This window comes from Elephas maximus, chromosome 6 (assembly GCF_024166365.1).
Source record: "Elephas maximus indicus isolate mEleMax1 chromosome 6, mEleMax1 primary haplotype, whole genome shotgun sequence".
NCBI classification, from domain to species: Eukaryota; Metazoa; Chordata; class Mammalia; order Proboscidea; family Elephantidae; genus Elephas; species Elephas maximus.
The window spans coordinates 100,882,454-101,169,123 of record NC_064824.1 but is presented as its reverse complement, the minus strand read 5'-3'; the positions used below and the strand labels follow the sequence as shown (position 1 = coordinate 101,169,123).

Here is a 286,670-nt window from a genome sequence, read left to right as displayed (position 1 = left end):
AGAAAAACTGGAGGAAAAGAAGGGATAACAGACATCAAGATAGTCAGGAGAACACATTACATTAGCCCTCAAGGCTTTGAAAATAATCCTCTGTTCTCTGAGACAATTTACACAACGGCCCTGCCCTCCAGACTCTAGGTATTGGCCATACTCTCCAGATTGTGAGTGGAGGCCTCTTGGGCCTGGGCTTCAGCTCCGCCTTCCAGGCCCACTGGACTGGCAACTCTGCTCCCTCGGCTTTAGGTGCACCATTCTCCTAGTCCATCTCAGTGGCAGCTCCACCCTTAGAAACACCAGAAGCCACTGCTCCACCCTTGGTAAACCCCTGAGGTCTTGGCCATACCTTTTGAGACTGAGAGAGCTGAGCTTCTTGTGTTCCTTGTGTCTTCAGCTTGTGCTTCCTGGTTTCTTGCCCTCTGGTCTCCTCAGGCTTCATGCTCACATCTGCTGTGCTGGAGCAAGGGTTTCAAAGCTCTGTAGCTCCACCAGTAAGTGCCTGGACGTACCCAACTCCATCAGGAAGCCTCCTGCGCACAGGCTCTCAACTCTCTTGCTCTGTGGGTCAGCTCCAGTGCTGTCTGGTGCTGGTCTTCTGGACCTGTTGCTGCCACTTCTCTGCCACTGCAGGTTCTTACGCTGCTGCTGGTCCTCAGTCGCTGCTGCTGGTCCTCAGTCGCTGCTGGTCCTCAGTCGCTGCTGCTCCTCTATCCATTCACAGTTTTAAAACTGCTTCCACATTTTAGGTATCTGTTCGTGCAGCACCCCACTTTCTCAGTACCAAATTCTGTCTTAGTCATCTAGTGCTGCTATAACAGAAATACCACAAGTGGATGGCTTTAACAAAAAAAAATTTATTTTCTCACAGTCTAGTAGGCTGGAAGTCCAAATTTAGGGTGTCAGCTCCAGGGGAATTCTTTCTCTCTCTGTTTGTTCTGGAGGAAGGTCCTTCTCATTAATCTTCCCCTGGACTAGGAGCTTCTCCTTGCAGGAATCCTAGTGTGATGATTAAGATTGTGTGTAAACTTGGCTGGGCCATGATTCTCAGTGTTTATATGTACTCACTCCCATGATTGAATCTGCCGTGAGTAACCATTCAGTTGAAGGGGAGTTTCCTTGGGTGTGTGGCCTGCATCCAAGCGTAAGCAGACATTCTGGCTTTTTTGCTCACTCTGGATCCTGTACTGCCCCCTGTTCGTCTGACCTCCGGCTCTTGGAACTTGAGCTATCAGCTTATCTGCAAACCTTGGAACTCATTGATCTTCACAGCCTGAGAGTGGAAGCCTACTCTCCAACCCGCCAATCTTGGGTTCGCCAGCCCCTTCAGCTACATGAATTGAGAGAAGCCTCTATCCTGATACATGGATTTGGGACTTTTCAGCCTCTACAATCACTTGAGTTGTTTCCTTGATATAAATCTCTCTTTATGTATATATTCATATGCTTTACTGGTTTTGCTTCTCTAGAAGAGCCAGCCTAACACACCTAGGTCCAAAGGATGCGCTCTGCTCCCAGCACTGCTTTCTTGGTGATATGAGGTCTCCCCTCTCTGCTTGCTTCCCTTTCCTTTTTATCTCTTGAGAGATAAGAGGTGGTGCAGGCCATACCCCAGGGAAACTCCCCTTACATTGGATCAGGGATGTGACCTGGGTAAGAGTATTACAATCCCACCCTAATCCTCTTTAACATAAAATTTCAATCACAAAATGCAAGACAACCACACAGTACTGGGAATCATGGCCTAACTAACTTTACACATATTTTTGGGCAGACACAATTCAATTCATGACAGTGTTCAATGCATCAAATCTTTTCTTGAGATGGTCTCTAAATTCAGGTGGGATATACTCAAAGTCATAATTTGGCTCTCGTGGACTTGTTTTTAGTTTTCTTCAGCTTCGACTTGTATTTGCATATAACCAGTTGATAATCTGTTTCGCAGTCCGCCCCTGGCTTTGTTCTGATGGTATTGAGCTTTTCCATCATCTCTTTCCACACATATAGTTGATTTGATTCCTGTGTATTCCATCTGGCGAGGTCCACGTGTTCAGTCGCCGTTTATGCTGTTGAAAAAAAAACCTGCTGGTATTTGAAATACTGCTAGCATAGCTTCCAGCATCACAGCAACACACAAGCCACCACAGTATGACAAACTGACAGACTAGTGGAGGGACAGAGGAATTACAAAATTAAGGAAAGCTGTCTGCCTCCTGGATATCTACAAGCAGGAAATGAGCCTATGGAGAGAGATGATTCCAAACATCTCTTGACCTCCCAGATAAGAAAAGGACCATCACTGGAACAATTCGGAGATTAGCAGAACTATTGAAAGGAGAAGCACAGGAAGCAGGGTTGCATCAAATTCAAAGGGTGGAATCACTACCTTCTAGGTTTCAAAGAGTCAGATCTCCACCTACTCAGTTCTGAAGTTTGGGGCTGACTTTCAGGTGTGCCAAGAGGATGAGATGACTGCCCAAAGCTGAGCAGGTGGTGCTGTCATGCCCAAGATGCAAGTGAATGGAGCCTACTGGGTCGAGGGGGTGAGATCACCACTCAGAGGGACTAGGAGAATGGGGCTACCCAAAGCCAAGGGAGCTAAGTTGCTGTCTCAGCGGGCTTAGAAGGCCGGGCTTAAGCCCAGGGCCACAGGGCCTCCACCCACAATCAGAAGAGTGTGGCCAGCACTCAGGGTCTGGAGGGCAGGGCCTTTGCCCAGTTGGTCCTGAAGAACAGAGGATTATTTTTGAGTCTTGACAGCTTGCTGAGTTTAAGGCTTGCTTGGTGCCTATTGTCCATTCGTCCCTCTAATTCTCCCATTTGTAATAGAAATGTCTACTTTGTGCCTGTTCTATCATTGTACTTTGGAGGCAAATAACTTGTATTCTAGAATTCACAGGTTCACAGATGAAGAGGAATTTTATCCCAGGATGGAAATGCCTAAAATCTCACTCTTATTTGATTTAGATAATTCAGAAGATGAGATTTTGGGCTTGGAGTTAATTTAAGACTTTTGGAATGATGTGATGGGTGAATGTGTTTTGCATGTGGGAAGGACATAAATTTTGGGGAATCAGAGGGTCAAATGTTAGATGGAATTGTGTCCCCCAGAAATATGTGCTGTAAATCTTAACCCCTATACCTGTGGTTATAATCCCATTTGGGAATGGGTTTTCTTTGTTATGTTAAATAGACAGCATTAATATAAAAAAAAACAAACAAACTCATTACCATCCAGTAGATTCCAACTCACAGCAACCCTAAAGGACAGAGTAGAGCTGACCCATCGGGTTTCCAAAGAGCAGCTGGTGGATTAGAACTGTACCAATTGGTGGACTGGTAAATTGGATAGTGCTGAGATCTTTACCACTGCACCGCCGATATTAGTGTACCAACCAGACCCACTGCCATTGAGTCGATTCCTACTATAGCGACCCCATAGGGTTTCCTAGGCTGTAAATCTCTACAGAAGCAGACTGCCACATCTTTCTCCCAGGGAGCCACTACGCCTTTCTGCCAGGGAGCCACTGGTGGTTTCAAACTGCTAACCTTTCCATTAGCAGTCGATTGCTTTAATCACTGCATCACCAGGGCTCCTAGTATAAGGTGGTCTTAAATAAATCTCTTTTGAGGCATTAAAACAGCAGATTAAGAAATCACAATGGAGGGGAAGATACCTACCATATGATCTCCAAAGAACCTAGGAACAGAAGATAAATAGAGACAAGGACCTTCCCCCAGAGCCAACAGAAAGCCTTTCCCTAGAGCCAGTGCCTGAATTTGTACTTCTTGCCTTCTAAATGTGAGAAAATAAAATTGTTTGTTAAAGTCACCTACTTGTGGTAGTTTCTTTGTCTCTCTCTTTTTTTTTTTTTAACATTTTATTGTGTTTTTGATGAAAATTTACACAGGAAATTACATTCTCATTTAACAATTTCTATACATATTATTCAGTGACATCGGTTACCTTTTTCCAATAGATCAGCATTCTCATTATTTCCATTCTGTTTACATTAATCTAGCTTTCCTGTCCCTCCTTACCTTCTCATCTTTGGTTTAGGGTAAATGTTTACCATTTGGTTTCATTTAGATGATTATTTTGAGCAGCACAGTACTCGTGGGTGATATTATTTATTTTAAGGGTCAATCTGTCATTTGGCTGAAAGGTGACCTGTGGGAGTGGTTTGAATTCCAAGCTTTAAGAGTACCTCAGGGCAATAGTCTCAGGGGTTCTTCTAGCCTCTACCGGCCCAGTAAGTCTGGCCTTTTTTTTTTCCCCCTAGGTGGAGGAATTTGAGTTTTGTTCTACATTTATCTCCCATTCTATCCGGGACCATCTATTGAGTCCTTGGTCAGAACGGTCAGTAGTGGTAGCCAGACACCATTTAGTTCTTCCAGTCTCAAGTTCTCCAGTCTCTTCCAGTTGTTGTTCATGTAGATTATTGGTTCTGTATACTAGTTTCTTCTTTGAGTCTTTGGTTTCTGTCTTTCTCTTTTGCTCTGGATGAATACAGACCAATAGTTGTATCTTAGATGGCCACTTGCAAGCTTTTAAGACACTGTGGTATTTCTGTTATAGCAGCACTAAATAACTAACACAAATGGAAAATGCTATGATAAAATAAAAGGAAGTGAACTATGATCAAGTGATACACAGTTTAATCCAAATGATTTATCATAATAATTGAAAAAAATAATGTTCAACTGAGCTACGGCTGTTAACCAAAAGTTTAGCAGTTCGAATCCACCAGGCGTTCCTTGGAAACCCTATGGGGCAGTTCTACTTTCCTATAGGGTCACTATGAGTTGGAATCGACTGGAGGGCAACAGGTGTTGGTTTTTGGGTGAAGGTTCCCTACTTATTTACTCAAAAGTTTCTTGAGAAAAAGAAACTAGGATTCTTTGTTCCCTATGCTAAGCTTCCTTTTGTCAAAATAACACTTAACTCACCTGAGAAATTTTCATCATAAAGCAGAGGTGAGAGAAATCAGCCCTCAGGTGTTTGGGCTGCTCACTACCGCTGTCTGATCAACTTACTTTAGTGACTCAAGCCAAGTAACAAACAAAGGGCGAACCTCAGTGTCTGTGCAGGACCCAACTTGATAGAGAATGAAGGAAATTTAAAAACAATCATCCAACATTATACGGTTTGGGCCTTTGTTTTTCGGAATGCTAGAATCTTTGCCTTGAACTTTCTGTTATTGAATATATCCCTTCCTGCCTATTCTTTTGAAAGTTTCTCATCATGTCACCCGAGGGTCAGATTTGTTCCAGACTTCCAATGAAAAGAATGCTATACCTAGCCAAGATGCCTGCATTCTAGTTTGGCTCTGCTAATTAGGATAATGGTCCTTGGGCTAGTGATCAAAACTCTTCCTGAGCCTTAGTGTCTTTATCCTCACTATTTCACACACACCCCAAAACAGCCAAACCTGCTGCCATCCAGTGGATTTTGACTCACAGCAACCCTATAATACAGAGTAGAACTGCCCTGAAGATTTCCCAAGGAGCACCTGGTGGATTCGAACTGCTGACCTTTTGGTTAGCAGTCATAGCACTTAACCACTACACCACCAGAGTTTCCCACTAACTCACAGTGAGGGTCAAATAAATTAATGAATGCAAAAATGTTATGAACATTCTAAGATGCTATAAAACAGCAAAATACTATTATTACTCTTCTATTTTGAAGTCAGCAATATTAAATCAATCTTGATAACTTAAACCAAAAAACCCATTGCTGTGGAGTCAGTTCCAACGCATAGCAACCCTCTAGGACAGAGTAGAACTGTCCCTTTGGGTTTCCAAGGCAGAAGTCTTTATGGAAGCACTGACGCATACTGCCATGTTTCCTCCCACAGAGCGACTGGTGGGTTCAACCCACTATCCTTTCTATTAGCAGCCAAGTGCTTAACTGCTGCGCCACCAGAGCTCCTTCTTGACAGCTTACAAAAACAAAACAAAACAAAACTATTGCCATCACGGTGACCCTATAGGACAAAGAACTGCCCAGCATTTCCAAAGCTGTAATCTTTATGGGAGGAGCCCTGGCTGCGCAGTGATTAAAGCACCCTGGGGCGAACCAGAAGGTTGGTGGTTCCAGCCTACAAGATGCTCCATGGGAGAAAGATGTGGCACTCTGCTTCCGTAGACTTACAGCCTTGGAAATTCTATGGGACAGTTCTACACTGTCCTATAGAGCGCTATAAGTTGGAATCCATTCCATGCCGATGGGAGTTTTTGGAATCCTTACAGGAGCAGACTGCCATATCTTTCTCCCACAGAGCAGCTGGTGGGTGGATTCCAACTACTCAACTTTCCATTGGCAGCTGAGTGCTTTAACCACTGTGCCACCAGGGCTCCTCTCTTGATAGCTTAAAAAACCTAAAACCCATTGCCCATAGTGTCTGACTCATAGCATCCCTATAGCACAGAGCAGAATTGCCCCCATAGGGTTTCCAAGGAGCAGGTGGTGGATTCCACCTGCGGACCTTTTGGTTAGCAGCCAAGCTCTTAACCACTGTGCCACCAAGGCTCCTGTAATTACTGTTTAGATCAGTATCAATGTCAGTTCTGCTAACACCGTGTATTAAACAAGTATCAGACATTTCTGAGCGTTAAGCCAGTTAAACTGTGATACACAGAGTTGTCTTTTGACACATCCATCTCTACCCTTCTTTCCTCTTTTCACAGGAACCCAGAATTCTTATGATACCCTGAAACCTTCAGTTAATCAGTAACATGAGCCAATAGACTAATCTATACTAAGATGTTAGTGTTATACCTAATGTGTTATACTTACTGAGGTATTTTTATTTCAAAGGAAGTATCTTATAATTAAATAAAGTTCATAATTAAATAAAGTTCATGCTATTCCCTCCACCCGGACAAATCTTATAAAATTCCACTCACCCTTCAAATCCTAGATATCCTGCAACCTTTCCAGTGAAATCTTCCTGAACTTCCTAAAAGATGTGCCATTCCCTATTGTGAATTCCCATCACCCTCTGTACATATCTGTTATACTTGTCACTTTAATAGTTATCATATATCTTATGATAGGAAAATGTTATATATAAAATAGATGCACCCATAGTCCTGGGGGTGAAGGGAGTAGAGTGGTTAGGAGGAAAGACCCTGAGGGTCCTGAGTGCAGGCCGTACTGTTATACACAAAACAAGGAAAGGAGTTTGTAGTAAAGTTTGCCACCAAGAAATGAGGCAGGTGAAAGAAATAACTTTTAGGCAAAAAAGCATACCTGGTGCTCTTCAAGGAGCCCTCAGGGTGCAGTGGTTGAAGCAATTGACTGCTAACTGAAAGGTGGGTAGTTTGAAACCACCATCGGCTGCATGGGAGAAAGATGTGGCAGTCTGCTTCCATAGGCATTTACGGCCTTGGAAACCCTATGGGGCCACTATGAGTTGGGATCGACTGGACAGTGGTGGGTGCTATTGAAATCACACTGCTGAGGACTGTCCTTACATAATGCCACTCCTGCTTGGGATTAGGGCATACAGGACCAAAAGCTTTAGATAAGTATCTAAACATTCAATATTTTAATTAAAGAGACACTATACCCGCATTAAAATATTCACTTTTTGTATCCTCTTAAGTATATTTTTAATTGAAAAGTAATACATGCTCATTTTAAAAGAAATCCAAAATCTATAGAAATAGATAACTTGGAAAAAGAAAGCTCCCCATAATCCCAGCCCCCAGAAATAATAATAGCAATAGCCACAATTTTTTGAGTATCTATAGTATATGCCCTGTGGTTTACATATATTATTTCCTCACACAAAACCTGCAAATATATATATATATTTATATATATATAATATATATATATATTACTCCAAGTAAATTAGTTGGAGTCCTTGGTTACAAGTATTAAAAGCTCATTCAAGCTAGCTTAAGCAGAATGGAGTTATTATTGTTGTTAACTATTAAGAATGAAGAGGACTCTCATGAAATCGAAGGGCACTTGCAGCTGGGTTTCAGTGATAAACTCTAGCTAGGAACTTGAATCGTTCCCAAGGAAGTGACTTGGCCTGAGACAAATCAGTTGTGGGAAGTGAATGCATGAGGCTAGTTATACTATCCAAACATGAGTGTTCCCACTTTTACCAGGTGAACAGGGGGCTCTGGGCAGACAACCCAGTGGGTATCCACAAGATTTATAGTGAGGAAAATGAGGCCCAGTGAGTTAACCACTGAAGTGACTAAAGCAGATATCAAACTCAGACCCCTCTTTGTTACTTCTACTACTTTACAACTGTCCATTCCATCATGACAGGAGGGACAGGAACCAGGAATTGGAAAGGTGTCAGGAATCAAGATAGCTACTTAGACCATCATACTCTCTATCTCTCTGGAGCCACGTGGTCTCTCATCTGTTTAATTTCTCTGCATTTCTGCAATTTCCTCTACCTTCATGCTCCTAATGGGGAAGGACCACCAGATATATCTTTTAGGTTACCTGAGATTCTAGTTCCATCACTTAACAGAAACTAACTAGATCTTAGTCCAAATTTCCAGGAGAAGAAATCTGATTGGTTCATCCTGGGTTAGGTGTTCATTTCTGATCCAATTAGCCTTGGCTAAGGCAGAAAAAATAAAAAAATAAATAATTTTTTTTTTTAAGGCAGAAGAGTCACATAGGATAAATTTAGCAGGAGGGTCCACTCCTATTTGTTCAGGAAGGGGACAGTTCTCAAGGGAGAAGCGTATCTCTGTTAGGGAAATATCCCAAGAGGTATATTCCATTGTGTAGTATATAGGTAAATAACTCCAGCTGTAGTAATAAATAAACCCTGAATTCACAGTGGTTTCGCATAATAAAAGTCTCTTTTTCTTGTTCATGGTCCAGTGTAGGTCAGCAGAGGAGCAGAAGAGGAAGGATGAGAGAAGGGAAGAAATGGAGGGAAAAGAGTGAAAGGAAGAGGAGAGACAAGGAAGGGGAAGGACTCTGGTCCATATAATCATTCAGGGACCCAGGCTTTTTCCATCTGCTCTACCCTTTTCTTTGTCCTTTTCCATTCAGTAGGTAGAGGAACAGCAAAAGAATGAGGATTGTGCCTGGGAAATTTTTATGGGCCAGGCCTAGAAGTGGTGCCTGTTACTTCTGCTCACATTCCATTGGCCAGAACACAATCATATGGCCACACTTAAGGGCACTAAAAACAAAACAAACCTGTTGCCATAGAGTCAATTCCAACTCATAGCAACCCTACAGGACAGTGTAGAACTGCCCCATAGCGTTTCCAAGGAGTGATTGGTAGATTCAAACTGCCAACCTTTTGATTAGTGGCCGAGCTCTTACCACTGTGCCACGGGGGCTCCTAGACACTGGGAAATGGATTTCGGCTGTGGGCCAGGAAAAAGAGAATGCCATTATTGGTGATCACAAACAGACTGTCACATATAAGGAAACATGTGATATTATCATTTGCTAAACCAGAAATTATTTTTCTTTCCTTGGAATTCCTTCAGCATTTATATATACACTATATCATAATATGTCACGTTTAATTCTATATTACCTTAGAATTACGTCTCTTGCCTTCATTTTCGTATTATATGCAAGGATTATTCCTCAACTGCATTGTTATTTGCAATGTATCATATATAATAGGCAATATAAATAAATTTAAAAATCATGTTGAATTATTTCAGTAAAGATCTAGGAAGCTGAAATTTGCACACCCTTAAAGTCTGAAAATAATTAAGTCCACTAGAGCCAAATTATGACCTCAAATATATCCCACCTGAATTTAGAGACCATCTCAAGAATAGATTTGATGCATTGAGCACTGGTAACCAAAGACCAGACGAGCTGTGGAATGACATCAAGGACATCATCCATGAAGAAAGCAAGAGGTCACTGAAAAGACAGGACAGAAAGAAAAGACCAAGATGGATGTCAGAGGAGACTCTGAAACTTGCTCTTGAGAGTCGAGCAGCTAAAGCAAAAGGAAGAATTGATGAAGTGAAACAACTGAACAGAAGATTTCAAAGGGCCTCTCGAGAAGACAAAGCAAAGAGCTGGAGATGGAAAACCAAAAGGGAAGAACACACTCGCCGTTTCTCAAGCTGAAAGAACTGAAGAAAAAATTCAAGCCTCGAGTTGCAATAGTGAAGGATTCCACGGGGAAAATATTAAATGATGCAGGAAGCATCAAAAGAAGATGGGAAGAATACACAGAGTCATTATACCAAAAAGAATTAGTCGATATTCAACCATTTCAAGAGGTGGCATATGATCAGGAACCAATGGTACTGAAGGAAGAAGTCCAAGCTGCTCTGAAGGCATTGGCAAAAAACAAGGCTCCAGGAATTGATGGACTATCAATTGAGATGTTTCAACAAACAGATGCAAACGCTGGAGGTGCTCACTCATCTATGCCAAGAAATATGGAAGACAGCTTCCTGGCCAACTGACTGGAAGAGATCCACATTTATACCTATTCCCAAGAAAGGTGATCCAACCAAATGTGGAAATTATAGAACAATATCATGAATATCACATGCAAGTCAAATTTTGCTGAAGATCATTCAAAAGCAGCTGCAGCAGTATATTGACAGGGAACTGCCAGAAATTCAGGCTAGTTTCAGAAGAGGACGTGGAACCAGGGATATCACTGCTGATGTCAGATGGATCCTGGCTGAAAGCAGAGAATACCAGAAGGATGTTTACCTGTGTTTTATTGACTATGCAAAGGCATTCGACTGTGTGGATTATAACAAACTATGGATAACACTGTGAAGAATGGGAATTCCGGAAGACTTGATCGTGCTCATGAGGAACCTTTACATAGATCAAGAGGCAGTTGTTCGGACAGAACAAGGGGATACTGCACGGTTTAAAGTCAGGAAAGGTGTGCGTCAGGGTTGTATTCTTTCACCATACCTATTTAATCTGTATGTTGAACAAATAATACGAGAAGCTGGACTATATGAAGAAGAACAGGGCATCAGGATTGGAGGAAGACTCATTAACAACCTGCATTATGCAGATGACACAACCTTGCTTGCTGAAAGTAAAGAGGACTTGAAGCACTTCCTAATGAAGATCAAAGACCACAGCCTTCAGCATGGATTACACCTCAACATAAAGCAAACAAAAATCCTCACAACTGGACCAATGAGCAACATCATGATAAATGGAGAAAAGATTGAAGTTTTCAAGGATTTCATTTTACCTGGATCCACAATCAACAGCCATGGAAGCAGCAGTCAAGAAATCAAAAGACACATTGCGTTGGGTAAATCTGCTGCAAAGGACCTCTTCAAAGTGTGGAAGAGCAAAGATGTCACCCTGAAGACTAAGGTGCGCCTGACCCAAGCCATGGTATTTTCAATCACATCATATGCATGGGAAAGCTGGACAATGAAAAGGGAAGACCGAAGAAGAGTCGACCGCTTTGAATTGTGGTGTTGGCGAAGTCCCATGGTGAATATACCATGGACTGCCAAAAGAACGAAAAATCTGTCTTAGAAGAAATACAACCAGAATTCTTCTTAGAAGCAAGGACGGTGAGACTGCGTCTTACATACTTTGGCCATGTTGTCAGGAGGGATCAGTCCCTGGAGAAGGACATCATGCTTGGCAGAGTACAGGGTCAGCGGAAAAGAGGAAGACCCTCAACGAGGTGGATTGACACAGTGGCTGCAACAATGAGCTCAAACATAACAATGATTGTAAGGATGGCGCAGGACCGGGCAGTGTTTCGTTCTGTTGTGCATAGGGTCGCTATGAGTAGGAACTGACTCGACGGCACCTAACAACAACAACAAGTTTAGTTGCTATAGTACAAATCAATGATTTAAATATATACAAGGATGCTCATAATAGCAAAAAGGTAGAAAGCAACTCAAATATCCACTAAGTGTGTATATTGACGTGGGAAAGATGTTAACAACATACTGTAGTCTATCTGGGGGCACTGATGGTTGGTTCATTTGTTGAATTCTTGTATTCCATGTGGGAGATCTGGGTTGAATTCCTGGCCAATGCATTTCATGCTTAACCAACGCCCATTTGTCAGTGGGGATTTGTGTGTTCCTATGATGCTGAACAACTTCCAGACTAAGATGAACTAGGAAGAAAGGCTGCGATCTACTTCCAAAGATTAGTGAATAAAAACTCTATGGATCACAATGAGCTGATCATGGGGATGGCACAGGACTGGGCAGCATTTTGTTCCATGAGTTGGAGACCTGCTAAACAGCAGCGAACGACATCTATCTGTCTGTCCTTCCGTCCGTCCATCTGTCCGTCCATCCATCCATCCGTACACACACACCCTGTAAAGAAGAGAAATACACCAACATATTAATAAAAGTTATCACTGAATAGTGAGATTATGGTTAACTTATTCTGTTTCTTATCTGAATTTTCTAATTTTTCTATGATGAAATTTTTTTTTCATTTTACTGCGAATTAAAAAAAAAATCAAAGTAGTAAACCATGACTCGGTATAACAGCAGCACAATCAGATTAGGAAAACTGTTAGCTTTTAAAACCATGTCTCTTCTAGATTATCAGGGGGTTGCTGAGTCCATATATTTAATGTTAAGAATAAAGTTCTTCAGCAGCGATTATCTTTTATTTGTGTTTTAAAATTTTTATAAGGATGGGAGACTGCCAATAGGACACAAAAACCAACCTGTAAGAGCTCCAAAAAGCCAAAGCTGGAACAATTTGAATAACAAAATAAATAATGTATTATTGGATTATAACCCAAAGTATAAGTAAATGTATATGAGTCCGTACTGATATAAATGTACAAATGAATGAATGGGGAAGAAGAAACAACTTTTTCTTGCAGGAGAATTTCATTAAGTATATGTAGATACTGCCCCTTCCAGAAGGTGGAGCTTAAGGCCCCATCCCTTTCTTGAGGGTAGGCTAGACTTTGTGTCTTGCTTCCAAAGAATAGATTACGGAAAGGAGAGATAGTAACTTTACAATGGAGAAACCTTGCAAACACTACTTTAACCAAGCAATGAAGGTCAACATCACCAGTGATGTCATGTGGATATCATGTACTCCACACATAATATGATGTGATAAGAAGGGCACCTCACCTCTAAGGTATTCTTTCCAAAATCCATAACCCCAGCCTAACCATGAGAAAAACATTAGGCAATCTACAGAATTCGACAGTTCTACAGAATTCTTGACCAGTACTCCTCAAAACTATCAAGTCTAGCAAAAACAAGGAAAGCCTGAGAAACTGTCACAGCCCAGAGATGCCTAAAGAGACATAATGAGTAAGTGTAATGTTTCCTGGATGGGATTCCGGGACAGCAAAAAGGACATTAGAAAACTAGTGAAATCTAAATATAGTGTGAAGTTGAGTTAATAGTAAGATACCAATGTTGGTTTCTTAGCTGTGACAAATGTAGTATTTTTTTTTTTTAAACTGGGTGAGGGGCATCCAGTAACTCTGTCCTATCTTTGTAATTTTTCTGTAAGTCTAAAATTATTCCAAAATGAAAAAAATTATTTTAAAAAAATCTCATAAAAATAGGAGAAAGCCGCAAGATTGTAAAATGCGCTTTTAGATAAATTATCCCTCCTTGAAAGTGGTCCTAATAAGAGATAAAAAGGCCACGAGGGTGAGATGCCCTTGGAAAGGATTCCTTAATTTTATAAACTGTTTCTTAGGGCAGAGCATATCAGCATTTGGTCTAAGAACACCAGGCTAAGCATTTACAAGGAAATTTTTAGAATGTTCACATAAGCAACATAAGGACCTGTCTGTCCTTGCCTGTGGCTTTATTCAGCTGTCCCTGTTGTCTGATAGAAGCTGCAGATTTGACATCTAAAGGAACACTTTCCCACTGATTTCTTGTGCTAGCCTGGGGCCTCTAAGAATCAGGCAGTGTGGGAAGGGTGAGCCTTCCAGTGGAACTCTGAATTTGGGGAGAGCCAGCAGGCAAGGATTATGCAGACAGAGTTTCCAAAATTTTCCTTTCCTCGGCATGGCAGCACAAGTACAAATCAATGGAAATCAAACAGATTTCTTGACTATGGTTAGATCGTAACTACAGTTTTTCTTTTTCTTTCAGGCATGTTTATGAATCTAAGCCAGAATTTTCACTCTCCTGGGCTGTTTTCCAGCTTCTATACTGCAGGAGTGCAGCAAAGATTGAAATGCAGGTTTAACCATTTCCAAGGATGGGTAGTAGCAAATGCCTTAATCCTTGGCAGCTCTTTTCCCAGCTTCTGAGGGAAATAGGGAAACAATAGAAACTGTATTTTCTTCTTACGCAACATCATTGCTTTGCACTTCATAGACACCAAATCAACTTACTTCACTCATCATTGAAGGAATCACCTCACTGCAGTTCAGGGAATAACACGCACTTTTACACCCCAACTTCCTCATCACCACTCCACTTCCTTCACTAATCTACTCTGGCTACAATCTCCTTCCTCATTTGTTCATTTAGTCATTCAAAAATGATTTGTTAAGCACGTCCTCCTATACCGAATTAGACACAGGAGACAGGGTGATCCCCGACACAAAATCAGTCCTGCTCAGGTGGGATTTACATTATGGTGGAGGTAGACATGGACGAGGAAATACATAATGGAGATACTGGGTAGAAGGATGGCAGCAATATTAGAAAGGTGGTTTGGGAAGGCTCCTGTGAGGAGGTAACGTATGAACTGCCACCTGCATAATAAGGAATCAGCACTGTGAATTGGAAGGGTATTTCAGACAGGGAAACACAAGTCCTAAGGCCCTAAGGAAGGAATGACCTCGTAGCGTCCCAGGATCAGAAACAAGACCTGTGTGGTTGGAAGACTGTGATCAAAGAACAGAATGAAAGGAGATGAGACCAGAGAGATAAGCTGGGTCCACAGCTCAGGGACTTTCTTGTTAGGTGTTGTCAAGTTGATTCCAACTCATAGAGACCCTATAGGACAGAGTAAAACTGCCCCCGTAGGGTTTTCTAGGGTGTAATTTTTTTTATCAGTCGATATATTTTATTTATTTAAAACGTTTTCTTGTGCTGTAGGTGAACGTTTATACAGCAAATTAGTTTTCCAGTCCATGATTCTTACACAAATTGTGATATTGTTTGCAATCCCCACAATGTGTCAGCACTCTCCCCATTTCTTCCCTGGGCTCCCCATTTCCATTAGTCCAGTTACCCTGTCCCTCCCTGTCTTCTCATCTTTGGTTTTGGGCAAATGTTGCCCTTTTAGCTAGTATAGTCTATTGTTCTAAGGAGTACATTCTTCACGGATGTTACTGTTTACTTTATAGCCCTATTATTTAGCTGAAAGGTGGCCTCTGGGAGTGTCTATAGTTTCAAGATAGAAGGTTGACTTGGGGCAATAGTCCGGGGGGTTCCTCCAGTCTCTTTCAGACCAGTAAGTCTGGCCTTTTTTTTTTTTTTTTTATTTGAATTTTGTTCTACATATTTTACCCATTCTACCTGGGACCTTCTATTGGGATCTTGGTCAGAGTGATCTATAGAGGTAGCCAAGCACCAGCTAGTTCTTCTGCTCACAGGTTAGGGAAGGCTGTGGTTCATGTGGGCTATTAGTAGGCTGTAATCTTTATAGGAGCAGATTGGCAGGTCTTTTCTCTGTGGAATGACTGGGGGGGTTTGAACCCCCGATCTTTCAGTTAGCAGCCAAGGGCTTAACCATTGTGCCACCAGGGCTCCTTCTAAGGCCCAATAAAACCAACCAAACCCATTGTCATTGAGTTGATTCCAACTCATGGTGACACCATGTTTTACAGAGTAGAACTGTCCCACAGGGTTTTCTTGGCTGTAATCCTTACAGAAGCAGATCACCAGGCCTTTCTTCTCTGGCACCACTGAGTGAGTTCAAACCTCCAACCCTTAGGTTAGCAGTCAAGCACGGACCATTTGCACCACCTAGGGCCTTCGGTCCTAATAAGGAGCTTGCATTTTAGAGAATAATAAGCAGGGAATTAACATGATCAGATAACATTTCTTTGGGGGGGGGTCTTTTACATATTCCTTTACTCAAATTACCGTTTGTTTACATTTTACCTTCATTTGTCTTATCGTTCTGTCACTCACGCACTCATTTTATATACATATACATATTTTTTCTGAGTGATTTGAGAGTAAGTTGCAGACATCATACTCCTTCACTCCTAAATCATGTACTTCCTAAGAACAAGAACATCCCCTTAGATAACTACACTTTAATCGTCAAAGGCAGGAAATTTAAACAATTCTATTATTTTTAGATTAGATAGTGGTATTGGTTACATGTTAAATTTCCTGCCCTTGACAATTAAAGTGTAGCTATCTAAGCGAATGTTGTTCTTAGGAAATACATGATTTAGGAGTGAAGGAGCGTGATGTCTGCAGCTCACTCTCCAATCATTCAGAAAAAAACATGTATATGAAATAAGTATATGTATGAGAGAGAAAATGATAAATTATTATCTAATCTCCACCACTCGTCTGTCAATTTGTCATGCTGGGGGAGCTTGCCTGTTGCTGTGATGCTGGAAACTATGCCATTGGTATTTCAAATACCAGAAGGATCACCCATGGTATACAGGTTTTAGCTGAGCTTCCTTTTTTTTTCCAGACTGAGACAGACTAGGAAGAAGTACCTGGTGACCTAATTCTTAAAAAATTGGCCAGTAAAAACCTTATGAATAGCAGCAGAACATTGTCTGATGTAGTGCTGGAAGATGGGACCCTTAGGTTGGAAGCCACTAAAAATACAACTGGGAAATAGCTGCCTCCTCAAAGAAAAGTCAATCAACTATAATGCTGTGGATGGAGTCAAGCTTTTGGGATCTTCATTTGCTGATGTGGCATGACTCAAAATGAGAAGAAGTAGCTGCAAACATTCACTGATAATCAGAAAGTGGAATGTACACAGTATGAATCTAGGAAAATTGGAAATCATCAAAAATGAAATGGAACTCTTGAAGATTGATATCCTAGGCATTAATGAGCTGAAATGAACTGGTATTGGCCATTATGAATCAGAAAATCGTCTGGTTTATTATGCCAGGGGAGCCGCTATGCCAGGAATGACAAACTGAAGAGGAATGGCATCGCAATCATCCTCAAAAAGAATATTTCAAGATCTATCCTGAAGTACGTGCTGTTAGTGATAGAATATATCCATACGCCTACAAGGAAGGCCAGTTAATATGATCATTATTCACATTTATGCACCAACCACTACTGCCAAAGATAGAGAAATTAAAGATTTTTACCAACTTATGTGATCTGAAATTGATCACACATGCAATCAAGACGCATTGATAATTACTTGTGATTGGAATACGAAAGTTGGAAACAAAGAAGAAGGAAAATATGGTCTTGGTGGTAGAAACAATGCTGGAGATCACATGATGGAATTTTGCAAGACAAACAACTTAGTCATTGCAAATACATTTTTTCAACAACATAAACAACAGCTATTTTTTTTATACAGGTGGACTTCACTGGATGGAATACACAGGAATTCATATTGACTACATCTGTGGAAAGAGACGATGGGCAAATCTCAGTATCATTACTCAGAACAAGGGCAGGGGCCGACTGTGGAACAGGCCACCAATTGCTCATACGCACGTTCAAGTGGAAGCTGAAGAAAATTAAAACAAGTCCCCAAGAGCCAATGTATGGTCTTGAGTATATCACATCTGAATTTAGAGACCATCACAATAACAGATTTGATGCAGTGAACACTAATGACCAAAGACCAGAAGGTTGTGGAATGGCATCAAAGACATCATACATACATGAAGAAAACAAAAGGTCATTAAAAAGATGGAAAGAAAGAAAAGACCAAAATGGATGTCAGAAGACTCTGAAACTTGTTCTTGAACACAGAGTAGCTAAAGTGAAAGGAACAAATGATGAAGTAAAAGAGCTGAAAAGATTTTAAAGGGTGGCTCAAGAAGACAAAGTAAAGTATTATAATGAAATACACAAAGACCCGGAGTTAGAAAACCAAAAGGGAAGAACATGCTAGGCATTTATCAAGCTGAAAGAACTGAAGACAAAATTCAAGCTTTGAGTTGCAATATTGAAGGATTGTACAGAGAAAATATTGTATGACTCAGGAAGCATCAAAAGAAGATGAAAGGAATGCAGTCACTATACCAAAAAGAATTGGTCAATGTTCAACCATTTCAGGAGCTAGAATATAATTAGGAACTGATGGTATTGAAGGAAAAAGTCCAAGCTGCACTGAAGGAGGCAGTGGCAAAAAACAAGGCTCCAGGAATTGATGGAATACCAACTGAGAAGTTTCAACAAACAGATGCAGCCCCGGAGGCACTCAGTTGTCTATGCCAGGAAATTTGGATGACAGAGCTACCTGGCCAATCGACTGAAAGAGATCATTAATTGTGCCCATTCCAAAGAAAGGTAATTCAACCGAATGCAGAAACTATCAAACAATTTTATTAGTATTACATGCCAGTAAAATTTTGCTGAAGGTTATTCAAAAGCAGTTATACATCAACTGGAAACTGTCAGAAATTCAAGCCAGATTCAGAAGAGGACATGGAACAAGAGATACCATTAATGATGTCAGATGGATCTCGGCTGAAAGCAGAGAATACCAGAAAGATGTTTACCTGTGTTTTATTGACTACATAAAGGTATTCAGCTGTGTGGACCATAACAAATTATGGATAGAATTATGAAGAATGGGAATTCCAGAACATTTAATAGTGCTCATGAGGAGTCTGCACATAAAACAAGAGACAGTCATTCAAACAGAACAAGAGGATACTGTGTGGTTTAAAATAGGGAAAGGTGTGCACCAGGGTTGTCTGCTTTCACCATACTTATTCAGTCTGTATGGTGAGTAAATATACGAGAAGCTGGACTATAGGAAGAAGAATATGGCATCAGGATTGGAGAAAGAACTCATTAACGACCTGAGATATGCAGATGACACAACCATGCTTGCTGAAAGTAAAGAGGCTTGAAGCACTACTAATGAAGATCAAAGACTACAGCCTTCAGTATGAGTTGCATTTCACATAAAGAAAACAAAATTCCTCATAACTGGACCAATAAGCAACATCATAATAAATGGAAAAAATATTTACGTTGTCAAGAATTTCATTTCACTTGGATCCACAAACAATGCCCATGGAAGCAGCAGCCAAGAAATCTTGGAAGAAGTATAACCATTACGCTCCTTAGAAGTGAGAATGGTGAGACTTTTTTCATATACTTTGGACATGTTATCAGGAGAGACAAGTTCCTCAAGAAGGACATCATGCTTGGTTAAAGCAGAGGGTCAGAAAAAAGAGGAAGATGGATTGACATAGTGGCTGCAACAATGGACTCAAACATAGTAAGCAGTGTTTCATTCCACTGTACATAGGGTTGTTACGAGTCAGAACCAACTTGACAGCACCTAACAATAACAACAACATGAGGCGTTCAAGTGGCATCACTGAGTATATAAATTTTAGACATATGTATGTTCTCAGAAAAAACTCCCTGAAGGATACACACCAAGTTTTTAACAGTGATTATTTCTGAGAAGTATGATTATGGGTGATTTTAATTGTCTTGTAACACACGCACTCACTCATGCATACGCACATAGGATATAGATAGATATGATATATATGACGAACATGTATTATTTAATTATTTGTGTATTAAAGTTTTTTAGTAGGAGGCAAGGGAGATGGTTCAATACACTCCTGTGTTGTTCATGGCATCTATCCTGAATTGCTTGCCCTCAGTTACTTCCCAGTTGGTTTCCTGCACATTCAAGACTTTCCTGATCCTGATCTCAGGGCTGATTTTCCTACTTAGGGACTCTCTTAGCCCTCAGACCAGACTCCAAGAGCAATTTCCTTGGCCTTGCCATTTGTCTGTCTGTTCTACCACAATTTGGTGCTGCTGGTCACTTCGAATAATAAAAAGCAAATGTGATGCTGGGATACACAGAAATGTGTTTTTCCCTCTGATGTACTATTTCATTTTGTGGAATTTTGTAGGACTTTGAGAACTTGAAGAGAAAGGTCATAAATACGAATTAAAGAGTTGGAAAAATATGACAGACTTACAAAGTATATGAAGGAAAAAAGCTTAAGATTGAATTGTAAAACCCAGCATGATTCCTATCACCTATTTTCCCTACCCCAAAACAGCAGAGTTTGACACACACTTGCAAAGATTGAATTGTTGATTATTTGATGGTGACTTTCTCAAAAGGCTGTTAAAATGAACTAGATAACAAATAATTCTCCATCTCTAATGAGGAGAGACTAAAAGAAAACAAGCTGGAGTTGCAAACAAAGAGATTCTGTTTCGAGCAGTGACTTTTAAACTTTTTGTCTATGGAGTTCTCAGGAGCCCTGGTGGCTCAGTGGTTAAATATTTGGGCTCAGCTGCTAACCAAGAGGTCGGCTGTTTGAACCCACCAGCTGCTCCATGAAAGAAAGATGTGACAGTCTGCTTCTATAATGATTACAGCCTTGGAAACGCTATGGGGCAGCTCTACTCTGGCTTATAAAGTCATTATGAGTCAGAATCATCAACTCGACGGGATGAAGTCCTTTATTTAAATAAAACAAAACCTGGAAGCCCGAAGTATAACACAGATAAAAGAGGAATGACTGCAATAAAAGACTGGGTGGGGGTTCCCTAGCCTAGCCTGCTCCCTTTCCCCTCAGTGGAATTGGGGAGCCTCTAGGGTTTGGCAAAACATAGTTCGAAAACCAATGGTTTAGATCAGGGCTCAAGGAACTACTGCCTAGTGCCCGTTTTTGTATGGCCCACAACAAACTAAGAATTGTTTTTACATTTTTAACTGTTAGAAAAAAAATCAAAAGAATAGTATTTCACGACATCTGACAATTATATGAAAATTCAAATTTCAGTGTCCACAAATAAAGTTTTATTGGAACACAGCTATGCTCATTTGTATAGGTATTGTCTACTGCTGCTTTTGTGCTACAATGGCAGGTTGAGTAGTGGTGATAAAGACTATTTGGTCTGCAAAGCCTAAAATATTTACTGGCCCTTTGCTTTTTTTTCTTTGCAGAAAAAGTTTGCTGACCTCTGGTGTAGACAAAAGGAAAGATTTCATGATACTGTTTTTAACACTGGGATGTGAGATAAACAGAGTTTATATGATTTCTCCTTTTGGAAGGCATTAAAATTAGGCCAGGCTGTGGTTTAAATGAGGTCCTGTCCATCAAGAGGAGGAATGCCAGGCCTCAACATCCCAGGAGCCCCAAGGGTCTATTCCTTCCAGCACTGGGAGGCTGTGGTTTTACCCTTGGGCTCCAGCCAGTCGCCTGCAGATGGCTAAAGGAAAAAGAAGGCGGCAATTACCTGGCACTGTGCCAGAATTTTTTTTTTTTCTCCTCAGGTTGGAGCCTGAAATTCCTGGCAGTTAAAGAAAAGATTTCCTCCAGAGGAAGACAATTACAGTAATGTTCAGGCCAGCCAGCCCCTAGATTTCTCAGGGTGGGAAAACATCTGTGATTTGGGAAGAGGAAAGGGAACTCAGTTCCAAGAGTGGATGAGAAATGGAGGGAAGATCTAAGGAAGATGGTGAGAAAGAGAAAAGCACCTCTAGAACAAGCGACAATGAAAAGTAAAATCTTAGTATCTATTTGTTTTCTTTCAGATCATGACAGGCGATTTAAGATCAAATAAGATCATTTACATGAACTCATGCTTAATGTAAACCATTGGCCCTCAATCTAGCATTTCACAAACATTATGTTTCTCTAGTACATTAAATAGGTGGAAGCTGAAGGTATAATTCTGACACCAGAACTTTTCTGTGGTTCGAGTTCCTCTGCTATAAAAGGAGAGTGAGATCTTAATACCTTCAAAATCATGGGGTGATTTCTCAAGCTGAAGTACAAAGAATAGTGCTTTGGGGGTAAGAGAGGGTCATCAGTCTCAAATAATCTCTTCACTCATATGTTACATTTCCCACTATGTTCGTTATTGGAAAAGTCTTGGTGATTATACTGGTAAATCCACAAAACTAACAAAAATATGTATACCCCTCACAATCTCTGCAGGGATACAAACAAAAACAACATAGCTTTAGATAAAACATATTTTATAGTTTTTGTTTGTAGTTTCATTTAGTTTATGATTTTTTTTTGAGTAAAAATAATACATGTGGAAAATGAGAGAAGTCCATGGTTTTTTTTTTTTAAATGAGACAATACAGAAAGGAATGAAAGGCAAAAATCTTCCTTCCCACTCTCTGATCCCCAAACTGTTATATATGGGTCGACGGAGAATAAAACAAAAAAATACTTACGCTTTCAAACATTTTACACAAATGGTTTCACATTATTTTGCATTTTATTTCTTCCACTAAATGGTATATCTTTGGAGATATTTCTATATTTCCATCTATAACTCCAGCATGTTGATTTTTAATGGTGGTATTTTTGTACATACTAATTGACATATTATTATTTCCTAGCCCCTATTTGTGGATATTGTGTTTGTTTCTGGATTTTGGCTGTTGTTTTCACAACTATGAACAATTTTATAATGAACATCCTTATGTCTATACATATCTTAGTGATTTGTTACTGTATTTACACATTACCACCACTTGGTTAGCATTTTTATTTTTAATAGCTATTATCAAAATACCCTCCCTCCTAAAATTTTCTGCCAGGCCGTACTTCCATCTGCAATATATGTCTGTTTTCCTATACTCTGGCCAACAATGAGTACTATTATTATTATTAATTCTGGCAATTTGATAGGATACAGCTTTTCTTATGTTTATTGATTTGTGTACCTTTCTCCAGAGCCGCCTATGTTTGCACATTTATCATCTTTTTCTTATTAATTGGTTTAATCTATAAATCAAAGAAAATATCTCCTTATATTTTGACTATTATGCAGTATTTTTGTCATACAAGAGTTCTAATTTTATGTGATCAAATTTATCAATCTGTTTTCCGAATTTCATTTTATATTTTAGAAAGGGCTTCCTCATCCCAAAACTATAAATAAGTTTCACTCTCTTTCTCTTAAAAATCACACAGTTTAATTATTTGTTTATTAAAGGAATTTTGTTATTTTGGTTTTGATGAGTTTGGTTTGATTTTAGGTTTTTTCTTTGCCATGTTGATTCTAAAGGTCAAAAGACAAAAGACAAAAAAAAATGTTTTCTACTACATGATGAAAAAATGTTTTTGATTTTTGAATATCAGCAGTATGTGGACTAACATTTTGTGGAGCAAATAAAATATTTTTGCCCCCAAATCTGGACCAATAGCAGGCAGTTTACAAAATTTCCCTACTCATCTTTGAAAATGTGAGTGCTAAAAAGAGTTCCCCTAAAATGGTGGATTAAGATTACACTAGCTGCTGAAACAAACCAAAATGTTTATTTAGACTGAACCACAGGAAATTGTCATTTTTGTAGGTCAAAGACAGTCGAATATTGGCAATTTCACATGGCTTGACTTAATATAAAGGCCAAACGTGATAAAAGTTAAGTCCCTCCTCTATAAAGCCCAAATAAATGTTTCTACCATTGGGTAGCCGCCCTTCATGCCATTGGTGATTCAGGGCCCCAGGTTTATTCTCTTGCAGCTTCTCTGTCTTCAACGCTTGGTACCGTGTTTGTGTTTGTCTACCTGGAGCCAGCACAGGGGATACGGCACTAAGGAGTGCTGTGGGAGATTTTTATGGACCAGGCTTCAAGTGGTTTGCATCACCTCCACTACCACTTCTTTGGCTAGGACTCAGTTGCATGGCCACAACTAACTGCAAGGAAAACTAAGAATTATAGTCTAGCTGTGTGTCCAGAAATAGGAGAAAATGGGTCTGGTAGCCACCACAGATTTCTCTATTCCCTCCCACTGACTTCTCCCCTAGAATACGCAACACTTGGGTCTTGTTTTTAAGTAGGGCAAATTTAAAGTAATGATAATAATAATTTGTTTGTACAGTTCACAAAGGACTTTTGCATGAATTATTTCATCCGAGTTTCCAAGGTAAAATGTTACTATTTCCATTTTATAGATGAAAAAACTGAGGCTCAGATAGGGCACAGATTGACTTGGCCAAGGACACCAACTAGTAAGTGGTGAAACCAGCTCATAATTACAACAGCAAGGATACTTCGTAACAGTACTTTTGGTTTATGCAGCACTTCCATATATATTATTTTTTCTGATCACTAGTGCAGGGATCTCCCCGCTCTGGCAGTCTGATTGTGGCCTCTCCATCATGCCCAACCGGTTATTAGCATGTTGCTGTTCCAGCAGATTATGGGATATGAATAGACCCATTTGTTGTCTGATCATCCCTTTTTCCTGGAATCAGGCACATTTACTCCTACTAGGAACCAAGCCCTTCCCTTCTTCTTGGCTCAGGTTAGGAAGCCAGTTTTAGGAAGCCTTGAGAATGCACATGGCAGCTTACCTGCAGTAATGTGGCACACCACAGCTCTCCAAAAAAAAATCCCAAAAATCAGCTCTCCAGGTGAGTACTAAATTGCCAAAGCTCAAAGGATGTTGGAGGGCAGTTCTGAGGTGGGGAGGTGGGATACAAGGGACTGGGGGTGTACTGCCATTCTCTATGACCTGCCAAGGGGTGGGTCTCCGCTGCTGTTAATTTTTTTTTCTGCTTTCTTCAGTCTGTAGGATCTTGTGGCTAGTAGAGGAACCAGCCACAAGTTCCTCTTATAGAAATCTTGTAGAAAATTTCTCTTCTATAAACTCAGTTTCTGCTTTGAAGCTTTGCCTTTATAATTTCCGTAAATCTCATCTTCTACTGAGATCTCTACCTGCTGTCTCCCTGCATTCCTCCTTCCTCAAGAAAGGACTTAAATGAGAATATGGCCTTCTTCATCAGGAGGGGCAGAGGTTGAGGCTTCGCTTTGTGAACTCTCTGAGGGCAGCAGCCACTGCATATTCTGCTTCCTTGAGTCCCCCTCTAGCAGAGTGCTTGTTGGTAAGAATGTTTAAATAAAAAAGAAAATTTAAAAAAGGAAAAAAAAAATGTTGTGAAGATCTTGGAAGTTTCCAGAGATAAAGAACTCAGAATTAAAGAAAAACAAATGGCATGTTCTTGCTTTAAAAAAACAAACCTTTTTATTATGATCATTTTTAAGATACAGAAAAAAAAAAACAGAAAATAGTGTAATGAACATCTATATGCCCCAAAAAACCAGTGTTCCTTGGAAACTCTATATGCCCACCACCATGTATTTCAATAATTGCTAAGTTTGCCGTATTTGCTTCATCTATTTATATTCATGTTTTTGCTGAACTATTTCAAAATAAATTACTGAAGTGCCAGGAGGCATGTGGACTTCCAAGCCTATAGCTGATACCCATGACGAGCTGATCAGAAGCTGATCAAATGAAGAGAAAGATATTTGACAGCGTGAGCTGGTGTGGATTGCTGCCACTTGATGGCTTGCTCTGGACTGGACTCTGCTTATGGATGCAGATGCTCGAAGTTCTAATCGGAGCAGAAGATTCTTCAGATCAAGGAACATGCTTGTCTTCTTGGAGTACTGGTTTGATAAAAAAACGTAAAAATTTTTTTTTTTTTTTTTTACAAATAGGGATGGGCAATTTAGAAATGGGCTATCTAAAATGAAGGGAGATAAAGGCATGAAGTGGCTGGCGTACACACTTTCATGGGTGTGCTTACACTCAAAATGAGGGGGACAAGGGAGGATTCTCACTGAATAGATTCCTCTTTTCCTCATAGGTCTGAGGAAGAGAGAGTGGGAGAAGATGCTGATAGGATTATATGATTCCATTGTGATTAATGACTGTTTACAGGGTTAATTGATTGTAAAAGCTGTGGAATTGTGGACTAAGGGGGAGGTAAGGCTGCACTGGAGTACAGTAGCCTAACCTAAAGTCCCTTAAAGGTTTTGCTATACTGATACCTCGTGAGGCTCAGAACAAGGGAATAATCTTCTCTCAGTTAAATGGCGAACTTGAGACAACTTTTGGAGAACCTGACCAGATCAGATGGATATCTGCAGCAGACCTAAATTGCTGGCACCTAAGTAACCTCACCCCGAGCACTCTTTGCCCCACTGAAGGACTGTTAATGACTATTTTGGATTGATGAAATGATTGGGAGGGGGAAGTTATTCTTCAAGTATGAAACAACTACGGCTAGAAAAACCAGGGCATGGCCTGCGGTGCAATGGATTGCTTTTACATGGCCTTTCTCACCACGGTCTTGTAACTCCCACTGAATGACTGGGCTGGACTATACAAATGAAATGCTTGTGGCCCACCAAGGGGATTGGATAACTTGTTAATAATGTAAATAAGGTGCATGGCACCCTTGTGGGGGTGGAACCATGCAAATATGGTGTATGGAAACCTAACAAAGGGATTGGTCAGTTTTGCCATCCCGCTAGGCTTTAAAGAGAGCCAATTCCAGATCAGAGGGGGGACCTGACTACCACCAAGAGATGAGAGCGAAGCATGTACTTTGGACCTGGGATCCCTGCGTTAAGACTCTTCTAGACCCAGGGGACAGAGAGCTGTAACGTTGAAGATGGCAAGACGGCAAGAAGCAATAGCAGAGAAACAGTAGCAACATGCAGCAGAACTAGGAGACTGTCAGGAGACGCGAAGTGGGCTTCCTGATTCACGAGGGAGAAAGCTGAGTGCCTTCCGGCAGGAGGCTTGCTGGCAGTGTAGGGTGCCTCTGGGCACTTGGTGGAGCTAGGTTTGCCAACCCAGAGCTAGAGCTTAGCACCTTCAGGCCGAGGTTTACTGGTGGAATGGGGTGCTTCCAGGCACTTACCAGCAGAACTACAAGAACATCGTAACACTTGACCGAGCAGGGTAGAGGTGCCCAGGAGGGCCAAGGGCCAGAGAGAGGCCTACCTGCAGCATGGCTATGAGGCTGACCTGATCGAAGAACTGTATCCTGAGTATTTCTGAACTCGAATTGTAACCTGTAACTTCCCTAATAAACCCCATAACTGCGAGAGTATGGTCTGTGAGTTCTGTGTGGCCATTCCAACAGAAATGTAGAGAGTACCATGGGAGGGACGGTTGGAGGGTGGAGGCATGTCTGACCTCTGCCTCATAGGAATCCGGCTTGAGCCATAGGTGCTGACAATAATTCTCTCCCCCTCGTGAAATTAGAGGAGTCAGGTGCCACTCCTATGTCATTTTTAAAATTATAGACATCAGGATATTTCTCCCCATCAGCAGGCATCTTCAAAAATTAAGGATATTCTCTTACATAACACTACCACCATTATCGCACCTAAAAAAAAATATGACGGCTCTGGGGGAAGATTCCTTGTCATCAGTCTTACCCTGATAGAGGAGCTTCTCAGGTGCAGGGACCCCAGCTCCGAAGGATGTGCTCTGCTCCCAGTGCTGCTTTCTTGGTGGTATGAGGTACCCCTCCTGTTTGCTTCTCTTTCCTTTTTATTTCTTGGTGCAGGCCACTCCCCAGGCAAACTCCCTTTACATTGGATCAGGGATATGACCTGGTCAGGGTGTTAAAATCCCACCCTAATCCTCTTTAACATAAAATTACAACCACAAAATGGAGGACAACCACAGAACTCTGGGAATCATGGCCCAGCCAAATTGATACACGCGTTTTGGGGGGGACATAATTCAATCCATGACACCCAGTTCCTATTAAAATTTCCCGAACTGTCCCCAAAATATCTTTTACAGCTTTTGATTTCTGGAACCAGAATCAATCAAGGTTCACATGTTGCATTTGATCGTCATTTGTTTCTTTTAATCTAGAACAGGAGTCAGCAAATTTTTTCAGTAAAGGGCCAGACAGTATTTTAGGTTTTGTGGGCCATATGGTCTTTGCTGCAATGACTTAATTCTGTAGTTGGAGTACATAAACATAGACAATACAGCCAGACAGTTTTTTAATGAACGGGCATGGCTGTGTTGCACATTCTGAATCTGATTGCTTCCTATGATGCTGTTTCTGCAAACTGGAAGGTAAATGCATCTAAAGGCTTCATTAAGGAGCCCTGGTAGCACAATGGCTACATGCTCAGCTGCTAACTGAAAGGTTTGCAGCTTGAACCCACCAGACTGCTCTCTGGGAGAAAAATCCTGGTAATCTGCTTTCATAAAGATTATAACCTAGAAAACCCTATGGGACAGTTCTACTCTGTCACATAGTGTTGTTATGAGTTGGAATTGACTTGAGAGCATACCACAAGGGTTTCATTAAATGTATACTAACTTTTTATAAAAGAAATTGCTTTTTCCCTGATGCTAAGAGAAATAGGCCTCATGTCTTTGGAATATGCCTGCACACTAGGCACATGTGTGGTGGAGAGCTGAGCCTCAGTGTCCTTATTTGCAGAGTGAGAGTTATACCAGGGGATGTAGATTCCTCCTACCTCTGAGATCACCCATTTCCCCTCCCCTAGTACTGATCAACTCAATGGCAATGGGTTTGGTTTTGGTGTTGGTTTAGCACTGACAAGCAGACCAAAGTTTTGAAGGATGTGATTTCATTACTCTTTGTTGCCTCATTTACAGCCATTAGTTCTCAAGCATTGCGCCCTAAGTAAACAGGGACTATAGTTTTTATGAGGGTTTCTTTGCCTTTGGTTACTTTTATAAGGGATGTACTCACAGCTATACAAATAATAGTTTACTTTCCAACTCTGAAGGCTGACATGACATAGGATGACTTGGTATTTAAATGAGTGTCATAACCAACTGAGCACTAAGCGTCCTTTGTCATGTATTAGCATGGTAGTAGGTTCGGAGAATTCTAGGGAGTCACTTCCAAAGCTTTTGCCTGGTTGGCCTACAGGCTTTCAGGGATTGACTTAACACAAGGGAGCAGCAAACACCAACCTTTGGGTCCCCAGGTTCTGTGGGAAATCTCCAATGAGCTGCCACTCCAGACTATACTGCCAACCACTTTCTGGGGGTAGCAGCAAGCCCGGCTTATAGCTGGACTCAAATCATCTATTTTAATTTTCAGATAACAAGATCCCAATTACCTTCAGGCTACGAAGACAATGTTCCAACAAGGAGTACCTTGTACTTTTCAGAACCATTGAGCACAAGCTTTAGTCGCAGTTTGCCAGCATTAGAACCACACGGTAGCCATTTGTAATGATTTGAATGGCATGGAGCAAGTTACTTAACGTCTCTGTACATTAATTTCCTCATAGTAAAGACAGCACAACAGTATCTATTAGAAAGGGTTATTAGATTAAAATAGTTAATACAAGTGGTCTGAACAGTGCCTGACACATAGTAAGTGCTCAATAAATGTTAAGTATCATTTTAGGATTACTGTGTTATATTTTCCAGTAAATGACACTGGACCATAATTATGAACCACAGAAGCTTTTAAAGGTGCTGCAGGACTGTGCTTATAATTGTGCAAGTTGGTCACTGCACAAATCCAGCATGGGGTGAGGGGGGGGATGGCAGTCACTTCCTAGTCATCATAGGTTTCGAGTTAATGACAATTTCTGGAAGCTAGTGGAAAGGCAGTGGAAACCCTAGCGGCAAAGTGGTTAAGTACTACGGCTGCTAACCAAAGGGTCAGAAGTTTGAATCCGCCATGTCCTCCATGGAAACTCTAAGGGACAGTTCTACTCTGTCCTATAGGTCCCTGAGTCTGAATCGACTCAACAGCACTGGGTTTGGTTTTTAGTAGTAAAGTGTGGTGAGGAAGGGGCACTTTTTCCTTTAATTGTACTTTAGATGAACATTTACAGAGCAAATTAGTTTCTCATTACGTAATTAATACACATATTGTATTGTGACATTGGTTAAACATTTAAGATTTCAACACTCAGGAAGGCTGATCGTTGTGATTTTACCAAGTTTTCCCCAGGCCTGTAGAAGACTACAAAATCACTAGGCATTTTCAATGTTTATTTTGTTTGAGCTGTAAAGATTTTGGCTATACAGTCCTTGGTAGGATCATTAGCCACTATCATGGAATGTGTTAAAAAAAACAAACATTTGTATCCCAAATCAAGAATGTGTTTGGAGATTATTATATTTACTATTTGATGATGCAAAATGACAATGTTCTGGGGAGCAAAATAACCAGCTTTATTACATATATTTTAGTTTTTTTTTATTTTATCAAAATATCTAAATTTAATAAAACACATAGGGAGCACAGTTACAGATACTTCTAGATATAACCAAACACATTCTGGGATTGGATTACTGGATTTGAAAGCTTGGGACCATAGTCTTACAGTACAACTCGGTCAACTGGCATTAAGACAGTTCATAAAGAATGCTCTACATCCTAGTTTGTTGAGTAATGTATGGAGTCTTAAAAGCTTGCGAGCAGCCATCTAGGATACAACTATTGGTCTCTACTCGTTTAGAACAAAAGAAAATGAAGAAACTAAAGACTCAAGAAACTAGTCTCTTGGGACTAATAACCAATACAAACCACAGACTCATCTCACCTGAGACCAGAAGAACTAGATGGTAACCAGCTACCACTACCAACCATTCTGACCAGGGAAGGTCCAGGGCAGAAAGGGAGAAAAATGTACAACAAAACTCAAATTCCTAAAAAAGGCCAGACTTACTGGACCGCTAAAAGACTAGAGGAACCCCTGAGACTACTGCCTAAAGATACTCTCTGAACTTGGAACTGAATCCACTCCCTAGTGGTCACCTTTCATCAAAACAACAGATTAAAATCATACCCATTGCTGTTGATTCCAACTCCTAGCGACCCTACAGGACAACAGATTGGCATATAAAATAAACACTGTCACCCGTGAATACTGTGCTCCCTTGAAAAATCTACTGTATGAGACCAAATGGTCAACTTTTACCCTAAAACAAAGATAAGTAGCTAAGGAGGGGCAAGGAAGCTAGATTAACAGAAACAGGACAAAAAGAATGGAAATAAGAATGTGAAAAATGTTACATCGAAAAATTCAAGAAGTTGTATAAAAATTGTTAAATGGGAACCTAATTTGCTATGTAAGCTTTCACCTAAAACACAGTATTTTTTTTTTAAGTTCTAAATTTGAAGCTTATTTACAATCTTTGAAAATTTATGATCACCTAATTTCTACAAACCAGTATTGGGATATGCAAAGTTCAGAGGGACTACTGAAACTCAAAGTTATAATCATTCTAGCTTCCTCCATCAGCCAACTGCATTTATTGAAACTTACAGGGATTCGTCTTTGTCAGTTCATGCTGACTCTTTATTTTCCCTCATTTTGTTTTGTCCATTTTACTTTAAAATAAATGTTTATTATCTTTAAAAAAAATTACTTTCGATTACTTTGCAAACAAATCAGGATCTGCATAATTTGCTGCACCTATCCAAATTGCCAATGAGTAAAGAGTTACGAACTATGTTTTCCTTTTGAAAAACAAACAGTCCAAAAAGGCTAGAAAAACACATGAAAATGAAACATTTAAGCTGGTCCATCTAATCACTGCCTTCCAAAAGGCTAAGTTTAAAATTAACCAATTAATTATCAAAACAATTGTCAGATATCGAATAAAATATAGAAAGGGAAAAAGATTCTCTACCTGAAATACAAAGAGGTCACAGAGTTGCCTTAAAATACAAAAGAAAATATTTTTATTTTTAGTATTATCAAAGATGCTAAGAAGGGGATGGTATAATGAGGTTAACAAAGTTCACATCTAGACACAAAACGCTAAAGGACTGAAAATGCTACAGATGATTTATCGCTTTCACTCAGCCTCCCCTCAATATTTTAGTGGGCATCTCTGGTATGTTCCTGACTGAATCTTGAGAGTGATGTGTCCAGGCGATCCAACTACCGTTCCTTACCATTAGTCCTCATCCTCTCTCTTTTTTTTCTTTTTCTTCTTTTTCTCTGGACTCTGAAAATAACCAATAAGAATGCTTTTGAAAGAGTTGTGACTGTAAGGGTGAGTGATAACAATTTTTTTCTTATAAAAAGCAAACTGGATCTACTTTACTTCCTTTCAAAACAAATTAGGGGGTAAAGATTTATAAGAAATGCTTCTTAAGACTTATTAAAATCTGAATCTATAAAAGCCATCCCATGGAACTAATCTGGACCAAATCATATTCTTCCCATCTCCCAAAGGAAACTCATTTTGTGATAACATTCCAGGTCTGGGAAATGGCCATTTATAAATATAAGTGCAATGAGGCAATTATTTTATTTTCACCTCTCCATCAATGAAAACCACGTTTAGCAAATGCCTACTCATTTTTTGGCACTGTATATTATACAGAGTGGATTAAATATGGAGACTCTGCCCATGCTAATAAAGTACTGGCAATTAAAAACAAGCATACAGAAACAGCTACACTGGTGCATGGTTCTTCCTCAGAAACTGGTTCTTCTTTAATACGTTTCTTTTTATCCTTTTTCTTTTTCTTCTTCACAGAGCTCTCCTCTTCTTCTACCACTAGTACTTCTTCTTCTTCTTCCTCTTCTTCAACTGAATAGAGTAAGTATAAAGACACTGCAATTAACACTGTCTGGTAATGCATTCCAGGACTCTCACTAATCCCAGCTGAACTATAAAATACAGCGAAGTTTGGTACACTTAGTCTAATGCTTAATTCCACATACTGGAAGAAATGCTTCTCACATTCCTATGAAGTCTAATAGATTTAATATTATCTTAAATATTCCCAGAGAACATGATGGCTTATTAAAACACCATTAGCTTTCAATATGGGTTGTTTCATAATAAAGGCCAATGGTGTGTACTCATCCAAGACTTATGTAATTCTTAAATAAGAGTATAAATGCCATGAAAAATTAAAAAACCAACCTTTGATTTTAATCTTGGCTTTTTTAGCTTTCTTTTCTGTAATTTCTTCGTCTTTGTCTACCTGTTCTATCTTGCGTTTTTTAGAACAGGTTGGCAGTGTGGAGTCACCAGAAGGATCATACGTTTTCACTTCACTGGAAAACCCAGAGTTAGAAAATCTCTACAAATATCTGTGTAATGGGAATAATTCTCGAAAGAAAATGTCATTAGATTATACTTTCATAAGCACACAATGCTGTTTCATTTTAGTGGCTTTGGGGCAGTTTATGAAGGCTAACAGTTTCTAAAATGTAAAGGTATTAGTTTTTTCAAGTTGGCCAATCACACTCAAGAGATGTTGTTAGGTGCTGTCCAGTCAATTTTTGACTCACAGCAACCCCATGTAACAGAGTAGAACTGTCCTGTAATGTTTTCTAGGATGCAATCTTTACAGGAGCAGATCACCAGGTCTTTCTCCCATGTGCCACTGGGTAAGTCTGAACTGTCAATCTGTCCATTAGCAGTGAGCGTTTAACCACTGTGCCACCAGGGATCCTTAAGAGAGGTGGTAAATTAAACAATTTCTGATTTAGTAATCTATGCAGTTATGGTATGTAAAAATACTCCATTAGCACAGGAGACAACTAACTACACCAGAAAGTAAAATGAACAAATTCAAGTTTCAAAACATTGGATAATTTCAAGGAAAAAAAACAAAAAAAAAACAAAAAAATCTAAACCAAGTTTTTTTTTAATACAGAAGTCTTCATCATAAAATCTCAAAAGGCAGAGGAACAAGACAGGATACACATGGATAAGAGATTTCCTAAGCCTAAGGTTTATTTTTGTTCTAACATTGCATAAAGAAAAAAAATGGAAATATTGAGTACTTAAATGCGAATTGGAGCCCTGGTAGCGCAGTGGTTAAAAGCTCGGCTGCTAAACAAAAGGCTGGCAGTTCGAATCCACTAGCCGCTCCTTGGAAACCCTATGGGGCAGTTCTGCTCTGTTCTACAGGGTTGCTATGAGTCCAAACTAACTCTACAGCAATGGGTTTGGTAAATGTGAACTAATTCTCATAATTGGTGCTTTAAGTGCACCAAGTAGTAAGCATAATGGCACAGGAACATAAATTGTTCAAAACATGCTAAGTAATATTCTACTTCTTAAGCTTACAGACATGCATGCATGGCTATTTAACTTATACAGGTTAAAAACACTTAAAAAAGATACACGTCTGTCATCTAAACATAACAATTACATGGATTTAAAATTACAGAAGAAATTTATGGTTGTTGTAGAAGAGTTAGAAAGTTCACAAAATACAAAAGAAATTGTTAATGCCCATAACTATATAATCTATTTTCCTTCCATAATATAAAAAACAATTTTCTGAAAATATATATTTTAAAATGTCTATACAATGTGCTTAATAGTTGTTATTGTACACTGCTCCCCTTGTACACTGATAGCATAAAATTATACTAAAATTTTTAAAGTATTAATATAGACCACACAATGGACAATCTTTGTACATAAATCTTTCCCTAAGTTTCTAATTATACCTATAGAAGACTCCTGAAAGTAGAATTTATTAGGTCAGTGAATAAACATTTTTAAGGCTCTTAATGTATAATGTTAAACTGACCCAGGAGAGTTGTATCACATTTTACTTCCCATTGTACCACAACCTAACCAGTATTGAACATTACCTCAAATAGTAACCAGAACACCTCTCCCCATGCAAAAAATTTTTTGTCAATTTTGTGAAGTGTGAACACTTTATGATGTTCACTACTAATCATTTTTGGACTTGTCTTTTGACTCTTTTTTAAAATGGCATAATATATACTCTGAATGACAAACATTTACTAGTAATATCTGGAAATGAGTAAGTTAAATATTAAGAGGGAAAAAAGAGGCAAACAGCATACTATGTGCCTTAGTACAACAATATAAATGTATGAGTATATGATGATTAAAAACTAGAAGTGAACATGGAAAACTGTAAATGACAAAAAAAAATTAAGAGGGAATAGTGCGGCACTTAAGTTTATAATAAAAATTGCTATCAATGGGTAAATAAATTGTGGTATATTCACACAATGGAATACTACGCATCGATAAAGAACAGTGACGAATCTCTGAAACATTTCATAACATGGAGGAACCTGGAAGGCATTATGCTGAGCGAAATGAGTCAGAGGCAAAAGGACAAATATTGTATAAGACCACTATTATAAGATCTTGAGAAATAGTAAACCTGAGAAGAACAAAAAAAAAAAATTGCTATCAATAATTAACATTCAAATAAGCAGAAACAGTTCAGCTACCTTTCCCCAAATATTACTCACCTTTTATGTTCATATTTTTCTGCTTTTGCTAATGCCTTTCCTGTTCCACTTATTTTTCTTATCTGAGAAGAAAAAGAAAAATTACTAGTAAAATTCTAAGCCATAATCGCTTCAAAATATAGTCCTGCTAATCACTGGGCCAGCAAGAAGCACTGCCTGATAATTTTCGTTTTGTTTACTTTGAACAGCATATCCTAATGGCAAACATGTTCAATATATCAATTCTTGGTAAATACATAAGAAATTATTATTAGCATGCACAGAAAAAATATATTAAACATATTAAAATGTATAATATATACTTGTTTATATTAGCAGCTAAAGGGAGTAATAAGTATATAAAGCAACTCACAGTTTATTAACCTGTGATAGATAACACTTCTAAAATAATTTTTAAAAACTAGAAATAGGCAGATGTGGTTCTTACCCCTCTATCTTCCAAGCTCCTCAACCTGGCCTCTAATTTGGCTCTGTTCTCCACTCCCATCGCAGAACTGGAATCCTCACCAAAAGCATCGTAACGGATAGCCAAGACAGTTTTGGCTGCCAGCATTCGAGAAATCTAATAGAGAACATGAAGTTAGAGGCATTCAAACTACACCTACTCCTCACTTATCAACTATCTCAACACCGGACAATTCACATTTACAACAATGGTAAAAAATCTTACTAGCCATCTATCTTGTGTATTAACGAGGCAGCGGCATGGCAGCAACAGCTGCAGGGTGTTCCTTCCCTCCTCAAGGGTCTCTGGCCTGTCTCCTCTGTGGCCGGTCTCTGGATGGACACAGAGGAGCACCCAGCCAGCGGGCACCTGTTCTGGGTTCCCAGCTCCTATGTAGTCTGAGGCCCTGAAGCTTGAAACTGCTGTGGGGTGGGAAGGGTAGAAAGAAAGTGGCATCAGAGAGGGTGTTTGGAAGAAATACTTGGAAAATGTGTGCAAGTGTAATGACATACCAAAGTGAGCTGAACTAGGCCTGAAGCCTCTGGCTCAGGGGGGCCAATGCTCAGCCAGGCTCCTGGTGCCCTTGTAGGAAGTCAGGCAGGGGAGGGGGGAGGTGGAGAGGCTCTGGATCATGAGCACAGGGCTTGTACGGGTGGGAACAGAGCCCTGCAGGCAGCTCTACTAGGCAAGGCCTGGCCCAGCCAAGGAGGAAGGTGAAGTGGTTAAGCTGTGGGCCCTCCAGTTAATGCAGCCTGGCTTTATCCAGCTTTGTTTCCTCCAGGCCTTCTTCTCCACAGAGGAATAATCCATAACTGGACTTGTCACATTGATGAGCACATCAGTAAGTCTTAGCTGTATAATTTCTATGATCATATTTTCTAAATTAAAAAAAAAAAAAAAAAAAAAAACTGGACAAAAGGATTCTCTGGGGGAAAAAAAAAAAATCCTCCATTTTCACGTACTGCTGATTTTTGCATGACGACCTGATCTTTGGAACCTAACCCTGTCAGTAAGTAAAGAGCGGGCATATTCCAATTTGAGATGTAAAAACCCTCTCCATTGCTCATTAGAAAATTACAGTAAATCTTCACACCACCATTCATTCTAAGAATTAAAAAAAAAAAAAAAAAAAATCAGGACAGTAAAAGTATTATGATTCATATTTCAGTCACTCATATTTGAACCTTTGCCACAATACAATTGCCAACTGGTTCTATATCGCCTCCAACATTCTAGTGAAAGACTTTGTAGCAATTCACATCTGGAACTAGCACCAACTATTCTTTCAATGTCTTCTATTAGTTTATAATCAGTGATGCTGGTTCTACCCCTTGAGGTTATCCAGAACTAGTGCAGACTTCTTACAAGTCTTTCAAATACCTGTGGGTCCTTTTTTAAGCTAATTAACATTTCATGTTACTGACCCCGAATTTCCCCCATCTCTGCTTTGAAAGTTGTAAAATTTCAGTTTAATTTCATTAACCATGTGTCCTCTAAAAAGACTCAAAGTACTTAATTCCTCGAAGCACCAGTTTCCTCGTCTGTAAAACAGACGCCTAGGTCTCACAGGGCTATTGAAAGGGTTCAGGCGAATGATTCACACCAAGTATTTAGAACAGTGCTTGTGCTATTACTCTTCATAATTTATTAAATGTCGATGTTAAATTGGTTTTTCTGTCCAACAATGCTTTTGGTGTGCCCCCCACCAACTCTCTCTAACTGTGGGGTGAGAAGGGAGGAAATGCAAGCAAATACTAATTCTGGCCTGGTTTGGGAGTTCTAAAAAAAATTTGAAGATAAATTACAGATGATTTTCAGATTATGCAGCTTTTAACATGACATAATTACTCTCCTTCTACTAGCCTGTATATCAGAACTTACAGGAACTTTAAAGCAGCAAAAGAAAATGGCTTTTTAATAGGGCCAGTAATAATGTCATCCAACCCTTTCAGTGTCCAAAAGTACTTTTTATTTAAAGAAGTCATCAAACCAAAAAATGGCCTATATAAATGGAAAAACATACCATGCTCAAAGAGAGGAAGACTTAGCATTGTGAAAATGTCACTATTACCCAAAGCAAGCTATAGATATAATGCAATCCTGATCCAAATTCCAAAAGCATTCTCTAACAAGAGGAGAAAACTAATCATAAACTTTACATGGAAAGGAAAGAAGCCATGGATAAGTAGAGCATCACTGAAGAACAAAGGAGGCCTCATACTTCCTGGTCTCAGAATCTTCTACACAGCCATGGTAGTATAAACAGCCCGGTACGAGTATATGGACAGACACATAGACCAATGGAAAAGAACTGAGAACTCAGAAGGAAATCCATCCACCCGTGGACAGCTGATCTTCAACAAAGGGTCAAAGTCCATTAAACGGGGAGATGTCTTTAACAAACGGTGCTGGCAAAACTGTGCACCTACCTGTAGAAAAATGAAACAGGACCCATATCTGACACAAAAACTAACTCAAAATGAATCAAAGACCTAAATACTAACATCATGGAAGAAGAAATAGGGACAACCCTAGTGGCCCTAATACATGGCATAAGTAGTATACTAACCATAACTAAAAATATAAACAGCAGAAGATAAACTAGATAAATGGGACCTCCTAAAAATTAAACACTTATGCTCATCAAAAGACTTCTCCAAAAGAGTAAAACGAGAACCTACAGACTGGAAAAATTTTCAGTTATAACTTATCTGACAAGGGGTTAATCTCTAAAATATACAGAAAACTTCAACAACCTCAACAATAAAAAGACAAATAATCCAACTGAAAAGTGGGCAAAGGACATGAACAGACAAATCTCCAAAGAATATACTCAGGCAGCTAACAAACACATGAAAGAATAAATACTTGTGATCATTAGCCATTAAAGAAAAAAAAATTTTTTTTTTTTTATAGAGAGACGCAAATTAGAACTACTGTGAGGTACCATCTCACTCCAACATCAACGGCACTAATTAAAACAAAAACAGAAAACAACAAACGCTGGTCAGGTTATGGGGAGACTGGATCTCTTATACATTGCTGGTGGAAATGTAAAATGGTACAACCACTATGGAAATTGGTATGGCACTTACTTAAAAAGCTAGAAATAGAAATACCATATGACCCAGCAATCCCACTCCTAGTACATAACGTAGAGAAATAAGAGCAGTGACACAAATAGATAAATGCATACCCATGTTCACTGCAGCATTATGCACAACAGCAAAAAGATGGAAACAACCTAAGTGCCACCAATGGATGAATGGATAAACTATGGCACATACACACAATAAAATACTGTGCAATGATAAAGAACGATGAACCCATCCATGAAACATCTCACAACATGGATAAATTTAGAGGACATTATGCTAAGTGAAAGCAGCCAATCACAAAAGGACAAATATTGTATGAGACTACTGTAAGAAAATAAGTAAAGGTTTACATACAGAAAACAACATTTGTTGATGGTTACCAGGGAAGGGAGAGAAAATAAATTACCAAATAGAAAGAAGACACATGGTAATATTAGTGAAGGGAAAGGCAATACTCTATATGGTGGAAGTCAGCACAACATGACAAAGGCAAAGGAAGACACTGATAGGAACACAAGAACAAAGGGCAACTACAGCAATTACTATAATATAGACAATCCTACAACAGCATTAACAATAATTTATGAACGGATACATAGGTAGATAGGTATGGTACAGAGGCACAGAAGGGTGTAAGGGAGCACACCCAACTGTAGATATATGTAACATTGTGGATTACTCTAATTGCGTATTTGTAGATGTTGCATGCAAACTAATATGCACAACAGAACACACAAGGGGCACAATTATGGAAGCTTCTTATGCACAACCAAACACCTCCTGGGACAAAGACACCAACCTTGAGGCTAAGGATCATAGACTCGGGGGACATCTACGTCAACTGGCATAACGCCAAACAATGTTCTACATCCTACTTTTGTGAGTAGTGTCTGGGGTCTTAAAAGCTTGCGAGTGGCCATCTAAGACACAACTAGGTATCTCTTCTCACCCAGAGTAAAAGAATGAAAAAACCAAGACTCATGGGAGCAGTTAGTCCCATGGACTAAAGGACCACATGCACCACAGCCTGCATGACGCCATGACCAGAAGAACCAGATGGTGCCTGGCTACCACTACCGACCTCTCTGACCGGGATCACAACAGAGGGTCCCAGACAGAGTGGGAAGAAAATGTAGCACAAAAAATTAAATTCATAAAAAAAGACCAGACTCACTGGCCTGATAGAGACTGAGGAATACCCAAGACTACGGCCCTAAGACACCCCTCTGATTTGGAACTGCAACCATTCCCAGAAACGATCGAGCAACAGAGAGACCTACAAAATACACAATGACACCTGAAAAGAATTGCTCCATAAGGCGAGATGAGAAGACAAAGAGGGACAGGAGCTGGCTGAATGGACATGGGGAATACAGGGTGGAGAGGAGGAATGTGCTGTCTCATTAGGGGGACAGCAGCTAGAAGTACATAGCAAGGTGTACGTAAGTTTCTGTATGAGAGACTGACTTGATTTGTAAACTTGCACTTAAAGCACAATTAAAAAAAAAAAAAAGAACGTGCTCCATAGAACAAACAATTATAAGAGACCAAAAGGGCAACATTTGCCCAAAAATAAGGATGAGAAGGCAGACAGAGATAGGAAAACCAGCCAAAAGGGAATGGGAACCCAGGGCAGAAATAGGGAGAGTATTGACACAGTGTGCAGACTGCAACCAATATCATGGAACACTTTGTGTATAATTTGTTGAACGGGAAACTAATTTGCTGTGTAAACTTTCACCTAAAAAAAAAAAAAATCCTCATTCTCTGTTTAATGTAAAAGGGACAATAGAAAGATTTATTGTACACTATAGGAGGAAGAAAACGGGTTGCTTAGGAAAAAACTGTAACTCACCTTCCCTTTGTGTTTAGGACTCGTCTGGCCTACAAGTGAAGCATGATAAATGAGACCATACTTAGGGGTATCCCGCCTAGACTTGAGAGCCCTGAAGAGTGCTTTTTCTGCTCCAAGAATCTGAACTGTAGAAGCTGCATGCTTGGCCAAATTCAAAAGAGAACCTACAGAAGAAAAAAAGTAGTTTAAGGAGTATTTGAAAGTCCTATGTATTAAACAAAAGTATCACAGTCACCACAGTAAATAAAAATCTGAAGTAATACAGGATTCTGTAGTGCAGAATTCACTAAAAATCCTGGTGCTCCAACATTTGTGCTTCCTTCTTTACCACAAGCAGATGGTTGAGATGAACTTCTGGGACAAACTGGAAGGTTAAGTTTATTAGCTCATTTTACTTACTCACCTGAGACACGTTATTACTATTCTAATTCCATTAGCATATCACAGAAATGGTTTAAGTATATAAACATGTTTTCACATAGTAATCTAGTCCCATTTCTGAGATTTATTTTGAATGCCAGCTATTCTGCTGCTTAGGTAAAAAGAAATATACCAACAAATAAAAACTTATTAGGGCACCTCAGTATTAGAAGAGCTGTGTGATAAATTATCCATATTTTATTTGCCCTGTTGTTTCAAAATCTGAATGAGGAAGAAGATTCACCTAGAAGTACACGATACGTAAGATCTTCTGTGATGAATACCAATAATGTCTCTAGTAATATATAAAAAAAAACTAGTATTTCATTGTATTTACAGATATTCAATTATATAGTATGTTATTGTAGCAATGCGTATTTACAATATCACCATACACATGCATTAAATTTGATTATAAATCAGTTATTCAAAAATATTTTTTAAGTCTAATAAATGAAAATAGCATATTCAATAGCGAAACTTTCCCATTCAAGGGTATACATCACCTGTTGTGGTTTCTTAAAGCTGTGTTCAAATCTTAATCTGATGAAATGCTAATAAATTTCATCCTCTTGCATTCAACTCAGTATCCTAATTAACCATAACAAACTTCTGACAATGGACCATAAGTGTCTCAGAAGAGGTAGTGACTAAAGATGCCCTCATTATCCAAAAGGAAGTCAGGCAAACAAATAAAAATCATCATTCAACACTTGGTCCTTAGTCCTCATCCATATACCATCTCCTTCTTTCTATTACCCAATATATCTTTAATAAATGATGTTCAAAGATTTTTAAAAAATCCTAGCCAGAAAATGCCAATCTCTAAAGATCAATATTTACAAATCACATTACAACCATCACCTGCATGAGCAATAAGTCGGGCTCCAACTAATTCCCCAACCATGACTGTAACATTGGGTGCGATAGCCATCATCCGATTTTGTAGATATTCATAGAGCTGAGTTCTATATTCTGAGATTTCGATCACCTAGTATGAGGAACAAAACGAGCAAGTCATAAACATCTTATCAGGTAAAAAAATTTTATAAAATTAACATCTCTCCTAAATTATCACAGAGCAGCTGTGTGACAAGCCTTGATAAATTAACCAGTCCTAACCTCAGTTTCCTATAAAGTGAAGGTAAGCACATACCCTCAGAGGGCTCTCGTGAGAATTAGACAATGTACGAAAGAAACCACCGACAATAGGTAAGATATGTAAACCGCTCAGTACACTGCCTAAAAATGTTGGTCAATATTTCTGTATTTTTTTAAAACTCCAAGAGCTAGACATTTGTGTCATCCTGTGACTGTGGTATGTTTGTCTCCAAACCAGAGAAAAAACTCATTACAGGCTAAAAATATGATAAAACTCAGAATTAAATAACCCAAGCCACATCTCTCTGCCTTAATGCAATTTTGGTAACTCATTATTCAGACAATGCTAACAATACAAATAATTACTTAGATAACACTCTTCTAACTGAGTTTTAATATATATTTACCCCCTCCCAATATAAAAATCAAGATGGCATCAGATGAGGTAGTGACTGTACACCCTCATATTTGTATTTCAGGTGAACAATTAAAATAAATCATCACTGCCATCAGAAAATTAGTATTACATAGCACAACTATTTTCTCTGTGTTACCGATTTACCTGAGTGCAGAGATGCAGAATGTTGCAAATATCCTCTTCTGAAACCTCTGTTCCCATGGAGATCTCTGCAGCTGCTTTCACTTCTGCTTCAACTTCTTCTGGCAGTAACTCAGAAAGCGTGGCAGAGGCAAAGTTCTTCCTATCACCTATGGAATGTTTGCAGAGGATGAGGGAGAATCACTCTTCAATAAATTATATAAAATCCATCAAATAGTCAAAAGAAAAAGTAGAAATAAGCCAATGAAAAGGCTGCCTAAACAAAACAAAAAGTGAACAAGTTTGACCTAGCAGGTTTCCTTATGGAGAGGCTTGGTTTTAGAGATAAACACTTCCCACTTCCCTCCAAAAAACAGATTCTAGTTAGAGTAAAAACAAAACTCCATGAAAACTTATCTCAGAAAAGCGGGCAAAAAGTACATAGGGCTAATATTACAAAAGTAATTTGGAGCTAAGGCTATACTGAGGTACACAAGATAGGACCAGGCATTCTTGGGGTAGTTAATATGGTAACAATATCATATTAAGTAATCTGTATTTATTAGCAACCCTCAGGTTCCTCTACTAATAGTATTTGCGTACTCTCAGTATACAACAATATAGGTAGCAAAACTACTCTTCTATTAGATATTACTAGTATTGTAAGATTTCTCCTCAAATCTGCAGTTGCCCCTATTAACAGCAAATTCACTGAGAGGTATTCACTATAACAAGCTATTTTTAGAAAAACCAAATTAGAGAACGTTTCATTCTCTATTGCACCACAGGCCACCAAAGTTAAAACTTTGTTTAAAATCCAACAGACATTAACAGCAACACTTCCCAAACTTACATATAGATCATAAAAACCCTGGGAGCTTGTTAAAAATAGACTCCTGATTCCTCCTCCACCAAGTCGAGTAGAAACCACAAGTCAAGTAGAAACCACCAACTTATGGTATTTAGGAACACATTATAAGGTGTGGGGGGGGGAGAATACTATAACCCATGTTTTAGGATGCAAATAAGTTTAGTTGTCAATGCCTTAAAGGACAAACAAGTTACTCACCAACTTTCTGTAAACATTTGCAGTATGTCAAATTATCTGAAATAATTTTTCCTAATTCAGGGAAATGCCAGCCATACCATTCTCTACACCGCATAATATAATTGTTTAGTTCTTTATCCAAGTCATCTAACAAGGCTGCAGTAAATTAAAATGAAAAGGAAACAGAAGTTAAGGGGATATCTTAAACTGGAAATTACTAGACTCTGACACTTCCAAATAAGTTTAACAACATGGGAGAATAACCTATTATAACACCAAGTGAAAAAAAAGTAGAATACAAAACTATAGCGATTCCACTTACGGCTTTACCGTGCTTCAAAAAAAAGGACAAAGGAATCTGTTTACCTAATGTTAATAAGCGCGACTCACTGACACTGTCTCCAAATAGTCAAATTACGGAACTTCCCTTTAACGGCATTTTCCCATTTATCTACTTTATTTACTAAAAGTTCTAGCTGATCTCCTTTCTCTTTTTTAACAGACAGAAGTTTCAATAGTAGGAAGAAAACCCATGAGGAACAGAAAAATAGATACTTACAAATTGCCTGAACAATCATTGTATCCACTTTATCAGCACTGAATTTCAATCTATATCTAGAAAGGCTGGGGAGAAGGGAAGAAATAAATCAGTAAAATAACACCTAAGAAAAGCATTTAAATTATTACATCTTTAAAAAAACTTTTTTTTTTATTCAAATTCCTCTCAGAAATACATTGTATTACTTTTACTGCTTTCTAAGTAGGAAAATCAGTTGAACAAGAACACATTATGCAGCCCAGAGGCAAGGACAAGAAGACAGGAGGGGACAGGAAAGCTGGTAATATGGAACCCAAGGTCAAGAAGAGAAGGGTGTTGACATGTTGGGGAGTTGTTAACCTATGTCACAAAACAATATTTGTACTGATTTTTTAACGAGAAGCTAGTTTGTTCTGTAAACCTTCATTTAAAGTACAATAATAAAAAAGAAAAAATAAATAAAAATAATACATTCCCTGGTAAAGAAAAAAACACAGCACATTAATGCCTTATACAATTAGGTAAGAAAGAGCACAGCACTCTAACACCTAAAAACAAATAGCCATAGAGGAACAATATTGTATGTTAAGTTTCTTAACCTCAGCACTATTGACTTTTTGGGCCAGATAATTCTTTGTTGTCCTGTGCATTATAGGATGTTCAGCAGCATCCTCGTCCCTACCCACTAGTTGTTAGTATTGTGCCCCTCTAACTGGGACAACCAAAAATGTCTCCAGACATTGCCAAATACCTAAACAACAACAACAACAAAAAACCCAGTGCTGTCGAGTCGATTCAACAAAAATCATCCTTAACAGAAAACCACTAGTGTACACAAATGTCCATTAACCCCAGGTTCCAACCTTGACTAAATTAAGCTATTTTTTGTCTAAAAATGCTTATTACAAAGTTCTTGATTGTTGTGCATTTTGCTCATCTCTGTAACTCAGCAGCTTCAACCCTTTCATTAGTCTATGCTTACCTTTTTTTGTTTGTTTAAAGGCACAGACCTCTGCTTTCTATAGTTATTTCTTTAAAATAAACAACATGTTTCTAACATTTTGCTAAGACTTGCTACCCTTAATCCTGTTTTTTCCTCATAACCCATTTTTAGCACACAATTTCACAGACTGCCAAGCTTTTCGGAAACACATGCCACAGTACATACAGCAGAAATGCCAGTTTTAAGAGACGTCTGATTAAACATGGTAGGTTAGTGCACTTCTCTTTGTTTCATTCTAAAAACTCATTAAAAATCACAGTACATACATACACAAAGAGACCATAACAAATGAGAAAATTCTGGGAGATAAGAAGTGAATAGAGAACTGAATAGAGAAAAGAGAAACAAAAAAGAGAGTTAAGACAAAGACCAGTGTTGAGGCTCAACACCAGACGGACAAAAAACTCCTATGACAAAGTTTAGATCCCAAGCAATGGAGTCAGAATGTCTGGATTCAAATTTTGGCTTCACCACCCACCACTTTATTGACTTTGGGCATCAGTTCCTCATCTATAAAATGAGGATAATACTGCCACTTCTTCATAAGGTTGTTAAAAGAATTAAATCAGCATTTTTAATATGTTCAAAACCGTGTTGTGTTTATTAAATCAGCTGGTTTTATTTTTTAGCAAATCTCACCTGTGGGCCAGTCCAAGACACATAGCTGCCATTTCACGGGGCTCTACCCCAGGGATTAATCCATCCATCTGTGAACGGATTCCTCTCATAAGTTCATTAACAACGGGACTATGGATACAACTGAGATTCAGCTTCTCCTACAGGAACAAGAACATCTGTATTAAATAAAAGGCTCTCTTGAAACCATTTCTTAAATGTTAAAAATTGCATTGATTTAAATATACGCATCTTTTCACTTTGATTAAAAGCATAGTTTTTACACTAGCAAGCAGCCATCTAAGATGCATCAATTGGTCTCAACCCACCTGGACTACAGGAGAATGAAGAACACCAAAGACACAAGGTAATTATGAGCCCAAGAGAGAGAAAGGGCCACATAAACCAGACTATATCAGCCTGAGACCAGAAGAACTAGACTGTGCCCGGCTATAACCATGACTGCCCTGACATGGAACACGACAGAGAACCCCTGAGGGAGCAGGAGAGCAGTGGGTTGCAGACCCCAAATTCTCCTAAAACCAGACTTAATGGTCTGACTGAGACTAGAAGGACCCCAGAGGTCATGGCCCCCAGACCTTCTGTTAGCCCAAGACTGGAACCATTCCAAAAGCTAACTCTTCAGACAGGGTTTGGACTGGACTATAGGATAGAAAATGATACTGGTGAGGACAGAACTTCTTGGATCAAGTAGACACATGAGACTATGTGGGTAGCTCCTGACTGGAGGGGAGATTAGAAGGCAGAGTGGGTCAGAAGCTGGCTGACTGGACACAAAAAGAAGGTGGAGGAGAGGAGTGTGCTGTCTCATTAGGGGAGAGCAACTAGGGGTATATAGCAAGACGTATATAAAATTTTGTATGAGGCTGACTTGATTTGTAAACTTTCCCTTAAAGCACAATTAAAAAAAAAAAAAAGCAAGCATAGTTTTTAGTTGTTCACAGAAGAATGCTTGAATATACTATTGCAAGTCAATATTGGTGCAAGCTTCTGGAAGGCAGCCTGGCTACATGAATCAAAAGTCACAAAAAGACAAATACAACCTGACTTAGTAGTCTTACGCTTTCTTGTTAGTTTGAGGGACTCTTTTACTACCTCATGTTAATGTCTTTTTAAAATTATAAAAGTTATAAACACGTAAGATTCTAATCAATAGCACTATAAAGGGTACTTAATGAAAAGTCAAAGTTCCAAGCCTTAGGTCCTTTTCGTACAGATAAATAACTATTAATACCCTATAAATACTTCCAACTATATATATGCGTTAGTGTATATGTGTACACACACACACCATAAAAGTTTAACGGTCACGAAAGGAGTGACTGGAACGAGGGACCCAGCTGACTCACTAGGGGGAGAGTAAGTGGGAGTACTTAGTAAGGGGTATATAAGTTTATATGTGAGAGACTGACTTGATTTGTAAACTTTCACTTAAAGCACAATAAAAATTATTTTAAAAAGTTTAAAATTTTTATACACCCCCCCACAAATGGGATAATAAATTTTGTCCTGTGTTTTTACCTTCATTTTACTTTACAGTGTATTTGCTAACTTCATACAGATCTCCATTCATAGTTCTAGTTCCCCTCATACACAACATGTAAAATTGTGCATATTGCATCATGTTTAAGAACAAAATGTTATACAAGTGATAACTGTAAAAAAAAAAAAAGTTTTTAAATAGAGAAACTGTAAAGAAAAAACTTTGAGCATCTGTGACCCCACCATTCAGCAATACATCCTTCTGTGACTGTTTATACCATGTGTGTACACACCCACTAAAGCAGTACTGTTTATTACACATTCTCACAGGTTTTCATTCTCTTGAGCATAATGCATACTCAAGGCTCAGTCTGGAACACCAGGTGGAATGACGCTTCAGTTCCTGGGATGCTGAAAATGTTTGCTCAATTCATAACATGGTTAAAATTTAAGATTCTTAACAGAAAAATATGAACTAAGACTTGTGAAATGCAGAGACTGATAACTAGCAGACTATCGGGCAGTATTAGAAATAATAACCTATTCCAATGAACTTCTTAAATTAACCATTCTACCGTTAAAAAAAAAAAAAAAGTTCTCAAATCCAACACTTTTTTTTTTTTTTTTAAACCTTAAAAGACCTACAGCATAATATAATCCTTACTTCATGGATCAGGAGTGTGTTCATGAACACAGTAATTAACCATCACTGCAACACCACTGAAACTACTAAAGGTCAAACCTACCAGAACTAGCTCTCACAGCTCTGCCTTTTGAGCACGGGAGCCTACTTTTCCATCTTTTCACTCTCACTGCACATTTTACCTCTATCAACTCCATCTTCTGCTAATATTTTCTAATAAACACATGTTCAACAACAACAAAGTTATGACCTCATTTTTACTGAAGGAAGAAAAAACGTTGCTAGACCAAAAACTGGCATTACATACACAATGTTAACAGAGTCTCTCTAGGTGGCAGGGCTAAAGCTAATTTTATCATCTTTTTTATTTATCTGCATTTTCTAAAATAAACAAGCATCTCTTATGTGTGCCTGGTCTGCTAATCCTAGTGGCAATCAATTACTATTTAAGCCTAGAGAAAAAAGATCAAGTACGAGAATTTAAGAAAAATTTAAAATTTTACTCAGTGAGAGACAACATTACTTTACTTTGAAATTTCTAATACAGAAAAATAAACCATAAACAACTTATTGCAAAGGCTAGGCTGGTGAGATCTGACTAGGAGGCATCAAAGAAAATCATGATCTTACCTTAATGACCCCTCCCAGTTTAGCATCAGCTACAGCCAAGGGTTCATGGGCTTCTTTTACTATTTTCTTTAGAACTTTTTTCAGCTGCTTATTGATTTTGCCCTCCATCAGAGCTGTGAATGCTTTTTCGGAAAAAGAAAAATAAAGCAATTGTGAGAGCTTAAAATCTCACTTAAATTCTTTTAAAAACAAAACAAATGCTTCCTTTCAAAAGGACTGATTTAGCATTTCTTTACTTCCGAAATGACATAATAAAAACTGTTTTACAAGTTACGGCTTTCGCAATTTCATCGGATCTTCTCAACAATCACCCTTATTTCTGCCCCAGAGCCAGGAGTTGAACCAGGTCCAGGGTTCCTCTCCCTATGTCACATGGTTCTTCTCACGAACTCAGAGCTAGAATCACGAAATCCTGAAAACAATCTATTTTGGTAAACAAACAGATTTATTCTGCCATGTAATTTCACAGAGACTGGTCTGACATTCTGGATTGTGAAATATCCTAAAACCATGTCAAGACTCTGGTTAAAAAACAAAGTATAATCAATTTGAAGGATCTACCACAGGGTAATAAACATGGCTGAGTAGAGGCCTTTAATGTCCCATCTTTGCTAATCCCTGATCCAGACACGGTATTAGGCTCCTGCTTACCAAATACTTTCAAGTTAGCCTACTCTCTTGTGGAACCACTTTCATTTTGGGAAGTCTGAAATTTTCTACTTTGTAATTCTCACCCTGCCTCAGTCATAACACTTTCATCTTCTGGACCTACATGGACTAACACGTCTTCTGATATTTGTCTAGCTTTTGGCTAAGGCTAAAGTATGCCTGGCAAGAAGGACAGTCTGACACAATTTGTAAGGCCAAGCAGTTTGTACTAAAGTGGCCAGGTACTTGCTCCGCCCTCCTGACCTACCTCTGTTCGAATTGTAAATCCATTCCACCTGTTCCTTGCGAAAATAAAAGGTGAGGACAAAAAGACCCTGGCTACCACACAACTCTTACAAGGATCTCTATACTCTAAGAAGCTAGGATTCAAGCTACTTTTGTTGGATTCTAATCTTTTTCATTTTTATATACAACATTGATTCCTTATAATCTACCTTTCTACTGAGTGTCTTCCGTTTATTCTTAAGAGTTTTTAATCCTCTTTTATAATTTATAAAAGCATTTTAATTCAGCTTCTTTCTTCTTCTCAATCTTCCATATCACCTACTTTTACATTTTAACCTGGTTTTCTCCCTTAAATGAATTTCTTAAAAGTAAAAAATTGTATGTAGGTTTATCTTAATATTTACAAAAACTTATCTCCCCTTTATTGAAAAGCTTAAACTCTTCATAAAGGCTAGTATATCGGGATGGTAGCAGGGATAATGGGACACTCAGTTTTTCTTCTACTTGTCTCTGCAGCAACTTTTCAACATCCCCTAGTAGTCCTCCCACTCCATCCAAATGTAGGTTGGTCCCAAGTTTTACTGAGGCTGTTTAGAAGACTCACAAGTTGCCAATGTGATCAAGAGTGAAAATAAACCTCTCCACACAAATGATGTATTTGAACTTCTAGGGCAACACAGATTCTCGATATCATAGCCCATCAGACTCTTTATAAGGCTGTGATGTTTAAAAAATGCTCTGCTTCTGACGAAGAAGAGGGGCTTCGCTAAGCGGGCCCATCTCCAGGAAATTCCAGCCACATCCATGAGACACTCAGCTTTAAAATGAAGGCAGAGACAACCAGTGCCAGTGTTCATAATGCTGCCAGCCTGGAGGGATTCTAGGTGGCTTAGGGCATGTGGTAGATGAAGAGAAGGCTCATGGGGACCAGACAGTCCACACCCCCTGGCTGCCTGCACTGGAGGAGTCCACCTTCAAGGGTGGGAGAGGGAGAAGATGAATAAATTGTATTGTATTCACACAATAGTATACTGTACAGCCATGAAAAAAAAAAAAAAGTATCTGATTATCTACAGTCACTGTTTTGGTTACATGTCAAAACTGTTATGATAGACATTAGGAAAATTTCCAGGAAAGGACTCTGTTCCCTTAAGAATAAGGTGATATTCAACTTTATGGTAAAAGCAGATAGGAAAAGGTACTGTAGAGGTTCCTATGACTGGATTCCTGATAGAGCTCACTACTTTCATTCATTTACCCAAAACGATACCTTCTATGACTAGGCACTGTGCTAGAGCCTAGAGATATGACAGTGAAGAACTGTTTCCACCCTCGTGAAGCTTAGACTAATAGGGAAAGGCAGACTTTAAATTCTCACCTAGTTAACATTCTCACCATTTATCTTACATTATTTCAAAGAAGAAGAAGAAGAAGAAAAAAAACAGTGAAGCTAGGTAGGGAAATTCAGATACACCCCTAAGCCTCACTTTTATCATCTGCAAAATAAGGACAACAGTTATCTCACAGGACTGTCTCAAGGGTTAAATAAGACAATTATGAAAGTATCTGACAATCACTACATGACCCATATATTAACTATTAATAGCAAAAAACCTGTTTCACGCCTGGATAAAAGTTGGACTTGCTCATTTAGTAATAGTTTAATAAGGACCAGCCAGAAATATCTCAAACAGATTACACGGGGGTATATACAAAAAGGAAATTCAAAAGAGGACCCTTGGGATCACGGATGTGGCACCCTGCAACTCCAGGAGCTGCGCATGTCACAGTTTGTGATGTCCCCCAACATTGTGCAGTACAGAACTAAAACACTCTTGCTTGTGATTTTACCAAAATTCTACTCCTATTTAACTTTAAGGCTGTGATAAACAGATCTCTATCTAAACCTTCAGATTAAAATTACTATAGTCATACGCTTTATGGCTATATGATCCTTAATTATTGATGAAGCAGCTCCATAAATACATATTTTTTAAATGGCCCCATTCTTGGGTCCTCCCTTAACCTACAACTCTGTCCAGGTTGGGGTGTCCATTAGTATTCCAGCTTATTTACTTAGGCTCCTCAATTTTCCCAAGAGAACCAACCATACCCTTTCTCAATAGTGGCCAATGAATAAAATATTTGCATCTGCCAAATCCATAGCCATATTCTTCCTTGTGGTCCTTCATGTTCTAATTATACCATCAAGAAGTTAAGTGACATAACGCAGAATTTAAGCAACTGAAAAATCAATGGTTTGGGTTTTATATCTGGTCTTGTTCTCTCTAACATTAGAAAAACTATTAAGACCAGGTGATCCTTGGAAACCCTATGGGGTAGTTCTACTCTGTCCTATAAGGTTGCTGTGAGTCCGAATAGACTTGATGGCAACGGGTCTATAAGACCAAGTGCCTACTGAAGCCAATCCTAGTTAATAAATCCTATCATTGTAACTGTTGCCCCACCCTGAGGACTAGCCCCCTTCAGACAAGCAAAACTCTTATGCCTCTCTGTAGTTTTTGCATTAAAAAACAAAACTATATGTTTTCTAAAACTTTTTATAATACTGAATATGCTTTTTCAAACTAAAAAAATGTATGCTCCTGACCTTTATTACTTCCCTAACTCCCTTTCTGGTCAATTGTGAATTCAGGATATTTTCAACTTCACCCTTGCATTAAAATTATCAGAAAGCGGCAAACTTGACCACATTACCTTGGTCCCTTGTAGAACAGCTTTTACTGAATTGTACTTCAGCATTATGCTGTTGGTTTCCACAGGGAGATCACCTTAACCACTTCTCACCTCTCATCACACTGGGGGGGAACCAACCCTATGATGAAAAAAGCTAACTCAATGTTGTCTCAGTGGTAGTGACGAATTTGAGTTAGATCACTTAAATTCAGTTCCAACAAGAATGCATCATTGACAACATTGAATAAGGTTAACTCAGACAACTGAAGCAAACAACCCTTGAATAAGGAAAACAAATTGCCAAGATCCCTTTTTAAAGCCTCTAATTTTTATTTTATTTATTTTTACATTACCTGCTAATGCTTCTGCTGTATCCTGAAATTTTTCAAAATGTTTTAGCTTTACTCTGGAATGAAACAAACAAACATGTCATGGGTACATGCTGATTTTGCAAAAGCCACATATCTGGGGAAAAGCACACATCAATAAAAGAAACTTGCCTGTTATTGGATGTCAGGGTGCAAGAGTTAGCTATTCTTCACAAAATGACTAGTTTTTCTGAATGTTGAGGTAGTAATGTTTGGACTATTATAGAGAAGGTTGTAGGCTTTGAAGGAAACTAAGGTCAACCGCAAATAGGTTTGTTACCACATGTAAACCACAAGCAAAGATGACCAAACACAGATACTTTTACTACACTGCACAGACCTGGCCCAGGAAAAAGTACGGGTCCCTCCTAGGTCAGGAATTTCATGATACTCATTTGTCTATCTAGTATATATGTCATTCTCAGATCTGATTGTTGCTACTCTTATTTTACTCTTTCTCCCCTATAGAAGGAGCCCTGGTAGTGCAGTAGTTAAGTGCTCAGCTGCTAACAGAGAGGTCAGCAGTCTGAACCCACCAGCTGCTCTGTGGGGAAAAAGGTATGGCATCCTGCTCCCATAAAGATTTACAGCCTTGGAAACCCTATGGGGCAATTCTACTCTGTCCTATAAAGTCATTTATTATGGAAACCCTGGTGGCGTAGTGGTTTAGTGCTACCACTGCTAACCAAAAGACTGGCAGTTCAAATCCACCAGCCACTCCTTAGAAACCCTATGGGGCAGTTCCACTCTGTCCTACAGGGTTGCTACAAGTCAGAATCACCTCAACAGCAATGGGTTTGGTTTTTTCTCTCCCCTATATATTTATGTGCAGGGTTTTAGAGAATCATTTTGTATTAAGACAATCATACAGTGAATTCATTGTCATCTCAGTGGTAGTGACGAATATTTAAGTTAGATCATTTAGACTCAGTTCCAACAAGAATACATCATTGACAACAATGAATCAGGTTAACTCGGCCACCTGAATGAACCAAATAACCTTTAAAAAGTTGCCTTTAACAGTGTATCTTAAGCAGGGTTTTCTTCCATGGTCAGGGAAGTGCTGGGGAGTATTGGGGACCCTTAAGATACATACTTACCAATACAAAGATTCAAGGAAAAGCAGTAAGTTCATCTTATCTCACCCTACCCTATAGCCATTTCCACTCTCCCAAAGTGACATTAGTTCGTACCTTTCTATACTTATATAACTGCATATGCATATATACAAGGACACTGCAAAAATGGAATCACATTCCATAAATTATTCTGAAACTTGGCTTTCTCAGTATATCATGGCCCTTGCTCCAGGTCAACAAGACATCTAGAAATCTGTACATTAATTTATTCATCATTCTACTACTGATGGACGTTTAGGTTGTTCAAAATTTTGAGATTTTGCTACCAGAAACACTGGATCAATCATCTGTGTATTTTATTTATCTAATTGTTTAGTATGCTGATTCTTTAAGTTTGACACTCTTAGTAATTCACAATTAATTTGTGTTTTCAAAAATCTTACAAAACAATTATGGGGTGATTCCCAATCTAGTCAGCAACTAACAGAAATTAGCTGATGGCCCGTTCCAAATGAAACACCTTTCATAATTAGTTTCACACCAATGTTAGTTTTTAAGCAGATTTCAAAACAAAAAATTACAAGTTTAATAATATACAAATCAGGAAAAACAATGCTTAAGAAAAGCTCTAAGTACTAACTACTAAACTCTTAGTTTCAAGATCACTTACATTTTATTTGCTTTCTCTGGCGTTTCAAATTCTTTCCATAAACTATCAACCTCTTGGAGTTTCTTCTCATTTAGAACCTGCAACAAATATTTCAATAATTTTATTTAAACTGTATTTTTTAGGCATATACACACACACATACTCTATGTACAGTTTAGTGCAGTAAATACAACTGCATTTGCAAAATGAAGGTAATGGAAACTATTTCTCGCTCTATTTCTGAAGTAACAAACCAGTTTCTTTTTTACTCAGCATACACTTTTGGTCAAATTAGTGGTTCAAGTTGCCCACTAACCACCCAATGGAACTCAGACCTAGTTAGGGATTTTTTGAGAATCCTGTTTTTGAGGAGCCTCTGACCCCTTCACAAGGAGTCCCTGGGTGGCACAAATAATTTAAGAAGCTTGCTGCTAACCAAAAGGTTGGAGGTTTGAGTCCACTCACAGGCTGTTCGGAAAAAAGGCCTGGCGATGTACTTTTGAAAAAAAATCAGCCACCGAAAACCCTATGGGGAACACGATTCTGCTCTGACAAGCACGAGACGGCGTTGAGTTCAGAAGTGACTCCCTGATAATTAGTTTTGTCCTTTTTTTTAACCCCCTCACAATCACCATCAATGCATAACATGCACAGAACATCATCAAAAGACTATTTACCCACTTAAATGTTTGCACCATCCAGGAACATCCTGTTATTTACTGCTATGATCATCCTCACATGAAATCGTGGATTTCACTAAGATACGATCAATTATAAGACATACCCTGATATAAGAAATTTTAAAATGTGGAAGAAAAAAAGGGGCATTTTTAATCTATGAAATACAGCCATTAACATTTAGATACATTTTCTTTAAGACTCTGTCCATGTAACATGTTACTTATGTTTATTTTTAGGACTCACACTATACACTTAGCATATCATGGTCATAATTCTAGGTTTCTTTTAACCAGCTGCTTGGTATTGTTTGGATGTACCATCATTTATGCCCTTCCTGATAGATGCTTGTTCTTGCTAGGTGCCATTGAGTCATTTTGACTCATTCGATCCCATGTGACAGAACAGAACTGCCCCATAGTTTTCTTGGCTGTAATCTTTATAGAAGCAGACAGCCAGGTTCCCCCCACCCCCACCCCGCCAGTAGCAGCTGGGTGGTTTCAAACCTCCAATCTTTCAGTTAGCAGCGGAGCACTTAACCCTTTGCACTACTAGGGCTCCTGCACAACTGTATAAATTTCACTAAAAGGCATCAAACTGTGCATTTATAATGGGTGAATTATAAAGCATATAAATTATACCTCAATAAAGCTTGAAAAAATATATTGCTCAGTAAGTTACATATGAACGTTTTGTACATCAAAAGTATCTTTTCCCAAAACTTCGAGGAAACAACGGACACATGATGGATGACAGGCTACACAGCTCCACTGTTCAATGTAGCTATTTAGATTTAAATAAAATAAATTTCCTCAGTCACTTTAGCCACATTTCAAGTGTTCAACAGCCACACGTGCCTAGTGGCTACCATAATGGACATCACAGCCACAAAAGGTCTGAGATGAAGTAAGACTAAAGGATGTCTTGAGTCTTATGTTGTGTTCACATTATGACAACTGACCCAAATCGAGTCTTTGCAAGTCTAGAAATAACTACAATAGTTCCTTTACATATTCAAGCCCTGGTGGTGCAGCAGTTAAGCGTTTGGTTGCTAACCAAACGATTAGCAGTTCAAATCCACCAGCTGCTTCTTGGAAGCCCAAGGGGGCAGTTCTACTCTGCCCTATAGGGCTGCTATGAGTCGGAATCAAATGGATAGCAATGGGTTTTTTGGTTTTACATATTAATGTGACTTTACTTTCATATATAACCTAGCTACAGAGTAATCAATTGTCGAAGGTATTTAATTATTTTGAATCACACTGTATATTATACGGATATGTATGTGTACACTGGGGCCATGATATAAAAGATATTCTTTACTGTGAATCAAGATAAAAAAAAATCTGGAAAACACCTTAGAGCATTTCCATAAAAGCATAAATTTTATGCAACCAGTATAATTTTAGTTGTACAACTATCACCACAATCTAATTCCAGAATATTCTGTATGTCTCTTTTTACTCAGAATCAAGTGGTAAATACTATAATTCCAAACTATAAATGAAATAAAAATTTCAATATACTCAAGCCTGACAATTTATTTCTCTAATTATGAGACTATATAAACAACTTAATTTTGAACTGTAACTGAAAACAGCAACAGAACATTCAAGACTTACTTTGTGGAGCAGGATACTCTTCATTAACAGAAATTATTAAATCATCAAGAGACAAAGTTGAATGCTTTATGACCCCTGTCTAGAAACCAGTCAATTTACTGCTAGGCCAATTCCTTCCTACATTTGGAGACAAGTTGACTAATGAGGAGTTCCTCTAAGCATCCAATTCAGAATTGTATACATAATTGTTTGCAATGAAAGTTCATCAACATGCCCTGATTCAGAATTTGACAGACCCTACTGGCTAAGAGAATTTGGCTAAGAGAATTTGGGGTATGTTCAGAACTGTACTTAAGAGTTTAGGAAATATTTTAAAAAGGTGGGAAAAACAAAATAGAGATGTTCTAGGACTTTAAAGTGGAATAAGGGTCTCTTAAAAGTCCATTAAACTGCGAATACTGCAATTACAGATAATCCCAGTGACAGGAAAAACATGCAGTCACCTTTTGGTTTTTTATTATTATTTTATTAAAAAATAACAAGTATTTGATGTAACAAATGCAAACTGAAGTGTATTTTCAAATTCCGGGAATAGAGAACTAGAAAGCGAAAAGTTCTCCGTTCCCACGTATTTTGGTATATACTTTTCAAACTTTCTGCGTCCATACAATATACATAGAAGCGTTTCTTGATTCACAACTGGAATCGCACTTATGTATGTCTTATCTAGGACTTTCTGCTTTATATCAGTATATATCAACGTAGCATATATGTGCAAACTTTGCTGTGGTTAAGAGCTACGGCTGCTAACCAAAAGGACGGCAGTTCGAATACACCAACCGCTCCTTGGAAACCCCATGGGGCAGTTCTACTCTTTCCTGTACGGTCGCTATGAGTCGGAACCGACTCAACCGCAATATTCAGAGCAAAGTGCCTGGCACTTGGAAGGCCCTCAGTCTAACCTCGTTCTTCTTATTCTTAGCATCTCCATAGTTTTCCACTGTACGAACGTCCCATTCCTGTGCTGATGAACACGTCTCAAATTGGTATCACCAATCCAGATTTCTCCCCTAAACGTCGAATTTGAAATATCGAATTGCTGGATCTACGTAACAACTGCACTTCCACTTCTAACAGATCGCCAAAGCCAGAACCCTTTAGTGCCCCTGAACCGCCCAAAACCCACAACTTTGTTTCCCTTCCAATCTTTCCCACTTCGGTAAACGGCACCACGGTGCACTCACTTACTTAAAACAAAAATCCACTCACTCCATCAGCAGTTCTATCTTCTAAACTTCTCTCGTTGTTTCCCTCCATACCAACCTTAATTCAAGCCATTTTATCTTGTTTAGATTAATGCAAAAACTTCCTTGCTTCCTTTACTGCTCCCTGTAATCTAGTATCCACACAGCAAACATACTGAAAGATAAATTAGATCAGGTCTTTCCTTTGCTTAAAACCTTCCAACGATTTCTGAAAGCACTCAAAATAAAATCAGAACTCCTTATCATAAGATGAAAAGCTTGGATAATACCGCTCCTGCCCACCTTTCCAACGCGTCCAACCCGCCCAAACGGCGGGGCCACGTGTTCACTGGAACATGGTCCACCCAAGCCTGAAGTCTTTCCCTTCCTTTCAGAGCCTGGGCACATAAAGGCACCCACGCAATCCTGAACAGTCTCGTCCTCTCTTCAGGTCTTTCGCTCCCTCGCCTGCCCAACATTGGCCTTCTCTCTCGTTTCTCCAACGACCCAATCTCACCTACCTTAAAGATGGCGTACCCTACAGACGTTTCAAACAGCACCAACATGGTGAGGGCTGGTCAAGGAGCCGCGCGGCCCACCACGAACTCCGATATCGGTGGAAAGAGGCCAATCTGCAGCCCCAAAGACCCGCAAGGCCGCTGCTGGAAATGCAAAGGCGCGCACACCACCACCCAAATTCTCAGACCACGTTGTCTCAACGTTCCACACTGTACTGCAGATAGAACACAAGAACGCGCTTCCCCCTAGCAAAGGTTTCTAGGCTAGCGACGTCACTGCCGATTGGTCCGTGTCGTCACTTCCGGAATGTTCCCGCCGAAGGGGGGGTGGGGGGTGGGGTCATGAAATTATCGCGAGATTTCATAGGAGGCGAACGGAGTTTTTTTACGGCTAGGTCGTGTGGTAAAATGAAGAAAAAAGCTTCGTTTAATTTTTTTACCTCCATAGGTGCTGTATTTTACCTATAGAGGAGTGCGAGGCTACGTCGGCCCTACCTGCCTGGGGCGTCTGGAATTTAGGAAATGCTAGCTAGTGCCGCTAGACTTTACTGTTTTTCCCTGCCTTGAATTGAAGGTCTCATCACTCTTAACTGTATTTGCGAGCACTCCCGGCCGTTCTCTTCTCTCTGGCTAAACTAATTTTCAGCGTAGATTTCTTTCAGATATAAAGTGGATCTCTCCCCATTTTTGTTGCATTTGCAAAAATTACGTAGGGTATGAATTTAGACCTAGCCTCCTTGTCTTAATGTAATTTAGTAACTGGACTTAAATATCCCAATTCTGTTTTCCAATAGGAGTAAAATTTCTTTCCTCACTTCCCAGGCCCCATATGCAGATTGTAAACATTCGATTGTAGCCTGCTCAAGGTTATACAGCACTAAGTGATGTAATTTTCCCCTATAACTGCAACCTGGAAGCAAGAGGAAAGAAAACCTGGGTTGAAAACAGAAAAGAGGGATGAGGCAGGATGAAGGGAGAAGGGGATCTAGGGTGCACACAAGAGCATTGCTGATGATGGCCTCTTCAGAAAGGCAAGAAAAATTAAAATGGTTTGACTAGGGGAGTGGGGGTAGGGTGGATGAGGTGGAAGCGCTGGGTCTTTTTGAAGTGTTATATAACTTCAGAGTATGTTTCTGTCTAGTCTCCCTAGCGGAAGTGCCATATGCGAGACAGTATAGTCTGTATCTTAAACACACTTGTATCTATACAGGGTCTTACACTTGTAAAATAGAATCTCGTTAAGTAATTCCACAAAACCCACTGCCGTCGAGTCGATTCCGACTCATAGCGACCCTATAGGACGGAATAGAACTGCCCCATAGTTTCCAAGGAGCGCCTGGCAGATTCGAACTGCCGACCTTTTGGTTAGCAGCTGTAGCACTTAACTACTACGGCACCAGGGTTTCCCATTAAGTAATTATTAAACATTTATTGATTAAATGTCTACAGAAAGTAAAATTGTTTTCCTTGTATCTAAAGCCTTGCAGCCTTTACTCAAAGGCAAATGAAACTAACCCTTATTCAATGACAAATCACTTTACTGTGGCATCTCCTTGAAGTTGTTCTTTCACTTTGCCATTTACATAATCAGCTCAATATGATGTATTAGTCAGGAATTCAGAGCTGCTTCTGATACTGGATTTGGATCTTGGCCAATAATTGTCCGGGAATTCCTTTCTGCAAGGGAAAAGTCAGAGCCTCAATATTAAAGAAAGTACTAGGTCAAGGGGAGAAAACACAAAGCAGTGTGAGGAATAGGACATAGGGTATAAACAACCAGAGGGCTTGTATTTTTAGTAGTGGCTGAACATTGTGTAATGACAGGGACAAGAAACATGGCTCTCTTGTCCTCTCCCCACCCCTAAAGCCCCCACTCTTTTTCCAAACTAGAATACAAACTTCATGAAAGTTCACTGCTGGAACCCCAGCACTAGGCTAGTGTCTGGCACATAGTAAGGGCTCCATATATGAAGGAATGAATGAATGGAATGAGGCAATGATGGAGTTAAAGTATTTCAAGGTGCTAATAAAACAGGGCTAATTTTGTTTTTTTTAAAGCCATTTTCTTAAAATTTTTGTCTCCTCTGGACAGTCCCTCACCCAGCCCATTTCCTGAAATTGTTTTTCTCCTCAGAACTTCCTTGAAAAGAAACAGCAACCAGCTAGCTGGAATCGGCTGAAACAGGTCCTGCCCTCCAAACTGGCACTCTAGGTAACCTTTAGGTCGTTAATTGTCTCAGTCCCCAGGTCACGGGAGAGCTGACATGCTAATGAACAGAAATGGCTAACTTCTCTTGCACAGGGAATCCAACCTAGGCCCTAGAAAATGCTTACACATTCTGGAATGCTCACCACCACCGCACATGCCATCTTGTATTTTGTAAATGATCTTGCCTATATAAACCAGCCTCAACAAGCTGCCTGCTGGAAGTCCTGGAAGGCACTTAGTCCCAACGGTCTGGCACGTTTTCAGAACAGCAACACCAGTCAGTATTTGAGTGATTGTAATGAGCCTCATTTTAAATTAATAAATTAACATTCTCATCTATGTAACAACGGGTATGTTTGTTTGTTTTCAGTGCCACGATCACACAGCCTCCCTCGTTGTTCCCCAGAGGTTGGGCATGGGGTTTTTCGTTCTCACACAATCATTGGACTGCTGCCCACAACTCTGTCTTCCCTTGCTCTGGCATAAGCTAGTGTTGCAGTCCCTCTGATCTGCTGATTGTTGCCGCTTTATTGAACACATGTATTGTCCACGTCACTGCCCACCTTTTCTAGACCACCAAGAAAAGCAATTTGAGGAACACTAATTTAAATGATTTTGTGATATTGTTTTAAAAACAATCTTAAAAGAGAAGTAAAGTGAACATTAATTTTGTAAAGTAAAGCTATGAACTACTTTCAGTAATGGGACTAGACCTACTGCTGTGGGCAACTGTAAAAGCTGGATAAAATATTTCTTAAAAATTGCATGAGGTCCTCTAAAAGTTAACAACATAATGAAGAAGCCCAAGATTTTGGAGAGCAGGGGACTCCAAGGAGATGAGCTCAAAATTTGGTGCCACTTTTCCCCTTGTGGCATTTGTCAACTACAGAAGAGGTGGCTAAGAGGCTGAAAAGTGCTGTAGGGGGCACGAGTTGAACACTGGATCCATCAAGCATGGAAGGCCTAGCAAACCCCTCAAAATTTGGAATGGAACACCTAAGAGTTGCACCCTAAGACTAAGGGTGTACCAGAAGGAAACCAGCAATACAGAGGATCGGGAAGGCCAAAAGTTGGTTCTTTGATATTACTAATAAAGTTAATAAACTCTTGGTGAGACTGTTCAAAAGAAAATAGAGAAGGTACAAATAAGCAATATTAGGAATAAAAAAGGGAACATCCTATTGATTCTACAGACATTAAAAAGATAATAAAATGTTTATATGCTTTATTACTTGCTGAAGTCCCTGGGTGGTGCAAACAGTAAAGGCACTCGGCTGCTCACCAATAAGTTGGAGATTCAAGTCCATGCAGAGGTTCCTTGGAAGAAAGCCCTGGCAATCTACTTCTGAAAAATCAACCATCAAAAACCTTATGGAGCACAGTGCCATTCTGACAAACATGAGATCACCCTGAGTCAAAACTAACTTGAAGGCAACTGATGCTGGTTTATACTTGTTATGGATTGAATCATGTCGCCCCAAAATATCTGTCAACTTGGCTAGGCCATGATTCCTAGTATTGTGCAATTGTCCACCATTTTGTCATCTGATGTGATTTTCCTATGTGTTGTAAATCTTACTTCTATGATGTTAAAGAGGCAGGATTAGAGGTAGTTATATTAATGAGGCAGGACTCAATCTACAAGATTAGATTGTGTCTTAAATCAATGTATTTTGAGATATAAAAGAAAGAAATAAGTAGGAAGACATGGGGACCTCATATCATCAAAATAGTAGTGCCCGGAGAAGAACTTGTTCTTTGGACTGTGCTGAAAAGCTCCTGGTTCAGGAGAAGATTGATGATAAGAACCTTCTTCCAGAGTTGACAGAGAAAGTCTTCCCTTGGAGCTGGAGCCCTGAATTTGGACTTCTACCCTTCTAGATGTGAGAAAATAAACTTCTGTTTGTTGAAGCCATCCATATGTGGTATTTCTGTTATAGCACCACTAGATAGCTAAGACAGTACCAGTGTATAAGAGTTTCAGGGTAACAGTACCAATGTTATTATTGTTATTAATAATGTTGAGAATTTAGCTTAATTAGTAAAGAATGTCTGCCTTGAACATGGTGCTCTTTTAAGGTCTGTGTGGGATCAACTTGACAACAGCAACTCAAAATATTAGATAGGAAATTTAAGGAGCAGTGAGTTCATTTTAACAGAGGAAGAACAACTTGGAAAATGAGAGTGAGAACGGTTGTACAACTCAAAGAAAGTAATAGATGTCATTGGATTGTACATGTAGAAATTGTTGAATTGGTGTATGTTCTGCTGTGTACATTCTCAACAAGAACAAAAAATAAAATAATTAAAAAAAAAGTTGGAACAGTTGAAAAGCTGAATTCTTTTTGTCTCCAGATTATATCTCGTTAGGGATGTACACTCAAATTACTATATTTGGATCATTTCTCATTAATGATTAGACTACTAATTTCATCCATAATTAGGATCAAACTTTTTATTTCAGAGGGAAAAGAGGGGATATATGACTGTCATTATGTTCCAAATTTGTAGGACAAGTTATATAAGATACACTGACTTAAATATTGTGTTTATCGATATTTCTATTTAATGTTTCCCCTTGGAAAGTTCATGTATTCTTTTAATTCAAATTGGCCATTTTCTCTTTGGTTTCCAGAAAAATTTACTCTGACTTTAGTCAGTTTTTAAACAATGATTATTTATGGATTAGTTGATATGAACACAACATAATATTGAATTCAGAAACAGAAACTAAATCAGTTTCATAAATCACTCCAATGTGTATCTAAGTTGTATTCTGCTCTAAAAATCAAGTAGGAAAGCACCAGGATTAGAAGTCAAACATTTCATTCTACATCTTTTGCCTTTTGACCCTCACCCCACCCCTTTTTTTAATTGTAGTGAAAATATACACAACAAAACATTCACCGATTCAATAAATTCTACATGTATAATTCAGTGACATTAATTACATTCTTCATGTTGTGAAACTATTATAGTTATTTTCTCCAAATTATTCTAGCTCGATTAACATAAACTCAATGCCTCCCAAGCAAAAACTCCCCCTTTTTCTCTCCCTCCCATCCCTGGTAACCACTAATAATCTTTGTTGTATGTGTATTTGCTTATTTCATGTAAATGAGATCATGCTTTTTTTTTTTTTTTTTTTAAACTTCTCCGTCTTCTGGCTTGTTTTCTTTCCCAAGTGAGAAAGTATGAGTGTGGGGATTGCAGGCTGCTTGGGTTCCCAATTTTATGCACAGTTTCATAGAAGACAAAATGCTAACTGTACTTGCAGTTTTATTGAAAAGGCCTCTTCTTCAGAGCTACAAATATTATTATTAGATTGCAGAGGAATTATTAGAAAATCAGGGATAGTTGAAGTTCTTATAAATCTATTGGATGATCTGCCAAGGAATGGGAAATGTTTCCCCTTTTTGTTACTTTGTTACTGAATGACATCTAATACAATAGGTGCTGGTGCCACCTCTTCCTAATATAATAAACTCTCTCTGCTACTTTTACATCCTTCTTGCTTTTTCTGTCTGCCTTTTCCATTTCTTAAAAAGGTACTTAGACTTTTAATGGCTCCCACAGACAATGTTATGTTCAGATGGCAAAGATGTTGTTTACTCCTGAACTCAGGAATTTATTCTTGGCTGATTTGTTCATCAGTTAACACAACTATGGGATTCTGCTTCACCCATGATGCCATGCTAGTATGGGGAAAAACCTGTTGTGATATTTTTTGTAGAGAGAAGAGAGATAAAGGGCTAGTGATATTAAGGCATAGCCCAGGGCGTGGGTGGATAACAGATGTTCAGGAATGTTTAATTTTAATTTCTCTAGGAATCTTGTTTGAGAAATATTAGAAGATGGGTCCAAGTTCTTGTTTCACAGTCTTTTCAATGCTACTTCCAGATTGTCATTCCTCCATTTAGTTTAAAAATTCCTCTTTTAAGGGTGAATGTTATTTCTCTACGCTTCCTCTTTGCTACCATCCAGGAAATTCATTCACTGATTCACTGGCTTCCCTATGATCCCAGGCCCTGCTGTCATCTTGAGTGATTTCACATTCCATGTAATAACCCATCTGTCATGGATTGAAATGTGTCCTCCTAAAACATGTGTCAACTTGCTTAGGCCATGATTCCCAGTATTGTGTGGTTGTCCTCCATTTTGAGATTGTAATTTTATGTTAAAGAGGATTAGGGTGGGATTGTAACACCCTTACTAAGGTCATATCCCTGATCCAATGTAAAGGGAGTTTCCCTGGGGTGTGGCCTGCACCACCTTTTATCTTAGGAGATGAAAGGAAAGCAAGCAGAAAGGGGGGACCTCACACTACCAAGAGAGCAGTGCCAGGAGCAGAGCGTGTCCTTTGGACCAGGGGTTCCTGTGCGGTGAAGCTCCTAGACCAGGGAAAGATTGGTGACAAGGACCTTCTTCCAGAGCTCACAGATAGAGAAAGCCTTCCCCTGGAGCTGGCACCCTGAATTTGGACTTGTAGCCTACTAGACTGTGAGAGAATAAATTTCTCTTTGTTAAAGCCATCCACTTGTGATACTTCTGTTAAAGCAGCACTAGATAACTAAGACATCATCCAATGCTTCATCTCATATTCCTCCATCTCTTCATTTCCCAGGACACTTTAGGCACTCACATTCATGGAAACCCCTATCCTTGTTATCTCCAAGAATCTCTCCACCCCTGAAATCTTAAATTCAAACCACCTGCTTATTACCATAACAACCTGAGGAATGTAGTACTACACTCCAGCCATAACTGGTTTGCTATGGCAGTGATTTTCAAGGTGGGGAGTGAGGCAGAAAGGAATAAACTCTCAAGAACATTTCATTTGGATGATTTGCTTAATCCAAAAACCTTCTTGGGTGATTTTTTTTGTTTGTTTCATTTTTGTTGCTGTAGAGAATATACACAGCAGAACATATACTAATTCAATTTCTACAGGTACAGTTCAGTGACATTGATTATGTTGTTCAAGTTGTGCAACCATTCTCACACTTATTTTCTGAGTTGTTCCCCCCATTGTCATAAACTCACTGCCCCCTATGTTTCCTATCTAATCTTCCTAGTTGTCCTTGTCAATTTGATCCTATATAGATAAATCTTAAAAGAGTACAATACTCAAGGTAGACATTCTTTACTAGTTACGCTAAACTATTGTTTGGTTTTAAGAAGACTTCAGGGGGTATTTTGGTTTAGGGTTTAAAGATTATCTTAGGGCAAAAGTTTCAGAGCTTCATCCAGCCTCAATGTCTCTAGAAAGTCTAGAGTCTGTGAGATTTTGAAATTCTGTTCTGCATTTTCCCCCTTTTGATCATGATTCTTCTATGGAATCTTTGATTAAAGTGTTCAGTAGTTGTAGGTGGACACCATCCAGTTCTTCTGGTCTCATGGCAAAGGAGGCATATGTTTATGGAGGTAATTAGCCACACATTCCATTTCTTCCTCCTATTCCTGAGTCTGCTTCCTCTGTTGCTCCAGATGGATAGAGGCCAATTATTGTAACTTTGATGTCCACTTGCAAGCTTTTAAGACCCCCTGCACGACATGACAAACTAGGAGGTAAAACAGAAGCACTGAACACACTATTAGGTCTATTAGCTGGGATTTCCCATGAAACCATTACCCGAAACCTCCAAAGAGACCAATTCCATGACGTGTTTGGTTACACATAAGCTTCAGCAGCTACTTTTTGTTGTTGTAAATATATCTATCACACATCTTCTGCAAATTCAATGTTTTACAACTTATTGACAGCAATTAATCAGCTGTGTAAGCTTACCCTTAATAAATGTGATTTTTCCATTACTGTAAACTGAAACTCAGTACTCCATAAGCACTAAACCCAGTGCCATTGAGTTGATTCCGACTCATAGTGACCGTATAGACAGAGTAGAACTGCCCCATAGAGCTTCCAAGGAGCACCTGGCGGATTCGAACTGTAGACCCTTTGGCTAGCAGCCGTAGCACTTAACCACTATACCACCAGGGTTTCCCCGGAAGCAATAGCTCTCCCTTTTCCCCTCCCTCCTGCCCCCACTCCCCGTAACCACGAATAAATTTTGGTTTCTGTACATTTGCTTGTTCTTGCCTTTTTTTTTTTTTCAAGAATTATATATCAAAATCTTCATCTCTGGGTGATTAGATTATGGATATTTTTCATTTTCTTCTGTGTATATATATATTTTTAACTTTTTTATTGTACTTTAAATTAAGGTTTATAGGACAAACTAGTTTCTCATTAAACAGTTAGTACACATATTGTTTTATAACATTGGTTAACAACCCCACGATATATCAACACTCTCCCTTCTCAACCTTGGGTTCCCTATTACCAGCTTTCCGGTTTCCTCCTGCTTTCTAGGCCTTGCCCCTGGACTGGTGTGCCCCTTTAGTCTATTTTGTTTTATGGGCCTGTCCACTCCTTGGCTGAAGCGTGAACCTCAGAAGTGACTTCATTACTGAGCGGAAAGGGTGCCTGGGGACCATACTCTCAGGGTTTCTCCAGCCTATGTCAGGCCAACAAGTCTGGTCTTTCTTTTTGAGTTAGAATTTTGTTCTACATTTTTCTCCAGCTCTGTCCAGAACTCTCTATTGTGATCCCTGTCAGAGCACTCAGTAGTGGTAGCCGGGTACCATCTACTTGTGCTGTTTTGTCTTTATATGTAGGTGAGGTAATACAATATCTGTCCTTCTGTGATTGACTTATTTCATTCAGCATAATGCCTTCAAGCTACAGCCATATTGTATGGCATGTATCAAGACTTCATTTCTCCTACTGGCTGAGTAGTATTCCATAGTATGTGTGTACCACATTTTGTTTATCTTTTCACCTGTTGATGGACATTTAAGTTGCTTCTACCTTTTGGCTATTGTAAACAAAGTACTGCAATGAACACTGGTGTCCAAATATCTGTGAGTCTCTGGTTTCAAGTTTTTTGGGTATATACCTAGGAGTGGAATGGTAGTTCTAGTTTTACTTTTTGTTCACAGGTGATTTTAATTGGCCTCCTCTAGGGAGCATTTTTCCTGTCATAAATCAAGATGGAAATAGAGTTAAGATTTCCTGGGTTCAAATTCCTACTCCCTGATGGCTAAAGAAGTTGAGCATCTTTTCATGGGCTTTTTGGCCATTTTTTATACCTAAAAATTTTTTTTTTCATGTGCTTTTTGGCCATTTTTTGTACCTACTTTAGAGATATGTCTATTCAGAATCTTTGTCCATTTTTAAATTGAGGTATCTGTCTTTTTATCAGAGTTGTCATTGTTCTTCATATGTTCTGGACATTATGCCCTTATCAGATTATCTTTCATTTTGATGAAATTCAATTTATCTATTTTTTTGGTAGCTTGCATTTTTGATGTCACATTTACGAAACTACTGGCTAATCAAGGTAAAGGATATTTACACCTGTGTTTTGTCTTCTAAGCGTTTTACAGTTTTAGCTCGTAAATTTAGGTCTTTGAGTAAATATTTTATATGATGTGAGGTAGAGAAAACTTCATTCTTTAGCATGTGGATATCCAATCGTTCCAGCACCATTTGCTGAAAGACTATTCTTTCACCACTATCTGGGCATTTTTGTAAAAAATAGATTGTAAATATGAGGGTTGATCGATTTACTTCTGGACTCTCGATTCTATTTGTCTAGCCTTATGCCTGTAGTGTCATTGTATTTTTAAAAATTTTTATTGTACTTTAAGTGAAGGTTTACAAATCAAGTCAGTCTCTCACACAAAAACTTATATACACCTTGCTACATAGTGTCATTGTATTTTAGAGATTGTAAAAGGACAACTCTTTAACGCGAAACAAAGTATTCAAGGGTCGGAATTAACCTCCTCTCCTTAGGGACTGAGAACTTTCAGTAGCGTCTTGTTCATTAGTAGCCAAGGTTGTGTCCAATAGGATCTTTTTTTTTTTTTTTTAATCAAGGTTATGTGTTTGGCTGGAGCTAAAAGGGTTAGCTCCTGGGTAAGAAGTACCAGTATTTAATGCAACACACTTAAGAAACATTTACGACGAAGAAGACCGGAGGGGACAAAAGGAAGTTATCAGCTTTTGGCTCAGCCTTTAGAAACGCGCAAGGTGTAAGGTAGGAGTCTGAATTGTCAATGTCGTTCCCATACTGCGGCCGGGGACTTTTCCCCTGTGTATGGGCTCGGGACTGAGGCGCAGGGTCTGGTCCTTGGATGAACTGGCGAGATTTCGGTTAAATCACTCGCGCTTCCATCGGTATGGCCGCTCCCGGGCCCTGCCATCTCCGGGCCGCTCCCCCATCCGTTTTCCCGCCTCGCCATTCCTTCTCCCCCCATTTCCCCTCCCAGCGCGTAGCGGAAGTGACGGAAGGCGTAGCGGAAGTCCCTCCAGCCGCGGTGTTGTGCTGTGGGGAAGAGAGACGGATTTGTAAACCCCGGAGCGAGATTCTGTCTGCCCGAGGTCACTGCTGTGCGGAGACCCCTGGGGTGAAGCCACCGTAACCATGTCTGACCAGGTACCGGGCCGGGAGCCGTCCGACAGCGGCGGCGGGGCCGTAGCCGGCAAGTCCGCCAGGCGCCTGGCTGCGGCCGGGGATGGAGGCGCGGGGGAGGGGAACGGGGAATGGGGGAGGGGGCGGCCGGCCTGGACCCGGACAGCGAGGGAGGGGAGCTGGCGAGGGCCGGCACCGTCGGGGCTTGCCGCCGGCCTCCAGAAGCCGCCCCGCCCCTCTCTGAGCTCGCCCACCGCCCCCAAAGCCTCGGCGCCTCTGGTCACCGCCTCTCTCCCTTCGTCCCTCCTTTTCCTTGGGGTCTGCCAGGTGCAGAGCTCAGCTTCCACCTCCCAGAGAGGGTCCCTGGGGAACCCAGCCGCCTCACTCTCCTGAGGACTGATTGCAGAAGCAGGGCCTTAGGCCTCGGTTATGTAACGGGAGAGAATTCCCTGACTGGGAGGCTCCGTGGCCTTGAAAAGCAGATGGGTTTCACTTTTTGGACGCCGGTCTTTGGAAGGTCCCAGAGTGGGTAGGAGGGTGGAACTCGGGCTGGAAGATGTTGTTTGGTGCTGCTGGGAACTTAGGAAGATGTCTTCTGTTCGGAGGGTTACAGCTAGAGCCGGGCCGCCGCGTCTCTTTGAATCCTTTTTCCGTTTGGGGGTGCAGAGCTGTTGCCTCTTTACTTGTACTTTCCCATTTCTTACTTGGGATTGGTTCAGCAACTCTCCAGTTGTAACAGAGCACTCAGAATAACCAAGAAACAAAGCAGAACAAGAGTACTAGAACAACAGAAACCCCCTGCATCTGGACATTAACCTGGAGATGACTGATACCTCTGAGGAAAGAATAGGAAAACTAAGTGTATGTAGAGCAGTTGCAGAAAGCTGCCCCTATGACGAGGTGCTCCATCTCAATAGTCTTGTTAGATGCTGTCGAGTCGCTTCCGACTCATAACGACCCAGTGTTACTGTCAGGAATTTTCTTGGGATTTGAACCCAATCGGGAGTGATCGATTTTCCCAGCTAAGTTTTTTCCCCCATTCGTTCATCTCGTTAACCACGGTTATGGCTAGTTTTTAATTCACAAGGTTTTTGTCTGGTCTTTGTTTTAGTTGCTCAGAGGACTATGACTTTTTAAAGTATTTTTGGACCGTTTATTTGTTCAGTGACAGTTATAAAAAAATGTTTTTTGTTCAACTCTACAGTTTACTTGAACTTTTAAATTTAACACACGTTCCCTTGGCCTTTAACCAAGTTTTGTATATCTTGGTGAGAGCAAGTTAGGCCTTCGTGGATTTGTACTATTGCATAAAACTTACATTTATGTTTTTAAAAATTAACCATAATCTAAATTAGTTTCGAATGGGTCTAGATTAATTCCCAAGTTGGCTATGGGAATGGCATTATAAGTATTTCCCTAGACAGTTGTTTACTTGGTTGACAGAGAGGAAAGAACAGGTGTAAATGCTTAGTTTCATCAGCCTTTTACTGTGATGCTCAGAAGTGACTAGGATGCATGTTGAAATTTGCTACATAGCCTGAGGAAAGAGTAACACACAGAAAGAATTATAAAATAAATTGTAGAATTTTTTGCCCTGGTTTGAAGTTAGGTCATTTAAGAAAGACATGAAGGAAGAAACAAAGGGCCTACAATACTAACAAAGTGGCCTTGAGATTCTTTTCAGGGGATCTGGAAAGCCCAAACTATTTTCATGATGATGATGGGACTTTTTTTTTTTGCCCTTTTCATTCTCATTCTTTCCGTGGAGTTTCTAGAGGCTACGTGGCCTGTAATATCATAACAGATTGAATATAGAAGCAGATGTGAGAATCCTGCTGCATTCTGTTAAACCCAGAAAGTAAAGAGATTTGCAAAAAAACAGTGCCAAGCTTCCCATGAATTTTGTTTTGAAAAACCAGGGCTTGAGCCCACTTTTCAGACAAGATTAGACAGGCTTATAAAACAAAGAATAACACACGTGACGAATGTACTTCTTAGTTCAGTCGAATGTATGAGACCAAATGGGCAACTCCTGTCCAAAAGCAAGAGAAGAAGGCAGGAAAGGACAGGAACTGAATGAATGGACACAGGGAACCCGGGGTGGAAAGGGGGAGTGTGCTGTCACATTGTGGAGATTGCAACCAGTGTCACAAAACAATGTGTGTATAAATTTTTGAATAAGAGATTAGCTTCAGCTGTAAGCTTTCACCTAAGGCACAATAAAATTAAAAAGAACCCCCGCCCCCCCACCCAGGGCTTCTGAGCTGGATTATTTCGGTTCAAACCCCTTGCCAAGAATGTGCATTTCTACCCAGATATTCTGATTCAGAATCTACATTTTAACGAGATTCCTGGGTTATTCTTATGTATACTAACTTTTGAAAGCCACTGCCCTGCTAGTGGTTCTCAGGATTTGTTTCTAACCAGCAGTATTAGCATCTCCTGGGAATTTATTAACCAAAAAAAAAAAAAAAAAGCTGTTGCGATACACTTGATTCCGAATCACAGTGACCTTATAGGGCAGACTAGAACCGCCCTATAGGGCTTCCAAGGAGTGGCTGGTGGATTTGAACTGCTCACCTTTTTCAGCCAAGCTCTTAACAAGTGTGCCACCAGGGCTCCGGGAACTTATTATAAAGGAAATTCTCAACAGGGGTTCAGACTGGTTTATTTCAGTTTGAACCCCTGTGGAAAACATGTTTGAATAAAAATGTTATTTACTAACTTTCAATGGGTTTATTGTTATTTTAAAACGAAAGTTTTCTCAGTTTCTAATACTATAAATCTCATGCTGTGAAGCTAACAAAAGGTTTATGAGGCTTTTGATAATTTCTTAGAGTGTGAAAGAGTCCTGAGATCAAAAAATTTGAGAACTGTTACTCTAGGCTGATTGACCAGTATTATAATTAATAAGCGGACCTAGGACAAATGCAACGTTGAGTGCTAAGGATTAAAGAGGTATGAAGCTGAACTCTTACCCTTAAGGGACATAATCAAGAGCAAGGGTCCGAAGTTATTACTGTGCAGTATTAGCAGCATGAGATTGAACTGCTGTTCCCAAAACACAACCCTAATTTAAGCCAAATTCTTCTAGAAAGATGTATTTTCTGAAGACCTCTCAAAAGGTTTTTGTCTGGCGCTGAGATACTGAAATTGTTTAATAAATTTAGGTTAATTTCATACAAGACTTACATTGCTGTATTCTCCATTGATTAATGCAGAATAATTGTTTTTGGAATTTGAGTGAAACATTCTTAAAATTTTAACAATTTCAATGTTATGGTGGATTTGTGGACCGTTATTAAATAATCTTATAAAACAGGTTTTAAACTTGAGGTCCTTGGACCCTAGGGACTTAAGGGCTGAGAATCCACTGAAATTGTATGGAGTGTTTTATGGTATTTGTGCATGTGTATTTTTTAGGGATAAAGGGCCTGTGCTTTTTATCAGGGGTGCATGATCCCTCAAAAGAGGTTAGGACCCCTTTTTAAAGCCAGTGACAGAAATCTGATTGGATGTTCTGTAGCCTAATCTTGCCTGGCTGCAAAGCAAACACTCATAAAGAGCCGGAAGCTTAATACCAAAGGGGTTAAGGGTAATTAGTACAAATATTTTCCCTCCGTCCTTCCTTGTATTCAGGTTTATAGTGCTCTTTTCTATACCAAAATCATCAAATAAAAAGCAACCTGGACCTCAGCTCTTCAGTTCAGGTCTGTTAATCTGTAACAATTGGACGGCTGATTTGCTTCCTGTGCAAACTGTCATAACAGCTCCCTGCCCCCACATAAATTGATTGATTTAATTTCCTTTTATCTGTAGTCAAGGATTTCAAAATACTTGTAATTGTTTTCATTATCCGTTGCTGCATAGCAAACTACCCCCAAATGTAGTGGCTTAAAGCAATAATAGTTTTTTGTTTTGCTTATAAATCTGCAAATTTTCCAGGGCTTTGTGGATAGGATTCTTCTCTGTTTCTTGGTGTCTGGGGCATCAGCTGGAAAAACTCAAAATGGCTGGGGGCTAGAAGAGCTGGGGGTGGGGTGGGGCTCTTCCTGTGATCTCAAGGTCTCTCCAGGTGGCCTTACCAAGTGTTCTCTTCAGCTTGGACACCCCAGGGTATTCAGATTTATGGCGTCTTAGAGCAGAGAGAAAGAGGTAGGGAGAGAGAGAGATCCAATTGAATCTCAGTGGAAACTGCGAAACTTCATAATGACCTAGCCTTTGCATCCTGTTGGACATGCAAATCACTGATGCCCCCACAGAATAAAGGAAAAGGCGTGTAGATTCCATTTCTGATAGGAGGAGTAGCAAAGAATTTGTGGTTATCCTTATTCTACCACATTAATTGTATTTCTTCTATCAGGATAGTGTTATTCCCTGCAGTTTTCTTTACTCTGTTGTTTACTCATTTTAATAACTATTAGCAGGAGAACATGATGAACTGGTTGTCTATTTAAGTTCATAGTTACAGTATGTTTATTGGTTACAGAGTAAGTATGTTAAAGTGTAGCTATAAATTGAGCATATATTTAGTGATACATATGTGAAGCATTCCATGCCTTAGGAGAGAAATGATATTCTCTCTTCTGATAGACATATGAAGTATTGCTAGTGGGTGTCGCACATAGATTATAATAAAACATTTCAAAGACAGTTCTATCTAAATGACATTTAGTGTTTTGAAAACTGAATATGATTGTCATGGTTAGAGCACTCATGAAGGTTGGTTGAGTAGCTCAGATTTCAAAACTAAAGCAGTTGTCACATATGTCATGACACCATTTAGGTCCCATACCCGTTGTCATCGTGTTGATTCCAACTCATAGCTTCCCTATAGGGCAGAGTTGAACTGCCCCATAGGGATTCCAAGGAGTGGCTAGTGGATTTGAACTGCCAGCCTTTTGGTTAGCGGCTGTAGCACCTAACCACTATGCTGCCAAGGCTCCCTTAGCTCCCATAGTACTTTGGGGTATCTTTATTACACCTTTTATATATAAAACCAAAAAAATCCATCGCTTTCGAGTCAATTCTGACTCATAGTGCCCGTATAGGACAGAGTAGAACTGCCCCATAGAGTTTCCAAGGAGCACCTGGTGGATCTGAACTGGTTAGCAGTGGTAGCACTTAACCATTATGCCTCCAGGGGGTCCAAGTGTTACAATTATTTACATAAGTATCTTTCTCCCTTAGGCTGCTTTTTGAGAGTTCAGATCAGGCTTTACTCATTTTTTTTTTTTCTGTAGCACCCAGCATAGTGACTGTCATACTTATTAAAAGCTTTTCGAATGAATAAGTGCTCAGATTCATTCTCAACAAATATTTATTGACTGTTGATATGTTTCAGGCTCCATTCTTGGTCTTTGAATTGGAAGTTTGCTTCAAAAATAAGAGACAGCAGGTGTATTCCACCTCCTTTTCCAGTTACTATATTATTTCCTTATTGATAGTTTTCCTTTTATGTTTTTGCCTACCTTTTTAACCTTTACTTCTTTTGTTTTTTCTCTACTTAAAGCACATCCCTCATGTGTGCTTGTGCGCTACAGAAAGAAAAGATGAGTAAAGCCTTATTGTTGGCCTTGTAGACCTGTCTAATCTTTGGCTGAAGGGTGAACCTCAGGAGTGACTTCAGTACTGAGTTAAAAAGGTTTCTGGGGATCATACTCTTAGGGTTTCCCCAGTCTCTGTCAGACCAGCAAGCCTGGTCTTTTTTTTTTTTTTTATAAAGTTGAGTTTTGTTCTACATTTTTTTTCCCACTCTGTCCATGACCCTCTATTGTGATCCCTGCTGGAGCAGTCAGTGGTGGTAGCTGGGCATCACCTAGTTCTGGGCTCAGTTTGGTGGAGGTTGTGGTAGTTGTGGCCCATTAGTCCTTTGGACTAATCTTTCCCTTGTGTCTTTGGTTTTCTTCATTCTCTTTTGCTCTAGCTGGGATGGAACCAGTAGATGTATCTCAGAGGGCTGCTCGCAGGCTTTTAAGACCTCAGACACCACTCACCACAGTTGGATATAGAACGTTTTCTTTATAGACTATGCCAATTGAACTAAATGTCCCCTGAAACCATGCTCCCCAGCCCTCAGTCCAGTAGCTCTGTCTCTCAGGGTGTTTGGGTGTGTCTGTGAAGCTTCTATGACTTTGCCCTGGTCAAATTGTGCTGGTGTCCTTAATATTGTGTACTGCCTTACCCTTCACCAAAGTTACCACTTGACTACTATCTAATTAGTTTAGTGTTTTTCCTTCCTCATCTCTTCCTAGTAACCATCAAGGTTTGTTTCTGTCTGTCTGGGAACGTTTTCATGAGTTTCACAGAGTGTTTGTCTTTTTATGATTGAGTTATTTCACTCAGCACAATGCCCTACAGATTCATCCATGATGTGAGATGTTTTGGGGATTTATCATGGTTCTTTATCATTGTGTAGTATTCCATTGTGTGTATCTACCCTAGTTTGTTTATCCACTTTTTGTTGATGGGCACTTAGATTGTTTCCATCTTTTTGCCATTGTGAATAATGCTATAGTGAACACGGGTGTGCATGTCTATTCCTGTGAAGGCTCTTACTTCTCTAGGATATATTCCTAGGAGTGGGATTGCTGGATCATATATTTCTGGAACCCTGGTGGTATAGTGGTAAAGAGCTCAGCTGCTTACCAAACGGTCGGCCGTTTGAAACCACCAGCTGCTCCTTGGAAACTCTATGGGGACAGTTTCTACTCTGTCCTTTAAAGTTGAGAAAGGGTCATACTGTTTTCCAAAATGATTGTATCATTTTGCATTCCCACCAGCAGTGCATAAGAGTTTCAGTCTCCCTGCAATCTCTCCAACATTTGTTATTTTCTGTTTTTTTTTTTTTTTTTTTTTAATTCGTGCCGGCAATGTTGTGGTGAGATGGTATGTTGCTGTAGTTTTGATTTGTATTTCTCTAATAGCTGACGATTGTAAGCCTTCTTTGGTGAAGTGTGTGTTCATATTTTTTGCCCATTTTTAAATTGGATTATTTGTCTTTTTATTGTAGAGGTGTTGGGCTTTCCTATAGATTTTAGAAATTAGACCTTTGTCAGACATGTCATAGCCAGAAATTTTTTCCCAGCTAGTAGGTTCTCTTTTTACTATTTTGGTGAAGTCTTTTTATGAGCATAAGTGTTTAATTTTTAGAAAATCCCATTTATCTAGCTTATATTCTGATGATCGTGTATTGTTAATTATGGTTTGTATGCTGTTTATGCTGTATATTAGGGCCCCTAAGGTTGACCCTGTTTTTTTTCCCATGATCTTTATAGTTTTATATTTAGATCTTTGATCCATTTTGAATTAGTTTCCATGTATGGTGTGAGGTATGAGTCCTGTTTCATTTTTTTACAGATGGGCTTCCAGTTTTGCCAGTACCATTCGTTAAAAAGACGGGCTTTTCTTCAGGTGGCCGTACGTAGGTAGATACACATTTGGGTTCTTGATTCTGTTCCATTGGTCAATGTGTCTGTCGTCCCAAGTACCAGGCTGTTTTGACTATTGTAGCTGTAGTAGGTTCTGAGGTCACATAGTTCGAGGCCTTCTACTTTGTTCTTTTTCTTCAATAATGCTTTAGTTATCTGAGGCCTTTTTTCTTCCCATATAAAGTTAATGATTCATTTTTCTATCTTGTTACCTATGCTTTTTTTGGCAACAGACCTGAAAGGGTAACTTCTTTATTTATCTCCAAGACTGAATCATTTGCTGCTTCTGGGGCATTGGGATTGTTATAATTTTCCCTAAGACATCTTTAGCATTCCATTTTGTAATTTCCTGAAATAGTGATTTTTTCTATTTTTATAATTTTTACTGTGCTTTAAGTGAAAGTTTACAAATCAAGTCAGTCTCTCACACAAAAACCCATATACACCTTGCTACACTCCCAATTACTCTCTCCCTAATGAGACAGCCCGCTGTCTCCCTCCACTCTTTTCGTGTCCATTTCGTCAGCTTCTAACCCCCTCCACCCTCTCGTCTCCCTTCCAGGCAGGAGATGCCAGCCTAGTCTCAAGTGTCCACCTGATCCAAGAAGCTCACTCCTCACCAGCATCCCTCTCCGACCCATTGTCCAGTCCAGTCCATGTCTGAAGAGTTGGCTTCGGGAATGGTTCCTGCCCTGGGCCAACAGCAGGTCTGGGGGCCATGACCACTGGGGTCCTTCTAGTCTCAGTCAGACCATTAAGTCTGGTCTTACGAGAATTTGGGGTCTGCCTCCCACTACTCTCCTGCTCCCTCAGGGGTTCTCTGTTGTGTTCCCTTTCAGGGCAGTCATTGGTTGTAGCCAGGCACCATCTATTTGTTCTGGTCTGATGTAGTTTCTGGTTCACGTGGCCCTTTCTGTCTCTTGGGCACATAATCACCTTGTGTCCTTGGTGTTCTTCATTCTCCTTTGATCCAGGTGGGTTGAGACCAATTGATGCATCTTAGATGGCCACTTGCTAGTGTTTAAGACCCCAGATGCCACTCTTCAAAGTGGGATGTAGAATGTTTTCTTAATAGATTTTATTATGCCAGTTGACTTAGATGTCCCCTGAAACCATGATCCCCAGACCCCTGCCCCTGCTACGTTGGCCTTCGAAGTGTTCAGTTTATTCAGGAAACTTCTTTGCTTTTGGTTTAGTCCAGTTGTGCTGACCTCCCCTGTATTGTGTGCTGCCTTTCCCTTCACCTAAAGTGGTTCCTATCTACTATCTAATTAGTGAATGCCCCTCTCCCACCCTTCCTCCCTCCCGCCCCCTCTCGTAACCACAGAAGAATGTTTTCTTCTCAGTTTAAACTATGAAATAGTAATTTTTTTTATTGATAATTTTCTGATACTATTCCACTTAAAAAAAAAGTCATGCAATTCACTTTGATTCTGTATATGAGGATGTTTTACAGTTTAAATTTTGGATATTCGTGTAGTGTGGCAAGTCTATTTGCACATGTTTTATTTGTGACACTTCCATAGTTTGACCATTCTTTTTGCATATGATAGCCTTTTACTGAACTAATGAGGATATGAAAGAAAAGACCTGAAGAAAAGGATGGAATTCTGTTTTCTGGACTTCCTATTTCTATTCCTAGGGCGAGTCCCCCCGCCCCTTTTTCTTCTTTTAAAAGATTCTGTTGGAAGTTAATGCACTTACAAAAAATACACGTATAATAAGTGTATAGTTTGTTGAATTTTCACGAATTGAACGATCCGTGCAACCAGTACCCAGATCAAGAAACGGAACATATGACCAGCTACCCAGAAGCATCCTTCTTGCTCACTTCCAGAACTTACCCCTGTCCTGACTTCTAACACATAGATTAGTTTTGCTTGTTTTTATGCATTAAAACATAGGAGTGGAATTACACGGTATGATCTGTGTCTGGCTTCTTTCTTTCAGCATTGTATGTAGAGTCATCCATATTGTATATTGACGTGTATAAAACCAAACCAAACCCACTGCTGTTGAGTTGATTCTATTCTGACTCACAGCAACTCTGTAGGACAGAGTAGACTGTCTCATAGGGTTTCTAAGGCCGTAAATCTTTACGGAAGCAGACTGCCACATCTTTCTCCCTTGGAGCAGCTGGTGGGTTTGATCTGCTGACCTTTTGGTGAGCAGCTGAATGAGTGCTTGACCACTACACCACCACGGCTCTTTATAGATGTGTATAGTGTTAAATTTAATTGCTGTATTGCATTCCAGTGTGTGACTCTACCACAATTTACTTATCATTCTGCTTTTGACGCACATTGAGGTAATTTTCCAGAACCTGTTTTTAGCATGTCCCTGGAACGCCAAGGAGCCATTGTGCAGTGGTTAAGGGTTTGGTTGCTAACCAAAAGGTTGACAGTTTGAGTTCATCAGCTGCTCCTTGGAAACCCTTTGGGGCGGTTCTTCTCTGTCCTGTAGGGTCACTATGAGTTGGAATTGACTCAACGGCGGTGGGTTTTGGTGTTTTTTTTTTTTTTTTAAAGGTGGTGCAAAGGGTTTGCACTTGACTACTAACCTAAAGGTTTGCAGTTTGAACTCACCCAGCAGTGCTGTGGAAGAAAGGCCTGGCAATCTGTAAAGATTACAGCCAAGAAAACCCTATGGGGAACACAACAGAGAATCCCTGCTGGAGCGAGAGAGCAGTGAGGATGCAGACCTCAAATCCTCCTAAAAAGACCAGACTTAATGGTCTGACTGAGACTAGAAGGACCCTGGAAGTCATGGTCCCCAGACCTTCTGTTAGTGCAGGACTGGAACCATTCCAAAGCCAACTCTTCAGACTGGGCTTGGACTGGACTATAAGATAGAAAATGATACTGCTGAGGATTGAGCCTCTTGACTCAAGTAGACACATGAGACTATGTGGGTAGCTCCTGCCTGGAGGGGAAAGGAGAAGGCAGAGGGGGACAGAAGATGGCTGAATGGACATGGGAATACAGGGTGGAGAGAAGCAGTGTCCTGTCTCATTAGGGGGAGAGCAACTAGGAGTACCTAACAAGGTGTGTGTAAGATTTTGTGTAAGAGACTGACTTGATTTGTAAACTTTCACTTAAAGCACAATAAAAATAAAAAAAAGAAAACCCTATGGGGCAGTTCTACTCTGTAACACATGGGGTCACTATGAGTCTGAATGGACAGCAAGGGGTTTGTTTTTTGGTTTTTCAGCATGAGCCAAATGATAACATGGTCACAGCATCTTTTTAGGTGCTTAGGATTGCTTTTCTACTGAATAACTGACATATAGTAGGTTAAATTAATATGCAGTTTATTTTTCTCAGTAAACAAGAAGTCTAGAGGTAAGTTACTCAGGGCTGGTAAAGAAGCTCCATAATGCTTTAAGAGTTCTAGGTGTATCTTCATCCTTAACAGATGTCTTTCACTCTCATGCCTGCTTTCTTGTGTCCCGAGAAGGTTACTTTGTGTCAGTGTTCCAGGCAGGAGAAAGGGGAGGGGGAGCAAAGTAAAGTGTGTCAGAAAATATATATCAGCAAACAGTGTGTGGTTTTATATCTCATCAGCCAGTGCTATGTCACATGGCCACAAGGGAAGCTGGGGCAAGTGTTTTTTTAGCTGGACAAATTTAGGCTTTTTTTTGGGAAGGAAGAAGGGGAAAATGGGTATGATGGGCAGCTAACTGTGTCTGCTACACCTCCAGGTCTGTCTGGGTATTGTCCAGTTTGTTCCAGGCTTTGCATAGATCCATAGTCTAGGCTCAGAGTAGAGTTTACATAATCAGTAAAATTTTCAGTGATAATTTTTGGTACCTGAGAGGCTGCCTGTGCATATTTAATGTTTTACTACAATTCTAGGGTTAAATGTAAATACACAGAAGGCCCAGTGTCTTGTCAGCATGTGTGATTTAAGCCTTAAAGTTACAGAGATAAATCTGGTCAGTTCTATTCCACATCTCTGGTATACTGTCTCAATAAGTTTGAACATACGCAGCTTGAAGATGAAAACGTACATGCATTTTTTGTGTTTTTAGAACTGTGGTAAATTCATATGAGGAAGTGACTTTGTTATAATTCTGGATTTATACCTTTTAATAATGAGTATAAGTATTAGAATTATCTAATTTAACCATTGCTGAGCTTTCTTATTAGCAAATAAAATTAAAGAAAGTGATGTGTTATAGTAAGACCTATGGTTAAAAAACTTTTAAATGCATGTATATAATGAACTCCCATGTACACATTTCTAGGCCTATTTTATCTACACCCTCACTCCTCCCCGTCATACTATGTTGACGCCAATCCCAGAGATTGTATCATTTCATCTGTAAATGTTTCAGTATGTATCTCTAAAAGATAACTTTTTAAAAATTGTGCTTTAGGTGAAAGTTTACAAATCAAGTCATTCTGTCATACAAAAACTTATACACACCTTGCTATGTACTCCTAGCTGCACTCCCCCTAATGAGACAGCACATTCCTCCTCTCCACCCTGTATTCTCTGTGTCCATTCAGTCAGCTCCTGTGCCCTTCTGTCTTCTCATTTTGCCTCCAGTCAGCAGTTGCCCACATAGTCTTATGTGAGCCAAGAAGCTCACTCCTCACCAATGTCATTTTCTGTCTTTAGTCCAGCCCAATCCCTGTCTGAAGAGTTGGCTTCGAGAATGGTTCCAGTCTTGGGCTAACAAAGAGTCTGGGGAACATGATCTCCGAGGTCTCTCTAGTCTCAGTCAGACCATTGAGTTTGGTCTTTTTATGAGAATTCGAGGTCTGCATCCCACTGTAAAAGATGATAACTTTTTAACAGAACCATGATACTGTTAGCACACCTTAACAAATCAACAGATTTGTTAATATTATCAAATAAAAGTAAATGCATTCTTTATCTGTCTGATTTTGGATTTCCTCAGAATCCCCCCTTCTCCAGTAAGAATGAACAATGCAACTGGAAGGGCCAGTGACATATTGGGGGTAAAGTGTGATGCTCTGTCCGTGTGACTAAATTATCAACATACTGATTGCCAGAATGCTGTTTAGCAAAGGTCTTCTTTTGGCTTTGAAATGGGACAATAAAACCCTTCTCATTAATTTTGTACGTTTGTAAATGAGAACTGTTGTGTTTTCATGTCTTCTCCAGCTTAGTTGTCTTTCTAAATCCAGCTATCTTCTATTTTTAAGCTATTCCATCTATAGCTTAGAAAGTAGAGTTGATAGTGCCCGATGGGTGGTAAATCCCTTTACCACTCCACTTACCCCAGTTCAGTCTCTGTATGATACAGACTTGAAAATTTATGTTTTTTTTTCTTTCATCTTATACACATTTTAATTTTTTTTTCTGTCACCAGTTTCTTCTGCTCTGGGGCTGTGTTGTCTTTCCAGCCAAATTAACTAGCCCTCTCTAGAATCGTCTCTTCTCTAATGACCTACTGTCCCAGACTTAGTGTTGAATGCTTTCACTGTTTTATAACCAGTGTACCATACTATTCTGTATTGGTTGCTTTTTCACAAGGGTGAGGAGGAAAGAGGGCATACAAAAGGCACAGAGATCACTGGAGACAGACTGGCTTTTTTGTCCAAGATCTTCTCATTTTCCGTGATAGTTTATCAAAGAAAAGAAAAGAGCACATGAAACACTAGATGTCTGATTAGGCAAACATGAGATTATCGAACAGGTGATACAAATGATTGGCATTCTAGTGGTTCAGAGTTGGGGAGAGATCACCAAATGAGTGACATGGGGAAGTGGCAGCTTATTTATGGAAATTTCAAATCTGAGTGTTCACATGCTCATATGAAACTGAAGTGACTTATCTTACTCCCAACAGTTAATATAAAAAACTGAAAGGATCTTTGTTTGAACTGGCTGTTGTATACAGTAGAGGTATGAAGCGTGGCTAAGATTTTTTGTTATGATATAGAGAATACTGCTGTTAATTCAACAAACTTTTAGTAAATTGCCTAGTATTTGTGTGGTACTGCGGAGATTTATAAAGATGAAAAACTTGGAAACTTGTAAAATTGTTGAGAAGATAAGACACAAAACTGTCACAGAAAACATTAATTTATTTAACAAGCACTTTGAATGTCTTCAAAGTAACAGACACTGTGTTTGAACCAGAAATAGAAAGAAGAGTAAGGCATGCCAGTAAGGAACTCCATCTACTGAGAGATACAGATATGCAAACAAGTGGTTATAATAGATAAGCAGTATGAGACCATGTAAGAGAGTGATCAGTAAAAGCTTTTTAGAGGATGTCTGAGTGGAGTTTTGAAAGGGGAGATACAAGCATAGGGAATTAGCATGTACAGAAATAATGGAGATTAGAGAGAGCCCTTTTCAGGGAATTGTGTAGTTCAATATGGCTGAAGCATAGATTATTAGTGAAGAGAGTTGGGAGAATGAGGCTGGATTGTAGGTGGGGACCAGCACATGAAAAGCTGTTGTATGTCAGCTAAGGATCAGATTGGATTTTAGAGAGCTGGGTCTGGTGGCATTTTGGAGAATTAATTAAAAGGAGCAAGACTTATGCTGTTGCAGTAATCTAAGTGAGCAGTAGTGAGTGTTTGAACTAAGGCAGTAGGATGGAGAGAATGAGATGGATTTGAGAGCCACTGAACCCTGGTGGCATAGTGATTAAGTGCTACAGCTGCTAACCAAAAAGTCAGCAGTTCGAATCTACCAGGCGCTCCATGGAAACTCTCCGGGGCAGTTCTACTCTGTCCTATAGGGTCGCTATGAGTCGGAATCAACTCGACGGCAACAGGTTTGGTTTTTGGTAATAGAATCATGAGAATGATGGATGATTAACTGTGGGGTTTATGAGAGAAAAAGTACTCAAAGGTGACCCCAAGTTTCTGTCATGGGCAGCTGAGTATATGGTAATGGTTTATTTTAACGGGGAATTCCAGGAAGAGTTGTAGTTTGTTTTGATTTTTGTTTTCTGGACGAGATGTTATAGCTAACAGAGGAATTATTGAGACAATGCATTCAGTTTTGGGCTCCTTTACATTGAGGTACTTGTGGAATATCTAAGTAGAGATATTCAGGCACTTGGATAAATGAGTATGAAACTCAGAAAAGTTGTCAGATTGGAGAGAATGGTTGTGAATTATCAGTATCTGAGAGGCAGCTGGAATCATGGATCACCCAGAGAGACAAGGAAGAAAAGAGAGAATTGAATCCAGAGGAACAACAGCATTTAAGGAAAAGGAACTACGAAAGGGCCGAGATAAGAGAATGGAACTTTGGAAGCCAAACATGAAGAGGTTTCAAGGGAGAAGACATCAGTGTTTGTTGTTTTAGAGAGTTAAAGGTGAGGTTTCAAAGTGTCATTGGATTTAGCAATAGGAAATCCAATTGGTAACCTTGGTGAGAGCAGTGTAAAGTTGGAATTATTGCTATTGTGTTAGGTTCTGTTGAGTCCGTTCCCACTCATAGCGACCTTGCGTACAACAGAACAAAACACTTCCAGGTCCTGCGCCATCCTCAAAATTGTTGCTGCATTTGAGCCCATTTTTGCAGCCACTGTGTCAGTTCATTGTGTTAAGGGTGTTCCTGTTTTTCACTTTTCCAAGCACAATGTCCTTCTCTAGGGACTGGTCCCTCCTGATAACATGCCCAGAGTACGTGAGACGAAGTCTCACCATCCTCACTTCTAGTGAACACTCTGGCTGTACTTCTTCCGTGACAGATTTGTTTGTTCTTCTGGCAGTCCGTGGTATATTCAATTTTCTTCGCCAACACCATGATTCAAAGGCATCTATTCTTCTTTGATCTTCCTTATTGCATATGAGGTGATTGAAAACACCCAGGCTTGGGTTAGGTGCACCTTAGTCTTCAAGGTAACGTCTTTGCTTTTTAACATTTTAAAGAGGTCTTTTGCAGCAGATTTGCCCAGTGCGATGCGTTGTTTGATTTCTTGACTGCTGCTTCCATGGGTGTTGATTGTGGATCCAAGCAAAATGAAATCCGTAACAACTTCAGACTTTTCTCCATTTATCATGATGTTGCTCATTGATCCAGTTGTGGGGATTTTTGTTTTCTTTATGTTAAGGTGTAATCCATACTTCAGGCCACAGTTGTTGATCTTCATTAATAAGCGCTTCAAGTCGTCTTCGCTTTCAGCAAGTAAGATTGTGTCATCTGCATATGGCAGGTTCAAGTGGAATGGTGGGACATAAACCAGATTACAGTAGGTTGACAGTGAAAGTAGGAAAACAGATGCTGAGTATGCTTGTAAAAAGTTTGTGTAGAAAAGGTGGGGACAATAACTAGAGAAGAAGAAGTCAAGGGGAAGTGTTTTTAAAGTGAGAAAATAAATGCCATAAGAGATGAATAAAGTACAGATAGAAATATTGAAGGAAGATACTCCCAGTTGGAAGGTTGAAGGGAGAATTTTTGCTTCCGAGAAGAGTTTTTTAAATCCTGATTTCAGATGATGTGTGGGATGGATTTCCCTGAGATAATTTTAGGAGAGGCTAAGATGAGATATATATACTCCAGGTAAAAGAAACAGGAGCCACAAAGGGCTGAAGATGGAAGAATGTGGATGGACATATTTGGAGAACAGCAAATAGTCCAATTTAAGCCAGTCTTTCAGTTTGTAAAACGAGTGGTGAGATAAAGATAAGAATTGAGCTTGGTGATGGAGGAACTGAATGCCATGCTGTGGAGTTGTTTTTTAAGGTACTGGAACATTTTTGAGCAGGGCAGTTACATGAGGAGCTGTACTTCAGGAAGAGAATTCTGACAAAGGGCTAGAGGCTGGATTGGAAGAGGGGGAAGAGCTCTTTTGTTCTGAGTAGCTCCTACAGCTACCCAATCTAGTAAACACCAGAGCAAAATCACCCCTATTGTGCTGGTATCTCTGATGAAGGATCAGGCTTTGGGGAGGTTTTTCTTCTTAGTGTGAATTCAAATAAAGCTTCTTAACAACTCCTCCCTGAAGTTAAAGAGGACTTGGGGCTTGGTGGCGGTTTTTTGCCCTTCACTGCATGGAATTAAAGCGGTCCTGGCCCTCTCAGTAATTAAAGGAAGAAGTTACTGTTTACTATGAATATAAATTTATAGAAATGTGGTTGTGAGTTCTATTTGAAGACAGCCCTCTAGTTTGCAGGTAAAATACTGTCTTCACAAAGGGTTAATTTTGTTTGCTGCCACAATATGTAGTAGTCAGCAGCTGTTGAAAATGAAAAACAAGCAAGGATTCATAAAAACAAAGTCACTTATGTTATTTAAGCATTTTCTGACTCTGTCCTGTTTCATAAAGTTAAAAGCTACTTCTTGTTTAATATGCCCTGTTGGAAACCCTGGTGGCGTAGTAGTTAAGTGCTACGGCTGCTAATAAGAGGTCGGCAGTTCAAATCCGCCAGGCACTCCTTGGAAACTCTATGGGGCAGTTTTATTCTGTCCTATTTTTATAGGGTCACTATGAGTTGGAATCGACTCGACGGCAGTGGGTTTTTTTTTCTGCCCTGTTAATTTTTGAGTGTTGAAGAGTTTATTAGTTTTAAGTTACTGACGAGAGATACATGGATAATGGCTCTTATTTATTATTTATTGTGCTTTAGATGAAGGCTTACAGAGCAAATTAGTTTCTCATTAAACAGTACATATATTGTTTTGTGACATTGGTTGCCAACCCCACGACATGTCCACACTCTCCCCTTCTTGATTTTGGGTTCCCTGTTTGCATTTGTCCAGCTTTCCAGTCCCCTCCTGCCTTCTTGTCCTTGCCCCTGGGTGGTGTGCCTGTTTAGTCTCATGTACCTGGTTGAACTACATGTCTTAATGTTTGATTTATGGGCCTGTCTAACCTTTGGCTAAAGGGTGACCCTCAGGAGTGACCTTTGTACTGAGTTAAAAGGGTGTGTGGGGGGGGCACACTCTGGAGGTTTCTCCAGTAATGGCTGTTATTTTACTTGCAAAATACAGTATGGTTAGTGGCACAGTGGTTAAGTGCTTGGCTGCTAACCAGAAGGTTGGCAGTTTGAACCCACTAGCTGCTTCTCAGGAGAAATATTTAACAGTCTGCTTCTGTGAGGCAGTTCTCCTCTGTCCAGTAGGGTTGCTATGAGTTGGAATTGACTTGATGGCGACAGGTTTTACATTCTTGTGAAGTGTGTATTGATTCTTTGATATTACTGTAAATAGTAAAAAAAAAGGGGTATATATTTAAATAAGGAGCGCTGGTGGTACAGTGGTTAAGTGCTTGGCTGCCAACCAAAAAGGTCTGCAGTTCAAACTGACTAGCTGCTCCTCGGGATAAAGATGTTGTAGCCTGCTTCTGTAAGGATTAAACCAAAAACCCGTTGCCCTTGAGAAAGATTGGCGCATCTTTCTCCTGTGGAGCAACTTGTGGGTTCGAACCACTAACTTTTTAGTTAGCAGCCAAGCACTTAACCACCGCACCAACGTGGCTCTTTTTCGGAAAGATTACAACCTTGGAAACCCTATGGGGCAGTTCTACTCTGTCCTGTAGAGCTGCTGTGAGTTGGAATCTGCCGACTCACTGGCAGTGGGTTTGGTTTATATATTTAAATGAGTAGAAAATTTGGTGGCCAGACTAGGGTATAGCACATGGGGAAGGAAAAAAAGCTACTGTTACAACACTCTTGAGTGAAATTTTCCAAGGTACCCTTTCCCAAAAATGACTTACTTATTCTTGAGACACTTCATGATGAAGTGGTTTCTAAGTTGAATTAAAGTTATTCTTTTCAATATCTTTTTATTTGAAATATTTTATAGCCTTTTCTTCTGTTCCATATTTTTTGTCTCTCCTTTTCCTTCTTACCCTGTTTGTACTTTTTCTTAGCTCAGTCCAATTCTCCTAATTTTTTTTTTTCAGCCATGCCTGCAATTGGGTATAATGCTTCATATAGTCTAGAATAACAGATGACATAAAGTTGATTTATTCTGACTTTAGAATAGACCAAGTATTGGTATTTGATTTTCTGTCCTTATTAGGCTTTGCTTATGCTCATATGATTAGTTTACATTTCTTAGTACATTTGGTTAACTGGAATAATTAACTCCTTAGGATAGGCCGTGACAAGATAAGTCTTGGATTGAGAATGTTTAGTTAAGAATTTGTGGAAGATAAGCTATATATGGCTAATAGAAATTGACTGTGGAAACCCTGATGGTTTAGTGGTTACGTGCTGTGGCTGCTAATCAAAAGGTCGGCAGCTTGAATCCACCAGGAGCTCCTTGGAAACTCTGTGGGGTTGTCCCATAGGGTCCCTATGAGTCGGAATCAACTAGACTACAGCTGGTTTGGGTTTTGGTAGGGCAGTGGTTTCTAAGATGTTCCCCTGTCCAACAGCATTGCCTTGTAACTAACTTGTTAGAAATGTAAATTCTCAGCCCCACCCCAGACCCACTGAATCAAAAACTGGGAATATGGGCCTCAACAGTGTGTTTTAACCAACTCTTCATGTGATTGTGATGTATTGTAAAGTTTGAGAATCATTTCTGTAGGATATTCTGAAAAGAAACCTGTTTGCAGATTTCTCAGTGAAACTGGTGTTTGGGACAGTAGTTTGATGTAGGCTTTTTTTTTTTCCTTATTGGGCTGACAGAGAAAATAACTACTCCTTGTGTTCCCAGTTGCAGATTTTGTGTCTTGCAGGAAAGTAATGGATACTCATAAATGATTAGTTAAAATAGGATATAGGAATTTTTATCTTTAAATTTACTTTTCTTTCAGGAGGCAAAACCTTCAACTGAGGACTTGGGAGATAAGAAAGAAGGAGAATACATCAAACTCAAAGTCATTGGACAGGTGAGTTTTATTATTTTTATCCTTTATTTGATCCATTGAGTTGATTTTTATATATGGTGTGAGGTGGGAATGCAGCTTCATTTTTTTGCTTGTGGTATCCAGTTGTCTCAGCACTTTGTTGAAAAGACTTCTTTCACCATTGAATTACGTTGACATTCTTGTTGAAAAGCAATTGACTGTAAATGTGAGGGTTTATTGATTTATTTCTGGGTTCTTGAATATATTTCCTTTGTCTATATTTCAAACCTTATGCACATGGATTATTTTTTCTTTTTAAGAATTACTGATTTGCATGGATCCTTTATATTTTATATATGTTGTAAATACTTTCTCCAATCTGTTGCTCAATTTTAGTTTATATTGTCATTTACTGTATAGGTGTTTTTACATTTTTATTTACTAAGATTTATCAGCCCTTTTTAATGATTTCTAGATATAAAATCGTTACAATGCCAGAAGGAGCTCTGGTGGTGCAGTGGTTAAGCACCTTGCTGCTAATCTAAAGGTTGGTGGTTTAAACTGACCACCTGCTCCGCAGGAGAAGGATGTGGCAGTGTGCTTCTGTAAAGATCTCCAAAAACCCATTGCTGTCGAGTCGATTCTGACTCATAGTGACCCTATAGGACAGAGTGGAACTGCCCCATAGGGTTTCCCAGGAGCAGCTGGTGGATTTGAACTGCCGACCTTTTGGTTAGCAGTTGAGCTCTTAATCACTGTGTCACCCGGGCTCCCTGTAAAGATTACAGTTTTGGAAACCCTATGGGGCAGTTCTACTCTGTCCTATAGTGTTACTATGAGTTGAAGTCAAAGGGGCCCTGGTGGCATATTAGTTAAGTACTGGGCTGCTAAACAAAAGGTCAGCAGTTTGAATCCATCAGCCACTGTGCAGGAGAAAGATGTGGCAGTCTGCTCTGTAAAGATTTACAGCCTGGGAAGCCTTGCGGAGCATTCTGCTCTGAGTTGACCCGTTGCCATTGAGTTGATCCCAATGCCAAGATTAGAGGAAAAAAACTCAAAAAGAATAGAAAATATTAAATTTTTAAAACGTTAGCTCTTTAATTCATCTGGGAGTTTTTTTTAGTGTATGGCGTTATGTATGCTATAAGAAATTTTATCTATTGATGAAATTATCCATGGACAGAGAATTTGTGTTTCTTCATAGTTAATAGTCACAAACAAAAATATTGTAAATATGAAACCTATGCTAATGTACATATGTGAAAGTGATATATAATTGTAAGGACTGACTTTGAGATTTTGTAGTATGCAAGTGCCAGTATTTTGCCTGATAGTTTGCTCAATAGTCTGGATAGAGTAAAAGAATTTGTGGTCCCACAAATCAATTTGACTGACTCAAGATTCTTGTTCATTTTATTCAAGGGAGAGAAGCTAGACTCAGTTGGATGATTTCTTACGCAGTAAAAAGTTTCTCAGTGTGCTATTCTGTGGTATCTGCCTCTTTCATAGGTTTGACCATCTTCAGTGACACTTCATGGGGGGGGAGGTGCATTTCCTTTATGTTTTCAATTGCTTTTACAGGTTTGTGATAATTCATTACCCGTCCTCTTGTTATTTTGGAAATAGAATGGGTATTAAAATTGTGAACGAATGCATCTTTGAATTCAAAGGGGCATGCATACTCTTATGCTGCTGATTTTAACACCTAGGACAGACTACCATTATGTATGTTTTATATATATATATATGTATGTTATATATATACATATATATGTTATATAGCACTATAAATAACAGAAAAGATATTGAAAGAAATTTCTTTTGTAATTGGTATAAAGCACTTTAAAATTTTTTTATTATGCTTTAAGTGAAAGATTACAAATCAAGTCAGTCTCTCATACAAAAATTTATATGCACCTTGCTATGTGCTCCTAGTTGCTCTCCCCCTAATGATACAGCACACTCCTTCTCTCCACCCTGTATTCCCCGTGTCCATTCAGCCAGCTTCTGTCCCCCTGTGCCTTCTCATCTCCCCTCCAGACAGAAGCTGTCCACATAGTTCGATGTGTGTACTGGAGCCAAGAAGCCCACTCCTCAGCAGTATATCATTTTCTATCTTATAGTCCAGTCCAATCCCTGTCTGAAGAGTTAGCTTTGGGAACGGTTCCAGTCTTGGGCTAACTGAAGGTCTGGGGACCATGACCTCCAGGGTCCTTCTAGTCTCAGTCAGACCATTAAGTCTGGTCTTTTTATGAGGATTTGAGGTCTGAATCCCACCGTTCTCCTGTTCCATCAGGGGTTCTTTGTTGTGTTCCCTGTCAGGGCAGTCATCGGTTGTAGCCGGGCATCATCTAGTTCTTCTGGTCTCAGGCTGATGTGGTCTCTGATTTATGTGGCCCTTTCTGTCTCTCGGGCTCATAATTACCTGTCTTTGGTGTTCTTCAGTCTCTTTTGCTCCAGGTGGGTTGAGACCAATTGATGCGTCTTAGATGGCCACTTGCTAGTGTTTAAGACCCCAGATGCCATTCACCAAAGTGGGATGCAGAATATTTTCTTAATAGATTTTATTATGCCAGTTGACATAGATGTCCCCTGAAACCATGGTCCACAGACCCCTGCCCCTGCTACTGTGGCCTTTGAAGCACTCTGTTTATTCAGGAAACTTCTTTTGAGAATGATTTAATTTGGAGTATTTGAGTAAAACCTAGGCATGCTAAAAAGTACATTTTTGTGTGAAAATGTAAGTGACAAGGTTTATATTTTTATTTGAACTATATATGTGCTTAAATAATTTGGTTCATGCAAGTGGTTTATACAAAGAGGGATAATATTTTTTCTTTTACCTCCTTAGGATAGCAGTGAAATTCACTTCAAGGTGAAAATGACGACACATCTCAAGAAACTCAAAGAATCATACTGTCAAAGACAGGTTTGTATCTGGTAGTATTAAATATGATACTTTGCAATTAGTTTTAAGGAAACCTGTCAAAAGAAAAATTCCCTTTATTATTTTCACCATCAGCAACTCAAGGAGAATACTCTTATTTTTATCATTCCTTCTACCCAATTTAATTGCCCTCTTTCTTCTGAAGTCCATTTCAAAGTTTGAATTCATAAAATATGTGTAACAGTTTCAAAAGTAATTCAGGATTGTAAGGATAGCTATATATGAATGTTTCTATCTTGATGCCTCACCAGTGTATGTAACAATAAAGGCAAGTAATTTTTAGTGACCACTATGAAGTTTCCTTGTGCTTCTAATCATGGATGTTTAGCAATTTGTTAAATTTGGTGATCATTCAGTTTATTATTTTTATGCATAGTACCTGCAGGTTACTCTTGATTCCATATTTCCAGTGTCAAGGAATTTGCTTTTTTTAATTCATGTAGAAATCTAGTAAATTTATTAATACCAAATCCTCTCAGATCTTAGTCTTCATGAGCTAGATTGTTAGATCAATAGCCAGTTCTTTTAAACTGCCAGTTCAAATTTGGTCTCCATCACTGGCTGTGGGACCTTTAATTGCTATAGGCCTTGTTTCCCTGTCGATAAAATGGGAATATTATAGTGTGTACCTCATGAAGATTGAATGAGATAACCTATGTAAAGCACGTAACTTGGTGTCTAAAAACCAAAAAAAAAAACAAAAACCAAACCCAGTGCCGTCAATTCAATTCCGACTCATAGCAACCCTACAGGACAGCGTAATACTGCCGCATAGAGCTTCCGAGGAGCACCTGGCGGATTTGAACTGCCGACCCTTTGGTTAGCAGCCGTAGCACTTAACCACTATGCCACCAGGGTTTCTGGTGTCTAAAAAGTGTTCAGTAAATGTTACACATATTTTCATTACTAATAAAATGGATTTTTTTAAGAAATGTAATTGGAATTAGTGTATATGAGACAACTAGGATTTTTAAAAAATAAAATTAATTTAAATAAATAGGCAAAAAAATGTTTAGCTAATCCCTATTAAAATATAATCATTCTCACCAGTTGCTGTTGTGTTGATTCTGACTCATAGTGACCCTGTGTATGTCAGAGTAGAACTGTGCTTTGTAGGGTTTTCAGTGGCTGATTTTTTGTTAAAAGTCTCTACAGGCCTGGTCTTAATCATATTAATCATATTACATAATGCTAAATCATGAATTGTAGGCTATATTTTTAGAAGGCTTGTTTTCTATAGTTGTACTTTGTAACTCATACACTTTTGCCAGATTTTTGTTTTTTAGATTGGTTTCCATAAAAACGTTTTGACCCCAGCACAAGATGATGTTTTAGGTGCCGTGGAGTCGGTTCCGACTCACAGCAACCCTATAGGGCAGAATAGAACTGCCCCATAGGGTATCCAAGGATGGCTGGTGGATTTGAATGGCCCACCTTTTGGTTAGCATTTGAGCTCTTAACCACTACAGCACCAGGGCTCTAACAACACAAGATAATGATTCTTTAAAAAAAAAAAAATCTTATAATTGAAATGAAGAAATATTTTACCTTTGTTCATTTGTGCTCAGTTATTTAAAATAACCCTAGAAAGAAGTTAAATGAGTCAGTTATCTTGGTCTTACATGCTGTGTAAAAATACATATTGAAAGATAGTTTTCATTTGGATGTTGTTGGATGTCCAAAACAATGAAAATCTCAATTACATTAACTTTTGAGCAAAATAAATGATCCTGGATTTGTACTTGCCGGTGAAGTTTTTTCCCTTTTAGTGAGTGCCTTAGGCTGCATTCTCTAGAGGAGGAAAACCAGTGAAACGTATATACATAATATATAACATATATAAAACCTGTTGCCGTGGAGTTGATTCCAACTCATAGCGACCCTACAGGATGGTAGAATTATGCCATAGGGCTTCTAAGCAGCAGCTGGTGGATATGAACTACTGGCCTTTTGCTTAGTAGCCAAGCTCTGAGCCATTATGCCACCAAGGCTCTGTAAATATTTATACCAAAAACCAAACCCGTTGCTGTCGAGTCAATTCTGACTTGTAGTGACCCTGTAGAACTGCCCCATAGGGTTTCAAGGAGCAGCTGGTGGATTCGAACTGCCGACATTTTGGTTAGCAGCCATAGCACCCTGTAGCTCTTAACCACTGCACCACCAGGGCTCCACATAAATATATAGAGAGAGATTTAATTGGAGGAAATGGCTCACACAGTTTTGGAGGCTGGCATGTGCTAAAATCCTTGGGTCAGGCGTCAGTCTGTAGGTGTCTCCCGACTCACATGGTTGCAGGGGCTGACGAACCCAAAATCAGCAGATAGATGATAGGCTGCTGGCTCACAGGACTATGGGAGCAGCGAATCCAAAAATTGTCAGGTCAGGCAGCAGGCTACTGGCTCGTGTCCTGAGAACAAGAGGTCAGATGATGATGAATCAGAAGCAGGATCCAGAGTTAGCATGAGACTTGCTGGGACATCCATTTATATATACTGGAGGCAGGCTACACGTCCAAGGAAATTCCCTTTTCCACTGATTGGCTGCTCATAGCAGATCTCTTTACAGAGGTGATTATATCAGATCTCATCATGGAGGTGATTACTTTATATTACATTGTGGAAGAGCAATCAGTCCAGCGTCTGCCAAACCACTGAGTCATAGCCTAGCTTAGTTGATATATAACATGAACCATCACAGTGAGTCATCTGTCCCCATTTATTTTGTAAATTTTATTGTGTTTTATTGAACTTTAGGTGAAAGTTCAGAGCACAAATTAGTTTCTCATTCAAATATTTATACACAAATTGTTCTGTGACGTTGGTTGCAATCCCCATAACGTGTCAGCACTCTCCTCTTTTCCCTTTCCACCCTGGGTTCTCCGGGTCCATTTGTCCAGTTTTCTTGTCCCTTCCTGCCTTTTCATACTTGCTTTTGGGCAGGTGTTGCCCATTTAGTCTTATGTACTTGATTGCCTGTTACTGTTTATTTTATGGGCCTGTCTCATCTTTGGCTGAAAGGTGGACTTCGGGAGTGGCTTCAATTCAGAGTTAGCAGGGTGTCCCGGGGCTACAGTCTTGGTGGTTCTTCCAGTCTCTGTCAGACCAGTAAGTCTGGTCTTTTTTTGTGAATTTGAATTTTGTTCTACATTTTTCTCCCACTGTGTCTGGACCCTCTATTATGATCCCTTTCAGAGTTTCTGGTGGTGGTAGCTGGGTACCATGTGGTTACTCTGGGCTCAGGCTGCTGGAGGCTGGTTCATGTAGTCTGTTAGTCCTTTGGACTAATATTTTCTTCGTGTTTTGGTTTTCTTCATTTTCCTTTGCTCTTGACATGATGGGACCAAAAGATGTATTTTAGATGGCTGCTCACAAGCTTTTAAGACCCCAGATGCTACTCACCAAAGTTGGATATAGAACATTTTCTTTATGAGCTATGTTACGCCGGTTGGTTTAGATGTTCCCCAGTCTGTCCCTTTTTTAGCTATCATTGTTGACTGATTAGAAAATTGTATTTTGGTATCTTTTTTGATATTTGAAATGCTCTCTATGCCATCATGGAGTCTTGGTGGTGCAGTGGTTAAGAGCTCAGCTGCTAACCAAAAGGTCAGCAGTTCAGATTCACCAGCTGTTCCTTGGAAACCCTATGGGACAGTTCTGCTCTTTCCTGTAGGGTTGTTATGAGTCGGAATCTACCCAACGGCAACTGGTTAGGTTATGCAGTCATGTTCACAAAGCTTATCTGGCTAACTATTGTGCTTTACCAAATTTCTACAACTTAATCTGTTTACAACCTGTTTTGCTTGTATATTTGGAAGCTAGCAAGGGTACTCATCTAATTTCTGATTTTAGCATTTTCTGTTAGCTTAGTGATAAGGGGAAACTATAGAATAGTGGTCAAGAGCACATGCTTAGGAATCTGACAGGTTTGAGTTTAAATTCTTGGCTAGCTGTCTGTCTCAGATTCCCTGTCTGTAAAATGAAGATAAGGTGATAATATCTACCTTCCAGGGTTGTCGTCATGAACATTTGTGGTTACATATGTAAAGTACTGATTGGGGGCGAGGGGCTAGCAAATAGTTAATACTCAATAAGTGGAAATTATGATAGCAAATTTGCTGTCTGGTGTTATGTTCTGTGCAGCTGGTTGAAACTTTCATTATTTGCTTTTTGTGCATCAAAACCAAAACCAAACCCAAACCTACTGCTGTCAGGTTGATTCTGACTTATAGCGACCCTATAGGACATAGTAGAACTGACCCATAGGATCTTCAAAGCTGTAAAACTATTTTTTTTTTTTGGCTTTAACAAAGAGAAGTTTATTGGTATCAGCTCTAGGGGAAGGCTTTCTCTCTCTCTCTGCCTTCTCATCAGTCTTCCCCTGGACTAGGAGCTTCTTTGTGCAGGAACCCCGGGTCCAAAGGACACGTTCTGCTTCCAGCACTGTTTCTTCGTGGTATGAGGTCCCCAAGTCTCTACTTGCTTCCATTTTTTAAAAAAATTTTTATTGTGCTTTAAGTGAAAGCTTACAAATCGAGTCAGTCTCTCATACAAAAACTTATATATACCTTGCTATATACTCCTAGTTGCTCTCCCCCTCATGAGGCAGCACACTCCTTCCCTCCACTCTTTTCGTATCTATTCGGCCAGCTTCTGACCCCCTCTGCCCTCTCATCTCATCTCCAGGTAGGAGATGCTCACATAGTGTCATGTGTCCACTTGATCCAAGAAGCTCACTCTTCACTGGTATCATTTTGTATCCCATAGTCCAGTCCAATCCCTGTCTGAAGAGTTGGCTTTTGGAATGGTTCCTGTCTTGGGCTAACAAAAGGTCTGGGGACCATAGCCTCTGGGGTCCTTCTAGTCTCAGTCAGACCATTAAGTGTGATCTTTTTACAAGAATTTGGGGTCTGCATCCCACTGCTCTCCTGCTCCCTCAGGGCAGTCATCAGTTGTAGCCAGGCACCGTCTAGTTCTTCTGGTGTCAGGCTAATATAGTCTCTGGTTTTTGTGGCCCCTTCTGTCTCTTGGTTTCATAATTGCCTTGTGTCTTTGGTGTTGTTCATTCTTCTTTGCTCCAGGTGGGTTGAGACCAATTGATGCATCTTAGATGACCGCTTGCTAGTGTTTAAGACCCCAGACGCCACTCTCCAAAGTAGGATGCAGAATGTTTTCGTAATAGATTTTTTTTATGCCAGTTGACTGAGGTGTCCCCTGAAACCATGGTTCCGAAACCCTCACCCCTGCTGCCCTGGCCTTTGAAGCGTTCAGTTTATTCAGGAAACTTCTTGGCTTCTGGTTTAGTCTAGTTGTGCTAATGTCTCGCGTATTGTGTCTTGTCTTTCCCGTCACCTAAAATAGTTCTTCTCTACTATCTAATAACTGAAACCCTCTCCCTCCCTCCCTCCCCATTCTTGTAACCGTCAAAGAATATTTTCTTCTCTGTTTAAACTATTTCTCGAGTGCTTATAATAGTGGTCTCATACAATATTTTGTCCTTTTGCACCTGACTGATTTCACTCAGCATAATGCTTTCCAGATTCCTGCACATTATGAAACATTTCACGGATTCATCATTGTTCTTTATTAATGCGTTGTATTCCATTGTGTGAATATACCATAATTTATCCATTTTTCTGTTGATGGGCACCTTGGTTGCTTCCATCTTTTTGCTATTGTAAACAGTGCTGCAGTGAACATGGGTGTGCATATATCTGTTCGTGTAAAGGCTCTTATTTCTCTAGGATGTATTCCAAGGGGTGGGATTGCTGGATCGTATGGTAGTTCTATTTCTAGGTTTTTAAGGAAATTCCAAATGGATTTCCAAAGTGGTTGTACCATTTTACATTCCCACCAGCAGTGTATAAATATTCCAGTCTCTCTACAGCCTCTCCAACATTTATTATTTTGTGTTTTTTGGATTAATGCCAGCCTTGTTGGAGTAAGAGGGAATCTCATTGTAGTTTTGATTTGCATTTCTCTAATGGCTAATGATCATGAACATTTCCTCATGTATCTGTTAGCTACCTGAATGGCTTCTTCAGTGAAGTGCCAGTTATACCCTTTGCACATTTTTTAATTGAGTTATTTGTCTTTTTGTAGTTGAGTTTTTGCAGTATCGTGTAGATTTAGAGATCAGATGCTGATCGGAAATGTCATAGCTGAAATCTTTTTTCCAGTCTGTAGGTAATCTTTTTACTGTTTTGGTGAAGTCTTTAGGTGAGCATAGGTGTTTGATTTTTAGGAACTCCTGGTTATCTGGTTTCTTTTCTGTATTGTTAGTAATGTTTTGTATACTGTTTATGCCATGTATTAGGGCTCCTAGCATTGTCCCTATTTTTTCTTCCCTGATCTTTATCATTTTAGATTTTATATTTAGGTCTTTGATCCATTGTGAGTTAGTTTTTGTGCATGGTATGAGGTATGGGTCTTGTTTCATTTTTTTTGCAGATGGATATCCAGTTATGCCAGCACCATTTGTTAAACAGACTGTCTTTTCCCCGTTGAACTGACTTTGGGCCTTTGTCAAATATCAGGTGCTCATATGTGGATGGATTTATGTCTGGATTTTCAATTCTGTTCCATTGTTCTATGTATCTGTTGTTCTAGCAGTACCAGGCTGTTCTGACTAGTGTGGTGGTATAATAGGTTCTAAAATCAGATAAGAGTGAAGGCCTCCTACTTTGTTCTTTTTCAGTAATGCTTTACTTATCTGGGGCCTCTTTCCCTTCTGTATGAAGTTGGTGATTTGTTTCTCCATCTCATCGAAAAATGTCATTGGAATTTGGATCAGAATTGCATTGTATCTATAGATTGGTTTTGGTAGAATAGACATTTTTACTATGTTAAGTCTTCCTATCCATGAGCAAGGTAATGTTTTTCCACTTATGTAGGTCTCTTTTGGTTTTTTGCAGTAGTGTCTTGTAGTTCTCTTTGTATAAGTCTTTGACATCTCTGGTAAGATTTATTCCTAAGTATTTTATCTTCTTGGGGCTACTGTAAATGGTATTGATTTGGTGATTTCCTCTTCGATGTTCTTTTTGTTGGTGTAGAGGAATCCAACTGATTTATGTATGTTTATCTTGTATCCTGATGCTCTGCTGAACTCTTAGTTTCAGTAGTTTTCTTGAGGATTCTTCAGGGTTTTCTGTGTATAAGATCATGTCATCTGCAAATAGAGATACTTTTACTTCTTCCTTTGTAAATCTTTTTTATTGTGCTTTAGATGAAGGTTTGCATAGCAAATCAGTTTCTCATTAAACAATACACCCACTGTTTTGTGACATTGGTTGCCACCCCCATGACGTGTCAACACTCTCCCCTTCTTGACTCTGGGGTCCCGATTTCCATTTGTCTAGCTTTCCTGTCCTCTCCTGCCTTCTTGTCCTTGCTCCTGTGGCTGGTGTGGCCATTTAGTCTCGTGTACACGATTGAGCTGCGTGTCTTATTTTTTGTTTTATGGGCCTGTCTAATCTTTGGTTGCAGGGTGAATCTCAGGAGTGACTTCAGTACTGAGTTAAAAGGGTGTCTGGGGGCCATACTCTTGGGGTTTTTCCTGTCTCTGTCAGACCAGTAAATCTGGTGTCTTTTTGTGAGTTTGAGTTTTCTACATTTTTCTCCGGGTCTGCCTGGGACCCTTTATTGTGATCCCTGTTAGAGCAGTGGGTGGTGGTTGCTGGGCACTGTGTAGTTGTGCTAGACTCAGTCTGGTGCTGGCCGTGGTAGTTGTGGTCCATTAATTCTTTGGACTAATCTTTCCCTTGTGTCTTTGGTTTTCTTCATTCTCCCTTGCTCCAGATGGGGTAGGACCTGTGGAGTATCTTAGATGGCTACTCACAAGCTTTTAAGACCACAGGTGCTACTCATCAAAGTAGGATGTATAACATTTTCTATATAAAGTATGTTATGCCAATTGAGCTAGGTGTCCCCTGAGACCAAGGCTATGACTGTTGACGGAAGCAGACTGCCACATCTTTTTCCTGTGGAGTGGCTGGTGGGTTTGAACCGCCAACCTTTTGGCTAGCAGCTGAGCACTTTAACCACTGCACCACCAGGGCTCAAAGTTCATGTTATTTCTTCTAAAGAAATAATATATATAATAACATGTATATAAATAATAATATATATATTTTTTGCTTTTTTAGGGAGTTCCAATGAATTCACTCAGGTTTCTCTTTGAAGGTCAGAGAATTGCTGATAATCACACTCCAAAAGAAGTGAGTACAATTTCTTCTCTGAATCAACATAAATATAAAACTCTGCATTGAATGATTTAGTTCACTAGTATTAAAACGGCCTTTTTCTTGAATATTTTCTGATTTAAGCAGTATAACATTTGACACAAATAAAAATCATCTTTTGAGTTGAACTTTCCATATGGTGCCTTCCAAAATGCCAATAATAAAAAGGTGAAAAGTGGGATGTTAAGTACTGGAATTATGCCATAAGGCACGCACTATATCTTTTATGATAATGGACAAGTGCTTCTCAAATTTGGCAGTTCCCTGGTACACTTTCATGGTGATAGTGATCTTTATACTTGGACTTTGATTTTTGATCCATTTTGAGAATCTTTAAAGAGGATACCAAAAAAAACCCAACCCGTTGCTGTTGAGTCAATTCCGACTCATAGCGATCCTATAGGACAGAGTAGAACTGCCCCACAGGGTTTCCAAGGAGCGTCTGATGAATTAGAACTGCCGACATTTTGTTTAGCAGCCGTAGCTCTTAACAACTATGTCATTAGGGTAGCTTAGTGTATATTAATATACTTGCTTTTGTCATCTTGGTTTTTTTTTTTTTGTTTTTGAAGTTTGTGTCCATATTTCATTGTTTTATCAAATGGACTGCTGTTTTCTTTGTTTATGTATTTCCCCCCAGGGAGGCATCTCGGAATACTTCTGTAAAGTGTGTGTGTGTACACTTACACAGATTTTACCCTTCCATGTACAAAATAACATTTCTGATATTTCTGATAGTGGGAATGATGTATGATTATTACTCATTTTTATTTTGAGAGTTGTGAGAATAGTACAATATTCTCCCGAATGCCCTTTCCCTAAAAAAAAAAAAAAAATTATTTTTCCCTATATTCACCAATAATTAACACTGTGCAATATTTGCTTTATCTCTTTTTTATATATATATTTACATATACATATTGTTGAACCATTTGAGGGTAAGTTGCAGATATCTTGTGACCCTTTATCCCCAAATATTTTTAGTATTCCTTAAGAACCATTGTTCAGTTTTCAAATTTAGGAGATTTAACACTGATATAGTTTTTTTTTTTTTTTTTAATAATTTTTATTGTGCTTTAAGTGAAAGTTTACAAATAAAGTCAGCCTCTCACACAAAAACCCATATACACCTTGCTACACACTTCCAATTACTCTCCCCGTAATGAGACAGCCTGCTCTCTCCCTCCACTCTCTCTTTTCGTGTCCTTTTCGCCAGCTTCTAACCCCCTCCACCCTCTCATCTCCCTTCCAGGCAGGAGATGCCAACATAGTCTCAAGTGTCCACCTGATCCAAGAAGCTCACTCTTCACCAGCATACTGATATAGTTCTGTGGTGCGTAGTGTCACAATGAGTTGGAACCGACTCGATGGCAGTTAACAACAACAACAATAGTACTGTTATCTAATATGCAATCCATTGGCAGATTTTGCCATTTGTCCTAGTAGGATCCTTTATAGCTATTTTTTTACCCAACTTGGGAATCTAATCCAGAATTATGCACTGTAAGAGTATAGGCCAGTTGTTTTTTTAGAATGTCCTTCAGTTTGGGTTTGCCTGTTGTTTCTTCATTGATTAGATTCAGGTTTGCATTTTTGATAGAAGTATAACAATTACTCCTAGGACTCAGGAGTGTCTCATCTCAAAAACCAAACCCGTTGTCATCGAGTTGATTCTAACTCTCAGCAACCTTGTAGGACAGAGTAGAACTCGCCCATAAGGTTTCCAAGGAGCGGCTGATGGATTCAAACTGCCTACCTTTTGGTTAGCAGCCCAGCTCTTAACTACTACGCCACCGCAGCTCCATCTCAGGAGGTACATAATGTCAGTTTGTCCTATTATGGGTAATGTTAACTTCAATCATTTAGTTAATGTGGTAACTTCCAGATTTCTCTACTGTAAAGCTACTGTTTTCCTCTTGCAGTTAGTAAGTAGTCTGTAGGGAGATGCTTTGAAACTAGGTGAATATCCTTCATTAGGTACTAGCTAGTGGGGGCACTTTCAGTTTGGCATCTATTCTTTTTGAGATATCTCCATCTTTTTTTAACTTTTTATTTTGAAATAATTTTGAACTTACAGAAAAGTTGCAAGAATAGTACAAAAAATTCCCATATACTCTTAACCTAGATTCACTTATTTTTAACATTTTGTTACCTTTGCTTAATTATCAGTTCTGTTTTTTTTTTTTTCTGAGCCATTAGAGTAGATTGCATAAATCATACCCACTTAGTCCTTAATATTTTAGTGTTTATTTCTTAATAAGTATATTCTTCTACCTAACCAGAACACTGTTACCAATTCAGGAAATTTCACATTAATGATCGTCCCAATTATGTCCTTTATGAGAAATTTTCTCCCCCATTCAGGATTCAGTTCAGGATCACTTATTTTATTTAGTTATCTTTTTAATTATCTTTAATTGGAAGCAGTTTCTCACCCTTTCTTTGTCATTCATGACATTGACATTTTTGAAGAATACAAACCAGTTATTTACTAAAAAGACCCTTAATTTGGGCTTGTCTGTTTCCTTATGACTAGATTTAGGTTATATATTTTTGGTTGAAATACTACATAAATGGTGATGTGACTTTCTCAGGGTATAACATCTAGAGCACATGAAGTCTCTTTGCCCCTTAATTTTGATCACTTGATTTAAGTGCTGGTTTTTTTCTCTACTATGTATTACTGTTTTTTTCTGTTGTAATGAAGTAATTCATGGGAACATACTTTGAAACTTTATGAATGTCCTCTTTCTCATCAAACTTTCCTGCCTAGGTTTAGCAGCCACCCTTTTTTTTTTTTTTTTTTCCTTTCTTGAGTACTTCCTTACTTTCTGGCACAATAAGATTTTCCAAACTCATCTTGTACTTTCCCTGCTCTAGCTTTACATTTGGCCATTTCTCCAAGGAGCTTTGGTTGCTTTCAGTAGGGTAAATGACTTTTGCCATTTAATGTTCTAACGGTATTGGCAAGATTGGGGGTGATGTACATATATTTTTATTGTTTTTGCGTTTGAATTTTGTAGAACTAGATACTTATAAACATTTAAACAGCTTTCTAAATAGATTCTTGAGATTTCGTTAACAACAGGTAATGAGCAAGAGTATGTATTTGGTTGTAACCTAAGTCTCTGTTGGTATTTACAGACAGGAAAAATACTGAAGCAAGAAGTGAATTAGTACCCTGAATGTGATTTTATTTGAGGCAAACGTTTCGTCATTTAGTGGAGTTTCTGTGGGTTAAGTTTTGCCCACCTTGTGGATTAGATATAATGAATGAAATGACAAACCAAATATTCCTTTATAGCACTGTCAAAAGTCCCAGGATGTATCCTCATGGCAACAAAAAACAGTTTTTAGAAAAATATGGTGAAAAGGTCTATCTGTACAAAACTATGCTTACAGTGTTATTTGCAGTTGCAGTTGAAAACATAGCAAAACATCACCCTTTCTTCAATTGAAATACATACATATATGCGCTTTATTGTGAAGGTTTACAGAGCAAATTAGTTTCTTGTTAAACAAAGCTCATACTGTTTTGTGACATTGGTTGCCAACCCCATGATGTGTCAACACCCTCCCCTTCTGAACCTTGGGTTCCCTGTTCCCATTCATCCAGCTTTCCTTTCCTCTCCTGCCTTCTCATCCTTGTCGCCAGGCTGGTGTGCCTATTTAGTCTCATGTACATGGTTGAGCTACATGTCTTAATGTTTGTTTTATGGGCCTGTTTAATCTTTGGCTGAAAGGGTGAACCTCAGGAGTGACTCCAGCACTGAGTTAAAAAAGGGTCTCAGGGGCTATACTCTTGGGGTTTCTCCAGTCTTTGTCAGACCAGTAAGTCTGGTCTTTTTTTGTGAGCTAGGATTTTGTTCTACATTTTTCTCCAGCTGTGTCCAGGACCCTCTATTGTGGTCCTTGTCAGAGCAGTCGGTGGCAGTTGAAATATTATTGAAGTACAGTTTATAAAGCAGGTGAAAGCAGAAGTTCTCTAACTGAAGTGGAGTTGATTGCTCAGTTCTTCTCAGTGGTTGGGGTCGCTTCCAATGTTAGGGTCTCTGAGAAGCACAACTTGAAAGGCACTCATTAGATAACGCATGCTCAGTACTTACATTTCTGCCCATACTGATTAAATAAGAAATCAATGATCCTGATTCCCAGCCTATGAGTATAGGATATTACCAGATTACTGATTAAAAAAAACACCCAAACCCATTGCCATCATGTTGATTCTAACTCATAGTGACCCTATAGACAGAGTATACCTGCCCCGTAGGGTTTCCAAAGAGTGGCTGGTGGATTGTAACTGCCTAAAGTTTGGCTGGCAGCTGCTCTTAACCACTGCACCACCAGAGCTCTAGATTACTGATAATTACCAGGTGTTATCAGTCACTTGGTGTCTTTGCATTTAAATGGATGCTAATCTGGGGGTACAGTTGGGGGTTAGGCTATGTCCTGATACAAGCCCTTCTCTAGAAGTAGCTTTTGTGCTTTTTAAATTTTTAGGGCCTGTGTTCTCTGTTCTTTGATTTGATTTTTTGTTTCAGGTATTTTGAACTTGTATGACTTGACCTGCTTTTCTTTTTTGAAGTTGATAGTAAGTGACATCCTTGGTCTGGGACATAACTCTTTACCTCTCTTCCTACAAAACTGTCTTTACCCATGTCTTATCTCTGATACTTTAGAAGAGTTGACATCTGAGTAGACATCAGATGTTCAGTGCATTCAGGACTCAAGTGTCCAGAACCAGGCACCTATAGAATACCATAAACTATACTAGTCGGCACGGGCAGTTACAAAGAAGTGCTTAGAGCTCTTGCTCTTAGGTTGCACATGGAAGAAATTGAAGGCATTTGGGGTGTTTGTTATATATTTGAGGCAGGACAAATAAGAGCTGCACCTCACCTGCCAAAGAGAGGGCTTACTTTATTTCACTGGGAATTATTTAGGCTAGCAGTGGTGAATGTGTCACACTAGGGTCATGAACTTTAAGATGGGGGAGACAGCAAAGCAAAACAACAAATATGGGGAGACCATGAGTGAGGGAATCATAAGGCCTGGGTTTGAATCCTGACTTGGCCACTTAAAGTGGGACTGACTGGGTGCAAGTTAATTTATTTAAGCCCAAATTTCTACATCTATAAAATGGAGAGACTATTGTGCCTGGCACATAGTAGGCACTCATTTAATATTTATTGAATAAATAAAATGAACATGTAAAGTGCTTGGCAGAATCTTTGGCACACAGTAGAGGTTATCTTTTCAGAAGAATGATGGGGCAGTGGGAGGGAGGGAATAGGTATTTAGGGAGTAAACTTCTTGTGCTGTTCTTCACTTATCTCTGTGAATATACTTCTTGAAGCTTGCAGCTTCATATTCTCCACAGGTAGAGGACGTGTACCTTCCTGATTTGAAGGTTCCTTACAATGTTTAGAATTTTATTTCTTGCAGTATTTATCAGGCTCTGTGTGCAATTAAAATTGTTTTAATAGTATGTTTAATTGATAATTACTTTAATATTCATATATGTACCAGTCAAGATATCTAAAACACTAGAGATAACCTGATCACTTTAAAAATCCTAATTCTGCATGAGTCTGTGTTTTATTTTTAGATTTCTTAACGTGTTTTAATTTTCATGTTTCACCATTCAGCACAAAAATGTCACCTACAAAATATAAAACTGTTTTCTTATTAGAAAAGATTACTAGTCTTAGACTTTAAAAATTTAGTTTTTATTTGTTGCTATGATCGCTATGAGTCGAAATCGACTCGACGGCACTGGGTATGATCTATCATGATTTTCAGTAGGACCAGTGCTAGTTTTTGTTTTCACTCTGCCTATTTCAGTACTTCTCAGCCCTGGCCACATGCTAGAATCAACGGATTCACAGTCCTTTACCCTCACTGAGGGTAATGCCTGTGCTTCCATGTGACACCAAACATCCTTATATATTGTCTTTTTTTTTTTTTTTAATGAAGAATGCTCATAGTTAAAAAAATCAAAGGGTATAAAATGGAAAATAAATATACTGTAAATACAGCTGCATTGCCATTTCTCAGAGGCAACCATTAATAGTTTCTTTAAGAAAAAAGAAATCCAAAATATTTCAGTGAATGTATTAAAAAAAAAAAAGATAATTGCACATACTCAATGTTCTGTAAAGGGCATTTTAAAGGACCTCTTTTTTTCTTGCAAGAATGGAAAAAGGATTGGCTGAGCATTGTGCTTTTTCAAGGCTCTGTATGGGATCAAATTGACAACAGCAGCTTGAAAGATTAGATAGGAAACTTGGGGGTCAGTGAGTAGAGGGGGAACAATTTGGAAAAGGAAGGTGAGAATGGTTGTACAACTTGAAGAATGTAATTGGTGTCACTGAATTATACATGTAGAAATCATTAAATTGGTGTATGTTCTGTGTATTTTCAACAACAAAAAATAAAGGATTAGATTAAAAAGTTTGCCTTATAAAACTAGAGGTATTGAATAAGATTAGATAAATGGATAACGTTCCTCCATTTAGAGTGGTCATTTGTTATCAAGGAAAATCATAGTTATATGCTAGAAGGAATTGTAGACGACAAAACAAACCACTTGGAAATGAATCCATATAGGCATTATTTTTGAACTAAAACCATATATGTTTCAAAGTGAAATCATGTTTTTTTGAAAGGAGATGAAAGAGATTGTATCAAATAATTACATTTAGGAGTAAAATGCTTTTTAGAAAATAAGCTTTCAAACTATTATTTAAAATACATGTTTCATTAGATTTAAAACTTCTTTAAGGTTCTTGTCAAAAAAAACTTGTTTTATGTAATGAATAAAGTGGGAAGGGAAATTAAGATGAATTGTTTCACATACATAAAATTGGAAGGATATATCTCTATTCCTTAGATTAGAGGAAACAGGATTCTTAATCTTAAGAGTAACTGAATCACTTCTGTATCTTTTTTACACTTTAAAACAGTGCTACATACTTGCAGCCAATTAAAAAATAGCACTTTTATCTTCTACTAACATATTTTTCTTTCCTCTTACAGCTGGGTATGGAGGAAGAAGATGTGATTGAAGTTTATCAGGAACAAACGGGGGGTCATTCAGCAGTTTAGATATTCTTTTAATTTTTTTTCTTTTCCCTTAATCCTTTTTTATTTTTAAAAATAGTTCTTTTGTAATGTGGTGTTCAAAACAGAATTGAAAACTGGCACCTCTCAAAAACATCTGGTATTTTGAATTCTAGTGCTCATCATCCATTATCGTTTGTTTTCATTGTGCTGATTTTTGGTGATCAAACCTCAGCCCTCTTCATATTGCCCTCTTCTTAAAAATTACATATGTGCACAGAGAGGTCACCTTTTCCAGGACTGTGCATTTTCAGGCTTGTGGGATAACTTAAGATCGACCAATGCAAGTGTTCATAATGACTTTCCAATTGGCCCTGAAGTTCTGTCATGTGATTGCTTCACTCCTGGACTATGACTTTCAGTGGGAGATGGAAGTTTTTCAGAGAACTGAACTGTGGAAAAATGACCTTTCCATAACTTGAAGCTACTTTTAAAATCTGAGGGTCTGGACCAAAAGAAGAGGAATGATTATCAGGTTGGAGTCATGATGACATATGGTGAGAGTAATGACTAACTCCAAAGATGGCGTCACTGAAGAGACAAAGCATTTTAAGATTCAAATAAAATTCTTGTCAGAAGATCCCAGAAAAATTCTAATTTTCATTAGCAGTATAGAGTTATTCATGCAGAAGTGTATACAACAGAACACTGCTCTTTTTGATTTTATTTGTACTTTTTGGCCTGGGATATGGGTTTTAAATGGACATTGTCTGTACCAGCTTCATTAAAATAAACAAAATATTTGTAAAAACCGTACTAATGTTCATTTTATTTTTAATTGTATAGAAAAAAAATAAAATGCCTAAAACATAAGGTTTTCGTGCATAATACTAGACATTATTTGTACATGGTAGAAATAAATTTTTTTTTTTCAGTACTGTATGGTGATAACATTAATCACTTTGAAGCACATAGCTACTGAAGTGCCTTCTGGATCAGGATTTAAGGCCACAATATCTTAAATACTTCGTGTTCTGTTTTTTTTTAAACTTGATAATACTATATGGTGCATATATGTGATACAGTTACCCAAATGTTGATGAGTGGGCATGCCGAAAATTCTTAATTGGTTTATATTAATAATTCCAGTTTTCCCTTTAACAATTTATAAAATGTTTTTGCTGAGTCAAGGTTTGGTATATTAAATATTGTTTATATTTTCCTTTTATTATATCTTAAGTATTTAAACTTTGTGTAAAATTAAAATACCAAATTAGTTTATTCCTATTAGAGGGCTTAACTTTTCCTTTTAACTCTTTAATGAGTCACTATTCAGTTTATCTCTGCATAAACATGTACCAATTTCATGTTATTCTAAATAGAATGTCACCTGACTAGTTGGGAAAAGCAAATAAAACATCTCTCTAATACATTTTACAAACTCTTACAGCTTACACACCCAAGTCAGCTGTTGAAAAATAGAGTTGGCTTGACCTTTTAGACCCTGTATCAGACCCTAAATGAAAAATTATTTATATTTTACGTGTAGCAAAAAACAAACCAAACCCATTGCTGTCGAGTTGATTCCTACTCATAGCGACCCTGTAGGACAGAGTAGAACTGCCCCCAAAGGCTTTCCAAGGAGCGGCTGCTGAATCTGAACTGCTGACCTTTTGGTTAGCAGCCGCAGTGCTTAACCACTGCACTACCAGGGCTCCTTTACATGTACAGTTGGGATAAGTTTGAGCTTTTAAAGTTAGACTGTCACCTGGCATTTATCATTACATTAAGTAATGGCTAGGAATTAGGCCTGTTTCTAGACAGCCTTAATGAGTTGCGCATTTCTTTCAAGGCTAACCTGATTGGCTCTTTGTGCTATCCAGAAGCATGAAATATGTAGTTTGGCATCTTGATTTTGTTTGCTTCTCTAAATGTCTGAATACTCAGCATTTTGGCACTGGGGCTTAGCTACTGGGGAAATAATTTTCTTGTTTTTAGTTTATTGGACTCTTCTAAGTGAGTTGGACTCTGCTGTGGTTAACTTTAAAATGTGCTTATCTGGTGTAGTAATACTGATAAAACAGGCATTTCACAGCAACAATTTAATAGACTATCATGTTTGGAAGGGACCTTGAATAACATTTAGTGTAGGCACTCTATCTGGTGTTTGAATGCAACATCCTAAATTTGTAAAATCAGGGAGAAAATAAAGTCAGTAATGGAAATTTCTTCCTCAGGGATGTTTTTCCTTGAGTATTATTTCTCCTGTCCTTCAATTATTTGAGATGCCCCTTTCTCTTCTGATTAAGTGTTAATGAATTGATTGAATATGCAAGCAGGGTTGATAAGCTTTCAAAAAAGTTTAAGTGCTATATAAATTCACTGTTGCTGATATTATCCAGTGTTTTGACCATTTTACATAAAACAAGGAGTTAAAAATAAGTACCAAATCTAAGAAAGTCCAGTAACAGCAATACAGAACCCAAATTAAGCTTAATTTCTGGGTCGTAGAGGTACAATTCCTGTAGAAAACAAATACCATAAAAGCATTAATGGAAATTTGGAGGGAGTTATCTGCAAATTAAAAAATTTTCAACTGGACTGTAGGGTAGGGCCAAAGGAAACTCATGGGAAAATTGAGGTTCAGATACTGTTGTAACTTCCTTTTGTTGTTATTACTTGCTGTCAAATCAGTTCTGACTCATGGCGACCCCATGTGTGCAAAGTAGAACTGCTCCATAGGGTTTTCAAGGCTGTGACCTTTCAGAAGCAGATTGCCAGGCCTGTCTTCCAAGGTGCCTGTGGGTAGTTTCGAACTGTTAACCCAGCCAGTAGTTGAGTGCTTAACCGATTGCACCACCCAGGGACTCACAACATCTTTTTAGCAAATACCGTATTTGCTAAAGCTCTTTCATCTTTAATTTCCTTTATTGTACGACAGATCCCTTTGTTAAAAGGGATGCTTTATTATATGTTAAAGGAAAATTAATTGACAGAATCTTCCTGATAGTGTGATTTTTAAAAAAAAGGAGGGCAGGTTTGTGAATGGCTGGTTCTTCAAGGTACAGCTAGTAGCAAAAACTTAAGATTTATTAATATTCAAGGCTCTAGAACAGTGCTGTGCAATAGAATTTTCTGTGATGATAGAAATGTTCTGTATCTGTGCTGTCCAATACGATAAATACGTGTGGCTATTGAGTGCTTGAAATGTGGCTAGTGTGACTAAAGACTCTTAAATGGCCATATGTGTCTTGGGTGCCATTGAGTCGATTTCTACTCATAGCAACCCTATAGGACGGAGTAGAACTGTCCCATAGGGTTTCATAGGCTGTAGTCTTTATGGGAACAGATTGCTAGGTCTTTTCTGTCTCCAAACCACCAACCTTTTCAGTTAGCACCCAAGTGCTTAACCATTGCACCACCAGGGCTCCTTTACATGTGCTAGTGGCTATCATACTGGACAGTGTAGCTCTAGAATTTATACTTTGGGGATGTGAGAATAGCCTTACAAAACAGCTCATTTTGCACAAATGAATATCAAGTGATTTCAAACACCTTGTTTTAAACACTAAATTTTAGAGTCTCAGGGTGAAAAGAAGGTGGTTTTGCCTTATAAAAGATTTACGATAAAATTACAATAAAACAGCAAGCTCCTTTTAGCTACTCAATTATTTTTATTACAGAGTTTCCATGTATCTGCAGTTCTTCAGACTTTAACATACTGAAATGAAATACTTTGATTATTCTACGATAGTGTTTCAAACTGAAATGAGCAGTTTTAGACACCCAAGTTTCTGCATTTATGTGGTTCTAGAGAACACAGAGGATTTAGGTGAGCAAAGAGTTCTGGTTGGGTTGACCAAAGGGTGTGTGTGGTTGGAAAGGGTCTTGGAACAGAGGTCCCAGGGGTAGAGAAAACCTTAGGTTGAGGTGAACCAGGTAAAATGGAACTAACTGGGCTCAGGGTGAAACTTGAGAGGAGGCTACTCTATCGCCACCTCCCAACTTACTCTTTAGTTCTCTTTTACCTTAAGGCCTGGGTGTTTGCAGAAACTGAAAATAGGAGTAGACCCATGGTCTGGAAATTTTGTGTGTCCACTGTAGGCCGCTGGCTTCCTTTTGAAGCTCTTGATGGAAATGAAGCTGTTTCTCCAAAGCAGCTTTTTGCCTAAGGAGACAACCCCACCCACAATCCCAATACTAATTAAGCACCCTAGGAGAAAAAGTTTGTATTTGAGCTATCATTAGTTACACTTTGGGCTGTTGATCATACGTGATGGTGGAAGATCATGACTGTTCGTTTAGGAATTTATCATGGGCCTCCAATTCGCAAAGAAAAAAAGGCATAGTTCACAGTTCTTAAACTTTTATGGCTGGAAGGGACTCCCTAGTTTCGGGAGAGGAGGAAGTGGCTCTAATACATGGGCCAAGGTCACACAAATGAGGGTGAAGCCAAGGTCAGTTTTCACTTGGTTTTCTGTTTTCAGCTACTTGGACTAACCTTATAAAATTGCTCAATTTCCCTTTGTGTGACTGTAAGTTTTCTTTTTTAGAAAGTTGGAACTCTTAGTAGCTTGCTTTTGGTCTTAATTCTTAAAAACCCAGCCCTATTACTGCGATACATGGAATATATAATTCTGAAATTGAATCAAGTCTTTCTTAATGGTCAGTTTTGAAATTCACATGGCAGCTGAGGCAAGTCCAGGGGAGGAACAACTCAAGGTTAGGTTAAGTAGAGTTGTTCTGGTTGCTTTTTCTTTCAGGTCCCCTAAAGAGTATCATTATCTGAGAATCGGCTTACATTGTGGAAAATATATTTTAAGGGGAGAAGGGTTTTCAGTAAAGGCTGGACTCATACTATGTTCTGTGTTTCGATTATTTACCTTTCGATTTTGATAGATGACTGTCTCTTTCATGAATTTAGGAGGGGAAATTAATGACATAGAATCTATAGATGGCCAAGCTTTTAAAAAGAGTCAAATTGAGATCACATTACTAAGGACATTCTATTATTGGCAGTTGTAAAGGTCATTACTAATGTAGGAGAATAAAGGGAGGAAGTGCCTTTGGCTCCTAATGTCTTTGATTCTATTATTTTTCCTAACAAGGCCTTCACGAGATCTGGTCTTGGCCTATCTCTTTGATCTCATCTGGAAGTATTCTTTGCTCCTGTGCACTGAGTTCCAGCCACGCTGACTTTCTTTTATTCCTCCAACGTGCCAGCCTCATTCCTCTCTTTGGGGCTACCCTTACAGTTTACTTGCTGGGATGTTTTTCTCCCCATCTTCATGTGGTTGACTTTTTGTCAGTCAGGTCTCACCTTAAATGTTTTACTTCTGAGAGGTCTTGATTTGACCAACCAGTCTAAAATAAGCCACTTACGACCCTACTAAATCTCCTTTTTATTTTCTATATAGCATGTATTGCCAGCTTAAAAAATTTTGTTTAGAGACCATCCCCTCATTCCCACCCCTACAATGTAAATTCTGTGTGAGAAGAAACTTCGTCTTGCCTACTCCTGAATTCCCTGTGCCTAGAACAGTGTTTGGCACAAAATAAGCACCCAATAAATACCGAGAAAGGCAAGTGGGTTTAGAATCAGGGGCCTTAGATCTGGTCCTGGCACTGCCCCTAACTCACTATTCAGCCCTGATCAAGAGTCTTTCCCTCTTTGGGACTCAGTTTTCTCATCTATAAAAAAGATTAAGATAGGTGATCTCTAAACTCCCTACCAGCTTTGATACACATACTATGAATCCATGAATACAAGTCCTACTATAAGCCATGAAGGAATCCAGTAATATTTGCAGCAAAATAATCTCTCTTTGTTATTTAGCTCTTCCAAGTCATGCTTTGCAAAGTGGGAAAACTTCATTTGTTTAAAAGCAGTGGGAGGCTGGTACTAGTACCAGGCCATCGAGCCCTTGAAAACCCCCCTATGGCACCTGTTGCCCAAATACCCGGTACCTGGCTAGTTCCTGGGCTTGCTTCATGGCTTCGTTCAGAGCCAGTCTTGCTGCTTCCTCTTCCATTTGTCTTCTCTCCTCTGCCTCCAGCCGAGTTTTCTCTTCTGCTTCCCGTTTTCGCCGCTGGTACTCTATCCGCTCTTCTTCAGCCATTTCCATTAGGTGTTTTTGTTCTTCTGCTAGCTGTATTTCCAACTCCTTCTGCCTTTGCTTCTCTGCCTCTGCAAAGTAGAAAAGGGGATTGGTTCAGCAGGGATGTCGTTATTGGGGAAAACAATTTTGTGATCTAACACTCAAGTCTGCAATTCCCAGGGATTCCACATAAGTTCTGCAGCTTACCTGCCAGCATGCTGCCAGATCCTCTGGGGATTACTTTGGGGGTTAATTTACTAATTTAAGAGTCCTTTATCAGGCACCAGAGAACATGGGTGATGCAAGTTGTTAACGTGCTCGACTGACTGCTATCTGAAAGGTTGGAGGTTTGAATCTACCCAGCAGCACCTCAGAAGAAAGGCTTGGTAATCTACTTCTGAAGAATCAGCCATTGAAAACTCTGACACACATTGGGACTCTGTGAATTGGAGTCAATGCGATGGCAGCTGGTGATTGGTTATCCAGCACCTACTGTGTACAGTGCACTGTGCCATTAATAGAAAACCTTTGAGAATTTTCCAGTGCCTGATGTGCTCATGGGTGGTATGCAGCTGAGTTGGGAAGGAGTGTCAGACCTGGGTCTGGAGAAACTGACCTGTCTAAAGAACCAGAACCAGGAAGTGAGCCACAGAGTCATCTGAAGTTCCCATTTCTTTCTCAAAAGTGCACCTGGAGAGATCCCATGCATGAACACCTGAAAATCTGCCCTGAAGCTATCCAATGTTTGTGACTCAATCTGCTAGGGCAGGAAGCAAGAAGGAAGGCTGAGTCTCCAATTTAGGGAGCTCCTGTTGTTAGTTGCTGTCAAGTTGATTCTTACTCACAGCGACCCTGTGTATGCAGAGTACAGCTGCCCCATAGGGTTTTCAAGACTGTGACCTTTTGGAAGCAAATTGCCATGTCTGTCTTCCAAGGTGCTTCTGGATGGGTTCTTATCACCAGCCTTTCATCTAGTAGGCTGATAGTCAAGTGCTTACCTGTTTGCTCCAGCCAGGGACTCTAGGGCAATGCTGAAAGGGCAAGGGAAGAGACAGAATCCTAGTTCAGGAGTTAACTGAATTTCCAAAAGCCAGTCTTTCTGATTCTGATTTTCTATCAGCTCACTATTGTTAGCTGCCGTGGAGTTGGCCCCCCCCGACTCAACTCACTGTGGTCACACATAATACAGGTAGTCCCCAACTTATGACAAACTGCACTTATGACCATTCTTTTTTTTTTTTTTTGGAACATCTTATCATTAGTTATATATTCTACATATAATGTTGCAGTGCGTAATTTGCTGATGTTATTATTTTCAGGTGTTCATTCACAGATGTTCAATTTTATGATTTACTGTTCAAAATATGGCTGCATAGGAGGCTATGGCCTGGTCTGCAATGAAATCGGTGTCTGTGTTGGGAGTTGTAATGGATAGAAAGTCGGGCAATATTTGACTGTAATGACATATGACAATTGAGTTGGGCATGCGCCCGACAGCCGTTGTGACTCTGACTTCATTGTTACAACACTGACACCTACTTCATCATAGACCAGGCCTATAGTGTGATCTTATTCAGCATTTTGTGCTGTAAGAAACATCGATTGTTAATTTGAAGCTGAGTTGTTCAAGTTTCTCTAACTTTAACACCTGCACTGCTTATACCTCCAACAATATGTCTAGCAAAAGAAGTCATGCCACTACAGATTCTAATCCAAAAAAGAAGGTGAAGAAGGCTCTAGACATGGATATAAAGATGAAGATCATTAAGGCCTATGATAATGGAAAGAAAGTTGGTCAAAATAGCACATGAGGAAGGACTCTTTGATTTGACCGTTTTATTTATTTATTTATTTTTTAAGGATAAGATTTTGGAGGCAGTAAAAGGAGCAATTGGCATAAAATCAACAATTTTAACAAAGAGGCAAGGGCCAGTCCACAAGATGGAGAAGCTGTTGATGATTTGGATAGAAGACCAAATCCAGAAGAGGATTCCTATGAGTTTACTGACAGTTCAAACCAAAGCATGCAACTTTTTTGAAAACCTGAAGGAATAGTGGAAACCCTGCTGGTATGGTGGTTAAGAGTTACTGCTGCTAACCAAAAGGTCAGCAGTTCAGATCCACTAGGCGCTCCTTGGAAACTCTGTGGGGCAGTTCTGCTCTGTCCTATAGGGTCGCTATGAGTCGGAATCGACTCGATGGCAGTAGGTTTGGTTTGGTTTGGAAGGAACAGCAAGAAGACTACCATGAGCACTTTAATGCCAGCAAGTGCTTGTTTCATCCCTTCAAGTGCAGATTTGGCTTACATAACACTTGTAACTGGAGAAGCAGGAGGTGCCAATGTTGAAGCTGCCAAAAAATTCTACAGTGAGCTGAACAAGATAATACAAGATGAAGGATATCTACCGGAACAGATTTCCAGTGTGGACAAAACAGGCTTGTTTTGGAAAAGGATGCCAGAACAGACTTATAATTCACAGACCGGCGAAGGTGATGCCTCGTTTCAAAGCATTTAAAGATAGAATCACCCTGCTGCTTGGAGGAAGTGCTGCTGGATTTAAATTAAAAACTTTTTTTGCTTACCATTCTAAAAACCTTCAAATGTTCAAAAACATTGACAAAAATAAGCTGCTGGTCTGCTATAGGAGTAACTCCAATGCCTGGACGAGGATTGTGTTATTTGAAGACTGGTTTTTAAATTGTTTCATCCCAGAAGTGCATGCCTATTGCCTTGGAAATAGCTTTCCTTTCAAGATCCTGCTACTGCTTGATAATGCCCCAGGATATCCTCCTCAGCGATCTAAATCAAGAAGTGAGAGTGGTGTATTTACCTCCCAATACAACGGCTGTGACTCAGCCTATGGATCAAGGTGTAGTCACCATGTTAAAGCCATACTATCTACAGACTATGTTTGCTCAGGCAATAGGTGAAGGTATGTTAACATTATGTGATTTCCGGAAAAATTATAATATTTTTCAGTGTGTCTGGAACATTGCATCTTCCTGTGAGGAAGTTATGGGAAAATGCATGCAGGGGATGTGGAAAGAATTGCTGAGTTAAGCGAACACGCTCCAAGCATTTGATCAGGATAATATGATGGAAGAGATCAGTGGAAAAATCATCCATGTGGCGAGAATGCTGAATTTATAAGTTGATATATCACTGACGTGGAGCCCTGGTGGCACAGTGGTTAAGAGCTACCGCTGCTAACCAAAAGGTTGGCAGTTTGAATCCACCAGCTGCTCCTTGCAAACCTGATAGAGCAGTTCTGCTCTGTCCTATAGGGTGGCTATGAGTTGGAATTGATTTGACGGCAGTAAGTTTTGCTTGTTTTTTTTTTTTGGTTTATTACCGATGTGGAACCAGGGCTTCAAACCGGCTCTATATGGTTCAGTTGTGGCTGACAGAAACAAGGGCAGCATATGCATTACGCAGCAACCAAATCTCTTTTGTTTCGGCTTTGACTCAAGTATGAAACAGGCTGTGGTGCCCTGCTCAAAGATGGTGGCCAACCTTGCTGCTTTGAATGTGTGTCGCTCTCCACAGTCCTGCCAATACCCAATTTCCCAAATCAGGAAACTTTCAGGAGGCAATAATCTAATCTCCTGCATCAGGAAACTTTCAGGAGCTGGTATGTAAGAGATTTGGTTGCTATGCAACAGATACGTTGCCCTTGTTTCTGTCAGCCATGACTGAACCACTTTGAACTAGTTCAAAGCCCTGCCTTGTTTCTGTCAGACATGACTGAATCATTTAGAACCTGTTTGAAGCCCTGTGTGGAACAGGTCATAGACCATGAAGAAAGGGAACTGACAGATCAGGACTTAATGAATTTTGAAGAGGAAAGAAATGCTGAAGAAAAAAATAATGAGGAAGGAGAAGGAGAAAAGTTGTTTAAAAATTTTATAGTGAAAGAATTAGCTGTTTTTCCAAACTAAATCAGGGGCTTCGGTTGCTTGAAAACATGGACCCAAACGCTGATGGCTTTGCTAAATAAAGTCCATAGGCAAATTCTGGAGGCAGTGAGATGTTACCGCGAAATATATGAAGAAAAAAAGAAAAGGACCATACAGACAACTCTCACTAATTTTCTGACTAGAAACACCATTCTCACTCTCAGGGATAATCCAGGTGATCCAGAACTTTCTGCAAGTGGAGTTATTACTGCAGCTGACAAAATGTCAACATCATCCAACTCTTCACTGTCGGAGTAAATTTTTCATTTATTGTTTTATGTAGTATGTATTAAAATATATCTGTAAGTTAATTTCCAACCCCCAAAGACAAAGATTGGATTTATAAAGATACTGATACTAAAAGGCAATAATAATGAAAACTAAAAAAGAAAAAAAAAATGAAGTATTCGACTTACATCAGAACTGACTTACAATGGAGTCCTTGGGAATGGAACCCTGTCATAAGTCAGGGACTACCTATAATCACAGTGAAAAAATAGCTTATACATTTACAGTGCTTCACACACTAAGGTGTAGGGTAAGTAGATGGTAGATGCAGAGAGGTCCAGAATGCCCCTCACCAGCCCTCTCGGCTTCCTCCTGCTGTTTTTTCCTCTGCAGCTCTTGCAGTTTCCTGCGGAACTCCTCCTGCTGCTGCTGGGCTCTCTCCTGGGCCACTTGCAACTGCAGTCGCCGCCTTCTCTCCTCTTCCTCCAGCTGCTGCCGTTCTTCTTCCAGCCTCTGTTTCCTCAAGCTAAGAAAACGCACAAGAAAGATGGTCAGGGAAATGGCACAAATAAACACTGAGGCATCCTTGTAAGACAAGCCAAAGGTAATGCCTTGAGCAGAGGCTCTGCAGCCTACAGGCCAGAGTGAGGCTACAGGCCAAATGCAGCACCCCATTCAGAAGTGACTCATTTTACTAAGGAAAGCCAGAATTGCACAGCAGAGGCAAAAACTCAAGAGCCTTGGAATTAGAAGCCTGAGCTTTGAATATACAGCTCTGCGCTCTGGGGTAAACTGAAAAAAACCAAATGCATTGCTGTCCACTCGATTCCAACTCACAGTGACCCTATAGGACAGAGTAAAACTGCCCCATAGGGTTTCCAAGGCTGAAGTCTTTACAGAAGCAGACTGCCACATCTTTCTCCTGCAGAGCAGCTGGTGGGTTCCAACCCCTGGCCTTTCTGTTAGGTGCTGAGCGCTTAACCAACTGTGCCACCAGTGTAGGGATCGTAAATTCTCAGAGCTTCATTTTCTATTCTTACAAAATGGATTTTGAAACCCCTGCCTAACAAGGTTGTTGTGAAGATTAAATAAGACCCGTGAATGGGTCTAGCACAATCCAGGCAACATGGCAGGGGCTCAACAAATGTTTGTCAGATATCAATTTCAAAGCCCTCCCAGGAAGATTCCCTGGTCATATGTCTTGAGTAACCCACTGCATGTTATCTTTGGTCCAGGTTGTTCCTAGGTTAACTGTGGATAGAGGAAAATGCGACATCCTCATGCCGTTTTACATCAGGGCACGAGCCTCAGAAGTAAATTTTGCCCTAGTGTCTTAAACTCTAGCGAGTGGCCATCTAAGATGCATCAGTTGTTCTCAACCCACCTGGAGCAAGGAAGAATGAAGAACACCAAAGACATAAGGTAATTATGAGCCTAAGAGACAGAAAGGACCACATAAACCAGGGACCACGTCAGCCTGAGACCAGAAGAGCTAGATGATGCCTGGCCACAACTGATGACTGCTCTGACAGGGAATTCAACAGAGAAACCCTGAGGTAGCAGGAGAGCAGTGGGATGCAGACCCCAAATTCTTATAAAAAGACCAGACTTAATGGTCAGACTGGGACTGGAGGGATCCCGGAGGCCATGGTCCCCAGACCTTCTGTTAGCCCAAGACAGGAACCATTCCCAAAGCTAACTCTTCAGACAGGGATTGGACTGGGATAGGGGATGGAAAATGATACTGGTGAAGAAGGAGCTTCTTGGATCAAGTGGACACCTGAGACTATGTTGGCTCCTCCAGTCTGAAGGGGAGATGAGAGGGCAGAGGGGGCCAGAAGCTACCGGAATGGACATGAGGAGAGAGAGTGGAGGGAAGAACTGTGCTATTTCATTAGAGGGAGAGCAATTAGGAGTGTATGGCAAGGTGTATGTAAATTTTTGTATGAGAGACTGTCCTGATTTGTAAACTTTCCCTTAAAGCACAATAAAAATTAATTAAAAAAAATTTTTTTTGCCCTAGTAGAGATCATCATCTTGGCCTCTCTGGCTGCCTGACCCACCGGATCTCCTCTGCTCGTTTCTGCTGCTCCAGCTCCAGCTCCTCCTTCATCTTCTCTGCCCTCTCCAGCTGCTCCTGCTGGAGCCTCCTCTGCTCCTCCTGTTCCCTCCTCTTCCTCTCCACCTCCAACCTTCTCATCTCGGCCTTCTCTGCTCGAAGCCTGTCCCGGGAAGCTTTCTCCTGCTCCCTTTTGGTGAGGAAGGCCTAAGAAACAGGAGTATAAGAATACTAAGAAGTGCAAGGGACAGGCTCTACCCTCCTCTACCCCAGACAGTGTTGTCTCTAATCAGAAATGGAATCATAAAGCAGAGTCCACAGTCTGACCACAGCTGCATAAACTCTGGCGGGAGCATCTTGGGATGTGGGGTCCCATTGATGGGGATTCAAGTCTCACTAGCTTTGGGACTTGGGGATCACAATTTCTCTGATATTGTCTTCTTCATGCAGCTATTACTAGGACTAATTGAAATAGTGAAAGTACCAACGTAATGATTAGCAAATTGTATATTCTAGAGTTTTCAACCCTAGCTGGACTTTAGAAATGCCACAAAACCAAACCCCATTGCTGTGGGGTTGATTGGAACCCATAATGACCCTATAGGACAGAGTTGAACTGCTCCACGGTTTCCAAGGCTGTAATGTTGTGTGTTGCTGTGATGGTGGAACCTATGCCACCGGTATTCAGATATCAGGAGGGTCACCCGTGGTGGACAGGTGTATTGCTGTGTTGGTGGAACCTATGCCACCGGTATTCAGATATCAGCAGGGTCACCCATGGTGGACAGGTGTGTTACTGTGTTGGTGGAACCTATGCCACCGGTATTCAGATATCAGCAGGGTCACCCGTGGTGGACAGGTTTCAGCTGAGCTTCCAGACTAAGACTAGTAAGAAGGACCTGACAGTCTACTTCTGAAAAAGATTAGCCAGTGAAAACCTTATGAATAGCAGTGGACGATTGTTTGATACAGTGCCAGAAGATGAGCCCCCCAGATTGAAAGGCACTCAAAAGACAGCTGGGGAAGAGCTGCTTCCTCAAAGTAGAGTTGACCTTAATAACATGGATGGAGTCAAGCTTTTGGGACCTTTATTTGCTGATGTGGCATGACTTAAAATGAGAAGAAACAGCTGCAAACATCCATTAATAATTGGAATGTGGAATGTATGAAGTATGAATCTAGGAAAATTGGAAACCTTCAAAAATGAAATGGAACGCATAAACATCAATATCCTAGGCATTAGTGAGCTGAAATGGACTGGTATTGGTCATTTTGAATTGGACAATCACATGGTCTACTGTGCCAGAAATGACAACTTGAAGAGGAATGGAATTTGCATTCATCATCAAAACGAACATTTCAAGATCTATCCTGAAGTGCAATGCTGTCAATGATAGGATAATATCCATACCCTTACAAGGAAAACCAGTTAATACAACTATTATTCAAATTTGCACACCAACCACTAAGGCCAAAGATGAAGAAATTGAAGGTTTTTACCAGCTTCTGCAGTCTGAAATTGATCGGACATGCAATCAGGATGCACTGATAATTACTGGTGATTGGGATGCGAAAGTTGTAAACAAAGAAGGATCAGTAGTTGGAAAATATGGCCTTGATGGTAGAAATGATGCTGGGGATCGCATGATAGAATTTTGCAAGATCAAGACTTCACTGCAAATACCTTTTTTTCACCAACATAAACGGCAACTATACACATGGACCTTGCCATGTGGAATACACAGGAATCAAATCGACTACATCTGTGGAAAGAGACGATGGAGAAACTCAATATCATCAGTCAGAGCAAAGCCAGGGGCCGACTGTGGAGCAGACCATCAACTGCTCGTATGCAAGTTCACATTGAAACTGAAGAAAATTAGAACAAGTCCATGAGAGCCAAAGTACGACCTTGAGTATATCCCACTTGAATTTAGAGACCATCTCAAGAACGGATTTGATGCATTGAACACTAATGGTAGATGACCAGATGAGTTGTGGGATGACATCAAGAACATCCTACATGAAGAACGCAAGAGGCCATTAAAAAGACAGGAAAGAAAGAAAAGACCAAAATGGATGTCAGAAGAGACTCTGAAACTTGATCTTGAACGTCGAGCAGCTAATGCAAAAGGAAGAAATGATGAAGTAAAAGAACAGATTTCAAAGGGTGGCTCGAGAAGACAAAGTAAAGGTTTATAATGACATGTGTGAACAGCTGGAGATAGAAAACCAAAAGGGAGGAGCATACTTGGCATTTCTCAAGCTGAAAGAACTGAAGAAAAAATTCAAGCCTTGAGTTGCAATAGTGAAGGATTCTATGGGGAAAATATTAAACAATCAGGAAGCATCAAAAGAAGATGGACGGAACACACAGAGTAGCTATACCAAAAAGAATTGGTCGATGTTGAACCATTTTAAAGGTTGAAGGAAGAAGTCCAAGCTGCACTGAAGGCACTGGCAAAAAACAAGGCTCCAGGAATTGACGGACTATCAATTGAGATGTTTCAACAAACAGATGCAGTGCTGGAAGTGCTCACTTGTCTATGCCAAGAAATTTAGAAGACAGCTACCTGGCCAACCTACCGGAAGAGATCCATATTTATGCCTATTCCCAGGAAAGGTGATCCAACCAAATGTGGAAATTTTCAAACAATATTATTAATATCACACACAAGTAAAATTTTGCTGAAGATCTTATAACAGTGGCTGCAGCAGTATATCGACAGGGAACTGCCAGAAATTCAGGCTGGATTCAGAAGAGGACATGGAACCAGGGATATCATTGCTGATGTCAGATAAATCCTGGCTGAAAGCAGAGACTACCAGAAGGATGTTTACCTGTGTTTTATTTGCTGTGCAAAGGCATTCGACTGTGCGGATCTTAACAAAATATTGTGAAGAATGGGAATTCCATAATACTAAATTGTGCTCATGAGGAACCTGTACATAGATCAAGAGGTAGTTGTCCAGACAGAAAAAGGGGATACTGCGTGGTTTAAATTCCGGAAAGTTATGTATCAGGGTTGTATCCTTTCACCATACCTATCCAGTGTGTGTGTTGAGCAGATAATCTGAAAAGCTGGACTGTATGAAGAAGAATGGGGCATCAGGATTGGAGGAAGACTCATTAACAGCCTGCCTCAAGTGGATGACACAACCTTGCTTGAAGATGATTTGAAGTACTTACTGATATAGATCAGAGACCACAGCCTTCAGTAGGATTACATCTCAACATAAAAAAATCCTCACAACTGGACCAGTAAGCAATATCATGATAAACAGAGAAAAGATTGAAGTTGTCAAGGATTTCATTTTACTTGGATCCACAATCAACACCCATGGAAGCAGCAGTCAAGAAATCAAAAGACACATTTCACTGGCAAATCTGCTGCAAAGGACCTCTTTAAAGTGTTGAAAAGCAAAGATGTCACCTTGAAGACTAAGGTGCGCCTGACCCAAGCCATGGTATTTTCAATCGCAGCATATGCATGTGAAAGCTGGACAGTGAATAAGGAAGACCGAAGAAGAATTGACATCTTTGAATTGTGGTGTTGGCGAAGAATATTGAATATACCATGGACTGCCAAAAGAACTAACAAACCTGTCTTGGAAGAAGTACAATCAGAACGCTTCTTAGAAGCTAGGATGGCGAGACTGCATCTTACATACTTTGGACATGTTATCAGGAGGGATTAGTCCCTGGAAAAGGACATCATGCCTGGGAAAGGACAGAGTCAGTGGAAAAGAGGAAGACCCTCAATGACATGGATTGACACAGTGGCTGCAACAGTGGGGCTCAAGCATAACAACGATTGTGAGGGTGGCGCAGGACTGGGCAGTGTTTCGTTCTGTGCTACATAGGGTTGCTATGAGTTGGAACCAGCTCGATGGCACATAACAACAACAACAACAACAATCTTTATGAAGCAGACTGATACATCTTTTTCATGGTGAGTGGCTGGCCAATCTTTGGGTTAACAGCCAACTGCTTAACCACTGGGCTCAGTTTAGAGCCACCCAAGGAGTGTTTTTAAAAACTACCTGAGGCCAGGACCCCACCCTCCAGTCCAATTAAATGAGAGTCTCTACAGGGTGAGGTCGCCACGGGTTTAAAAGCTCCTCAGGTGATTCTAACGTGAAGCCAGGCCTGAAAACTGGGTCTAGATAAAGGCTATTTTGCCATATTTCAATTGTAGGTAGGAAACCCTACTGGCATAGTGGTTAAGTGCTATGGCTGCTAACCATAAGGGTCGGCAGTTTGAATCCACCAGGTGCTCCTGGGAAACTCTATGGGGCAGTTCTACTCTGTCCTATAGGGCTGCTATGAGTCGGACTCGACAGTACTGGGTTTGTTTTTTTTTGGTTTAGTCTTAGGTATGAGGCGGAATTGACTCGATGGCAGTGGGTTTGGTTTTTTGGTTTAGCCTTAGGTTCAGATACGTCCATTTCAAGTTTAATCCTGTACAAACTCACTTTTTCAATAAAAAGTTGTCCTCTCAGTGTGTGTGAAAGATATATTAGCTTTCTTTGTTCTGCCTAGTGCCTTCTCCTCAGTCAGAAATATGCTCATGTGAGGAATCTTGAGAGGTAGCTCTTCCATAGGAACTTTGTGTATCAACGTGGGGTGAAACTTTCTTGCTTTTTAGCCTTTACAGAGGTAGCATGGTACTGGAGACTGATGATAAATCTACAAAATTCTGATCGTTTAGCAGGCACAAAAATGTTGGGCCCACAGATTAAAATGTTCATCTGCAGAACAGAATTCCATAACCTAGGCAGCTGGGAGGGATTGAGATAGAGGAAAAACCTTCCTGAAATGTTTTTTTGGAAGACCATGGGGTATAAAATAAATAAATAGATAATAATTTAAAATAGACGAGAGCCCTGAACTTAGCATTAAAAGACCTGAGTTTAAGTCTTGGTTCTACTACTCGATGGTTTTGCAATTGCTGGCAACTGACATCTGCTGCTTTTGAGCCTCAGTTTCCAGGTCTGTAACATGGGGCTAATCATATCTGGTTCACAAGTGTAATTGTAAAGATTAAATGAGATTCAGCAGGGTTACACCATATACGCATGTAATTTGTATACCGTAAACTGGTTTAGCTATGGGTACATTTTTGGTGTTTAAAGATAAACTTTTTTTTTTTTTGGTACAACCAGATCCCTAAGTGCAGTTCAACACCTTCGCCTCAGTTGAAGAAACAGCAATCTCTTTCAACAGTAGAGGAAAACATTGGCTGTATTTGTCTTACTGAGAGATGATGTATCTGTATGGTATAGTTTTTGGCTAATTGCAGGGATTTTCAAGGGTAATTTTCCTTAAATGCCATTGTTAGAATCTAGGCCCCCTGGAATGATGTGACTCTTACAGGCCAGAGCACCTTGTAAAAGCAGGTGCCTGTGTATAAGCTGTATGTGGTCCAACTGTGTGCCACATAAAAGCAGATTGGGAAAGGGGACTTTCCATTGCCTTTGAGAGGAAAGCAATGGTGAGAAGCCATTGAGCTCCAAGCCAACTTGAAGATATGTCACATGTGTTTAGCTCTGATGGCCAGGACCCACCTTCCACTGTAACTGTGAGCCCTGCACCTCTCACAGATGGATGCTGTGCCACCTTCCTGCTCTTTAAGCAGTGGGTACATGCCTTGGTAGTTTGGGAGCTTCACAGAATGCGTCGCGTTAGAGGGCTTGGCCACACTGTCTTTGATCAGGTCTGCCTTCTTAAAAGAGTTAGAAGTTACCAAAGTAGAAGAAAACAAAACCATTATTATTAGACATGTTTCATGGACTGTAATAAAAACAGGAAGAGTTCCTGGGTGGTGCAAACAGTTAAGAGCGCTACTACCGTATTTTAATGCAAATAACGAATGTGTTATGTTTTCTTTACCAAATACACTGTCCCTCACTGCAAGATATTTTTGTAAGCATGCTATGCTTATTGTTTTCTACATATTGCTGTAAAAAAATTAGTGTAGTGTGTTTATGAAAATACCTTATGGGGGAAGGGGGCAGTTGGCAAAAAATATATAACACGCATGTTATTTGTGTAAAAATTCAGTACTAGCCCAAAAGTTGGTGGTTTGAACTCACCCAGAGGAGCCTGGGAAGACAGGTCTGGTGATCTACTTCTGAAAGGTCACAGCCTTGAACACCCTATGGAGCTGTTCTACTCTGCACACGTGGGGTCGCCATGACTCAGAATCGACTCCACAGCAGCTAGCGACAATATAAATAGGGGTAGTTTTTCCCGCCTCTGAAGTTACACCAACCCTACCTTGGGAGGGTCATCATGGCTTCTCTCTTCTCCAGATTCCGTGTTTCCAGTGACAGTTATAGTCTGGGTGGGTGATGATCTTCCATCTGTAGAAACTTGGCTCTCCTGAGCAGCATATTTGGGAGAAAGCCAAGAGTCCTCCACAATGGAGCTTGAAGGAAAGAAACCTCTATCTGAGGTGTCTTCTGCTTCTTCAGAGTTAATGTCATCAGGCCCACTCAGCTCTGCTATCTCCAGATTCCTTTCCTTCCACTTCTTTTTCCTTTTGGCTCCTGGTTTTTTTTCTTTAGAGATTAGCTCTGACTTCTTTTCAGCTTTTCGTTCCTTTGACTTTCCTGGGGAAGAAAATTGGGGTCAGAGGTATAGCTGAGGTAAGTAAAGGTGATCACCATGCATCCTCTTCAGTGATTTTTAAGCCTCAGTATGTAACGGTATCAACTGGGGTGCAGATTCCTGAGCCCCATCCCCAGAGTAGGAACCTGCATTTTAACAGCCACTCCAAGTGTTTTGAGAAACGTAGTCCACAGGGATCAAACTGACAACAGCAACTCAAAAGATAGGAGCCTTAGAGGGCAGATTGTTTATGTTAATGGAGGAGTAATAATCAGAAAAGGAGGGTGAAAATGGCTACACAACTTGAAGAATGTAACCAGTGCCACTGAATCGTACATGTAGAAACTGTTGAATTGGTGTATGTTTTGCTGTGTATATTCTCAACAAAACAACAAAATAAAAATTTTTTTAAAGTAAAAAAAAATAAAGGTAGTCCACAAACCACCCTTTGAGAAACTGCCTTATCCTATTTAGGTTGACTACGACTCAGCAGTCCTGCTACAAAAAAAATTGTATTTCACCCTGACTTATGGTAGGGGCAAGACTCCTGGAGGGGAGACCTGTTGAACACAGCTGGAAAGTCAGGCTTGAGTCTGACTTGAGGCTGCAGTTTCATAACGTGGCAGAGTTCAAGCTTTCCATCCTCTAAGACTCTCCCCCACTCATGGAGATGTTGTGAGGATTTCATTAGATCATACATGCAGAGCTCTTAATACAGTAGGCATTCAGTAAATGGAGTCCCTGGGTGGTGCAAATGGTTAAAACACTCAGCTGTTAACTAGAATGTTGGAGGTTTGAGTCCATCTAGAGATGCCTTGGAAGAAAAGCCTGGTGATCTACCTCTAAAAAATCAGCCATTGAAAACCTGATGGAGCATAGTTCTACTCTAACATGCATGAGGTCACCATGAGTCAAAGTCAACTCGACAGCAACTAGTTTACTGGTTATGCAGTAAATTGTTGCTGCTGTCATCATCATCATCATCATTTTCTCTCTTGGTGATCACAGGCCTCTAGGCTCCCTGGTTTCCTCTGTCCGTCTACTAAGATATGAACATGAAGGAAAGTAGCAACAATCTCTTAGTTGTGGTAGTCAAGGAGACCCAGAACCAGGGGTTCAAATCCCTTTGTTCTGGTTCAACCTGCTGAGAATTTGCATTTCTAACAAGTTCCCAGGTGATGCTAATGCTGCTGGTTAGGGACCAAGTCTGAGAATCACTAGTAGAGCAGGGGTTCTCAAGATTTATTATACATAAAAATCACCTGGGAATTTCGTTAAACTATAGATTCTGGTTCAGTATATCTGGGGTGGAAATGCAACCAGTTTGAAGCCCTGCTCAAAACAGAGCTTGCCTGTAGGGTCCATACTGATTCTCCTAGCCACCTCCCACCCCCACACTTTAGGGATTTTCCATGTGTCATTCCTTGAAAGCACACTCCCTTACCAACAGCAGCCTCTGCTCTGCCGTGGATCTTTCCTTCTCTCTCCCCTTCGGGTGCCTTGGACTTTTCTGTCTTGGTTCTTTTCTTTCTCTTGGTTTTGCCAGTCAATTCCCTCTCCTAAAGGTGAGAAATTAAGGGGGAGGGGAGACCATGATACGTGTAGGAAACTAAGAAAACCCGTCAAAGGAGGATTATGTTGGACAAGGTAACAGAATGGAATTCGTGTTGAGTTCCAGATGAAGCAGAGGAGAGAGGTCTTAGAGAGTATGTAGCCTTTCAGGGGAGCCTAAGGTGTAGCCTTTGATTTAACACTGCTAGGTATATTTTCACAGGAGAAAAGAGGAATAGAATACACTTCATGGTCCGCCTCCTTTTTTTGATGCTAAACCATGGTCTCCAGAGCTGGATCAAAGTGAAGCTATTTCCACCTTTGATTGATTGGTATTGCTGTGTTTAATGGTTAGCTGTTTTAAATCAAAGCCAGCTTTATTTACTGCTGCATCATTTTGCTAACTTTCTGGAAATCTCAGACAGATGATCCCAGCAATTTCAGTCTTCACCTATCCCTATGGGCCAAGACAACATGGAGGTTCCTCCTGAGACAGGATGACAGAGTGGGGCCATAGCTACCCATTCAGTACCTTTGTAGGAATTAGAAATGGGACCCCCGTCCTTCAGGTGGATGCAGACCCATCTTGGGGTGCGGGGCATGGTGATTGAACCACAGGCTGGATTTTAGCCCTCGCTTGCCTCCTTATATAGTAAGTGATCTACCCAAATGTACATGGTGGCCTTGTTGATGAGCCTGATCCAGATTGGACTTTCAGACCAAGCTTCTGGGTATTTACACTCACGATACTGATGTTGGCTAGCGACTGCTGGTTGAACAGTCTTGCTTGAGCCTTCCCTTCTCTTTCGCCTGGAAGAAGAATTGTCTCCACAGCATTCAACTTCTCTTGTGAACCAGGTCCCTGTCCTGGAAGTCCTCTGTGCAGATGGTGTACATCATTATCTCCTTTCAAAGTGCCCCTTGAAAAGAGCAAACCAACAGGACCAAACTCAAGAGAAAACTCTCTGGTGGACAAGGAGGAGGGAAAACGAACCGGCACTGGTGGAGTGCCTATTCTGCACCAGGCCCTGTGCTGGACAATTTACATACTTGTTCAACACTTTTTCTCAACATGTGTCTGAATAAGGGAGATTAGAAAGGTCGATTTTCACTTTTGGGGTTCTTTTGGGGGTAAATCCTAAAACTTAGGGAGTGGAGTAAGTACCAGTTTTTCTCTTTGAGGTTACGTATTTGTACCTTTCATTGAATAACAGAATTATTTAACTGAAATTTCTTTCATCAAAGGCTTAGCTGTAAAAAAAAAAAAAAAAAAAGACGTTTAGGACAGATTGTCTTAGGAACATGTAATCACCCGTTCCTTTATAGCCTCTGAATTCTATTCTTGATAAAAGTCAGCCATCAAGCCATCAAGTTTGTAAAGACAATGTTCTGCATCCTACTTTGATGAGTAGCGTCTGGGGTCTTAAAAGCTTGTGAGTGGTCACCTAAGATACAACTATTGGTCTCTTCCCACCCAAAGCAAAGGAGTGTGAAGAAAGGCAAAGACTCAAGGGAGCAGTTAGTCCAAAGGACTAACAGGCCACATGAACCCAGCCTATGAGATCCTGAGACCAGGAGAACTAGATGGTTCCCAGCTACCAATACCGACTGCTCTGACTGGGATCACAACAAAGGGACTGGACAGAGCAGGAGAAAAATGTAGAAAAAAAAATCAAATTCACAAAAAAGACTAGACTTATTGGTCTGACAGAGACTGGAGGAACACCCAAGACTATGGCCCTCAGATACCCTTCTGACCTGGAACTGAAGCCATTCCCAGAGACCACTTTTAGGCAAGCAATAGACAAGCCCATAAAATAAACAACACCTGAGAAGAACATGTTCCTTAGAACAATCAATTATATGAAATCAAAAGGACAACATTTGCCCAAAAGAAATATGAGAAGGCAGGAGGAGCAGAAAACCCAGAAGAAAGGAGATAGGGAACCCAGGGCAGAAATGGGGAGAAGGCTGACGCATTGAGGGGAAGGCAACCAATGTCATGGAACATATTACGTACAAACTATTGAATGAAAGACTAATTGGCTCTGTAAACTGTTATTTAAAGCACAATAAAAAATTAAAAAAAAAAACAAAAACCCAATTTGGTAAAGCTTAGAAAAAAAGGTCATGTGCTGTGTTAGTTTTATCCCTTGTAGAATTGCTATCACTGACTGTGCCCTGAGGATAACTGACTTATGCCCTGCAGGTGAAAAGACCACTAAGAAACAGTCACCAGCATTTCAGTAACAGCCGCAGCAGCTACCAGGTACTGAGTGCCTGCTATGTGCCAGGCCTGATTCTGGGCATTTTATTTTTCACTAAATCACTGTTACATTTACTGTGCTGTGCTAGCATATGGCCTTACTGTAGAAGCTTGAGAAATATTTGTTGAATGAGGTAAATGGAATTTCCTGTAAATATATGAGTCTTTAAATCATTCAATGTCACTCTATAAAAACTCACAGAAGAAGTATCCTTCAGAATTTAGTGCTAGAAAAAAAACTTTATTTTCCCTGAGGAATAGGTATGCTGCAAAGGAGAGCCAAAACTGATCGTGTTACTCTCTTGCTCCCTTTTTTGTTGTTGTTGTTGTGGTGCTTTCATTACTCAGGAATCTGTGTCAAGTCTGAAATTCAGTTACAATAACTGTAATGACTCTTGCGGAATGTTTGTGTTCTCTCTTTTTGTTCTTGATTTTTTAAAAAATTCTTTTTGATTATTTCATCTCTTTCTTGGTTGTTGTTGTAAGCAGTTTAAATTTGTTGTGGAAAAAGATGAGGTATAAATATTATATAATGGAATTCCTCAGGTAGTTACCTCAGCCACCTAAGCATACTTCTCCCTTTGTTCCTGGGGGAATGCATGGCCTTTCTGACCCATAAGGGGATCCTTAGGCCCCAGGGAAGGTGAGGGCAGGTTCTTTCACCAAGGCTCATGTTGTTGTGGAGTCGATTCCTACTCATAGTGACTCTATATGACGGAGTAGATCTGCCCCATAGGGTTTCCTAGGCTGTAATCTTTACAGGAGCAGATTGCCAGGTCTTTTCTCCTGTAAGCTGCTTATGGGTCCAAGCCACCAACCTTTCAGTTAGCAGCGGAGTGCTTAACCATTGCACCACCAGGGCCCCTGAAGGCTCATGGGCGATCACAATTGGCAATGGTTCAATGTGGAAGGCAGAGATAATAGTAGTAGATGCTACTGCCAAAGAGGAGTTGCATCAAATGCCTGGGCCTAACTGGCTGAGCTGAGGAAGTCAGTGACCTCATATATATATTAAAAGGGCTTGGCACATAGTAAGCACTCAGCAGAATTTAGCAATTATTATGCCCAGAGCTAAGTATATGCTGAGAGGAGAAACCAACGCTTGAGTTGACAGACCTCAGTTTTCTAGGCATCTCTGTAGATCTCAGATATTTGGACAAGTGGAAAAAGCCACTTCCATATCGTTACAATTAGACTTAACTTTTTACCCATTCAGCCAAAAACTTACATCACAATATAATCCTCCCCAAGAACCTTTGGTTCTTTAACAACAGTTTAATGCTGGCTGTCAGAGCATACTCTCAAGAGTATGTGCCTCCCAGAAAGAAACAGAAATTAAATTAATTAAAAGCAAGATAAAAGCAGAAAAGCTCATGTTATTGCAACTTTAGACACTTACATCTTTTGAGCAGAATGTGGCTCAGGGGCCTGGATATGCTCAGGTGGGGAAGTGCTGAGAGCGCCAAGGGTCATACTCCTTGGCTCTGGGTCTGCGAAAACAAAGAGGATCCTCACTCAGCAAAAGAACACAGCAATAATCACAGGAGGAGATGCAATAATGGGAAAACGTCTACCTGGTGAACAGTTAAATGCAGGCAAATGAGAACAATGAGGTACATTAGATCTAGAAATTAGCCAACATTGCAGAAATCAGTGCTGGCATATAGCAAGTGACATTGAAATTAGTAAGACCCTTTGGGAAAGCGATATGACAGTATATATCAAGAACCAGAAAAATGCCACTAGCCTTTGATCAAGAACCTTACTTCTGGGTATTTATTAGAAGGAAACAACTCAAAAGAAGAAATAAGCTTTTTGTACCAACTTACTTACTGCAACATTATCATTAATAATGAAAAATTGGAACCAACCTAGCAATGGAAGGCTGGGGAAGTAATTTACGGCATAGAAAAATTATTTTAGGAAGATAAATAAGCAACATGGAAAATAAAATATGATAAGTAAATGTGAACTATAGAATAGTGTGTTCAAAAAGCCAAACCTAGGGCTGTCGAGTCGATTCCGACTCATAGCAACCCTATAGGACAGAGTAGAACTGCCCCATAGAGTTTCCAAGGAGCGCCTGGTGGATTCGAACTACCGACCCTTTGGTTAGCAGCTGTAGCACTTAACCACTACGCTACCAGGGTTTCCAGAATAGTGTGTTAGAACTCAGTAAAATATGTATGTAGATGGATAAAAACTAGACAAAGAAACAACAAAAGGAAATAATATGTTAGATTGGGAAGTTTATGTGTGTTTGAATTTTTCTTATGGCTAAAACAAATTGATTAAAAAAAAAAAGTTACCCTGTGAGGGAGGCTTATGCAGGCCACACAGTTCTTTTTGATGGTTGCTCTGAAGATCATATTGGGTAACTCCTTAAGAATGAGAAGAGCAGTAGATTTTTGCATGGATTTAATTTATTTCTTCTTAGTTTTGTTTATTTTAAGCCATTATAACTTTAAAAGAGGACTGGAAAAGTTCACCTAGCATCCCATTAGCATTATTCCTTTAATACTACGGGTAAATCATTTTCCAGTGTTCAATATTTTTTTTTTTTCCAGAGCCTCTTTTCAACTTGAGTTCCCTTCTTCCATTCCCAAACTTCAAGGGTAGCATCCACTGTCTCACATTTCAACCTCCAGATTTTAGAGTGGGGACCAAATTTTTAACGCACAAGATGCATTGGGAAGGTTGATTGGGGTCGTACTTGGAATTTATTCTGCCTTGGGTAACTTTATTTATTTATTTATTTATTTATTTATGGGTAATATGTGTAGAGCCCTGGTGGGGCAGTGGTTAAGAGCTTAAGCTGTTAATCAAAACGTCGCCAGTTTGCACCTACCAGTTGTTCCTTGGAAACCCTATGGGGCAGTTCTGCTCTGTCCTATGGGGTCGCTCTGAGTTGGAGTCGACACAACAGCAACGGGCTTGGTGTTTGGTTTGGATAATATGTAATGTTAACAGAAAGTGACAGCTGATTAAAGGACCTTTGAAACAAGAGGGATTCTGTGAAGTTTTCTTTCCTTAACATTGATGGTTCAGGAAAAGCTACCTCCTTGAAGACTTAACGCAGCTCTTCCCAACAATTTTGAACTTTGGAAAAGGGCACGACGCTACCAGCAGAGGGCGCATGTGTATTGACCAAAAGCTGAGTTTCCACGTTTGTGTCATTTCACCATTTTGATTAAAATTAAAATCCTGTTAGTTCTGGGATGTGGACTCTGGAAGGATAATTTTTTTTCTCCTAGTAAAATAACCTGATATTTAGGAAGTATTGGAACAAACTAAGTCAGTTTTTTGTATAATAACTTACAACTTTCAGCTGCTTAACGAATCTGTAAAATATTTGAAGCAGAAAATAGAAAAAATACTATATAATGATCATCTGTGTACTTACACCTAGCTTTGTAAAATCTTAATATTTTGTCATATTAGATGCACGTTTTTTCCTAAAGAAATAAAACATTTCAGCCTCCACTTTGTTGCTGTGCAGTCCTATTACCCTCGCTCTCTTCCCAGGAGTAACTACCATTTTAAATTCTGTATTTATCAGTCCTCATGCATATTTTTATACCTTTGCAACATATAAATGCACCCATAAACAACACTTGGTGTTATTTTACATATTTAAATTTAAATAAATGGTATCATTTATGAAACTTTGCAACTTGCTTTATTTTGCTTGACATTGTTTTTGAGGTTAATCCACGTTAAATACGTGTAGCTTTCATTCATTTATTTCAAGCTGCTGTCCAATATTTCATTGTGTGAACATACCACAATTTATTTATACTTTTTACTGTTGACTGTTCCCAATTTTTCACAATTACAAACCATGCTGCAATGAATCTTCTTGGCTGAGTCCCTGATCATATGTGCAAGAGTTTCTCGAAGGTACACCCGGGAGTGGAATTGTTGGATCGCAGGATATATGCATCTTAAACTTTACTGGCTATTGCCAAGTTGCTCTGAATTTCTGATGCTTCATGTCCTCATCAATAATGGGTGTTTACAGACTTTTAAACTTTTGCTAATCTGATATATACAAAATGATACCTCTTTGCTGTTTTAACTTGAATTTTCCTGTACAGTAGCAAGGTTAAACTTTTTTATGTATGGCTATTTATTTGAGTTTCTGTTAATTGCCTGTTTATATCTTCTACCTGGAAGAAGTACAGCCAGAATGCTCCTTAGAAGCAAGGACGGCAAGAGGATGTCTCACATACTTTGGGCATGTTATCAGGAGGGATCAGTCCCTGGAGAAGGCCATCATGCTTGGTAAAGTAGAGGGTCAGCGAAAAAGAGGAAGACCCTCAACGAGATGGACTGGCACAGTGACTGCAACGATGGGCTCGAGCATAACAATTCTGAGGATGGTGCGGGACCAGGCAGTGTTTCCTTCTGTTGTATGTGGGGTGGCTATGGGTCAGAACTGACTCAGTGGCACGTAACAACAACAACAACGTCTTTCACTTATTTTTCTTTTGGGTTGGTTGTCTTTTTCCTTACCTATTTGTAGAAGTTCTCACTGTATTTTGGATGCATACCAATCCTTCGTTGGTTATATGCATTGCAGATATTCTCTTCTAATCTGTGGTTTGTCTTTTACCTTTGTTTATGCTGTCTTATCAAAAGCTTTAAATTTTAATACAGCCAGATTTATCAGTGATTTTCTGTAAGGTTCGTGTTTTTGAATCACAGGTAAGAAAATTTCCCCTTTCCCAAATTCATAAAAATAGTCTCCTATATTTTCTTCTAAAGGTTTTGAAGTTTTGCTTTTCACATTTAGATCCTGAATATACCTGACATTTATTTTGTATGTTTTGTGAGGTAAGAATGTAAAAACTGGATAACCGGTTATCTCAAGATGACATTTTCCTACTATTTTATAATGTCATTTTTGTCATATATCCAGTTTCCATATACTGGTACATTTATTTTTGGATTCTCTATTTTCTTCTGCCTATTCCTGAGCCAGTATCATACCCAAAACAAAAACCAAAAACCAGTATCATACAGCCTTATTGATTACAGCCTTAAAGTAATTTTTTATATCTAGCCAAGCAAACTCTCCCACTTTGCTTTTTTTCAAATTTGTATTGACTATTTTTGGTCCTTCTATATGAATTTTAGGATCAATTTATCATGTTCTACCAAGACCCCTGTTAGGGGATTTTTTTAATTGGAATTGCACTGCATTTATAGGTCAATTTAGGGAAAATTACCGTCTTTAGAACACTGAGTTTTTCTGTCTAAGAATATTAAATACAGCCTTAGAACATGTTTATTCAGGTTTACTTTTATTTTAATAAAATTGTGTAATTTCTTCATAAGAGTCTCTCACACATCTTTTTGTTAGATTACTGTTGTTTGGGTACCGTCAAGATGATTCCCACTCATAGCGACCCCATGTGACAGAGTACAACTGTCCCACAGGGCTTTCTTGGCTGTAGTTTTTACGGGAGCAGGTCACCAGGTCTTTCTCCTGGGGAGCTACTGGGTGGATTTGAGCCACCAATCTTTTGGTTAGCAGCTGAGCACTTAACTTGTGCCACCAAGTCTCCTTAGATTTATTAGTAGATTATATATATTCCTATTGTAAATGTTATATGTCAAAATTAAACTTTCATATGTTTAAATCCATGAGTTCATTACAATAATTAAGAAAATAACTAGGTCACTGTTGGAGGGTCCTGGGGAACCAACTCATTATGAAAACTGGTAAATAAAGGAAAAGAATTAAGCCATTTATCCTGCCTTCCTATGTAAACTGTACCACTGAATGAATAAATAGTAGATGAGGAAAAGCTTCTCTTTATAGTTTTCCAACTAATATGTGAAGAAAGAATGGTAGAACTTCAATATCACTATTTTGCAACCTTGAATGAATTATTGGTTCTCTAGTTGCTGGCATCACGAAGAGAGAGACAAGCAAAACATTATGTTTCTTAAGGGAAGAATATAATACCCTCTTTGAAGTGCTCTCGCCAAAAGGAAAAACCAAACCTGAATCTTATCAAGCCTCTAGATCTAAGTAGTAATTTCTAGGAAATATAGAAGACAGAGAAACATGCTAAATTATACCATGAGGATGCAAGCAGCAAAATTTAGGTTGTGGTAACCTCTGCAGGGCAAGTGACTCGATTTCCTAAAAATAAATTAAAAGGTGGAGGGGGGGAATGGAGGTGATCCTATAAATTAATTGAGACTAAAGGGCCATGTCAAACAATTGCAAACAAACTCTAAAACAGTTCTAATAAACAGGGGACAATTAGAACTTTGAGCACTGACTATTCAATTACATTAAAGAATTCTAATTTTTATGTGTAATAATGGTATTATTTATTTATTTATTTTTTCCAAAAGAGTCTTATCTTTTAGAGATACACACTGAAGTATGTACGGGTAAAATCATATGCATCTGGGATTTTTTTTCAAAATGATATGGAAGGGGTAAAGGAGTTCGGGATATAGGAGGACAACATTGGCTACGAGATGAGTACACAGGATTTATTGTGCTGTTCTGTCGACCTTTGTGTATGGTTGGGGTTTTCCATAATAACAATTGTTTGTAAATTACATTTTAAATTGTGTTTTATGTTTTGAAACACAGTTTATTTTTTTCCACATTTGATTTTTATGTATTGACCTATATTTAGTAATTTTGCTGAATTCTTTTAATGATTTGTCCTTTAATGGCTTGTCTGTAGAGTCTCTTGGATTTTCCATGTTAAGCGGTAATATTGTCTGGGGATAATGACAATGTCATTATTTTTTCCTTTGCATCCTTTTACCTTTTATTTCTTTTATTTTTCTTACTGTGCTGGCTGGGACCGCAAGTACAGTGTTGAGACAGAAGCTGTGATAGAGGGCATTCTTGTCTTACTCCTGTTTCCGAAGAGAACGCTTCTAAAGGTCTCCCTTTAAAATAGGATATTTACTAGAGGTTTTGTGAGAGATATTCTTTGTCAAATTCAGGAAGTCCCTTTCTATTCCTAGTTTGATAATTTTTAATCATGAATGGCTGAGTTTTAGAAAATGTATTTTCTGCATCTGAGATAATCCTAAGGCTTTTTCCCTTTAACCTTTTGATGTAAATTATATAAATGGATTTTCAAAAGTTAGACTATCTTTGAATTTCTCATATACATTGAATTGAGTCATGGGGTTTTGTATTTTGTTTTTTAAATATAAACTTAAGGATCTGTTTGACTTTTTTTTTTTTTTTTAGGATTTTTGCATCTTTGATCGTAAGTGAAATTAGTCTATAAATTCCCTTTCCTATGCTGTCCTTGTCTCTACTTTCAACTGCTTTTCAGTTTTGAAGCATTTAAGTCCCACGTGAGAAATGAGCTTCCTTTCCTGGGAGGTGAAAAGGATCTTCAGAATCAAGGGACAAGAATTGTGTGCAGGGACTCTGGGGACTTCCTTGGGGATTCCATCCTGGGCTAAGCGGGAATAAGCCAGAAACATTATGAAGGAGGATACACCACTGTGAAGGAAAATTTTGAAACACTTTTCAGAAGGAAAGATAAGGCAGTACCAGAGTATGAAAATCAGCTAGGCTGTTAGGAAAAAACCCAACCAACCAACCAACCAACCCACCCACCCACCCAACCAGCCAACCAACTAACCAACCAAACTCATTGCTGTCGAGTCAATTCCAACTCATATGGTTTCCAAGGAGCGGCTGGTGGATTTGAACCTGTTTGATCAGCAGCCAAGAATTTCAATTACCGAGCCACCAGGGCACCATATGAATTAGCAGAATATTCTGAACCCAGTCCTGTGGGCACCCCTCAGATGGCAGGACCCGGCGAGCCCCACGTGGAGCAACGTTGGGAGCAAGGAGCCCTAGACCATGCTGCTGCCTTTTGCTGTGGTCCCGCCTTTCAGTGGTAGAATTCCTGCAGTCTGGCACCGAATCAACCCCTGGGCAGACACTTGGTGTCTCCCTATTTTCTCTATAGCTTTAGGAGAAACTTTTCCAACCCTGGCTACTCCTCCCTTCTTAGCAGAGTTTGGGCAGTCATCGTATTGCTCTTTCTGGAGGTGTTTGAGGTCCCTGGTTGGCGCAAACGGTTTGCGCTTGTCTGTTAACCTAAAGGTTGGTGGTTCAAACCTACTCTGCAGGACTGCGAAAGAAAGGCCTGGAGGTCTACTTGTGTAAAGATTTTAGCCAAGAAAATCCTATGGAGTGGTTCTACTCTGCATAAATAGAGTGAGTTGGATTCACTTGATGGTAACAGATTTTTTGTTTTTGGAGGTGTTTATTCCTGAAGCTGAAACTGCTTTTGAGGAAAGGCCTTTCAAATGGAGGGAAGTGGAGCACAGCAGAGCGGAATGGAACTGAACTAAACTACACTAAACTAAACACAATGCCCACAAACATTGGGCAGAGACTTGGGTTATCTTGGTTTTAATAATTAGCTGTGACTTTGCATAATTCCCTGGACTTCTAGGCCTAGGCCTTGGGTTCCTTCTTTGTAAGATAAAAGAACTTCTAAATAATCTTGATTCATGCTAGCTTTAAAAATCATGCTTCTATAACTTTGTGATGTTTTCCCCAATTTTGTAACTATTTCCTAATCAAAAACACATGGATGGAGTTACAACTCTTAAAGAGCCACGGACCTTGGAGTCAAAGAAATCTGGCTTCATGTCTCCTCCACTTATTGGCTGTGTGACCCTAGGCAAGTTACTTAACTTCTCTGAACCTCATTTTCCTCATCTGTGAAATAGGGATAGTGCACTTTACCTTGTAGGGTTATGGTGAGGATAAAATAAGATAAACTACACAAAGCACAGTGTCTTGCTTCACAGCAAGTACCAAAAATTAGCTCCCTTTTCTCCACCCCTCAAGGGACTGTGTGGAAAACTAGCCAAAAAAAAAAACCATATAAATTTAAAAAGTCTAAATTGTTTGGGTGGCACTGCAGGGGTGTTTCCGATTTGCCTGCCCCCACCGTTTCCCTAGGGTCTACGCCTGTTTTGGGGATTTTTAGATCTCCTAGCTCTGCAAAAGGTTGGGTGGGAGCTCTGCAAGTCTCCACCTAGGCACGGAATCCATGGGAGGTCCCATGGTGTAGAGACATCACAAGCTACCACAGAGAGGGAAAGAAGACTAAAATATGAGATAGATCAACAGACCCAGGAGAACAGACCCTTTGGGGAGAGAGCAGCCTGGAGCCCTGAGCTCACTGCCAAGGAGCACCTTTTGTTAGGAGATCAGAGACAACAGGTGGGGACGATCTCCCTTGCAGAGAGGGCCTAGCAGGAGCCTCCCTGGTGAGCAGGCGCCGCATGAACCCTGGAGCTGCACTATTGAGGTAACAATAGTACCAAATGCCCAGTTGGGCTAGAAAAGTCACAATCCCTGTATAAGCCCTGCTGGCCACCTACCCAGGCCTTGGTGTCCTGCCTCCCTCCCCCAATTTGCCACACCTTTTTTTTTTTTTCTTTTTGGTGAAGCATTTCCCCTTGTCTGTTTTTCTGCTTTCTCCCCCTCTACCCACAAGCACTCCAGGATTGGCAAACCCTGCTTTTCATAGCGGTTAACAATCCAGAGAGTTAACAATTCTCTGTGATCAAGGACACATTACTTAACTTCTCTGTGCCTCAGTTTTTCTCATCTTGCAAATGGGGATAACGGAGAGCACATTCTCTATAGGTCATAAAAATTAAATGAGGCAATTTATACAAAACACATAGCGAGTGTCTGTGCCTGGCACACAGCAAGTGTGAACTGCTTCCCCTGCCTCGTGCCTTCTTTGCAAATGGGTGAATATACTTCCGGTAAGGGATTGGCCTGGAAGCTCTTGACCCAGTAACAGAACAATAGCTGAGGGCTTTGCATTTCAACCAGAACGCAAGTTTGATTTCTGTGAAGCACCTGGGTTCAGTGAACCCCATTCTTCATGCCAGGCCTCACCTCCTTCAGGGAGTCCTCCCTGACTTCTCCCTATGCCTCCCACCTCAGTCTGTGCTCTCTTGGAGCACTGATCACACTGTATGGGAACCATCTGTGCACATGTCTGCATTTCCCCCTCCATCCCCCCTACTGAATTGGGAGCTCCATAAGGAGTATGTCCTATCCAACCATGGAGGGCCTGGAACTTAGTATGGCATCAACAAATGTTTGCTGAGTGTGTGAAGGAACCCTTCATTCATGTAGTCAGTGGTTAAAGACTTAGGAACAGGGCTTCCAACTGTTAGTTCTGGTTATAACCCCTGCTTAGAATTTGCACTTCTAACACGTTCCCAGGTGATGTTAGAGACCGATTCTGAGAACCACTAGCAGAGCAGTAGTTCTCAGAATTTATTATACATAAGAATCACCTGGGAATCTTGTTAAAGTGTAGATTCTAAAAAAAAAAAAGTAGATTCTGATTCAGTATGTCTGAGGTGGAAATGCAAATTCTCAGCAGGGGTTCAAATTGGAAGGAACCAGTTTGAAGCCCTGCTTAGGAAGGCCTGAACGTAGTGGTTGAACCCTGGCGGCTACCTCAGTGGTACCACCAAGGATCCTGCTTTTCCCTTTAACAAGAAGGATTCTGAGGTCAGCAAATCACAGAAGATGAGAAAGAGAGATTGGCAGGTCAGTTTTGTTGTTTTCAGATGAGGAAGCGGGAGCCTAGAGAGGCCGAGAGGCCTATTTGAGACTTCATGGCAGTGCAGGAGAGCCATGGCCCACGCCATTCTTGACCCCCTGGGCCCTTGCTCACTGTACTTGCTGTTGCTGTTGAGCCTGAGCCCAGATGCAGCACTGGGGCTTTGGTCTCCTCCCAGGCTGTCTTGGTCATCCCTGACCCACGGGCAGCTGGGATGTAAATGAAAATGGCCAGCTGGCCTTGCCTGGGAGCAAGTGTGGTGGAGAAAGCTTTGGAAGGAGGTCTGGTTCCAGTCCTGGTGCTGCTGTTTATCTCTGTGCAACCCTGGGCAAGCCATAGGCACATAGTGGGAGTGCAGAACGGAGCCCTAGAGGTTATCCAACCCAACCCTCATGTTTTATGGGAAAGGAAACCTAGGCCCAGAGAAATGAGGTGCCCTGCCCTAGATAGACTATGAACCTACTGAAAGGCAGACCTGGTCACTTGACCTATGTCTTTTGAATCTGAAACCCAATTTCCTCAGAGACTATTCTGGTGTTTCTCAAATGTTGATGGACATATGAATCACTTGGAAACCTTGTTAAGACAGGTAGATCTGAGGTGGACTCCAGATTCTGCATTTCTCTGAACAAATCTGCCTTAGAAGAGCTACAGCTAGAATGCTTCTTGGAAGCATGGATGGTGAGACTCCTTCTCACATATTGTGAACATGTTATCAGGAGAGACCAGTCCCTGGAGAAGGACATCATGCTTGGTAAAGGGTCAGCAAAAAAGAGGAAGACCCTCAACAAGATAGACTGACACAGTGGCTACAACAATGGGCTCAAGCATAACAATGATCATAAGGATGGCCCAGGACTGGGCAGGGTTTCGTTCTGTTGTACATAGGGTTACCACGAGTCGGAACTGACTGGACGGCACCTAACAACAACAAACAGCAAACTCCTAGGCTCTAACTAGAAAGGGTCTATGTTATTAGGTGCCATCCAGCCGTTTCCAACTCATAGCGACTCTACGTACAGAACGAAACACTGCCCGGTCCTGCGCCATCCTCACAACTGTGGCTGTGTTTGAGCCCGATGTTGCAGCCTCTGTGTCAATCCATCTCGTTGAGGGTCTTCCTCTTTTTCATTGACCCTCTACCAAGCACGATGTCCTTCTCCAGGGACCGGTCCCTCCTGTTAACAGGTCCTAAGTAGGTGAGATGCTATTGCCATCCTCCCTTCTAAGGAGCATTCTGGCTGTATTTCTTCCAAGACAGAGTTGTTCATTCTTCTGGCAGTTCATCGAATATTCAATATTCTTCACCAACACCATAATTCAAAGGCATCAATTCTTCAGTCTTCCTCATTTATTGTTCAGCTTTCTCATGTATATGAAGCGATTGAAAATGGCATGGGTCCAGTGCATCTTAGTCTTCAAAGTGACATCTTTGCTTTTTAACTCTTTAAAGAGGTCTTTTTGCAGCAGATTTTATTCAATGTATATGCTGAATAAATAATTTGAGAAAGGGTCTAGACAGAAACCACCTGTCTCTGTAGCCCAGCTCCTCTGTAAGTACTTGGTGCATTGGCCGCTAATTAGAACAAACTTGTCAGGTTAATGGGCATCTGGTGGCTATTCACCCAGAAGCCAGTGGGGCCAGCATCCTCTTCATGGCCTGTCCTTCCCCATCAACGTTAGCCATCAGCCACCCCTCTGATTGCTTCGATGTCTATGGTGGAGGTGCAGGTCCAGGCTGGTGGCTGTGGGTGCTGTGAGCGCACCACAGTTGGAGGACTATGCCCTTGGTGACCCCTGCAGGCACTATTTCTTCACAGGGAGTATGCATCATCCAAAGTCAAAGTTTTCACTGTAAAATCTTGAGGGTAGGGAACTTAGTTTTATCATCTTTGAAGCCCTTGTCTATCCAGTACATTCCTTTCTTCCTTCATTTGATTTATTCATTCTCTTTTGGAATATTTACTAGACTTGACTAAGCCATAGTCTTTGCCCTTAGGAAGCACACATAACAAATGGAACTATAAAGTGGTACTTAGTGGTCACCCAATAAGTATGTGTGAAACTGAATCAGACTTCAGGGCTCAGAGGGAAGTGGAAGCATCACCAAGTGATAGTAAGTGCAACAGGAAGGAGATGGCGTTGGCTTTGAAGACGGTTTATTCTTAAAGAAGAGAGGCTGGCTCCCTAGGCAGCTCCCATTAAGATCATGGAAATTATACCACTTGAAGCCTCTCAGAAGTTTTTACACTTTTTAAAAAGGTTATCAGGCAAATTCACAAATGCATTCATTTTTTTTCCTCTCCCTTTGGTACCACAAAGAGCAATAGAAGAAGTAGGGTTACCTTAGTTCCTTTTTTCGGGTAAGCCACAGAATGGACAGCTAAAGCATGCGTAGCATACTGTTTGTGGCAAAGAGAGAAGAAAAGATACTGAGCTTAAAGAGGTGGTGTGATAAATGATCTACTGTTTTGACTCTGGACCCAAGAGATAGGAAAGTGGTAGTAGCATCTGTTAAGACAGAGCCATCTACCCACATGTCGCAGAAACTGATCACTGTCCCTCAACATCCATTCCCTCTTTTGCCTTTGGGTAGCAAAGCCCCCTCTAGTTTTAGCCTGGCACATGGATATGCAGCAAGAAACTTTGTTTCCCAGCCTCCCTTGCAGCTAGGTGGGCCAATGGAATATGAACAGTGATGAGACAGGTGTAGTTCCTGAAGATCTTAAAGGCAGCTGTGGGCCTACTGCTGACTCTTCCTCTGTTTGTTGGGCAGGAGAGATGCTGAGCCAGGATCCATCTTTTGGATAAGGAAATAAGGCTCTGAACCTTTTGTTTTCCAGTAGAAGAGAAATATCGGAAATGGCTCATTAGTTTCTGATGAATTCAGCAGATCCTGCCATTTGTTTTGTTCCCAATTAGCCCAGGCTGCTCATTAGGGACCTCCTGCACTCCCTGCAGGGCTCCTCAAATCTCTCACTTCTTGTTCTAAGAGATTATGTTGCAATCATCAACATAACCTTTCACCCTGTGCAGAGGCAGGTGAGGCTGTCCCATTCAGATTGTGTCTGCTGCCTGTACCTGGTCTTAAGCAAAAGAAGGACTTAAGCAGAGGACTCAATCAGCCTCCCAAGAGTAAGCACCAGAATCACCGGGGAACTTAATAGAAATGCAAATTCTATTGTCAGGTGCAGCCCAAATCTAGTGAATCAGGAATCCCGGGGGTTGGACCTAGAAATCTGTATTTCAACAAGCCCTCTAGGTGATTCTGATGCACAGTGAAGCTTGAGAACCATTGGCCTAGGAAATAGACGAGGGTAACAATAATGAAACAAACAAAGAAAAAAACAAAAACAAACCAGAGCTTTCTAGTCAATTCTGACTCATTGTGACCCTGGTGGTGTGGTAGTTAAGCGCTCAGCTGCTAACTGAAAGGTAGATGGTTCAAACCCACCGGCTACTCCTCGGAAGAAAGATGTGGCAGTCTGCTCCCATAAAGAATACGGCCTAGGAAGCTCTGTAGGGCAGTTCTACTCTGTTCTATAGGGTTGTCATGAGTCAGAATTGACATGATGGCAATGGGTTTTTAAGAAATATTGAGGATTCCCTTGGTAGTGCAAATGGTTAATGATTGGCTGCTAATGGAAAGGCTGGAAGTTCAAGTTCTCCCAGGGGCACCTCAGAAGAGAGGCCTGGCAATCTACTTATGAAAAGTCAGCCATTGAAAACCCTGTGGAGCACAGTTATACTCAGACACACATGGCAGAATTGACTCAATGGCAACTTTTTTTTTTTTTAAGTGATATTGAACCTTTATTCTTTTCCTGGACTATGGGGAGAGGGGGTAGGAAGGAGAAAGGAATGTTTGTGTTTAAAATAAGACCAATTTCCCAAACCCTCACTGATTTGGAGGCTGCCAATTTGACCTGTCTTGTGAATACTTGCATGCAGTGCCTTTATCAAGTTCAAGACTCACGGCATTCTTGATGGAGGGTGGCCCAGCTCACTGCTTGTAACTAACTATGGACATCACTACTTAATTTAGAGTGGAAAAAAATTCTGACAATTGGCTTTAAGACCTAAGAGAGTAAAAACTGACCCTTAAATACTTAAAAAAAAAAAATTCCTTGGCACTCCCTCGTTTTTTTTCTTTCGGAGACTTGAAATCCTTTTTTTGTCCATTAGCATTTGTCATTCAGGGCAGACAAATGCCTTCTTTAATTTTCTGTCCTGATATTTAATTTTCTGAATAACCTTTATGGAACTCAGCTAGAGACTGCTCCTTTGTCATGAGACAGGAAATCTGTTTTGATTGACTTGGTCGTTGGTTAGATTTGGCTAATGTTTTGCGCTAAGACCTCCCTTGCCCTTGGCCAAGACCTTGGGGCCTCATCAGTGTTCACATTCTGCATATGTGATTTACCACACGGAAGATCTGAAGACTGGAGAGCATTTACCTGGCTATTATCATTCGCTTTGAAAATGGAGGTGACAGGAACCTCAAGTTAGTAGAAACCCTGCTTTAAATCCTGTGACCAAACACAATGATGAGATTATCATGATATCTTGTTATCTGATATCCAGAAACAATGAGATCATTTAAAATATGGTATAAAAATAAATTATTTTTGACCAGGATGTCAACTGAAAAAAAGGGTAAAAGATGTAAATAGACAAAAATCAAGCTCAGGGTGAAATCCCAAATCCAGAATTTTGCACACTTATCTTTAGTGTGTTCTTATCATTTCCTTCCTCACATGGGGATCAAACCAAAAACTCATTGCTCTCAAGTTGATTCTGACTCATGGTGACCCTATAGGACAGAGTAGAACTGCCCCACAGGGTTTCCAAGGACTGGCTGGGAGATTCGAACTGCCAACCTTTTGGTTGGCAGCTGAGCTCTTAGCCACTATACCACCAGGGCTCCTCACATGGGGGTACAAAGAGGTAAAAAGTCATGGTGTCATTTCACAGATGGAAACACTAGGGCCATGAGAAGGTAGATGTTTCTTCATTGTGATATCCAAGTTGAAAAGACTAACACTCATTAAGGGGCTACTGTACATGAATTTATATGTACGTATGGGGCAGTTCTACTCTGGCACATAGGGTTGCTATGAGTTGGAATCAACTCTACGGATGGGGTTTACATGAATTAACTCATTTTTATCTCACTCCCTCCATCTGTCTGTCAGTTTGTTGTACTGTGGTGGCTTGCGTGTTGCTATGATGCTGGAAGCTACGCCACAGGTATTTCAAATACCAGCAGGGTCATCAATGGTGGACAGGCTTCAGTGGAACTTCCAGACTAAGATAGACTAGAAAGAAAGGCCTGGTGATCTACTTCTAAAAATTAGCAAATGAAAACCTTATGGATCACAGCAATGTCTGAGTCACTTGCTTTAGACATCTTATCAGGAGGGAGCAAGTGCTGGAGGAGGACATTGTGTTTGGTGAAGTAGAGGGCCAATGATGGCATGGGAGACCCTCAGTGAGCTGGATTGGCATAAAAGTTGAAAGGATGAACTCAAACATGCTGGCAACTGTGAAAATGACATAGGACTGGGCAGCGTTTTGTTCTATTGCACATAAGGTTACCATGAGTTGGAGTCAACTTGCAGCTAACAACATTTCTCATTCAACTTTTTCGGGGGAGTGCTGTTTTCAGCCCCGTGTGCCAGATGAGACCACTAAGGCACCAGGAGGTTAAGGCACAGGTGTGCCAGCTTCAGAGCCTATGCTCTCAACTTACCCACTCAGACCTCTTGCTGCGGGCCTGTATGGACCACCTTTATGTGAATTAGAGAACGGCGCCCAATATAAGAGCAAAGTAGATAAAGAAGCCCCTCTGGGTGAACACAGCCTGTGCTGGGGTACATGGCTTAGCTAGCAGAGCACGGACTGGATTTCAGCCCCCGCTTTCTCCTTCTGTTGGACACCTTTGTACACTGTGGATAGCCTTATATCCACTTCCTGAGAATTCAAGTCTCTGACACTTCTGTTTCCACTTCTGGAAGCAGCAGGGAGGATAAAGAACAGTTCTGCTACCTGGGTTTAGCTAACTCCAGCATTATGCGGTGCACCCAGGTTCTTCCAGGGAAGGGCATAAAGTCTAGTTCAGGGTTCTGGGGATATGAAAATATGCCAACAAAGCCCAGTGATTGTGGCCTCAATATTTCTTAGAACCATCATTATCGTTCTCATTGTCATCATCATCATCATCAAATACTGCATCATTTCCAGAGGAAACCACCACAGTCAAGCAACTCTGACCACCCCAGGCTGTGGGTGACAGGGGCTGGGTCCCTAAAGATGCTAGTACCCGGTCTGTTGGAACACTATTCCCCTGGGCAGGGACCTAAGTTCCATCATCTGCATATCCAGTCCCTTGGGAGCAGGAAGAACAGAGAGGTGGAGATGCCTGGGTCATTTTTGTAATGCCCCTAAAGCCTCCACTTTCTTCCATCAGCCTGCAGCCTTCTGGCAGGAAAGAAATCTTTCTACAAATCCAAAGACATAACCCATTATTGTGGAGTTGATTTCGTCTCATGGCGAACCCATGTGTGTCCCAGAGTAGAAGTGTGCTCTGCAGGGTTTTTGATAGCTAATTTTTCAGAAGTAGATTACCAAACCTTTCTTTAGAGGTGCCACCATGTGGACTAGAACCTTTAAACTTTTGGTTAGCAGCTGAGCATGTTAACCATTTGCACCACCCAGGGACTCCTCCAAGGACATAAAAGCATATTATTATTTGGCTTGTGATGCAGTAAGAACACATCAGAGCTGAACTTTAGCACTTTGGTCTGTGTTCTGACTTCCAACTCATGACCTAAAAGGAAATGGAAGGGTTGTTCCCATTAACATCTTTTAACAGTGGAAAGTTCAACCAGCAATTACGGTGGTAAAATTATAAAACCAAACCCAGCTGTCTCTCTCTACCTTGGCTGTCTTGATGATTTCCTCCAGGGGATCCTCCTGGTTCTTCATGATGGTCCAGTTCATCTCTAGTTTCCTGTTAGATTAATACGCGACAAAGAATATATAAGGCAAAATAGATGCAAACACTCCTGTGAGCTGTGCCCTGTGGTAAAAGGAATCCAGCTTTCTTAGTTGTTTCTTCTTCTTTTTAACATAAATGACCAAGAGGGCTGCTATAAGTGTGAATCACCTTAAAGAGCCAGGCAGGCTTGACAGTGGCATTGAGCACTGTTAGGGTCTTCGTTGTTCTTTATCTGTCCAGGGCTCAGTGCTTGGTATAAGCAGGAGCTAATGGGGGGAGGGGGAAAGGAGAATGTCACAGGCAGGGGTCAACTGGTAAAAGGAAGCAGGGCAACTTCAGGGACTTGAAGGAAGGCTGGTGTGACTGGAGCAGAGACTGAGGAAAGTGGAAAGGGTGGGGAGGAATCAGAACCCCAAGGCCTGGTAGGCAGCTTAAGGACTTTGGTCTTTATCCTGAGAGCAACTGCAAAGCACTGAGGGTTTAAAGCACGGGAGGGCAGGGTCAGATTGGTTTTGTGGTGCGTCCGGGATTACCACGGATCAGGTCTCTTACCACATCTTCCTTCTTTCCCTGAGCCACACAGGCTGTTTGCAATCCTACCTCCCAGAAGTCTCTGTAACAGTGGTTCTCAACCCCTGGCTGCACATTAGAATCATTTGGGGGAGCTTTACAAAATTTGATTTCCAGGATCTAACCCCAAACAATAGAACTCAGACTCTTTAGGGTTGGGGCATTTTTAAGGCTTCTTGGGTGATTACAGTATGTAGCTGGGATTGAGAACCACCAATCTTTCAGAAGGTTGGAAGAGCAGTTCCTTAGTACTCAGAGTAACATGGTGGGTAGAGTCAGTGGCCCAAACAAAGCCCCATGTGTTTGATGAAGCCTTGGATTTGAGATCTGACATGTAGGGCTCTGGGAGTCTTTTCTGGTTACCCCGATGGTCCAGTGACAACCATCTTTCCACTTTATTACCAAGTACCCAAGCTGCTCTGGGAAGAGACAGTTAATTATCTGCTAATTTGTTTGACGCTCTCTTTAATTCTCCTCTGAGTTTCTTCACTTGGTGGCTTTTTTTTTACCCTGCATGTTTCTCAGGTGTGAGCTTAGTGTTTGCAGCTGATAAGATATTCTGGCATGAAAAAACTAGAGCAGGTAAGTAATTTTCTTTCTTTCACATTTCTCATTTTAGAGACAAAGCATATTTGGCCTGATGCAGTAAGAAAATTCATCCCTGAATAAATTGAAAGCATTACAGGAAAAATCTGCCAGTCATAGCACATATAACTTATTTAGAAAAGATATAATTTTTTTTTAAAACCCCTGTTTTTAAGGCCTTTTAATCTAAAAGGAAATTAAATTCAAAGAGAGAAATAAGCTTCCTCCTTTTGAAGAATCTCAAAGCTGAGAAGGATAAACCTTCTGTTTTAACAACATACAGCTATGAGGCTTTGCAAGGAAAGAGTATTCTTATTTTCACAGATGGGGAGACGAAGGTAGAGGGAGTTGGGGACGTGGAGAGAATCTTCTTGTGAGTTTCTGTTAGCAAAAAGAAATGGCTTAGTTTGGAATTCTGTCCATTCAGTTGTAAGTTGTTCAGAAAAGTGTCAAAAAAAACTCTTATTTTTAGATATATGAGCACATGTGTGAAATGACATTTGTTTAAGGCCATTCATTACAACAGATTTGAAACAGCCCAATTCCCATCAATAGGGGACTATCAAATAAGTTATGGTAGTATACAATGGAATATTATACAGCTATGAAAAAGAACAAGGCATCTCTTTTTGAATTGATATAGACAGAATTCCAAGATACATTAAGTGAAAAAAGCAAGACCCAGAACAATATAATATGCCATCATTTGTATATCTATCTACTTACCTACCTACCTGTCAATCTATGTATTTATCTATCTGTATTTGCTTCCAACCCAGGATTTGCTTATATGTGTATAATACATCTCAGGAAGGGTCCATAAGAAGCCAGCAACAGTAGTTGTCTCAGGAAAGGGAACTGAATGTCTGGGAATCATACCCTCTATACTTAAAAAATCAACTGAGTATATTTTGGGTCCAAAATTTTAATTGAAAAACTAAAGTAAATAAAATGCTGTCATTTTTATTATGAGTATGAGTTACAAATGCAGTGATTAAATCAAAACGCAATTCCCTGAAACACAGGTAATAATACTTGGTGGATGTTACGGATTGAACTGTGTCCCCAAAAATGTGCATCAACTTCACTAGACCATGATTCCCAGTATTGTGTGATTGTTTACCATTTTGTGATTTGATGCGATTTTCCTACGTGTTGTAAATCTTATCTCTATGATGTTAATGAGGCAGGATTAGAGGCAGTAATGTTAATGAGGCAGGACTCAATCTACAAGATTAGATTGTAGCTTGAGTCAATCTCCTTTGAGATATAAAATAGAGAAGGAAGCAGAGATGGGGACCTCATACCACCAAAAAAGTAGTGCCAGGAGCAGAGCGCGTCCTTTGGACCTGGGGTCCCTGCACTGAGAAGTTCCTAGGCCAGGGGAAGATTGATGACAAGGACCTTCTGCTAGAGCTGACAGAGAGAGAAAGCCTATCCCTTGGAGCTGGCACCCTGAATTTGGACTTCCAGCCTCCTTGTCTGTGGGAGAATTTCTCTTTGTTAAAGCCATCCACCTGTATTTCTATTATAGCAGCACTAGATAACTAAGACAGTGGATGAGCAGAACTAACTGAGGACCTGCAAATCCAAATCCCAGCTCTGTTATTCTGGTCCGGTCATTTGTTCTTCATCTGTTCATTCAGCTGTTGAACATTTATTGAGTCCCTGCTGTGTGCCAGGTACTATGCTAGGCTTTCACAACGATGAAAGGTCCATTTGTAAAATGTTCACTGCCTTGTGGGGAAACGGCCAGAAATCTCATGGCTGCAATGCAGTGTGAGAAATGTTGTGACAGATTATGACAGGTTCCCGCAGGGCCTCATGGGAGGTGAAGCTAAATTAGGCTGGGAAGTCTTGTTTACCAGTGGACATGGTGCTAAGTCTTGCAGAGAAGGGGCCGTAGGACAATTCCAGGCAAAGGAACCAGCATGTGCTGGTGAGCAGGTAGTCTGGTATGGCTGCAGAGAGGGCATGTGTGGGCAGGGTGAAATTAGACCCGGGGCAGCTCTTACATGTTGCAGTTTGGATTTTTAAAAAATTGCATTCATTTTATTTTTCTACTTGTGAAATAAATACATCTTTGATGCCAGGATTATAACCCGAAGGCCAATGGGGACACATTAAAGAATTTCAAATGAGCCAGTGGTATGACTAGCTGTATTTAGAAAGTGCACTGGCAGCAATGTAGTATTATAGGCCTGGTGGGGCAGGGGGGAAGGAGTAACAGACACTTTAAGGACACAAACTGCAGTGTTGAAACCAGAATATGAGAGACAGTTTCCCTGAGAAGTTGGGGTAGGTCCTGAAGTCAGAACATCTGTACTATAATCCCAGCTCCTCCCATCTCATACTTGACAAATGTGGGGGTAACTTAACCACCTGAGCCTCAGTTTCTTCAACTGTCACTGGGGCTGGATTAAGTGATTTTAAGTTCTCATCTGCCATTGGAAAACCTTCCACTAGTCCTGCCCTCCACCCGCATGCACAGCCCCCCATCCGAGCATGGTATTTCTAGGTTCACGGCAGACTTTCGTAGGGAACTGCTGGGGGAGGGAGGGGTGTAGGAGTCAGAGGTGGTGGTGGGAAAAGGGACAACTGTAAAGTGGGCCTTAGGGATGCCAGCACCTTTCCCTCTATAATACTGTGTCAAAACAGCTGAATGAAAAGCTGTAACACAAAAGCATTATGGGTATTAAGTATACAAAAATTACTGTAAAATGCCCCACTCTGAATTCTGCAGCTTTTCAATCTCCATAAATAAATTCTTATCTCATTTCCTTAGCAATTACCACCTTCCAACATACTATATACTTTGCCTATCTCTTACATTATTTCTGTCTTTTGCACTAGACTGGAGCAGACCAGGGATCTTTGTTTTGCTCACGGATATATCTCAAATGCCCAGAATGTGCCAGACACATATCACGTAGTAAGTAGATGTTCAAATATCGGCTGAATGAATGAGAGTGAGTCGTGACGGTGATAATGATATATCATCCTGGGAGTATAATTCTCCACGCCCTAAAGAAACAACTAAACTGTTACTAAGGGGAAAAAAAGGATAGTTCCAGTAATATAAGTAACGAAGCATGGCAATATTTTTTGAATACTTGTAGCAAACATCTTTCGTTGCCCAGAATCATTCCCTTCTTCTGGTTTTAGGTACTGTATTTTCCTTTGTGAAACACCCCTCCCCTCCCTACTCATCCCTGTGGTTCCAGGATGGGCCAATCAGTGTATTCTGCTCCCCTGCCCATGGCATTTCTTTAGGCATGGATATAGGACCTGAGTCAGGCCCCTGAGATTAGTTCTAGAGTGACCAGGGAAAGAGAAGCTAGTGGCCATCTCGGGGCCATGGGGGAAGAGCTTATCTGAGAGGACAGAGAGGAAAGCAGAGTCTATCCATCAGAGAGAGACAGATTTCAGGCAAACGCATGACTCTTAGTCAAAGCCCCACCTAGCAGAGCTGGGGTTGGGGTAGCCCAGAGAAGGTGTAACCTGAGAACTCCGGATTAGCTCAGGCTAGGTGGGTGATCCTCATAACCTACGAAGTCCGTACCATCTAGAGCACTAGATAGCACCACTATCATGCATTTGGTCTCCCTCCCATGTTTCTGTCTTTGCTAGTCATTTCCAACCAATGGCTAGGGACATTGTCCTCCAGGGCTGTCATCTCTGAGATCCTTTCATGCTAAGACCTGGCTCCTGGTCAGTTTCTTTGACTCCATGGCCATTTATTTCCAGTTCAGTAAACTCCAAGGGGTGCAAAGAATGGATAGGAAGTGGGCCCTGAACCAGAGGGCTGTGGGATGAAAAGGTGGGTCAGTTCATGCAGCATTTAGTGAGCACCTTCTATGTGTTAGCTGCTGGGGCAGAAGGGGGTATTGCAAAGATGGAGAAATGACATCTTCCCCACAGGAGCTCTCAGAACCCATAAATAGAAACAAAGCTGAGCTTGGAAGACCAATGGACTCTTAAGGGAAAACAATAAACAAGAAAACCAGAAAAGGATTTGCAGTTGACATCTAAGTAGTTAACTAAAGGAATCAGCAGGAAGATGAGTTCTACCAAGCGACTGTGGTAGAACAGTAACAATTACTTTCGCTACTATCAAGATAAACTGAATTATATTTGCCTGTTTTATGAGCTAGTTCAGGGTTATCCTTTCTCCTCTCTGCTCTCTGGTTCCCTCCACCCAAACCAGGCACCCAACTGATTTGTCCTCGATGGCTGGCTGCGATGACTGTCCTAATTTGTCCTTACTTCATCTGCTACAAACTGCCTGTTTCCTGTCCCTTCTGATAAAGCGAGAGCTCTGAGGGACTTCTGAAGCTGTTTTTGTACCACGCAGAAGCGTATTAACTGGAATTCCTGCGTTTGTGTCTGTAAAACCCCTCGTCTTCTCAGTGTGAGATCACCTTCAGGAACGGCGTCATGTCGATGTGCAGCTTGCGTGTGTAAAATTCTTTCCTGTTTGAACATATCGGCCCTTTATTTATACAACTCTGAGGCTCTCCTGTCTTCTGAGCTGCTGCCTCCAAGGACTGCTGGGCTCCCTGTGAAGAGAAACAGAAAGCCCAGCTTTCATTGGAATGATATACAGTGCGACAAGAGTTAGTCCAAATTCCCAAATATTTATAGAAAGCAATTTTTCATCTTTGGAACACTAATAGTAACACCTATTTTTACCACTGGAGACCCAGGGGGCTCTTATGTATAGGGAATAACCCCAGAATGGGGGCTGTGCAATGGGGAAGTGAAAAGACTGATCTTACTATGTGCCAGGGTTTTACATTATCTCATTTAATCTCACAACAAGCCAGTGAGGCAGGTGTTGTTATTCCCATTTCACAGATAAGGATATTGAGTCTCTGGGAGGTTCAGCAATGTGCCGAAAGATACACAGCAGGGAAATGGCAGAGCTGAAATCATCTGCCCAAGGCTACTTTTTATTTTATTTTTTCTTTCTTTTTTTTTTTTAGATGAAGGTTTACAGAATGAACAAGTTTCTCATCAAACAGTTAGTACACGTATTGTTTTATGACATTGGTTAACAACCGCACAACATGTCAATACTCTCCTTCTCAGCCTTGGGTTCCCTGTTACCAGGTTTCCTGTTCCCTCCTGCCTTCTAGTCCTTGCTCCTGGGCTGATGTGCCCCTCTAGACTTGTTTTGTTTTATGGGCCTGTTCAATCTTTGGCTGAAGGGTGAACCTCAGGAGTGAGTGACTTCATTACTGAGCTGAAAAGGTGTCCGGGGACATACTCTCAGAGCTTCTCCAGTCTCTGTCAGGCCAGCAAGTTTGGTCTTTCCTTTTGAGTTAGTATCTTGTTCTACATTTTTCTCCTCTCTATCTGGGACCCTCTATTGTGATCCCTGTCAGAGCAGTCAGTGGTGGTAGCTGGGCACCATCTAGTTGTACTGGACTCAGTCTGGTGGAGGCCGTGGTAGATGTGGTCCATCAGTCCCCTGGACTAATCCTTCCCTTGTATCTTTAGTTTTCTTCTTCATTCTTCCTTGCTCCCGAAGGAGTCAGACCAGTGGAGTATCCTAAACGGCCGCTCACAGGCTTTTAAGACTCCAGACGCTACTCACCAAAGTAGAATGTAGAACATTTTCTTTATAAACGATGTTATACCAATTGAGCTAGATGTTCCTCTCAAGGCTACTTTTTAATGAAGTACTTTATTTAAAAGCTATACTTATACAGCTTCCGTGGCGTTCCTGGGGGTCACAAATGGTTAACACACTGGACTGCTAACTGAAAGGTTAGCAGTTTGAGTCCACCCAGAGGCATCTTTGAAGAAAGGCCTGGCAATCTACTTCCCAAAAATCAGCCATTGAAAATCCTATTGAGCATAGTTCTACTCTGTAATACATGGAGTCGCCGTGAGTCAAAATCGACTGCACGGTACTGTTTATATTATAGCTTCTATGAATGGTTTTCACATCTGCCTTGCAGCAAATAAGGCTCTAGCATGATTCCAGTTTATTTCCAAACTGAAAATGTGTTAGGAAGAGTGATTTGAACAAATGTAGCACAGTGGGAAGAAGGATGGGTCAGTAGGGGAGTCTGGAGGCCCTGGGGCTCTCCCATCTTTTGGGCTGTGTTTCCTCCGAACATTACAACATACACACAGTGTCATGTTTCAGAGCACTATGAAGTCCCACCTGAAGTTGTCACCCAGCCCACACCCCATGCTGAGACCCTGGAGGTCTTTCTAAGATACAGATTGGACCACATCACTCCTCTGATTAAAGCCTTCAAAGGCCACTGCCCTCAGAATGAAGGTCAACCCACTGGAAAAGGTTGTCAAGGCCTTTCCTGTAGCCCTGGACTCTCTCTCCAGCCTCATTCAACAAATATTTATTAAGCGCCTATTCTCTGCCAGGCAGAGTGGATACAGCAGTGCACATTCATTCTACTGCGAGGGAAGAGAGAATAAACAAGGAAGCAGAACATCAGTTACATCTGAAGGTGATTTGTGATATGGAGAAATATAAAGCTGGAACAGGGGATAAAGACTAGCCAGGATGGAAGAGGAGGCTGCAATTTTAAACAAGGTAGTCCAGGAAGAGTTGTCAAGGATTTCATTTTACTTGGCTCCACAATCAACAGCCATGGAAGCAGCAGTCAAGAAATCAAAAGACGCATTGCATTGGGTAAATCTGCTGCAGAGGACCTCTTCAAAGTGTTGAAGAGCAAAGATGTCACCCAGAAGACTAAGGTGCGCCTGACACAACCCATGGTATTTTCAATCGCATCATATGCATGTGAACGCTGGACGATGAATAAGGAAGACCGAAGAAGAATTGACATCTTTGAATTGTGGTGTTGGCGAAGAATATTGAATATACCATGGATTGCCAAAAGAACGAAAAATCTGTGTTAGAAGAAATACAACCAGAATTCTCCTTAGAAGCAAGGACGGTGAGACTGCGTCTTACATACTTTGGCTATGTTGTCAGGAGGGATCAGTCCCTGGAGAAGGACATCATGCTTGGCAGAGTACAGGGTCAGCGGAAAAGAGGAAGACGCTTAACGAGGTGGATTGACACAGTGGCTGCAACAATGAGCTCAAGCATAACAACGATTGTAAGGATGGCTCAGGACCGGGCAGTGTTTTGTTCTGTTGTGCATAGGGTCCCTATGAGTTGGAACCGACTTGAAGGTACCTAACAACAACAATAACAGTCCAGGAAGGCTCTACAAGAAAGTAACATTTAAGCAAAGCTCTAAAGAAGGTGAGGTAAGGTTTCATGGGGTTATCTGCAGGTAGTGTTTAGCTCATTGTGTGAGTAGCAAGTGTAAAGGCCCACCATTGACACTGAACTTTCAATACCTGGAGCAAGGCCCTTCCCTCTGCTGGGAATACTCTCGCCACTTCTTGTTACCTTCTAACTCCTCCTTCTCCTTTGGCCTGACTCACCTTACACCTCCCATGACCTCCCAGAGCACTGAGCACTTCCCATCGTTGTCCGCAATGGTTGCTCATCTCTCCTCCCCATTAGATTGTTAAGCTCCATGAGGCCAGGAACCACAGCTGTTCTGTTCCCATTGCATCACCAGTGCCTGCCAGGATCTGGAAACTCATACACACTTGAAACATACTTGTTGAACAAATGACTAAAACACACCAAAGTAAATGACATCATGAGGAAGCTACATGTTATGATTCACCTCAGTTAAAATGAGGAGAGGGCTAACGAGGACACCTTTACAGGAAGTGTGTATTGCCCTCTAGAGGCCTGTGCTCTACATTGCGCTGGCTCCTCATTCCTGGAGAGAAGCTTTATTTTTCAGGGCTGATTTGCAGGGTTACATATATTAGTTTGCCATGAGATCACCCTGGGTGTGGATTTGATCATTTCCATATTTTCTAGAAGACTAAGTCTTGGATGTTTGTCTCTCTGGACCATTGTAATGATGAATTGGCAGTTGGTAGGTTCCTGTGGGCAGCCATCATTTCAATGAACACCCACACCCTTTTCCTTTGTTGTAGAATGTAGTTAGAGATAAAATTTTTTCTGGACAAATGCATGACCGGTTTTTTGTCATCTCAGCCATATATCTGATTAGTTTCTCAGGATGAGGTGGTCCCTCCCCATTTCTAGATCAAAATGAAAGTGCGTGGTCCAAACTGAAATCAGCAAAGTATTTCAAGCTTTCTAGCCTCCAAAATCATGCGTGAATCACTGGACGGAATATTAGAAATCAGACAGTACTGACTTGAGGGAAATTTTTCCATTATTCCCAAGAGAAGTTTTTGTGTTAGGCTAGAGGACAAAAGGGAAAGCCAAGACCAGTTCCAAGGGCTAGAATTGCTTTATCTCCTTACGGGCGGTTCATATTGGAGAATGATGAGTCGAGAGGCTCTGAGAAAATTCCTCCAAACCACTTTTTTTAAAAAAAAAAATTTATTGTGCTTTAAGTGAAAGTTTACAAGTCAGTCTCTCACACAAAAACTTATATACACCTTGCTACATTCTCCCAATTGCTCTCCCCCTAATGAGACAGCCCACTCCCTCCACTCTCTCTTTTCCTGTCCATTTTGCCAGCTTCTAACCCCCTCCACCCTCTCATCTCCCCTCCAGGCAGGAGATGCCAACATAGCCTCAAGTGTCCACCTGATCCAAGAAGCTCACTCCTCACCAGCATCCCTCTCCAACCCATTGTCCAGTCCAATCCATGTCTGAAGAGTTGGCTTCGGGAATGGTTCCTGTCCTGCGCCAATAGAAGGTCTGGGGGCCATGACAACCGGGGTCCTTCTAGTCTCAGTCAGACTACTAAGTCTGGTCTTTCTATGAGAATTTCCTCCTAATCACTTTTGATAAAATAATTCTCTTGACTGTATGGCTCATCTCCCTAACACTTAAAAAAAAAAAAAATCAATTGTAGCTTGGTGGAATGTTTTAGGTGAAGGTTTTAGAGCCACTGGAACGTGAAATACTGTTTTTGCCTGATATGTTCAGGTATTCTAACAAATAAATACTAGTGAAAGGGGAGAGGGTCTGTGAGATAGGGGGAAAAGAAAAATTAAACATATAAAGAGGATTCTGGAAGATAATGATAGGAGGAGAGAAAGAAAATTGAAACCAGCAAGAACGCCATGTGCTTGGGTGATTTTTCATGCATTCATTAAACTGGTATCTATTGAGTGCCTACAATGTATAAGACAAACGCACACAGACACACAAGATGAGGATTTTAGATAGTAACAAATCTATGAAGACAGAGAAATGGCGATAGGATGGAGAGCGATGGAGGAGGGGTTGGCAACTTTATATTGGGTGGTCAGGGACGACTTCTCTGAGGAGGTGACATTTGAGCTGAGAGCTGGTGACAAAAGGAGCCAGCCCTTGAGGATCTATCTTTAACAGTCAGCGTAGTCTGCATCTCTGTGGTCTGATTATTCAGAGGTAGAATCAGGCAGGAGTTCTTTGAAAAGGAAAGTAGAATTCCTGATTTCTAGGCCTGGTCTGCCTCAGCCCTCTCAGCTCCATCTTTGCTCCTGTGAGGCGAAGTAAACATAACTGGTACTGGCAGCTCTTGGGGTATGTTGAGAGCTAAGAGAGAAAAATAAACAGTAAATAGGAGTCAAGGTCTCTGGAGGTGTAGGAGAGAGAAGAAAATGCAAGGTTAAATGCAAGGGAAGGAAAATGAGGAAACTAGAAGAAAGCAGAGAAGCCTGAGCTTTTTTGTTTCTTTTATATTTATGCCTTGGTGGGACTGATTAAAGAGCTGACGGAAGGGTCAGGGGTGAAATGTTTAGCCAAAAACCCAAACCCATTACTTTACCTACATTGTACTGTAAATATTTTAATATTTAGCTAAAAATACTTGGAAGCCTTTCTCTTCACTAAATGAAACAATAAAGATTAATGAGTTAATTTGGTAAAGCTGATTTGAACTGCACAGAAGGCATTGCATAAGTACTTGGCATTTAAAAAGTTATCTGACATTTAAAAGGAGATGACTGTTAATGAATTCAAGAGCTAATCTTATACTCTGACAGTGTGAGCTATGGAAAACCCAGGATTATTATCTTGTTGTAAACATAATGTGTTTCAGTTGAAAACCAGCACAAAAGAGAGCTATGGGCTATATACAAATACACACATACACATGTAACGTAGCAGAACTTAATGAGAATGTCTCTTAAATAAATATCTTATCATTTCTTTTATTTCTCTTGGATTATATTATCAGAGCTACAAACCCAGGGAGAAAACCTTATCCCCAATAATTTTTTCTCCTCCTTTCAACTAGTGTATTTTGAAGAGTCACTACCATGGGTTGGCTCTACAAACTGACAATGGGAACTCTCACCTTAAAAAATGGGCAGAGGTGGTTTAGTGGTAGAATTCTCGCCTTCCATGCTGGGAATTGGGATTCAATTCCCAGCTGATACACCCTCAAGGGCAGCCACCACCCATCTATCAGTAAAGGCTTTCGTGTTGCTATGATGCGGGTTTCAGTGAAGCGTCCAGACTGTTGAATACGTGTTGTAAATCCTAATCTCTATGCCTGTGGTTATAATCCCATTTGGCAGTTCTATTCTGTCCTATAGAGTCTATTCTATGAGTCTCCATCAACTCCATGGCAATGAGTTTGTTTTTGTTTGATGTCTTTGTTATGTTAATTGACAGGATTAGAGTAGGGTATGAGATATAAAAGAGAGTAAGCAAGAGAAAGAAGCAGAGATTGCCCAGGAGCAGAAGCTGAAAGAAACAAGGACCTTTCTCCAGAACCAACAGAGAGAGAAAGCCTTCCCCTAGAGCCGGCACCCTGAATTTAGATTTCTAGTCTCCTAAACTGTGAGAAAATAAATTCCTGTTTGTTAAAGCCACCTATTTGTGATATTTCTATTATAGCAGCACTAGGTAACTAAGGCAGAATAGGAAGAAAGTCCTGGCAATCTACTTACAATCAGTCGGCCAATGAAAACCCTATGGATAACAGTGGTCCAACCCTTTTGTGCATGGAGTCACCATGAGTTGGGAGGTGACTTGACGGCACCGAACAACAACAACCTTAAGAAGGACACGAGATTCTAAACCCAACCAGCTAGATCCCTACCTATGGGTCACACAGAGCAACCAAAGATCACAATCTGTCCCGTAAACATCTCTCAGGCCCTCCTCTTTACTTCTCACACTCCTTTCTAATTGGGGTTCCCCATATTTGTAGCTGCAGCTTAACGGCTCCAAGAAGAGTTACTGTCCCTCATTAAGGAGGCTGCAACACTGTCACTGTCTGCCTCCCACGCAGCGCACAACTTCATTCTGCCTGAGAGCAAGCTGCCAAGAGTCTCTGGGAACCTGTGGGCAAGCTGAGCTGGAGGAAGAAAACAGAGGGAAGGAGAGCCTTTGTAGCCAAGATCTGAAAGGTGCTGGGGAACACACCCCACCATTATCTTAACGCATGGAAAGTGGGTGGGGGAGGCCTTTGCTGAGACCCTCATGTGGTCTATCAAATTGTCACATCAAACCTCTGTGCACACAGGGAGTTTGTTCCCTCCTGTGAGCAAACAAAAGGGAAAAGAGTCAGTCTCTCCTTTGGATTGCCAGGCCCCCCTCCTTGGCTGAGAGTCTGTCTCTCCTTCCCTCAGGGCGTTCTGAACCCCTGTGGGGATGGGTTAGATCTGAGAGAGTTAGTCACTGGGGTGGCTGGAATTGTCTGCTGCCCCCTTCTGCCATGTCCTGCTGGGGTGGGGGGCTGGGGGGTCAAATCCTGGAAAGGCCCACTCCTGCCAGGAGTTATGGGCTGAAGGGTTGGGCAGGGTTTTCCTGCCACTGGCCCTCTCAGGCCCTGTTACCTCTTGCCATGGCAGCCTGTGGGAACAAGAGCGGGCAGTAGGAATGGGGACACAGGTGGCAGTGGGTCAGGGCATGGAACTCTGCTGGGCTCCCCATGACTGTGTTGCCTGGGGAGGAGATCTGAGTGGGCCAGGGGCTTTGTATACACCATCAACCTCGGGCTAACTTGGAGGGCACCCGGCCACCCCCAGGTGCCCACTCTGAGATTTGTATGTCTAGGTTTCCCTAGACATAGACCAAGAGGCAGTCATTCCAACAGAACAAGAGGATATTCTGTGGTTTAAAATCAGATAAGGTGTGCATCAGAGTTGTATCCTTTCACCATACTTATTCAGTCCATAGGTTGAGCAAATAATCTGAGAAGCTGGACTATATGAAGAAGAACAGGGCATCAGAATTGGAGGAAGAGTCATAAACAACCTTCAATATGCCGATGACACAGCCTTGCCGGCTGAAAGTGAAGAGCACTTGAAGCACTTACTGATGAGGACCAAAGACTACAGCCTTCAGTATGGATTACATCTCTACATAAAGAAAACAAAAATCCTCACAACTAGACCAATAAGCAACATTATGATAAATGAAGAAAAGATTGAAGTTGTCAAGGATTTCATTCTACTTAAATCCACACTCAACGCCCATGGAAACAGCAGTCAAGAAATCAAATGGTGTATTGCACTGGGCAAATCTGCTGTAAAAGATCTCTTTAAAGTGTTAAAAAAAAACAAAGATGTCACTTTGAGGACTAAGGTGTGCCTGACCCAAGTTATGATATTTTCAATTACCTCATATGTGTGTGAAAGCTGGACAATAAATAAGACCAGAGAAGAACTGATGCCTTTGAATGACGGTGTTGGTGAAGAATATTGAATATACCATGGACTGGCAGAAGAAGGAACAAATCTGTCTTGGAAGAAGTACACCCAGAATGCTCTTAGAAGGGAGGATGGTGAGGCTTCGTCTCACGTACTTAGGATATGTTATCAGGAGGGGCCAGTCCCTGGAGAGGGACATCTCGCTTGGTAGAGGGTCATCAAAAAAGAGGAAGACCCTGAACAAGATGGATTGACACAGTGGATGCAACAATGGGCTTTAGCATAGCAGTGATTGTGAGGATGGTGCAGGACCAGGCAGTGGTTTGTTCTGTTGTACACAGGGTTGCTATGAGTCGGGTCTGACTCAGCGGCACCTAACAACAACAACAACAAAAACAAAGGTTTTCCTCGCCTGGTGGAGGAGAAGACCTCCAGTTCTCAGGAGGCCAGGTGGAACACTCAAAGTCTCAACTCGACAATCCAGCCTGCCTCTATGGCCTCTTTTGGAGGACAGAAAAGGACCCCAAACCATGGCATGGTTCCACCTACCACAAGCCTGCCCAACAGCCAGTTACCTGGATTCATCCCAGGCATTTTGGCCACCTTAGATGTCCTGGATGATGTTTTATGTTCTAAAGATAATTTGGTGCTGTTGAAATGGGCTGAACTGACTGTTTTAGGAAGGTTCCACTAGTAGGGATGGTAGAGAGAGTTTGGCTGGTAGCCAGAGAAGAGCTTTCTTGTTCTCTTCCTCTCACAAAGTTTGGCCTCCATCTACCTTTTTATGCGTCAACTCAATGAAAGTAGATTTTATATCCTCCTGAGTATTTACTAAATTAGCTCTATAGGTAGCAAACATTAGGCTAGGAAGAGAAATGCTGATGCTCCAGTCTTAGCTTTTGTGATGAACTCATTTGGTAACTTTTGCCAAATCATTAGTGTTCCTGTGCCTCAGTTTCCCTGTAAATGGGGACAACTTCACCATTCTCCTCAGGGAGCTTTTGAATAGTGAAACCCAGGACTCTTTAATTCCAGGGTTTACACGATCTGCAAGTAAATCTTATCTGTGAATTCTAATTGATATTGTCCTGAGTTTAATTAAGAGCTTTGTTGACACAATGGAATCATTGTTTATCTGGCTGAGCAGGAGATAGAGGAGTAGAGTTTTAAGCGAAAATAGTTATCTCTTCAGCCCCAGGGGAGATAGAAACCAGCTTTTTCTGCGAGGGGGTGTCTGGCTGTATTCAGGCTGGAAGTCAGCCTGTGTTTAGATATGATACATCCTATTTTAACTAGGAGATGGGTGTCGGTGGGGCGTAGGGTGGGAAAGCTGCACAAGCCCCCAGCTCCTTTAACCCAGAACTTCACCGTGTGACTCCTTAGTTTATTGGGTCTGGTATGACTTTGCTGGTTTGGCAAACTGAGAGATGAGGAATCTCAACTCGTAAATGGATTCCAGTGGGAAAAAGTCATCTTAAATCAGCTGATTTTCACTAGAAAATATGTTACCCATGGTGCTTTGATTCCAGACTGGCTCATAAAGGCTCAACTAATCCACAACTTTGCTGGGCTGTGGAGTTATAACTGGCCTTGATACTGTGGTTCCAGAAGCCAGGGACAGCAGAAGGCAGAGGAAGAGAAGAGAAATGTCTTTTCCTTTTCTTTCCTAAGCTCCTACACTTTCATGCCCTTCTCCTCCTCTGGGTCCTCCTGTCATCTGACTTATGAGTTTTTCTTGGCAGCTATGTACTGTAGGGTAGGGGCCCTGCTGGATACAGTGTTCCTGGCCCCCCAAATTCCCCACCTCTCCTCTTCCCCAGGCCTTGAGCATCATTCCCGTGGGTGTGGGACAGAAAACAATCTCTTTTTTTTTAGAGAATTTATATTGAGACGTTAGAAACCCAGTGCAACCTCTAATAGGTAGAATTTTGAGAAGCAAAACAAAGTATAAAAATTCCAGACAGTGTGGAAGACATTTGGTGGGGCAGGGGTGGGGAGGAAGTAGGAGGGAACAGTAGATGGATTGGCTCCTAGTCCTCCTTTAAATTATTCCTGTTTTTCAAGTTTTCCTTTTCCATGTCTGAACACTTAGATTGCAAACAAGCTCCAAGTTCTGTTTTATAATGGCTTTCAAGGCAGAGGATGGGGCATAGAGTAATAATAATTATTTTAATTTATTAGGGGCTACTTGGAGCCCTGGTGGTGCGGTGGTTAAGAGCTTGGCTGCTAATCAAAAGGTTGGCAGTTTGAATCTACCAGCTGTTCCTTGAAAACCCTATGGGGCAGTTCTACTCTGTACTATAGGATTGCTGTGAGTTGGAATTGACCTGACAGCACTGGTTTGGTTTGATTTTAGTGCCAAGCATTGTGCTAACCCCTCTTCTATATTATTTCATCTAACGAATATTTGCCATAACTGTATTCATGAGGAACTTGTACACAGACCAAGAGACAGTTCTTGGAACAGAGTAAGGGGACACTGTGGTTTAAAATCAGGGAAGATGTGTGTCAGGATTGTATCCTTTCACCATACTTATTCAGTCTGCATGGTGAGCAAATAATCTGAGAATCTGGACTATATGAAGAAGAATGGGGCATCAGGACTGGAGGAAGCCTCGTTAACAATCTTTGATATACCGATGACACAACCTTGCTTGCTGGAAGTGAAGAGGACTTAAAGTGCTTCCTGATGAAAATCAAAGACTACAGCCTTCAGTATGGATTACACCTCAGCATAAAGAAAACAAAACCCCTCACAGCTAGACCAATAAGCAACATCATGATAAATGGAGAAAAAATTAAAGTTGTAAAGGATTTCACTTTACTTGGATCCACAATCAACGCCCATGAAAGCAGCAGTCAAACAGTACACTGCATTGGGCAAATCTGCTGCAAAAGACCTCTTTAAAGTGTTAAAAAGCAAAGATGTCACTTTGAGGACTAATGTGTGCCTGACCCAAATCATGATATCTTCAATTGCCTCACATGCTTGCAAAAGCTGGAAAATCAATCCAAACCCCCCAAAAAACCAAACCCAGTGCCTTCGAGTCGATTCTGACTCATAGCGACCCTACAGGACAGAGTGGAACTGCCCCGTAGAGTTACCAAGGAGCGCCTGGCGGATTCCAACTGCTAACCCTTTGGTTAGCAGCTGTAGCACTTAACCACTATGCCACCAGGGTTTCCAAAACCCACTGCCATTGAGTCGATGACTCCAACTCATAACGACCCTATAGGACAGAGCAGAACTGCCCCATACGGTTTCCAAGGAGCGCCTGGTGGATTTGAACTGCCAACCTTTTGGTCAGCAGCCATAGCTCTTAACCACTAAGCCACCGGGGTTAGGGAAGACTAAAGAAGAATTGATGCCTTTGAATTATGGCACTGGTGAAGAATATTGAATATACCATGGACTGCCAGAAGAGTGAACAAATCTGTCCTGGAAGAAATACAGCCAGAATTCCCCTTAGATGTGAGGATGGTGAGACTTCGTCTCATATACTTTGGACATGTTATCAGGAGGGACCAGTCCCTGGAGAGGGACATAATGCTTGGTAAAATAGAGGATCAGTAAAAAAGAGGAAGACCCTCAGCGAGATGTACTGACACAGCGGCTGCAACAGTGGGCTCTAACATAGCAATGATTCTGAGGATGGCACAGGACTGGGCAATATTTTGTTCCATTGTACGTGGGGTCACTATGAGTCGGAACTGACTTGATGGCACCAAACAACAACCACAGTCCTTGCCATGACCCCATGAGGGAAATATTATTATCCTTTACAGTTAAGGAAATTGAGCCTTAGTGGGGTTAAATAACCTGCCTGAAACTACACAGCCGGTAGGGAAGAAGTTGAGATTTAAGTGCTGCTTTATGGGATTCTCAAACCACAAGGCTTCTTTGCTAGCACAGGTCATGTGTTGATGGGGGTCTTTTCTGTCCTGGCATCTGTCTCCTCATCTGTAAAATGGGGATAATAACAGTATCTACCTCATAGGAATGTTGTAAGAATCAAGGGAGCTAATCCTAAACCTTGCACATAGGAAACCTCTAAAACACTGTTATTACCATTTAAAAGGACCCTGTCAAGATAATGGGAGAATAATTATTAAACTTTGTCATAGGTACATGGAAATGCTTTATACTAGTCTCTCTACTTTTGCATATGTTTGAAAATTACCATAAGAAAAAAAAATTAAGTACTAATGAAGTGTCTGGTTGGAACTAGTAGCCAACAGATCAAGAAATACAGACTTTTTGGAATGAATGATAGTCGCAGTGAAATTCAACAAATAAAAGCCTTGATTTTGTAATTAGAAAACAAACCCTCTCAGGAAATTACTCTTAAACTGTCTATGGAATTTTTTGGGAGGACGAAGTAATCCTGTGGGTAAGGTTGAATCAGAAGATGAAGTTTGCTTAGATCTTCAAAGGGCCTTTGGATCAAGTTCCACAGCGAAAGCTATTTACAAAACCAGGGAGAGAGAGAGAAAAAGAACAACAAAGCAGGGGCATGGAGCTAGGGGAAGTGTTGTGCTACAGAAAGAGAGCTGGTGTGAGAACTAAGAAACAAAGGGTGGGGATTAAAGAGCACTTTTCTAGATGGAGAAATGCAGAACGTTAATTCTCCCAGGGATCAGCGCTAGGCCCAGGTTTACTTGTCAGCTTTGCAAAGCTCTCCAAGAAGGATGTCTAGTGGCATCTCCAAGTCCGCACATGACCCAAAGCTTTTCTAGAGAGTGAAATACCAAATCATGAACACAAACAGCAGGAAGTATCCGGAGACTGTGTGAGTCATTAGAGAAATATCAGCTGAGCGTCTATGTCATTATCACTGAAAATAAAACAAGTGCAATCTCCGAATCCTACTTAGAGGATTATGGGCTTATTCTACGCAGGACATGGGTCTTAACGTTAACAAAAGATTTCTTTGTCAAATTTTTCAAGTGGCTATCATGTGCCAGGAACTGTGCTAGGCAAAAGGGACACAAAGGTGACTAATGCAAAAGAAGAAAAAAGAAGTCTCTTTTTAAAGGTTAGTAGCATGTTCTTTTAGATAATAGTTCAAGTGTAGCCATAAAGCTCAGCAGAAAGCAGGCTATGACTTGGAAGAACACTGACACAAAACATTACCTTTGTACTCTTGTACAAAAACATAGTGTGTCTACAGGTGTGTGTGTGTGTGTGTATTATTTCCTGAAAGAAGAAGGCTGAAAGGGGATATGAACACCATCTGTGAAACCACTGGAGAAACAGATGGGATAAACATACGGTTATTCAGCCTAAATCCTAGTGTGCTAGAATTACAGGATATTCTTTGAAATCCATCAGAGGTAAATTTAGGACACATAAGATCCAATAGGAATTTATGCTTTAAGTTGTAAACTCATGAAACCCAAACTCAAGAGATAATATAAGTTGAAAGAGAAGTAGCTTTGTGAGATGGGAAAAAGGGACATAATTCCAGTTTAACAGGATTTTTAGGATACTACCAAATCCTAATCCCCACAAAGCAACAAAACAAAACCCAAGATAAAGCATACGAGAAAAGATGTTTTCTTAGTGGAATGAAATTGACAATGTGAAAAATGGTGAGATACAACAATTCTTGGGAAATCTAATCAAGGTTTGAGTTTGTATTATGATACCCTTTACTGACAACCTCTCTACTCTGACAGCTGTATATACCAGCCAGCTCAGGGCTCCTCTCGTCCCACGCTTACATGGATGATGGGTCTGGATGGACAAGAAAGAGAGTTTCATACTTTGAGATCCAATTTTTTTTTTGCTCAGAAAGTGGGGAATACATTGTCTCCCAAAGCCTAGGGTCATAGGGATAAAATGTTGAGATTCTTAAAAGAAAAGTCCTGATGGTTCTATTCAATAATCTAATAAAAATCTAATGTTAAATATTTTTAGCTAACACAGTAAACCAAAGCAAACCTATTACCATCGAGTGGATTCTGACTCAGAACAAACCTACTGGGCAGAGTAGAACTGCCCCACAGGATTTCCAAGGAGCAACTGGTGTATTTGAACTGCTGACCTTCTGGTTAACAGCTGTAGCTCTAGACCACTGTACCACCAGGGCTCCAGCTAACAAAAAAGCTAAAAAACAACAGCCTTGTGGTGTTGACCTCTGTTTAACCTGTTGTATAGTTACTGTGACTCCTAGATCATATATTTAAACCAGCTCTCCTCATGATCCAACTTTCTTTCTTATAAAGAAAATTTTAAGAAAGTGGTGAGACAATGGAAAAAAAAAAAAAAAACGCAGAAAAACAAAAAAACTCAACCCAACACACCTCTACTTCTGCATCAGCGTGACTGCATGTTTTTTCATGAATTATTTGCAAGTCTTCTCCAACTGGATACATGAATTTTTTTACATAGTTGCAATCATAGTTGAATAATCACTTTGATTTCTGCTTTTAAAGTGTTGAATCAGTGGTTCTCAACTGGGATCAATTTTGCCCCTCAGGGGGCATTTAGCAATGTCTGGAGACATTTTCGATTGTCACAAGTGGGGAAGGGGAATCCCATAGGTGTGTGTGTGTCTACAACCTTATACACATATGAGCTAGGTGCGCATGTGTACTGGCATCAAGTGAGGAGAGGCATGCTACAATGCACAGGACAGCCCCCCGACAAAGAATTATCTGGCCCAAAATATCGATGGTATTGCAGTTGAGAAGCCCCGCATTAAACCATGGTTTAAGCATTAAGTCACAGCTTCTAGTATGAACAATCATCAATTTTTAATGTCTGAATTAAACCCCTGACTGAGGGGAATATATTATACTTGACGATCATTTCCCTGATGTTAGAATCTTAAATTGTTTCCAATTTTTCTCTATTATAGATAATGCTGCAATGAACATCTTCAGTCACTTTTTTTCTGCTGAGTTATTTCCTTAGGATAAATTTCCAGTGGGTATGGATATGTTCTTATGTTTCACAAATCTTATTTCTATTTTGCTTTACAAATGGATTAAACCCCTTTGCAATCTGCCAGAAGTATATAGAAAAACCAGTTTTTATCAAAACCTCAGTACTTCTCAGTTTTACCATTAAAAAAAGTGTGTGGGGGGACACAAATCTCAAGTACAAAATGGTACCTCCAGGTTGCCTCAATTTACATTTAAATTGCGATGGAGGATGAATAAAAAATATTTGTTTCCTGTCAGTATTATTTTTTTGGTATGAATTCTTTATGTCTTTTATTTTTCTAAAAGGATTTCAATGTTTTAAAACTGGATGAGATCTTTAGAGATACTAACTCTGTGTCATAGGTAAAAAATTAAAAAACATTCCTTTCTTCCCCCACTGCATAGATATGTTAACATTTCCTCCTGGAATTTTCTAGTGCATTAATAATTTTAATACTCTTCTTAGGTGCTGGTCACCTCACCCAACCTGCAGCCTCTACACAGAGAAGCCCTGGGGAAGAGAGAGGAAAAGCTCTCACAATTGATGTCAGCCACCGAACTAAGAGCAATTCGTGGTCTCTGAAGGTATCCCAGGAACTAATTTTTCTTAATCAAATGAAGGGCCTTAGGAGGAGCCACAAGGCAGAAAGGAAAATAAATCTGAGAGAGAATACCAGATTCTGTGAGTTTGAAGGACCTGCATTAAAAAGGGCAGGACTTCAGAACAGGCACTGCTCCGTATGCAGCTATTAATATGCAAAAAATGCCTTCATAAATACTTGATTCTGCTCACAGTAGGGAGGCAGTTCATTTGAAAGAGGAAATGGGAGCTTGGAGTTGAAACACGTCTGCTTGGCTCCTTTTGTTTTTTTCTTTCCAATACTCTTTTCATCTCTATATTTTCCCTTGTAGTTTTCTTCCCCCTCTTTCCCCAGGGTTAACTCCCTCCTCCAACTCCTAGGAAGTTGTTGATGTCAGTTGCTACCTCCATTTCTACTTACGGGCTTTATTTATGGATCCCCTGGTCAGGTGTGGAAGGGGTGCCTCAGTAGCTATTCCCACCCTTTGCCAACTCTCCTGCTCTCTCGGTACAGACAAATGCTTAGAAAATACAGATTAAATGCTTAGAAAATACAGATTAAAGGTCTTTAAAAATCAACCAGTAGGGGGCACCCGAGGCAGCGTCCAGAACCGGGTAAATCCATTAACCCAGTCACGTCTGCAAAGCGCCATCTGGCTTTCTCTCTTACCGCACGTCAGGAATTGTTTTCCAAATCCAGGTCTGTGACTTCTCGTTAAAGGGTGGTGACGCCAAAATATTCCACCTCTGGGATTTTTTTTTCTCCTCTCAACTAGCACAGGGTTAAAAAAGTCGAAGTATTTTATGTGACTGAACTCCTAATATGGTCAAACCCCAAGAATGGGAGAGAGGGAGGGAAGGGGTGAGTCAGTGGAGAATTAATGAAAAGGAAAGGAGAAGAGCAGAAACTGCTGATGTTGATAAAGATCAATTTTGTGTGACATCCTACGCCTGCTTCAGAGGGGGGAGGCGACAGTAGAAGGAATCCACCGGATTTGCCAATGACCTATCAAAGTATGTAACTGAAGTGTGCTGGGCAGAAAATTGTCTCCATATCCTCTCCAGACGCTTTAAGGTAAACATGAAATTAGTCATTTACGTGGAGGAGGTTGAGGAAGTAGTTAAAATCAAAGTCAGTGATGAATCTAATAAAGGGTCGTTTAGCCTTGAGAAGGGCGGGGGGAGTGTTATGAATTGAATTATGTCTCCCCAAAATATGTGTTGTAAATCCTAACCTCTGTGGTTATAATACCATCTGGGAATGGGCTGTCTTTGTTATGTTAATGAGACAGGGTTAGTGTAGGGTGTATCTTGAATCAGTCTCTTTTGAGATATAAAAGAGATTAAACAAGCAAGTGAAAGAAGCAGAGATGAGGGAAGAGAGGTGCCAAACCACATGAAGATCACCCAGGAGCAGAAGCTAAAAGAGACAAGGACCTTCCTCAGAGCCAAAAAAGAAAGAACACCTTGCCCCAGAGGTAGCACCCTGAAATCAGCCTTCTAGCTTCCTAAACTGTAAGAAAATAAATTTCTGTTTGTTAAAGCTACCCACTTGTGGTATTTCTGTTATAGCAGCACTGGATAACTAAGACAGAATTTGGTAGTGGCCGAGTGGGGAACTACTCTAACAGATACCTAAAATGTGGATGCAGTTTTGGAATTGGGTAATGGGTAGAGGCTGGAAAAGTTTAAAGGTGCCTAATAACTGGAGCCATGATGGTACAGTGGTTAAAGCACTTGGATGCTAACCAAACAGTCGGTAGTTTGAGCTCACGAGCTCCTCTGTGGGAGAAAGATGTGGCAGTCTGCTTCTCTAAAGATTTACAGCCTTGGAAACCCTATGGGGCAGTTCTATAGGGTTGCTATGAGTCAGAATCGACTCGTTGGCAGTGGGTTTGGTTTTTTGGTTAATAATAAAATCCTATATTGCCTTGAAGAGACTATTGGTAGAATTATGGATGTCAAAGGTGAAGCTGATGAGGGCTCAGAAAGAAGCAAGGAGAGCTATAGAGAAAGTCTCTATTGTCTCAGAGACTACATATGGCACCAGCAACAGAATGTTGCTAGAAATGTGAACATTAAATGTGCTTCTGGTGAGGCTTTAAAAGGAAATAGTGAACATGTGATTGGACAGTGGAAGAAGGACAATGCTTTTTATGCAGTGACAAAGAACTTTTCTGAATTATGTTCAAATGTTTGGTAGAAGGTAGAACTTGTAAGCAATTGAACGTGGGTATTTAGCTGATGAGATTTCTAAGCAAGATCTTAAAGAGGCCATGTTGTTTCTCCTTGGCACTTATAGTAAAACGGGAGAGAAAAGAGATGGACTTAAAAATGAACTGTGGAAAATGAAAACAAAACTTAAAGATTTCGAAAATTCTGTTGTACAAATGAAGTACATGTGTTCTAGAATGTTGACCAAGGATGTGGCTACATGATCTTTGTTAAAGAGATTAAGGCTATGACTAATGAATCTAACCAACTACTACTACAGAAAACCCATCAGCTTAGACTGAAGGAAACAGAGAAAGAATGAAAGAAAAGGAGGCTGTCTGCTTCTTGGAATTCTACAGGCAGGAAACAGGCCAAAGGAGCTACATCTGCTGTCCTCCAAGAAAAGGACCATCCCTGGAGCAGCTAGGAGATCAGCAGAACTGTTGGAAAGAGGATGGGAAGCAGGGCCTTCTTGGTTTCAAAGGGTGGGGCCACAGTCTCCTGGATCTCAAAGGATAGGGCCATGGGAAGCAGGGCTGCATTGGTTTCAAAGGGTGGCTTCACAGCCTCCTAGGTTTAAAAGAGTCAGATCTTAGCTAACTTGGTTCTAGAGTATGGGGCTGCCATTAAAGTATGCCAAGGGATGAGACCACCACCCAAAGTGAGGAGGTGTGACTGCCATGCCCAAGGGGCAGAAGAACAGGGCCTACTGGGGCTGAGGGGGTGGGGTCACCACTCAGATGGGCTAGGAGAATGGGGCCACCCAAAGCTCAGGGAGTAGAGTTGCTATCTTAGTGGGCTTGGAAGGCAGAGCTGAAGCCCAGGGCTGAGGAGCCTCCACCTGGAATCCAGAGAGCACGACCAACACCCAGAATCTAGAGGGTGGGGCCATTGCCCAGATGGTCTCAAAAAACGGAATTATTTTCAAGACTTGAGAGCTAATGTAATTTGTTCTGCTGGGTTTTGGACTTGCTGGGTGCCTGTTATCCCTTCTTTCCCTCCAATTTCCCCTATTTGTAATGGAAATGTCTACCTTGTACCTGTTCCACCGTTGTATTTTGGAAACAGATAACTTGTATTCTAGATTTCACAGGTTCACAGATGAAGAGGAATTTTGCTCCAGGATGGAATACACCTAAAGTCTCACCTATATTTGATTTAGATGATTCAGAAGATGAGCTTTTGGACTTGGAGTTGATTTAAGACTTTCAGGATGTTGTGATGGGGCGAATGTGTTTTGCATGTGGCAAGGACATGAATTTTTGGGGGCCAAAGATGGAATGTTAGGAATTGGATTATATCCCTCCCAAACATGTGTTGTAAATCCTAGCCTCTATGCCTATGGTTTTAATCCCATTTGGGAATGGGCTGTCTTTGTTATGTGAATGAGGCAGGGTTAGTGTAGGGCATATCTCGAGTCAATTTTGAGATATAGAAGAGATTAAACAAGGGAGCAGAGCAGAGACAGGAGAAGAGAGATGCCAAGCTACATGAAGATCACCTAGGAGCAGAAGCTAAAAGAGACAAGGACCTTCCTCCAGAGCCGACAGAGAAAGAAAGCTTTCTTCTAGAGCTGGCATCCTGAATTTGGACTTCTAACCTCCTAAACTGTAGGGAAATAAATTTCTGTTTGCTAAAGCCACCCATTTGTTGTATTTTTGTTATAGTGGCTCTAGATAACTAACACAGGAAGAAAGGAAGGTGAGGAAGACAACTCTCCTGCAATTTTTTCCTTGTTGGGCGCTGGTGAACCTCCCTGGACTTTTCGCCAAATGGCTTTCATTTTTAGAGATACTTTAAAAGAAAATGAGTCTACTGTGACTTAAAAAAACCAAATGGCTCTGGAGAGAACAACTTCCCTCATTTCACAAAAGAGACACAGAGTAAGCTGAAGTCCTCAGAGAAAGCCGACTTACTACAGCCTCATGGAGGAAACCCAGGATTACTGTTTAAGACCCTTAGCCCCGTGGTCCTCTCACTGGCTGCAAAGTTCATAATTCAGTCTATGAGTTAATTTGACATGTCTGAGCCACTTTTTTATTGCAGGTTAGTATTAGGTCTGTTGAAGTACAAATTCACAGGCTATGTGAATTTGGAATGTGTTTAGGGTCTGTGACCCATTTACAAGGCCTTTGGAGTTATTTTTCCAGTTGTTGTGGAGTTGATTCTGACTCATGGTGACCCCATGTGTGTCAGAGTAGAACTGTGTTCTATAGGGTTTCCAATGGCTGTGATCTTTTGTAAGTAACTCACCAGGCCTTTTTTCCAAGGCACCTTTGGGTAGATTCGGACCACTGAACTTTCAGTTAGTAGCTGAACACTTAACCATTTACACCATGCAAGGACTTCGAAGTTACAGAACTGTGAAAATATAGCATTTATTTTCATTAGTCACAGGCTCTCCTAAAAAAGGGAAAGATTCTAGATCCCTTATAAATGGTGTCTTCAAAGTAGGCAAGAAGCCTTGGTGGTGCAATGGTTGAACACTTGGCTGCTAACCAAAAGGTCAGGGGTTCCAACCCACCAGCCCCTCTGCAGGAGAAAGATGTGGCAGTCTGCTTTGTAAAGATTTATAGCCTTGGGAACCCAATGGGGTAGTTCTACTCTGAACTATAAGGTTGCTATGAGTTGAAATTGACTTGACGGCAGTGGGTCAAAGTAGGTATTAAAAAAAATTGTAAACGTTAGTTCTGTGGTTCCTTAGTAGCGGGGAGGAGCAACTTAGTTGTGTTTTACCTCAGTGGCAGTGGGACCCAGGCCTGTGGTTCTAATGGAGAGTTCAGGCCCTTGCTCAGAACTCAGCTCAGGCACATAGATGAAAACAAAACCATTTTTATTTTTTAATGAGTACGAAGCAAGAGGAGACAGCCAGGCTGGGGCAGGAAGGTGGAGATAAGGGAGAAATAGAGATCAGTGGCCTGGGAGGCTGTCACACAGTAGGAAGAGTCCCCTAGAGCTGTAAGTGCTGCTTCTGCCTCACATTGTCTGAGACCCTGGGTTTCTCAGCTCTAGGAATTCCCCTGAGTTTCCTCTCCAGAGAGAATTTGAGGACAGTCCCAGCCTTAAAGCTTCCAATGAAGGAAAGAACTTATAAATATTTGTGAACATATGTCCTTGAACCACTAATAGATATGCCTAACCCAACCAGATGAAGCATTTTTCTCCTTTCTTCATGGGTTTCTTTGCATTTTTTTCCTTGGTTGCTAATTTTTCTTCCCCCCAATTAGGACTGAAAATTGGAGTGGGAAAGCAGGCCCAGTGGCACAAAGTCTGAGTGCCTCCTATCTTGAAGGCTGATGCCTTTCTTTATTTCCTTGTTCATTTTCTGACTTTGCAGAAGTCAGAGAAGGGCCTATCCAGTTTATTCACGCACATAAAGAGCCAGACAAAATAGTCCAATCTAAGAGGTAAGGAACCTCTGTGATCATATAGGTCCCTGGGTGGTACAAACTGTTTGCACTCGACTTCTAACCTAAATGTTGGTGATTTGAATCCACCCAGCAGAGCTGTGGAAGACAGGGCTGGAGACCTGCTTCCAAAATGATTACAGCCAAGAAAACCCTGTGGAGCAGCTTTACTTTATAAAACATGGGGTCGCCATGAGTTGGAATTGACTGGAAGGCACGGTTTTTTTTCTTTTTTTTTTAATGACTGTAGAGTCTACATGCTTCATTTTACAGATTAGGCAAATGAAGCCCAGAGAGGTGAAGAATCTCACCCAGGGTCACACAGCAAGCTGGAACAAAACCCTGAGTCCTGACTCCCAGGATCATGTTCCCTCCGAGTTAATACTGTACCTGCTTATCTGGCTTTGGAGTCAAAGATGATGTTTCATAAAGATTCATGTGAGGATTGGTTCCAGATTCAGTGTTGGCTATGGTGAAAATCAGAGAGAGAAAGAATCAGGGTTGTCAGATTCAGACCTCATGAATTTTTGAAAATATACCATACCTATACACACCTAGTTCATATAGGCTGGGATGGGCTTCATATTTACTCACCAAATAACACCCACAACCTCCCTAGGCACAGTCTAAACACCACTTAAATATGTTAAGACCCTATATTAAATTGTATATATTTTTGTTTTGGTAGCTCTTTAAAAGAACAAAAGCAAATTCTTTGTGCCGCTAAAATTCAGATAAAGCTGAAATTAAAAAGGAAATATTGATGGGAAAAAAATCTGCTGATGCTGTTAAATATAAATTTTATGTGATTGTACTTCACTGAAGTCGGAAAATGCCTCTGTGACCTTCCAGGTGTAGAGAGCAGAGGCTTCCCTTTTCCCTTGTAATATTGGAAGGGCATCAGGAAAGCTGGAAGCAGAAAGCAAACAAATGCTAAGGCCAAAGTGGGGCTGGGGGGTTGGAGCGGGGGAGACGTGGGAATGCGGGTGGGGTGGGACTAACAGAAGTCATGTTTGATGCTTCATGCTTGCCATGAAGCAACACCGACATGGTGTTGGTATGTCATTCCCATGACTCTCTTCTCTGGTTGGCATTATCACTATACTCTGCAGTCTTGGAAGCTGAGGCTCGAAAGCTGAAGTAACTTACCCAAGGTTGTACAACTAGTGAGGTTTTGAGTTAGATTTGAGTCCTGGGCTGCTTAACCTTAAAACCCTGCAAAATGATAGGATTTATTTTCCTTTTCCTTTTTTTTTCTTCCCCAAAGACAGTGAACTTAATGTTTATAAAGGAATGCTTAGTGGAGGAACATATTTAGCTAAGCATATCTTGGAACTGGCTCTATTTCCAACATGGCTCCACTGACAAGGGTTTTGTTCTCATATGTATGACTGCGTCCAACACAGAGTTCTTTCCATACCTAATACTCATAAGCAGCTCTCTTAAGAGCCTACAGCCATATATGACTCTGTATCTTTGTCTCTTCTTTGACCTGGCTGACCTTCCCTTTCCTGCTGTTTCCTAGTTATCCTCGTCTGCCTTGTTTGAACATGGCTTCTGCACAGATTGGAAATGTGTCTATTTTAAGACAGCTGGGGAACTGAGGCCCAGAGTGTGGTTTCATGTGATTGGTTCAGTGCCACCCCTTGAAATAGTACAAAACCAGGACTAGAACCCAGATCTGACTTAGCGTCTTGTACTTTTCCCTCCACATCACACTGCCTTCTGTTAGCTTTGCTTGAGCTTGCCACATCACAGCTGCTTGGCCACGATCCATCCTCTGGACAAATCTGGCCCAGCAGAATTGTGTTGCGATGAGGTTCACTTCACTGTGGCTTGGAAGGAACCATGGATCTCTTAGAAATGCAACTTATAAATTCTGATACATAAGGAAAGTTCTTGCAACACCAGAAGAATGAATCAGTCAGCCAGAGTTCAAGAAATGTAAACACATTTTTAGATAGGAAACTGAAAAATCGCTTAGGACTTCTCCATCTCTTGGGTCAAGACCCTGCTAATTTACTGAGGCCCAAGCTGTCAAGGAGGAGACACAACTCCAACTGCATTCCTGGGAGATAAAGCAATGGGAGTGGTAAAACTTCCTCTCAGAACAATGTGGCAAGATCTACCCCTGTTATCAAGCCAAATAAACTGACTGACCCATCGACCCATCCAAGCAACTGGCTGTGAACACAAGACCCATTTCTTTTTCATTATCCCAGAGCTGGTGTGCACATTCACAGATTGCAGAGCTTCCAGGCGTGTCTGAAACTGGGAGCTCAGAATCTTGCCGTGATGAACACTTCTGCCACTACAGAGATAAACAGAAAACACATTCCTTCCCTGGCTGCCCACCATCAGGCCTGAACAGACTTTCATGCTCTAGCATTAATCTAACCACAGGCTTTTAGCAAGCAGATAGCATTACCGCCAGATAATCAGGCAGTTTTAGAGATGACCCTTGCTAGGTGGGGTCTCATCCCCAGCCTCTTTTGCCTTCTTCAAATCATGGGATCCTTCACCAAACACTCAAAACTTGAAAAGCAAGCAGGAAAGAGCATCCAATTCTTGCATGGGATAGTGGGCCTTAAATTTTCCTTTTATTTAAATCTGTGTTGACTGTGTTTGTCTTCCAAGTTGTTGCTTGTTGCTTTAAGTAAAAATGAAACACAGTCATATTTATTCCCATGGCTTCAGAACTCTCATTTCTCTTGGACACTGTGGTGGGCCCTATCAGGTGTCAGAATAGAGACCTAACGCCAAAGAGTCACCGTATCAGGCAAGGTGGGCCAGCTGGCTCCTTCTTAGATGCATGTCAGGGCTTGGGAAAGGCTTCAGGCCTACAGGCTCCAAAGTGGCCACACATTTGGTGGCTATGAGGGCAGTTGGAGGTGCTGGCAGAAGCCTCTTTAAATATGCTTAGGGCCTTTTCCCACACATACTGTTTCCAAGGCACAAGCACACTTTGATGTCTAGTATGCTCTTGTAGAACTTCCCCCATAACCCACAGCAGCTCGTCATCGGCGAGGGGATGCATCCATTGTCAAACAGATCTCGACAAGCGTTTCTGCCTTCTTACAGCTTTGCTCATGGGCTTGCTGGTCCCCAGCAGAAACTAGCTGAGGGAAGCCTAAAAGTCAGCCTTTGTACCTTCATAGTTTTTTTTTGGTCAAAAATAGAAAATGCAAATGCAAATTCCAGATTATTAAAAAAAATTTTTTCCCAGTATAAACTTACCCATAAAAGGAGGGATAATTCTGGTGCCTTTCCATGGTCCTGCTGACCTTTCCTTAAGAATGATATCTAAAAATATTATATTTTATAGGATGTGATTTAAGATGCCTATGACCTATAGTATGTTTGTCCTGTGATAATAAATCTCAAGTCTGTTTGTTTAATGCAAGAGTCTAAGACCCAAGCTGATCTCTAGTATCGTCATTATCAGTTTCGTGGGACAAGACTTAAGACTCTGTTTATGCTACACATTTTTGCTGTAAATTTTCCTAGATGAAGTGGAGGGTAAAGTGGGGGTATCAAACAGTTCCTCAAGACCTGAGAAAGTCTGCAGGCTAAAGATATACTCCAAAGAGCTCTGTTAAAGGAGCCAAGTGGATGGATCTAGAACACAGGAGTTGGTCTGAATTTAAATATGGAAATTCCTAGTAAATGTGAGGGCAATATTTTTCTTCTAATTTGGAATAACAATCTTTTTTTCTGCTTATATCTTCTTAGACCAAGACTAGATAAGTCTCGAGGGCCTGGCTTTAGCTTTGCAAATACCAACTTCTCTCAAAAACCAAACCAAACCAAACCCACTGCCGTTGAGTTGATTCCGACTCTTAGCAACCCTATAGAAAGTTCATAAATTATATGGAGAGGCCCAAAGTTGCATGGCAGTTTACCAAGCCCAAAATGGAAGGCAGGCTAAGGAATGGAATTTAAAGTTAAGTAGCAACAAAATAGCAACTATGTGAGAAACCCTCCAATCAAGATACATTATAGGATTAATGAGAATACTTGTGGTAGAAGACTTTGCAGAAGAAGGGAATTAGAAAAATAGACTGAAGGTGGATCTATGTACAAAGTGGTCACTTTAATTCATGAGGTGGTCTTGTATCTCTGGAAAATATGGTTCTTGGTCACTGACTCTTAAACAAATATAGACATTGGATCTCTCAGCTTCCAGTCTTACCCCCTCTGATTCAGTCTCCATAGCTGGGAGAGCCACTTCTTTAAAATAAAAATCTGGCTATGTCAATCCCTACGTAAGCAGCCTCCCACAGCCTTTGGGTAGATTCTTTAGTTGCTGCCGATGACCCTTATGATCTGGCTCCTGCCTACCTTACCAACTGTTTTGTTCACCATTCTGTCCCCTGCATGTACCCTGAGGTCCAGTCATTCCAAGCTGCTTACATTTCTCCCATGTTGCCATCTGCCATGCTCTTTCACCTTCATATTGTCCCTTCCCTTGGAGTATCCTTCCATCTTCTTTGCTTGGCTAGATCCTACATATAACCTTAGAAACCCAACTTAAGTGTCTTCTTCCAAAGGCCTTCTCTGATCTCCTGGCTAAGTTAGGCTGTACTCATTCATAACTCTCAGCACATTGCACCACTGTGGATTACTTTAAGGCCTGGCCTTTGTCTCTCAACTGAAATCCTAGTGCCTAGCACAACGGATGGTCAATTAGTGTTCGTTGAATGAATGAACGAATGAATGAATGTGCAATCTCTATGTACTTTGTAAAAACAGACTTAACTGATTCTTTCTGTTGGACATGTTCTGATGCTGGCGTCTACACTGATTTCCAAATGAGGAATTGTAGGCAATCTAAGACAATAGCAAATGAAAACCCTTAGGCCACAGGGAGATGTGTGAAAAAATAAGAGAGAGAAACTAGGAGGAAAAAAGAATCCTTAAGAAAAGCCTCATGTTTCTTTTTGGTCTTTTTGAAGGGTGATGAAATAGAAAACAGTATTTATGGATTACTGGTTAACAAAAGTTGTAATTTGTTTATCAGTCTGACAGAAGAAAATCAATATTCTAAACTTTATTATAGGTTGAGGAATATAACTCACACACACACACACACACACTTATATCTATATCTTAGGATGTATGTTGTTGTTGTTAGGTGCCATCGAGTTGGTTCCAACTCATAGCGACCCTATGTACAACAGAACGAAACACCACCCGGGCCTGCGCCATCCTCTGTTGTTATTCTTGAGCCCATTGTTGCAGCCACTGTGTCAAACCATCTTGTTGAGGGTCTTCCTCTTTTTCACTGACCCTCTACTTTACCAAGCATGATGTTCTTCTTCAGGGACTGGTCCTTCCTGATAACATGTCCAAAGTAGGTGAGATGAAGTTTTGCCATCTTTGTTTCTAAGGTGCATTCTGGTTGTACTTATTCTTTGACAGATTTGTTCATTCTTCTGGCAGTCCATGGTGTATTTAATATTCTTCACCAACACCTTAATTCAAAGGCATTAATTCTTCAGTCCCACACGTTTGTCAGTTTGTTACTGTGTGAGGGGGGGGGTGCGTGTTGCTGTGATGCTGGAAGCTATGCCACTAGTATTCAAAACCAGCAGGGTCACCCATGGTGGACAGGCTTGAGCTGAGCTTCCCAGACTAAGACAGACTAGGGAGAAGGACCTGGTGGTCTACTTCTGAAAGGAATTAGCCAGTGAAAACCTTATGAATAGCAGCTGAACGTTATCTGATACAGTGCCAGAAGATAAGCCTCTCAGGTTGGGAGGGACTCAGAAGATGACTGCGGAAGAGCTGTCTCCTCATAGCAGACTCAACTTTAATGATGTGGATAGAGTCAAGCTTCTGAGACATTCATTTGCTGATTTGGTACAACTCAAAATGAGAATAAACAGCTGCAAACATCCATTAATAATAGAAAGTATGAATCTAGGAAGATTGGAAATCATCAAAAAAGAAATGGAAGGCATAAACGTTGATATCCTGGGCATCAGTGAGCTGAAATGGATTGGTATTGGCATTTTGAATAGGACAATCAGATGGTATGTTATGTCGGGAATGATAAATCGAAGAGGAATGGGGTTGCATTCATTGTCAAAAAGAACATTTCGAGATGTCTCCTGAAGTACAATGCTGTCTGTGAGAGGATAATACCCGTAATTAGAATGTATACCAGCCTTAAAATGGGCTGTGCTAAGTACTACTTTCCTGCTCGAGTGAGACCCTGTTGTCTTGTGCGTTTCATGCCATAAATGAAGAGCAGATCCTGCCCATTCGGGAGGAATACATTCTGAGAATCTCAAGAACCCTTAGATGTATGAATACCCCTCGGGTATACCATATCCCCAATAAAACTGAAACAACTAAAAAAGATTAGAGAGTTCTTTAGACTCTTAATGAGACTATAAATAAAGGATTAGATTGATTTATAAAACAATTTTTGGCAGAGAATCATCACTTTTTAAGACCATTTTACTTTCTCTTATTTCCAGCACTGGCCCCGCCAATTGGCTTTTTTTTTTTTAAGGCAATTGAAAATATAAAGAAACAATATTCTTCTTTTTGAAAAACAACTTCACAAAAGCTAGTGCAGATGTTGCAGTGAATATAGACCATGCTGCTGAGATGGGAGTACCGGGAGGTTGGCAAGGCCCACTCACTAGCGTATGGCTGTCTTCTGTCTCTCAGCTTCATGATGTCTATGGTTTGACTTCATGCTTCTGTAAATGAGAAATTGTATGTGTTCCTGACTTTTGAGGTCATTTCCAAATAGTTGAAACTGACTTTTTAGTCCACAAATACCCAAAGTCCACCATCTGTATAATTTTCCAGAATCCTATCATGTTTATCTGAAAATATTCAGTAAAGCCAAATGATCAAACAGAAAACAAAAAGTTGTGAAACCTCCATTGTTGTTGTTAGGTGCTGTTGAGTCAGTTCTGACTCATGTACAACAGAACAAAACACTGCCAAGTCCTGCGTCACCCTCACATTTGTTGCTATGTTTGAGCCCATTGTTGCAGCCACTGCGTCAATCCATCTCGTTGAGGATCTTCCTCTTTTTCGCCTGCCCTCTACTTTATCAAGCTTGATGTCCTTCTCCAGGGACTGGTCCCTCCCGATAACATGTCTAAAGTATGTGAGGTGCAGTCTTACCACCCTTGCTTCTAAGGATAGAAACTTCTACAGGTGATCTCAGTGAACAGTTTTAAAGTGCTCTTTCAACTTAATTACAGGGGGTATTCGACATTTCCAGAGTAGAGTTATATCCATTTCTTAAAAACATATAGGAAATGTTAAACATAAAAAGATACAAGAATTTTTGTCAAGATCATTGAGCAAATGAAGGGAACAAATAAGTTTATTCTAAGCCCTGAAAGGAGTACTCTATGCTTATATAGGCAGCCCTACTGGAATGTAATTTCCTGCAGAAACTATGTTGTACATGGTGATTAGGATCCTGTCTTAGTTTTCTAGTGCTGCTATAGGAGAAATACTACAAGTGGATGGCTTTAACAAACAGAAATTAATTTTCTCACAGCTTAGGGGGCTAGAAGTCCGAAATCAGGGCACTGGATCTAGGGGAAGGCTTTCTCTCTCTCTCAGCTGTAGAAGAAGGTTCTTGTCTCTTCAGCTTCTATTCCTTAGCTCCTTGGTGATCTTCATGTGGCATGGCATCTATCATCCCCCATCTCTGCTTTCTTCTCTTTTTATATGTGAAAAGTGGTTGGCTTAAAACACACCCTACACTGATATGGCTTAACATAACAAAGAAAACCCATTTCCAAATGGGATTATAATCACAAATCTAGGGATTAAGATTTACAACACATAATTTTGAGGACACAATTAAATCCATAACAAATCCTAAGTTTACTTGAAAAAAAAGTCTGTTTGACCCATGTTGTAGCTGAACTCTTTCATTCATCAAAAATTTAGGAAATACCTACGTAGATTTTGCCTGCCATGTTGTAGCAGGTACTGGGGTGACAAGTGGGTCTCTGCCCTTAAAGAACTTGCAGCCTAATGGAGTGAAAAGTCTAGAAAATAGGCAATACTGTGAAAGACGTGAGGAGATGGGGTAAGGACGGGCGCAATGTGAGCTTGTGGAGGAGGCCAGTCACCCAACTGGGGGTGGGGGTGGGGGCAGAGAAGCTGCCTGGAGGGAAGTCATCCTGGGAGCTAAATTGGGAACTGAAGGATGAGTAGGAGTTAACCAGGCAAAGGGGAAAAATTTGGGGCATAAGAGGAGATGGCAAATTATGCTGAAGGTCAGGGGTGGATTATCCAATAGGCAAGGTAAGCATAAGAGAAGTTGGGGAATTATGCTGTAGGTCAGGGGTGGATTTTCCAATAAGCAAGGTAAGCATGGGTTTACTTGTGCTTACTTACTAATCTGTAGTGAACAATTTCACATGGGTTTCACCATGCCATATCAAAGTGAAACCCATGTGAAATTGTTCACTACAGATTAGTAAGTAAGCACAAGTAAGCCCATGCTTACCTTGCTTATTAGATAATCTGCTCTTGAAGTCCAGGCAGACGAAAGAGTATGTTTAAAGGCTTGAAAATAAGAAAGAGATTTTTATTAGTTACTAGGAACAGAGAGGGAACACTGGTGGCACAGTGGTTAAGATCTTGGCTGCCAACCAAAAGGTTGGCAGTTCAAATCCACCAGCTGCTCCTTAGAAACTCTATGGAGCAGTTCCACTCTGTCCTATAGGGTCGCTATGAGTTGAAATCAATTCTATGGCAATAGGGTTTTTTTTTTTGGAGGGGGTTGGTTAAGAATAGAGAGAAGGAATAAAAGTTTTCCTTCCCCTTCCTGGACATGGAGTTTGCCATGGGGCAATTCTGATATAGGCCAAGTTTGTCTTTGGCATTCTGTCATCTACCTTTCTGTGCTTTTCTCCTTCTCCTTCCCCAGATAGCTAATGCTCTTCTGTTTATCCAGCCCTCTGGGGCACCTCACTAGCCAGGCATGCTACAACACTCTCCTTAGCTCAAAATTACCCACTTCTGTTTTTACCCCTGTCAAAACTCTTACTACCCCAGAGCATTCTTCTCAGCTAGGTTGCAAGAGGACAATATCTGATTAAATGATTTTTTTCCTAAAGTGTGAATGACTATTAGCCTCTCAGAAGTGTCGGCATTTTAAAAGAAGATGCTTCTGAGTCCAAAGTGAACATTTTATTGGTAAGATTTTAATAGCAGAACAAAGTGAAATTGTAACATTTTAGGCTGTATTAAAAATATTTTTGATCTGGGGAGCTACCTTGTAAACAGGCCTATCTTCATTGCAAATCTGCCTCAAGGGTTTGGTTCTTCCAAAGTGTTCCTACATTTTTCTATTTTCTCCTCATACTATCTCACAAAGTTGCAAATTATTTTCAGTATTATCTGCAAAAGGGTGTCTGATGCTGAGTAAGGGGAACTGGAGGGAGAATGTGCAACGGAAGGCATTGTTTGTATTAGTCTTCATTAAGTCAGGGACTTTGTAAACTCTGATGTATCGTCAGAGGCAAATATGCCTATTTAGACTGACACTACCACTAAACATGCACAGTGTTAAGAATGCATGTTTGTAGGTAGTTCACATCCCAGCTTCACCACTTAGCTGTGTGACCTCGGGCAAGTCACTTAACCTCTCTGCGCTACATTGTCCTAGATAAAAAATGAAGATAGTAATAGGATTTACCATCATCATTGCCATGAGGATTGTGTAAATAAAATAATGAATGCAAAGCACTCAGCACATTGTTTGGCATATCAAAGATAGATAACAGCAGTGTCCAACATCATCATCATCATCCTTTTTCACTGAAACCAAACCCACTGGCACTGAGTTGATTATAACACATAACAACCGTGTATAACAGAGTAGAATTGTCCCATAAGGTTTCCTAGGCTATAATCTTTATGGGAGCAGTTCGCCAGATCTTTTCTCCCACGAAGTGGCTGGTGGGTTTGAACCAATGACCTTTCAGTTTGCAGCTCAACTCTTAACCACTGCGCCACCAGGGCTCCCTCCTTCTTTCAATGAAGGGCTCCTATTTTAAAAGCTGCTCTGGCCCAGTTCCAACCAACGAATGACAATGAATGTTAGCGACATTGAAACTATTCCCACCGTGGTCGGAATGTCTCTCCGAGGAGGCAGAAGAGAGGGTAGTGCAGACTGCACTAGGCGTTACTCTGCTTGCAGACTTTGAGATTGGCAAGCATGTGACTGTGCCTTTTCTCCTTCTAGTTTTGCAAACTCTAGCAGAAACGATTCCCTCCACTCAGCTCTGGAGTCCTTAATCCATGGCATTGCTTCCTGTTAATACAGCAGGTCCCTCATGCAGGATTCATTGCTGCCTGCCCCCAAAAAAGTGGTGAGGAAGACCACATGCGTTTCCCTATTAACCAAAGACTATTTTTAGTAGAGAGAAAAAGTCTCTGCATAGTCACCCCTTCCCCCTAGTCTGATGCAGAAGCAGTAAGGTCTGTGTGTCGGGGTTGGGCTACAAAGCCAACCTACACTCCCAGTTCTTGCATATCTCTCCATGAGGGGAACAAAATATAAAAGGAAGCTTGGAAGAGGCAGAACTGGCCTCAGCCCATCATACAGGCCTAAGAGCCTTTTCCGGGTAGTTTCCTGGAATGCAGTGGCGCTGGCTGAGCTGTGCACGACTTTATCCATTGCTGTTGTGTCACTTCTGAGTCATAGCAACCCTACGGGACAGAGTAGAACTGCCCCACAGGGTTTCCAAGGCTGTAATTATTATGGAAGCAGACTGCCGCATCATTCTCCCATAGAGCAGCTGGTGGGTCAGAACCACAGACCTTTCACTTAGCAGCCAAATGCCTAACCACTGTACCACCAGTGCTCCTTTGCACAACTCTAACAAAAAAACCTATACCCACTGCCGTTGAGTCAATTCTGACTCATAGCGACCCTACAGGACAGGGTAGAACTGCCCCACAGCAACTCTAGGGGGCACTTAAATGTAATGTCCACCTCATTGTAGTGTGAACTGTGTGATGCACAGCCTGCAGAACCCACAGGACGTTCCTGCACCATACCTTTCCTGGACCAGCAAAGAGCAAGCACTTGGTTCCATCGACTTCTCTCTAATATTTGCACTCAGATCACAGCACGCAGGATGCTCATGCGTAACTCATGAAGACATCACCCTTCATAGGCTCGCCAAGAAGTGAAAACTTTTTCCTACTTATTGGTATATTTAGGGAAAATCGTGTGTTTACGGAGGTCTATGTATGAAATAAGGAGCCCTGGTGTTATAACAGGTAAGTGCTTGGCTGCTAACCAAAAGGTTGGTAGTTTGAACTCGTCCAGCAGCTCTTCAGGAGAAAGGCCTAGCAGTTTGCTTCCACAAAGATTAAAAAAAAAAAAATTTACAGCCTAGAAAATCCTATGGGGCAGTTCTGCTCTGTCACATGGGGTTGCTATGAGTCGGAACTGACTCGATGGCACCCAGCAACAACAGGTATGAAATAACATACCCATTAGTCAAATAACATAGAGGAGAAGTACAGGTGACTTTTGGAGGAGGACTTCCTTTTTAGAAAGTATTGAGTACTAGACCCTTCCTTTTCATGGCTGACATTTGAACTGACAGATTCAGAAGCTGAAAAACAATAAGAATTTTATGGGAAAGTGTGAAAAATTCTTTAAAAAAAAAAACAAAACTATTTTCCTTACACCAAGACAGGGACAAACCCTAGGTGGAATGCCTTGATGCTTAAAACTTCATAATGCATTGGGTGGTTTTGAAAACCCATAGACACTGCCATGAGAGAAGGTCGATGTAGGATTAAGAAACACTGAGGAAAATAATGTTTTTATGCAAGATGTTTAAAGGCAAAACCCTACAGGGATCATGATGCTAAAATTCTGAGAGGAAAACTTTGAAACAGTTAATGTTTGACATACGCTGTGAGGAGATGCCCAGATTTGAAGAGCAGATGTGGGGTGAGGCCCCAGCGCGTGCAGCAACAGGGGGATGACAGCCAAGCTTGAGGAGCCCCGGTTTCCAGCTGTAGCACCAACATGAGGGCTGGACCAGGGGGGACAGGAGGGAATCCAGCCCATCAGATTCTAGCCAAAAGGACAGACAGGCTTTTTCACAGCCCCTGATGACTTTTTTTTTGTGTTCTGTTAGAGCCACCTTGGCTGAGAATTATTCTAGCTGTCCTTGTCAGTTAAAATGAAAACTAGTTAAAACAAGGCTGTTTGAATGGCTAAAGAGGATTAGGATGACAGACCTGAAAAAGATAGCTAAGGAAGAGATAATAGATAACAAAGGTAGGTTCCTAAGTGTATCCTAAATGGAGGAGGAATTTTTAAAAAGCTCATTGTGGTAAAATATATAACAAAAAATTTGCCATTTTCACAATAGCAAAAAGATGAGAACAATCTAAGTGCCCATCAACAGATGAATGGATAAACAAAAACTATGGTACATACACACATTGGAATACTATGCAAAGATAAAGAACAATGATGAATCTGTGAAACATCTCACAACATAAATGAATTTGGAGGACATTATGCTGAGTGAAATAAGTCAATCACAAAAGGACAAATACTGTATGAGACCACTATTGTACAAACTCATGAAAAGGTTTACACACAGAAAGAAACAATCTTTGATGGTTATGAGGGAGAGAAGGGGCAGGGAGAGGAAAACACTAACTAGACAAAAGAAACTCTGGTGGCATAGTGGTTAAGTGCTATGGCTGCTAACCAAAAGGTCTGCAGTTCGAATCCACCAGGAGCCCTTGGAAACTCTATGGGACAGTTCCACTCTGTCCTATTGGATCACTATAAGTTGGAATCAACTCCAACGGCGAAGGTTTTTTTTTTTTTTTTTTTACAAAAGATAAGTGGTAACTTTGGTGAAGGGTAAGACAGTACACAACACTGGGGAAGTCAGCACAACTTGACCAAGGCAAAGTCGTAGGAAAAAAAAAGTCATAGACACATTCAAACTTCTTGAGGGACCGAGTTACTGGGCTAAGGGCTGGGGACCATGGTCTCGGGGGACATCTAGCTCAATTGGCATAACATGTTCTACATCCTGCTTGGGGGAATAGCATTCGGGGTCTTAAAAGCTTGTGAGCAGCAGTCTGAGATATGTCTACTGGTCCCACCCCATCTGGAGCAAGGGAGAATGAAGAAAACCAAAGGCACAAGGGAAAGACTAGTCCAAAGACTAATGAACAACAACTACCACAGCCTCCACTGGACTGAGTCCAGCACAACTAGTGGCTACCACCACTGACTGCTCTGACAGGGATCACAACAGAGGGTCCCAGTCGGAGCTGGAGAAAAACGTAGAACAAAGTTCTAACTCACCAAAAAAAAAAAAAAAAAAAAAAGACTAGACTTACTGGTCTGACGGAGACTGAAGAAACCCTGACAATATGGGCCCTGGACACCCTCTTAACTCAGTACTAAAGTCGCTCCTGAGGTACACCCTTCAGCCAAAGATTATACAGGCCTATAAAACAAACAATAACACACATAGTTCAACCATGTATGTGAGACTAAATGGGCACACCAGCCTGGGGACAAGGACAAGAAGACAGGAGAGGAAGGGAAAGCTGGATGAATGGAAATGGGAACCCAAGGTTGAGAAGGGGAGAGTGTTGACGTGTCGAGGGGTTGGCAACCAATGTAACAAAACAATATGTGTATTAATTGTTTAATGAGAAACTAATTTTGCTCTGTAAGCTTTCAACAAAAGCACAATTAAAAAAAATTGCCATTTTAACCATTTTTAAGTGTACAGTTCAGTGACATTAATTACATTCACCTTGTTGTACAACCATTATCACTGTTTATTTCCAAAAGTTTTTCACCACCCCAAACAGAAACTCAGTATCCCTGAAGCAATAATTTCCCATACCCTCCTTTCCCCAACCCCTGGTCATCACTAATCTATTTTCTGTCTCAATGTATTTGCCTATTCTAGATATTTTATATAAGTAGAATCATATCATGTTTGTTCTTTTGTATCTGATTTATTTCACTCAGCAGGTTTTTTTTTTCAGCATAATGTTTTCAAGGTTCATCCATGTTGTAGCATGTATCAGAATTTTGTCCCTCTTTATGACTAAATAATACTCCATTGTATGCATGTACCACATCTTGTTTGTCCCTTCATCTGTTGATCGACGCTGGGGTTCTTACTACCTTTCGGCTATTGTGAATAGTGCTGCAGTGAACACTGGTGTCCATGTATCTGTTTAAGTCCCTGCTTTGAAGTCTTTGGGCATATACCTAGGAATGAAACTGCTAGGTCATGTAGGGTAAATCTCTATTTAACTTTCTGAGGAGAGGAAGAAAAGTTTTTAAAGGAAAATTGTGTGTGTGTGTGTATGTAAGAGAGAGAAAGAGAAAAAAGAAAAAGAGAAAGAGAGATAGATAGGGAGGAAAAAATCAAAGTGAATCCTAAAAAATTCAAACTGGAAAAGATTTACAGATCTTCCAGTCTAAATGCCCACCCAAACTAATTTCCAAATCCTCTTTACAATTTCCTTCCTTGTCTCGTTACTGATAATAAATATACTAGAGAGGTTGCCAAAAAAAGAATGGGCTTTATTGATTTGCTGAATTGTGGTGGGCTTGGAAAAGCCCACTCCTAGATGTGTTTCCATTGTGGCATGCACACAGGCAGCCACACACACAGCCACACGCACACACGCAGCCACAAGCACACAGCCACATGCACATATGCAGCCACATGCACACACACAACCACATGCAGCCACACATACAGCCACACACACACATGCAGCCACATGTACACTCACAGCCATGCGCACACACACAGCCACATATACACACAGCCACACACAAACAGGCACACGCACACACACTGCCACATGCACACACACAGCCACACACACACGCAGCCACAGACACACACGCAGCCACATGCACATACATAGCCACACGCACACATGCAGCCACATGCACACATGTAGCCACATGCACACATACAACCACGCACACAGCCACATGCACACATGCAGCCACAGACACACATGCAGCCACACACACACACAGCCACATGCACACATACAACCATGCACACACAGCCACACATACACACACATCCACATGCACACACACAGCTCCACATACACACATACACGCGCAGCCGCATGCACACACACATAGCCACATGCACACATGCAGCCACACGTACACAGATAGCCACACATATACACACAGCCACACGCACACACGCAGCCACACACACAGCCACATGCACACACACAGCCGCACATACCCACACAGCCACACATACACATGCAGCTGCATGTACACACACATAACCACACGCACACACACATAGCCACATGCACACACATAGCCTCATGCACACACACATAACCACATGCACACACAGCCACATGCACACACATAACCTCATGCACACACCCATAGCCACATGCACACACGCAGCCGCACGTACACACACAGCCACATGCACACACAGCCACACATACACACACAGCCACACGTACACATGCAGCTGCATGCACACACACATAGCCACATGCACAGACGCAGCCGCACGTACACAGATAGCCACAGGTACACACACAGCTGCATGCACACATACAGCCACACGCACACACGCAGCTGCACACACACGCACAGCCACACGCACACACACAGCCGCATGCATGCAGATGATTTAGACCTAGCAGAGCAACTAGGGATTCTGAGACCCACCACTGGAGAGAGGAAAACCATAATTAGTGTTAATTGTTGACCCTACGGTTTGAGAATAGATGCTCTGGAGAATGGGAAATGAGAACAAACATTAATTATTGAGTAGGGACCTTGGAGACAGACACTCTGGATTAAAAGGAGAGAGATAAATTGCATAATGAATGTTAATTTTCCCTCAAAGAGTTGAGTGGTTGGTGGTTGAAAGGGAAAAAGAGGCTAAAACAATCATGAAAGAGAAACTTCAGTGTGTGTTGGGGTAAGAAGGTACCCGCGGGTTACTTGAACACTTTCCATCACGGCTTACTGCCTTGCCCTTTGCCTCACGTCTCTTTGCTATTAGGGCTTTCCTCAGGACTCTTACTGTTTACCACAGTCGTCTGCTAGGAAACTCAACCACTTCCCCTTGAGTGCATAAACCAGAAAACAGCCACATTGCATTGCAGAAGAGCTGAGAGGCACATGGCAGTGGAATTTATTTTTTATCTGTGCTTGTGGGAGTTCAGCTTAAAAGGAGGGGGGCCAATGAAGCTGAGTGCCACGTGGGAGAGGTCCATGGCCCTGTGTATGCTCTCTCAGGGTAACTGGGCTCCAGGGCCTTAAATGTTGTTTTATCTTAATTACAATACATGAGACACACATATATACACACCCTGAAGTAATCCTCTTAGCTGAAAGTGAAAACAGAAAAAAGATCATTTGAGTAGAGAATTATAGATGAGAGTTGCAGCCAATTTTGCAAAGACTGAAACGGAGACTCTGCAAACAAGCTTGTCTCTGGTTCCTCGGTCAAGATTTCCACGTCCACTTGGCAGCCCTTGGGATCTTCCCTTTGAGGTGTCTTTTTAATTTGCTCACTGTCTTCCTTCCACATTCTCCTCAGCAGCCTCTGGATGATTCCAGTAGCCTCCTAACTGAGCCCCGTGCCTTTCCTCTTGCCAGTTCATTCATGCTGGCACACATACTGGGTTGCACGCTCCCTTCCTCAAACATCTTCTTTCATTCCTTGTTGCCTAAAAAGCAGCTCTATCCTCTGTCCTGACATACAAGGCCTTCCCAGGTCTGGCCTGGGCTGCCTTTCTGCCCCATCTCCCCCATTAAGGCCCTCCACAGTCCATTCACACTGGGCTACTCATCATTTCCCAAACGTACTCTACTTTCCTACTTTTTGCCTTTGTTCCCATGCTGGCCCCTCAGCTGCGTGTGTCTTTCCCTCCTCTTCTCTGTTTATTCCCTTCTTCTAATTTCTCAAAGGTTGGTGCAAATGGGGATTCCTCTGAGAAACCCTTCCCAGCTCCCTAGATTAGAATTAATTCTTCTTTCCTTGAACACCCTGAATCTTGCTGCTCAGGCCTATACTAAGCACACATTTCATTCTGGCTTGTGGTAGAGTTAGTTGCTTGTGTATTTCTCCTTCACATAGACTGTGAGGTTCTTGAGGGCAGGAGCCATGATCCCTGGTGTTGAGCCTAAGAAGTGGGGTGAGCAGAGCACACTCTCTGGGACAGACAGGCCTGGGAACCAAGCCTAGGGCTGTTGCTTACCAGGTGTAATCAATTTGCACAAGGGCCTTATCCTCTCTGTGTTTGAATTTCCTCATCTATGATAAACAACACATGCACAAAAAAGCAAAAACAAAAACCCCAGTTGCTGTCGATTCCGACTCATGGTGACCCCATGGTTACAAAGTAGAACTGAGCTCCATAGGGTTTTCTTGGCTGTAATCTTTACAGAAGCAGATCGCTAGGCCTTTCTTCCATGACACCATTGGGTGGGTTTGAACTGCCAACCATTTCATTAGTAGCTGAGCACAAACTGTTTTCAGCACTCAGGGACCTTCATCTACAATAGGTGAATGAAAATACTCACTTCCTGGGATTATTGTCATGATGGAATGAGATCGCATATGTAGCACAATGTCTAACAGTGTTCACTCTCAGTATTAACACCCTTCCATGTCCCTTGCACATGGAAGGTGTTCAGCACGTTTTGTCAAAGGAGCCAAACAATTACATAATAGGTCTTCTATCCTTTAGGTCCAATGCTATTTCATATTGGGATTTCACTTAATACTTTACATGGTGAAGTGCAAGTATGAGGTGGTTTGAGTTTTGCAAAGCAACATGAAGTAGGTTGGGCAAGTATTTTAGTTGTATTATATTAGTTAAGACACAAGGTAAGCTTGTAACAGAGACCCCAATAAACATTTATTTCCCATTCGCATGAGTCCAGAGGTAAGCAGGCAGACTGAAGTAGCTCTGCCATTTAAAGTTGTCTGAATATCCTGGTTTCTCCTATCTTGTTGTTCTACCATCCCACAGAGTGTTATGCTCTTCCACGTTGTTGTCACCACCACAACCAAGTCCAAGAGGGAAAGAGGAAGAAGAGGGCAAGTAGTTTCCTTTTAAGAAAATGCCTTGGGAGTTGTACACATTACTTCCATTCACATTCTCTTAGCCCAAACTTGGCCATACCTAGCTGCAAGAGAGGCTAGGGACTATGGTCTCTAGCTAAGCAGCCACATGTTCTGCTAAAATTCAGGGTGGGGGATTCCATCAATAAAAGGAATAATGGAGGAATGGATATTGGGAAACAATGTCTCTGCTATTCACAGTTTCAATCAATATTTATGGGTGATGTTCTGGGAAGACCCTACTGTGTTCTCCGAGATATTCAGAAGTAAATGAGGGGGATCTGTTCACAAGGAATTTTAAAGCTAGGTAAAAAGAATAACCAGAGCAAAAAAGATACAAGAAGGGAGGAAGTGGCTGGTCTGAGGTCCAGGCAGAAAAAATGAGCGGAACCTGGGAAGGTAGCAATCAATGTGGCCTGAGGTGGTCAAGGAAGGGGTCACAATGAAGGTGGTTCTTGAAGTCCAGAAACTTTGACAAGAGGGACTAGAGGCAGTGTGATTCAGTAGGAAGAACTTTGACCTAACTGGATGCAGGTGCAGGAACATCTGGGTTCAAGCCTTGCATTTGCCACTTAGAAACTGTGTGACTTTGAACAATTCACCACACCTCTTTGGGGCTCAACTTCCTTCCTCATAAAATGAGAGGGTTTTCAAACTGTGGTCTCATAGCTCTAGTGGCTCTGCAGAGACCACCCTCCTCTGCTTGCCTCCCCACCCAGCAACCATCTTAGGAGGAAAAGGGTTAGCTGGGCTGTGGGGAAGTTGGTGGGGACACATTCAGAGACCCCATCCCCACTAAAGCCAGGGCAGCTCAAATTTTATCTGTTTTACCTATTAGACTCTTAAGCAAGAGTCCGATAAAATGCTTTCTCTGCCTAAACACTGATGAAAATGATGCCTAAGTTCCCTCCTGACTCTTGGTTCCCTGAGACAGAACAAATGTAAGGGAGGTGGTATCCATAACTTCACAGGCTCTATAAGAAATAAGAAGTATGTAAAAATAAAGATGAGTTAAATATTCTTCAGTACTTCCTGTTGAATATTTTCTTAAAAAAAAAAAAAAGAATTTTCAGTGAGTTCAGAGCAAACTATTATTTTTGAATGTTTTCTCTTCTTTGGAATCCAGTAAAGTGGTGGTGATTCGACATTTTCAGCGAAGTTATGACATAGAGGAGTCTTTGTGCTTATGGTAATCATAAGGGGTTTTTGTCAAGGAAAAGGAGAGTCTGTAGTGTTTTCTAGCCCTCTCTGCTTGTGGCTATGGGAACACCCTCCAGTGTAGGTTGCTGAGGCCTTGTTGCTTTCACAACAGTGAAGAAAAGAACCCTGCTTTTATCTGAAGTCCTGGAGAAACACAGCTCCCATAGCCTGCCCCTCCCAGAGCACTCAGCATTGTACAGCTGATAAACCCAGAATTGCACTACGCTGAGCCTGATGGGAATCTTCCGTAATTTCTTTAAGGGGAGCACATCAGAATGTAAACCCAGATATTTTAAAAAGAAATGGACTTACTATAGAGAATTAGTGCTTAAAAAGTTACTGCAGCAATTGCCTCTTGACATGCTCAGTCTTTGTGAACTTGCTTGACAACATAAGCAGCCAAAAGTTTCAGGAGTTGCCTCAACCTCACTACTGCCCTGCAAATCTTATGCAAGTACATCTAACTGGTAGAAACCTAATTTGCATCCAGCTCCCTAGCTGCAAAGGTTATCTGGGAAATGTAGTTTTTAGCCTTCTAGCCTCTGCAGTGTGGGAAGGGCCACTGGAAGGAGATGCCAATCCGCCATATCCAGCATAGGAGCCATGTTTTCCTTTATTCAAACATTTGACCTGAGCTCACCAGGACTCTGCCAACATTATTTCTTATGGATCATTAACAAGCACTGATTGGGCAAAGGGAAAATGTAAATTACTGCCACAAGGGTCTCTTCCTATCTTTCTCTACTTCTTCCCACCCAGAGATAGATGGACTGTGGGCCCTACGGTTCAGAACTGATGTTTGGAGGATGAAAATAAGAGAAATCATAAAGTATCGAGTGACTGAGATCCTGCTTTAGATTTAGACAATAGAACTGCCCTATTGAGAGAGTCCTCTTGAAGAAAGTGGCATATTTAGAACCATAGAGCGTTAGAGTTAGAAGGAGCCTTAGAAATCATCTAGTTTAGCATTTTCCAAAGTGTGTTCGAAAAGTCATTTAATCCACAAGATGCCTTGCTTAAAATATTCAGTGATCAAATAAGTTTGGGAAATAATGCACACCTTCAACTCGAAGAGTCATAATTATGTTAGCATATTAAAGGCTCTGTGAAGTCCTGCAGTAAAGAATCAACTTAATTTTAGCCTACTGGTTCCCAAACCTATTTGACCTCAGAACCTGTTCTTTTTTAGGTAATGTATATTAGCCTTCTGAGGAATTGGAGTCCTATGGACATGTACTGGAGGTTTGGATCTAATCCTAACTCCTCTTTCCACTTGAGGAAGCTGAGGTCCCAAGCCATGAAGTTATTTGCCTATGATCACAGAACTCACAGATCTGGAACCCAAGACTTGGACATTAAGTCCAGAGCTCTTTCTTCATCCTCACACTGCTGATCTAAAGAACTTCCCTCCTTTAAACCTCCATGCATTAGCACTAGGGAGGTATAACAGCTGCTAAGAGACAGGCTACTCAAGGAAAATCATACTGTGTTAAATATCCCATGGATTTTTAACATGGAAAGGATTCTTTTATCCTTGGGTCCTTGAAGCTAAGAGGGGTAAAGAAGTAGATGGCTGTGCTACTACCCCTACAACTAATGTTATCACAAATGACAAATGTGCAGAGTGAAGGGTAAGTCAACCACTTAATACCTGTTTGCCCCTAATAATCAGTGTTTGGGGACCAGTGGGGATATTCTTGGACCCTTCATTTTTCTGTTTACCTAATTGCAGATCACCAGGAAATGGTGTCAAGTATATTAGCTGCCTATTGCTACAAAACAAATTGCCCCAACTTAGTGACTTAAAACAATAAACATTTATTATATCTCACACAGTTTCTGTGGGAATCTGGGAGTGGTTCTGTCTCAGGGTCTTTCATGGAATTGCGATCACATGTTAGCCAGGAATGCAGTCATCAGAAGGCTTAACTGGAGCGGGAGGATGTGTTCACAAGGTGGCTAACTCACAAGCCTGGGAAGTTCGTATCGGCTATTGGTGTGGGTCATAACAAATTATGGATTCTGTTGCAAAGAATGGGAATCCCCGAGCATTTAATTGTGCTCATGAGGAACCTGTAGATAGATCAAGAGGCAGTTGTCTGGACAGAACAAGAGGATAGTGCGTGGTTTAAAGTCAGGAAAGGTGTGTGTTAGGGTTGTATCCTTTCACCATACTTATTTAATCAGTATGCTGAGCAAATAATTTGAGAAGCTGGACTATATGAGGGAAAACGGGGCATCAGGATTGGAGGAAGCTTCCTTAACAACGTGCACGTTATGCAGATGACACAGCCTTGCTTGCTGAAAGTGAAGAGGACTTGAAGCACCTGCTGATGAAGATCAAAGAGTACAGCCTTCAGTATGGATTATACCTCAACATAAAACAACTGGACCAATAAGCAACATCACGATAAATGGGGAAAAGACTGAAGTTGTCAAGGATTTCATTTTACTTGATTCTGCAATCAGCACCCGTGGAAGCAGCAGTTGAGACATCAAATGATGTATTGCATTGGGCAAATCTGCTGCAAAAGACCTCTTTAAAGTGTTAAAAAGCAAAGATGTCACTTTGAGGACTAAGGTGTGCCTGGACCAAGCCATGATATTTTCTATCACCTCATATGCATGTGAAAGCTAGACAATGAATAAGGAAGACTGAAGAAGGATTGATGACTTCAGATTATGGTGTTGGCGAAGAATATTGAATATACCGCGTACTGTCAAGAGAACGAACAAATCTATCTTGGAAGAGATAGAGCCAGGATGCTCCTTAGAAGCAAGGATGGCAAGACTATGTGTCATGGATTGAATTCTGTCCCCCTAAAATATGTGTCAACTTGGTTAGGCCATGATTCCCACTATTGTGTGGTTGTCCTCCATTTTGTGATTTTCCTATGTGTTATAAATCATAATCTCTGCCTGTGGTTAAAGAGGATGAGGGTGGGATGTAACACCCCTGCTCAGGTCACATCCCTGATCCAATGTAAAGGGAGTTTCCCTGGGGTGTGGCCTGTACTACCTTTTATCTTACAAGAGGTAAAAGGAAAGGGAAGCAAGCAGAGAGTTGGGGATCTCATACCACCAAGAAGGCAGTGCCGGGAGCAGAGTGTGTCCTCTGGACCCAGGGTTCCTAAGACAGAATTTGGTACTGAGAGAGTGGGGTACTGCTCTAAAGGATACCTAAAATGTGGAAGCGGTTTTGAAACTACGAATGGATAGAAGACTCAGAAGGAAGTGAGGAGAACTGTTAACACCAGAGATGGCACAGATGGTGAGAAACAGCAGGAGAGGACTGGAAGCAGCTGTGAACTGGCAGCAGCAAAACCAGGAGACTGGCACCAGACTGCACTGGAGCCAACCCACAAGCAAGAGAGATGAGTGCCTGTCTGCAGGAGGCTTCCTGGTGGAGTGGGGTGCCTCCGGGCACTTACCAGTGGAGCTACTGAGCTGTGGCACACTTGCCCTAGCAGGGCAGATGTGGGTGTGAGGCTTGGGGGCTGAGAGGCCAAGGAACCAGGAAGCAGAAGCTGAAAAGACAAGGAATCTGAGCTGCCTCAGTCTCAAAAGGTATGGCTACGATCTCTGGGGTCTCAAAGAGTGGAGCCATGGCCTCTGGTGTTTCTAAGGGTGTAGTCGCCACTCTGATAGACCAGAAGAATGGTGCCCCTGAAGCTGAGGGAGCAGAGTTTCCAGCCCAGTGGGCCTGTAAGGCAGAGCTAAAACCCAGGGCTGAGGGTATGGCCAATACCTAGAGTATGGAGAGCAGGGCTATTGTTTAAATGGTCTCAGAGAACAGAGGATTATTTTCAAAGCCTTGAGGGCTAATGTAATGTGTTCTGCTGACTTGCTTGGTGCCTCTTATGCCTTCTTTCCCTCCAATTTCTCCTATTTGTAATGGAAATGTCTAATTTGTGCCTGTTCTGCCATTGTACTTTGGAAGCCGATAACTTGTACTCTAGGTTTCACAGATGAAGAGGAATTTTTGGATTTTGGACTTGGAGTTGATTTAAGACTTTTGCTATAATATGATGGGGTGAATATGTTTTACATGTGGCAAGGACATGAATTTTGGAAGGCGGAAGGGTGGAATGTCATGGATTGAATTGTGTCCCCCAAAATATGTGTCAACTTGGTTAGGCCACGATTCCCACTATTGTGTGGTTGTCCTCCATTTTGTGATTTTCCTGTGTGTTATAAATCATAATCTCTGCCTGTGGTTAAAGAGGATGAGGGTGGGATGTAACACCCCTGCTCAGGTCACATCCCTGATCCAATGTAAAGGGAGTTTCCCTGGGGTGTGGGCTGCACTACCTTTTATCTTACAAGAGATGAAAGGAAAAGGAAGCAAGCAGGATTTGGGGATCTCATACCACCAAGAAGGTAGAGCGGGTCCTCTGGACCCGGGGTTCCTGTACAGAGGAGCTCCTAGTCCAGGGGAAGATTGATGACAAGGACCATCCTTCAGAGCCAACAGAGAGAAAGCCTTCCTCTGGAGTTGATGCCCTGAATTTGGACTTCTAGGCTGCTAGACTGTGAGAAAACAAATTTCTCTTTGTTAAAGTCATCTGCTTGTGGTATTTCTATTATAGCAGCACTAGATGACTAAGACATTGTCTCACATACTTTGGACATCATGCTTGGTAAAGTACACGGTCAGTGAAAAAGAGGAAGGCCCTCAATGAGATGAACTGACACAGTGGCATAAGAACGATTATGAGGATGGCGCGGGATCAGGCAGTGTTTCCTTCTGTTGCACATAGGGTCGCCGACTCTACGGCACCTAACAACAACATTGGTAGGAGGCTTCAGTTCCGTGCTACGTGGACCTCCCCACAGGACTGCTCGAGTGGCCTCAGGATATGATAGTTGGCTTTCCCCAGAGTGAGTAACCCGAGAGAGAGCGAGGAGGAAGCCACAATGCCTTTTTTGACCCAGTCTCAGAGGTCACACATCATCACTTCCATCATATTCTATATTCATTAGAAGTGAGTTACTATGTTCAGCCCACACTCAAGGGGGAGGAGAATTAGGCTCTCCTTTTTTGAAGGAAGGAGTGTGAAAGAATTTGTAGATATATTTTAAAACCACCACACCAATAAAGACTTGCAAGGGAGCCAAAGAACAAGGTGCATTTTTGGAGTAAAAACCTATTTAAGACAAAAACAAACGATAAATGGAAACCCTGAAAGAGACCAGGAATTAAAATTTACATGAGACCTGAAGTTTCAACCAGAATCGTTGGCATAAACACTCACAGAACTTCTTGCAATACTGTCTGAAAGAACACTTCTATTGTTTGCACCATGACTAGGAGCATAGATGAAGGATATGGAGTCAAGGCTAAGCAATTTAGAGAGCATTTCCAATATTTTACCTTGTATCCTTCCAAGTTAACTTTTCTTTTCTCAAGGCTTTGAGTTTTCTAAGTGTTGCAATATTCCGACATGACCAAGAGAGTCAAATTCCAGCTCTAGTCTTCAATTTTTTTTTCCTTTTGAGGTTTATTCATTTCTCTGTGCTGTCTGAAAGCAAGATATCATGATCTAATTGCCTAAGAATTTATTTCCAAATAGATGTTGATAGAGTCTGAAAGTCTCAAAAAGATCAGACAGATCATATTTCCTCCTTTACTCAAGACTTTTTATCATTTAAAAAAACTACCAACAACTACGATCCCAAAAGAAATTTCCTTTGTGCCATCTGGGGCGTTCAGTCAATCAACAAGCATTTCTTGGACATATCCTAAAGATAAGAGGTTACCTTTGTTCTCTAATATGTATATATATATTTGAGAGCTAAACAGAAAACAGATGGAGATAAATAAAATAATCACAGAAATTGGATGGAGAAAGAGAAGTGGGCTCTATAAAATAAGCGGGATTTATTAAGGCAAATGTCTCAGAAAAAATGGATCTTAACCCAGAAGGAGCCGTGGTGGTGCAGTGGTTAAGCACTTGGCTGCTAACTGAAAAGTCAGCAGTTCGAACCCACCAGCCATTCCATGGGAGAAAGATGTGGCAGTCTCCTTCTGTAAAGAGTACAGCCTTGGAAACCCTATGGGCAGTTCTACTCTGTTCTATAGGATGTGTCATACGTTCGGTTCTCTAGAGAAGCAAAACCAGTAAAGCATATAAATATCTATATAGAGAGACTTATACAAGGAAATGGCTCATGCAGATGTACAGGCTGGAATGTCCTAAGTACGTGGGTCAGAATAGAGGCGTCTCCTGATTTACGTAGCCGCAGGGGATGGTGAACCCAAGATCAGCAAGTCAGAGAGCAGGGCTCTTGCTCACAGGCTGCAAAGACTACAAATTCCAAGACTGGCAAGCAAGACTGCAGGTAAGCTGCTAGCTCAAGTCCCAAGAACTGGAGATCAGACAAACAGGAGTCAGCTGCAGCATCTAGAGCAAACAAAAGCCCACAAACCTTGCCAGAATGTCCACTTATATCTGATGCAGGCCACATACCTAAGGAAACTCCCTTTCATCTGATTGGCTGCTCATAACAGATTCCATCATGGAGGTGGTCACATTATATCAGATCTCATTATGGAAGTGATCACATCATCATATGACTACCAAACTGCATCATAATTGCCAAACCCTGAGAATCATGGCCTAGCCAAATTGACACACAACCTTAACGATCACAGGGTGGCTATTAGAATCAACTCGATGGCAACAGGTTTGTTTGTTTTCAGCCTGGAACTTAAAGCTAATCTAAATATTTGGGGCCAACCTGGGCAAAGACTTGGAGATGAGAGAAGGAAGACTGAGTGTTTTTAGACCATCAAGGATATGAGAAAAGGGTGAGTGGAAATACAGTGGGAGATAAGACTGGAGGGGTAGGATAGGAGTGATGATCAAGATGAATGTGAACAAACTGAGCTGCAAAATAGTTTGGTGTGATTTGGGACAAATCCTTTGCAAGAAGAAAAAAATTTGTTCAGTATACTACTTTCAAAACAACAACAAACAAACAAATAAACAACCCCCCAAAACAAACTCCTTTCCCATTAATAGAGACCCTTAGAAAGTTAGACCTGTGCTATGGACCCTTGTGAGGAGATGTGAGTTAAGGTCCTGCCCCTCCTTCCAAGTAGTCTAGTAACCATCAAGACTAAAGGTCAACCAACTATACATGGAGGAAAGGGTGGGAAAAGGCCAATGACTGATTCATTCATTCAAGTAACACACTTTGAATGCCTTCTGGTTTGAGAGACAAGAAGGATTAAATGTTTCATCCATGAGATTAGGACAAGGTGGCAGGCAAGTCTCCATTTATTCAACATAAGTTCCATTGCTCACTCTCTCGTTGGCTCCTCTCTCTCTCTTTCTTCCTCCTTTCCTTTCTTTCTTCCTTTAATGTGCAAATTTTTGGAAGATTTTCACAGTGAACATTTATTGTGACTCTGCTATGTATGTGTTAGAGGCTGTGCTAGGTGCTGGGGATACTGAAATGACTGAAGCATTATATGGACAATGGTGATGACACATTTAAAGCCTAAATGCTTCCTTTTCTGCTTCTGACTTTTGCATTGCCAAAAGGGGAGCTATTTCTTCTGGAACAGAGTGGACAATGCGCAGCAGGGGAACAGAATCATATTTGCTTTCCAGCTGCTGTACCAGCTGTGCCACGCTGGCAGTGGTCTCCGTCTGTCTAACTTCTGCTTGCGCCAACTCAGAACCAAGTTATTTTTATACTCACATCATGTTATAACCCCAGTGGTGATGGATATTCTTTAATGCTGAATTTGGAAACAAAAGCATTCTTGTTTATGGAAACCCATATACTAGGTGGCTACTTCAATAGCAATGGACACAAGATGTAAAATATAGCAATAGTCAAGGAATTTTCCAGCTGCCAACAGTAAGGGAGTCATGTAGTCCAATCCTCTCATCTCAGATGAGGAACCTTGGACATAGGGAGGATGAGAGACTGACCCAAAATTATCTGGCAATGTAGACGAAAGCCAGGGCTACTCCAATCTCCTGGCTCTGAGTCCATGCTTTTTTTAAGCCAGTTGTGACCTAACTCACCAAACGAGTGCCGATCGTAATCTCCCTCAGCAAGAGGCCTGCTGGCTTTACTACTCATGCATACACATTATGATGGCTCCCGAACAGTTGACACTCACGACCACCCGACTTCATTTTTTTTTTCTTTAGCAAAATGGCTATGCCCAGAGCCAGCATCTCTTTTCCAAAAATTTAATGTGCCAGAGGGTTGTTGGAAACGGCCTTGATATCTGTCAAGAGCCAGATGATTCACAGCAATGAGCCAACGTACATAACAAAATACCTGATTGGATTACTAATTAGCCACCTCCACCTCTGGAGGGTGGTTGGAAAAAAGAGAAAAGGCAGTGCTTAGTTTGGGCAAATATCAGAAGGGCTTTATCATTCTCATCAAGGCATCGACACAGCACATTAGACCTCCTCCAAGCCATTCCACTGGAACTTCTCTTTCCAGCTTCTCCGGCAAGAGTAAACTTGTTATATAAACATTGGCTTATTGTGTCTGAGCTACAGAAGCACCTCTGTGTCAATGAGAGGGGAGAAACCAGCTGACTTGGGTCTATTTTTCATGATGCCCCTGCTTTTTTCTGCTGTTGGGAAGTTTTGGAAGCTGCAGGTAAAATCTTCCCCTTTGAAAACAAGGCTGACCTGGAATGTGTCATCTTACCTTCAACACGCAGAAGATCCTCAGATTGGGTAGGCCCCAGGAGGGACAAACAGACTTTTCCTCCATCTGGACCCGGGAAGTAGTGTCCCAGTGTGGGGCCCCTGGGATCTCCTTCAAAATAAACACAAGGCATGGGCAGTGTTAGCACAAGTACGGGTGAGGGAAGCTGAATCTGGACTGTGTTCCCCTAATTCCAGGTGGGTACAGGCACACAGATACCTGTGTATTCAGGTGCTCACCAGAGAATAGTGGGAGCCCTACTCCTGGGATTTGGCATAGCAGGGCCGTTGCTTAGGCCCTGTCCTCTGGGATCTAGGGTGGGATGATCGTGGTGAGGCTGCCACTAGCCTATACCTTGCCTTTGTGTGAGTCTGGAAATGGCATTCCCACTGGGCTGAAGCAGCCCAACTGGGGCTAGGCTTGGCCGATGGGGGACACCTGGCGTGAAGGAAAGGAAGCCCCTTTCTCCAGGTGTGTGCAGTCCAGACTCTGGGTACAGGGCTTGGGGATTCCAACTTCAGCTTTCCCTCTCCATCAGATGCCTTTGTGTGGTGCTCAGCATGCACAGCCATACCCTGATGCAGGGACCAAATTCTGGGACTGCTTAGTGACTCCAGGGGGCTCAGGCTAAGGGGGAGAAGAAAACTGTATTTCCCACAGGTGCTTAGAAAGATTGAAGGTGTTTCTATAACCCTACCTTCCCCATCTCCAAAGTAAAGGGGCCAAGAGTAGGGATGGCCACCAGCCACAATGGACACTTAGGAGTACACACACACAGAAGCACAACACACACATTTACAAACACACACACATATTCACAGAGGTGTGCACACACACACATGCATATATATGCACATTTACACAAGGCATGCATACTCACGTGCAGGTGTGCATGCATGTACATACACTGACACACATGCACCTAGGCATACACACATGCCCAGTGGTGCACACACACATCCACACACACTTCCATGCTCATTCAGAGGCATGCATGCATATACAGACATTCACAATCACACACTTATACACCCACAGGTGTGCACGCATGGCACAAGCACTTGCACACATGCACTCCCATGGGCATGCATGCACACACACCCCACACACACTCACACATGCTTTTACTTACATACACACACGCACCCCTCATCCCCAAATATGCCCTTGAGGCTTTCAGCTGCCCTCTTGTCATAGCCATGGCCCTGATACTATTTTAGTTAAGTTCCCCCTGCATAAAGATGTCTGAGTAAATGTGCGCATTCAGTGGGATGTGCTCTGGGCTATGTAGCCTCCTAGGAATGCTCTTGATGCCGACATCAAGTACCTGAAGTTTGTATCAAAATTAAGAAAGCATCACTACCATAAAAGTATAAAGAAGAGGGGATGTGAAAGAAAGGTTCCAACTCAGAAATGGTTTCTAAATGAAAACAACATCTTTGGGAAGTGTGTCTGTGTATGTGTGCGCGCACTCACGTGCTCTGTGGGGAAGGGGATTTGATTTTGTCCAGCGCAGGCTTAAATAAAGCAGCTACAAACACACAGCAGCATTATTGATCTATGTATTTTATTTATGCTTAAAGAATTAAAGTTTATATGCTTGGGGGAAGGAAAATGAGAGAGCAAAAACTTTAAACAGTGAGGCATTCTGTCCCTGAGTGAGCATGAGACAAAAGATGTGAAATCTGTTGTCTTCTTGGTGGCTCTCAGTTCCCACTTGTCTCTGCGAGTGTGAATTTCTTTTGCAGCCTGGAGTGTGATTCTGATGTTAACAGAGATAGTCTCTTCACACAGTCTGGCCCCCGCACACATGCCATCTCTGTCTGGTGTCCAAGCAGAAAATGCAGCCCAGTGCTCTGACGAGGCAGGGACAGCTGGCTGGGCTGCACTGACTGGAAAATGGCTTGTCAGCCTCCAGCATGACACCTCCCTAAAGGATTTTCAGGGGTAATTTGCACCCTATGCACCTTCGCTTTATGAACTGTGTTTAGGTCAAAGGCCCCGTGCAAGCTGCCACTGCAACTGTTCCTGTGTTATTGATCTTGCATAAGCATCTTAGTTCCCTCCTTGACTGTCAGCATCTTAACAATAAGAAAATTTAAGTGGGGCTAAGTCTTAGAGGAGGAATCCCTGGGTGGCATGAAGTTTAAGTGCTCAACTATTAGCTGAAAGGTTAGTGGTTCAAACCCACACAGAGGTGCCTTGGAAAACAGGCCTGGCATTGTGCCTTTGAAAGGTCACAGCCTTGGAAACCTTATGGAGCAGTTCTACTCTGCACACTTGGAGTCTCCATGAGTTGAAACTGACTGGAGGGATGACTGACAACAAGTCACAGGAGTGGCCTTGCCCTACCTCCCCCTTCAGTAGAAATGCAGGCTGCAGCTCTCTGTGATCAGGCCTCAGGTTGTGCCCTGGGCTGCAGGATAACTTCTTTCAGGAGACTCTTCCTACTGGCAGGGTCACAAGGCTCATTTGAAGGGGAGGAGGTTTACGGCTTGGGGTTCAATAAAAAAAAAAAAAAAAAAACTAGTGCCTGGGGTTCAATATACCCGGTAAATTCAGTAGCATGCTTCCCTGTAAGCGCAGGGAGCTGTGTCATTACACGCTGCTGCCAGGGATGAGGAAAGCACAGTACAGCTTGGCAATGCATGTTGGTGCAGCAAACCCCTTAAAACATGTACTGACTTCTGAGGAATATGCATGGTGAACACTAATCCCACCGACATCGTTGGAAATGCTGCCCACTTTCCCTTTGCAATGGGGTGGCTTTCAGACAGTTTATATCATGGCTGCCGTACAGCCCTGGCAAATGATGAAAATGAGCCCGGGGTCAAAGACAAGCCAAAGAGAGGCTGGGGCATCTGTACCCCAGGAACGGTTACCTCGTCCTTCTGCTGGGAGCCCCGTCCTGGGCTGTCTCAAATTCAGGGGACCTGTGGGGCTGCTGTGGGTTGATCTCCTGGGGCTCTTCAGGTCCCTCTGGTTCTCTGACTCTCTTCTTCCTTTAATCGGGGGCAGAAGACGCGGTGGTAGAACGACTTTCTGGGGTTGGGGCTCATCGTCTTCCAAAGCAAAAGGGGAAAAAGCATGAGAGAGAGCGCTTCCGCATTAGCAAGAAGGAGGAAGAATCGCTTTTCTAACTTGGTGATGGCTCCTAGGGTTTAGGTAGTTTATTCCACTCATTCTCAATTTTATCCCTTTACCAGCCCTGCTAAAGAGCATATGTCTTCCATGGTCAAGGTGAAATTACTCTTGGCTGGAACAATGGCCCTCATTTGGGGGATCTCCAAGAATTGAGAGGAATTGAATAGTGATTATTGTTAGTCTCATCTTATTGATGGGACCCTGAGCTAAAAGGAGGACTACAGAGCCTGCGGACTCTCTCCAGCCCTCGATCTGAAGCTCTAAGAAGGGACACCCACAGCTTTAGAGCTCATGGGATTATTTGGTACAGATTTCCAGTCACAGAGCAATTTTTCTAAGCAGAGCCAATTATTACATTGCACCCTTAATGTATAGAAGGTACAAAGTACCCCCCCATATGGCAGTGGGAGGGCAATAGGATTGATAATAACACTCCATAAAGCACATTCTATGCTCCACCTCTGTTCTCCCTTTCTCTAACTCTTCTCAAAACCATCAAGCACTGTTCTAGGAAGAATGAATCTCAGTAATCTAAGCGATTAAGGCCTTGGAGCCCTGGTGGTGCAGTGGTTAAGAGCTTGGCTGCTAACCAAAAGGTCAGCAGTTTGACTTCACTAGCCACTCCTTGGAAGCCCTATGGGGCAGTTCTGCTTTGTCCTATAGGGTTGCTATGAGTCAAAATCGACTCGACAGCAAAGGGTTTTTTTGGTTTTTTAGGATGGCTGGTGGAGCCCTGGTGGCATAGTGGTTGAGAGCTCAGCTGCTAACCAAAAGGTTGGCAGTTTGACTCTACCAGCTGCTCCTTGGAAACCCTGTGGGGCAGTTCTACTCTGTCCTATAGGGTTGCTATGAGTTGGAATTGACTCGATGGCAACAGGTTGTTTTATTTTTTGTTTGTTTTAATCTCATTCAGAGGGGCTGGTATTTATTTCATGTTCAACACAACTGTTGCTATTTGTTTAAAAGCTAGCTTGAAAAAAAAATTTTTTTTTTCACATACAGTCTCATAGTATCATCACCCCACAAACTGCTGATTTATTATACTAGAGAGATCTGGCAGTACACCTTTAACTGAATAAAGGTTAAAAACTAACATCACTTATAATAGAACAAACTGATGTTTATTTTGTGTCCCCTTGTGTGATGAGCTGAGAAGGACTCAACATCACCTACGTGAAAACTCTGCCAAAAATGCTTATTCTGAATCTAATCACAAGGAAACAGGCAAAACCAAATTGAGAACGATTCTACAAAACAACTGGCACATACTCTTTGAACATGTCAATGCCAGTTGAGAATCCGGACATAAATCCATCCACATATGAGCAGCTGATACTTGACAAAGGCCCAAAGTCAGTTAAATGGGGAAAAGACAGTCTCTTTAACAAATGATGCTGGCATAACTGGATATCCATCTGCAAAAAAATGAAACAAGACCCATACCTCACGCTATGCACAAAAACAAACTCAAAGTGGATCAAAGACCTAAAATAAAATCTAAAATGATAAAGATCATGGAAGAAAAAACAGGGACAATGCTAGGAGCCCTAATACATGGCATAAACAGTATACAAAACATTATTAACAATGCAGAAGAAAAAGTAGATAACTGGGAGCTCCTAAAAATCAAACACCAATGCTCATCCAAAGACTTCACCAAAAGAGTAAAAAGATTACCTACAGACTAGGAAGAAGTTTTTAGCTATAACATTTCTGATTAGCATCTGATCTCTAAAAATCTACATAATACTACAAAAACTCAACTACAAAAGGACAAATAACCCAATTAAAAAATGGGCAAAGGATACGAACAGGCACTTCACTAAAGAAGACATTCAGGCTGCTAACAGATACATGAGGAAATGCTCACGATTATTAGCCATTAGAAAAATGCAAATCAAAACTACACTGAAACTCCAACTCACTCCAACAAGGCTGGCATTAATCCAAAAAACCCAAAATAATAAATGTTGGAGAGGTTGTGGAGAGACTGGAACACTTACAAACTGCTAGTGGAAATGTAAAATGGTACGAACACTTTGGAAATCAATTTGGGGCTTCCTTTTTTTAAAAAAAAACTAGAAATAAAACTACCATATGATTCAGCAATCCCACTCCTTGGAATATATCCTATAGAAATAAGAGCCTTTACACAAACAGATATATGCACGCCCATATTCATTGCAGCACTGTTTACAATAGCAAAAAATGGAAGCAACCAAAGTGCCCATTGATGGATGAACGGATAAATAAATTATGGTATATTCACACAATGGAATATTAAGCATCAATAAAGAACAATGATGAATCTGTGAAACATTTCATAACTTGGGGGAATCTGGAAGGCATTATGCTGAGTGAAATTAGTTGCAAAAGGACAAATATGGAGACTACTATTATAAGAACTCGAGAAATAATTTAAACAGAGAAGAAAATATTCTTTGATGGTTACAAGAGTGGGGAGGGAGGGAGGAAGAGTGGTATTCACTAATTAGATAGTAGATAAGAACTATTTTAGGTGACGGGAAAGACAACACACAATACAGGAGAGGACAGTACAACTAGACTAAACCAAAAGCAAAGAAGTTTCCTGAATAAACTGAATGCTCTGAAGGCCAGCGTAGCAGGGGCAGGGGTTTGGAGACCATGGTTTCAGGGGACATCTAGGTCAACTGGCATAATAAAATCTATTAAGAAAACATTCTGCATCCTACTATGGAGAATGGCATCTGGGGTCTTAAACGCTAGCAAGCGGACATCTAAGATGCATCAATTGGTCTCAACCCACCTGGACCAAAGGAGAATGAAGAACACCAAAGACAAAAAGTAGTTACAAGCCTAAGAGACAGAAAGGGCCACATAAACCAGAGACTACATCAGCCTGAGACCAAAAGAACTAGATGGTACCTGGCTACAAACGATGACTGCCCTGACAGGGAACAAAACAGAGAATCCCTGAGGGAGCAGGAGAACATTGGGATGCAGACCTCAAATTCTCATAAAAAGACCGAGACTAGAAGGACCCCAGAGGTCATGGTCCCCAGATCTTCTGTTAGCCCAAGACAGGAACCGTTCCCAAAGCCAACTCTTCAGACAGAGATTGGACTGGACTATGGGATAGAAAATGATACCGGTGAAGAGTGAGCTTCTTGGATCAAGTAGACACATGAGACTAAGTGGGCAGCTCCTGCCTGGAGGGGAGATGAGAGGGCAGAGAGGGTCAGAAGCTGGCCGAATGGACATGAAAACAGAGTGGAGCGAAGGAGTGCGCTGTTTCATTAGGGAGAGAGGAACTAGGAGTCTATACCAAGGTGTATATAAATTTTTGTACGAGAGACTGACTTGATTCATAAACTTTCATTTAAAGCACAATAAAAATTAAACAAACGAACAAAAACAAAACAAACAAAAGAATGTCAATGTCGTGAAAGACATTGGGTCTGAGGAACTGCTCTAGATTAAAAAATGATAAAGTGATGTGACAACTTAATGCAACACATGGCCCTGAGTTGGCTCCTGAATGGAAAGAAAAACAACAGGTATAAAGGAACATGTATTGGCCAGTTTGAATCAGACAATCATATGGTCTGCTATGCCAGGAATGACAACTTGTTGCATTCATCATCAAAAAAAATTTCGAGATCTATCCTGAAGTACAATTCTGTCAATGATAGGATAATATCCATATACCTACAAGGAAGATCAGTTAATGTGACTATTATTCAAATTTATGCACCAATCACTGAGGCCAAAGATGAAGAAATTGAGGATTTTTACCAACTTCTGCAGTCTGAAATTGATTTAACATGCAATCAGGATGCATTGATAATTACTGGAGATTGGAATGTGAAAGTGGGAAACAAAGAAGAAGGATTGGTATTTGGAAAATATGGCCTCGGTGACAGCAATGATGCCAGAGACCGTATGATAGAATTTTGCAAGACCGACGACTTCTTTCTTGCAAATACCTTTTTTCACCAACATAAACAGTAACCGTACATGTGAAGCTCATCAGGTGGAATACGCAGGAATCAAATTGACTTCATATGTGGGAAAAGACGATGGAAAAGCTCAATATCATCAGTCAGAACAAGGCCAGGGGCCGACTGTGGAACATACCATTAATTGCTCATATGCAAGTTCAAGTTGAAACTGAAGAAAATTAGAACAAGTTGACAAGAGCCAAAATATGACCTTGAGTATATCCCACCTGAATTTAGAAACCATCTCAAGAATAGATTTGACATTGAAAGACCGGATGAGTAGTGGAATGACATCAAGGACATTATACATGAAGAAAGCAAGAGGTCATTAAAAAGACAGGAAAGAAAGAAAAGACCAAAATGTGTGTTAGAAGAGACTCTGAAGTAAAAGTAAAAGAGTTCAATGGAGGATTTCACAGGGCAGCTTGAGAATGCAAAGTATTGTAATGACAGTGCAAAGACCTGGAGATGGAAAACCAAAAGGGAAGAACACACTCTGCATTTCTCAAGCTGAAAGAATGGAAGAAAAAATTCAAGCCTCGAGCTGCAATTCTGAAGGATTCTATGGGAAAATATTAAATGACTCAGGAAGCATCAAAATGGAAATGGAAGGAATACAAAGAGTCCCTCTACCAAAAAGAATTGGTTGATGTTCAACCATTTCAGGAGGTACTATATGAGCAGAAACCAAGGGTACTGAAGGAAGAAGTCTAAGCTGCACTGAAGGCATTGCTGCAAAACAAGCCTCCAGGAATGGACAGAAAATAATTGAGATGTTTCAATAAACGGATACAGTGCTGAAAATACTTGTCTATGCCAAGAAATTTGGAAGACAGCTACCTGACCAACCAACTGGAAGAGATCCATATTTATGCCTATTCCCAAGAAAGGTGATCCCATTGAATGCAGAAATTATTGAACAGTATCATTAATATTACACACAAGTAAAATTTTGCTGAAGGTCATTCAAAAGCGGCTGCAGCAGTATATTGACAGGGAACTGCCAGAAATTCAAACCAGATTCAGAAAAGAATGTGGAACCAGGGATATCATTGCTGATGTCAGATGGTTTCTGGCTGAAAGCAAAGAATACCAGAAAGATGTTTCCCTGTGTTTTATTGACTATGTAAAGGCACTCAACTGTGTGAATCATAACAAATTATGGATAACATTGCGAAGAATGGGAATTCCAGAACACTTAATTGTGCTTATGAGGAACCTATATATAGATCAAGAGGCAGTTGTTTGGACAGAATAAGGGGATACTGAGTGGTTTAAAGTCAGGAAAGCTGTGTTTCAGGTTTGTATCCTTTCACCATACCTATTCAATCTGCATGCTGAGCAAATAATCGAAGAAGCTGGACTATATGAAGAAGAATGGGGCATCAGGATTGGAGGAAGACTCATTAACAACCTGACCAATAAGCAACATCATGATAAATGGGGAAAAAACTGAAGTTGTCAAGGATATCATTTTACTTGGATCTGCAATCAACACCCATGGAAGCAGCAGTCAAGAAATCAAAAGACGCATTGCATCGGGCAAATTGGCTGCAAAAGACCTCTTTAAAGTGTTGTGTTGAAGAGCAAAGATGTCACCTTGAAGACTAAGGTGTGCCTGACTGAAGCCATGATGTTTTTAATCGCTTCCTACGCATGTGAAAGCTGGATGATGAATAAGTAAGACTGAAGAAGAATTGACGCCTTTGAATTGTGGTGTTGGCGAAGAATATTGAATATACCATGCACTGCCAAAAGAACGAACAGATCTGTCTTGGAAGAAGTACAGCCAGAGTGCTACTTAGCCCTAAGGGAGGATGGCGAGACTCCGTCTCACATACTTTGGACATGTTGTCAGGAGAGCTTAGTCCCTGGAGAAGGGTATCATGCTTGGTAAAGTAGAGGGTCAGTGAAAAAGAGGACCCTCAATGAGATGGATTGACACAGTGGCTGCAACAATGGGCTTAAGCATAACGATGATTGTGAGGATGGTACAGGACTGGGGAGTGTTTCGTTCTGTTGCACATAAGGTTACTATGAGTCGGAATAGAGTTGGTGGCACCTAACAACAACATAAAGGAATATTATCGGTATAAATGGAGAAATTTGAGTATGGACTATATATTATAAAACAGTGTTATATCGATGTTAACTTTCTTGAGTGTGATAATTGCATTATTAGGAAGAATATCCTTGGTTTTAGGAGGTATCTGCTGATAAGGAAAACACCACGGCTTGGGTCAGGCACACCTTAGTCTTCAAGGTGACATCTTTGCTCTTAGCTCAGGCTATGCACCCACATGGTATAGCCCCAGGTGGACAGCTACTTTTTTAATATATTTACACATGGAGCCACCCTGACCATATTTGGCTTTTAAAAAAGGAAATTTCAGAGTCTTCAGGATAATTTTCACCAAGGATAGGCTAACCAAACCCCAATAATCAAAGGAAGTTCACAGAACCTATGAGTCTCTAGAATGTTCTGTTTTGACATAGTTTCATTGTTTTGTTTATACTGAAAGGCAGTGGAGTGAAATTGGTAGCAACACAGCTTCCGGCACTTGACAGCCTGAGCTCCAGCCCCAGCTCAGCCACGGAGGGCTGTGTGACCTCGAACAAGTTACTTATCTCTCAGGATAATAACAAGGTTATTATGAGGAGTAAGTGAGATAATACTTGTTAAAATCTAAGGACGGTGCCTGGCACAGAGAAGAACTCAATAAATGTTAATGTTTGTTATGGATAGAATTGTGTCCTTCGAAAAGATATGTTGATATTCTAACCCCTATACTCGGCAGTGGGTATATACCTATGAATGTAACCCTGTTTGGAAATAAGGTCTTTGAAGAGGTTATCAGTTAGGTTAACATGAAGTCATACTGGAGTAGGGTAGGTCCTAATCCTATATGAATGGTGTCCTTATAAAAGAGAAGAAGAGACTGGGAGACAGAAGAAGGATGCCCTGCGATGCTGCAGTTACAAGCCAAGGCATGCCTGGAGCTACCAGAAGCTAGAAGAGAGGCATGGAACAGATTCTCACTGAAAGCCTCAGAAGAATTAACGTGGCCAACACCCTGATCTTGGACTCTCACCTTCTGGACTGTGAAACAAAAAATGTCTGTTTTTACAAGCCATCTATTTTGTGGTATTTTGTGGTATTTTGTTATGCTGCCTTAGGAAATGAATACAATGTTTATCCATCTCCTTTTTTTTTTTTTTTTCTTCTGATTACCACCAGTCAGAGGAAACTTAACCACCACTCAGATAACAACATCTGTGATACCATCATCTTGCACATGCCCTTTGGAAAATAGATTCGGTTTTCTGAAAACAGGAAGATTTCTAAATATGGTCCATTAGCTCCAACCTATCTAGCACATGAAAATATACGCTTAGATGAACCCATGTATATAATTTCAAATGTCCACATGATCTTTTGAATAATTGAAATGAAGGCTTTGATTGATATTTTAGGCTTTTAAATAAATAAATATGCATTCATAAGGAGATTAGAAATGAAAATTATTGGTTAAAAACATAGGATGAAATATAGGGCAAGCAGCAAAGTTTTAGAAAGTTTGGTGGTGTTTCACATGTGCAACCAGAACATATTGTAGGGAGATGATTTAGCGCCTAAGTACCTTGTGAGCTAGACACTTAGTTTTACTGTAGCATTTTGGTTAAGGCAGCTGCTGCCTGAGCAAAGCTATCTTCATGCAGCTGGGAATGAACTAACCTCCCTTCCAGCCTCTTTTTTCTTGGCTGAGCACCCTTGTACGTCTTGCTTTGCTTCCCTTCAGAGTGAGATTCCTGTGGGATGCTGGAGGGAGGGAGTAGCTACCTTGAGGTGAGAGCATGTCCCTGCTTGCGTCTATTGGGAGATGCGCTGTTAACCCCTTAAGCCTTTCTAAGGATGCATGCTTCAGAGGAGGTCTCCATAAAGGCCTGGCTTCTTCTGTTTCTGGTCCTGACTCAGGGCGTGGGGCACCTAAAAGACAAAGAGAACACCAAGTTGTATTAGATGTCTGTTGTTTTTGCCAGCAGCCTCTTCCTTTTGGGGACCCACCTATCCCCTACTCAGAGCATGTGGTTTGGGTGGAGCTGTGTTTGTTCACTTCCTGGCTCCAGGGACAGGGATGTGACTGAAGCCTGGCTAATGAGAGTACCTCATTGCCTTAACCATATGACCCAAGCTTGGCCAATCAAAGGCAATTCTGGGACTTTAGCAAGGGTTTTTATTAAGAGGCATTCTATCTACTAGGATTAACAGGTAGAAGGTTAGCCTGGAATTTTAAGAGGCCATCTTTGTCACCACATGGAGAGAGCCTGCTTGAGAGGGAAGGCCAACAGGGTTGAGAGAGAAATAGTGCCCAGATGATGTTTTCTGAGTCTTGGATCCAACTGTGCGTGATGTTATCTGATCCTTGTATTTCCCAATTACATGAGCTAATACATTTCATTTTTTGCTTAAGACAGTTTGAGTTAGATTTCTGACAATTGCAGCTAAGATTCCTCGCTGACATACAAGGTATAGGAGAACTCAATGGATTAACTTTTCTCTGTACTTTATTTCTATTTTTCATTTAGCAGTGTGTTGACAAATTCAATGTATCTAATAGCTGTAAGAATCTGGTTCATAATAGTCTTACTGTGTTCCTGACCTTCCTGTCAGGGTCGTCATGGAGAGTTATCAGGATTTATCCCAACCTGGCTAATATCTTCCCCCAGCCCCCCACCCCAGTGTTTTAAGGAGTTAAGGGTAATTTTTTTTTAAAGGTAAAATTTACATACAGTGAAATGTCCAGATCTTAAGTGTACAATTCAGTGAGTTTTGGTAAATATACATACCCATGTAACCAACACTCCAATAAGGATTTAGAACCCCAGGGTTCCCTTATAGTATCCCCTTCCATTGACTGGTCTTTTAAGCTCAACAGTTATGCATTCTTATTCGTGGTGAGAATTCCAAACAGCCTTAGAACAAAATGGCTGCCTGTATGACTCCTAGGAATCAAAACTCTGAAAAATCTGTGGTAGTTCTGCTGAAGTTTCTAGAAAATTCAGAATTAGGGCCCCTCAAAATTGAAGTCAGCTGTTTAGAGTCACTTTTTCCCTCTGACTGCCCAGAAAATTCCCAGGAGTGAGAATGCACCTTAGACAAGGGTGCCGTAGAATGACTTAAGAAGGTCAGAAAGACTCTCTCTTTAGCATGCAAAGTGAGAAGTCACTCAGAAGCCATATCCAAAAAGCCTTCCAAAGTCCTGGGTGGAATTCATCTCTCTCTCCTTTGCCTATACACTCTTAGTACTTGGCTTAAAAAAAAAAATCTCTGCCCTGACAAGGATCTTAGAGGTCATTTAATGATGTTGTTTAATAACCTAATTCAAAATCAGGAAAAGGGCTCTTCACACAAACTTTTATAAGACAAGGATTCAAGTATTACTTTTTATCTTGACTGCCAGAAAACTCAGCTAAATCCATGAACTTAGCCCAGGTGTCTGATAACACCTATTTCTCTACTCCTCTTAACTTGTTCTTTTCTTTTTTGGTTGATATTTCATTTTTCAGTTGTCTTGTGTTACACTGTATTTATTTTTTATAAGTTGCCTGGAAATTCTTGCACCTCTACTCTAATGCCTTCCATACATTGGGTTTATTTGTTGGATGCTTGTCTTCCTTTGTATGTAAGATCCTTGGAGGTAGAACAGTGTCTTGCTATGTTCGTCTCTTCCACAGTTCAGCAAAACGCATTGCTTGATGAGGAGCTTAATAAAAAATATTTAAAACGGAAATAAACATGACTAGAAGAGGCCTATTTCTAAAATTTACCCTTTTTCTTCTAAAAAAAATTCTCTAAGTGGGATGACTCTAGGGAGAATCAGCAATGACACAGGAGTTGGATTAGCAGACCCCACATCCCAGTCATTCTTGGCCTGTCAGAGTTCCAACTAGAGTGCCCATCCACAGGGGTCCTACCTCTTCTGCAGGCTTTTTCTTTTGGGAGGTGTTGGGTATGGAAATGAATCTCCACTGGGAAGATGAGGAGCTCTGTTGGGGGTTCCTTGGCTTTAAATTGACTCCTTAGCGGGTCTAGGACTCTGGGTGATTCTTCTGAAATAGGAGGTAATTTCAAAGCCTTCGGTGCCTGGAGAAAATTTAAAAACAAAACAAAAACTAAGATGGCCAGTCTCCAAACCCTGTTGCCAGAAGGAGCAAACAATCTGCATGGCTAGGTGGGAACTTAGCTCAGTACCTGTGGCTGAGGAAGTAAATGGAACCAATCTGGGAGCAGTGCATCTGACAACAGCAAGGGCCCCTTTGCCTCTTCAGAGCTCAGTTCATTCCTTGTTAGTCTAGCCTCTGATTGCTTTGAGAATTATAAATGTGATAAATTCAAGAGCCTTGAAGAGGGAATGTAGTCTTTGTCTTACAGCTAGAGAAACTGAGCCCAATTGAAATGATGTAGCCGAGATTTCCATGTACTGACAGGGAGAAATTTTGGCATCTGTTGTTAAGAGAGAACAGCAAGGTACAGAACATTGTTTGAGCTTGTGATCTTTTGGTGAGAAAGGGCAGAAAATAGGGATGTACATTTGTGTTTGCTTGCTCTATGGAACCTCAAATTCTTCCTCTGTAAAATGGAGATAATCATGCTACCTACCACAAACAATTATTTGTGAGGATTAAATAAGTCAATATACATACTTATAATAGTAGGTGGAACTATGATTATTTCCATGATACTTTGAGAGTAGACTCTTTTTTTCATTAGAATATATAGGTGCATATGTGTATATATCGCCAGAACAGAACATGTCAAAGGGCGTCTCGTGAAGACAAAATAAATTATTATTACGACATGTGCAAAGAGCTGGAGATGGAAAACCAAAAGGGAAGAACACGCTCGGGGTTTCTCAAGCTGAAAGAACTGAAGAAAAAATTCAAACCTCGAGTTGCAATAGTGAAGGATTCTATGGGGAAAATATTAAATGACACAGGAAGCATCAAAAGAAGATGGAAGGAATACACAGAGTCATTATACCAAAAAGAGTTAGTCGATATTCAACCGTTTCAAGAGGTGGCCTATGATCAGAAACCGATGGTACTGAAGGAAGAAGTCCAAGCTGCTCTGAAGGCACTGGCAAAAAACAAGGCTCCAGGAATTGATGGAATATCAATTGCGATGTTTCAACAAACAGATGCAGCGCTGGAGGTGCTCACTCGTCTATGCCAGGAAACATGGAAGACAGCTTCCTGGCCAACTGACTGGAAGAGATCCATATTTATGCCTATTCCCAAGAAAGGTGATCCAACCGAATGTGGAAATTATAGAACAATATCATGAATATCACATGCAAACAAAATTTTGCTGAAAATCATTCAAAAATGGCTGCAGCAGTGTATCGACAGGGAACTGCCAGAAATTCAGGCTGGTTTCATAAGAGGACGTGGAACCAGGGATATCATTGCTGATGTCAGATGGATCCTGGCTGAAAGCAGAGAATACCAGAAGGATGTTTACCTGTGTTTTATTGACTTTGCAAAGGCATTTGACTGTGTGGATCATAACAAACTATGGATAACATTGCAAAGAATGGGAATTCCAGAAGACTTAATTGTGCTCATGAGGAACCTTTACATAGATCAAGAGGCAGTTGTTCAGACAGAACAAGGGGATACTGATTGATTTAAAGTCAGGAAAGGTGTGCATCAGGGTTGTATTCTGTCACCATACCTATTCAATCTGTATGCTGAGCAAATAATCTGATAAGATGGACTATATGAAGAAGAACGGGGCATCAGGATTGGAGCAAGACTCATTAACAACCTTGTTTGCTGAAAGTGAAGAGGACTTGAAGCACTTCCTAATGAAGATCAAAGACCACAGCCTTCAGTATGGATTGCACCTCAACATAAAGAAAACAAAAATCCTCACAACTGGACCAATGAGCAACATCATGATAAACGGAGAAAAGACTGAAGTTGTCAAAGATTTCATTTTACTTGGATCCACAATCAACACCCATGGAAGCAGCAGTCAAGAAATCAAAAGATGCATTGCATTGGGTAAATCTGCTGCAAAGGACCTCTTCAAAGTGTCGAAGAGCAAAGATGTCACCTTGAAGACTAAGGTGCGCCTGACCCAAGCCATGGTATTTTCAATCGCATCATATGCATGTGAAAGCTGGACAATGAATAAGGAACACCGAAGAAGAGTTGATGCCTTTGAATTGTGTTGTTGGCGAAGAATATTGAATATACCATGGACTGCCAAAAGAACGAACAAATCTATCTCAGAAGAAGTACAACCAGCACACTCCGTAGAAGCAAGGATGGTGAGACTGCATCTTACATACTTTGGACATGTTGTCAGGAGGGATCAGTCCCTGGAGAAGGACATCATGCTTGGCAGAGTACAGGGTCAGTGGAAAAGAGCAAGACCCTCAACAAGGTGGATCGACACAGTGGCTGCAACAATGAGCTCAAGCATAACAACAATTGTAAGGGTGGCTCAGGACCGGGCAGTGTTTCATTCCGTTGTGCATGGGGTCACTATGAGTCGGAACTGACTCGACGGCACCCAACAACAACAACAACATGTGTACATATACATACATACATACACAGATACGTACATATATACGTATGTATATATAGATATATAGGTGCATATGTGTATATATATGTGTATGGAGTCCCTGGGTGGTGCAAAAGGTTAGCTTGTGCAACTGCTATCAGAAAGGTTGGAGGTTCGAGTCCACTCGGAAGCATCTCAAAAGAAAAGCCTGGTGGTCTACTTCTGAAAAATCAGTCACTGAAAACCCTGTGGAGCATAATTCTACTCTGACACAGATGAAGTCACCATGATCAAAACTGACTTGACCACAGCTGGTAAGGTAATGTGTGTGTGTGCGTGTGTGCGTGCGTGTGTGTAAGGTAGTGTGTGTATGCGTGTGTGCATGTGTGCGCGTGTGCGTGCGTGTGCGTGTAGACAGAGAGAGAGTAGAAGTAGTAGTCAGAGCCTCCTGTTTCCAATTTTTCAAAAGTTGCTGGAATTTTCTTCTTTTAGTTTACAACCTTTGACATATGAACTTAGCTTTAAGAAATGTGTGTGTGCTAAATTTTGGATGTTAGGGAGCTCCATTTCATAGAAAAAATAAAAAACATTTCTCACTTTTTTAGTGCTCAAAAAAAAAAATCAGAAACACATATAAGCATCCTACATCTCTAAGTTGAATGAGGAGGGAAATTCAACCAAAATACATGCAGGGTAACATTTATAATTTTGAGACATTAAGAAAATTCTTGACTAAACACATACACGTAGGATATTTGTGTTCCGGGAGGCCTTTACTGTCCAGATGCTGGCTGCCCACCAGCTGCCCATCTTTGAATACTGACCTTGTGCATTTTGTTTGACAGGGTTTGCATTTAGAAACCTATGTGCAAACTCAAACAATTTGTGTGAGATATGACTGACAAGCCAAGACTTAATTTTTTTATTCTAATTAAAAATTTAAACAGCATTTCTATATAGTGGAAAATATTGCTCTCTCCTGCTAAACTATATACAGGAGTTGAGGAAAGGGGCTTCCTTTCCTCTGATCCTGGCTCAGTTCTGGGCCGCCTCAGGATTTCAGATGGAGGGCCTTCTTTAAGCCTGCAGTGACTCTGGCAGGTCAGCCTGCTGCTGACCTCTGGTCCAAAGGAGCCTGGGAAGACAGAGGTCCTTCTGGTATGGATGGGAAGGTGTAGATTAGCTTAGATACAGGGAATCTGAGAAAATCCTGATCAGACTGTAAACAAACTCTCGGCACCCAGGCTACCTGGAATGCCCATGCCTCCTTCAGCATCACTTCAGATGACACAAATCCCCACAATTAACTAACATGGCTGTAGTTCCCAATTGGACACATGATAAAGCACGTCACCTCCTTTCATCCTTGCCTCAGCCCTGTGTGATTGGAATTATTTTCTGTGAACAGAGATACAGTCACTGCAACTCAGATAGTGGAGCGACCCACCCAAATTCACACAGCTGCTGGGGCTCCAGACCAGGTCTTTGCCTTCCAGAGCCCCTGCTTGTTTCTGTTTATCACTGGTGCCTCAGAACTGCCCAAGACTCACAAAGAACTGCAAGGCAGGACCAGGCCAAAGGCAGCTAAGAACATCTCTAAGGAAGGAGATGAACTTGGCTTCTGGAAGAGGCTGGTAAGCTTGAAAAATTTACCCTGCATTTTCCAGTTGAGCAAATTGAGCCAAACTAAAATAAAAAAAAAATTTTTTTTTTTTAAATTTTATTGCTGGACTCACAATCTTGAGCCTTTTGAGTTTGAAGTGGGCCAACTGCTTACAAGCTCAAATTCTGTCCTTACATCTTTATGTATAACTCATGGCCCCTTAAGAGAACAAAGGATTCTGTTGCCACCAGAGAAGGTAGCATCGAGGGGAGCCAAAATTCCTTGTAGTTCACTCTTTTCAAGATTTAGTAAATTAAAAAAACAACTTTATTCCAGCCCCATATGGTCATCTCAGAAGTGGGTGAGGCCAGTTCTTTGTTGAGACATCACTTTGTTCCTAGATTGGGATTAACCTTAAACACACACACACACACACACACACACACACACACGACCTTTTTCTTCTTCACTTCCCCAGGTGTCTTTTTTTCTGAGCCAGTGGCAGACGGTACTGGAGGGAGAAGGCATCTTTCCGCAGGAGGCTCCTGTAACAAGTGGCTGCTTCTGTCCTTGAGTAGCTTCACATTTCCCTGTTTGTCTGCAGAAACAGGATGGCACTGAGGACTTATTAGTTGCAGGTGTGGGGATGGACAGTTGATTTTCAACTTTTGTCACTTTTTTGGCTAATGGGAAGAAAGGCAGCGAGGGTGACAAAGGACTGAGGCAGCTACGTTTTGGCTGAGGTGGGCTCAGAGATCCCTGATTTCATTATCTGGGTTGGGTTCTTTCTGTCTGAGTCAGGCAATGGAGAGAATGATAACAACAATAACAATATGCATTGAGCACTTAATATAGGACAAGAATGGTGCAAAATATTTTACATGCATTTACTCACTTAATCCCACAATAGGGTTATAGGAAATTAGTATCATCACCATTTTACAGATGAGGAAACTGAGCCTCAGCAAGATTAAATAACTTTCCAAGATCACACACAGCTAGGAAAGGGGCAGGATTTGAACCCAGGTGGCCTGATTCCTAAATGTGTATTAATCATTAGACAAAGAGGAGATCATCAGGGTCCCATATCAACCTCCAACTGGACACTGGCTGTTATTTTCTAAGGTTAGTAGCACAAGGAAGTGACACTTTCAATGCCTCAGTGTGCTCAAATGAATCCTGCATGATTAGGTTTACCCAGATCAACAAGCAAGACACTAGGCTACTTACCAGTAAGATCTACCTTCCTATTGGGGAAGGCGCCTCCACAGAATGTAATGTGGGATTTGTCACTCGGGAGCCAAGAACGATCAATGTAGGCATGCCCGAAGGGCCTCCCAGAGGTTTGCTGCATCTTTTCATTGTGGCTTTCCTCTGAAGCATGCATACGATGGTAATTCTCCATTGATGTGTCCTAGGGAACGAAAGATACACATTCCTGTAAACAGGCTTTTATAAAGGAACAGAGCAGGTTCCTTTAACAGCCAGACCTTGTGGCTAGACTTTTGGTTCCAAGGGTCAAATCTCTTTTGTATGCTGGGAAGAAAAACATGGTTATAATAGCAGGATCTCTAGAACATTTTATTATTGATGGTAGTAAGAATGACATTTAACCATGCCTGACGTATTCTGCTTTCTTGCTAAAAAAAAAAAAAAAAAATTTAAGAATCAAAATGAAGTGCTACTTTTAGGGCAGTGAAACCATCCTGTATGGTATTATAATGGTGGACATATGACATTAGTATTTGTGAAAACCCATAGGACTGTACAACACAAAAAAATGAACCCTAATATAAATGATAAACTTTAGTTAATAATAACATAATCCATATTGGTCCATCAATTGTAACAAATGTACCATGTGAATGCAAGATGTTAATACTAGGAGAAATGGTGTGTAGGGAGAAGAGGGAGTATATGGGAGCTCCTCTACTTTCTGTACAATATTTATGTAAACCTAAAACTGCTCTAAAAAAATAACATCTATTAAAAAAAATGAAGTGCTAGTGTCATTGTCTCTGTCTGTCATAAAATGTCTCTTTTCCCTCCCCCTCCACTGTGTGGCACTTCTCTCCCTCTTTCCTGTTCTCATTGCTATATGACCTTCTTGTAAGTCAAATGAGTTTAAGATGAGAGCAGATGTTGTCTATGTTGTTTGAACCACTGTCATCTAGTGTACACACACAAAAGTGTACACACACAAGTGTACATGCACACATACACATGCCTTAAAGTTTAGAAAGCATTTCTACATTTTAACTTATATAATCCTCATAACGACTCATGGGTTGCTGTGAGTTAAAAATGGACTCGACGGCACCTGACAAAAACAACAACAATCCTCATAGCAGCCTTGTGAGATATTTGTTATCAAAGTTCCACTTTATAGAAGGGGTAACTAAGGCTCAAAGTTAGTTAAGTTTCTCGGCCAGGCTCACCACAACTAGTGAGATGCAGTACTCAAACTGAGGTTTTTCCAACGTAAACACCAAGAGCTCTTTTTTCTAGGCAAAACTACTGCTGCTAGACGGCGGAGGGAGTAGAAGAGTATCTGTAGTTAAATAAGTTTGGAAAACTCTGTGTTACACAAAGTTAAACCAGCTACTTTATGATAGAACTTCTCAAAGTCATCCATATCGAAATGTGCAGTTTGGCTCTCTGGGAGGGGGGTACAGTATGCAGTATTTCCTGTAGGTACTTGGCCATGAAACCCTTTCTCATGCAGCATCTGGCAATACTAGGGTTCCACAGACAACATTTTGGGAAGTGGTGGTCAAAGTCATCTTAGTTTACTTGTATGGTCTATGAAAGTCCCCAAGAAATGGTGATGGGAGGGAGCCCATCAGAAATTGTACCTCTGCCCAGGTTTCATCATCCTGCCAGCGTTGCTTCCTGAGTGACGGCAAGTGAGCCCCTTGACTGCTCTGGTTCTTGGCCACAGATCCCTCGTCCACGTATCCACTAGCCTCAGCTTCCCCTTCATCTAGGCCCTGGTGACCTGCAAAGTTGAACCGTGGGTCAGCCCTGTAACTCCAGAGGTGGGCACGGTGCTGTTAGCTGCTTCCAAACGGCCTCCTTTCTTACTTTTCTGAGCAAAAACGTTCAGGGCCCTTGTTCCCCCCCTTTCCTTAATTCTGTATTTTTAGAGCACCTTCACCGATGTGGCAGCCAGGTCAGTGAAAACATAGCTGCACCGGGAGACAGGAGACTTAGGGTTCAGTCTTCATTTCTTGGATACGGTTTACTCATCTGTAAAATAGGGATATAATTTCTTGCCCTTGCTTCCTTGCAGCGTTGTCTGGAGCTCATATCAGATAATGAATGTGACAGCCCTTTGTAAATGGAGAGGGATAGTGGATAAAAGTGGTGTAATTAAGGCGTGACCTAGCCCTGCTCTGTGGTCCTTGAGGTGCTCAGTTTGAAGCAAGCTCTTGGGTTTCCTGGGCTGTCTGTTGGTTGTTTACTTGTGGGCCAGCCTCCTCCAAATGCACTGTGATGGGACCACTGCTTAGCTCTCTGACTTACCCTGTCTATGCAACCCTCAGGAAGGATCTGAGTCAACAGATGACTCCAGCATATTTAACAAGTCTTTCATCAACAGTTTAAAGGGTCCTGCAGCTATTTTCAGCACTTACTCAAGGTAGATTTATTGCTGAAACAGTCTGGCAAACCTGTCTTGTTTGGAGCCAAGCATTAGCAATACCTCCACTCCCAGCATGCAGACCTGTGAAACAATGTGGGGTTGTCTTTCATCCAGGGATCTGGAAGCCTTTGGGAGCCTGTGTATGTATGATAAAGCACTGGACTTCTGAAGGTTCCTTCTCCTTCCCTGAGCCAGCCTCACCTTCCCTCTGTGTTTTCCAGCCCTCACCTCCATTCATCATTCCCATCCTTGGTGCATTGGATCAAGAGTCAAATAAATGCCTGCTTGTGGGATTACCCCCTTCTTCCAGCTCTCCTTCTTCTGCCCATTGGCTCTTGAAGGCTACTCTGAATTTGAGCTGATGCCAAGTGTTTTGGTGGAACAGACCCAGGCTCAGGCTTAGGTTAGGAGGGGTCTGCTCAGGTTTTAGTGGTCCAGAGAAGCCTGATGGGCTTGGGGACTCCTCAGTCTGATGTGGTCCAGGGCCACATAAGGCCTGCCCCAAGAAGACCTAAATGCCATACAGAGTGCAGCACTAAAGACTTATGTGGGTATTCTGGAATAATCCCCTGAGATCAGGCCACACCCTAGATCCATCCTTTCTGGTTAGATTCACCTGGAACTGGACACATTTCTGTGGGTGGAGGAGATGGAATTGTGGCCAAATGTCCACTCACCTATTGAATATTCTTAGCGTCAGACTGTTTAAGTTGGGGCACAGGGTTGTGGGTAGGGAGATACAGAGAGGCATTCTTCCCTTTGGCTATATCCCAAGTGAGATTGAATATGTGACTCAATCTATGTGCGGGGAAACCAGGATTTTTCTCAGTAAACATCACCATCTGTCTCATTTGTTTATGCTTAATAGAAACTGGTTTGTAAGCTGAGTATTGGGAGGTTTGATGTTGAAAAGAGATCACAAAACCTGGTCTCTCTGTATCTCAAACATGGATTCAGATCGCCAAATCATCTGCACTGGGGTAGCAATTTAGAGCTTTTAGAGAGCTTTACCTTCATCTTCTCTGTGACTATTCTCAACAAGCCTTGGAGGAAGGAATGCAAATACCATTATTCCCATGTTACAAATGAGCAAACTGAGATTGCAGGCAGCATAAGTAACTTGTCCAAAAACATCACATTGCTGGGGTATCTGGGATTTGCAGCCAGGGCTTTTACTACTTCTCCAAATAAAGTGTCTGGTAAAGAGAGAGAGGCCAAGGGGAGATAAAGTCAAAACCAATAAAACCACTAGTCAAGGTATAAGTTACAGCCTTCGAGCTGCTTTTACTTCTTTAAAAGTTGAGTTTTGGCCCCTGTGATCATGGGCAATTGCGCATTGCAATTAGTTTGTAATTATGCTTAAAAACCTAAGCCAGGGAAGTCTGTAACAAACATTTATTGAGGACTTACTACGTGCCAGGCACTGCATTATCCCATTTGACTTCCATGTACAACCCTGCGAAGGAAAGGCAGACATGGTCACCTCCATTTTATAAATGAAGAAACTGAGGCCCAGAAAGGTCGCATAGGTTGGAAGTCTGGTGCGAATGGCTACGTGTTTAACCACTATTCTATATGGTCTCTCTGTTTTCTGCCTGATAGTGACAACTCCTTGGTGTATGGCATTAGAGAAATCACTTGATCCCTTAAGTGTGCAGTGTTATCCACCTAAAAAAGGGAATACTGCAATTTACTGTCCAGGAAGTTTGCCTCCCAAGGCATTAAAGTCTAAGGATACTAGCTGGAGACAGTCAAATTTTTGAAAAGAAACGGACGAGGCAATGATGAGGTAGGGTGCCATCTGGGGAAGGGCAGAAGGTGCCCAGACAGGGGCATTACTGGGTGAGTTTACTACTCCCCAGAATATGCATGTCCTAGAAACTTGATCTTTTCAGTGCCCCTGAATAAACTGGTCTCAGGGATATTGACCCACATTAGCAAAGTGCATAGAGACTAATGTATAGACCAGGGCATTAATTTACAAAGAGGAATATGATTGCCTGTAAAGAACAGGGCCAGGAAACATTTTGTTCCATTGTACCTGGGTTTGCCACCAGTTAGGGGCCAACTCAACAGCAGCTAACAATAACAACAATGACTACAATATGGCTGGAATATTTAATTGCACCACTCATCTGATAGACCAGCTACTCTACTTATCCTGATCAGACCCCTTTCCCAAGGACAGGGCTTGGTCAGGTACTGCCATTGTTTCTAGAAATTTCCCTTTTCATTTGAGAAAAAATTACCTTTATATTATATTGGGCTCTTGTTCTTTCCTTAAAAGCTCTGGTATCAGCCAAGACCCCGTTCTTTGCTCATTATGGCTACTCAGTCATCTTTTCCCATCTCCCTTAGCAAAGGCAACTTCTGGCTCTTTTAATGCTTCAAGTTCCTGAGAATAATATTGACAGCTAAAATCCTCGTGGTAATGCACAGCTTACAGAGAGCTCACAATCATTTTCTGTGTAGTAATGTGGTAGATCTCGTTATGCACATTTCACAAACGAGAAACAGAAGCTCAAACAGGTAAGTGACTTGCTCAAGATCTTACATCTAGTAAGTGAGAGAACAGCCATTACAACCCATATTTCTGGTTCCAAAGTCTGTACTTTTCCCACGTGATGTGACCACAAAGCCACAGGGTCAAAGCATGTCAGAATGGAACAGACCTAAGAAATCACTAAAAATCCGGAGTCCAGATCTGAACTCTCCAATGCAGTATCCACTAGCCGCATGTAGCTATTTAGGCCTAAATCAATTTAAATTAAATACAATTACAGTTTTAGTTTCTCAGTCTCACATTTCAAGTGCTCAGTAGCCATATATGGCTAATGGCTACTATATTGAACAGAAGATATTATAGAACAACAGTGCTGTTCTGGACTAAAACTCTCATTTTAGAAATGAGGACAATGAAACTCACAGCCCCCTAGACCTTATTTTGGGAAACTCCATTTTAAGGCACTAAAAGTCCAAATGTTTGAGAACTGATCATAAAATCAACATGTACCTTGTTCAAAAGATTTCCCTTGTTGAGTCCAAAATGGAGGGAAGACAGGCAGGAAGTGGTATTTTGGGGGTACACCTGAAAGATCTTGTTGTGGCCTGAGATTCTTTGGTATATTAAGTTGTCCATCCTGGAGCAGCACAGAATCCTTGATGCATCCTGAAGGACAGGTCAGGAGTTATTGGTAAAAATAATGGTCATCAATCTAGAGTACTTGGAGATAACTACAAGATTCCTGGCTTTGGTCATTGCCCATTAAGGAAGACAGTTAGAAAAATAAGAAGGATTAAAAAAGCAGATGGACCCCATAGAGGCTTCTCTATCCAGTGTCTTGAGTGCTTCTGGTCCTGTGCCACTTGTGTGTTTCTTCCACTCTGCTATTCCCAAGAACTGGGTCTCCCTGGTGGAAGAAACATGGCCACCTCTTTGGGGTTGGGTAAAAGGCTCCTACCTTAGGAAGAGAAAGCAAAATGTAGTGGATATACTCTGGTTCATTCTGAAGCCCTCACCCTCAACCGCCTTCTCAATCCAACCACTCTATTAGGATTTATTGAGGTCTTACCAGTGGTTCCAGCCCTCTGTTAGGCAGTGGGGCAGATATAGAGGTACCAGGCATGTGCCCTTTTTAAAGGCACTAATAGTCTTTTTAATAGCCTTTTAGAGAAACAAAGCTCACCTGTGCTCAACTGTGTGGCCCTAGGTGTCAGTGTGATATAAGGCCAGAAAACGAGGGGCTCAGTATTGATTGGAGTTGTCAGAGAAGACTTTATAGAAAATATGGGCTTGAAAGGTGGGTAGGATTCATAATAGGAGTGGAAAGAAGGGACCTGAGAACACACTAGCATCATAAAGGGAGTGAACTCTGAGATGTGAGGGTACAGGGTGGTAGGGACCACTGGGCCAGTGGTCTCATACCAGCCCCAACCTAGTTCCTCCAGCCTGTGGGAACTATGGCAAGGGGCCCAAGAATGCATGTGCACATGTGTCTTTTCTTAAACCGCACATTTTAGCCATATGACTCTCCTGTGGATGGGTCTGAAACAATTTTTGTTGTTAAGAGGGGCACTCGTCCTCAAAAATCTTGGGCCTCGGCTGCTCTCTGCCTCACCTGATAATAAACAAATCTTTGGTTAAGAGGCTCTTTCTCATAAGTGTTAAATAAATGGATCTGCCTACAACTTTGGGCCTGCCATCTAAGTAAAACCAATTATTGGACAAGCTCACATCTTTCATTTTGCTTCAAGTTGCCAATTATTGGGAAGAGAGTTGTTTTCTCTTCTTTTCCAGGGTAAACCTATAAAGCAAGAGGAAAGTCAGTCTTCCTCTGGTCCTGTCTGTTTATTGGTGCTGAAGAAATGGCAAACAGCCTAGCGGACACCGGCAAACCCTACTGCTCACCTCTCTCATCCCCAATAGGTTCGCCAAATAAAACAGAAAATGTCCAGGTAAAATTGAATTTCAGATAAACAGTGATTTTTTTTTTTAGGCTAAGTATGTGCCATATATTGCAAGTTTAACTGTGTTTGTGTATGTGTGTGCAGGAGCGCTGTGTATACATACTAAACCTGGAAACGCTAATTCCCAACCATTTCTGGTTCCCATTGTTCAAGTCTTTGCAAGTGCATTTGGGGTCTCTGTCTAGCAGTATGGTGTCCATCTCAGTTCCAAGTGGATTGTCCTGGACAGCTGCCATCTTTAAGAGGAGGAGTCCTAACATTTCCACTTCCTGGAGGACCTAAGGTCACCTCAGATGGGGAACTAGGGAACTAGGGAATGTTGGGAAGAATATGCAGCTGGGAGTGCAGGGAGGCTCTGGATTCTGGTTGCAGCTCTGCTTTTGGCTGAATGGCCTTGGGCAAATTATTTTGCCTCTCTGGGCCTCTTTTTCCCCCTTATCTTGTAAAATATGGGGGTCGAACTGGAGGATCCCTGAGTGAGGAAATTTCAGAAGAAAATTCTGGCATGGGATGTGGAGCATGAGGTTGCTGAGGAGATTGGTGGTGATGGCAAGACTTCAAGCTGTATTTCCCTCTGCAGATTTGGGGGGATTGGGGATGAAAGGTGTGATTGAGGCTTGAGGGTTACAAGCTTGAGAAACTTTGCTTTAACATGAAATCAGCCCTGAAATTCTGGTGTTTGAAAGCTTGATGTAAAACACACTCTCATGCCCGAATGAGAGGCAGGGCATTTCGGGTGCCCTCCACCACTTCCCTACTAACCTGCACACTGGAGCCTGTACATGGTGTCAGGAGTCCATTTCCGCAAGAGGCGTCGGAGGTATCTCTTGGCTGAATACCCAGGCTGGATCTGCCGTTGGGCCTTGTTCTTCGGCTGGCTTTGGAAGTGGAGGTATGGTTGCCAGGCTCTGCTCTGTTCCCTCTGTTGGGACACCAGTTAGAAAACAGTGTAACTGCTGAGCCCTGAGACTCCCAGTGATACAAACTGGTTAGCACAATCCTCATCAGTAATCCAGAGACTCCCGGAAGGTGCTGGAAGGCACCAGAAACAGATGCTTCAGCCAACAGATAAAAACCAAGAGCCCACAGAGCAAAGCTCTGAAAGGCCCCTGCAGATCTGCAGTTGGAAGGAGAAGGAGAAATGACAAATACCAGACCCCATCTTGAGGCAGAGCATGAGAAGGGATAAAAAGCCTCAAAAGAAAACACATTATCTAGTTCGGCCTGTGGAAATCAATTTAGTACCTTAAAAAGTGGTGCTGTATAGCAATGAGAAAGCCAGCTCAGCAAATCAGCTTCGGCATTCAATGTTTGTAATATGAATAACAGGTCAAACAAACCATGTCCTATGTTCAGGGGGACCCTGGCATTCTGAAAATATCTGGCTCCACTGTATTTCATTTCGGCCTAGGGAGAATTTTCTGGGGACCGGCCTGCCAAAGTCAGTGCCACTGTTCAAAACGTTGTGGGGGGTAAATGTGAATAGTAACATCTTACACTTGGCTAGGGATATACATAATAAAAAGAACGTTCACCTTATTATAATCTTACAAAGGTGGACTGAGTTAATATTACAACCACTGAAATGGCACAGAAACCCTCAGAGGATGATAGGTCAAGAATAGCAAACATGTGGTACTTGTGCTAACACCTCTCACCCTCCCGCCTTGTCTACAGCAGATATCACTAATCCGTTATGGCATTCTTTCTTGCTGAATTGATTGTGGTGTCAGCATCTTCTTCTATTATATATGATAACATGCAAAGCGCTTAGGTGTTCAGTTCAATAAAATTTGACAATTGCGTAAACCTTTGTAACCACCACACAAAACAAGACATATGATATTTTCATCACCTCAGAAAGTTTCCTCATGCCCCTTTCCAGTTGCACGCTCCACCCTCCAGGTAACCATTATTCGGATTTCTATTACCATGCATTAGTTTTGTCCATTCTTGAACTTCATATAAATGGAGTCATACAGCATATATTCTTTTGTTCTCCATGAAAGTGCTCCACATGATGTTCCAGTGAGAGCTGACATGAGGGATGGAGCCCATTTACCACCCCTTGGTTAAGCGGCTCACTCAACGCAATAGTGTAGACAAGGAAATAGAGGTTAAAAGACTTAACCAGTTAGCAGTTGGGTTGGGATCAGAATCCAGGGCTTCAAACTCCACATCAGTGCAAAGCCTCTGTCCTTCAAGAACTTACCACCTCATCGATGGACCAGGACCTAACACCATGAACCATTTAATGTGAAAACAAGAAATAAAACATAGTTTAAAAGTAGGTGACTCAGTGAGTGCCACAGGCAGTAAGATCTGTAAGACTAAAGAGACCAACACTTGCACACTAGTTAGGATCCTTCTGTTTGGAAGGTGTAAAACCTGGCTTAACTGGTATAAACAATGAGAAAGTTTATTATCTTGTATTACAAAACGACCAAATGTTGGAGAGTTCCATAAAAACAAAACAAAACAAAAAACCGCATTGTCATCAAGTCAATTCTGACTCACAGTGACCCTACAGGACGATAAGATCTGCCCCATAGAGTTTCCAAGGAGCACCTGGTGGATTCCAACTGCTGACCTTTTGGTTAGTAGCCGTAGCTCTTAACTACTATGCCACCAGGGTTTCCTAGAGAGTTCTAAGCTTCGTTAATTGGACGGTTCTGTGGCCCAGGTCAGCATCTTTTAGCTCTGTGAGTGTTTGTGGTCACAAGCACATTGAGATTCTGTAGCTGCCACACTGTTGGTGTCATAGCCTCATTGATGACCTTTGATGCCTTCTTCTTGCATCTGTGGAGCTGAGGTTGTGGCACTCTTGCACTGGGCTCCATTCTCTTTCTGAAGAGGCCTGGGGTGATGCATGCACTTACACTTGACAAGAAGCTTTGACATCCTGAGACTGGATTGTTGTTATTGGGTACTGTTGAGTCTGTTCCAACTCATAGGGACCCCATGTGACAGAGCAGAACTGCCCCATGGTGTTTTCTTGGCTGTAATCTGTACAGAAGCAGATCACCAGGTCTTTCTCCTGTGGAGCTGCTAGGTGGGTTTGAACCACCAAACTTTCTGTTAGCAGCAGAGCACTTAACCATCACACCACCAGAGCCCCTGAGACTGGTTCTCTAGGCACCAAATCTCTTCTTGCCTCTGAGAAGTCTTTTCACTACAGCCTCACAGGCTTGCAGAGCCTGAACAACGGATACAGAGGGACAACAAGTGGGTTCAGAGAGCACAAACAGAAGATTAGGAAGGAGAGAGCTTGGTAGAAAGCATGCTGGACTTAGACCCAGGATGGCTGGGATCAGGCCAGTTTTGTGGTTCTGCCACTCAGAAACTTTCAGACCATGGACAAGTCCTAGAACCTCTCTGCACCTCTCTGTAAACTGGAACAAAAAACATGCAGCTGCCACCCGTCTGTTAGTGGAGGCCTGCGTGTTGCTGTGATGCTGAATGGGTTTCCATAGAGCTTCCAGACTAAGGCAGACTAGAAAAAAGGTGTGGCAATCTACTTCCAAAAATCAATGAAAATTCTATGGATCACAACAGCCCAATCTGCAACCAGGCAGTATTTAGTTCCATTGTGTATAGGGTCACCACGAGTTGGGAGCTGACTTAATGGCAGCTAACAACAATAAGGAAGTGGAAGGTTGATGGGTTTTGGAATCAGACAACACAAAAGTCAGATTTACAGTGCCTGGCACATAATAATAGGGGCTCAGTACTGTTGGTTAATGAATAAGTGAGTGAATAATTCCAATCTCAGTCACAGGACTACTCAGTCACCTAAATTACATAAACTCATTTGTAATACTGACCAGGGCAGATTATCCAAAAAGCAAGGTAAGCACAGTACTACCTTGCTTACCAGATCATCTGTAGTGAACAGTTTTACATTTTTTCATCACATCAAAGATTCTGCTTGTAGGTATGGTTGGCATCTGCCCAGGGGTGGATTAGCCAATAAGCAATGTAAGCGTGGGTTTATTTGTGCTTACTTACTAATCTGTAGTGAACAATTTCACATGGTGATGTAGTGAACAATGGTGATGTGAAATTGTTCACAGCAGATTAGTAAGTAAGCACAAATAAGCTCATACTTACCTTGTTTACTGGGTCATCTACCCCTGTCAGGGACTGTAAATTTGAGAAGAGGCTTTGATTCTATAGGAAGGTGCTGTTTGGGTGGGAAAGAGACAGATGCCAGCCATACCTAGAAGCAGAATATTTAATGTGGTGAAAAAACATGAAATTGTTCACATCAGATTAGTAGTGAAATGGGTTATTAACATCACACCTCATTGGAAAAACTGAAACATCGAGAGAGACCTAAGGCCTGCTTATGGCTACCGAGGAGGCTGGTCAGGGTTAAATCTATTCACTCATTTCCAACATATAGAATAATATTTTAAGTAGAAAAAACAAGATACAAGAGAGTACGTATAATACAGTTGTTGTTGGTGGGTGCTGTCGAGTAGATTCTGACTCATAGTGACCCTATAGAACAGAGTAGAACTGCCCCACAGAGTTTCCAAGGCTGTAATCTTTACAGGAACAGATCCCTCATAAAAATGTATCTTATATGTTTATAATCATGGTGGAAAGATTGGAAGGAAATAAATTAAAATGGTGGTATTAGGGTGCTTGGCAAATGATTATAGTTTCTTTTCTCCTTTTTAAAAAATAAAATTTTTCAGTAATACAGTTAAATTTCATTTATGAATGGAAAACATGTTTAAAAATTAATTTATTTCATTGCACCCACTCTGTTCTTATACATACTTCTCCATTCCCTCCCCAACATTATCCTTGATGTCTTATCACTCACCCAAATGTCACTCTAAAACATAAAAGGACAAGCTGGACAAATTGGGAGGCAGAAGGGAGACGAGAAGGGAGTTTCCACAGCAGAGAAAAAAAAAAAAAAAATGACAGCAGTAGGCTGGCTGCAGATGGTTTTGGACTGCTCAGGCCTGCTGTGGCTTTGCCAATCAACCCCAACTTCTGGTTTCTTCTGAAATGAGTAATTAGTGTGCACATAGCAGCCTGCTATCCACACTCCACTGCAAGTGCTTCCTTTATTGAAGGACTTGCTTTGGCCCATTCTCGTTCCTGATGCCCACCAGGCCTCCATACACATAGGTCTGAAGAAGAGCCCCACGCACCTGCCTTCACCATGGCACTGGCTACCCCAATCACCCGACCCTAGTGCTGGCAGCCAAGGGTTCTCAGAGGATGGAAGGAGCAGGTGGGGTCTGTACTCCTGCCCAGCAGACATGCGGTGGCAGGGCACCAGAGTCCCCAGTAAGGCAGGGCCCAGACAGTCAGCTGCCATCTTACCACAGAGAGTGACCCAGCCTTTGTGTGCAGGAGTTGACAAGATAGGTGAAGGAAGAAGCCCATAAAATCTCAGGTCTGGCAGCCCTTCTCCAGTTATATTGACAGCTAAGAGCCACACCTGTCTACTTACCACTGCCTAACCTTCCTCTGATTGCTCAGTCCTCTAGGTCACCCTTACCTATACCTGGAAAGTCTCTCTCCACTTATTTTTACCACAAGACTCAGTTCAAATTCTACCTCCTCTAAGAAGCCACTCTGGATTTTCCCATTAGGAAGCAATCACTATCTCTACCTCCTTTATACTCTCACAGTGTGTTAAAAGATTATAGACTAGCTCCTCTTCTACTGCTCGCCTCTCAGTTTGTCATCCTCTGGTAGCTTGCATGTTGCTGTGATGCTGGAAGCTATGCCACCGGTATTTCAAACACCAGCAGGGTCACCCATGGTGGACAGGTTGCAGCAGAGCTTCCAGACTAAGACCAGCTGGGAAGAAGGACCTGGTGATGTGCTTCTGAAAAAATTCACCAGTGAAATCTTATGGATAGCAGTGGAACATTGATATAGTGCTGGAAGATGAGTCCCTTAGGTTGGAAGGCACTCAAAATATGACTGAGTAAGAGCTGCCTTCTCAAAGTAGACTCGACCTTAATGATGTGGATGGAGTCAAGCTTTTGGCATCTCCATTTGCTCATGTGACACAACTCAAAATGAGAAGAAACACCTTCAAACATCCATTAATAATCATAATGTGAAATGTACAAAGTAGGAATCAAGGAAAATTGGAAGTTTTCAAAAATGAAATGGAACACTTGAAGATTGATATCCTAGGCATTGGTGAGCTGAAATAGATTGGTATTGGTCATTTTGAATCGGAAAATTATATGGTCTACTATGTTGGGAATGACAAATTTGAAGAGGAACGACATTGTATTCATCATCAAAAAGAACATTTCAAGATCTACCCTGAAATACAACACTGTCAGTGATAGGATATACCTACAAGGAAGACGAGTTAATACAACAGTTTTTCTAATTTATGCACCAAAGACTGATGCCAAAGTTGAAGATTGTTACCAACTTCTGCAGTCTGAAATTGATCAAACATGGAATTAATATGTATTAATAATTACTGGTGATTGGAATGTGAAAGTTGGAAACAAAGAAGAAGGATCTGTAGTTGGAAAATATCGCCTTGGTGATAGAAATGACATAGGAGATTGCTTTCTAGAATTTTGCAAGACCAACCATTTATTCATTGGAAATAACTTTTTTTCAACAACATAAACAGTGACTACACATAGAGACCTCATTGGATGAAATACACAAGAATTAAACCTACTACATCTGTGGAAAGAGACAATGGAAAAGCTCAATATCCTCAGTCAGAACAAGGCCAGAGGCCAACTGCTGAATAGACCGTAAGTTGCTCATATGCAAGTACAAGCTGAAGTTTAAGAAAATTAAAACAGGTCCACGAGAGCCAAACACAACCTTAAGTATATCCCACCTGAATTTAGAAACCATCTCAAGAATAGATTTGATGCATTGAACACTAATAACTGAAGACCAGGTGAATTGTGGAATGACATCAAGGACACTATACATGAAGAAAGCAAGAGGTCATTAAAAAGACAAAAAAGAAAGAAAAGACCAAAATGGATGTCAGAAGAGACTTTGAAACTTACTCTTGAACATGAGTAGCTAAAGTGAAAGGGAGAAATGATGAAGTAAAAGAGCTGGACAGAAGATTTCAAAGGGTGCCTCAAGAAGACAAAGTAGAATATTATAAATGAAATGTGCAAAGACATGGAGATAGAAAACCAAAAAGGAAGAACATTCTTGGCATTTCTCAAGCTGAAAGAACCGAAGAAAAAATTTGAGCCTTGAGTTGTAATATTGAAGGATTCTATGGGTAAAAAATTGAATGATGCAGGAAGCATCAAAAGAAGATGGGAGGAATACACAGAGTCCCTATATGAAAAAGAATTGGACCATTTCTGGAGGCAGCATATGATCAAGAAGTGATGGTACTGAAGAAGAAATCCAAGCTTCACTGAAACATTGGTGAAAAACAAGCCTTCAGGAATTGACGGAATACCAAATGAGCTTTTTCAACAAATGGATGCAATGTTGGAAGCACTCACTCTTCTATGCCAAGAAATTTGGAAGACAGCTACCTGGCCAACCAACTGAAGAGATCCATATTCGTGCCCACTCCAAAGAAAGGTGATCCAATGGAATGTGGAAATTATCAAACAATAATTATTAATATCACATGCAAGTCAAATTATGCTGAAGATAATTAAAAAATGGTTGCAGCAGTGCAACAACAGGAAATTGCAGAAATTCAAGCCAGATTCAAAAGAGGACGGGGAATGAGGGAATATCATTGCTAATATCAGATGAATCTTGGCTGAAAGCAGAGAATACCAGAAGCATATTTACTTGTGTTTTATTACTGCGTAAAGGCATTTGACTGTGTGAATCATAACAAATTATGGATAACATTGTGAAGAATGGGAATTCAAGAAAACTTAATGTGCTCATGTGGAACCTGTAAGTAGACCAAGAGGCAGTTGTTTGAACAGAACAAGGGGATATTGAATGGTTTAAAATTAGGAAAGGTGTGCATCAGGGTTGTATCCTTTCACCATACCTATTCAATGTGTATGCTGAGTAAATAATTGGAGAAGCTGGACTATATGAAGGAGAAGAATGCAGCATCAGGATTGGAGGAAGGCTCATTAACAACCTGTGATATGCAGATGACACAACCTTGCTTGCTGAAAGTGAAGAGGACTTGAAGCATTTACTGATGAAAATCAAAGACCACAGCCTTCAGTATGGATTACACCTCAATATAGAGAAAACAAAAATCCTCACAATTCAACTAATAAACAACATCATGATAAATGGAAAAAAAGATTTCATTTTACTTGGATCCACAATCACTACCCATGGAAGCAGCAGCCAAGAAATCAAATGACGTATTGCACTGGGCATATCTGCTGCAAAAGACCTCTTTAAAATGTTAAAAAGGAAAGATGTCATCTTGAGAACTAAGGTGCACCTGACCCAAACAAGGGTATTTTTTCTTGCTTCATATGCATGTAAAATCTTGATGATGAATAAGGAAGACTGAAGAAGAATTGATTTATCTGAATTATGGTGTTTCAAAGAATATTGACTACATCTTAGAAATAAAGACATAAATTTATTAAAGATCAAAGGATGGAAAAAATATATCAAGCAAACAGCTACTAAAAAAGAGCAGGAGTGGCAATACTAATCTCAGATAAAATAGACGGTAAAACAAAACCCATTGTCAAAGACAAAGAAGGGCACTATATAATGATTAAAGGGATGATCCATCATGAAGACATAACCATAATAAATATCTACACACCAATGACAGGGCTCCAAAATACATAAAACAAACTCTAACAGCACTGAAAAGAGAAATTGACAGTTCCACAATAATAGTAGAAGGCTTTAACACACCACTCTCCATAAAGGACAGAACATTTAGAAAGAAACTCAGCAAAGATACATAATATCTAAAGGACACAATCAGCTAACTTCACCTCACAGACATGTAGAACACTCCACCCAACACCTGCAAAGTACACATTCTTTTCCAACATGCACTGAACAATCTCCAGAATAGACCACATCTTATGCCACAGAGCAACCCTCGACAAAATCCAAAACACTGAGATAATACAAAGTATCTTCTCTGACCACGATGCCATCAAAGTAGAAATTAACAACAAGAAGAGCAAGGAAAAAAAATCTATTACATGGAAACTGAATAGCAGCCTGCTTAAAAACCACTGGGTAATAGAAGAAACCAGAGATGGAAAAAAAAAATTCCTAGAATCAAACAAAAATGAAAACACATGATATCAAAACCTTTGGGACATAGCAAAGGCAGTGCTCAGAGGTCAATTTATAGCAATAGATGCACACATGAAAAAAGAAGAAAGGGACAAAATCAAAACATTAGCTACACAACTTGAAGAAACTGAAAGAGGACAGCAAAAGAAGCTCGCAGCCACCAGAAGAAAGGAAATAATAAACATTACAGCCAAAATTAATGAAATAGAGACTAGAAAAACAATGAAAAGAATCAACAAAACCAAAAGTTAGTTCTTTGAAAGGATCAACAAAATCGACAAACCACTGGCCAAATTGACAAAAGAAAAACAGGCAAGGACACAAATAACTCAAATAAGAAATGAAATGGGGGACATTACAACAGACCCATATGAAATAAAAAAGATCATAAAATAGTACTATGAAAAACTACACTCCAACAAATTTGAAAACCTAGAGGAAATGGACAAATTTCTAGGAACACACTACCTACCCAAACTAACACAAAATGATGTTGAAAATCTGAACAGATCCATAACAAGAGAAGAGATTGAACAGGTAATAAAAAGCTCCCAACAACAACAAAAAACTCTGTCCCAAATGGCTTCACTGGAGAATTCTGCCAGACATTCAGAGAAGAGCTTACACCAGTACTACTCAAACTATTTCAGAACATAGAAAAAGGAGTGATACTTCCGAATTCATTCTATGTAGCCAGCATAACTCTGATACCAAAACCAGGCAAAGACACTACAAAAAAATAACATCACAGACCGATATCTCTCATGAATATAGATGCAAAAATTCTCATCAAAATTCTAGCCAATGGAATTCAGCATCATATCAAAAAAATAATACACGGCCAAGTAGGATTCATACCAGGTATGCCAGGATGGTTCAAAGTTAGAAAATCAATCAACATAATCCACCACATAAAAGAATCACGTGATCATCTGAATTGATGCAGAAAAGGCATTTGACAAAGTCCTACACCCATTTCTGAAAAAAAACTCTCAATAAAATAGGTATAGAAGGGAAATTTCTCAACACAATAAAGGGCATCTGTACAAAACCAACTGCCAACATCATTCTTAATGGAGAGAGGCTGAAAACATTCCTCTTGAGAACAGGAACAGGACAAGGATGCCATTTATTGTCACTCCTATTTAACATTGTGCTGGAAGCCCTAGCTAGAGCAATAAAGCAAGAAAAAGAAATAAAGGGCATCTCTCTTTTTTTTTTTTTTAAGCTGGTGATGAAGAAGTAAAGAGGTCCCTATTTGCGGATGATATGGTACTGTACATAGAAAATCCAAAAGACTCCATGAAAAACTACCGGAACTAATAGATTCAGCAGACTAGCAGGATAAAAGATAAACACAAAAATCGGTTGGATTCCTATACACCAATAAAGAGAATGATGAAAAGGAAATCAGGAGAACAATACCATCTATAATAGCCACTAAAAAACAAAAAAAGAACTTAGGAATAAATCTAACCAGGGATGTAAAAGATTTATACAAAGAAAGATACAAAACACTACTACAAGAAACCAAAAGAGCTCTAGATAAATGGAAAAGCATATCATGCTCACGGATAGGTAGACTCAAAGTTGTGAAAATGACAATTCTACCCAAAGCAATTTACAAATACAATGCAATCTCGATCCAAATACCAACAACATTCTTTAAAGAGGTGGAAATACTAATCATTAACTTTATATGGAAAGGGAAGAAGCCCTGGATAAATAAAGCACTACTGAAGAAGAAGAAAATAAGAGGATTCGCATTACCTGACTGTACAAAGGACTCACAGAACTCACTACACAAAGAATGTTGAATATACCATGGACTGCCAGAAAAACAAACAAATCTGTCTTGGAGAAGTACATCCAGAATGCTCCTTAGAAGCGAGGATGGTGAGACTTCATCTCACATACTTTGGACAGGTTTTCAGGAGGGATCAGTCCCTGGAGAAGGACATGATGCTTGGTAGTGTCAGTGCAAAAGAGGAAGACCCTTGTGATGGTTAAGATTGTGTGTCACCTTGGCTGGGTCATGATTCTCAGTGTTTCAGCAGTTGTATAATGTTGTAATCACTTCCCTGCTGAAATTTAATATGTGATCACTCCCGTGATGGAATCTGCTGAGTGGAACCGACGGGGGCGGGGCCTGTGGTAGCTCACTGCGCCCTCAGCCTTCATCTCTCTGCCTTACTCTGCTTACTTCCTTCCTGCTTACCTTAACAAGGTTCTTTTGGCTTGCTCTTTATCCCACAGCTGCCTCTTGTCTGACCTCCGGTTTTTGGGACTGGAGCTTGCATCTTGGTATTCATCAATTTTCACGGCCTGCGAGCGAGAGTCCTGCTCTCGGACCTACCTATCCTGGTTTCCCAGCCCCTGCAGCTACGTGAATCAGGAGAAAACTTGCAGTCTTGCCTGCCAACTTTGGGATTCCTTGACCTTCACAGCCTGTGAGTGGGAGCTATGCTCTCCAACCTGCTTATCTTGGGTTCACCAGCTTCTGTGGTTCTATGAATTGGGAAAGGCCTCTATCCTGATCCACAGACTTGGGACACTCCAGCCTCTACAATCGCATGAGCTGTTTTCTTGATATAAATCTCTCTTTATATACACGTCATGGATTGAATTGTGTCTCCCCAAAATATGTGTCAACTTGGTTAGGCCATGATTTCCAATATTGTGAGGTGTCCTCCATTTTGTGATTATAATTTTATGTTAAGAGGATTAGGGTGGGATTGGAACACCACCCTCACTCAGATCACCTCCCTGATCCAATGTAAAGGAAGTTTCCCTGGGGTGTGGCCTGCACCACCTTTTATGTCTCGAGAGATAAAAGGAAAAGAAGCAAGCAGAGAGTTGGGGACCTCATACCACCAAGAAAGACGGACCGGGGCAGAGCGCATCCTTTGGACCTGGGGTCCCTGCGCCTGAGAAGCTCCTTGACCAGGGGAAGATTGAGGACAAAGACTTTCTTCCAGAGGCAATAGAGAGAGAAAGCCTTCCCTTGAAACCAACACCCTGAATTTGGACTTGTAACCAACTAGACTGTGAGAAAATAAATTTTTCTTTCTTTTTTTTTTACAATTTTTATTGTGGTTTAAGTGAAAGTTTACAAATCAAGTCAGTCTCTCACACAAAAACCCATATACACCTTGCTACACACTCCCAATTGCTCTCCCCCTAATGAGACAGCCCACTTTCTCCCTCCACTCTCTCTTTTCGTATCAAAATTCGCCAGCTTCTAACCTCCTCCACCCTCTCATCTCCCCTCCAGGCAGGAGATGCCAACATAGTCTCAAGTGTCCACCTGATCCAAGAAGCTCACTCCTCACCAGCATCCTTCTCCAACCCATTGTCCAGTCCAATCCATGTCTGAAGAGCTGGCTTCGGGAATGGTTCCTGTCCTGGGCCAACAGCAGGTCTGGGGACCATGATCACTGGGGTCCTTCCAGTCTCAGTCAGACCATTAAGTCTGTTTTTTTTTTAATGAGAATTTGGGGTGTGCATTTTTTTATCCCACTGCTCTCCTGCTCCTTCAGGGGTTCTCTGTTGTGTTCCCTGTCAGGGCAGTCATCGGTTGTAGCTGGGCACCATCTAGTTCTTCTGGTCTCAGGATGATGTAGTCTCTGGTTCATGTGGCCCTTTCTGTCTCTTGGGCTCATAATCGCCTTGTGTCCTTGGTGTTCTTCATTCTCCTTTGATCCAGGTGGGTTGAAACCAATTGATGCATCTTAGATGACTGCTTGCTAGCATTTAAGACCCCAGACGCCACTCTTCAAAGTGGGATGCAGAATGTTTTCTTAATAGATTTTATTATGCCAGTTGACTTAGATGTCCCCTGTCCCAGACCCCTGCCCCTGCTACGCTGGCCTTCAAAGCATTCAGTTTATTCAGGAAACTTCTTTGCTTTTGGTTTAGTCCAGTTGTGCTGACCTCCCCTATATTGTGTGCTGTCTTTCCCTTCACTTAAAGTAGTTCCTATCTACTATCTAATTAGTGAATGCCCCTCTCCCACCCTCCCTCCCTCCCCCCTCTTGTAACCACAAAAGAATGTTTTCTTCTCAGTTTGAACTATTTCTCGAATTCTTATAATAGTGGTCTTATACAATATTTGTCCTTTTGCAACTGACTAATTTCACTCAGCATAATGCCTTCCAGGTTCCTCCACATTATGAAATGTTTCACAGATTCCCCACTGTTCTTTATCGATGCATAGTATTCCATTGTGAGAATATGCCATAATTTATTTATCCATTTGTCCGTTGATGGGCACCTTGGTTGCTTCCATCTTTTTGCTATTGTAAACAGTGCTGCAATGAACATGGGTGTGCATATATCTCTTCGTGTAAAGGCTCTTATTTCTCAGGATATATTCCAAGGATTGGGATTGCTGGATCGTATGGTAGTTCTATTTCTAGCTTTTTATTGGAAGCACCAAATCGATTTCCAAAGTGGTTGTACCATTCTACATTTCCACCAGCAGTGTAGAAGTGTTCCAATCTCTCCACAGCCTCTCCAACACTTACTATTTTGTGTTTTTTGGATTAATGCCACCCTTGTTGGAGTGAGATGAAATCTCATTGCAGTTTTGATCTGTATTTCTCTAATGGCTAATGATCATGAACATTTCCTCATATATCTGTTAGCTACCTGAACGTCTTCTTTAGTGAAGTGTCTATTCATATCTTTTGCCCATTTTTTAACTGGGTTATCTGTCTTTTTGTAGTTGAGTTTTTGCAGTATTATGTAGATTTTAGAGATCAGGGGCTGATCAGAAATGTCATAGCTAAAAACTTTTTCCCAGTCTGTAGGTAGTCTTTTTACTCTTTTGGTGAAGTCTTTGGATTTTTTTTGGATGAGTATAGGTGCTTGATTTTTAGGAGCTCCCAGTTATCTAATCTTTCTTCTGCATTCTTAATAATGTTTTGTATACTGTTTATGCCATGTATTAGGGCTCCTAATGTTGTCCCTATTTTTTTCTTCCATGATCTTTATCATTTTATATTTTATATTTAGGTCTTTGATCCATTTTGAGCTCATTTTTGTGCATGGAGTGAGGTATGGGTCTTGTTTTATTTTTTTGCAGATGGATATCCAGTTATGCCAGCACCATTTGTTAAAAAGACTGTCTTTTCCCCATTTAACTGTTTTGTGGCCTTTGTCAAATATCAACTGCTCGCATGTGGATGGATTTACGTCTGGGTTAATAAATTTCTCTTTGTTAAAGCAATCCACTTGTAGTATTTCTGTTGTGGCAGCACCAAATGACTAAGACATTATATTTATATGCTTTTCTGGTTTTTCCTCCCTAGAGAACCCAGCCTAAGACAACCCTCAATGAGATGGATTGAAACACTGGCTGCAACAATAGGCTCAAGCATAGCAACAACAATTGTGTGAGGATGATGCAGGACCTGGCAGTGTCTCATTCTGCTGTACATAGGGTTTCTGAGTCAGAACCGACTTGATGGCACCTAACAACAACAATCTCTTCTAAACTACCTTGTATCAAGTGTCACTGGGGCACAAATTTGCCTCATTGACCAAAGTAAGCACTCCTCTTGGGTAGGGGCTATGGCATCTCCCTGCCAATCCTGGCAACTAATATGTTCATCTAAGAACTGTTTGTTGAGTGGCTGCTACATGCCAAGCACTATTCTAGGCACTGACTGGTTAATAACCACTCATTAGATGTTACTGAAATTGAATGGAAAAACCCACAATGGATGTATATTTTAATGGCAACAACCTGTGCCTGAGGGTGTCCGCTCCAGCTGGGACGTCTTTCTCTCAGGAGCAGGCCAGCTGGTGTCTCCTACCCCTCCTCAAGTTTGCTGTAGTTGTGTGCTCCAGCAAAGGCCAAGCCTTACAACAGAGGGTGACTGCCCATTGTTGGTGCACCTGTGAGGTGTGGCTGGCACTAGCCTTGGGGCTGCCAGGTGAGTTCAACTGGAGTAAAGGTGAGGGTTGGAGGTGGGAGGAGAGAGATGTGAGGCCACTTGCCGCTGTGCTTGTAAAGTGTTCTCTAACCCCATCCTGACTTCACTCAGCCTTGGGTGACATCACCATTCCTCAGCCAGGCCCTTTCTCTGCAGGTTTAATTTCTAAGTTTTAGTGCAAATGATACCCTCTCTCCTATATATTTAGTGATCACGTATTTGTTCCTGGACACAAGGCCATAAAGAGGAGAATCGATGAATTTGGCTATAAATTTTCCCATAGATACAGTGTTGTAACAGGGCTTGATTCCTGGTCAACCCAATCAGCATCAAAGATTTGACCTGCCATATGCCACAAAAGCAAAAGTACATCTAAAATTTGAAACAGCAAAAATTAAGCTCCAGGTTCCTCTAAGAGCTCAGTCTGACTGGATTTGAATCCTGGCTCATCCTTTACTATGTGTGTGACCTTGATGAAATTATTTGACCCACCTGTGCCTCAGTTTCTTCATCTGCCAAATGGGGACGATAAAAGTAAGTAGTTTATAATGTTTCTGTGAGAATTAAATAATTACTAGATATAAAGTGTTTAGAATACTGACTGGCATTATAGTAAGTGCTACATAAATGGTAGCCATTATTATAAATGTTGTCTGTTACTTATAACAGCCTAGAAATACAAGAGTCTATTGGATCATCTATATGGTTTGCAAGAAAATACTACCTATAACCAAGATTGATTTTAATGAAAATCTCATTTATTTTCCTAGAATTGAAAAGAATCTTAAGGGATGTATTGGAAGACCAAGATCCCTTTTTTTTAAAAAAAATGCTGTTAAAGCAACAAGGAAAGCTTATTTTCTCTGGGGCAACAGGAGTCTTCAAAATCAGGTTCTTTGGGGATTAAGAGTGGGGCTTTGGAGTTAGTTGTCGGGGCTCCGATCCCAGTTCAACCATTTAGGTGTGTAACTTTAGGCAAGTTAGTTAACTTCAAGACCCAGTTTCCCCTCCCATGAAATGGATATAATGCTAGTACCCAGCTCACAGGCTTGTGAAAATGGTGTGAGTTTATGTATGAAATGCCTGACACACATTAACCATTCACTAAGTATTAGCTATTATTTACATTACTCTTGACCTCACAGTCGGGATTGGCCCATGTCTCTCTCCTGACTTTTCCTACCTCCTAGGTTTATTAAAGGCTCCAAGTATAACTGCTGAGGAGTTGCTCGAATGGAGGGCTCTAGAAAAAAGGAAAGGGCAATGGTGGTTCGTTCGGTGGTAGAAATCTCGTCTTCCATGCGGGATACCCACATTTGATTCCTGGCCAGTATATCTCATGGGCAGCCATACCCACCTGTCAGTGGAGGCTTGTGCATTGCTATGATGCCAAACAGGTATCAGCAGAGCTTCTAGACTCAGACAAAGAAGGAAGTCTTGGCAATCTACTTCTGAAAATTAACCAATGAAAACCTTGTGGATCACAACTGATTATGAGGATTGCTCAACACTGGGCAGCATTTTGTTCCATTGTGCATGCAGTGGCTGTGAGTCAGGGGCCAACTGGGCAGCTGAGAACAACAGGACAAAGGAGTGCAGTGAAGTCACTCTTTTTCCCCTTTGTCACCTTGGGGTCTACTTGACACTTTGTTGTTGGCCATCAGAGCACTTCTCACTTCTTAGGGACACTATTGAAACAAGTAGCAGGTTTTTAGTTAGGACTTGCAAAGGGAGCTTCAGAACTGACCTCCTGATCTTTGGCTAAAAGGATAATGGATAATTTATCATTCTCCCTACTTTTCCATATTTTCCAATTTTGTATGTGGAGCTTATATTATGTTTAGGACGGAAAAAAAATTTTATTTTGAAGACATATTTCTCAAAATACTACTTAATGAAATAGCAACCTGAAGGTGCCTTCATGGGTTGGACATTGGCTAAGATCACCAGCTAAAGAGTTAAGTGTCTGAATATTGCAGTATGGGGGGAAATTAGGCAGCAAAGATGAATGGGGACATATGTCCAGTGGAACAAGGCTGGTGATATGCTTAAACGTAGCCGCATTTATAAGAGCGGTGATAGAAGCAGTACAACCTTAGTTGAAATCAACTGTAGCAATCTAAATCCTGTTTATCCCTCATGAGACAGAAAAATGGGAAGTTCTGTGAATTGAATATTTTTTTAACAAATTGTTTTTAATACATTATTTAGTCAATGTCCCATTGTTGCATATTTTACAAATACCCACTGGATTTACAAAATTCCAAACATCTAAGAATAAGAAATAGTGAAACAACGTGGAAATTACTGAATATTTCAGATGATTTGGGAGACACTTTAGGATTCTGCTACACTTCAGTAGCATCATTATGACCATCATTTAGCTACTACCAAAAATTCTGGTTATTTAGGTTTTAAGCTATTTGATTTCTAAATAATGGGAAGCTGAATCAGTGAAAGGGCTTAAGAAGAGTGGTTTTAACTTTGGAAATTTTTGGACAATATTTCCTTTTACTTAAAAAAAAAAAGGCAACACATTTGTATGTATGTAGAAGTCTGAGAATGCTAACATCTTATCTCTTGACTTAACATTTATCTTTTCTCATTAGGAAGTTGTGCCATCAAGAACGTTAAAGAGTAGGTGTATAGTGAGCTATAAAACCCAGACGTATTGCCACATGCATGTCATTAGGTCCCTATACAGAAATGGAGATAGTGTGAGATGTTTTAAATGTTTAATTGCACCTTCCTACAACAGCCTCAGCTCTCACAGGTCTGAGTAAAAAAAAAAAAAAACAAATCCATTGCCATCAAGCCGATTCTGACTCATAGCGACCGTATAGGACAGAGTAGAACTGCCCCATAGACTTTCCAAGGAGTGCCTGGTGGATTCGAACTGCTGACCTTTAGCAGTTAACCACTATGCCACCAGGGTTTCCCAGATCTTTGTGGGCCTGTGTTCTGTAGGGTTTCCTGATTCCTAGTTCAGCTGCTACAGAACAGATTCTTCTCTGAGCAGCACCACTTTATCCCCTAGTGCCCCTCCATCCTTTTCTGTGCTCCCCATTTTGTCTCTTTAACTTTGAGTGCGGTGTTTTTAACTCTTGAAGTATATACTATTTGAGCAAAGAAATACTGACCCTGAGAAACAGATGGTATAGTCATTGGTGGGCTCAATTTACAGCATTGTCATTTCTTTTCCCTTCCTGATCCTCTCCACCTGGCTCCCTAGGGTCAACCTCTCTCTCCCTTTTGCGTGCCACTTCCTTCTAACCCATAGATTTTTCATTTTATTTTAAAATTTTCATGGCTTTTAAAAAATAAAAAAGAAAATATAAAATAAACTTACAATTTATAATCCTACCACCCACAGTTAAAATTTTGGAATGTATCATTCTACTAATGCATACTTAATTAATTAATTTATTTTTTTTTGTGATTGGGACTGTCAAATTTTGGAAAAAAAATCATTCTACTAATGCATACTTAATTTTTTTTTTTTTTTTTTTTTGTGATTGGGACTGTCAAGCATGTTTTCTACACTTCCTGGTTTCAAATTGTGTTGCAATCATCTACTTGTATGTATAACCTTGAGTAAGTTACTCAAACTCTCTGTGCTTCAGTTTTCTCATCTTTAAAGTGAGATAATCATAGCACCTACCCAAAGGATTGTTAGAAATAACAAATGAGTTATACATGGAAAGCACTTAAAAAACTGACAAGAACATAGTAAATACTCAAAAAATGTTAACAAAATTGGTATTTTTATTATATGAGTACTATTTTTGTAACCTGCTTTAAAATACACTGTAAATGTTTTCTCCCATTCCATTCATGATTAATACACGTCTTTATTAGTTGCCCTAAAATCCATTACTGTATGTGACTGTCCCATCACTTATTTAATCAGTGTTCCATTGTTGGATACTTATTGTTTTCAGTATTTTGCATATTTATAAATAATCCTGTAATAAACATTCTTGTGCATAAATCTTTGGGCGCATGTCTATTTCCTAGGACAAATTCCTAAAAGTAGAATGTTGAATCAAAAGGGATCACTATGCCTTTTTTGACTTTTGCCAAAATGCCCTCCAGAAATGTCATGCAAATTTGTGTTCCTAATGTATGACTGGTGGCACAGTGGTTAATTGCTACGGCTGCTAACCAAGAGGTCAGCAGTTCAAATCCACCAGGCACTCCGTGGAAACTCTATGGGGCAGTTCTACTCTGTCCTGTAGGGTCGCTATGAGTCAGAATCAACTTGATGGCAGTGGGTAATGTACAACTGCTCATTTCCCTATATCCTTCCCAGCACTGGGTATTATTATTTTAAAAGTTTCTGGGCAGCCTGTAGTTGTCACAATCAAATGGTGCTCTCTATTTTCCAAAGTTCTGCTTTTCTGAGATGTTCATTTTTTTTAAATCCCAAATCATTTTGAGTTGCTTTACCTCCTGTTTTAATATACTATGTTCTCTAATCTCCTTAAATTCTTACCCTATTACTATTCCATACCTTTTCTTTCTTTTTCAGTTTCTTTATACCATTTCCATTCTACCTATTTCAAGTTAGGCTATAGTATTCTGCTTTGTGCAAAGGTACAAGTTATAAATCCTGTAGACAAATATCACAGGAACACAGAAACTTCTTTTTTTCATTGAGTCCAGGTCCAACAAAAAAAATGAAGCAGCCTAAAATGGACTCATCTACTTCATAAAATAATAATATTCCTATTTCCAGAAGTATTTAAGCCATACAGACAAGCATCTGAAACCTGTGGAAGGTGTTCCTACTCTGGGCAGTAAGTTAGTCTGGATAGTCAGTGTTCAACCAGGAAAACAGAAACCACTCTAAGTATTTAAAAACAGAAGGAATTTAATCCAGGGAATTGGTTACGCAGGTGATCAAAGAGCTCAAAAGACAAACAGATGGTGAGGCAACACTGACATTAGCAACACCAGGAAGCCAGCACCACTTCTAGGCTAGAGGGAGAAAGAGGGAGGAGCTGGTAGGGTCACCTAGAGGAACCTGGAGCCATAGTAGGCCTGTCTGTTAGGAGCTGGACCACAGAGAAAACGTAGATGCTTCTCGCCACCAGATGCAGAGTGGGAGAGGAGAAGTACCTTGGCTTTTCCCTTCTCTTCCCTCTCCAATCTCCTTCCAATATCTCCCACTGGCTAACTCAGTTGACACAGATGTTTGTGGAATTATAGCCTGGGGTCAACCTTTCTGTGATGCAGAGAAGAGTAGGGCAAGGGCATGGTATGGATTTGAGAAAACAAGCCAAGGCCTGACAAAATTACCTCTGGAGTCCTTTCTGAATCCAGAGACAATAGGACATAGTACCTAGCATGCTGGCCTAGGGAAGTAGAAAATCCTGGGTTTGAATCTTGGTTCTGTCATTTACTAGCTCTGAGGCCTTGGGTAAGTCACTTAACTTCCCTGAGCCTCTGTTTCCTCGTCTATAAAGAGAGGATAAGAATAACCATATCTCCCAGGGTCATTGTGAGGATTAAATATCATAAACCAAAAAAAAAAACCAAACCCATTGCCTTCGAGTTGATTCCGACTCATAGTGACTCTATAGAACAGAGTAGAACTGCCCCATAGAGTTTCCAAGGAGCACCTGGTGGATTAGAACTGCCGACATTTTGTGGTTAGCAGCTGTAGCACTTAACCACTGTGCCACCAGGGTTTCCATTAAGTATAATAATAGCTATAAAGTAATAGTAAGCATTCATCAATTGGTTTCCTTTCACCCATGAATTTATGATTTTAAGACAAAGGACAATTGGGCATTTGGTCAAGGTAATCAAGCCTCTCTGTATTTTGAAAAATGGGAAGGGAGGCAGAATAGTCTCTCCTTTTGGAAGCTCTGCCTAAGTTTGAGTAGGTGATAAATTTCCCACTAATGATATTGGGAGATAATCTAAATATTGTGCATAACTGATTCCTTCATTCCACATTTATGGGTATGCACCATTTTCTGGAAATGAGTTAAATATGGTCCCTGCTGCTCTCAAGGAGATGCTATTCTATCAGGGCAATAAATGGGCAAAGAGATAAGTTGTAAGGCATGAGAGTTTGGGAATGTCCACAGAGGGAACAACAGGGTATCCCTGCCTAGGGAAGAGGGAGAAGACTTCAGAGAGGAGATGACATTTGAGTTGTGTCTTCAAGGATAAGCCGGAGTTTGCTAGCTGGAGAAGCATGTGCACAAGCATAGAGTCGCGGAAGGGCACACAGTGTCCGGAGAATGGGTGGGGCCTTGAGGGGTCCGTGGTAGAGGTGGTGGTAAGAACAAGTGGAAAATGTGACTAGAAATGGAGGAGAAAGCCAGGATGTGAAGGGCTGGTTGTAAGAAGCTAATGACTTTATCCTGTGGGAAATGAGAAGTCAGTAGAGACTTTTAAACTAGAGAGTAACCCATTATCTATAACCTTGAACTTCATAAAGTGATACAACTCCTCAGCCTCTCCCTTGGCTCACCTAAAGGGCTGATGCCTGCAGTTATATAAAGCAGGGGCCATGTGCACATCTCACAGGAAGCTAGAAAGTATGAATCAAAAAAATGAACACAAGGGTTTTCCCTTAATATTAAATTTGAATGGAAAAAAGTCATTAACTTATCCTGCAGACGCTGAAGGGCTCAAGGTAAATATTTAAAATGTTCTCCCTCTCATTTCCACAAAGCCAAGAACATCAGAGGTGTGATGGTGATGACGAGACAGGATTTCAAGGGTTCTGATGAAACGTCTGCTGGCCTGGATCTGTCTAAATGCTGAAAAGGACTTTGTGTTACTGTAACCAAAAGGACACAAAATGATGGTAATATAGCCCTTTATGCTTTTCAGAGCCTCTTCATATACACTTCCTCATTTAAGCCTCAGACAGAGCCCATTTTAGAGATGAAGAAATGGAGGCCTGAGGCTTTCATACCTTCTCTAGGGTCAGAGAAGTTATACTCAAAGCTGCAGCTGGATTTCTAGACATGCAGACCACTGCCTTCCCCAAACCCAAGGCTTTGCTCTGCCTACCTCTTTTCTTCCATATGCCAAGATGGCTTCTTTGAGGTCTTGAAGTGTATGCAGTTTGAGACCCAGCCTCTTCCTGTGGCCTTTGGGGTGGCAGGTTCCTTTTCTTCTCTCTTCCGGTGTCCATGCTGATATGGCTAAACCTTCTGAGTAGAGGATTAGGGCACCCTTTCTAGTGCTGAAAGTTTTAGGAAGAAAGAGGCTCCAGGAACCCTGGTTGGCATTGTTCTCATCCTGGGGTTTGCTGACCAGAATGTAATCTTCTGGGGACTTCCAGTTCAAGTAATCCTGCAGGGAAAAGAAGCCACTGTGACCAATCCACTTTAAGGTTCTTTTATAGCAAAGCGAAGTCCCTGCATGGTGCAAATGCTAACCAAAAGGTTGGTGGTTCAAACACACTCAGAGGCATCTCGAAGAAAAGCCTGGTGATCTGCTTCCAAATGGGCACGGTCATGAAAACCCTGTGGAACAGTTCTACTGTGCACACGTGGGGTCACCATGAGTCAGAATCTACTTGATAGTAGCTGGCTTGGTTTTTATAGCAAATACTGCTTGTATGTAGTGTTTGACATTTACTTAGGTACTGATTTTCTCTTAATTTTTCACACAGTATTAAGGAACATAATCACTTTTCTCAGCAATGGGTTTTGCTCTCCACATCTCAAAATCAGTAGCACCCAGGGCTTGGTTCTGTCTTACCCCATGCGACTTTAAGGAGGGCCATTCATGCCTGGAGGCTTAAATAGGGTAGAGTGTAGGTTACAGGCCAGTTAAAGCTTCTTGGTATATATGCACGTAAGTAGTCAGAGTTATCAAGGCCAGCAGATAACTTTGAAATGAGACCTGGACTAGCTGGCAGTTTAAATAGGAGAAAACTACTATTCCAACTCACCAGCACTTCAGCTGTACACAGAATTTCCATACATTCTGGATGCTGTGTAACATTACCTAATTTGGCTACTTAGGAGCCTATAAAGTAGTTACATAGCTTGTAAGTAAGTAAATGCCATTGGCCACAGAGGTCCTTTGAAACTTTATATGTCTTTTAATACAACAGAGGTCAAATATCATGACAACTACCATGACAATGGAAATCTCTGTATGACATAAAAATTTTCAAAGTGCCCCAATGAATTTCTTATTCCTGGCAGGATTCAATGAAATAAAATGCCAGCACAAGAAGGGAATTTTGCCACCTCTTAAAAACCTTCTAAAGTGGGATTTTTTTTTTTTTTTTTTTGGCCTGTGTAAAATATGTCTCGTGGATTAAATTCCAGAAAGTTCAAGGAAGCCATTGAAATGGCACAAACATATACAGCCATACAGAGCATGGCTTCTAAAACCAAACAACCATCAGTTTGCCTAGAACCCACACGGAAATTCTGGTCTTGAATCAAACCATTTGAATTCCAGACAATCTGGAATCTCCTTCAGTCTAAAGCCGTTGAGGCTGTAAGTAGGCGCACAAGGAGAAGGAAGACAGCCCAGTGGCAGTCTTGGTCTGTCAGGCAAACTATAGTGTTTCCCCGAGTTTCGTGACAGAGAAGGGAAGGAATACCAGTGACCCCCACTACCTCACTACCAACACAAACCAAGCCTCACATTGTTCACCCCCAAATGAAAAATGGAACACTCTTCCCCCACCCCCAATATGTGCCTTTATTCAGCAGTAAGTCTCACCTCTGGTTCAAAATAGACTTCCAACTTCTGTTTGTTCTGGACCAACTTCCCATGTCCCCGGCTGAGGAGAGAGAGGGTGTACATGTTTTGCCTCTGACCACCCCTCCTCAAGGGCAGTTCATCTTGGTTTTGAAGGCTGAAAACTGGTCACACCTCAAGATTTCCTAAGCTCAGCTGCCGGCTTGAGAAGACCACAAACACTGGGCCTTTTATTAAATACATTTTTCCCTCTTACAGCAGCTTCTTAATAACAACCAGCCACACAGTTTAGACAGTGTGTGTCTTTGTCGGGAGAAAAAATAAACCACATACCCAGATTCCTCAAGCCCTAGGTTGTCTACTCTGTAGTATACCTCGCTCTCCCCTTTGCCTGAGCCCTTGTTGTCCCTCGGTCCTGGTTGCTCTGTTACCAGGGCCGTGTGCATCTATGCATTGGGCCACAGCACCATCCTTCTTATTGTGAGCAGGGTTGTTTCCTGGTTGTTATGGCAGCACAGGGAAATGAAGTCCTTTAAACCAGCAAGGCAAGGCTGAGACTGCCGGGGGCAGTGTTTATTCACTCAGGGGGCCACATGGACACTGTGGGGACCAGGCTCAGATTTCAAGTCCTGATTGTGGGTGGGGGCGTGGGAGGGGTGTGAGGACCGTGATGGGATATTTCTTCTGTTACAGTGCTCCTCTTGCTTTTAGAGGGTGTTTTCCCCCTTCTCCCGATATGTGAGCCTGTTACTGTCAACTAACCATTAACAGGCTCAGAAGAGTCATCTAGGTCACCTAACCTCCGCCTGTGACATTGTTGTTGGCAGAGCTCCAGCACCCCCTCGGCTAGACACGAGGCCTCATTTGGCAGTTGCTGCTTTGCATGAATGAGTGGAGGATACTGGAAATCTCCAGATTCCTTTACATACCTGGTTCTCAACTGGGCAACGCTCACCCCCAGGGAGGGGGTGTGTACTTTGGAAATGTGAGTGGGGAGCATTTTGGTTGTCACAGTGACTGGGGCTACAACTGACAATGAAAACGCAAGGGCCAGAGATGCTAAATGTTCTACAGTGTGTGGGGCTGTCCTGCATAGTGAAGAATGGTCCCACTCCTAATGCTAGTCGCACCCCCTTTGAGAAACACTGCTATGACCTGGGCTGCTTGTTCTGCTTGATGCTGACATTGCAAGAAGCACAGGACAAGAGGGAAGAGGACCAGGGAAGCAGAAGACCCTTTTGTTGGTAATGTATACCCTCCTTTCCCCTGAAAAGCAACCTCTCCTGCCATCTGTCAACTGAAATGCCCTGACTATCTTGTGGGAGTGCCCACTGCTGTAGCCCTCTGTGTGAAGAATAACAGGCCCAGGCGCTGTTACCTGTTAGAGCTCCCTATGTCCCTTTCCTGGCTGCATTGGTGGTTCAGCAGTAGAATTCTTGCCCTCCATGCTGGAGACCCAGGTTTGATTCCCAGCCCCTGCACCTCATGTGTCCCCGCCACCCGTGCAGGCTTGTGCATGGTGAGTTGAGGTGACTTGATGGCAGATGACAACGGCATGCCTATCTGAGAGTTCCTGGGCAGTGCAAGCACCCTTGGCTACTAACTCAAAGATTGGAGGTTTGAGTCTACCCAGAGGTGACTTGGAAGAAAGTCCTGGTAATCTACTTCTGAAAAATCAGCCATTTAAAATCCTATGGAGCACTGTTCCACTTTCACACATGGGGTCACCATGAGATGGAATTGACAGAAAAGTAACTGTTTTTTTTTTTTTTTTTAATTGATTCGTTTATTTAGTTAGTTTAATGCCTTTCCCATGAGGCAGGCTCAAATGTCATGATGAGAAAATAGAGGTCATGATATAAAATTAGATTCCAGCCTGGCATGATGGGGTTTATCACGGGGAATCAAGCCAGTGAATGCAGAGGCTCGCAACTGAATCTAGCACTTCACAATCCAAAAGCCAACGTTTATTGTGGAGTGCCCTCCTCACAGCAGGTGGGGCAAATCCTACAACACCAGGGTTCCAGGTATTTTACTGCTTCCTCCTTTCCCCTTCCCTATCCCTTCAAACCGCAGAAAGGAGCTTTCCGCAAAACTTTCCTGAGAGATTACCACGTGTGAGACACAGTCCCTGCCCTCAAAGAGCTCCTAGGTGAGTGAGGAGACGTGTGTGTGGGAAGCAGTACCTGAAATCCCATGTGACAGCTGTGATAATGGAAGTGGAGATAGCTAAGGTGCTGTGGGAAGAGGGTGAACTTATGTGTTAGGTAGAGTGTGAATGGTGTGGGCATTGCGGAAGGCTATGAGGATCAGGGACATTAGAGCCCTGGTGGCACAGTGATTAAGTGCTCAGCTACTGTCATGGATTGAATTGTGTCCCCCCAAAATGTCTGTCAGCTTGGCTAGGTCATGATTCCCTTGTATGGTTGTCTACCATTTTATCATCTGATGTGATTTCTCTGTGTTGTAAATCCCATCACTATGATGTAATAAAATGGGTTAGTAGCAGTTTTGTTGATAAGGTCTACGAGATTAGATAGTGTCTTAAGCCAATCTCTTCTGAGATATAAAAGAGAGGAGCAAGCAGAGAGACATGGGAACTTCACACCACCAAGAAAGCAGCACCAGGAGCAGAGAGCGTCCTTTGGACCTGACGTTCCTGTGCTGAGATGCTCCCAGATCAAGGGAAGACTGATGAGAAGGACCTTCCTCCAGAGCCGACAGAGGAAGAAAGCCTTCCCTTGGAGCTAATGCCCTGAATTTGGACTTGTAGCCTACTAAACAGTGAGAGAATAAATGTCTCTTTGTTAAAGCCATCCACTTGTGGTATTTCTGTTACAGCAGTACTAGATGACTAAGACAGTTGCTAACCAAAAGATCAGCGGTTCAAACGTACCAGCTGCTCCACGGGAAAAAAATGTGCCAGTCTGCTTCCATAAAGATTTACAGCCTTGGAAACTCTATGGGGCAGTTCTACTCTGTCTTATAGAGTGGCTGTGAATTGGGATTCAACTCAGTGGCGGTGGATTTGGTTTGTTTTTTTAAAGGACAGTGGTTTGCTGGGAAGAAGTAAGGGGACAGCGATGAACGGAGACAAAGGAGGGTGTTTGCAGGAGGCACCAACAGAAAAGTTTGAGGTCTCTGGGGAAGGGTGACTTCTCTGATATAGCCAAAGCCTTAGGTCAAGTGGACAGATACGAGGCTGGAGACTCAGGCCAGCTGGCCAAGGCCATGAAGGCCACGTATACCCTGCAAACGCACTTTGGACTTTATTCTTCTGGTAGGGTTTTTAAAGCAGGGAAGTGGTGTGATTTGATCTGGGTTTTAGAAAAATAACTCTGAGAATAGGATAAAGGGTAGACAGAAGGAAGGACTCTTACCTCATAAACCTGTGGATGAACTTCCCGGACCTTACCATCCAAGTCAATCTTCCCTTGGATCTGAATGAACATGTCAGTTAGGTCAGCAATAATCATTGCTGAATGGCCTTTGAATGAGACATAAAAAGGAAAACTCCATACAAGACGCAATGAAATATAAATGTCATTTTGAAAATGCCATTGCTCAGGAAAGACAGTAAGATAGCATAAGAGGAAGGTGATGGAGTGATTGGGACCCAAATGAGAACCACTGTTGGCTGTTTAAGGAGTCCTGGTGGCTCAACGGTTAAGCACTCTGCTGCTAACTGAACGGTTTGTGGTTTGAACTCACCCAGAAACTCTGAGGAAGAAAGACCTGGCAATCTGCTTCTGTAAAGATTACAGCCAAGAAAAAATCCTATGAGGCAGTTCTATTCTGTCACATGGGGTTGCTACGAGTCAGAATTAACTCGAGAGCACCCAAAAACAACAACATTGGCTCTTTAGCCAAGGGATTGCTCCAAATTTCTCCAGTGGAAAGCCTTTACCTGAGCTCACCTGACTTTGATAGGTTAATTTACCCCTAAGTGGTGAATCAGGACCCCAGGAGGACATCTCTCTCAGTCTAGGTTGAGCGAGCGCCTCTCCTGAGAAAATACCCAAGTATCCATCTGGCCTCTGAATGCTGTGGCAAGGTTACCAGACCTCTCTGGGGTTGTAATCTGTGAGCAGCCAGTCCACAGTCCAAAGCAGGCCTCTGCTAAACTGTCATGTTTACATCCACGCTGTTTAGCATGGACAATGAACAGATGCACAGATCAATTAATAGACATTTAAAAGCATTTACTCAGTCCCCACAGCAGTTTATGGAAAGTGCATTTAGAAAGCAATCGAGGTTATTGCTATTCCAAAGTGCTTGGGGATCCCAGATAAAAGGCGCTTGTAACTGGAAAGTATTTATAACTCAAGAAGAAACCCTCCACACCCATGTTATACAACACCAAGACCATCTCCTGGCATGCCTGCCCTGTCAGCTTATGCAGCATGTCTGTTTAAATTACACTGTAAATTCTATAGGGTGGAGACCTTGCTTTTATGGTTTGTAAAGCATCATGAATAACCATGGCACTCTGTAAATAAATAGAAACCACATGAAACGAAGAAAAGAGATGCTATTCAACTGCCATGTCCCCAGTGTGTCCGGGAATTTGGATCCTGCTCTGGGGAGGTGACCTATGGGATAGTGTCAGGGTTCTCATCCCCTTTAAAGAGTAATGGTGATGGTGTTTTCTAATAATCTTGTTCATTATTCATCAGGGAAAGCCTATAGGAAGAGTCATTGGTGTTGCCCTTTGGCTTTTGTCTCTTGTCTTCCCTCTTGCTACCCAAAGAGGAAAGATCAATGCACAGAGAGGTTTAATGACTTGCACAAAGTCACACAGCAAACCAGAGATGAAATGGGACCTTGTTCAAATTCGGTTCTAATCCTACCCTGTTGTCCATCCACAATGCAGCAGTAGCAATTATATTCATCAGAAGTTCTATCATGGCTACAACTCAGTGTCCTCTTCCATGATGAAGCTGGTGGCTGGACAGTGGACCTCTGAGTCTGGCTGTTCAATGGCCTCTAAACACTCCTATCTCCCCAGCCCTGCATCTCCTCCCTTCGCTGTCCATATCTAGTTGCAAAGCAGCATAGGAGGTCATTTTCAGCTGTTTACCCTCTTCCACTAGAGGGAAATTGGAGTGAAGGTAGGTAGAGCCATCCACAGTTAACAACCATAAGCACCAAAGGCAAATTGTACGAGAAAGTCAAAGCAAAAGATTTTAAAAATGTATGGGCTGTGTACCTTCCAAGCACATTGCCTTGTGTTATTAAGGCTCTTTTCATTTGCTGGGGTTTTAGGCCCCAACTAGACTGTAGGTCATTGGAAGGTAGGCATTACATTTTATAATTCTTAATACTCCTCATAGCGTCCCTTACACATATTGTTGTCGTTAGGTGCTGTTGAGTCGATTTTGACTCATAGTGACCCCATGTGACAGAGTAGAACTGCTCCATAGGGTTTCCTAGGCTGCAGTCTTTACAGGAGCAGATTCCCAAGTCTTCTGTGGGGCTGCTTAGTAGGTTCGAACCACCAATCTTTTGGCTAGCAGCCAAGCATTTAACCATTGCGTCACCAAGACTCCTTTTGCACGTAATAATAGCTGAATAAATATTTGTTACTTGCGTCTAACAATCCCTAAAGAGTTATGTGATTATAGTTGAGGCAGTTTGAAAGAAACCTGAAAGAAAAGAATTAGGTCAAAGCCTGTTTTAGTAGCTAGTAGTTTGCCTATAGTACAAAGCTTAGAGCCATAGATTATGGGCCCTGACCACCTCAAAGCAGATGCTACAAGGCTTAGGATACAAAGGCTGAAAAACACCAACTGAACCAGTATGGAAGACACAACCCTCTAAGCTTGTTGTAGGAAGCACAGGCTTGCTTAGGATAAGTTGCTTGGTTTACTTAGAGACTAGTGCTAATTTCTCATGTGGCTCAGGTCAGGTTTGAAAGACGAAAATAACGCAAAAGGCAATAAAGAATACTCTAGAATCATATCAAGGAAGAAAGTGTTAGTCTTGGCTTTCAGCTTCCTTTCTCTCCCTAGGTATAAATTATGGCCATGTGGCCCCTCTCTTTCAGGAGGGAGAAGACTGGAGATCTATTTATTTTAGATCTTCCTGGAGGGCTTGCTTTGGGTGTCTAAAATAATTTAGTCATGCCTCTGCTCAGGGCTTCGTTTTATTAGTAGGAGCACTCACAATAATTGCAAACCTTTAAATTTATGGTGAGGAGATAGTAGGTTAGAGAAGACATGAAAATCACACATTCTTGGTTCTTTCGTAACACAGGGAAAATCAACCACCATTCTGGGCTAGCAGCTCAGTCACTGGGGGCAAAAGTAACAAACTTTCATATGAACCAATTTATGGAGGGTGTCAAGAGTGGGGATGATTTTAATTCAAAGGGGAGTCTCTCAGAGCTGATGGCTATTCATAGAGAATACATGGATTCTGACAACTTAGAACCAAAGAACGTTAGAGTAAGAAGATAAAAATATTTCATCTATGTTAGTGCTATGGTTGTGGGTAACTTTTTTCTTTTGATTTTCAGTTCATGTTGTTACAAGGTTGTTTATTTAATTAACCAATAAGATCAGTTATGTAAGGAACTGAGTATAGTGCCTGGTACATAGTAGGTGCTCAGCAAACAGAAAATATTGTATAATGAATAATTCCATTTTATAATTTGGACTGTACATGAATTCTCTCCACACTATTATTGCACAATTGTGAGGTTTTACTGTACAAACTGATACCCTGAAAGCCATTTCCTTGCAGGAGGGAATCTCATATATAGCAAGTATGTCACTGAGCTGCACAACCAGCTGTTTCTCTATCACCCAGCTTCCAGCCCACTACTTAAACCCGACAATGAGAGTAATTTTTATACTTTCTAACTTAGAGTTAAAATTGTGAACTCCATTTAGAGAAATGGAAATTTGATGTACAAAACATGTTTCTTTTCAAATACCTATTGTACAACCCAAGGTATACACAAACTCTCTTGCCACTATTTGCCCACATTAGTTAGGTTTTGGTGTCCCTGACCTCAGCCTCAAGGAGGGGAGCAGCCAGAGGGCTGGAACTGACAGTATGAGAAACAGGAAGGGATGCTAGGAAGCCTGGATGTTGGGAGAGCCTTCCCCTCTCAAGGCCCACACACTGCCAGCATCCACCTTGTGTGGGCTAGGAGCACCCAGCCCACAGGCAACCTTGCTCCTGTTGCTCAGCCTTTAGAATGTCCTTTGGGAAAGGTCTTCCAGGGAACTCAGTTAAGACGCAAACCCCTCTGCAGAAATTGAATTAACCAGGCTGTGCAGAAATGGGATCCAAGTGGATGCCTGGAGTAGGGATTGATGGGAGAGGAATAAGAGGAAAAGGGAGAGGAAAGACACACACAAAAGGGAGGTGTGTGTCTTCTGGGAGGTAGGCTGGTAGGCCTATTCAACAGTGGCTTTGCTCATTCCCCCATTTTCCCAGAGAATCAGCCTGTGCCCACACTCCTCCAAGCCACAATCTTAAGATGGGACATATGCTGCTATCCCCTGGCAGGCTCCAGGGGGCCTCTGTAGATAGACATTTAAGGATAAGGGGATGAGCCCTTCCTCCCTATCTCGCAGAGCAGACTCACCTGGGGCAGCAAAGTTCTTTCTCCAGAGGCCAAAAGACCAGATACAACTCTACCACAAGTACAGAGGACTCAACCGTGTTCTAACAAGTGAGATCTGACATGAGCAGTGCCCTCTGCAGAACCTCATGCTCCTGGCCAGCCTTCCCTCATGCTCATCTCCAATGCCAACCTAGTCTAATGCCGGTGTCCAGGGGAGTCTGTCAAGCAGGGAGAACTTCTTTGAAATGGTACATTCCAGTGGGAGATACTGACAGCCGGGTGGTTTGGCTTTGCAGATTTGATGATAATTCGTCTCTTGACTCACTGTCTAGACATGGTCAGGTGCACAAAGGGTTAACAGGCCTTGTAGGAGTCAGCTGCCAAGTACACTTAATGCTCAGTCCAGCACTCGCAGCTTGTATTCTTACGCTGCTGGAGTGGCCTGTTCATGGCATCTGGTTCCTTGGCAACAGCTTTCATTGGCTCAGTCAAAGCCCTTTCTTCTTAAGAAAGCTCCTACTGAGACGCCCCACCACCACCACTAATCACCATCTTAACTCAGTGTTTAGAATGCAGCTGGTATGAAAAATAGCATTCGTGGACAGGAGGAGATAAACTGACGACTGGGTTTCAGCACACCTGCCTTGCGTGGTCCTTGCCTTGGTTTTCTACAGGACCAGTTGGAAATTACCTGCTTTTCCACTGGAACAGAGAGAAAGTCCTGGTCAGAAAGTTTCCCAGAGCTGGAGTTCTTTGTTTGGCAGAAATCCATGAGCCTTTGTGATTCATGACTAGCTGTTTCCTGGGCTGAACTGTGATATTACAGCGAGCTCTGAGCTCTGGCAAGAGGCATTGCTGAGCTGAGGGAGTTCTGACAACGAAATCCATATTGTGGGAGGCTTGTCCCCAGGCAGCAACAAGCTGGGGACAAGTCTGCCTCCATTAGGACCTGGGGAGTCTGGCAGCCTTTCCACCCTCCTCAAGAGGGCTCGGCAACTCTAGATTTGCTAAGAATAGCAGTAAAAAGTAGCTCTTCACTCAGCATTTGGGGAAAAAAAAGTTGACTAGGTTCCCTAACTAATAAAGATGAGAATGTTTAGAGGAATTCTTCGGTTTTACTAAGAATTGCTTTGAGTCTTCTTGTTTTGTATGGGGAATAAATAAAATGAAACAAAGTAGAGTTGAAGAAGGCAAGCTGTTCTCACATGTATCAATCCATTTAATTTATTTGGTCTTTTTAAAAATCCAATTTTATCTCATGCACTTCAACTTACTGAAATCCAAGCACATAGTATATTCAGAAAGATGTTCAAAATTCACAGTAATATTTATAAAAGATGTTGACTTTTGGGCTGGCTGTCCACCCTAATATTTGCACTGCTCTAACCTTCTGGTTCCTCAAGAGAAAGAAAACAATCACCTTGGTCATGGTGCCCAGATGTAACGGGAGAGTCAACAATCCAAAGACACAGTTAGGGTTTGTGGCTGCTTGGCTTGGGGAGGGAAAACTGAGGTGTGGAGGTGAGCAAAGGGCCTTTCCTTCTGCTGTATGTGGCAATGAATGGCTCTCTGTGTTTGGCCCACCAGCCTGTCTGCCGCTTAGCAGGGTAAGGGCTCTTGGTGATGCCACCTCATGTGTTGATAAAATGTTACGGAGGGCACTTAACAAAAACAACATACATTGGAGAGCTATGTGGAGATCAGGCCTGTTCTGTCCCTTATTAGATGTGTGATGGGCAAATTCTTAACCTCCCTGAGTCTCAGTTTCCTCACCTGGAAAGTGGGGATAATAGTACCTATCATGTAGGGCAATTGAAAAGATTAGTGAAATGATGTGCCTGACCCCCACCCTCACAGATTTTGCTTAAATTGTTTGGGAGTAGGGCCCTAAAAGTGACACTTTTTTGAAGCTCCCCAGGTGATTCTAATAGTCAGCGTTGAGAACCACAGGTGCAGCCTATGGAAAGCACTCTATGGGTATTTATTCTTTAGGCGAAGGAATTCCTTGAATGTCAGGGATTCTTGGGAATGGAGAAGAGAAGGGAGTAATATTTACAGAAACAATTCCTTTATTCCTTCCTCAAATCCAAGAGTTACATAGAATGGAATGAAGGTGTAGCCCAGTGCAATAGAAGCAGTCTCTCCCTTTTGAGTCCTAACCAAATAGATTTTTCATTCAAAAAAAGAAAAATAATTATTGAGCACCTTTTATGTGAAAGTTTTGGTGAGGAATACAAAGATAAATACTATAGTTCCTGGCCTCAGGAAGCTCAGAGCCCAGCAATGGAAGACATGTTACATTGAACCTGTGTGATAGTGAGCTTAACATAATTAAATGGTAATATCCTGAGCTGTTTTTTCCTGGGGGAAGCTTGATGGTGTGACACAGGAAGTTCCAAGACACTTTGAAATGGGGGACCCATTTTTATCTTGGACTATAAGTAGGATGTGATTCTTCCCAACAAAGCATAGCACACTCCAGTTAAAGACCAAAGAGTAAAGGCACATGACCCTTGGTTAGAGTATTAAACTTTATGAAATATCACATTGCCATTTTCATTTGTTAGTAGAACACACAGGAAGCATTTGTAGAGCATATTTGAAGGAAGAAACTGTTTTGAATACATCAGTTGAAAGATGCTTGGTACTTAAAAGTTGTATGTAGCGTAAATATGTAAACAAAGAGAAATTTTTGTGGTTAGTAAGTTGGGGTGGCCCAAAGCAATGTGGAACACTGAGCCTAGAGATTCTAGAACCTGCAAGAAGATTCCAGGCTGGTCACAAAACTATTGTTTTGGCCACACTGTTATGAGTTTTCACCAATTCTTTAGGATGGAGAATGAGGAAACGTATCAAAGCCCCTACATATTCTTTAGGTTGATATCATATAAGAGCTTAGCATAGGGATGGCAAATAAATTTCCTATTATTTACCAAATCCAATCAGTTGGTAGTGACTGCCTGGAACACTTTATTGAGAATAATGCAGCAGAATCCTTGCCTATTTCCATGACTGATTTGTGATGTCTTCCATAGGCAAGGGAGGGAGAGGGACTGTGATACATATGCTGAGCTTTGCCAACTCAATGTTGTAAACGGTACAGAATTCTCATTACAGGGTGTGGATTTAATCATTCTTAACATTCCTTCTGGCAACAAACCTAAAGTCAAAAGTTAAAGAACCATCTACTTATTAATATATTAACCCTAGTTCCTCAATTCCAAGATGCCATATATTTTAAGATGCATAGGAGAAAACACTGCAATAAATATGAACACTAATCCATACATTCTTTTTCATTACCTCACTCAATGTTTGAGATTAAATCTCATTCATATTTAGTCTATAGATACTTCTGAATTATTTGTGACCACTGACACATTTAGACCATCAGGGGAATCCTCTGCTTTTCATCACCTGGGCTAGTGATCTGGACCTCCTTAATAAATGTAGGTGAGGCAGTCTGATTGTTAACCCTTTCATTACTATTGGCATAAGCGATATGCCAGCCACTTTTTATGCCTCTGAACCCCAGAGGTAAGGCCTTATTTCAGTTCTAATGCATTTAGAGTCAAGGTGGGTCCCTTTTGAAATGCATGAAGCTCAGCAGACTGGAGTTGGAGGTTCACTGTTACGTAGGTTGAGTATTCTATTAGGTGATGCTTCCTGAATGTGTTAGTTTTGTAAACTTTTGTTTTTTCCCTTTATTTCTGTGAGATAAGGCTTGCAAGCATCATTATGGCTCCTGTATGACAGTTAGGCAGCCCTGATGGGCTTGTTTTTATTTTTCTGTGACATATTTAGAAAGCCAGAGGTTCCCCATGTAACCTAATGGAAAGGCACCAGCAATAAATTATCTACTTAGTTCTCAGTGACATACTGATCAGTGGTGATAAACTGCCACTAACCTCATTGGTGGATTGTATCGCCAGATCACATTTTGGGTATTACCAACTGAAAATTTAAACACAATTAGTAAGCATGCATTCCAATACCAAAAACACATGCCATCAAAAATAATAACACTAATGTGAAAAAATGTGGTAATGAAAGGGTTTAAACATAAAGAATACCCAAGTTTCATTTGTACTTCCTGTTTGGTTAAACTCACAGTTTTGTCCTTCTTTAAATTATGCCTTCCTAGAAGGTAAACAGCCTCTCTTGGAAGTCACCCAACAGCTGCTGACAGATGTTTGGCACCTGAGTATGCTTTCGCAATGAATGAGTTGATCAGTCCAATCTTCCCTAACTTTAAAAATTCTGCTATTTCTCCTGAGATATCTTGCATTTTTTGTCATATATAATTACTGTGCCCATTGTATAGACTGGCAATTCTCTTCCTGTGTCCTGTGACACTCTTGGCTGTTGCTTTGCTAGAAAATGTGAAAGTGCAGTCATGCCTTCAGCAATAAATATTTGTTTCACCTTTTGTAAATGTACCCCACTAAGTTCTCCCATGGGCAGACAGTAACGACTCTGTCTCAAATTACTCTTTTGCCAGCAGGGGGCAAATTTCTTTTGCTATAAGTCATAAGTCATAAGCTGCATCCCAATTTTAGAAAAGTTAAAATGTAAACAAACAAGAGTCTCAGAACAGGTAGAGAGAATAAAGCAGATACCTAAATGAGGTTGTTGGGTGCTGTGGCGCTGGTTCTGACTCATAGCAATCCCATATGACAGAACAGAACTGCTGCATAGTGTTTTCTTGGGTGCAGCCTTTACGGAAGCAAACCTCCAGGTCTTCCTCCTACAGTCACTGGGTGGGTTTGAACTGCCAACATTTTGGTTAGTAGCCAAGTGTTTAACCATTGTGCCACCAGGACTACCTCCTAAATGAGGTAAATGCTGAGTATTCAGGTCAAGATTCCAGTGCCCAGAGCAAGCAAGTGAGGTAAGCAGCCTCCACCCCATCTCCGTCCCCTTACAGAGCACTATCTTAAAAGGGTTTAGTTGTACCTGAGTGCGTTGCAAATAAAATACACAATACAAAGTAGAAAATAGCACAAGAAAGTAATACAAGATAAAAACTCATTGCTTTGGAGTTGATTTTCATTCATAGTGACGCTATAGGATAGAGTAGAACTGCCCCGTATGATTTACGAGGAGCGGCTAGTGCATTCTAACTACTGACCTTTTGGTTAGCGGCCGTAGTTCTTAACCACTGCACCACTTGAAAGTATTATTTTGTGTAAGAAAGGGATGGATAAAATGTTATGGAAATTCAGAGAGGAAGAGAGTACTTCTGCATGTATAAGCCAGGGCAGAGGAGCCGGTGGCCATTCAAGTGGGTGTTGAAGAAATAGGTGTTGACTGAAGCCATTGTGGGGAGAAGAGGCAGCCTGTGGCAGCTAGAAAAAGCACCTCTTATATCCCCAAGTGCGGGCACCATAACTGGCCAAGACCCTCAGTTGCTGCACTCTGAAATCCACCTTACAGGCTGCTCCCAGTGTATCAGAGATACTGTAGCAGGCAAGCTTGTTCTTGGGAGACATTGCAGCTACAGGACGCCTTTGATGAGTGCCTTTGGCTCAAGGACTCCCCAGTAGCCTTGCTGAACTTTCTTAGAATTGCACAGGGGTCTAAGACACTCCCACCCAACCTTTCTTCCTGCCCTCTCTCCTTCACAAGGGCCAGGCCTGTACCCAGTCTGATAGCTCTCCCAAACTCTCCTAGCTCCTGCCCCATTTTCCTTCACAGGTGTTTCCCTTAATAAATCTCTTGTATATCTAATCCTATTTTGGTATCTGCTTCTTGGAGGCCCCAAACACACAATCTTTGTAGAGATGTCAGGTTGGTATCCTCAGTGCATTCCAAATCTACTGTTTCATTTGCTTTCTTATTTCCCACCTCTTTCTCAATTACCACTATTTTTTAGAATTTGGCATTATTGGATATTCTCCAGGATAAGAGACATTTTAGGCAATAAGAAGTGCACATAGGAACACCCCATGGAGGAAAGTAAGCAGGCCTAAAGGATGATTAAGAAGACATTCTAATTTTTTGTAATTATTTCTTTAAACAGTGTTTTTCTTTTTTTAACAGAAAGCATTCTTTGGGTTACAAAGGACAGAAACCCAACATGAACTAGATTAAGCCAAAAGGGTTAGCTGATATTATTATAATGATACTGAACTGCATGGCAGGAACAAGCATGGTCAGGGACCTGAAAGCTCTTAGGATGCCATTGCAGACTCTCATTTCTGAGGCCCATAAGTGGGTCACTAATGGCTCCTGAACATTATAACCTACAGTCTAGGATCCAAAGAAAGACTGACTTTTCCTCTTCAATTCCAGTTCTCTTTTCCAGAGGAGAGCTCAAATTGGCCCAGATTGGGTCAGATGCTACCCTTACAACAATCAAGTGTGGGCAGGGGGACAAGGTGGGGGAAGAGACCAGATTGGTTCATGTTATAACAACCTGGTGGGGTTCATGGTCACTATGTGCATTCTGTACGGGGGAGGGGAAGTTCTCAGAAGAAGGAAGGAGGGTGGCTGAGAAGACAAAATTACATTTATACTGTACAGAATATGTTTGCAATGTCACTGCTGCTCAGCTATGCATAAGCACCCAGGCCTCACTCTTCTGCAGAGGGCTCAACAACCTCTCGGGAGGGCACTGAGAAGAGGATGAACCTATGTCAGGGCACGCAGCTCTGGGATTTGGGTTGGGTGAATTTTCAGAGCTTCGGGGAACGGCTTCAGCACCTTTAGGGCCTGAAACTTCCAAGTTGCTGAAACCCCTTTCTAGTTACCCCAAATCATCAGATTTGCTGGGCTGTATTTTTTTTTATTTTTAGGTCCCTGTTATTTCTCAGGACCCCTGGTGGCATAGTGGTTAAAAGCTCAGCTGTTAACCAAAAGGTTGGCACTTTGAATCCACCAGTTGCTCCTTGGAAACCCTATGGGGCGGTTCTGCTCTGCCCTATAAGGTCAGTATGAGTTGGAATCAACGCAATGGGTTTGGTTTGTTTGTTTTTTTTGCTATTTCTCTGACCAGAAGAAACCCACATAGCATAAGTGAAAGAGCATTTGATTTAGAGTGAGGAGTCCTGAGTTCTTACCTTCGTTATGTCTTTAACTAGGTATATGCCGTGTAGACTCTCTGCATTGCAATTTCTTCAATTATCCAGTTAAAGAATTAGATAAGTAAAGGTCACTCCCAACTCAAAGGTCCTTTGATTCAATACATTGTCAACTGTGAAAATCTGTTGGATGCTTAGGCTTAGTGCTATCTTCTCATTTGAAATTCCTTCCTTTCTTCTTTCCTTCCTTACTTTCTTCCTCCCTCCCTCCTTCCTGCCTTCCTTCCCTTCTTCTTTCCTTTAACAAACATTCATTGAACAACTCCTGGTATGTGCCAGGCACTGTGCTATGACTTGGACATAAAAAAATAAAACCTAGTCCCTGCTCTCAGAAAGCTCAGAGTCTACTGGGATAACAGACACATAAACAGATAATTAAAACCGTATATGATAGTGCTTGGTCACAGCTGAGGATATTTCTATGAGTAAAAAATGAGTAAGTTCTCACTTTTTGCACTGATCATGCGTTGGAGTCAGATAAGCTTAAGCTCAAATACTGACTATACTTTGCCACGTGATCCTCGGTCAGTTAACTTTCTTTGAAGTACAGATACTTGAGTTCCAATATGTGTAAAACAAGAATAATACCATTAACCATGCAGGGCTGTTGTAAGGATTAACTTAAGTAGTATGTGCCACCAACCAAAAAACAGTTGCTGTCAAGTCGATTCTGATTCATGGAGACCCCATGTGTTGCAAGGTAGAACTGTGCTCCATAGGGCTTTCATGGCTGTGACCTTTCAGAAGCAGATCACCAGGCCTTCCTTCTGAGGTGCCTCTGGGTGGATTTGAATCACCAACATTTTGGTTAGTAGTTAGGTGCTTAAACTTTTGTTCTACCCAGGGACTCCTTTGTGCCATCTAGGGGCTCCAGATTGTGCCATAGACAACAACATCAAAAACCAAATACGTTGCGGACGAGTGGATTCTGACTCATAGTGACCCTATAGGACAGAGTAGAACTGCCCCATAAACGGTAGCTGTTATATAGAGAGAGAATTGGTCATCTGTTAGGCCTTCAGGATCAAACCAGGCTTTGAAATCCCCATTTCCTCTTTCAGGACCCTCAGTCTCTACCTTCTTTCTTGCCTATAAACTCCCTGTAAAGAAAATGAAGCTCAATTTACTAGAGCTTGGAGTCATGAGGGACTTCAAAATGTGCCTCTGCTTTCAAGTGGGTTATGGATTATTTTTATTTTGCACCTTATTAAATTCCTATGGAACACACTCATTTTTTAGCAGGCAACTGGCAGCACTGTGTTTGGGAATTTGGGAACCCTGAGAGGAAAAAATGTCTCATGCTCTATCAGAAGGTCAGTGCTGTTCAAGGATTGTAACTGTCCGCTGCTGAGCCACAGCCCTTAGTGCCTCCTGCTTTTTAGTGAGTTGGACATGGGGAAGGTAGGATTTAAGGAAAGCTCTTCATTATCTTGACGCCCCAGCTAGATCTTGGGTTCTTTATCTAGCCCCTGGCATGGCCGTGTTGACTGCCGCCTGGTAAGACTGCCTTTAAAAGCTAGTGTTTTGTTGGTACAAACTCAAATCCCAGTGGCCGACTTGGGTTGCATTGGAAAGTAGATTCCAAAGCTGCCTCTGGAATGCGAACTTTTCCTGGAAACTTTCCATGCTGCCTCTTAGAGAACAGCAGGTATCAACGAATTCACACCAGGAGTTAACCAAAAAAAAAAAAGAAATTCCAATAAACAACGATCTCTTTTCCTTTTCAAATAAACTTGTCACGATGGCCTAAAAGCCAGGTCTAATTACATGATCAGATAGCATAAATCTGATTAGAAGCATTTCCTCTACTTTAATTTTCTCCTGCAATCAGAGCGACTTGTAGCAAATGTTAAATATGTATTTAAACAAATTCAATGCATAAAAAAATACCTTTTCTGAAACCTATTGAGGTCCTCTTTCATTTATCTTTTCTCCTTTTTGATGAGGCATGAATGTTCCTAGGACACAGTACTCAGGAAAAGATTTAGGAGAACACCACACCTTTATAATTTAGTCTGTGATAAATACATGTATCCTGGATACAAATACATAGATTACATATCATAGGTTAGAGTGGGGAACATTTAAGGTGGTTCTGAGTAACCATTAAATGTTTGATCCACTGGTGGGAGGAGAAGTAAAATGATATGAATATTAGCAATAGATAACGATGCCTTTCAAAACTGTCTGAAATAGGACTTTTCAAGTGCAATCATTCTTATCAATTATCCTCCTGCTCCTCCACTTCCCCTCTCCCTCCCTCACATCAAGGACAATTTCCTCTTCCCAAGGTGCATCTCTGTCCATCCAAATGCGATCCCAATGGTTTAAATACAGGTAGTGGAAACCCTGGTGGCATAGTGGTTAAGTGCTACGGCTGCTAACCAAAAGGTTGGCAGTTTGAATCTACCAGGCGCTCCTTGGAAACTCTACGGGGGAGTCCTACTCTGTCCTATAGGGTCACTATGAGTCAGAATCAACTCAGTGGCAATGGGCTTGGTTTTTTTTTTTATATATATAGATAGTAGAATGCATGTTATTCACCTTTACTCATCAGAGTGCCTGGTACAGACTAGGTGGTCAATATGTTTATTGAAGGAAGGATAGATGGAAGGAGGAAGTTGAGAAGATTCTTGTGCTCTACAAGGTTAAGATTAAATAATCTCTTTGAGAAGTCATTCTTCTGGTTGAAAAGTATGACTGGTGAAATTTGGTAAAATGACATTTGACGGAATGCAGCGCACAGGCTAATGTCATATGTCAGATACCCTTAAGGTGTGTGCATGAGGAGTAGGTAATTTTGGGTGAATTCTCTTTCCTTTGTAGTGGGATTTCTTAAGGGTATTTGTTAAGATTCTATGTCATCTTTGTGTTGGTGAAAATTACTGCTGTCATTTTAGGTTTCTCTTAGTTCACTATGTCCTTGTCAATTCTGATGATGAGAAAAGCTCCCTTATTATTTTTTTTTTTAACAAATTTCCATTGATTTTTTTTCTTTTGGGGGGGTAGAAAATGTTAGTTTGAAACATTCATGTTTGGCTGCAATTTACTAAGTATAGAATTACTCTTTCATTTTTGTAGCTTTATTAAAATTTTCTCATTCATAGTATTGTTGTTGACTGCTATTGAGTCAATTTCAACTCATGGCAACCATTCATAGGACAGTTATATAAATAAGTCTTTTTAGATAATAGTACTTAGACCTGTGCCGTCCAACATGGTAGTCACTAACCACATGAGGCTATTTAAATTTAAATTTATATAACTTAAAATTAAATAAAGCATGGGTATTGAGCACTTTGAGATTTCTCTAGTATGACTTAGGAACTAATTGAGCACTTTGAAATTTCTCTAGTATGACTTAGGAACTAAATTCTTTATTTTATCTTATTTCAATGAAATTAAGTTTAAGTAGCTATATGCGACTGGTGGCCACTGTATTGGATAGTGTAGAATTATAGAATATTTCCATCATCCCAAAAAGTTCTACCAGACAGCACTGACTTAGATCAACTTAAATGAATAAAAAATGTTCTTCCCGATTATCTGATTTTCAAAAGTACAGTAAAAGAGCCATTTAAAGCACAATAAAAATTTTAAAAAAGATTAAAAAAAAAAGAGCCATTTAATAAGTTTTGAAACCAATGTCCCTGATCATCATATTTTTCTCCTTTTCTAAAATTGGCCAAGAACAGCAGAAATAAAAGCAAAATCCTATGTAATCACTCTTAAGAGGTAATAAAAAAAACACAACCACTGAACATGAAATAAGATTTATTTTCCTGTTGATATATTTGAATAATTCAAATTGAAGTTAACACACACAGTAAAGAAGAATTCCCAGAAGATTACGCCTCAATATGTATGCATAAAGAGATTTGGGAACTGTTAGCACAGGACCGGGCCTTTAATCAAATGTAGTCAAATGATCTGTTTGCACTGCTCACGGGGAGGTGATAGGGTCCACTTATCAGAGTCCCCAACACCAGCAGGCAGGAGACCTCCCACATTCTCTACCTTCAAGAAAGAACTCAATTTGGCCAAACAGTAGATAAGGAAGAGGACTCACCACTGTGTCTAGGTCACTGCTGGCCCAACTGAAGTTTGATAATGTCTAATAATATCTTGTGTTTACAGAGGAATGCTTTCCTGGGGGCAAAGCGCTTTATCAGCATTATCTCATTAACCTGTCTTTTGACCTTAAAAGCAGTTCACATCTTACTGGGGCTGGGAGTGAGTAAAAGAAAGAGAACAAAAGAATTAAATGGCAAAGTGGGATTTGGAATCCAGATCTCTGCATTTCTAGGCCAGGTGCTCTCCTGCAGCTCAATGTCACTGTTAGGTGAGCCATCTAAGACCATTCCAAACAATGAGTACCTCATGATCTGATATGGCCTAATTTAAAAAGGAGAAACCACTCTGCTGCCTCTCTCTGTGTGTTCAGTGTGTCCAAAGAAAATGTGGAAAACTCTGAATATCTACCTGTATCTTCTAATTCGGGAGTTCTTTATGGGAGTTCAGTGGGTTTTGGGTGGAGTGGAATGCATGTAGCCTGGTATGTGCATGACCATTCATGCATTTTTCTGGGGAATGGGCACATAGTTTGATTCAGATTTTCAAGAGGATCTGTGATTCCACTGAAAAGAACCTCTGAGTTCTTAGTTTTGTTCTCTTTAGCTTGAGTGAGGTATCGTGAGCCAATCTCTACAGCAAACTCACCAGTTCCACTAATATTTAGAGTTTTAACTATATGTCAAGTTCTAATCTACTCATGGGGTGATGGGACAGAAGAGACTGCTTTTTTCTGATAATCTACAAATCATATTTCTAAGGGTCTAATTTTTTTTTTGCCCCAAATAAGTTCCCATCTGATCCATTCAATTATTCTTTTATTCATTTATCAAGCAGGCATTCACTGAGTATCTATTATGCGCCAGCTACAGTGCTGGGCACTAGAGATTAAATATAAGACAAATCACTGCTCTCTAGATGCTGACAATGCTTAATGATCTCATTGGATTTTTTTTTTTTTTTTTTTTTTTAGTCCAGTAGTGTCCCCTCTTCTTGAGATTCTTTTAGTTGTTCAGAATGATGTAGGGATATTGGAGGTAATCTAGGCCTTCACTCCAACCTCCTTCTGGATCCACACTCCTGCCTACTTCTATAGAAAACAAGAGAGCTGAGATGCATCTAATAAGGGACTTAATTAGCTTTCAATGGTTACAACAGCTACAAATGCCCCGTTTCACCAAAAAAAAAAAAAAAAGAATTTGTGTGATATATGGGTATGTAGGGGCAACTGTGGAATCCCTGAGTGGTGCAAATTGTTAATGTGCTTGGCTGCTAACCAAAAGGTTGGCAGTTCGAGTTTACCCAGAGGTGCTTCAGGTGATTTACCTCCAAAAAATCAGCCATTGAAAACCCAGTGGAGCACAGTTCTACTCTGACACACATGGGGTTACCATAGGTCAGAGTTGACTCGACAGCAACTAGTTTTAGGGTAATTGTAAACAAGTCAACATTACCAGAGTACTTTCTGCAGAGCAGGAATGGTGACATGAAGCTGGGGAGCCAGGCAGGTAAGGTTATGGAATGCCTTTTTATGCTGTGCTTAGGGTTTTATTTATTTTTTTTACTGTGCTTTAAGTGAAAGTTTACAAATCAAGTCAGTCTCTTGCACAAAAACTTATATACACCTTGCTACATACTCCCAATTGCTCTCTCCCTAATGAGATAGCCCACTCCCTCCCTCCATTCTCTCTTTTCGTGTCCATTTCGCCAGCTTCTAGCCCCCTCCACCCTCTCATCTCCCCTCCAGGCAGGAGATGCCAACATAGTCTCAAGTGTCCACCTGATCCAAGAAGCTCACTCCTCACCAGCACCCCTCTCCAACCCATTGTCCAGTCCAATCCATGTCTGAAGAGCTGACTTCGGGAATGGTTCCTGTCCTGCGCCAACAGAAGGTCTGGGGACCATGATCACCGGGGTCCTTCTAGTCTCAGTCAGACCATTAAGTCTGGTTTTTTAAATGAATTTTATCCCACTGCTTTCCTGCTCCCTCAGGGGTTCCCTGTTGTGTTCCCTGGCAGGGCAGTCATCGGTTGTAGCTGGGTACCATCTAGCTCTTCTAGTCTCAGGCTGATGTAGTCTCTGGTTTATGTGGCCCTTTCTGTCTCTTGGACTCATAAATTACCTTGTATCCTTTGTGTTCTTCATACTCCTTTGATCCAGGTGGGTTGAGACCAATTGATGCATCTTAGATGGCCACTTGTTAGTGTTTAAGACCCCAGATGCCACTCTGCAAAGTAGGATGCAGAATGTTTTCTTAATAGATTTTATGATGCCAATTGACTTAGATGTCCCCTGAAACCACGGTCCCCAGACTCCTGCCCCTGCTACGCTGGCCTTCGAAGCGTTCAGTTTATTCAGGAAGCTTCACTGCTTTTGGTTTAGTCCAGTTATGCTGACCTCGCCTGTATTGTGTGTTGTCTTTCCCATCACCTAAAGTAGCTCTTATCTACTAATTAGTGAATACCCCTTCCCACCCCCCACCCCTCGTAACCGTCAAAGAATATTTTCTTCTCTGTTTAAACTACTTCTCAAGTTCTTATGATAGTGGTCTTATACAATGTTTGTCCTTTTGCAACAGACTAATTTCACTCAGCATAATGCCTTCCAGATTCCTCCATGTTATGAAATGTTTCACAGATTTATCACTGTTCTTTATGGATGCATAGTATTCCATTGTGAATATACCATAATTTATTTATCCATTCATCCGTTGATGGGCACCTTGGTTGCTTCCATCTTTTTGCTATTGTAAACAGTGCTGCAATGAACATGGTGTGCATATATCTGTTCGTGTGAAGGCTCTTATTTCTCTAGGATATATTCCAAGGAGTGGGATTGCTGGATCGTATGGTAGGTCTATTTCTAGCTTTTTAAGGAAGCGCCAAATTGATTTCCAGAGCGGTTGTACCATTTTACATTCCCACCAGCAGTGTAGAAGTGTTCCAATCTCTCCACAGCCTCTCCAAAATTTATTGTTTTAATGCCACCCTTGTTGGAGTGAGATGAAATTTCATTGTAGTTTTTATTTGCATTTCTCTAATGGCGTGCTTAGGGTTTTAAGCCAAGAAGGGACATGGTCATGGTTGTGTTTTCCATGATTCCCTCTGGCACAGGAGGGGAGGGCAAATTGGAGGAGAGGCCAAAATGGAAGCAAGAAAACCAGTTAGGATACCATTAGTACAAGCCAAGAAGAGATGATGGTCGTGGAGGAAATAGAATCCAATCTGGTTGGCTGACTGAAGAGTTGAGGCAGAGGGTAGAGCCAAGGACAAATTACAGTCAATGGCAGAATAAATTATATAGAAGCAGCTGCTAGATCTCAACCCTTTCACTTGTCCTGGCAGTCCACAATGCCTCTTAAAGACCAAGATCCTGCAGGGCTTCAGGATTAGTCTGAGCATGAGAAGGCGTAGAGAACAGGGGAGCACAGCTGTCTCTTCCATTGCACCCTATTTCCCCTCCCTTGAGGCAAGTACCCTAGAGGGAACTACAATAACTGGCTCTCTGTTAGAGAGACGACTGCTTTACCTTCTTCCAGTAGTGGTGATAGGTGGACTGTTAAACATTCATGCCCTCTTACCCAGGATGCCCTGGTAGGGAAAGGGGACATCTCAGTCCTGTAGAATGGCAGAACCTAGTTTGGCTATGAGACATTCTTGTGTCCCTTGACCATGCTAGCACCATGAACTGAACAACTGAGCTGAAGATACTTCCCCAAACTGCAATAACAGTAGCAACTGACTTTATGCATGCTTGGAAGGAGCCATAACTCATCAACTTTTCCAAACAACTCCTAAGCTCCTTAGGGATTCCATTAACTCTCAACAACCTCATTTTCAGGGATACTTCGGAGACAGGACACAGGCTGACCACTGCAGAAGCACATGCAGTGAGTCATATGGACGTGGATATTGACCTTCTGGAGTCACTTTGCCCAGGGCAGGGGCCTTATCAGGCTCCCCTGCAACCCCTTTCATGCAAAAAACACAATAAGATGAGCTAAACCCAAATCCCCATTTGGCTCCACCAGTCCATCAGCTTCCCCAGTGGTGGCCATGATTCTCCTGTGATACCCTGTACATATGGATGAAGTAATTAAACATAAATCATAGAAAAGCAGGATCTACTTTCCTGCTAACAAGTAACATGTGACTCGAATAATGCATTTCACAATTGCAAAAAAAGCTAATTCAATAGCCTTTCAGTTTTAGTGATGTTTTAGAGAAAATGGTCAGGTTTAGGGATACCAAGGGTTCAGTAGTCACAGCTGCAAAAAACAAACAAACAAAAAAGGCAGGAAGAGGGATGCAGTACACTGTAGGAATCAAGGGTCTTAGGAAAGTTGCTTACCCTCTTGGTGTCTCAACTTTCCCTATCTTTAAAATGGGGATAATATTATGTCTCTCAGAGGGTTATTCAAAGACTCAAGTGAAATAAGATGTGTAGAGTGCTTGGAAGTGTGCCCAGTACATCAAAACCCTCAATGTTAGTTCTTATTATAAGTGTGGGATACAGGGAATGAGGGTAAAGTATGGATAGTCAATTAATAGTTGTCCAAGGGATGACTGAATAAAGGTGCCAGTGACTAAGGAGCAGGGCTGTGTTCAGAATTTTCTTTCAATGTCTTGCTCTCTCTCTCCTTCCTGGGCTTTCCCTTTGATCTTTTTTTTTTTTTTTTTTTAAACACATTCCATCTTTGTGTTCCTTTTCCTTAGTGCAGAGTGACAGGTAAGAAAGATATTTAGGTTAAGAGAAGTGGGAATCTGTCCCTGAGGAAAATGAGGCTAGCTCCATCCTGATTTTTCCTGAAGGTTGATCCTGTTCAAAAGGGTAAGCCTGGGTTAAATTCTTTCATTTTTAATCAAATAGCCAGGATTAAGGGACACAATGATGTTTATTCCTCCCATGTAGTAACTCTCTTGGAGATAGAACCTGTTGAGCGTTTCTATTCATAAGCACAGTTATCCAAACTAGGTGTTCTGACTGGCAGAAAATTCTGTTTTATAATTTAAAAATAATAGATAGCAACTTAGGTAGCATTCTGATTGGATAGCAGAGATTACATTTAGGTTTGTCTTTTTTTAGTACCCACTTCAACTGCTCAGGCAGGTTTCAGTAATCCTGAGAGATAAGCATAGAATAGTTATAAACATATAATAGCAGTGGTTTCCCCAGAAAGGGGACTTAGTTATCCCAAGTAAACATTTTGTACAATTTGTAGACCAAGAACCACTGGTGAATGGAGGAACTGTATTGTCCCCTTCCTCTCATCAGAGATGAACTAACTGAATTTCCTTGCAGTTTCACTTAACTCTTTTAGTGAAATAGTTTCCCACTTTAAATGAAAATTGAATCCACTTTTGTAGAGGGAGACCTGCTCCATGGATGCTGAACGGAGAACCTGAAGAGTTTAATTTTTAGTTTTCTTTGTCAACCACTTGTGCTGACAGTAAAATGAAACTTCTTTGTGACTCGAGAGAATGGTTTGGTTTGAAACATTTGTTCTCATTTTCTGGGGCTCCTCTGCCTTTATCAAGCCATTTGGCTTCTGAAGAATGCTGTAAGAAGGACTGGCAAATGTACGCCATGCTGGAAGGTGAAAGTACTGCTGACAAATTAATACAGCATTGACTTTTTCCTAGAGAAAGTATGCTATTTACTTATCTAGCTCCTTGGAAATGGGAAGTGCAGATGGTGGTCAAAATAGCAACAAATCATCCTTAGAATGGATTCTTTTCTGCTAAAAATTAAATAGCCCTGTTTTAGGCTGGTACGTGTCTCTGTGTAAGGGTGTCAAGTGACATCCATTTGATATCCATGTCGACCCTCATGGAATGAGATCCAGAAGGTAACAATGAGATATGCAGCTATAACTACTGAAATAAGTTAATCCTGAAAGAGGGAGTGGGGGATGAGAAAGAAACAAAAGGACAGAAAGTATGTGTAAGAAACAGCCTTTTCATCACGAATTAAATTTTAAAAAGATCTTACCTTAACAATTAGATTTTCCCTTCTTAAGTCGGCCCCTTAGATAATCAAAGCCCACTTTGAACTACCTCACAGGCACAGGACCGCATTTAAGGATAGGCTGCGCGCATGCGCGGAACCGTGCGCGCATACACCGACCTTTCATTTCTTTTATGCATGACTTGATTTTCTGTGAGTATCTGGAATTTCCAAGTAATCTAAAGCTCACCTACGCCCTGGACAAACTAAAGAATGGACTTGAGATCCCCATCACAACTAACTCACATCAGGCTTCAATTAGCAGAGTAGCAGACACTTGTACTGGACACAAAATTCGTAGTTTCTTCTTTGCCAGGTTTTGCTACGAAGTCCCCTATGACTGGAACCTTCCCTGTGTTGGAAATTCAGCTATTCTGACGGCAGATGTTCTAAGCCTGCAGAAGCACAGATGTGGAAGGGGAGGCGCAGTGGTCTCGAGGTGCAAGACGCTGTCTCACCCTGATATTCAGCATCGGGAGACAGCGGTGTCCCACTGCTTTTTCTGCAAATGCACCGGATTGGTTGTTATTGTTGTTGTTGCAACTTACAAACTTAGTGTGTGTTTTGTTTTATTTAAAAAATTTATTAAGGATAAAAACCAGAGTGTCGCTTTCAGAACCCAAACTTCTTGGAGCCAGGGGTGGGAGGAATTTAACTACATTTTCTGCAATTGTTTTCACTCTTTCTCACAAATGGTTTTCTGCTTGTTAAAGAATATTCCCATGGGAAGCCAGTTTAAATTTTTCCCCATCCACCTCTGTGTTTTTGTTATATGTTGTGGAGTCAATTTCGACTCATAGTGACCCCATGTGACAGAGTAGAAATGCCCCATAGGGTTTTCTAGGCTGTAATCTTTACAGGAGCAGATTGCCAGGTCTTTCCCCTGCAGAGCTGCTGGATAGGTTCTAAACACCGACCTTTCAGCTGGCAGCCCAGCGTTAACCGTTGTGTCACCAAGGCCCCTTCTATCTCCTTAAGGCCCAATTACTATCTCTATGCTTCAGTTACCCCTTTTGTGAACTGGGGACAATAAACAAGTATTTGAGGTAGGATGCATACACAAGTTATCTCTTGAGCTCATGTCCACCTCTAACATTCTGTATGATTCCAGAATTTCATATGGAGGAAAATGAGGAGAATAATATTGAGCATTTTACTCATATTGAGTAAAATGAGGATAATTATACATTCTACTTCATAAGGTTGTTGTGTGGATTAAATTGTTAATGTTTGTGCTTAATACAGAACTGACATGTACTAAGTCCTTATTAAATAACAGCTATCATTTTTTTTTATCATTATTATCATTTCATTATGCTAATATTGCTATGCTATATACATATAATAATAATGTGAATGTTATCATGACTCCCCACATAGGCCTTCAGGAGAGGGGTTTCTTAGGTGCTAGGATTTATTTTCACATAAACCCCAGGTTGATTTCATTGCAGTCTTATAACATCTGCCATCAAAATAGCTGCATTTCCAACAGAGGGAAGGTTCCAGTCATAGGGGACTCCATGCTTCCACTCACTGGCCGGCCAGTGGGAAGACAGCCCACCCTGGTCAGCAAGGACCATACACTTTCCCACAAAGCCCCTGTTCCAGACCTCCAGAGTCTGCCCTCTTCTTCAGGCCTGGAACGTGCAGAGGAGAAACCCATAGCAATGGAGAGGGCCTCCAGGGAGACTCTTAAACCAACCCCCAAGGGGCTGGAGGTGGCATCTGGGAAAACTATTGCAAGCTCATTCTTGCTGTCAGACCCTCAAACTCAATGTAGAAGTTCATACAAGACAGGAGTAGGGAGCATCCAGACCCCAAAATTTAAACCTTAGCATCTATGAGCTTTTTCCTTCTCACTAAAAAAATACTTCCTGGGGACTAACTCTGAAAATACCCTCCTCAATTCCATCTGTCTGATGTGAACTGTTTTCCTCACTTTTGAATGGTTCTGGATTAAATTAAAAAGAATAATAGAGAATGGAAGACAGAAAGGCCTCAGTAAACACTTGTAGCCTGCTAATTAGGGGCACAGGCTAGAGCCAGTTTTGCTGCTCCCAGCTGACTTTTCATAGCTGGGGCTTGCACATATATTAAGACGCGGATAATAGTACCTACCCTGTAGGGTTGTTAGGAAGATTAAATAGGATAATTACATATTAATAACAAAAATGCTGATGCTTACAGATCACTTATTAGATGCCAGGTACTGTGGTTAAGGCTTTATGTGAATTATCTTAACCATTATATCATATTGTACCCCAGAGCTTGTTGTTGTGGTTAGCTGCCATTGAGTTGGCCCCTGACTCATGGTGACTCCATGTACAATGGAACGAAATGCTGCCCAGTCCTGTGCCATCCCCTTGATCCTGCGTTGTGATTCATAGGGTTTTCATTGGCTGATTTTTGGAAGTAGATCACCAGGCCTTTCTTCCTAGTCTGTCTTAGTCTGCAAGCTCTGCTGAAACCTGTTCAGCATCATAACAACATTCGAGTCTCTACTGACAGATGTATGGTGGCTGTGCATGAGGTGCGTTGGTTGGGAATGTGGGTATTCTACTACTGAATCACCAATACCCAGGGCTTAGAATGTAGAAAATGATCAGCAAGATTAGCAATTACGAAGATAATGATTATTAGCAACAAAGTAGGAAGAGCCAATCTTCATTGCCTTTAGCAACATGTTTATATAATCATGCTCCCTTTCAAAAGCTGGTCTTCAAATCATACTGCTCTGGGATAAAGATGACCAGATTCAGAGTCTTTGAGGACTCGGGTGATCCTTCATTGCGCTTGGTCTGTGATTACTTAAGATACTTAACAAGCTGGTTTTAGCCTCACAACCAGGTTTTCCTATCTTTAGAATTGCGTTAGTATTTTAGGATTGTGGGAAGAAAGATACTCTGTAAACACAGAGGACAGTGTTTTCAGTCTACTCCCCACTCCCGCTAGAGTGCCTGGTGTGAGAAATAAGTGAGGCCAGGAGTGTGTGCTGTTTGCAGGTTGAAGCTCTGGCTCAGACTTTGGATAACAAGCCCCAGCCAGTGTGCTAAACCCAGGGCCTAGCATAGCACCTGACACTGCATAAGTCCTCAACGAACAATTTGTTTTCCCTTTGAAACTGAGAACAAGACAAGGGTGCCTGCTCTCACCACTTCTATTCAATATTATATTAAAAGTCCTAACCAGACCAATAAGACAAGAAAAAGAAATAAAAGGTATCCGAATTGAAAAAGAGGTAAAGTTATATCTATTTGCAGATAATATGATCCTACGTATAGAAAATCCCGAAGAGTCCACAAGAAAACTTGTAGAGCTAATAAAGGAATTTAGCAAAGCTTCAGGGTACAAAGTCAACAAACAAAAATCAGTTGAGTTTCTATACACCAGCAATTAGAAATCTGGAATAGAATTAGGGAAACAATTCCATTTACAATAGCCTATAAAAGAATAAAATACCTAGGAATAAATCTAATCAGAGACATGAAGAACTTATACAACGAAAATTACACTCACTCCTCACTTATTGACATGGTTAGTTTCCAAAGACCACGTCATTATGCAAAAACTGGCATTATGTGAAAATGGAGGATGACTGCATCATTATGAAATGCCAAATTACATCATTATATAACTGCCAAACCACTGAGAATCATGGCCCAGGCAAGTTGACACATAACCTTAACCATCACAGCCAGTATTACTCTCACCTCACACCTCAGCATTCATTACTGCCAGATGTGCGTCATTAATGCACAAAATAGTCAGATAGTAGATTTTTTACTATCGTTGTAAACGTGAAATGTTGGATAACGAGATAGTCAATAAGTGATAAGTAGGTGTATAAAACACTGCTGAAAGAGATTAAAGAAGACTTAAATAAATGGGAAGATGTTCCATGTTCGTGGATTGGAAGATTTAATATTGTTAAGATATCAATACTACTGAAAGCAATCTATGGATTCAATGCGATACCAATCAAAATTCCAACAGCCTTCTTTAGAGAAATAGAAAAACCAATCCTCAACTTTTTATGGAATGGCAAGAGGCCCCGAATAGCTAAAGTAATGCTGAAAGAAAAGAACAAAGTAGGAGTAGTCACACTTTCTGATATTAAAACATACAATGTAGCTACAGTAATCAAAACAGCTTGGTACTGGTATAACAAATAGACACATAGACCAATGGAATAGAATTGTGAGTTCAGAAATAAACCCACACATCTAAGGTCAGCTGATTTTTGACAAGTGTGCTAAGTCCATTCAATGGGGAAAGAAGAGTCTGTTCAATAATTAGTGCTGGGAAAACTAGATTTCTACATGCAGAAAAATGAAACAGGATCCATACCTCACATCATACACAAAAACAAATTCAAAATGGATTAAAGACCTAAATGTGCAAACCAAAACCATAAAATTCTTAGAAGAATAAGCAGGGGCAACATTGTCAGGCCTAGCTTTCAACAATGGATTATCTAATATAATAACAAAAGCACAAGCAACAAAAGACAAAATAAATAAATGGGACCTCATAAACATTAAAAGCTTCTGTTCTTCAAAAGACTACAAAAAAAAAAAAAAGTGAAAAGACAAAATACCAACTGGGAGAATAACTTCGGAAACCATATATCCAACAAGAATCTAATAACCAAAAAATATATAAAACTTCGACAACTTAACAACAAAAGGAAAAATAACTCAATCATAAAATGGCCAAAGAACTTGAGTAGACATTTCACCAAAGAAGACATTCAAATGTCCACCAGACACATGAAGAGATAGATGCTCAGCATCATTAGCCATCAGAGAGATGCAAATCAAAACCACAGTGATTCTATTCCACTCCCACTAGGATGGCTAAGATTAAACAAAGAAACCCAGAAAATAACATATGTTAGCAAGGATGTGGGGAAACTGGAACACTTATCCATTGCTAATGGGAATGCAAAATGGTACAGCCACTGTGGAAAACAGTGTGGTGGTTCCTCGAAAAACTAAAAATAGAACTACCACATGATCCAGCAATTCTGCTCCTACATATATACTCAAAAGACTTGAAAGCAGAGACTCAGAAAGAGACTTGTACACCAATGTTCATTGTAACACTATTCACAATAGCCAAAAGGTGGAAACAACCTAAATTTCCATTTGCAGATGAATGGATAAACAAAATGTGGTACACACATTCAATGGAATACTACTCAGCCAGTAGGAGAAATGAAGTCTTGATACATGCTACTGTATGGATTGAGCTTGAAGACATTATGCTGAGTGAAATAAGCCAATCACAAAAGGACAAATATTGTACGACCCTACTTATATAAAAATACAAGAAAAGGCAAACGTACAGAGACCAAAGTTTATTAGTGGTTACCAGGGTTGGAAGGGAGGGGAAAAAAGGCAGTTAATGGTGATGGAAGAATCGCGTTAAGTGTAGGGCTGCACAGCTGATTATTGTAATTGCTGTCAATAAGTCGAACACCTGTAAAAAGTTGAATTGCCAAAAGTTGTGTGATAGATATCTTTGCAACAATAGCAAAAAAAAAAAAAAAAGAGTAGCTGCTGAGGCTGCTTATGTACAACCAAATCCTCATGGGATTTGGTTTCTTAGTTTGGAGGTTTAGGGTCATGGTTTCATGGGCCATCCCAGTTAATTGGCCTTGTAATATTTTTAGTGCTTCTGTTCTACTTCCTAGTTCATTGCATAGTGCCTGGGGTCTTAAAAGCTTACTAGTTTCGGAGGCATATTTGGTCTCTATTCACCTGGAGCAACAGAGGAAGCAGGAGATTCATTTAGGAATAGGAGGAGGATATGGAATATATGGCCAATTGCCTCCATGAACAACTGCCTCCTTTGCTGTAAGACCAGAAGAACTCAGTGATGCCTGGCTACCATTACTGAACATTTCGATCAAAGATTTCCAAGAAGAATCCTGATCAAAAAGGGGAAAATTCAGAACAGAATTTCAAAATCTCATGAACTCTAGACTTTCTGGAGCCATGGAGGGTGGATAAACCCCTGAAACTATTGCCTTGAGATAATCTTTAAACCTTAAATCAAAAATATCCCCTGAAATTCATCTTAAAACCCAACAATAATTTAGCTTAACTAGTACAAAAGGTCTGCCTTGAACATTATGCTCTTTTGAGAACTATCTATATGGGATGAAATTGACAACAGCAACTCGAAAGATTAGGTACAACCTTAGGGGACAGTGAATTTATGTTAATGAGGAACAAACAACTCAGAAAAGGAGGGCGAGAATGGTTGCACAACTCGAAGAATGTATTCAATGTCACTAAATTGCTCATGTTGAAACTGTTTAATTGGTGTATGTTTTGCTGTGTATACTTTCAACAACAACAAAATGAAATTTAGAAAAAAAAAGTAAAAGAAACAATTTGTTGGGGCTGGAAATAACCCATGATTTTAGCTCAAGGGCTTGTTCTCTACATCTGCTGCAAAAGGCAACTCAGGGACCAACTGACACCTAGCCCTCCTTCCAGCTACCCCAGATTCGGAAACAAACTAAGGGCTATATGCCATTTATTTCCCTCTGGAAATTAAAAAAAAATAAGATGGGTACTAGGTTGTGCCGCATGCACATTCATTGTTGGTAGTGTATTTCCTGTTCCCTATTCCATTCCACCCTCCCCAAGATACTTTTCCCTTTGATTAAATGGCCCTCTAAAATCTGTAAAGCCAAGCTGAAGTGTGGAGATCAACATTTCTAAGGGTGAGTAGTCTTTGGTTGCCATCTCACCTACATCATTTGAATAGCTTGTCTTTATTCACGAACTTTATGGAACTTTATTTCCTCGTTCCCTTTCTTTTTACCCCATACCCTAAATGCCGTTTCTTGCTCCTTATATACCCTTCTCTCAGTGACCACTTCTTGAACTCTAAGCAGAATCTGATGCCAGGGCCGAGTGGCATTCAGAAATTTGCAGGTGTGAAGCATTAAAGGAAGCTAAATAGCAAGGGGGGGGGATTTGAGCTCCCTAAAAAGTCCTCACAAAGTGAAGTAGCACCCCCCACCCCCAGCTAAAGCACATTTGAACCCCTCTTAATAGCTTCAATTTTATTTTGTTAGTTTGAGATCTTCATTTAAGTCTTTGGCTAGGTGAAACTGATCAGAACTAAAAACTTCCCTCTTGTTATTGCTGCCAGAATATCCAAAAACAGAAATCCCAAATTTAAGAGGCTGCAACCAACCTGGCTATGACATAGATGTAGTCTTTGAGAGAAACCAAAGTTTCACTTAAGCCCCTTTGGTGTTGAGGAAGACATACTATCAGATGGTGGAACACGGTTGCTAATGGAGAGAAGTGGCAGAATAGCCAATTCAAGAGACTGGCCAACCACAAAACATGTATTTTGGCTTCAGATTACAATAATGACCTTACCTTTTATATTGGGGTTGCTTGCAATGGCCGGTATTGAAGCTCATCTTTCCTCACTAGTTGGTTGAAGAATGAGACAACTGACCTGCAGAAGGGAAAAACAACCAGCCAGGGATTTATAAATAGCTGTTGATGGTCCACAAATGGATGTGCCTTTAAGTCAGTTCTGACTCATAGCAACCCTACGTACAACAGAACAAAACACTGCCCAGTCCTGCGCCATCTTCACAATCGTTGCTATGCTTGAGCATATTGTTGCAGCCACCGTGTCAATCCATCTCATTAAGGGTCTTCCTCTTTTTCACTGACCTTCTACTTTATACCAAGCATGATGTCCTTCTCCAGGGATTGGTCGCTCCTAATAACATGTCCAAAGTACGTAAGATGAAGTCTGTCTCACCATTCTTGCTTCCAAGGAGCACTCTGGCAGTACTTCTCCCAAGACAGATTTGTTCATTCTTCTGGTACTCCATGGTATACTGTATATTCTTCGCCAACACCATAATGCAGAGGCATCAATTCTTCTCTGATCTTATTTATCGTCCAGCTTTCATATGCATACAGGGCTTGGGTTAGGCACACCTTAGTCCTCAAAGTAACATCTTTGCTTTTGAACGCTTTACAGAGGTCTTTTGCAGCAGATTTGCCCAGTGCAATAAGTTGTTTGATTTCTTGACTGCTGCTTTCATGGACGTTGAAGGATCACATAATTTGTCTCAGAGGATTACATAATTTGGGTTCCTGAGAAATGCGTTTGCTGGGCATCCCCTTTCCACAAATGCATGGGTCACTCCCACCACTAAGCCTCCCAGCTCTCTTAGGGAGAGGCTGTGTGGTATACTACAGAAAGAGCGCTTGGTTCAGAGTCTACAGACCGGTTCCTTTCTCTACCTGTGTCTCTTCCTCACTGAGTTTCTCAGCTTCTTCATCATTAAACTAGGAATTATTCCACATTACAGGATTGTTAAAATTACCGTGAGGATAAAATGAAATAATGGATATGAAAGGAGCTTTTAAAAATAGTAAATGCCACCAAATATCAGGTAATAGTATCCTCAATAGAATTAGTGTCTCTATAATGGCATTTACCAGATTCGGTCTAGCATTATACTTCTTTGCCTATGCCTCCTTTGATGCTGTCCTCACCCCCACCTACATTGAGTTACTTCAGGTGGACTGAATCTTACTTTTATCTGTAAAAAAGCCAAGCCAAACCAAACCCATTGCTGTCAATTCCAACTCATAGCAACCCTCTTGTAAGTCACAGTACCTTTTACATGTTGTTGTTGTCAGCTGCTGTTGAGTTCACTCCAGGTCAAAGGGACCCCACACACAACAGAATGAAATATTGCCCCGTCCTGCACCATCCTGGTGGTTGGTTGGGGATCAGACTGTTTGATCCATAGGATTTTCATTGGCTGATTTTTGGAAGTAGGTTTCCAGGCCTTTCTCCAAGACTTAGTCTGAAAACTCCACTGAAATCTGTTCAGCATCATAGCAACATTCATGCCTCCAGTGACAGATGGGTGACCTTTTACACAGTACTTACTAAACTGGATCACTTTAAAACTACTATTGTCTTGGTCAAACTTCATTTTTTCTACTACTGTGAATAAATCCCAGTTGAGAAAATCCCAAGTGTGACTGTGCCTTTTCTTTCCTTTTTTTTTTTTTTTAACAACCAAAAGAGAATAGGAAGCACAATGCAAGTTTACCAAGGACTCACAGAATACTTTTATTGTACCCTTTTAATTAGTTCACTTCTAAATGAAATGTGAGGAATATAGATTCAGTTGTAAGAAATGTCACAACCTGGAAAGAGTTGAAGAGCCAAGTTTTATGGAATCAGTTTAATGCCACTGAGGCAAAATAAGAAAAAAATAGAATGAATTTACAAATTGCTTATTTAAGTCCATATTGGGGTGTTTTTGGCCCCTTCTAGGATTTCCTGGAGTCCTGTAGACTGTTATTCACCATCCACATACACATATACAAAAATATACCGTCTATAAATAGCCACCTGCCTTTTCAGTGAAATTAAAGATGAGAGTAAGATTTTCCCAGTATAATTACAGAGCTCAAACCTACAGCTGTTATCCTCCTATAGTCCTACCAAGAGAATTTCTCATATCACTATTTTATATCAAGCCTTTAAAAAATTCAATTTTTTTTTCTTTAATGGTAAGATGTTGTCAACAGGACATTTCTTTATTGCCAAGATTTCTCACATACCTACTTAAAAAGATTAGGTTTTGCATGGGGTTGTTTTGTAGACTAGTTTTGTTTTATAAACTAAAGATTTTCACAAATGTTTCTGCTCCTTATCTAGGGATTAACACCAAACTCCTGCCAATGTTTTCTTAAACTATACACATGCCCTTTCACAAACACTTTCCTTCACATATTTTCTGCTAAGATGCACCTCCTTAAACTTATCCTGAGCTTCTGAAATTCTTAGGTAAGAATCAACTGCATACAGGCCATACCACGATGTGAAAGGAATTAAATGAAACGCTTTTATCTTTGCTTACAAAAAAGCAGGTAATAATGTATTCATATACAGCCTTTGTTCCCTCACTAAAGGCTAACACTCTTCAATCTTTGAAAGACTTGAAGGACAAGGCAGGGCTGATGAGAGGAAGGGGACACGTTTACAGGAGCAGTCACACAGCTCTCCCAGCAGAAGGGTCGAAGTGTCTTTAGCAGTTAATTTGTGAGCAAAAACCCGTTGGGAGCCTTCCACCTACTCTAAAAGCAAACATTCTTAACAGGCGGTATTAGTATGGTGTTAAGAGAGGCATGCATGCTTTAACCTAAAAGGTGTCATTTTTATGAGCAAAAACTGGATAAATCTTAAGAGACTTTAAGTCAGCATTTTTTTCTTTCCTCAATGCCAAAATTTTCACAGGTTAAGATGACCTCACACCCATTGTGATGTTCAAAACCCAGGAGGATCATAAAGGAAAGCTGCTTTGCAGAGTGAACACTCACTAGGGGCTTCCTCCTCCTGGGGAGAACTGTCTGTCACTGGTTTTCACTCCATGTGTTTGTAAAACACACCAGCCATGTGTGTGAGCCTGTTAATTAAAACAGAAACAGAACTGTTTCTGTTGAGCTTTAGAACTACAGAAATTTAGGGCTGAAGCAGGGAAGGAGAATCAGCAGTACCCAAACTGCTGCTGGGTCTTGACTGCTGCCAGACAATGAAAGACTACATTATAAAAAGCCAGGAAATAGGCACCTGAATTAAAGAGGAGAGTGCAAAATTCTAGCGAGGCTTGGAATTGGAATTATTAGAATGCCTTTGTCATTTCCCTGAGGGACTGCTGAATATCAAATTGTCTGGATGGCGAAGGCGTCTCTGTCACATCTGATTCCAAAGTTAGCCTCTCCTATGAGAGGAAAGAATAGCTCCAGTGGCTTCTGAGGCCATCCCCCTGTCAGGCATGGAGTCTATTCCTGCAGGAGCTGCTGAGTCACTGCCACCTCGGGGAGTCACTTGACCTCTGGTTCAGTTTACCTAGAACGGTGGAGTGAAGCCTTCAGCTGAG

The 286,670-nt window shown here is 41.0% G+C and overlaps 3 protein-coding genes and 4 non-coding genes across 14 annotated transcripts; 1 reads left to right on the top strand and 6 right to left on the bottom strand.

The window, feature by feature from the left end:
* Positions 1-25,161: 25,161 nt before the first annotated feature.
* NOP58 (NOP58 ribonucleoprotein) lies at positions 25,162-58,503 on the bottom strand. Of its 3 annotated transcripts, XM_049887902.1 has the most exons (16): positions 58,240-58,503; positions 54,256-54,332; positions 52,492-52,544; positions 48,548-48,669; positions 45,796-45,932; positions 44,175-44,239; positions 43,637-43,771; positions 42,592-42,737; positions 41,793-41,919; positions 40,509-40,672; positions 35,538-35,672; positions 35,111-35,172; positions 32,778-32,911; positions 32,293-32,438; positions 31,795-31,847; positions 25,162-25,522 (listed from the first exon to the last, which is right to left on the bottom strand). In XM_049887902.1, the coding sequence occupies exons 1-15, from the start codon at positions 58,282-58,284 to the stop codon at positions 31,797-31,799; spliced, it is 1,599 nt and encodes a 532-aa protein (XP_049743859.1). In that variant the 5' UTR covers positions 58,285-58,503; the 3' UTR covers positions 25,162-25,522; positions 31,795-31,796. The 3 variants fall into 3 exon arrangements, with proteins under 3 accessions (XP_049743859.1, XP_049743860.1, XP_049743858.1); XM_049887903.1 differs by lacking the exons at positions 25,162-25,522; positions 58,240-58,503 and adding an exon at positions 52,160-52,277 and having other exon boundaries at positions 30,020-31,847; positions 54,256-54,272; XM_049887901.1 differs by lacking the exon at positions 25,162-25,522 and having other exon boundaries at positions 30,021-31,847.
* On the bottom strand, positions 41,558-41,641 carry LOC126078599 (small nucleolar RNA SNORD11). The gene has a single exon (XR_007518088.1). It is a non-coding gene; the product is annotated as a small nucleolar RNA SNORD11 (small nucleolar RNA).
* LOC126078601 (small nucleolar RNA SNORD11B) lies at positions 42,458-42,541 on the bottom strand. The gene has a single exon (XR_007518089.1). It is a non-coding gene; the product is annotated as a small nucleolar RNA SNORD11B (small nucleolar RNA).
* Positions 52,297-52,383, bottom strand: LOC126078647 (small nucleolar RNA SNORD70). The gene has a single exon (XR_007518127.1). It is a non-coding gene; the product is annotated as a small nucleolar RNA SNORD70 (small nucleolar RNA).
* On the bottom strand, positions 53,382-53,470 carry LOC126078648 (small nucleolar RNA SNORD70). Its single transcript, XR_007518128.1, has one exon. It is a non-coding gene; the product is annotated as a small nucleolar RNA SNORD70 (small nucleolar RNA).
* A 10,287-nt stretch (positions 58,504-68,790) lies between the features above and the next one.
* Positions 68,791-107,166, top strand: SUMO1 (small ubiquitin like modifier 1). 2 transcript variants are annotated; one of them, XM_049887910.1, is made up of 6 exons: positions 68,791-68,946; positions 88,057-88,131; positions 90,941-91,018; positions 99,177-99,248; positions 100,525-100,605; positions 106,311-107,166. In XM_049887910.1, exons 1-5 carry the CDS (start codon positions 68,935-68,937, stop codon positions 100,591-100,593), a joined length of 306 nt encoding a protein of 101 aa, XP_049743867.1. In that variant the 5' UTR covers positions 68,791-68,934; the 3' UTR covers positions 100,594-100,605; positions 106,311-107,166. The 2 variants fall into 2 exon arrangements, with proteins under 2 accessions (XP_049743867.1, XP_049743866.1); XM_049887909.1 differs by lacking the exon at positions 100,525-100,605 and having other exon boundaries at positions 68,797-68,946; positions 106,311-107,165.
* Positions 107,167-107,690: 524 nt separating this feature from the next.
* On the bottom strand, positions 107,691-251,417 carry KIAA2012 (KIAA2012 ortholog). 5 transcript variants are annotated; one of them, XM_049887879.1, is made up of 22 exons: positions 251,003-251,417; positions 249,326-249,610; positions 227,871-228,030; positions 225,655-225,810; positions 221,854-221,996; positions 220,229-220,412; positions 219,454-219,596; positions 214,794-214,962; positions 212,659-212,805; positions 204,573-204,752; positions 201,691-201,801; positions 174,038-174,114; positions 152,299-152,436; positions 146,662-146,734; positions 130,506-130,596; positions 127,586-127,760; positions 126,734-126,848; positions 124,957-125,291; positions 118,681-118,883; positions 116,971-117,143; positions 112,302-112,521; positions 107,691-110,502 (listed from the first exon to the last, which is right to left on the bottom strand). In XM_049887879.1, the coding sequence occupies exons 1-22, from the start codon at positions 251,084-251,086 to the stop codon at positions 110,364-110,366; spliced, it is 3,501 nt and encodes a 1,166-aa protein (XP_049743836.1). In that variant the 5' UTR covers positions 251,087-251,417; the 3' UTR covers positions 107,691-110,363. The 5 variants fall into 5 exon arrangements, with proteins under 5 accessions (XP_049743836.1, XP_049743837.1, XP_049743839.1 ...); XM_049887880.1 differs by having other exon boundaries at positions 204,573-204,692; XM_049887882.1 differs by lacking the exons at positions 221,854-221,996; positions 251,003-251,417 and having other exon boundaries at positions 249,326-249,438.
* Between the last annotated feature and the right edge of the window lie 35,253 nt (positions 251,418-286,670).

Coding starts and splice junctions, on each gene's coding strand:
- NOP58 (XM_049887902.1), bottom strand. CDS start 58,284: ATGTTGGTGCTGTTTGAAACGTCTGTAGGGTACGCCATCTTTAAG. Junction 48,670..52,491: donor TACAGCAGAAGCATTAGCAG/GTAATGTAAAAA, acceptor TTTCCGAAAAAG/CATTCACAGCTCTGATGGAG. Junction 41,920..42,591: donor TTCTGCATCTCTGCACTCAG/GTAAATCGGTAA, acceptor TCCTCATACTAG/GTGATCGAAATCTCAGAATA.
- SUMO1 (XM_049887910.1), top strand. Junction 91,019..99,176: donor AATCATACTGTCAAAGACAG/GTTTGTATCTGG, acceptor TTGCTTTTTTAG/GGAGTTCCAATGAATTCACT. Junction 99,249..100,524: donor ATAATCACACTCCAAAAGAA/GTGAGTACAATT, acceptor TCTCCCTTCCAG/GCAGGAGATGCCAACATAGT.
- KIAA2012 (XM_049887879.1), bottom strand. CDS start 251,086: ATGTACACCCTCTCTCTCCTCAGCCGGGGACATGGGAAGTTGGTCCAG. Junction 201,802..204,572: donor GCTCCCAGCAGAAGGACGAG/GTAACCGTTCCT, acceptor TTTATTTTGAAG/GAGATCCCAGGGGCCCCACA. Junction 130,597..146,661: donor AAATCATCAAGACAGCCAAG/GTAGAGAGAGAC, acceptor TTGTTTTCGCAG/ACCCAGAGCCAAGGAGTATG.